This window comes from Siphateles boraxobius, unplaced genomic scaffold, assembly GCF_051911475.1.
Source record: "Siphateles boraxobius isolate OS27281-9 unplaced genomic scaffold, OSU_SipBor_1 18, whole genome shotgun sequence".
Lineage (NCBI taxonomy): Eukaryota > Metazoa > Chordata > Actinopteri > Cypriniformes > Leuciscidae > Siphateles > Siphateles boraxobius.
In genome coordinates this window covers 8,525,986-8,814,343 of record NW_027508788.1, presented here as the reverse complement: position 1 = coordinate 8,814,343, position 288,358 = coordinate 8,525,986, and the positions used below count along the sequence as shown (strand labels likewise).

Here is a 288,358-nt window from a genome sequence, read left to right as displayed (position 1 = left end):
TTTTTCTTTCTTTCTTTCTCTCTTTCTTTCTTTCTTTCTTTCTTTCTTTCTTTCTTTCTTTCTTTCTTTCTTTCTTTCTTTCTTTCTTTCTTTTAGGTTGTCCAATCCCTTAAAATGGGAGACAATTGATTAACATAATACTTTTATAAATCAAGGAGTTATAAAATATAAAGTATATAGTATTATATAATTCATATATATAATGGTCATCTGGTTGAATATATTTTTTAATATCACTTTTGATTAGTTTAATGCGTCCTAAATTTATAAAAGTATTATGTTAATCAATTGTTCACTCTAGGCAGTAGCAATTTAAACAACATATTTATTTGTGAACTGATGTCTAGCTTATTTTTTTATCAGTCATCAAGCTCGGTAAACACTGGTCACATGAAGATACCTTTAATTTCACCAGGCAGATTTTTCACAGAAAAAAACCCATAGTCATCCTGTTTTCAGGACATTTTAAGTTTGTTATTTTCTCAGCCAATTTCATTGAGGAGACACTGCCTCCCATGCCTCCTGGAGAGAAAAGCCCCTGATATAGTCAGGTGTGGGCCGAGAATTGTGAGGACTCCGCAGAGAATATTGAAGGGCTTTATTTAATTAAAAATGAAACAAAACACGACTTGAACCTCCCCAATGGGGGAAAAACACAGCACAGGGCAGCAGGACTGGAACAAGGCACAACAGACAGACAAGGATTCACATAAGGAATATATGATGATCTGGCTCTGGACAGAGAATAAAAGGAGAATAAGGAAATCAAAAGGGTAACAAGGGTGGGGCAAATGAACCAAATAATCAGGTAACAAGAGGACGGGGCCAATACTAGAGACTGAAAGAAGAGCACATGGCACACAGAAACAGACAAAAAGCATTTTGCACATGGCTAAAACAAACATGACACAAAACATGTTCTCTCTCACACACCACAAGACAGAGTAAAAAAGAGCAGATGACAGACAAACACACTCATCCACCATGTGCCCAAACAGAAAACAAGACAGACGTGCACAGGTGTCAGGACCCCGACACCAAAACTGAACCAAGACTAGACCGAAGTGTCAGGATCCAGACAGCATCCCCCAAACATGCAAGACACAGACATATGAGCGCACGGACTAGAGAACAACGCCAAAGCCGTAGCCTATAGTATAGGCTACTCACACAAACACGATCCTGTCACCAAACTAAGAAAAAGATGGTGACAGGATCCGGACGTGCGTGTGTTTACACACACATATATATGTATATAAAGAAATATCTGCTTTATTTGGTAAGTGGCCCTTTTTATATGATTTCAGACAAAGGAAGTCTCGACTTGCATGACTCTCTGGGCAAACATAATGTTTAGTGTGTACATAAATGAACCAGTTCTGCTTCAGACCACAGAGTGGTGTGTCCCCCGGCTCAGCTGTTGTGTCCCATACACAGAGAGAGTCATCCAACACCAGACGCATGGTGCCTCAGAGCAGCTGCTGTGTCTTAGCTGATCCCTATAGGGAGGAAATGACCAGAGATCTATATGCACCACACAGCTGTTCCTGCTCTCCAGGCCAAGAGACAGACCTTTGTCTTTTCAGAAGGACTAGAGAAATCAGATCTCTTTCAGCATCTTTGTCTGAATTTATTAGGAGCATTACATTTTTTATACATTTTGAATACATTATGTTAGCAATGAGGTACAAGAGGATGTGCTGTATCGTGAATAAGTCACGGCTGAAATGCGTTGTTAGGCACGACTTGAAGAGGAGTACCTGCGACTCCTTCAGCCGTGACTTATTCACGATACAGCACTAGCCTCGAGTACCTTATTGCTTTCATAAAACCGTTACCTTACAATAAAAATATTAAAGCCAAAAAATATGTATCAATGCAACTTTTATAAAGTAAATTTAAATCACTAAAACCCTTCCTTCCGCTGGAAAAAATAGTCCCTGGCTGTGAACAGCAAGAGAAGTTACATTATTACGCCATTAGATGGCGGCAAAGACTGTCTTTATGAGTGAGTGAGTTAGTCAGTCAGTAGCGAAGACTTTTATATTGATAGGGATAGGACCGAAAGTTCGTGAACACACGGAGCAAGACACAACTGGTAAATGCTTTGACTAGCGTTGTCAGGGCACGGGAAAACCCCTTAACCCCTTAAAAGGACAATATATCTCAGCGGACATTCAAACAGATTTTTTATTACGAACATAGGACTGACCTGAAGGAAAATGCTATATCTAAATGCAGGTAATAAACTCGCTTACTCGATCTCTCACAATACCAAACTCTACATAATACAGTAAACTTAAATCAATGGAAAAAAACAACAACAGAACTTAAATCAATGAAAACAAACATATGTTTATGTTGCTAAGAGTGGGGTGTTGTGTAGTGATAGGTTACCTATTTTTAGTGATACCTGGAATTTAACGTTTTCTATAGCATCCACCTGGATATGCGAAGGCAGCCATACGCCAGCCACACACCAGCTTATTGGTGGAGAGGAGACAGAATGATAAAGCAAACGAGTTTATATGGGGGGCGATTAGGAGGCCATTGAGCTAATTTGGCCAGGATGCTGGGGTTACACCCCTACTCTTTCGAAAGACATCCTGGGATTTTTAATGACCACAGAGAGTCAGGACCTCAGTTTAGAGTATAGTCCCATCAGTATACTGGGGCGTTAGGACCCACACAGACCACAGGGTGGGCACCCCCTGCTGGCCTCACTAACACCTCTTCCGGCAGCAACCTGGTTTTCCCAGGAGGTCTCCCATCCAGGTACTAACCGGGCTCAGCCCTGCTGAGGAGGCAAGAAGTCTTGGGCTACAGGGTGATATGGCTGCTGACACACACACACACACACACACACACACACACACACACACACACACACACACACACACACACACACACACACACACACACACACACACACACACACACACACACACACACACACACACAGTATTTTTCCATTCTCACCACCAGATGGATCCAGAGGAACACAAATGTAATGTTCTCTGTGCTCACCTACGCATAATCTCCACAGCACATTTTCCAGAAATAATGCATTAGAACACGTGGAAAGGATTTAAAATAAAGTGTTTTTCATTGAAAGTTGAATCTTTGTAAATACCATTGCACTTTACGATTCAAAGCTCACACACTCTTTCAACGTCGGATATTGAAAGACTCAATCTGAGAAAACTTTAGTTGAGTGTGTGTATGTGTGTGTCGGTTGTTACACAGCATGTTCATCATCTACACTGAGTTTCTCTTCACTATCCCCATTTCAAGGGTATCATTTACAGTTTATGAAATAGAACCATTTAGTTCAACATGCATTTGGTTGAAATGGCAGGTGTGGGTGAAGCCCTTGGGAAGCAGCCAGCCAGTAGAGGGAGATGAGGTGGCCAAATCATTAAGGTGATGGACTTAATCTATTGTGCTCTGCATGTAATTGTTTAGCATTGCTCAGTGCTCTTAAACTTGCACATTCAAAATGACCCAAATCACTCCTAGTTTACAATTCTGGAACAACCGAACATGCTTTTAATGTTCAAGCAAAAATCGTCACAATATAATCTGCTTTGTGGACAGCTGGTCCAAATTACTGAATATAGCGACCCGCCTGACTTTTAGTCACAATTAAAGAGTTGAATGGAGAGAGAGTTTATTCATAACCTTTGAATAACCCCATAAAAGCCCTGGGGCTGCGTTATGAGACTTGTCCTCACATTTGCAGAAAAATCGGCCCCTTTCCTCCTCCTTGCTGCCGCTCGACGTGCCGCAGCTGTGCTCAACAGAGCATTGCAATGTTCACCCTTTTTAAAGTCCACTTCCCACATGAACCCTGCCTCCACCCCTGCACCTCTTCATCCATACAACATCAACCATCGTCATTGAGAGTGTCATCTGTAGTGCATCTGAAAAAGTGATTTATAAACTCCAAGAGCAACAACCTGATAAGTCCATGAATCACCCTTTTTTTAAATTGTCAATGTCAGACTATAAAAGGAGTGACATGTGAAATAATGCTTAATATAACTAACACAGAAACCACCTGCACACACTAAAAGCAGATAGAAGCTCCAGACCTGAAATCAGATGTTTTATCCATTGGTTGATCCATTCATCCATTGGTTTGTAAATGAGATTACATTTTCAAGGTCTAATTCAGTAGCATATAGATGGAAACAAAAATGCAAGTCCTTAAGTGCATTATGGGAGTTTAAAGTGCTGGTCTTCATCACAGAGTAATCAAAGAGCCATAGGAATTTTATTAAAAATTAAAGTTGGGATAAAACAAGCTGGCCTTATGCAGCTGGCATCAATAACGAGTGCTGAATAGAAACAAACGTTCACAAACAAAGCAGTGAAGCAAATCACCTATTAACCGCCAGCTCTCTGCCACAAATATTTCAATTGCTCATTTCAGCTAAACGTATAAAAAAAACATGAATTGATTTCAACGGTGGAAGGATTGCGTTCTGGCACAATTACTCTGAAACAATTTAATCTCAGTGAGCATTTCATGGACATCAAAATAACCCTGTTTATTTGTGCAACTTTTTCCTAGAGAATATTCCGGGTTCAATAGAAGTTAAAGTTCACCAAAAAATTTAAAATCTGTCATCATTTACTCTCCCTCATGTCGTCTCAAACCTGTATGACTTACTTTCTTCTGTGGAACCTAAACGATTAGCCTATCTTAAAAAATGTTGGCAGCATTTTGTTTACCATTGATTTCCATTGTATGTATGGACATTTCTCCAAATATCTTCTTTTGTGTTCTGCATTGTGGCACTTGTGACATAATGTTGATTACCACAAAAATGTATTTCGACTTGACCCTGAAAAATCTGGGTTACAGAGGTAGGCCCACTTACAATGGAAACGAATGGGGCCAATCTGTAAATGGTTAAATATTCACTGTTTCAAGAGTATTGCCACATGAAGTAAACAATATGCATATTGCATGATTTTAGTGTGAAAAGTTAAACTTCTTTTCATTGCCAACATAATGCGTAAAAACCGGAAACAACTAAAAACGTTTTAAAAAGAAAACGAAGAACAAGTCAGAAGTATTTTCTTGGTAATCAACATATACTGTACCACAAATGCCTTAACTTGTACTCAATCTGGAGTGTTCTATTAACTCCTGTTAATTTGTACCTCAGTTAGCATTAAAAACTCTCCTGACCTTGTACTACTGAAATGGCTTTAACAGATTTAAAACAGCTAACAGGTGTGAATCACACACAGCGTTCTGCTGCTTAAACTAATCTAGGGCAGCACTGACGTGCTAGTCAGTCTGCGCCAAAAAGCTTCGTTTAGATCTCAAAAGAGCCAATAGAACATCCATCCTTGGAAACTGTGGAGAGCTTTCATAAGAGCCAGTTGTCATGGCAACTGTGTACTAATGGAAGTCATGACAAAGGGATTGCACATGCCGTCCAGGTCTGACGGAGTCACATGCAAGCGGCTGTGAAGGACAAAAGCAGAGTGGATATAGTGAAGAGGCTGGTTTTGAGCAAGATGTGTCAAAGGCTGGATGTGTTTGTAACAGTATTGAACGGCCAGCTGTGTTCAGATGGATTTGTTTTTGTGGCAGAAAGGAGACGAGCAGTCTGAGCGCATGAGAGATCATAGTCTGTGTCTGAAGGTGCGTTCTCTCGCGCACGGTTACGTAAACGCGCTGTGGATGTGAAGGAGGTTTACATAAGTGATGTAGTGCAAGGCTCAGTTACAATGCTGCATTGTGCCTGACATATCACACCATGTTCCCCCTGCTTATGAGACGCATCCTGTTTTTCTTCATCTCCTGTCATTTGGAGTAACGGGGGTGATTTGCCTGCAGTAACTCAGACATCTCTTTCCCAACTATGCCTGAGGAGGAAGGCACTTGTTGGGAAAGGACTCGTGACTGGCTCACGGGAGAGAAACACTCACCTGCAAATTTCTCCAGGGGTTCAATATGGCATACCGGTCACCAGACTTTTCTTTCTCCCTTACGGCAATGTTTTCAATCAGAACATGGGTTCATAGACGCAAACTGTGGCTAAATAAAAGTTAAAATCTCTAGCTGGTAAAATCCTACTCTGAAATTTGAATCTGAAACACAAAAAAGTGATTTACACCATGTAGTGCAGTGCTGTTAAGTGTCTTTTTGGCTATTTTGTTGTTTACTAAGTATCTTAGATATTAATAACTTTTACTCTCTACTTTACTATATTTTTGAATAAGTATATGCAATCTTTTCTCCAATATTTGTGATGAGTAATGTAATTGCTTGTAACATATTGCATGACACCTAACTTTTTCTGCTACAGTTTATTTCTGCTACAAAAAAGTGATATCACCATCTACAGGACATTGAAGGTACTCCTTAGTGTTTAGCTCAAACTTGTCATCAAGGCTACTTTAATGTATTTAATGTTTTTTTTTTAACTTGAATGAGAGGGCATTAGCAGGATTGTTGTGTCGACCTTGATTTATTGCAATATTGAGGTGTTTCATTTTATTTTTATTTTAGAAAAAACATGTAATTGCTCTCCTCACAAGTCAACTGATTTATGTTTTCACTGGCATGTCTCTTAGGTGTTGAGCCGTATACACTAGTACTAGTAAGATATTTAAATACTGTTAAAATCAGATAGCCTACTTTAACCTACGGTTTCACAGACAAGGCTTAAGCCTAGTCCCAGACTAAAATGCATGTTTGAGCTTTTTTAACTGAAAGTAACTTGCACTGACATATCTTAAAAGATGTCACTGCCATTGTTTTGTCTCAAGATGCACACCAGTAGTTTTTTTCTAAGGCAAATTTATATAAGGCCCTATAGTTCAATTAGGACATTTAAGTAGCTTTTATGAATGTGCCTTAGAAAAAACATTACTGGTAATTGGTATAGTCATTGCATGACTGCAGCTGCTGTTAGACGCTCTCGGACTTGTAACCTGAATGTTCGTGGGTTCTATTTTCAATACCGGCAGGAAACGAATGAGGTCCCCTTGGGCAAGGCACCTAACCCCCAATCGTTCCCCGGGCGCTGCTGCAAATGGCTGACCACTGCTGGGTAGTTTGTACTTGCTGTTTAATAATCATTTGAAACTTAGCAAACTGGCAGCCCCAGTAGTAATGAAAAGATTGATCTTGAACTCTGTCATGCAAACGTGCATGTATAAACCTTAATTAAACAATTTCACACTTACAAATAATTAGACAGAGTAAAAGAGTATTTTGGCGTGTTGTTCTGGGGGAGGGCTCCAAACTCGGAATGTGGCCCGAACCCATAGTATTCCCCCGTATCCCTGGCTGGGATAGTAACTAGCTGAGAGTGAGTCGTCAGGGTGGTAGAGTGATGTAGAAAAGACTGTCGAGGAACAAAGGTGAGTCGGCTATATATACATACAGTATAAGCCTCCAATCGTATTGATTGGGTAGATCAATTGAACGTGGTCCTCCTGAACTTTGTTAATAAAACATCCCTTTATAATCAATTCAAAAGGAATATATATCTTTATGAAATTACGCTGTAGCCACATTGGACCAGCGGTTTGGAAAATGGATGGATGGATGATTCAGCTGCTAGCGCCATCTTCTGGTCAGATGCAGGAATTCACTCGGTGCAACCGTTACAGTGTATTATGGGTATTCTCTAGCTGTTGAATGTACATCGGTTGTACACTCGTTATTGCAGTGCATTATGGAATTGAATAAGTGCACTCGATAACGTCCACTATGGTTTCGGACACCACTACAAATGGCTGTCCCCTCAAATAGTGCCCTATTTAAAGGTAATGATTTCGGACACAGACTCAGTGTTGCTTAGGACTGCGCATGTACATTGGCTGGTCCAGCCTGAAAAATTCTGTTTTGAGCGTTTAGACACAAAATTTATTGGACAGTTGGCAGATTTCATTGGTGAGTACAATGAAATTTAATCATAAGCTTGGTGAACATCTTTAGATAATTTGATGTTTCCCCATTTAAAGAGATATAGCGGCACTTGCATGACTGAAATAGCTGAAATGGCCGCCGAGTGAAATGACTTTCCTGAAAGGAACTTTGTTTATGGTCAGCTTTAAGGTCCTTTGGTTGCTCAAACATGCCTTTAGCTGATGCACTAACAGAGAAACATCTGTTCTTAGAAAATAACCACAGGGATGGTGTGTGGCAACATCAGAAACACAAGGTCCCAGGAGTTTTACCTTTGTTTCCCCAGGAGAGCCTTATGGTCTGTTGGCAAATATGTCCAGGGACTGAGAAAAAGAGAGAAGGAGAGACACCATGATATCCTATTCAAATCTCCCTGGAGTTTACATTATCTAACATTTTCCACAGAATAACAACACAAACATTGCCATTTTATATGTCCTAGTAGGGTTTGATTAGATTGGCTTAGATAAACTTGCATGAATGTGATAATGAGGTCATAAATTAGTGTCATACAGGAATCTTTTGTTTCAGGAAGCTGCCTCATGTGCCTTTCAATCCTATTCATAAGCACTGCTGGGTCTGACTTGAAAGATTAGGAAAAGGCCACTTTTTTTAAAGAACGATAAAACAAAAGCATTCAAAAGCACAAATGTGTGACTCACAATTAAGACGCCCACTTCGTAAAGAATCTTTGGCTGTTATTATCAAATCAAAATGACTCAGTGTCACAGCTCTCTAGGAGGCCCTACAGGGACAGTGATGAAGAAAAATAACAGCCCATTGCTCAATACCTTTCAGCTGCATTTTTGTGCAATATGCATAATCACTGGTTATAACATCAGGGTCCTTCAAGAGAAGACAAAGGGAAAGAGCGGAAGCTGTGACTGCTAAAACAGATTTTTAACCCCCCGCTCAAAAATCTAGCATCCTGAAGTGTCAGTGAACTTCCTGCCACCTACTGCTCCACATTTTTCATCTGACTTCCACAATGAACTATAATATCACAAAGAAGGCAATTCTTTTGAAAAATGACTGGAAGAAGTGTGGGTGTGTGAAATATAGACCTCATATTATATTGTGAAACATGTTGACAGGTGTATGATAAAGCAGCTGTACATCAGTCAACTCTCAGGCTGCGTGTGGTTGCAGGTGCCTTTCATACAGAACTCGTCTTTGCCTTTAAAAATGCGAGACATGTTGCTAAGGAATGGAAAAGATTGCAGGGTGTTGAGGCTCTTCACACGCATATATGCATCCAAATATGCATACTTTCCTACTATATCCTATAAATAGTGGTATGTCTGAATTTACAGCATTCATAAAACAATAGGCAAAAAGTAACAGGATAACCTATTACTTCCGGTGGGATACTAAATTGTGCATCCAATGACACTGTACTATCCCATGAGGCCACGGGTGAGGATAACATGATAATGTCACATGATAATGACAAATGTGCAAGTATGTCTGGATTACAGACCTTAGTCAGGTTAGACACCATATTGATTTTAATGTAGATGAAAACAAGACTGTGGGATATACAGTCTTTACAATGGCATGCAATCTAAGGTCTTAGATCACGTAGTTTTCACAACTCAGAACTTTAAAAATGTTTTTTTTACATTTTTGTCAATTAAAAGTTTTTTTTTTTTACTTCACATGCAGTATGTTGACAAAACGGTGGAATGGTGCAAGAGTCAAAAGCAATTGAGATGGAGTGCAACTAAAAAATGCCCTGTGAGTAAACCAACTCTTTGACTCTTCTTTCTGCTGTTAGCGATTAAATAAGAAATAAGAAATAAATTGTCACAAAATTGGTAATAGGTCTACTATTTCAAACCTATGTTTTTTATCTTGCATAATCTAATTTCAATCCAGGTAAACGGCGTTTGAATGCTGTGGTTTTCTGGCACTGTCCTGGTAGACCAACCTGAATAAAAGCAGATGAATTGGGGTTCTGAATTGCTTAGACTCACTCTGCCCTAAATCGCATGTACCCAATTACCAGAGCCACCGGAGCCTGACCTCCAGATTACGAGCAATTGGAAGGACATTTGTTGGAATTTGGAATGAGGGAGGCCAATTTAGTGATATTTTTCAGAAATCCATGAGGCTCACTGGTGCCAAGGTCCGTCTCCCTCTTCGATCCTGACCATATATGGTTTGCTTTTCTTTAATATAGATGCAACTGTTTGTGTTACACATGTTTACATGTAATGGGGTCCAAAAGTCTGAGACCAGTAGTCAAATTGCTTCTATTTTGCACTTTTTCTCCTTTAATACAAAAGTGTATTACAAATTATATTATCAACTTAAAATTGCATGAATTTTAGAATGTCTATTTGTATTTTTTTGTTTTAATGACAGCAGCATTTAAACTCCACAAGTTGTGTAAAAGCTGATGATGTCCAACATTATAAACATTTGACTTCCTTTAGACATATGAAAATTTGTTTTGACTTCAAGTCACTTTATGCATAAAGCCATTGATATATTCCCTTTAAGAAAATGACTGGCGGAGAACTTCCATACGTGAGCATTTGTTCTTTTGGTTTTAGACTGTGAAACTGACGTGATGGAGAAACATTAACGAGTCTTCCAGGGGGAGGTGCTCAGTAATCCTGTTGTGGTGAGTGACAGGGGAATTAACTTGGTACCAAACTGGAACATATATGGAGTTCACATAATCTGTTTATATAGTGACTAAATTACAGGGGTTTATTAAGTTTTATGTTAAAGAAATTACTCTTTTCCTTCTACCTCTCTCTCTCTCTCTCTCTCTCTCTATATATATATATATATATATATATACATTTTTTTTTTGCCCTGCAGCTATGGCTACAGATAGAGCACACACTGAATAAAGATGTTCCCTCATGCCTGCAGATGGGCTAAGATGCACTTCTGATGAGAGCATATGCTTTGCCTTTGCAGAAGTCTGTAGCTCCAGGACTGCAGAAACTGAAATATAGTAAAATGGCCAATGAAATTGTCAAGGGGAATATGCATGCCAAGCCACTCCCCCGTACATATGGGTATATAAGATGGCGCAATGCATCCACTTCCTTGCTGGAAGTTTTCTCTTGCGTGTGATTCAGGGCTCCGGCAGGGGACCAGATGTTGATAGCTACATCAGAGAGTGGTTTTTGCCCTCTGGGGATGAAGACGAGGCTGAGCGTCCCTGCTCTGGGGTGGTCGCTCACGCTGAGTCGGATTCAGAGTTGACGACTATGCTTTCCCGCAGTGCACTTGTGCCACAACCATCCGTGGCTCCCGTCCAAGGCATGTAAGCTGACGTCAGCCCTGGCTGCTAAGGCTTACAATGCGGACGGAGAGGCCACCTCCGCCCTGCATGCGATGGCTATCCTGCAAGTACATCAGGCCAAAGCACTCAAAGAACTTCACAAAGGTAGTTCTGAGCCGGAGTTTATCCAGGAATGCCATCTTTGGCTGAACCTTGCAGAGAAGTGGGATGCCATGGTTCAGCCCTTTCTCACTTTCTCACTGCCCTTTTGGACGTCGAGGACTTTGCCCAGCAGTCCTCGGCAGTCCAAAAGCAGACTGAGACCATCAGAAACATCTGTGTCCGCCATGGGCTGGCCCCCAGTCTGCTCGTCGGTGATGGCATCCCCCTGCGGCCCTGAGACGAGCGACCCAGAGATTGAGGAGCTGGTCTGAACCAGGAGGTGTTGATCGCACCACTCATTCCCCCAGAGATTTATTTCTGTTCCACCGCTGGCCCATATTTTCAATAAAAAAGCAGCTTCCCCAGTCTTTGGGTCATACTGGGTGTGGTCTGGCAATGAGCGATGCTACGCTTCCTCACTCCCAGCCTCGACACCCCTTTTGCCACAGGTCAAGAAGTCAGGTTTCATCTCTAGCCACCTCCTGGCGGGATCCTTTGAGCCAGGTAAGTGTCACTCTACTCTAGTGTGGTGTGACACTTACAAGTGTTTGCACAAGGGTAATGTCTCTACTTCGGGGCATTACACTTCCTGGGTTGGGCCCCAGCGCTCCTCCTCTCCACCCCTCCTCTCCACCCCTCTTCACCCCAGTACAATCTGTATCTTTTATTTAGAATACATACAAATTTCATTTACGTCTTTTAGTTTGTCAAGAGATTTAAAGCGCCTTTTTTGAAGAGTTGCCATGTGTGTGCATGCTCTAATACGTAAGAATGAGCCTATGATAGAATCTGGAAATAAAGCAAAATAACTGAGAAAAATGAGAAATAGTCCTCATACCATATCAGTAATTTATAGCAAAACATCTAGCATTAATTAGATCTCAAACAGACCCATTAAAATAAGTTATTACTCCGCCACCTGCATGACATCATTTAACAATGTGGTTGAACGACCACTACGCGACAATATTGTTTCGGGAAAGAGTCGTCACTAGCTACTTGATTTCTTCAACGATGCATCGTACTATGGTAGTTAAGCAGCGTGTTACGTCATTGTACGGGAAATGCACACCCTGAACGGATTTAATGCATGGACTTTACAACCACAGATTTCACAGGTTGTTTCAGAGTGGTATGGTTTAATATATATTTTTTTTATCTTATACATTTTAGATACAATGTTATACACTATTGAATCATGATATTTGTCGGAAAACTATGGTAATACAAACAGTAATCAATCACAAAATCATGGTTAATTTCCTAAGGGGCTAACAAAAGCAAGAGTAAACACTATCAAATCTAATGTTGGCTAGCAGGTGAGCGGAGGCAAAGCTTTGCCCTTTGTTTACATCGTAGCAACAACATAAAACTTATAATTGGAACTGTTAATAGAAAACTGTCAGGAACCACTGGAAATAACAGAGCGCAGAGATGAGCGGTGAATGGTGATTTATTAACAACAGGGTGTAACAGTTGCACAGTCCAGAGACAGTCCACAACAGAGGTCTAGACAGGAGACAGGCACAAGATTGAGCGACCCAATAACCAGCAGTCAGTCCAGTCTCAGGCTGGGCAGGACAGGACTCGAACACACACAGACGCACAACACAACAGGGGAGAAACAAGACAAGAACAAAACCACTAAAACATTAGATAAGTACAAGACAGGGCAAACACTGTAGTTAAGTAACGGAAAAACTTAACCTTTACATATAAGAGAAGAAAACTATTAAAGAAGGCTAAATAAAGGGAAGATAGTCTAAGATAACCCCAAAGCAAAAACTGCAAGGATACAAGAACCTACAGAGTGAGCTCTGGACAATCACGACACAATACTTGAGAAAGGTCTTGGACATGAACACAAAACAACAATCCAGCAAAAACAAGAAGCAAGGAAGCACAATATAAAGGGAGTGGAGCAAACGAGGACCTGTGCCCGGTTGCATAAAGCGCCTTAAGTTTTTCCCTTAAATATGATACTTAAGGGGCGATTTCCCCTTACCTAAGAGAATAAATGTTGCATATAATCTCTTAAACGGTTCTCTTAGGTAAGGGAAAATTGTAAGTGTTTCACTACGGCGATCCGGGATTCACGTTATAAAAGTCTGTTGTTGCCATAGATATGCAAAACACTAACACTAGCAATTTCACAGTTTCATCAAATAATGTAAGCTAGGATATCGGAATGGATAAAGAAAACAGAAAAAGAAAGCCTAATTGGACAGAGGAGGAGAAATGCATTCTTCTTGATGAATATGATAAAAGAAAAACAATTTTGAAAAGCAAACTAAATCCTAATGTAACTGCTGCAAAAAAACAAACAAACAGAAACAGTGGGAAGAAATAACAGAAAAAATCAATGCAAGGAATCTTGATGTGAAGAGGACGGTTCAGGAAGTCCTTAAAAAAACGAAAACATCTCTGTGGTCGCAAAAAAAGAGCTGAGCGCTTATAAGAAAGAAGCCAACAAAACAGGTAAGATTAAGCAAGACTACGCTTTTAAGATTGTAACAGTTATGCACCGCACGGTGGTGAAGAGTTCGCTTTATTGCTGTACATTGCGTGTCGATCAAATCGGTATTCTTGCAAAAAATTTTCATGCTAAGATGGTCCAAAGGGTTCTCCCTATCCCTAAAAATTCTTCTTTGCACATAATGATCATCAGCTGGTTCCATAAATTCAGCCATGTCGTCTTATTTTTGTCCGCGTTACTCTTAAGGTTACGATTTCCAAACCTTAAGTTATACTTAGGGAAATGGCCGTTAAGGGGTTTTATGCAACACTTAATGCTTTTTAAGAGATTACTTAAGTGAAAAAAACAGCATTTAAGTGAAATACTAAGTATTTATGATGTTTCACTTAAAGAAACCATTAAGTAACATTAAGGGTTTTTTCTGCAACATCCTTAGGTTTAAGGGAAACATAAGGGCTAACTTAAGGGAAAATTAGACTTAAGGTGCTTTATGCAACCGGGCACAGGTGAACACAATTAGTGAACGAGGACTAAACAGGGGGGGGGGGGGGGGGTGGTAAGGGGAAACTAGGAGGCAAGACAAGTGGAGCACATGGCCAACATAAACAAAGACAAAGCCAAATGCTCAAGCACAAAACAAACATGAAAAGATTAAACAAAGATACAAGAGACAATGCTGCCAGGGCAGAACCCTGACAGAAATCGCAACTACAAATAGTGAGACATACTTACAAGTTGTGATCCACAAACGACAGATTGTCCCAACATTGGGAACTGCTTCATTTCAGGAGAAGTTTTTGTTTTGTGCGTAGCCTGCATTGTACTCTCTTAGCTTCTGGAAGCTGTTCTCTGTTCTCAAAATGTGCTGCACACAGATACACATTGGGATTATAATATTTAGGAACAGTGTTTAAAATTAATTTTAATCAAAGTCTGTCAGCCTTTGGAAGGTCAAACAAATGAGTTTTGGAAAAGGGGTGGAAAAAATTGCGTCTCTTTGACTTAGCAGCTGCTCATCCAGGCCTCACCCCCTTTTTTGCTTATTCCGTGGGCGGGAATTATTTAAATTTGTAACACCGTGACTTCACAAAATTCCGGAAAAAACACGTTGTAGTCCAAATGAGTCGTTTGTTGTAGTTCTTGGAAAGTGAATTCTGTTAAAATATCTAACAGATGATATAAAACAGTCTCGACCAGTCGAACCACGAATGCCGTGCTGCGTCCTGGTCGATAGTCACAGTTCAGCTCACGTAGCACGGCGTTCATGGTTCGACTGGTCGAGACTGTTTTCCAAAGATGGCTCCTCCTTGTATACGCGAAGTGTACTGTCTTTATAAAGTATCTCCTTATTAATGTCTGGACACTTACAAAGTTCTCAATGCTTCGGTCTGCAGGTAGGGACCCTCATTTATGCTACCGTGTTAGTGTGGGGCTATTTTGAGCCTTGTTAGTAGTATTAACTAGCGATTTTTATTTTTACTTATTCTATGCCCCATACAATAGTGTTATAAGCTAATCAGTGGTTAAACTAAAACTAACGTTGAAAACTGGGTACATTCGATTATCATGGAAACGCATCCCAGAGAACGGTCGACTCGATATCCTGTGTTATTTAGCCCTAGGTTCATTTTTGGCCGGAATTGTCCCTTAATATACGAACAGGAAACCATTTGAATAGAGTGATGCCTCTCCACAGTTCTGTCAACAAAGAAACAAAATGTTTGTTTAGCCCCTGCCTCCTTGTGCACCTATTTCATTTTCCATTTTGTGCTGTTAATCTGGTTGTGCCTTGTGCAATGCTCTGTATGTAAGACCATATATTATTTTCTGCTGAGATGGATGTGAGCCATTTGGCACTCTATTGATTCGGTGATTAAGGTAATGAAAATAAATGGCTCTGTTGGTGCACAGAAGACTATTTCTCACAGATTTACTGAGAGTCTGCAAAGTAGAAGCCATTTTGTTTAGACAATATTTGGATGAGTCATTAAAGTTGAAGGCACCAATTTCAGTACTGAGTACATGCTGCTATTCTTCTTCTTTATTGCATTTTCATGGCTGGTTTAACTATAATAATCTGAAATCATAAGGTTTACAAAGGGGAGTCTAGACATTTTTCATCAACATTCTCAGATCAATGATGAGGGGTCAACAGCAATTACATATTGTACTCTGAATTTGCCAATTACTCTGCATGTGAGCAGTTTTAGTGGGATGAAAATGCTATGTTGCTTTCTTTACTTAGCTTGAACAACAACCAAAGACGGTACATAAAGTCCTTTTTGGTCTTGATGCAGAGCTACACACGTGTTTGCACATACGAGCACCTTACAGGCAGTATTCCTGCTACAAATCTGCACGCTGACTTTTTCTTTCCAACCGTGCTTTGAGAGGATCAACTTTGATGGTATAAATGGACTGCGGTGAAATAACTGAGTCATGCTGAAAGCTTCGGCAAAGGCTTCTCGGAAATATTTTCAGAGGCATAGATTAAGTGAAGCCATTTTGATCTCGCTTCCCGAACAGTATGCTCCCAGTGAGATATGAATAAAGGAGGAGGAACAATCAGAGTGTTGCATTTAATTTGTCATCCGAATGCTTGTGGGTGAGACTGAACTCATAAAATGATGCACACGTAGGTCTATATCGGAGCTCTCTAATTTCTTTTCGAAAATATGTATTCATGCTTCTGGTGTATAGATTATTTCCTGTGTTGTTTGTGTTTGAAAAGGACGAAATATCCAGATAATGAGATAACCAGATGGCTTGAAAACTTTTGAATGGATATCTCAGGAAACCATGAAAATGTTTGGATTGGTTTACAAAAAACACCATCATGCTATTGTCACTATTATGGGGATTAGTGCTCCTTTTGGCATTAAACTTTATACTCCAAATACACAGTAATTGAAGTATATAAGGTATATATTTTGGCCTACTTGACGCACTTGAGTCACAGTATACAGTAGTAATTTAAAATTTTAATGAATTGACAACTTTTAGCCACAAATACATATACTGTAAATTAGCACCCGCAGTGATCTTCTTCAGAGCCATATACTCGATACATACATTAAAAAACTATACTGTCGCACCTCCAACGGTGCCTCTGGTGGACTGTGCAAGGCAGGGACGTCCTCTTCCCTGAGGCAGGCCTAAACCTGACCGCATACTGCACCGTTTTGCTGCAGGGTCTTCAGCTGGGGACCACCGCTCATTGACGTTTCGCCCCTTAACCCAGAACATCTCCTGGTGGCGGGGCAGTGAACAGGGATGTCTCCCTGACACCCCCTTCAGCAAAACCTAATTGGATGTTACTCCCCAAGCCTCGTCTCGTCATTTCAGCCAGAGCCAGTGGCTTGCTTTCTCAGCTTCCTCAGAGAGCTCTTTGGTGGATTTACTCAGTGTGGCTCCCTGCAGTCCCAGGTCCTTCAGCAGGCATGATGTTGATCTGTCCACAAAGCCTCTTGCTCCCACCTCCACCGGGTACAGCCTCACTCTCCATCCACTTTCTCTGCACTCCACGCCCAGGTCTGCATACTTCTCCTTCTTTCTCTCGTAGGCAGCTTCCAGTCCCTCCTCCCATGGCACTGTCAGCTCGATCAGTATCATTGACTTCACAGTTACAGACCACAGTACCATGTCTGGTCTTAAAGGGTTAGTTCACCCAAAAATGAAAATGATGTCATTAATGACTCACCCTCATGTCGCTCCAAGCCCGTAAGACCTCCGTTCATCTTTGGAACACAGTTTAAGATATTTTAGATTTAGTCCGAGAGCTTTCTGTCCCTCCATTGAAAATGTATGTACGGTATACTCTCCTTGTCCAGAAAGGAAATAAAGACATCATCAAAGTAGTCCATGTGACATCAGTGGGTTAGTTAGAATGTTTTGAAGCATGGAAAATACATTTTGGTCCAAATATAACAAAAACTACGACTTTATTCAGCATTGTATTGTCTTCCGGTTCTGTTGTGGATCCGTGTTCAGTGACGCTGCTGACGTAAGACGCTGCTGACGTGTGTCTGGTGCGCCCGAGCTTCGTTTACGGTCTGAGGGAGACGCACGCTGGAAACAAAACAATCTTCACAAACATGTCTAAGGATTTCCACACAGAGGAAGACTTGCATTTTTTTGCCCAGCCATATTTATTTGAACCCGGATACACGGACGCACCAGATAAACACCAGCAGCGTCACTGCAGACTCGTGAACGCGGATCCACAACAGAACCGGAAGACAATACAATGCTGAATAAAGTCGTAGTTTTTGTTATTTTTGGACCAAAATGTATTTTCGATGCTTCAAAACATTCTAACTAACCGACTGATGTCACATGGACTACTTTGATGATGTCTTTATTTTCTTTCTGGACAAAGAGAGTATACCGTACATACATTTTCAATGGAGGGACAGAAAGCTCTCGGACTAAATCAAAAAAATATTTTAAACTGTGTTCCAAAGATGAACGGAGGTCTTACGGGCTTGGGACGACATGAGGGTGAGTCATTAATGACATCATTTTCATTTTTGGGTGAACTAACCCTTTAAGGTGGTGCTGCATATCTCCGTTGGGAACTGGAGCTCCCTTCCCAGGTCTACTTCCATCTTCCACACCGCCCCTGGTGTTAACAGCTTGGCGGGTGGTCTCTTGCTGGTATGCATTGCGGGTTCCCCCTGCCTGAGGAAGCAGATCCTGCATCGGCTCTCTGATGGACTCTGGTTGTTTTCCTCCTGCCGACTTTTCTCCAGCACCTCTGGCAGCTCCCTGAGCACTTGATCATGCTGCTATCTGAGCCGACCCTGTGTCAGTACTGTTTTGCAGCCCAACAGAACATGCTGGAGTGAGGCCTTGATGGTCCCGCAGATGTCACAGAATTGCTCTATTCCAAGCCATAGGTGGAGGTTTTTAGGGCTCAGGAGGGTGTGACAACCTCCCAAGTTGTCCACCGCCCCTGTGCCACAGACCTCACTCTGAGCTCCTCCTGCTCAATCCTGGTGACCTCTGCAACAACAAGGTCCTTCCTCTCCTTCCTGCTTGCCTTGAACCATAGGATGGGTGGCTCATTCCACCCGAGGTATGCTCGCCCTGTCCAGACCATCCCCACGGCTGCACCTCCTCCTTAGCCCTCCATTTCCTTCCAGTCTCAACTCTGGCATTTGTATCAGCTACTGCCCTGTCGGAGGAGTCCCTTAATTCCATCACCAGCCTTGCCTTCTCCTGCCTGTAGCCCAGTGTGATGGATTTCAGGGGTAGCTGGAGTGAGTTCCATCCATAGAGACCAGCAGCTTAGAAGATACGTGGTAGGCCGAGCCATTTGTGGATGAAGGAGTTGGCGTTGGCTCCATCCGGCTTGCGTTGAAGGAGTTGGAATTGGCTCCATCCGGCTTACGGCTGATGAGGTGTCTTCGCACAGCTCCAGAGGCCACATCACCCTTAGGTGAAGGGTGAAGTGATAACACCACACCTTGTACTTCCCAGGTAGCTGGCTTGCGTCGATATAAATATGTCACTTAATGCAATATCACTATAGTTTTCTTAAATATCAGCAAAATAAGTGAAATGGTTGCCTAAAATGTTCCTAGACTCTCAAGTTGTTGAAATTCTGTTCTCACTATCTCTCATTATACATTCAGTATATTAAGCAGCTCTGAAGTTTTCATGCTCTGTTCCCTTTACACCCAATGACAGCTGCAAAAGTGTGAAATGTCACACGGTCAGGTTTGTGTTGTACCTCAGAGGCTGTTCATTTCACTTTTTGTTATCTCTCTCAAGGGAAAGATGCTCAAAACATTGCCGTACTGCTTAAATCATCAAAACATTCACCACAGCTCCCCGTCACCATTTCTGCTTTGGTTGCATGGCGCTTGCAAACACAACAAAATAGTGGCGAGTTCAGAATTTGAAATTTGACAACAGACACAAAACCTGAATAGTAATTGCAAATTCTCCCAAAACAATTCTCTCTAGATGTATACCGGCTTTGTCATAAAATTTGTCAGATAATCTGAAGTGTGAGAAACTGCCATTGAATCTTTGAGAGGCCTTGTCTCTTTCCTTGTCTCTTGCCTTAGAGGAACTGTATTGACTGAGTTCCTCATAATTTGCAACTTTCACAATTTTTTTTGTTGTGGTCAGAATCTATTTAGTAATTATCTGTTTAGGTATAATATGAATTAAATATATAATATTTATATGGATTTGCTCTTTAAACTAATTGATTCTTCATTCAGCATTGATCTCATATTTGACAGAAGCTTGTGGGAAAGATTCTGGGTTATGAATTCAAAAAGAAAAGCCACGTGAAACAGAACAAAACTGTTTGATAATTGTTCTGCATATCTTTCCATGCTACAAAAAGTTCTTTATAATGATAAAATATTTTGAAAAATGTTTTTTTTAAGAACTGATCACTGAAAGGATGTGTAGAATAGGGGTTTTGATTGTACAAATATAAAGGTTTTTAAAATGTCAACTGACAATGTAGATTAAGCACTTGTACATATGTCATGCTTTTGGGACATGCTTTTGAAATGTTTGATATGACGTTTCTTCAACAGGGTGTTTTGTGGCTTCATTTCTGTTATAACAGCACTGTGATGTAGAGCGTTTCAGCATATAGCTATTGTTTGCATTAAACCATTGCTGTCTTTTTTTTATTCCTCCCTTGTTCTAAGGTCATATGTAGGGCATCATCCCCTGTAGAGTAGCAATAATCCATGACGGCAAATATCCTTGTGCTTCATCTTTGTTCAGTTGTGCATATCTTGCGTGTGCAGTAACCGCATGCCGTCTTCACAAGCACAATTCAAGACCGAGAAATAGATCCCAGTGGGACTTTCTGATCATAGATGTGGACTGTGGTCCCATCATGCCTGTCTATTTTATGCTCTGTTGTATCAACTAGATATAGGCTAATTTCTCTATGGTGTCATTGACATGGTATTACTTGGTTTTATTACAGAGTGGGCTTTAGAGCTGGTGATGGTATAGGAAAGATGATAAAGACTGGCAGTGAGGGCTGTGTATCCCAGCAATGAGAGGTTGATGTTTGTTTCTTTTTCATTATATGTAGTGATGCAGTGTTTTCTGGAGTATGAATAGATCAAATCATATTAATGTATTTTTTAATATGAATAATGTAAATACAATAATTTACCTATGGTAAAAAATCAAGTTCTTAATGTTGTTTATATGTCTATGCTGTGTTTTTAAAATGCTTTAAGACAAACCATGAGCAAATTCATTTTCATTTAAGTCAACACCATTGCTGAGTATTTTCTCTTTAAAACTGCAGTGAACCAAAGAAAGTCTCAAAAACGCGGTTTGAACGGCACAAACTACCTTCTAACCAATCACGTCAATGTGTGGGCGGGCTTTAGCATATCATTAACTATATCATTCGGATACATTGACTTTGTCGAGCTATTGACAAGCCTGTATAATTCACTCTTCCACATATATGGCTGAATTAAACCATTTCCATTAACAGTAAAGTTAACCGAGTGGATCTCTGAGCTTGTGTGAGTGGAGGAGGGGCTAATTTGCATAATTATGGATCTGCGAATACTAAATGAAGCAAGGGTGTAGAATTACATTCAAGCTGTTTTAAGGCATGAATAATTTGTTTTCACTGGTAAAAACGTTTTGGTGATCAAAGATGAGTTTTAAGGGATACAATTATTGTTTACAAGGGGACTGACAAGCGAAAACATTATGTCCATCCATAGGTGAAGCAAATTTAGTTGATTAACTCCCAACAAGGTCACATGTCAAGTTCTGTGTATATTAGATGGTAAGCTACCGATTTGGTAACACTTTAGAATAATGGTCCGTAGTTAACAAGTAGCTATGCAGGAAGTAATAGGCAGACATGGGCAGTATTTCAATTAAATGTATTTTAAATACGTATTTAATTACTTTAGTGTATTTTGTAATTTGTATTTTGCAGGTGTGGAAAAATTAAAATGTATTTTGTAACAAAATATTTTGAGGGAGTGTATTTGGAGTATTTCAATATATAATATACTTAAATACTTAAAAAAAATCACCATAGTAAATGATTTTGCCATATTTTCGGTCTGATGTTGGCAATGGCAATGTCCAGGTTAGATGCACGAAAATCACGTGACACCCTGTAGACCGGGCTCCCTCCAAGAAGTGAATGAGTTTTGAAATCTTAAAAATGGCATTAAGGTAAAGTGTTTTGTGACAAATATACAGTCTACACAAACATATTGCACACTGAACGGCATTATAGAGAAAATAATTGTGCCTTATGAGACCAATGCACTGTGTTTGGCATTCATAAAAGGACATCATAGGCCCTACCTATTATGAAACAGCGCGTCTGTCGTAACTCCAATCTCCATGCTAAGCAAGTAAAGCGTTCACAATATAACGTTCACCATCTGCAGTTTTTACACGTTTTTAAACGTATTACATGAGAAATATTGATATTGATTTTGTATAAAATAATCATCAATCCTATTGTTTTTCAGTAATTGCGCACGCAGCGCGATTCTATATGGAAAAGGCACACGGGGTCAGGGCAGTTAGAGTCTTGTGTGTTAAACAAACCCACACATGTTATGATTGATATGATTAATCATATATATTATGATTAAAATGGAATTTTGATTTTGTGACGAATATTCTCGGTCTGTTATTTTTACACAAAAATCGCTGCAAAAGATGCTTTCCAACAGGTTTTATCATAGTTTTTGTCCATGATAAGGGTCCATCCATACGTCCATCCTTTGGTAAGAGTAGTAGTCACAATCTCAACCTGTAGCTAATGTATTTGGGGGGATATAATATTCATAAACTGGTTTCCACAAAGAACACATTTGAGGCACAAGCTTCTCAAATGTTATGACCATGTTAAGAGTAAAAAAAACACACAATTGTTCTCTTTTTAGACATGTTACTTTTGTGATTAGTAATTAATTGGTTGTTCTTTTTTAGTTCACAAGTAGTTCTCAATGATGATATATTTCTTTAGTAATAATCAAATACCTACCAAGGAACTAGGTATAGAATGAAGACAGTAGCTCATACAAACCGTTTCTTCCTCTTAGCTGCCTTCAGATCCTCTTGTAATTATCATACCTATTTCCCTCACTGTGGGGATGAAACAAAAAACCTACCTAGAAGCCAAGATGGTGACCTGGAAACGACTGTCTGTGATTTCATTTGGGACAGGAATATTTTGCTGCAGATTTCATCAGTGCTATTTTTCCTTATGCACCCCAGAGCAGTGGTTTTAAATGTTCTGACACCTGAGTTCTCCGGTGCTAAAGCTGTTACAGATGTTGCAGGGCTCAAGTCCTCTGAGAAAGCAGCCTAGGCTACTATCACATTCCAGGCAGGCGGCGGGTGAACAGAGTCTCTGTGAGGGCAGCATGTGGCCCTGAGGTAGAGCAGAGGATCACAGAGCTACCGCTGTTCATACTGCACAGTAAATAGAGCATGAATGGCTTTCTGGACAGAAGTTAACGTAGAAACACAATAAGTGGCTTATAAACATAAAAAATGTAAATGTCTGCAGCTGGGAAAGTCAGAGAGGGATGTCATGAGATTAAGTTAGTCTCGTGTTTACTGCCTCGCTATAAACAGCCCGTATCATCCTCATGACTGAGCAGAATGCGCTATTTCCTTTGTTGTTCTGATCAAAGAAGTGCCAACTTACCCATTCTATACATTGCTTTTGGTTTCCAGTGACTTCTGCGGCTATAATATCTCAGCAGAGCAGGACTATGTGCAAATCAACACATTAGAATTGTAAATTGAACTCTTGCCAACATATTAATGACACCCATATTAATCCACACCTAGTATGGATTAACTTTCAGATTTCTCTTTCTCCATGTAAAATGACAAGTGCTGCAAAATGCAGGGAAAGAGAGAGAGATAAACAGAGACAGGCCTGTATGCTCCTCCTGAAATATATATGCGAGTCACATCCCTGTGCATACATTTTAAGCACCATGTATCATAACGTGTGTCCGACTTGCACATCACTGTTTTTCACATGTCCTCCAGCAGAATAACACCAAAATATATTAAATATATTAAGTATGTTTTATTTTTTTTAACTATCATATTTGGTCCACATCAATCTCGAATATTTGGATATTTTGTGTTCTAACTTCAGTAGAATATTTAAATGGAATATGCTGTTGGAATATATTTCATTTTCTGTGAAGAACTTTCCAGAGAAATTTCTCAAAGACCAATGAAATGCACTGTGCCTCTATTTGTATTCATAGTCTCACAGCTAGACAAAGATTTCATTTTTTGGAGGGAAATCAGCCATGTTCAAATCTGCAGGCCTCTGTTGTCTTTGATTGATCTTTGCAATCCCTGAATGAACCTGCTGTCTGTTTCCTCATTCCTTTTGTTCCTTCACAAACTTTACTTAGCAGCAGTTCTCAGACTCATCTGAACCCCCCTCTGATAGCTTATTCTCATCCTAACGTATTGTCCAATAGTAATACAGATCACTCCATTCTCAGTGTTGGGAGATGAGAATTATTCATTGGCTTTTAAAGACATGAGACGAGTGATTATTTTTACTCACAATTAGTTTAATTGTTTTTTTATACTCATATAATGCAGTTACTAACAATGAGCAATGCATTCGTTACAGTATTTATTAATCTTCGTTAATGTTACTCATTAAATTAAAACTGCTTATTGTTAGTTCATATTAGCACAGAACCATTAAATATTTAACAGATACAACTTTTTATTTTAGTTGTAAATGCTGAGATTAACACTAATATTAATAAATGCTTTAGAAGTATTTTTCATTGTTAGTGCATGTTAATTAATGTATTGTAAAGTATTACAGATAAGGGTAATAAATTATAATGATTATTATTTATTAATACAATGCTTTATTAATACATATTCATACATTATTTAGATTAAAATGGTATTGTTCTAGATTACAACAAAAATAAACTGTTTTGATGTCTAGTTTAATCAATTGAGGGAAACAAAATTAGACAAATCATTTTGCGTGATTAGTCAAAAGTAATGCTTTAATTATATGTTTTACCCTTTTTGGACTAAATTCTGACAAATTCCTGTTGTGTGGAATTTCTTTTATTGCAATTCTGTACATTCTGCTTCCTATCATTCCAATTCAAGTTCCAATTCAATGTCCTGTGGAACTGGAAATTCCAACATGATTGAATGGGAGCTGCTTCCTCAAATTCTCAATTTTGCTCAATCCTATTGCTGAAATTAAAGATCGGGAAGCTAGAGGAAATATGAAAGCAGTTAAACTACTTTGAATACATTTACACAATCCTCCCAAACTTTCCAAATAAAACTATTTTAGAAAACCCTATGCAAACATTAATCTGTGAGATGTTATAATGGATAAAGTAAGGAAGAAAAATAAATTAACCAGGCTCTTTTAATGCAGTTCTTCTCGTTGAAGGTCATGTTCTCTGAAGTGGGCGTGGAGAGCTGCACCAGTCACCGCACTTTCCATATAGAAATGGGTGACATATCTCTACATCTGATTGCATGCTGCACCTGGGAATGAGCGCTTCAAATTACCACCTGCACTTCTGTCACCCAGTGAAATAATTGAAAGAAAGAGCCCCTTCCACCCACAGTTTGGTTGTTTTAGCTGCATAACAAAAGCCGAGACCATTGATCTGAGTTTTAATGCATGGCTTCATAGACAGTGAGTGCGTTAAATCCGCCACCGCTGCCCTCCCATGTCCTGAGACCACAGCTGTAATGCAATTTATGTCGGTAGGCCTACTTACAGCCTGAATCCAAAACTTTGCAAGTGTGCCCTGCAGTTAAACTCATGTTGACCATCATTAGCCCCTTGTGTGTTGTCATGGTGACGGTCAGCTGTGATTAGCATGGACAGATTTAATTACAGGAGGGCTTGAAAAGATGACGGTGGAGTGTGAGCTTGTCTCATGTCATGTTTCTCTGAGCCAGAGGGCAGGGGTTGTTTTACCTAATGAGCCAATGAGTTAAGGACAGATTGAGCCTCTGGGGAGACAACGCTCGAATTGCCGTGGCCTGTGACAAATGCCTCGGCTCAGAAATGGAGTTAAAAGTCACAGAACAGATGAGAAAGTGATAAAAAAAAGTCCAGTTAATTTGTATGTTAAGCCACTGTATATGCCAGGGGTATAAACAAGTGCAGCAGAATCAATCGCTTACATGTTTCTGCTGTTCTGCTGAAACGTTGAAGATTTCAAGCAATTCAAAATTTGATGTAGTTAAAGTGCTCTTTTTAAGTAGTTAGCTACTGAAGGCCAATAAGGGAGCAATATCTTTTTAGATTATATACCCTTTTGTAATTAGAACAGTGCTATTTTAGTATTATTTATATTATATGCTTTTATTTTATATCTTCAGTTTTCAGTTTAGGGTGGTGATGGCGCAGTGGATAAGACACATGCCTTTGGTGTGAGAGACCCGGGTTCGAATCCACTGTGAGACACCAATGTGTCCCTGAGCAAGACACTTAACCCCTAGTTGCTCCAGTGGCGTGCGACCTCTGAAATATAGCAATTGTAAGTCGCTTTGGATAAAAGCGTCAGCTAAATGTAAATGTTTAATTTTAGTACTTCAGCATAAACATATTTATTTCAATTAGTTCCCATGGCAACATTTATAAATGTAATTAAAATGTTTTAAGTTTAAAGTTTTTCATTTAATATTTATTCAGCTTTATTTCAATTACCAAAAAAGGAGGATTTTTAATAGTTTTAGTTAACAATAACAATGCTGATCCAAGTAGTATTTAATATGAATACTATTAGAAAACAACGAGAATCTAATTTATGACAGCATTAAACATTAAACGGATTTTTGTTTTGGGACATGCAATGAATCTGTAAGTCTATTTTTGACATTCATTTGAATCATCTGAACAAATCAATTGACAAAAGCTAATAATAATAAATAATAACAATACTAATAAACAATAACAATACATTTAAATTAAATATTAATATTTGTATATAAATTAACACTAATAAAAAATCTTGCCAAAAGTATCCTGTTACTGGAAAATCTGTACTTTTTTTTAAAGCAGTAGACGTACTGTTGCACTACTGAAAAACAAAGTTAATTGGCCCCTGTTGATCCTGCAGCCAATGAGATCATTTGCCCAACATTGAAATAGTCTGTTTCATAGTGATTTGCTGTAAGCTAGTCCTACAGAGCATATCAGAGTTCATCTGAAACCCTCCACCTCCCCATCTCCACCTTCCCCATCTCCAAGCAGCAGCATATCTTGCATGCTCACAGCAGTTTGTATCTCTGTATCTATTAGCAGTAGCAAGTCCATACTTGCTCTTTAGCAACAGCAGCAATAATCAACAGCAGAAGCAGATCTAGTCCGCCAAGACCATTATCATGCTAAAACTATTCCAAGAGTTGTCATGATTGAAATTCTATTAAAGGCTAATTAAACCCTAAAACAACTTTTTTTTAGTTAATGATCTGTAAGACTCGGGCTTTATTAGTGCTGTTCATTGATTCGAGTTTAAATTTGGGTATAAAGTGTTTTAATTCTACAAAATATGGTGTAAAAACGTGTGCCCTCTTCAGAGTGCTGCCCTCTTCAGGTTGAACGGTGGCTACTGCAGTTGAATTTTCCTATTGGAAGTTGTTTCCCCATGTGATGTAAGCAGACACCAGCTCACCACGCCCTTCGCATAGGCTCAGCCCTTGGTATAAAAACATCTTGTTCCGTCAAAACCAATTTAGCGAGTCAGGAGTTGGAATTGCGTGTATTGAAAACGATCAGAATATTAGCATCTAGTTACCATAGCATTTATATAGTTATTTAGATTATTTTGTGTAGTATTGTTAGAAGCATAGTTAGTTAGTAGCATAGTATTGCATCAGTTAGGATATCTTCAAGTTAGTGTAGATTTTTAGCATTAGCTTTATGTATTTAGCACAGTGGTTTGGATGGGACGTAGGTGTAGTGTTGCTGGTTGCAACAGCACTGCTGGACTGCATAGTTTTCCAGCAGACTTGGAAATTAGGGGCCAGTGGTCGCATGCACTTGGCCTGGAAGACCGTGAGTTTCCCCCATAGAGCTGGAGTGTGCAACCTCCATTTTACACGGGATTGCTTCTCTAACGCAATGGAGGTGGAAATGGGCTTCTCCAAACAGCTCACGCTGAAAAGCGACGCAGTGCCAAACACTGCACCTCCTCATGGACCCCACCACCGCAGCCGGTCCTTGATGTGAGTGAGCATATATTTTTGATCACAATTTATGTTCCTTCCTATTAGGCAACAAATGCGTTGCCGTATTTTGCTGGATTTTTTCAAATAGCAGCAAAATAAACTTTAAATACTCAGTCATTTATGGTCATACAGACTTAAGAAATATGAAAAAATAAACTGAAAAATGCCTAATTATGTGACCACTTACCATCGAAACAAAACATTGTACTTTTGTAAAATAAAGAAAACAAACGGGGTATGCTTTCTGCCTCCCCGTCTCCGTGAACTTTTTTTCTGGAGCACTCTAACTTAAACTTTTTCTCTAAACTTAAACAAAACTCATCGAATACTTGTCACATAGGCAAAAGCAATATATCTTTATAATAATTTAAGTGTCTGCTATTAATTTATCTAATTCAAAATGAAAACAAATATTCTCTGTTTATGTAAACTGTATGAAAAGATAGAGATGTCAGTCGTTCTCATGGCAACTCATTAACTGCTAATGTGAACATGCCTGCAGAGAGCGTGCGCTATTGAAACACGGGTCTCAGGTGCACGCCCCCCCACCCGACCACCACCGCTTAGCCCCGCCCTCGGTTAGTCCCCTCTCCACTGGGCTCTGCCCACTTTACCATTATTTTTCAAATATTGCCAGTGGGTGGAGTCAAACTCTGACCAGGGGTTGAGTTACCCTTTAAATTAAGAGAATTGATTTGCAGTCCGAATGGAACCAATCCTAAGTTTGGATCTGGATTGGTGACCTCTGATATTGTAGTTCAGGCACAAAGGAATGTATAGCAGAACACACTGTACTGTGAATTTGGATTTCCAGTGGCTCAAAGCTATCATTCTGTTTAAATTGCCCTCATAGATTCTGCATAGTTTGGATTTATACTTAATGAATGTCACCTAACATATGAAGCATTCTCATTCCTCACCGTTCTAAGCACTGCCTTCATGATTTGACAGACATGATTAATGCCTGCTACAGTCACACTGAAACGGCACAGATAAAGCAGCCGTCAGTTTTCCTCCCCGTCTGAGCTTCGAAAAACATCTCTGAATTAGAACCGCGCTTTGAATTTCGGCGAGGGGAAAGGAAATCGTTTGTGCCCTCAATTAAGCCCTAAATGAGTTCTTAAGGAGCCATTTGCAAAATATCTATGAAGTTTTTAATAGATGCTTTAAATGAAAAGATGTGTCTTTGCTGCCCTCAATTATGAATAGGTGACAAACACGGAAACTGAATGTGACTATGACTACATTAGCTTTGATGTCCTCTGTGAATGACCTATGATCTACTGTCACTGATCCTCACAAATGTCAGCTTACGTAAATGCCTGCCAAAGAGGGTTTATTTATATCCAGATCAATACTGTGTTATAGACGACCTCAAGTGGGATTGAGACTTGTGAAGCAAATGTCTTTCGAATGTGACTTGTGTGTCTTGTTGACTATGACCGGAGGACTGCAAACCGAAATCTCATCCCATTCAGACTTTGGCGACATTCAGAGCTGAATTGAAAATGCCTTTTAAATTCCAATTCAATTCCTGAATTTGAATTGACAAGCAAGATACAGATTTGCAATTCAAATTAGAATGTTATAATGTAAAATAAATTCATACTGCTTTAATGAAAAATTCATCATGACAAACTGTTTTTTAAAAAAAGTACAAAAGAAACCTTTCCCTATAAGCTCCAAATCCTTAATTTCACTGAATAACATCATTAAAAAGTCATGTCAGCTCTCCGCTAATAAGTAGCTATATATTTTTTTTTTTATGTAGACGAATGTAAAGACAATTTCTAATATTTGTATTAAGCAATATACCACGCGCAAGACTGCTGTCAATGTCCCATAGCTCAGTTCACTTTACATATTCATGTTTTTGAAACTGGACAGATATTCCACGCAAGCTAAAGGTGCAATAAGCGATTTCTGAGAGACGCTGTTGAAAGTGGATTGGGCTGAGCAGCACAACACACTCAGCAGTAGGGGAAGTATTCACTCATGATGGGGGAGGAGAGAGAGTGAGCAAGATGGAGATTTGAAGAAAGACTGTAGAAAGAGAGACGGCTGAGAGATATTACAAAAGAGAAAACGCTTGAGCAACAGAACGCCGTTGTATCAGCTGCTGCAGTCCGTAACTTATGTTCAAAATGAACGAGTAGGCTACATCATGAATCCATTTTCCAAAACGTGTTTTTGACTAAATCTGAATCACTACGGTACGCCTATAATAAGTGTTTATATTCGGACTATTTTATCCCTGGGTCGTCTCGGCTGCGGAGTAGCCCAGTGCCTGCGTGACTCGCCATAGACATTAACGGAGAGAAGTTCCGTCTACAATGTTCTTCCGCAAGACACGTGCAGTTTATTTATTGACGAACGTAGACGTCACGCGCATTGCAGACTGATGGTGAAACGCGCCAATTACGAATTCACGATTTAAGGCATACAAAAATGTTCTCACGAAACACAGAGCCCCTTCCTCCTACGTCTTTTCAGCGGTTATATTTTCCTCTGTCGAGCAATTACTCTCATGATCGCTCGACAGAGGAAAAGGAAATTATTATAAAACGCAGAAGGTAAGGAGTGTGAGATTTCTGCTTTTTGTTACAACTATAAACTTTGATAACGAAAAATCTGTATCAGTTTATTATAATACTCTAATCTTTTAAAATGTAATGCATACATTTGAATGTTTAATGATTTTTAAAAGATAGAAAGATGATAGACAGATAGATAGATAGATAGATAGATAGATAGATAGATAGAATATGATTCAAATGTAAATAGATGGATTGTATATAATTCAAATGTAAAATGCTTAAAATTACAGATTAAAATTACTGTCCAAAATCCATGAAAATCCTGAAATTTGGCAATGATAATTAATATATTACAGGTATTTCTGCTGCAACCCAGAAAGCCTTTGCTAGCCTTGGTCCATTAAAACCACTATTCATCAGCATGCATTGATTAATCCCATGGCATGTAGAAAAAAAAAAGAAAAAAAAGGTGCGACCAAATCATATGCTGGTGCGACCAACTGAGAAAGTTGGTGGCACCAGTGCAACCAGTGGAAAAGTTAGTCTGGAGCCCTGGTTTGCATTGTTTCTGCTTCATAAGTGAGTAACATTGGTTTCCTTTCTGTCGGTCACTTTCAATGTTGTGTTGAAATACGGACATGAGAGGTCACTCTTGGGAGCCCCAAATACCTCTGAATTATTCAGAAAAGGCCAATGGAATTGGCGTGTGGAATTTGCATGTCTGGCCACGCCCCCCAGACATAAGGCAGCCGGCGTGCAACACACACTTCAGCTTTGTTCTTCAGAGCTGAAGCACAGTCTTCTTATTATAAGAGAAGTGAACTTTTAGACAGACAGACAGACAGACAGATATATATATATATATATAAATATAGATATAGATATAGATATAGATATAGATAGATTGATAGATTGATAGATAGGTAGTTAAATAGAAAGATGTTTGAAATGCAACATACAAATTGGTTTTTAGTTCAAATATTTAATCATATTTGAAAATTAACTTTTGTATACCAGGCTGTTTAATTTCTACTCTTGTCATTCCAGTTCAACTTCTTGTGGGATATGAATCAATTCAATTCAAAGTTACACTCATGAACTGAAAAGAAGCTGAATCTTCACTCCTCAGTTCTGCACAACCTTGTTATTCCGTTCTATTCTCTGCCTTGTATCAACTCCAACTCCCAGAAGAACAGTGTGGTGGTATCAGGAGCGTGTTATCTGCTTCCTGACACAAAGAGCCTTTTTTTTATGTGGGGGAACAACTGCAGTGTGCAGCTCCGCTAGTCATGTTAGGGACTGCTAAATCTCTTTTGAACACACTATTACTACCTGCTGCCAAGTCTGTGTACTCAGTTCCACAGCTTGACCACTGTAGGAATAAACTGCATCTGCGTCTATCCATTATAACATCTTCAAATAGGCCTGAATGTGAACGACTTCTCAACTCCGCTCAATTATTGGGTTGCAGATGGTGCTGTTGGTGATGGCTGTTTAAATCAATGACCACTGAAGCGCTATCCAAACTCTCCGCTCAGATACTTATTATTCACTCGTTTAGATGCAGCACTGTTTTTTCCTGTTGGCACAATCCAGTAAGCTTTCTGAATGTCTTCATTTCCATTTGTGTGACAGAACATCTTTGACAGTGATGTCTTATCTGGCAGTGGCAGAGCTGCTGCATTTCAGACCTAAGCACTGATGTTTATTTAATCTCGGACTGGACTATAATGCTCTTTCCTTGCATTTCCCGCTGTTATTCTCTTCATTATAGCAGCAGTCTGGACAGACACACTACAAAGGATTATGGGAAGAGGCTACAGGAAGCAAAAGACTAAAAACATGATCCAAGCAATAACAAAGAAAAGGAAAAGCAGGGATTTTTGTATCAGCAGGACATTTCTTTGTGCTTGTGTGTTAATGGAGTGAGTGGGCGGCCAAATGAGTTTTCGCTCGCTATTTAAGTAGCAAGTTTCAGAAGCATTAGAAAATTAGACAAAAGAAAACATTAAAATTGGTCTATTAATTTGTGATAATGATTGACTGGCTATACATTAAAGAGATAGTTAAACCAAAAATGAAAATTCTGTCATTGTTTACTCACCCTCATCTAATTCCAAACCTGTACGACTTACTTTTTTCTGTGAAACATAAAAGAGAACACAAAAGAAAGATATTTTGAAGAATGTTTCAACTGTTTTTGGTCATGCAATGGAAGACTTTCTTCAAATATTGTTATTGACTTTTATTGTATAGAGAAAAAAAAGGAAGATAGTTTCCAAAATAGCTTTGTGTGTGTGTGTTCACTGTATAAAATATTGTGGGTGTCATGATTTTGCCATCTTGTTCCTGATATTCTATTGTCTTGAGGCAGAATCATGACAGACCCATGTTTTCATGTTCAGCACATGTGCTTGCGTTGTCTCATTTCTAACCCAGCCCCCTTGTTATCCTCGTTTTCTAATTATTACCATAATAGTTTCACCTGTTGTTCATTTTTAGCCTCCCTATATAACCCCCTTGTGTTTCTCTGTCCTCTGTTGGTTCATTGTCAAACTCTGTCTATCATTGATCATAGTGTGTCTATCTTTATAGTACACTTCTGTGAGTACTTTGTGTAGTATCCAGTTTAATGTATTGTGAGTTTTTATTATTAGTTCCTGCTTAGTCAAGTTCTAGTCAAGTCTTTATTTATCATCTAGTCTTAGTCTTGCTTGTTGCCTCTAGTCTTGTTTTGTTGTCACTCAAGGGGATCAGGCTTCCTCCGTTCCTTCTCCTGAGGTTTCTTCCTCACCCGCAGATCTCTGTGGCAAACGAGGGAGACTGATTTCATGGGATTCTCCATCGGAATCATCCTCGACGGAGTCAACACTGCCTGAGACTGTCCTTCCAGCACCAGTTACAGTTCCCGCGGAGCTTCTCCAACCGGACACTAGTCCAGCTATGACTTCTTCCCCACGACCTAGGAGAAAGAGGTGAGCCTCTCGTCCTTCATCTCTGCCTGTCCCAGAGCACGCTCCCACTGCAAGTGTTGTCCCTGAGCCCATTTCGACTCAGGGTACTGTTACTGAACCAGTTGCTGAAGACGCGGTTCCCGAGCCTGCTGTCGTGAGCGCCGCAGAGAGGGCCGCGGCTGATTCTGAATTATTACCATATTAGTTTCACCTGTTTTTAGTTTCATATTAGTTTCCTTCATTTTTAGCCTCCCTTTATAACTCCCTTGTGTTTCTCTGTCCTCTGTCGGTTCATTGTCAAACTCTGTCTATCATTGATCATCGTGTGTCTATCTTTATAGTACACTTCTGTGAGTACTTCGTCTAGTATCCAGTTTAATGTATTGTGAGTTTTTATTATTAGTTCCTGCCTAGTCAAGTCTTTATTTATCATCTAGTCTTAGTCTTGCTTGTTGCCTCTAGTCTTGTTTTGTCTTCAATAAATTGTAGAGCATTCTGTCTGCTTTTGGGTTCGTCTATCTGCATCCCCATGACAGTTGGTTTAACTTAAATGAAGTTGCCTTAATTTTTAGTCAATTGAAATACAATTTTTAGTTAACACAATGAATGATTGGTTAAATAGAAACTCAGAATATGATGTCATCTGAACCACAATAATTATCTAAGTTGATTTGACGAAAGAAAGTTGCAATAAATCATGAAAATAATTAATTTTTACAGTCTGTTTTCTACAAAAGATAGAAAGTTACAAGACAGTTAGGAATTACATGAGGGCGTAAATGATGAAAGAATTTTCATTTTTGGGTGAACTCAAATTTCTTTCATCAGTGTGGAAATAATAATTTGATCCCCTGCTGATTTTGTAAGTTCACCCACTTACAAAGAAATGAAGGGTCTATAATGGTAGGTTTATTTTAACGGATAGAGACTGAATATCAACCAAAAAATCCAGAAAAAACACATTATATAAAGGTTATAAATTGATTTGCATTTCAGTGAGTGAAATAAGTATTTGATTCCCAAGCAAAACATGCCTTAGTACTTGTGGAGAAACCTTTGTTGGCAAGCACAGAGGTAAGACGTTTCTTGTAGTTGGTCACCAGGTTTGCACACATCTCAGGAGGGATTTTGGTCCACTCCTCTTTACAGATACTCTAAATCCTTAAGGTTTCTTGGCTGTTGCTTGGCAACTCAAAGATTCGTCTCCCCCCACAGATATTCTATAGGATTAAGTTTTGGAGATTGGCTAGGCCACTCAATGACCTTAATGTGCTTTTTCTTGAGGCACTTCCTTGTTGCTTTGGAGGTATGTTTTGGGTCACTGTCATGCTGGAAGACCCATCCACGACCTATCTTCAGTGTTCTGGCTGAAGGAAGGAGGTTCTCTACCAAGATTAGATGGTACATGGGCCCGTCCATTGGCCCCTCAATATGGTGAAGTCTTCCTTTATCCTTAGCAGAGGGAAAAAGTAGGGACTTTATCCCAAAAGTAGGGACTGTAGGGTTGGTGTTCTTGGGGCATAGTCAGCATTTCTCTTCCTCCAAACAACCACACCCTTGAAGAGCACATTCATATATTCCTGGACATTGCAAATGTTTCTGAACTGCCAGATTGTGCTCTCATCGACTTTTTCTGTTACGTGCATAACCGTCTAAGGACAAATTAATCCACCATGCACCGATCCGCTGATAGACACCTGCTTTCAAACGCTCAGGTGTGTATCTGTGTAAGCGCTCGCTGAAGAGCGTAATTTATGTATATTTACACCATGTTTTTGAAGCGCTGATCATTGTAGCCAATCACAGACATTTGATGAGCGCGTGAGTACAATGGCCATTGCAGAGTGTTTACGATTCCGCTCAACAGCGCTCAATGCGTCACATTGTTTGAATTTCAGTATTGACTTGGTACCAAAGGCGGTACTTTTGACAACCCTACCGTGCATCAAGCTCCAATGGCCACTGAGCTTGGCCCACCACGGTCACCAGCATCTCCAAAATGCAAAAAGCCAAAATGGTCGCTAGTCCTGTGTTTCCAGTGCCTTCCCGTCCTGAGCTTCACGTCATGCCTAGCCCCAAGCTTCTTCACCTCATTCCTGGCGAGCCTGAGCTTCTTCACGTTATGCCTGCCGAGCCTGAGTCAGTTCTGGAAAAGACAGCACTCATCATAGGCGATTTTTGAGTGTGTGGGCAGTACCCACATCGGCTCCAGCCCGTGAATCCTTGGCCAAGATGGCCGGCATCCTTCCAGAGTCTCGTCCCGTCGTGGCCGCCGCCCTTCCAGAGTCTCGTCCCGTCGTGGCCGCCGCCCTTCCAGAGTCTCGTCCCGTCGTGGCCGCCGCCCTTCCAGAGTCTCGTCCCGTCGTGGCCGCCGCCCTTCCAGAGTCTCGTCCCGTCGTGGCCGCCGCCCTTCCAGAGTCTCGTCCCGTCGTGGCCGCCGCCCTTCCAGAGTCTCGTCCCGTCGTGGCCGCCGCCCTTCCAGAGTCTCGTCCCGTCGTGGCCGCCGCCCTTCCAGAGTCTCGTCCCGTCGTGGCCGCCGCCCTTCCAGAGTCTCGTCCCGTCGTGGCCGCCGCCCTTCCAGAGTCTCGTCCCGTCGTGGCCGCCGCCCTTCCAGAGTCTCGTCCCGTCGTGGCCGCCGCCCTTCCAGAGTCTCGTCCCGTCGTGGCCGCCGCCCTTCCAGAGTCTCGTCCCGTCGTGGCCGCCGCCCTTCCAGAGTCTCGTCCCGTCGTGGCCGCCGCCCTTCCAGAGTCTCGTCCCGTCGTGGCCGCCGCCCTTCCAGAGTCTCGTCCCGTCGAGGCCGCCGCCCTTCCAGAGTCTCGTCCCGTCGTGGCCGCCTCTGTGCCTGACCAGGCGGCACTTCCCTGGCCCCCTGAAGCGTCGGATCCGCCCTAGACCCCTGAACCATCGCGCCCGCTCCGCCCTGGACGCCTATCTCACTCTCTGGATTTGTTTGTTTGATTTGACTGATTTACTGTGCTTTGACATCTTGCCTGTTTTCAACTTTGATTGTGGATTACCCTTTCAATAAAACTGCATTTGAATCTTCAACCTGGTCTCAGAGCAGTACGTGACAACAGCTTACCTGAAACGTATTTCAGTAGAGCAGATATAACAAAAAATTCTAGGCTCCAAGTCCATCATATTGTCCGCTCAACTGTTATTCTTGATATTATTAAAGTTCACAATTTTAAGCCTTAAGCTGCCAGGTTAATGGGTAAAAATGCATGGTTCCTTTGTGGTTAGCCACATTGTAAGGTAAAACTCCGATCTACTGTACATGTAGCCAGTTCATCAAATTCTCAAGAGGCTTTTGTGATAAATCAATGAGGTCAAAAGGATAAAACTCCTTAAATAGAAGTAGACCTGTTCTTTAAGTCTGTGATTGATCTGTTGTTGTGGCCTTTGACCGTTTTTAATATGAAACTCAAATAAGTGAGTTGTAATAGTTTGTCACAATGACAGTATTGATCAAATGCATACATTTTAAAATACAAGCAATATATTTTTCAATTTGTACCATCATCCTCAATATCAAATCTGGCTAAATTTGTGAGAATGAATGCTAAACTTTTTTTTTTTTCTGGGCCGTGAAATGCTTTAATCATCAATTGTGATTAATATGCACTATTTATTTACTTCACTCAGTCATGCTTGTAGTCAGCGTTGGTCAGATTTGTGTGGGACAGAGTGATTTTCTCTGATGATACACATTAAGAGAACTTAGATTTTCAGCTGGGACTCATCTTTGGATGCTTGTTGCTATGGTTACCACTCTTCATGAGACAGTCATCATGAGTCTTTTTCCTTCTGCACTGACCCACCAAATTTCATAATTTTGCCAACACTCACAGCTTGGCATTTTGTTGACCCATATGACCTGTGAAAAGTAATTTTAGGAAGTCAATAAATTGACTTTTAAACCCTGTTCCAAACACATTAGCATTTTACCCATAAAGTGCTAGCCTATAATGTTTTTGAGATGCAGAGATAAAGTGCATCTAAAAAAAAATCTTTTCCACTGAGAAAAGAGTGAATTAGCTGAGTGAAATAGAGTGAATAAGTCAAATATATATGTGGTTTAACCTTAGAAAGGAGTGGTTGTTTATAAAAACGGTGTGAGCTTGACATGGTTTAATTAAGGGTTTAAGGATTTGTTATATTTAATAAATAAGCGAAGTTTGTCCTGATCACCTGATGTTTATATGTAATCCCATAAATGTATACTGTATATATGAGTATGTGCATGTGTGTGACTTTAAGAGAGTTATGTCCTCCTGGTCTTCATTTCCTGTCAGCTTACTGTCTGAACAGTCATTCCTGTCCTTGGGAAGTTTTCACCAACCAATAACAAATCCATCCTTTCTCTTTCCAGTCTAGCGTCGGGGAGAAGTTAAACGGTTTCAGTGTGATCTCCTTCTCCCATTCCAGCACTTCAAGTTCACAGTGAGGTTTTGCAAATCCAAACAAACCATTTAATTAAATGAAAATTGCAAAACAATTTTGGTATGGGGAAAGTCACTTCTGTTTGAGAGAGATTTTTTTTTGACCTGATTAAGAGAAAAACACAAATAAATGGAAACTATGGTTGCAGCTATGCCTTTCTGGCAAACAACAGGTGAAAACAATGTTGCTAAAAAAGAAAATTGCACCCAGCCCCCAAATTGTACTCCTTATGGCCACCTTTTACTTCTGTTTACAACAATCTCAACAAAGGAAAACACAACAATAGCTACAACAGCACACTGAAACAGGAGAAGGGAGGTTTAGTTGTAATGCCAGTTTAGTGTTTGCTGGGTGTCATTTTCCCTGACCAATCACACCAGGGGTGTCATCATCACTGATGTTAATAAGTGTTATTTAAAAGAATCTGCAAGAGGAAAATTGAAAGTGGAACAAGAACAAGAACCAGAAAAGAGAACAAGCAAGTAAAAATAACTATAACTGATACCCACAATGCAATATAATAGAGTGACATCTACATCCAGCATTTTAAGACCATTTACAAATTCTTCTAAAATGCATTGCAATGGTGCAGACAACAATAAAGTTTGGGATTTACAGGCCTTTGAGAAGATTTAAGAGCATTCAAAAATGAATTGCAGTGTCAGTTCTCAAAAAGTGTGAGAGTGGTCAGAAAGTTTCTATAACAACAACTGAACTCAATATTTTTAAAAGAACAAAGTCGTACAGTAGCATCCAGGAAGTCCCAAACAAACAGGATAATGTGTGAGTGTCTGCAGACTCTCATGATGAGGCTGGCAGCAAAATGCCTGAGGCATCACAAAAGACCTCAGCAGAACTGATGTTCAGGGTAGGACGATTCGGAAGAACTCTGTGCTTCCAGAGAGACAGGGCAAGCTCCTGTCAAAGACTGGTCAGAGTGCACTGACAGAACTACCGTGTGTCTCCCTCCTGCTGGCTACAAAAGATGGGCAAAGAAGACTTGCAGTCAACATTGCAAAGGTTTGCAGGTTTAGTTCAAAGTAGAGGTGATCCATGAACTGCTCAAATGAGTTAACTTGTTCCGTACAGAAAATGCATTATTAATTTACATAATATAATATTAGTTTTTTGTTGGACTCATTTTCTTGTGTGTAAAATAAGTTGAATTAAAATGAATGTTGTATGACTGTACGCCTAATTTACCTCCTGTACGAGACTTGTTTTGTTTGACGCATGTAGGTCTACTTAACAATGTTTTTCCGGTTCAATGAGACAGGCTGCATGATTTATAATGAAGTATTTAGGTTATCCTACAATAAAAATGCCTGTTCACACTGTTCATGGGCCTACCTACTTTAATGTGGGTTAGGCCTAGTATTTTTTTGTTTTGTTTCAAGATATCATACCTATTGAGTTAAAGCTCTTATTTACATATTAATAAGATCAGTAACGTTAAATGAATAAAATCAACGACGTGCGCTCAAGTTGTTGGAACTATGCAATGCAAATCCTCTCTGGATGTCTTAAGTGGTCGGAAACATACAAAATAGTGTCGCATCACCACCCCAGTTTATTGGGTTTGCAGTCGCTGTTCTTCAAACGGATCCCCTCAAAACACTACGGTAGAGTTTCTGCTCTCCTATGCAAAGCCCATGAATATTTAATAAGGTAAGTACTGAGGCACTCATGATTGGTTGACTGATGTCTGTCGTTCCCGAATGGTAAATAAGCCAGGTAAGCAATATTTCCTTGGGGAACAGCGGCGTTCTCTCTAATCACTGCCACCCGAGTATCAAATTCAATGCAATTTATCAATGTAATAAAACCAAGCAATTAGGAGAAACAGAATGGTTTATTAATATTTTTTGATGAGTTTAAAACAAGCAATGCATCTGTTTGTTCCTACACAAGTTATAATATTAGATTTAGAATGCACTGCATATTACACCATCTTTATATCCCAAATGTCCCATTAACTGTATAACTAACCTTGAGCAATAATTAAGCATGTCTGAAATGGCCTACTCTCCATATTTCTCGGTTCTTGATTAGTCATTAGAGAACACGGATGAAATTAAGTTCCCTCTGTGCATAAATTTCCCTCCTTTACATCCCACTCATGTGACTTAAGTTGTTGAATGAGTGGGATATATGAAATGTTTTTTTTTTAACTTTAGTTAATCTATGGATGAATAAAGTAAAACAACGTCACATAGGTGTTGAATGCAAAGATAATCAGTTCCCTACCCCACAATCTAGATAATTATGTAAAAAATATATAAATAATTATAGACATTTAGAAGTAAGGGGTTATGTGCCACAAACTTCTGTAAAACAGGTTTCATACTTTTTGGTTCAGGTCTGTTGTGTGCTTCGTTAAATAGCCGTTCCCTTTCGAACGGTCACTTCGTATTGCATAGCTATACGCAGTGGGGGAAACTCCTTTTCCTCGATTTACTGAAGCCTTTATGTAAAGCGCATTTGGAGCTGCACAGCTAGAACATGAGCGTCTGGCTCGCTCATAGGCTGTGCAGCGGCAACTGCACATCCAATGGCGCGGGCGCCTCTAACGTGTGACCAATGAGATCACTCTGCGTCATACACGTCAGAGCCCACCAAGGGGGCGTGACCTCAGTCTATAATAGTCCCCGAATTCGCCATTATAGCAGATTTTACTCCTTCGGCGACAAACATCACGTCTCTGATCATTTATTGAGCCTTCGCGGTCGAACAAGCCTTCAGCCTGAACGAGCTACAGTTCAGCAGACTACAAATCTCAACCGTGTTTCTCCTGACGCCGTCTCTCCTGTGGCTATCCGGCGATATCCTTTTCAATATCTGTTTATTATGTGTTTATATCTGTATCAGTGTTGTTCCATATGCCTCGTGTTAAGCGAGGCCTACGAACACGCGAGCTGCATTTCATTCCTGGGACTCTACTTGGCTAGCTCTCTCTCAAGACGGCGGAGCCGCGTCACCCGCGCTTCCTTCTCTGGCCCTACTTCAGCCGAGGAAGAAGCGCCGCAGCACGGACGTTTGTGAACGCACGCCGGCCACGTCCCCGTGTGTTTCACTCTCTCCAGCTCAGTCATCTCCGGTCCTGTTCGAGGGAGATAAGTGCCTTTTATTATTGTAAACAGGCCCGCAGCAGTGAGCGCGTCTTTGCAAACAAACGCCGTTTTCACGGCGACCCAAATAAAGCACACGAGCACAACACATGGGTTCACGGTCCCCCTTCACTAGGCGGCCCCTCCCCTGTTGTAACACTGACTTCCCCACACGCAAATGCTTGTGCAGTCAGTCCAACATTCAATGTGTGCACAAATCACAATATATGGGTTCACGGTCCCCCTTCACTAGGCGGCCCCTCCCCGGTTGTAACACTGACTTCCCCACACGCAAATGCTTTTACAGTCAGTCCAACACTCAATGTGTGCAAAAATCACAATATAAGGGTATTAGGTCACCCTATGTTAGGCGGCCCGTCCCAATCAGTGTGTCAAGCCCTAGCCACACGGGTTATAGCCTGACAAGCTATCTCTGATGTGTCGAGTTGGGTTATAAACACTATAAAGCGAGGCTACTCGCTCCCATTCTCTCGCAGAGCCCCAAAGTTTCAGGCGGTTCTCGAGACTTGGGTGAGAAGCAACATGGGTCACATGCTTCGCATGGATTTACAGAATTCATTTGCAAAAGGGGCGATAGAATTAGTCCCCCCTGTGCTAAAACATACAGGTTTTTACAGCCGCTATTTTCTAATTCCAAAACATGGAGTTTCATCTGTTAATCGAACATTCCCAGAAGTGAGAAGAAAATGGTTCGACATTAAGCTTGAGAGCAAAACACAAATTAGTTCACTTTGGAAAAATCGTATTAAAACTGGAGAAGGACCACCATCGCAGATGCTATTACTGGCTCTCATAAGAAAAAACGTATGTAATAACTATATATAATATTTTTTCAAAATGTTGTGTAAATATGTACCCGATTAAGGTGAATTAAAATGCAGCCTTATTAATGAGCAAAACGATCGGGTGTTAAGCGCACTATTTACGCCTGGCTGGGAGCAGGTGTAGATTTCTTGCGTACCAACTAACATTTGCAAAAATACAAACATTTTAATGAATCCGAAAATTTACGCCAGAACCACTTTACACACGATTTACACAAAAATTCGTTCTGCTCGTATTTCATGAATGAAACCCAATGTGTGCACAAATCACAATATATGGGTTCACGGTCCCCCTTTTTCAGGCGGTTCTCGAGACTTCGGTGAGAAGCAACGTGGGTCAAGTGCTTCGCACCGAAGTACAGAATCTATTAGCAAAAGGGGCGATAGAATTAGTCGCCCCCTGCGCTAAAAAAATATGGGTTTTACAGCCGCTATTTTCTGATTCCGAAAAAAGACGGCGGTCTCAGACCCATTCTAGATTTGAGACATTTGAACAAAGCTCTCATGAGACGGCCATTCAAAATGCAAACATATCCTCGCGGAAGTGCGCCCGGGGGATTGGTTTGTCACAATGGATCTGAAGGATGCTTACTTTCATATTCAAATAAATCCTCGTCACAGGCCATTCTTGAGATTCGCCTTCGAGGGCCGGGCTTATCAATACACCGTTCTGCCGTTCGGTCTATCGTTGGCACCCCGTACATTCACAAAGTGTGTGGATGCAGTGCTTTCTCCTCTGAGACATCAGGGAGTGCGCGTGTTAAATTATCTCGACGACTGGCTGGTACTGGCACAGTCGAGAATCAAGCTATTAGCTCACAGGGATTTGATTCTCGGCCATCTAAAATGCCTGGGTTTCACAATCAATGTTTCAAAAAGCAAACTAACCCCCAGCCAGAGCGTGATCTTTCTGGGCACAGTTTTAGACTCGAGAGCTATGACAGGGCGACTCACACCAGAGCGCGCGCTCTCGGTGTGAGCGCTTGTAGGCACTTTCAGATTGTGCGAGCGATCGCAGTTGCAGTTTCAATTTCAGAAACTGCTTGGTCTGATGGCAGCAGCATCGCCAGTACTCTGCATGGGATTACTGCGCATGCGCCCGATGCAGCATTGGCTGAAACGCCGTGTGCCAACTCATGCATGGCAGTCAGGCAGCTTGCACGTTATGGTGAATCACGGTTGTTTAAGAACGGTCTCAGAACTGGCACCACGAGAGGGTGACCATGGGAACAATTTCCAGGAGGAAAGTGGTTCTTACAGATGCGTCCAACTTGGGTTGGGGAGCGCTGCACGAGGGCATGCCTGCATCCGGCCTCTGGTCGAGCACGGAGCAGAGCTTACATATCAACTGTCTGGAGATGAAAGCAGTTGGGTTGGCCCTGAAGGCATTTCTGTCGAACCACAGAGGTCACCACGTCTTAGTCCGCGCAGACAATACGTCAGTGGTGGCCTACATGAATCGCCAGGGGGGCATCAGGTCACGGAACCTGCATGCGATGGCGAGAGACCTCCTCTATATGGGCACAAACCAACCTGAGCTCTCTGAGAGCAGCGCATATCGGGCGTCCAGAATGTGGTCTGCTTTCATGGGGCAACACTCCCCTCGGCAAGTGGTCCCTGAACCCACAGACGGTCAGTCCGATATGGAAGGTGTTTGGCGAGGCCGAAATCGACCTTTTCGCCTCGAGAATCAACACCCACTGCAAATTGTTCTTCTCGAAGAACAGGGACGCGCTGGCCCAACCGTCCCCTTTATGCATTTCCCCCCCGTCTCAATGATTCCACAAGTCATCAAACGGGTCAGAGAGAGTGGGTACCCAGTCCTTCTGGTGGCCCCTCTTTGGAAAACCAGACCGTGGTTCCCGGAACTGGTTCAGTCATCGGACACAATCCCATGGCCTGTCCCACTGAGGAAAGACCTCCTCACGCAGGCGAACGGGACATTGTGGCATCCGAGACCCGATTCATGGGCCCTCCATGTTTGGCCCCTCAACGGGTACCCAAGGACCTTCCTGAGAAGGTTTTAAGCACTATATCTGAAGCCAGGGCCCCGTCGACTCAGCGCCTGTATGCTTCAAAATGGTCAGGTTTTTCCAGCTGGTGCTCGAAAAATCAGGCTGACCCAGAGTCATGTGAGATATCTGTGGTTCTCTCATTCTTACAGGAGCTGCTGGACGCGGGTTGCTCCCCGTCCATGCTCAAAGTGTATGTGGCAGCCATAGCAGCACATCATGTTCTGACGGCTGGCCAGTCACTGGGAAGAAACGACCTGGTCGTAAGATTCCTGAAAGGTTCCCTAACTCAGGGAACTGAGGTTACGTGAGTAACCGAGTAGTTTTCGGTGCCTTCAAAGGAGCATATCGCCGTCAGTTTGTAGGCTACTGCTGTTAACACTTTCAACTATATGCAGCAGAAAACATGAGACCTGTTTTCCTGTTTATTCATGTGACTTTGGCATAAAGCCCATAATAAGTAGAAGATGAGTGTCTAGAAGGATATTAATGATGAATTTTTATAATGGCCATATGACACTTGCTCACTATTTGAATAATCTTTAAACCTATATGGTTTGTGACACCGCAGTATACGATTATTCAGTCTTCAAATTGAGTTTTGCTTCATGGCTTCAGGATGTTTGTTGATTGGTTTAGCCGGTAACTAATTCGTGCCGCAAACTTCATCCGCACGTTTGACTCCTTGTGGCGTGTGGCGTATAAAATTCCAAATGATTCAATGCTTTTTTTTTCATTGATTTTTGGGATGATTTTTCTAGACCATGCAAAAATATAGGGATGCAAAACATGTAGGCACCATGGTTATCGACCAATATTAGAGATTTTTATTAGATATTTAATTTTGTAATGAAGTGCTCAGTCACGTTGTGAATACTTATGAATATCCATTTTTTTATACTTTACATTATAATGTTACAATGCCTAAATTCTCTTGTATCATTCAAAATGACTGATTTCAGTTTTAGCGTTTTAGTTTTAATTAATTTACTATAGAATTTTTATATTTATCAGTTTTACCTGAACATGAAAATAATTATGGGCTGATTGATATTACCCATTGCATCATCAATGCACAATGCAGGTGTTTAGTGTCATAAAATGTAATGAATATGAATTAATATTTATTTCTCATAATGTACATATGTAAGTTGTGATGCCTAAATTTACTTTTTAAATGAATTATTTGATTTTTTAGCCTTTTATTTTTCAATTAATTTTGACAAAATAGTATAGAATTTTAATATTGGCTATTTAACCGTTATCACCACCAACAAAAAATGATTATTGACTTACTCTAAACGAATCTCTACGAATCTCTACGAATCTCTAAACATATAGCTGGTGTATAAAACAGCCTTTTTCCTTAGTCTCATGCATTTAGCATGCAGTCTATTTGCAGTTGGCGATATCCCTGTGGGTTTAAATGAGCATTAACTGTGATAGTTAACAGCACTATGGCATATAGTCTACAAATGTAAGGCTAAATATGGATTAAGGGAATGGGCAGCTCAGGAATCTATTACTCATTCAGTCATGTCAGGAAATGTTGCTGAGCGGCACCACGTCTCCTGACACACACAAAAAAAAACACAGGGAGCTCCTCTCCATCTGTGAGCAGTGCTGTAACACTTCTAAAATAAAATGTGGGAAAGCCATTAGAACAACATCTCTGGGGTTATTATCAAATATAGCGTTTGGATGGTTTTTGGCAGATCTTGGACTTCATCTTTCCATCTCTTTTCCGTGATCTTTTTGGCTGTCGAGAGCATCGCTGCCCTCTTTTTAGTTCTCACTTCTCCACGGACAGATTTTCTGAGGGTTGGTGATGAAGATGTGTCATGCTGTCAGCAGATGTTCCATTTCCTGTTATGATTCCACTATTTCTGACTTTCTATCATTGGCTTGACGTGAGGGACAGAGAGCTGACTCGGCTCCAGGAACTGTCTGCAAGAGGACCCGCTGAACTTCTTAAGCTGAAATTTCAGTCCGGTTTCAGGTGGCTTGTGCTTTGAGAATGCTAATCGCATAAGATTTGCATATGCAGAAGGCCAAACTGTTTCATGTATTTCTAATACTTGGCCTACTGCAGGAGCTAATGGACTTTTACTTTCTTTAAAATAGTTGACAAATTTGATAATTTCACTTATTCACATTTTTCAGATGCTTTTGGTTGCTAGCGGCTATAGTTACTAGTTGATACAGGAATTTAGATGTAGCTAGTGATGTCAGTCAGAGATCATCTCAATCACTTCCAAATAGTACAATTATTTTCCTGTGCTCTGGATTCATCATTTTCCACTGAATGGAATGTGGTATCATATTCTGTAGCTGATATTGTTATAACCTATGGTGTTTCCAACATTTTTGTGAACTCTGTACATAAAGACTCACATACATATAAAATGAAATGCAAGAAAATAGTAAAAAATTAAGAGAGCAAAAAAAAAAAAAAAAGAAAACAAAATGCAAAACTAAGTTGAGAAGAGAACTGAATTGCATGAGGAAAAGCCTGTAAACAATTATTTATTCACTATGTGGTGCATTTTGAAAAATTATCTTTATATTTTAAAGTCTTCCTGTAGTCAATAATTCTATCTCTTAAAACTAATCTTTGATCTTCCTGTGAAAAAAAAAAAAATCTTAATGCCTTAAAATAGACTTTCTTCATTTTGTGTACGCAAATTAGTAATGCGAATTAGCCCCGCCTCTATTCACTCACACCAGCTCAGAGATTCACTCTGTCAAATTATTGGTAAACGCTGCACAATGGTATCGCTCTTTACAATGTCAGATACATAATGGTGATTAATACGATTAGTCTTTTGCATGACTACGTTATCAAACTAGTTATAATGTGCTGCTAATGTTACATAAACCATGTTCCCGCTCACCATCTCAGCGTTAGACAACTGCCTTTTAACAATCAGTATCCTTAAAAATGCTTTGAACTTCATAGAACCTTAGTGGAGAAAGGCATATATTTCATCATACCATCATAACATCATATACATAATTCTCCCGCTATATTGCTAAATCGACCCGATTTCTCAGATCAACAGAAAAATATCACGGGATATCCTGGCTTCTCTTGAGACTCCACTGCTTCAAAAAATAGTTAATGATATGCTAAAGCCTGCCCCCTCATGACGTGATTGGTTACAAGGTAGTTTGTAATGTCAGAAACACCATCGATTTCAAAACGCGTTTTTGAAACTGTCCTTAGATCAGAGTAGTTTTAAAAAGAGAAAATACTCAGGAATGGTGTTGAATTATGAATTTGTACATGGTTTGTCTTAAAGCACATTAAAAACACCACATAGACATATAAACAACATTAAAAACTTGGTTTTCACCACAGGGGGACTTTAAGTAAAGAGAAGTGCCTCTATTTTCTGTGGCATCTTGGCGTTCTATCGCTCTCACCTAAGGCTGTTTTTTTTTTTACTTTAGTCAAGACTGGACGAAACACAATGCAAGGCTAGCAGTACTCCTTCATGTTGACTTTTTTTCCCCTTGTTTGAGTGTTTAGAGCTCCACTGGGGTCTCAGTGGGTTTATAAGTGAGAGGTGTTCTGCATGTGTGGCACTTTCTTGCTGTAGAAATGCTTTCCCAGACACTTTCTCGATTACGATTCCTTACATTTCACCTGAAGGAGAAATGCACACACATCAGCTTTGGATAGGCTCTGAAATCCTGTTAGTCAACGGAGCATTGCTCTGTAGAGAATATAGAGCACATAGTAGGTGTACAAACAGAAAAAGTGGAGGGGCCAATAGGTTAAAAACTACTGGTGACTCAGGAAGCTCCATCCGTCCCTATTTCTGTCTCTCTGTCATGTAAACAGATATGCACATAGGCTGAAAAGGAGCACCAAGAATAATTTTTAGTGTTAACTCGAGGCATTTAAAATGCTCTTTAGAAAACTACCATGAGTTGCTAGTACTATAAATAAAATGTATAAATAAAGGTTCTTGCTGCTGTAAATACTTGGGATGCACAATATAGCGCTACCAAATTGGTTATCAGAGTTTTTTTTTTTTTTTTAGTATTAGAGAGGGTATAATGTTTTAGACCACAATAATTTATTAGTATGGTGTAGGGCCTCCTTTTGCAGCCAATACAGCATCACTTTGTCTTGGAAATGACTGACACAAATCCCTCACATGGCCAGAGAGATTTTGAGCCATTCTTCTGAACAGTGGCCCGGTCACTATGTTATGGAGGAGAACGTTTTCTGACTGGCTCCACCAAAACACCCAAAAGTGTCTGAATAATATTTAGATCTGGTGATTGAGCAGGCCATGGGAGATGTTCAACTTCACTATCATGTTCATCAAACCATTCTAAAATAGTATTTCTATTTAGCTAAAGTAGGCTAATTTTAATTTCAGTTTTCAACTTATTTTTTTTCAGTAAGTTTATTAGTTGTTGGCCATTGCATAAAACTAATTATGGGCTGATCAGTATAGACCAGCATTTTAATATTAATGCATTCCTAGTAAAGACAAGACTAATTTAAATGTGGTGTAATGTTGTCTTTCGTGTCGTGAATGAAGTAAACATCCATAACATCCACAATTTTGCATGAGCCAATGTGGCGGGTTCTGAACATTCAGCAGTTCTGATTCACTGTATAGCCAGAGATTTGTATTTTCTAGATGTGGATGATGTGCCTGACGAAGACCCTTTGGGTTGAAACATTGTTAATTTTAATAAATCCTTGGGAGCAGAAGTGGCAGTGTGCCGATTCTTGTTTATTTTGAACTAGATGTGGATGATGCCATAAGTTCTCATTTTAAAATGTAATCTGCTTTATGGCTTCTGTTTGAGATGAAAGTGGCCCTGCACTTAAGGGATATATTGGTTAAAATCAAGCAGAACATGATAATGACCTTCACATCATTCTTGCTTCATCTTTTACCTTTGAATATTTTGTAATGGGAGCTTCCTTTTGTAGTTGTACTTGCTGTTTAAACACGACTGTGATGTTAGTCACATTAGGGAATGTAAATGGCAGCATTTGCAAGTCAGATCTGTACATTTGAATTTTGCATGTTAATGAAGAGACAAGGTGTTTAAGAGTTCTCAACAGTCATTTTGGAGGAGAAACAGCCATCATAAACAAAAAGGTAATGACAGAGAATAGATTAGCAGGAGAATTATGCTTCAAAAGTCCTTGACTGGGAACTATTTTGCCAAAGAAGTGCATTAATTGATTATTTTTTTCTTCTGTTTGTTACCCTTCAAGTAGCTCAATGATTGTAAGTTTTATCTATTCTTAAAAGCTGTGCTGAGTTAAAATGTCCCACATATCGTTCCACAGAGGTTGTAATGGGTTCTGATGAATAAATACAACATCAAGAGACGATAACAAGACTCATTCCTTCCATCTGGTAGCATGAAGATCTATTTCTTATTGCTTGACCATAGGCATTGCTTCAACATAGGCTTTGCGTCAGTATAGTCAAGTCAAAGCCACTTTGCACATTCTGTTTTATGCAGTTCTATATGCATTGCGGTTAAAATATTTTGTTAAATTATAATTAGTCTTTTGTCCAGAGCAGTCCCTCAGTTTGGAAGACTCCATAACATCATAGGAAATGCATGCTGGGAAAGGCTGAGCTTTGAAGTTGTGTACCTTGTACTCTGCTGAACGTTTCCTCACTTAATATGAATAATACATTGGGTGAATAATGCATTTGCTTGTGATTGCATAAAGTACACAGTGCCACAACAATGGTACTTACATCTGGAAAAGACTTTCTCATTCCGTCATACAAAAATGATAAAAGTTGTGACCTTTGATTTATATGTGCTTTAATATGAAATGACCCTCAAAATTGAGTATAATATTTGTTTGATGTAAAAATTATGCTTTCATTTTTTGCATGTCCTCATTAAACATTTTTTTCTGAAAATTTTTAATTACGGATCAGAGACACTCCCCAAAAAGGGACTCCTGGCTCTCTCGTGGGTCAGCATTGATGAAGATGAAAAGACTTGGTGCGATATTTATAATGAAGGATGGTAAACAGCTCAGCTGGGTGATTATTATTACAGAAACTCTCATTACACGTGGTCACAGGAAAACATTTGTAGTATATTAGTGACTGGAGAGCTATATAAGCAACTCATTATGATTTTCTGGACAAGAAGAGCTGATGCATCACTATGGTGACTTTGTCCATCCTTTCTGAATAAAAGTTTACCACAAACGTGTGTGTGTGTGTGTGTGTGTGTGTGTGTGTGTGTGTGTGTGTGTGTGTGTGTGTGTGTGTGTGTGTGTGTGTGTGTGTGTGTGTGTGTGTGTGTGTGTGTGTGTGTGTGTGTGGTTCAGGTATACCCTACGACCTACGTCTATAGAATGTCCCCATAAAACATGGAAACCCAACATATGTGTGTGAGCGTATATTTGTACACACTACTGTTCAAAAGGTTTGTGGTAAGATATATATATATATATATATATATATATATATATATATATATACATATATATATATATATATATATATATGGCACCCCCCTTCCTTGGTGTTTCGTCGATTAAGCCCACAACACCTCGGGAGGGCTGGACAGCAGATCCAGCGACCTGAATCTACCCCTGCTGACCATCACCCAACTCTATTCCGTCATATATATATATATATTATACATTTTTTATTTTATTTTTTTCTCTTAATATAGCATTTGATATACAGCATTAGCATATAATTTGATGCCGATATGGCATATATTTAATATGTTGTTATATCAAATCTACTAGTAAACAGTGTGGGCTCAGACTACTCCGGAAGTTTTGTACAAATATGAAGGATTTCCTATTTTGTCACAGTTACATGATCAGCTTTGAGGCAGTCTGGACAAAAATGTTCTGAGCATCAGAACACTTCCTTCTTTCATTTAGCCAACTTTAGAAATAGCTATGTTTCATTGGCATGCTTCTACCTGCAGATGGGCAAAGACAGAAGCAGAAACGAAACATGTCTCAGCCCAAATTGAAAGCGCTATCCAAGTTCTGAATGGTGCTATTAGTGATAATGACATAATTATTGGCTCTAGTTGGTAAAACAGATACCTTTGTGAACACACACTGCGAACAAATTATCACCCTTCCTACACATCTTTAAAAATGTATAAGAGTCTCAGGCTGCAGGGCCAACGACTTGATAAATTCAGTTTCTTTTAACACATTTTAGAGTATGTGACGAAAGAACTGATACTGAAAGAAAATAGTTGCATGTGTTTTTCCACATTGGGTGTGTCAATACTTTTCATACATTTGTCTATATGCATTAAACATATTTAGTTAAATACATTATCCCACAATCAAAACAAATTTTTTGATTCAGTAAATCAACTTTGATTTACTGTCTGACTCCTAATTACATGTGTGATTAAACAGAACTCATATGGCAATTAATCACACCATTAAAAAAAAGACTGACTGGCAGTTCTTGCATAGCAGAAGCTTTCCTTTTCTTTTTTAATCTGCTCTGTTAGGTGTGTGCGTCCCTAAACATGGCCATCTGAGATCATTTCTCAGCAGCCTGTACCAAGCATCATGACTGATTGGTGTCCAAAATTGTTACTTTCTTTTTGTACTAGAGAAATATTACAATTGATGAGAAATATAAGGATATTTGTGTATTTTCAATTTATTTATGTTTTTATTTATTGGACTCTGAGTAATTATTAACTGTTGTAAGAAACTGAATGTTCTTAATAATGTTCTATTACGATGGCAAATTCTAATAATATATGTATAATATGCTTATTTTTAAGAGTCATTGTATTGTAGTAGGATAAGCAAGAATGAGCAAGTGCACATATTATCAGGCCCATATTACATCAGCACAGAACTCAAGAGGGTTTATCCATCATAATAATACAAATTATGATGAATCCGTTTCTTAGAGTAACCTCATAATTTATCATTAGTACCTATGTTATATTCATAATCTAGATTTTCCCTTTTGAGGGAAATCAACGCTGCGTCATGATGTTGACGCTATGGGAACAAGAATACCCATTTCCTCATGCTACACAAGTGCCTGCCTCACTAAGCTGTGAAGATATGCACAATCATAGTGAGCTAGCTCCAAATTTCAGGGACATCACCGTGACCTCTCGACCAAGCACTAATCCTTAGCCTCGTCAGCTAATGGTTGCCTATTCCCATAGCTCTAGCGAAGAGGACAGAGAGTAGGTCGCCACAGCACAATGCCAATTTTATACTCTTCATACTCCACACAGACCTTAGGAAATGTGTAACCTAGATCCACTATGTCCAATATAGCTGCAATAGAGCTGTTCTTAAACTTCCCCATAGGAAAAACCCTGCGGGTCCATGAAAGCCGACCCCAACATTGGCATAGGCTGGAAGCATATAGAGCGTGAGAGAAATGTTTCCTCCACCTCTGCTACATATTAATCCTTCAACCATCACGGACCCCAGAGAGGGATATATTTCCTCAAAAGTTGCTACCTGAGTCCACACCTCCGTGAACTTTACTTTAACTTTAACCATCTCACAGGCAGTCTGACGAAGCCAGATTACAAGATTAGAGCATCAAAGAGAAAGATTGCAAATCTTCTTGTCAACAGACGTCTCTCCGCAGCCACCGTAGCAGTTTTTAGAGCTGCACAGCATGGAGGGCACAGACCTGTGGCTATACAGCTTTTTTTAAGGACTGCCTCAGGAAATAATACCCCTCAGAAGGATAGTCTGGAATGCCAGCAGTTACCCACACTCTCCAGAGAGGAAGTGGTGGTGGTGATGGGCTCATACTCCAGCAGTTTTGCTGAGTGGAGATTAGACAAACATGGAAAAGGGAATCTTCTCTGTCAAACTCATCCACCAGTTTTATATCCGCGGTCCCCACGATCGGAACCACTGTGCTGCCATGGCAACGTGGGGTTCAAAATGAGAGGTGCAGATGCTTGATTCTGATCCCTCAAGAAAAGAATCAAGCGAGAGCAGAGCTTCCTCACCATGACTCCTCGCAGTTCATGCATATACAGTTCTACCAGAAAGACTCGGGAGATATAATGACGTAACAAAGCATTAATTTATTGACAGCCCAGCAAACAATTATTTATAAAGTTCTTTGGTGTAGGCCCCGTCCGTAGTTTATAACCCGAGGGTAGCGGATCTGCATTTCCTGCCTGAAGATGAAGGCAGGGGCGCAGCCGACCCCCCCTGGGAGGTATGGACAGGACCATCCTGGTAGTGGTGCGGAGGATGGAGGCAGTTGTCGCGACAGCATCTGCAAACTCAAACGTGTGTAAGTACCAATCTTTTATACAGAGAGTATAAGGACGTGATTGGATAGATGTGAAGGTAATAAGTGATGTAGTAATTAAAGGTGCAGTGTGTGATTTTTAGCGACATCTAGCGGTTCAGCTGCGAGTTGCACTAAGGGCTCAGCCCACTGCTCACCCCTCCCTTTCGAAGAAGCTACGGTGGATAAATCGGGACAAACATATCGTCGTCTGAGGCCCCATCCACGCTACTACGTTTTAGTTTAGAAATGTAGACATTTTGCTACGTTGGCACCTCCTGTCCAGACTAAAACAGCAAAAACGAAGACCTAAAACGGAGAAGTTTAGAAACGCTGCCGACCCCGTTTTGCGTTTTGAATCTCCGGAGGGCGTTTTAGTTAGGACGGGTCAAAACGGAGGACTTTAAAAACGATGGCGCAGAGGCTCACGCTCGGCTCACGCTCGGCTCTCTGATTGGGTGTCATACAACTACCAGTTCCGTTAGTGCAAGTAAATTCTGCATTTTACAATGCAATAACTGCCTACATCCGCCGGAGGCAAGCTATTATTCAAGCGATTTGTGACAATTCCTGTGTGCAGCGGCGGTATCGACCGTACATGGAGCGTCGGTTTTAGGTTAAGCCGGGAAGAACCAGCGCATGGTGGGATAATTTTATCAATGAAGTTGTAGTTCCTGAAGAATGGTGCGAAAACTTTTGAATGTCCAGATAGGTACTTATCAACCTCAGCGAAATCTGAGGAATATGCAATCTGATTCCTGTTTACACCGGCACGCGCACGCCCATTGTAGGTGAATGGTCAAGTGATCCGCGTTTTCAGTCGTTTTAATGTGGACGGAGATCAGTTCTAACACGCAGCTGAAATGCTGGTGTGGACGGAGATCGTATTCGTTTTAATTCTCCGTTTCTAAACTAAAACACAGTAGTGTGGATGGGGCCTGAGACAGCAGAGAATAGCCAGAGTAAGCCAAGAGTGTGTAACATTGTGACTGTTTCTGTACCACAGTCCATTATAAACCACATCATGGATAAAGTTTACAAAGCCATAGTCAGGTGAGGATCAAGGGTCTTAATGTATAATTATAGTAATCAGCTGATTGTCTCAAAAACGTAACCAGCGCATTTCCCCCCACATAGCAAACCAATAATACAGCGAGGGAGAAGAACCACATGAAACTATGCAACTATATGTTTTTTCTAACAGGGTAGTAAAAGTTTAGCTGGCTAAATATGAGCTGTTACTGTGGCTGAGCTGGTTAAAGCATAAAGCCTTGTTTAAACCCGCGGACTTGTTTTACTGTCCGCGTGAGCCCAAAGGTGCGCGCGGCAAAAATGGCATGATTGTAACAGTGCGCGCGCCTCCGCATCCCCTAGACACCATTTACTACACACAATAGGCTTTTTTTCTCTGATTTTGAAAACTCTTCGCCATCGACTTAAAATGCTTCCAAGATCGACTTGTCGACCGCGATCTACGGGTTGGTGATTCCTGTAACATTACTGTTTTACGGTCAATGACAAGAGTACTAATCCGCTGTCTCACGAACGTAACCAGCACATTTCTCCCCACACAGCAAAGCCATTACACAGCGAGGGAGAAAAACTAAGTTACATGAAACAATCCAACTACATATGGGAATGTAGTTTCCCACTGACAAGGAAAAAGTCACTACTCACGGTGTTTATGGCTAGCTTCTAGCTTTCTGCTGCTTCTCTTTCAAGGTAGTGATGAAACGCGCTCTGTAGCGCTGTTTGTTCGCGTTCGGCTACGGTAGAAACATGACGTCACAATATGTCGACCTTCATAGAAGGGGGTGCCCGCGGTTATGTAGATATAAATGTCTCATTCTAAGGTAATAAAAACATTACGGTTTATTAAGTAAGTTCTTTATACACCACTGAAAACATAGTTATGGATGTCATATTGCATTTCTGTTAATAGATACTCAAAATTTTTACACGTTGCACCTTTAAGTCTTCCTGGCAGAAAACTTTATGCTAAAGCTTTCATTTCCCTCAAGAGGTGACAGCACTCACTCTGCTCTCAAGCTTAAATGTAGGCAAATACGTACACACTTAGACAAGCGGATCCTGAAGACCAAAAGGGTGATGACGTCTAAGGCACGCACTCTTTTATTCTCACGGGTGCTGCTTGGTCACGCAAGGGGCGTTCCAATAAGCTGTGTGTTGAGTTCCCTTAAAAGGGAACCTATAGTTTTACATTTTGAAATCCTACTTTACCAGTTTAAGCTTGGGAAACCGAGTATGACCCAAAGCTGTCAGAAGCATTTACATTTGTTCTTTGCATGCACATAATGTATTTGCCAGGTTGCTTGTGAACTCATGTGCAGAGGAAGTCATTTGGAGAACATCCTCTCTGGAATTGTTTGGTCTGTAGACAATTTCACATAGGCTTGATTCTACTCCAGCAAATCTATAATCTTATTGCGATCATGCCAAGCTGTCTGTTTCTCTGTGTGACTTGCCTGAGAGAGAGAGAGAACGAGAAAGACAGAGATGGGGAGAATTTGCTGACAGAAGGAAATGGGGGATCAAAGCAGGATTCCGTCCTAAAAAAAATTCCAGTGGGAAATGCACACACTTTTGATCTTAACAACAGACGTGTAACGCTAACATGACTGAGTGTTTGAGTGTAAAATGAGAAATGTGTTCTGGTGAGAACAGAGTCGTGATACAGTTGACTTGATGTGAACAGACACATCATGACACATTAAATGGGTCCATGAGGAACTTTGGAGGAGCTTTTGAAACTGAGCAAATGTACTTACACCCAAACCTTAATTCATAATTAATTTTTTTTATGACATTTAGATGTTTTGACATCTTTTATTAGTATATTTGCAATTTTGTCTCTCTGGACTTTTCACCCTCTCAACTACCAGTACTGAATATACAAAATAGGAGTAAATTCATAATAGGAGAATTAAAAATAAAATTCTTTCTCTTTATTTATTACTGAAATGAATTGAATTTCCCACCACAGTGTCATTTGTCATATCTAAACAATCTGTGATTGAAATTACATTTTTGAACTCTTTTGTCTTGCTAAGGCTAATTTCATAAAAAAAACATAATTGAAAAAAAAAGTGCACACTTTAAATTTACAGCTTGGCTTGACATGTGATATTTACTAAGGGTGTAACAATACACTTGTGTCATGATTCAGTTCAATACAAAAGACTGATCACACGTTACTTTAAACAAAGCCAAAATATAGTTCAATTTTTAAATTATTACTTCTGTATTAATAACTGTTTATTAAAAATGCTAAATTTTTCAATTTTTCTGAATTAAAATTTTCAGAAAGCACAGGGAAAGGATGACACCAGAATAGAAATATTCATGATTCTGCTTAGCGGAAAATAGAGAATTATGTTAGACACAGTCACTGACTGCACACATTCGTTGTAATATTGTATTTATTGAAAAAAGCATTTTATTTTTAATTTTACATGAAAGCTCAAATGTGTGTCCTTCTGGGTTTACCATATTTATGTGCCATTACAATATTGCTAAATTAAACCTGTCTAAACATTAATTTTGGGTAACATGATTCATATTGTCGCTATCCACGGTACATTTTTTGTATTACGATATAGCCTATATTTACACCCCTATATTCAAGATATATTTACCTTGATTTTTCTTAGTTTCTTTATGTACTCAAGTACGCTTTTAGAAGCCAGATTGATGTCAACATCCGACGTTGGACAGATGTTTTAACCACAATAAAACATTTGTCCAACGTTGGAGATTAACATCAATCTGACGTTGGATTCTGACATCAACCTGATTTTCATTTTCAACGTTGGGTTAGGTCTTCTAAATGTGAATTTTGTCATTGTTTTGGGGCACACTAGCTTATAGATAACAGTAAGGCTAACATATTCATACAAAAAGCCAAGAAACTTTAAATAGGGCACTATTTGAGGGAACAGCCATTTGGGTGTCCGAAACCATTGTGGACATTATTGAGTGCACTTACTCAATCTCACATTCAATCCCACTACTGGAACTGTGTTCTAGAAATGAATTAGATATTGATACGAGGTTAGGTATTCAGGCATAGATTCATAGGCATACGGTACTGTAAGTATTACATAGAACAATGCAACAATAATAAAACAAATCATTGACATTTACTTTTTACTTTTGATACTTAAGACACTTGTTACTTTGATACTTTTAAAAACAAGTACTTCTGTACTTTTATTAAAGTAAAAATCTGTCTATCAAACTTTTACTTGTAACGGAGTAATAATTGACCTGTAGTATCTGTCCTTTCACTCAAGTAAGTAAGTTGTGTACTTTGTCCACCTCTGCTCATATTCATCTCAAGCATGAGATAATGGTTTGTTTATTTTACTCTTTGTCTATTCTTCTATATAAACAGGCTGCAGCACAAGTGTTTTCATCATTGATAATATTAAGAAATGTTTCTTGAGCACCAATTTGGCATAGAATGATTTCTGAAGGATCATGTGACACTGAAGACTGGAGTAATGATGCTGAAAATTCAGCCTTGCCATGACAGAAATAAAATATATTTTAAAATACAGTATATTCAGATAGAAGTTATTTAAAAAAAATGTGTGTGTGTGTGTGTGTGTGTTTGTTTGAGGTCCCAGAAGTCCCAATAATTACAGTATGAAAATAATAATAGTAATTTCAAATTAAGCTCTTATGTTCCTTTTAAGCTTCCTTTGACCTCATTTGACAGTTATTGATACTCAATTATTTAATTATTTTGTTGTATAAAGTAAACATGCACGTTTCATAAATGTGACTGTTATCCCATACTAATTTCACTTCTGTTTACTTCTGACCCCTGTAGAAAAAAATTAAATAAAATATATCTCAATAGGCAACTGGCTACTGTTGTAGAAAATACTGCATTCAGAAAATCTTTTGAATGTGATAATCTCTAGCAGTTCCATTTGTTGACACCAGTGGCACATGAAATGACACATTTCAGCTTTAAACAAAGACTTTATGAAAGTTTTCCTCAGTTGAAATATTACCAAAGAGACCCTTTAAAACCATATAAGCCGGTCTGCCACTAGAATATAAAAGCTCAAATTCGACATCTGTATATCTTCCAACCAACAGACAGGGCCAGCTGTTGTCACAAAGTCTTTTTTTCCACTCTGTGTTCCGGCAGTAGGTTGCGTGATGAGAATAGGACCCCCTATGGAAGATACTCCGTTTTGGAATTTCTTTCATAAGAATGTCACACTTGCTCCTGATTTGGCAGCCCATTGTAACCTCTTACTGTCGTCTTCTGTCTTACTGTGACTGCGACTGTCCCTGTCCGTGGTCCTGAATACAGCGCTGTGGAGAAGAGATAGCACCGTGCTTGGCGGAGCTGCAAGGGTGAATCACTGTGACAATTCACCGTGACTGAAAGCCCACTCAGCTCCGTCCCACATGCTTGTGCAGACAAGACTGTCTCTCTCTGGGTCTCTGCCCAGAGAACTGACTCAAATCAGACACAATCCAGGAAAGCTTTCACAAGGCGGACAGCTGCTTGTTCTTGTGCTAGGCTCTCTTTTGTGGGATATAGGAAGAGTGAGTTGATAGATGAGGTATAAATAGAGTGAATCTCTTCTTTTCAGCACTATAATAAATTGTGTGTATGGATGTATGCATAAGCAGTTGCTCTTGTAATGTCCTTTTTAGCTCCCTTGAGGTTGACTTTAAATCTCCGTTTGATGTTCTGGTTATGAGAGGCAGGGTGAGAACTGTGAATACTAAATTCAGAATCATGAAGGTGTTCATGCATTGTATGACAGAGGTGTCTCTATTTAGCAAATCTGCCTTGTCAGAGGTAAAAATGATTTACTCACTTGTATGCAGATGGCTTGAAAGGAAATTACATCTGACAGGGGCTGATTAGCCAAACAAAGTGCAATGGATATGTTCCTTAATTGGTATCATCTTCATGTCACATGATTAATATGATTTTCCAGTCTTGGTTCCTCTTTAAATAAAGCATGGCAGGCATTTTTGCATGGTCCTAAAAATTATCTGTTCAACCTAGAGTATGCAGGCATGTACCTTTTTCTTTGCAGCACATCAAAAGTGACTATAAACACATTTATAAATTATTTTCCAAAAAATACAGAATTTATTTTATCAAGGTTTCCACAAAAATATTAAAGGATTAATTCACTTCAGAATTTAAATTTCCTGATAATTTACCCCATGCCATCCAAGATGGTTATGTCTTTCTTTCTTCGGTTGAAAAGAAATTAAGGTTTTTGAGGAAAACATTCCAGGAATTTTTCTCCATATAGTGGACTTCAACAGGTTGAAGGTCCAAATTTCAGTTTTAATGCAACTTCAAAGTGCTCTATACGATCCCAGACGAGGAATAAGGATCTTATCTAATGAAACGATCTGTCATTTTCAAAAATAAAATAAAAATGCCACAAATGCTCATCTTGCACTAGCTCTACGATGTGCCACGCATTATGTTATCACGTTAGAATCAGATTATTATATTTTGTACAATAATTTTCAAAAAGTATCATTCAAATTCCACTCAGCTCGAAACACAACACAAAAATAAGTAACTTACTGACCTTTGACTAAATGGCATCCAGAAATGGCATCAGTTTCAGACTTCCAAGAACAGACTTTGAGTGAAAATACACCCTTAACCCAATTTAACCAATCTGTTCCTGTACAGCTGGGTAGAGCAAATGCGAAAACAGCGGAAGGCATTTCCCTCCTAACTTCATTTTCATCATTTGGTCTGACAGACTTTCTTTCAAATCATCCATCTGTTTTCTATGAAGCGAAAGATGACGAACAGCTCGGTACCTGTCTGTGATGTGCAGTTTTGCGCTCTCTACAAAATCTGACAACACTAAATATATTCAAAGGGCACAGGACAGATGAAGGTGATCTTATAAATAAAACCAATCAAATTACATATACGAAGACCTAGTTTGTAAACAATGATTAGCAAGGTATTTGCAGGAGAACATAATATTAATAATAATTATAAAATATAAATATTGGCATTATTTTTTTAACAAATGTAACTGTCGTAAGCAATTGTGTGTGTAAACCTCACTCCCCTTGCCTCAGGGGAGGCATGCTAGCGAATTATGCTATAACGGCTGCGGTCTTTAGCGTCCTTGTTATCGTGGCCGCCGCCCACGCTGGAGACCCAGTTTGAATACCGCCCGAAGCGGGTCGAGTAGGACCTGTTACACAAGGATCAGAGATATACAATAGGGTCCAAAAATCTGATATGCCATTGATCCTTTGTACAGATGGTAAGATGATCCTGCTTAGATTAAAGCAGAAGGTGCTCTTTGAATCATTCTCAAATCATTCTGGAGAACATGATGATTAGTCCAATTCATGTTAAATTAAAAGGCCCCAATTATGGATTTTTGAAAATGACCTTTAATGTAGTGTGTAACATAGCTGTGAATAACATAACAAGTGAATGAAAACATCCTGAAAAGTTTTAAATCTGAAAGTGCACCATATTTAAAGTTATTGTCTTTCAAAAGTAAGAGTCGACTCTGAGTCAATGAAATTAATCGTTTTTCGTTGTGACGTCAAGACGAAACATTAGCATATCGCCCGTCCACTTATTGCACACGCAGACACCAGGGAAAACTTGAACCTCATGTCCAGAAGATGCTGTGCTCTACAATGTGAAGGCATGTGATGAATCAGTGGTTAAAATTAATGGTTACACTTTCTTTTAAGGTGTCATTGTTACAGTGTAATTATATAATTAAGTACTGAGTAACATTAAGCAACTACATGTCCTTACTATAGGGTTAGGATAGGATTAGGATTTGGTTGAGGGTTAGTTGCATGTAATAATGCATCATTTACTGTTATTACTATGGTAATTACATGTAACATATGTAACAAGAACACTGTAAAATAAAGTGTTATCAAATTAATCTTTACCATGATACACAGCAGTATAATCCTAAACTTTTGCTGTGTTCCCTTTATTTTACTGAAGACTTCTTCTCAAATCTCAAATCTCAAGCTAGAGCTCGGCTAACATTTGCATAACTTACATGCACTGTTATTGATACAGTTTCCACGTGTTCACCCCAATATATTAGAAAAAAACTCGGTAAATTAGTTAAAGTAAAACAATCGGTTTGTTGATGGACATGCACTTGTTAATGCTGATGGTGAGGAATTACAGTTGCAGCATCTCATAATGTACTTCAAACTGAGTAGCCAACACTGAGAAACATCCTGCTCGAGTCGCCTTTGCTGAAGAGGTTTGGGTTGAATAACTAGTTCTTCCTGTGTTTCATCATCAGACTCGCAGTCGGATTGATATGGTAAAATCGATGTCATTGTTCGTTACTGTGTTTAGTTTATGGTGTAGGAAGCCTCAGGAGATGCAGAGCTGACGTTGTTATGGCAATGCGCGTTTTTGTTTTCGACGTGCACGCTGTACGCGGTACACCACAACAGACTGAGCTGTCTGGCCAATCAGAACAGAGTAGCTCGCGAAAAGGAGCTTGAAAATGTGGTGATGTGCAAATTGTTTTTATGAGGAAATTAAACAGCTTTTTGACCTTTGATGCATGTAAACCTGTTGTTGGAGACTCCAAAACAACATTAGGAAACTTTAAAATAGCAGAATAGGGGCACTTTAAGTGTGGCTGTTATAAAACAAAATATTCTGAAATTGATGTTCAATTCTTAATTAAACATTCACTCAAGTTTTGCTAATAGTAAAATTTGCAATTTAAAAAAGTTATTTCATTAAATTAGAAAACTGCAAAATATAAGAATTTTCCCTGGTGGTTTCAGACTTTTGGGACCCTCTGCCCCCCAAGATACAGTATATAGATTATAAAGAAGCAAAAGAAGAGAGTGAAAGAGAAGAGGGAGGAAGGTTAAGAGGAGCTCAATGCTTCTGCAGCCCAGCTTACAGGCTCACAGCTGGGAGGCGCTTCTGCTCTGCCCTGGGCCTTTCGTCAGTTGAAGAGCTAATTAGACCTCAGAGTTTGAACAGAATTCACTAAAGCCTCAAGTTCAAGTTTTCCTGTGGTCACCTCTTTTAAAATCTCAGTTCACAGCTGACCGTTCAAAAGTTTAATGAGTAGCTCCACTTTTAAAGTATGGGGAAATTTCATTTCGGATTCTTACAGTAATCAAAAACGGGGTGAAAACAGAACGTGTTTTTGTTTCAGTCTACTGTTCCTACAGGAACATTCCAAGTCACAACGAGTGAAGCTCAACTGACAGCATTTGTGGCATAATGTTGATTATAACAAAACATTTTTCCACTTTGTCCCTCCTATTCCTATTCTTAAAAAAAAACTGGGTTACAGTGTAAAATCAGGTGTGTTGCAGAACTTTACAGTAAAAAAATACGGTAGCAACATTTTAGGTTTTTCTGATTGAAAAAACTGGCTGATATAATGTTAACATACCAGTCTACTGAAGTACTATCTGTTTTAATCTGTTTTGTATCTTTATAATATACTGACAACCACCATAAAATGAAGAAACATAACTATTTAAATGAAAAACCATTAAATGTGAAGTGTCACACAGGGAATTCTAGGGATGTCTATAAGATGAAAAAATGTTGTCTGTGAACTTTAACAGTATTTTACTGTAAATTACATATAATGCCATGTTATAGAGTGCAACAGTGCCTGCCCCCTTTTTCAGTGGTGCTGGTTCTGGAAGTATTTCTTTCATTCATTTTTTTCCCAAAGGGATTTTACAATAGTCTTTGTTAAAGAGTTATAAGACATGAACCAAGACAATTAGCTAGGAGGTGAATCACAACACTACAAACTTTGATTTGAAGCAAAAAAATAAATAAATAGAAAATCGGACAAAAGGACAAAGGTACAAGACTGTGTACTTGGAGAATTAGAGAATTATCCCATCATTTACTTACCCTCAAGCCATCCTAGGTGAACATGACACCTTGGCCTTTGGCTTTCAGCCAAACACAATTGGAGTTATATTAAAAAATGTCCTGGCTCTTCCAAGCTTTATAATGGGAGTGAATAGTGCCTGAGATTTTGAAGCCCAAAAAAATGCATCATAAATGTAATCCATATGGCTCCAGGGGGTTAATAAAGGCCTTCTGAAGCGATGCGACGATTTTATAAGAAAAATATTATAACTTCATAAAGTATAATCAATGGCTTCAGTTTTAAAGTTGAAATTGTCAGGGTTCTGTCACTTCTGTCTAGTCTATTTCTTGGTTTTGTGCCAGAGCCCTGACACTCCTGTTTTGTCTTGTCTGTGTGCCTTGTTTCATGTGCTTTCATGTCATGTTTTGTCTTATGCTGTGTTGCATGCAGCTTGTGTTTTTCACTGGCTGCATGCTTTCATGTTGTCATGTTTTGTGTGAACACGTGGCTTATGAGTGTTATCATTGGCTGCGCCTTCATGTGTTAGCTCATGGCTTGTGATTTGTTTTACTGGCCATGTGCTGGTGTTTTTGTCATGTTTGGTGTGAGCACGCGTGTCATGTATGTTTCCTTATGCCATGTGCTCTCCTGTGATCGTCTAGCCCCTCCCATCTTGTTACCTGATTATTGATTAATTTGTCCCACCTGTCCTCCCTCGTTACCCTCTTTTGTTTGCTTCCCTATTTATTATTCTTGTGTTTCCAGTCCTGTGCCGGTTCGTTGTCTAAGATACCCTCATGTTTTTTGTTTCCTGCCAAGTCCATTCTGTAAAGTGTTGCTATCTGTCTTGTTTTCCCCCACGTGGAAGTTTTTGTTTTAATTTTATACTTAATAAAAACCCATTGTCCTGCACTTGACTCCTTGCTACTTCCACCTACCCAAGCCCTGACACAAATAGGCTAATACACACATTTTAACCTCTTTTTGAAGTGTTTTTATATAGTTATTTACTTCCTATGAAAATTGGCCCAATTTACTCCCATTGTAAGTGTATTAAAGACAATGAGGGATGAGTCATATATATATATATATATATATATATATATATATACTGTATATAAATTGTGATGATTGCTTTTATGCCACAAATGCTGTCGATAAGCTTAATTTATTCTGAACTAGGAATATTTCTGTCAATGGGAACAGGCAAGATGCTATATTGGAGGTTGTGTACAGTAATGGGTCTCTGAAAGTGTAATTAACTTCAAAGCATGCTTGCTAATGTTGGTTAATTAGAAGCTCTCTGGAATGCAGAACTATCAAGAATGAAACTGCTGTGGATGAGATTAGAAAGTAGATCACAATTGGAGAAGGAGAATGTCCTGATTCTGCCATCATGTCTTTTTATTTCTCTGGTCTTGTGGCAGAATCATGACAGACCCATGTTTTGTGTACAAGCACATGGCCTTTTGCTTGGGCCATGTACTTGTGTTGTCTCTTTACGTAACCCCGCCCCCTTGTTATCCTCGTCTTTTCATTATTGTCTAGTCAGTTTCACCTGTCCTCGTCAATAGTGTTCCCTATTTAATCCCCTTGTGTTTGCTGTCCTGGGTCGGTTCATTGTGTCAAACGATGTGTGTATCATTCGCCGTGCTTATCTTACCTGTGAGTACTTTGTGGAAGGTTGTGTCGTTGTGAACATTTTATTAGTAGTATTGTTTGTTTTCGTATAGTCATAGTCTAGTCTTGTCAGTCTAAGTTTCCCTGCCCTGTCCGTATTTTGCCCCTTCGTGGGTTTTGTTTTCTTGTTTGTTACCAATAAACCTTGTGTTCATCGCACTCTGTCTGCATTTGGGTTCATCTCCTGCATCCACATAACAGAGAAGCACGTGACAGATGATCTATAGTTTTAATGACCTGATTATACAACACATGCTCCAATTAAACTGATTAGGCTGCAGAAGGCTTGTTTAATCACTTAATTTTTCTAAAATATTGAGGAATTTGCTGAAGGAAAGTGTGTGTTTTTTCTCTAACACCCAGCTTCAGAAGTGTTATGCCTACTCAAACATCACTCTAAGATGCAGGAAATTGATTTTTGTATCTTTTGATTTTATTGTACAGTATGTGAAAACGAGTTTAATTAAAATGCTGTTGCTGACATAACACTTTCAAACATCTAGTCGCACTTTCCACAGATCATTTGCTTCAAACTTAGATCAAACTTAAAACTGTTATCATCCACCGACCTTCATGTCGCCTTCAGTGTCAGATCTGCCTCTTTTCATGCAATGAAAATGCAAGTTGATACCGTTCATAAAAAAAGGTTAGTTTCAAAGATTATCAAAAAGCATGAGACTGTCCTGTTTTAAACTTAAACAAGATTAACAAACAAACATATTGTTTGTTATAGTATATTTATGTGAGAGGAAACACGCTTTTGTAGCTTTGCAAAATAAGATAAATAAAAAAAATATAGGAACAAAAGGGTGCAAAAAATTACATTCTTATTTTCTTGAGCAACAAAAACATATTGCAATGCACAAATGTCTTGAGCCGTGGCTGGAGTTGCGAGAGATGTCTGATCTGTGTTTTTGTCAACAGCTGAGAAATAAAACAAGGTTTAAATAAGTGACTGAACCACAGCTTATGTTGTGATGCCCTTGTTTCTACTCTGTTTGCATTCTGCACTGGTGAGCATGCAAATTGGATTAGTTTAAACACAAACCACACAGATGCTCCTTGTTGTCCTAAAAGTTCTAAAATAGAACTCATATGCATCATATTTTTACTTTTAACACTCTCTTTAATGGAATAAAGGCCTGTTTCAAACGTATATAGGCCATAGTTAAATGATAAAATAGATCAAAAGTATTTTTATATTAATGAGCTTTTATGAAGGATGTAATATGATAGCTGAAATGTGGTCTATGTCTGAATCTTCTGTGCCTATACAACTAGAATTCATTGTATGTGTACTCTAATGCATAATGCATTCACTCACATTATCTGTTCCACCGCCACAGAAGTTTTTGTGACATCGCCGATGCGTGAAGAAAGCTCTTGAAGACACACTTCACCCATAGTGTGTGTGTGTGTGTGTGTGTGTGTGTACTACCTTCCCAACAGACTAGATGGCAACTTTGCTCTGTATTTTTCATTTTTATGGAAGTTTCTCACTGGCCTCTCCCCTTTTTTGTTGCACAACTCTGCATTTTGTTGCTTCATGAATAAGAAAATAAGATCACCTCAACATGGGCTTCATCCTCTGGTTTCAGCCGAGAAACGCATTACTAATTGTTAGATTACAAATTATTCATCACATTATTTAATGCATTATGCATTAGATATGCAAGCGTAGCAGACATTGCGGAGAGCAAGCGAGGGGAGGATCTGGAGCTTTGACTGTAGGTGTGCCCGAGCCCATCTCTCGCTCAGACAGGGGTGACAGCTTCGCTGGAGGAGGCTGGAGAACTAAGCATAAAAACACTCTCAGTTGTGCCATTGCTAGCTGTCTAATTGGCCTTACTGACAGATCCTTAAAGTTCTAGCCATCCCATGAGCATATCGGCCTACTTATCAATTGAATAAAACCAGAACTAGCCATCACCTTTTCTAAATGTCTTTCCATCTAAACTGTAACAATTAATTAATTGAATCTGAAATAAACTATGCACAAAAACTCTCCAATTACATGTCTTAAAAAGCATGTTGCAGAATGTCTTCATAACTGGTTGTCACGTGAACTTTTGAACTCTTAACTGTTGACACTGGTAAAGCCTATAACATTCTGTATTTTGTAGTGTTTTTTTAAAGTTTCATGCTTTGTGGTAATGGTCCAGAAATGTAATGCTGACCTACTGTATAAAACCATGCAAAACTATATGTCTAAGTATGTACAAAGCCCATTTTACAGTATAGGTTAATAGAGCTTAAAAAACAATTTTGGAAAATCTAATAAATCCCTTCAACATCATACTGAATTTTTTTTAATTTAAAAAAATATATATTTTAATTAAAACATTTCATTTAATACATTTCATTTTATTTTATTGGGTGGTACACACTAAAAGGCCCGTTCACACCAAGGACGATAACTATAAAGATAACGATGAAGATATGGTTCTAAAAATCGTTCTCAATATTAAAGAACAGCAGAGTTCACACCACAACTATAACAATAACGGCACAGAGAAACGATATCGTTGGATTCACTTTCAGAACGATTTTATCCAGCTGATAAACAATAAAAAAATTGACAGCCAATCAGAATCCATCTTTCTGTAATAAAAGCAGCAGACAAGCAGGCGCTTAATATAAACAGAACAATATTGTCCGCTGGTGTGGACGCTAATATAGTTATTTATAGTTGTTGTGAATGGGCCTTAATAGTCATGAAAGTAATGTTTTAATACAAGAAAATCATAAATTATTTTCTTTATGTAATAAATATGCGATAAATAAAATTCAAAATTAATAAAATATTAATACATTTAATTATATATATATATATAGGCCTACATCATTTTTTTTGTTCTGATATTCACCTTTTTCAGCACTTGTTCCTGCCAGTAAACTGCACCTGTTTTATGTCATGCCAATGTGTTCTTCATTTAAATTTGCATTAATAAGCAGTGGGTGAGTTAGTGAAAACACAATGCAATTAGTAAAAGTCCAAAGCTGCAGCAGTTTTGGCTAATCATTTTTTTTAAAAAAATTTTTATATGATTCATAATTCATTGAATTAACCAAGCTGGTATCTTAATGCTGAGGAAATGCTGACTCTTCCGTGCAGTATTAATTGGGCTCCAGTGAAATACGATGAGCATTTGGGCTGTTCGGCTCCCAACCAGCAGTTTTGTATCATCACTTTGTAATATTTGTTTCAAGCTGCCATGTTCTTCAGAGACACAGAGGGGGTGAAATTCATCACAGCTTTTCTTTTTTTCTTATGTTGCTGATACAGTGCATGCGGAAAGTATTCACAGCGCTTCACTTTTTCCACATTTTGTTATGTTACAGCCTTATTCCAAAATGGATTAAACACAATAGGTATTCAGAGCCTTTGCTCAATGCTTTGTTGACGTACCTTTGGCACCAATTACAGCCTCAAGGCTTTTTGAGTATGATGCTACAAGCTTGGCACACCTATTTTTTGGGCCCATTCTTCTTTGCAGAACCCCTCAAGCTCCATCAGGTTGAATGGGGAGCGTCGGTGCACAGCCATTTACAGATTTCTCCAGAGATGTTTAACCGGGTTAGAGTCTGGGGTCTGGCTGGGCCACTCAAATACATTCACAGAGTTGTCCCGTAGCCACTCCTTTGTTATTTTGGTTGTGTGCTTAGGGTCGTTGTCCTGTTAAAAGATGTCCTGTCCATAGCGCTCTTGAGCAGGTTTTCATCAAGGATGTCTGTACATTGCTGCATTCATCTTTCCCTCGATCCTGACTAGTCTCCTGCCGCTGTCACCACCATGCTTCACTGTAGGGATGGTATTGGCAGGTGATGACCGGTGCCTGGTTTCCTCCAGAAATGACGCTTGCCATTCAGGCCAAAGAGTTCAATCTTTTTTTCATCAGACCAGAGAATTTCTGAGAGTCCTTCAGGTGCCTTTTGGCATACTCCAGGTGGGCTGTCATGTGCCTTTTGCTGAGGAGTGACTTCCGTCTGGTCACTCTACCATACAGGCCTGATTGGTGGAGTGCTGCAGAGATGGTTGTTCTTCTGGAAAGTTCTCATCTCTCCACAGAGAAACGCTGGACCTCCCTGACTAAGGCCCTTCTCCCCCAAACGCTCAGTTTGGCCGGGTGGGCAGCTTTAGAAAGAGTCCTGTTGGTTCCAAACTTCTTCCATTTACAGATGATGGAGGCCACTGTGCTCATTGGGACCTTCAATTCTGCAGAAATTTTTCTGTACCCTTCCCCAGACCTGTGCCTCGATACAATCCTGTCTCGGAGGTCTACAGACAATTCCTTGGACTTCACGGCTTGGTTTGTGCTCTGACATGCACTGTTAACTGTGGGACCTTATATAGACAGGTGTGTCCCTTTCCAAATCATGTCCAATCAACTTAATTTACCACAGGTGGACTCCTGTCAAGTAGGAGAAACATCTCAAGGATGATCAGTGGAAACAGGATGCATCTGAGCTCAATTTTGAGTGTCATGGCAAAGGCTGTGCATACTTATGTATATGTGATTTTTTTTTTTTTTTTCATTTTTAATACATTTGCAAATATTTCAAACAAACTTCTTTCACGTTGTCGTATTGTTTGTAGAATTTTGAGGAAAATAATGAATTCCGTTTTGGATAAGGCTGTAACATAACAAAATGTGGAAAAAGTGAAGCACCATGAATACTTTCTGGATGTACTGTACATTTCTTTCCCTACCACATTAACAAATGACGGTCCAGCCTCCAAATAAAATAACAGAGGTTTGTAAAGGGAGTCTGTCAAAACCAAGACCAGCCTGTCTTCACATTCCTCCACACCCAGCAGTTCTTCGGCACATTAGTCTCGCGGCCCTTGATGTGTTGTGCTTGTGTTCCTGCACTTCACAGTATGTTTGCCGATGCATAAAGCTGAGAGTCTTTACAACCCCACCGAACCCACAAAAGAGCTGCTCAGTTGCTATGACAACTGAAATAAAAGCAATTAAGGATGATTTAAGAAGGAAAGGCAGATCCAAGTTTGCACATAGCCCTCTCAATTCTGCTATGTATTGAAGTGATCCTTTACACGCTTATCTCTTTGTGCGTCATCCCGTGTAACAAGACTAAAGTGCTGACAAATGAACAAGGCTACTGTTTTAGGGTGCCTTGAGCAAGTATAGAAGGAGAGCGAATAGACTTAATGAAGAATTAAATGATACAAATGAAAATAATGCTGACTGCATGATTTATCTTTTCTGCTAATCTTAACTTGGTAATCTTTATCCTGATTTCAGCATCTCTGTAGTACTTTTGCCAAACCATGGACAAATATCTCCTAAAATATTTTAAAAAATGCTTGATTTAAAGAGGACCAATTGGCTTTTTTTTTTACATGTTCAACTTTCTTTAGTGTGTAATGTTGCTGTTTGAGCATGAAAAAGGTCTGCAAAGCTACATAGCTGAACTCCCTGAAACGCCTTGAATGTAGTCTTGAGTAAACATCATAGTATATAGAGCTGCTTGAAGAGAACATCGAAGTAGTCTCTGTCAAAATCGAGGGGACGAGGGCCTATCCACACAAACTTTCCTCGCCCCGTGGTGTCCTGAAACCAAGGGTCCTGAAAACAAGTCCTGAGAGTGAAGCCAAAACGGCCCCCATGTGGCTGGATGCAGTATGGGTCATAAACCTCACCCTCTCCATGTAATCTAATGGGACATGAGACAAACTAAACAATCAAATTACACTTCAGATAATTATTTTTCAAAAAAAAGTTTCTGTGATTTTAGAATTTTTTTTATCACGCCTACGTAAATTCAAGTGTTTGTTTTTTTAATTAGCTTTTATTTAGGTATTTGATGCTATAAAAACAGGACTTTGGCGTCACGATTGACAGCTTCCTTGAGCGAAGTAGTTACTGAGGCACCAACTGACTTTTTGTTCGGGATATTGGAGCTTTAACTTTAATTTCTACATTTCCATAACCGTTTATTTCACACCGACATAATGAGCTTGCAATTGGTTCTGCGGGAGTGTGCGGAGGGCCTTGATACCTCGGCTCCACTTCAGCTCACCTCTGCGTAGACTCGGTCTCAGAGTGTACGCAATCGGCGCAAGATGTCAGCGCCACATTGGGACATTGGCGGCTTCACTTTTCAATAATGGAAGAGAGTGAAGGTGCGTCGTCCATCTTTTTTTACAGTCTATGGTTGAAACACGCTGTTATGGTAAGAAGCCTGACATTTCCAAAACACACTCGAATGGTTGACCAATCACATCACACTGGTCCAACCGACCAATCAGAGCACATTGTGCTTTGCGAAGGAGGGGCTTCATAGAGACTGGAACTAAACAGAGCGTTACTCATAGACTGGGAAGAGAGGTGGGGCAACAATGCAAAATATGTAAACTTTTTTTTTTAACATCCAAACATATAAAATGATTCTAAAATCAAAACTTTGTAAAAAGGTATAATGTGGCCTCTTTAATACATTAATCAGAAGAAAATCTGTGCTTCTCTGCTTTTTATGTATTCAGGTTTGCTGTTATCGGATTGGCTGGGGACATTTGGGGATGATTGAAGAGATGGAGGGTGGTCGAATACAGTGGCTAAGTCTGGTGGAAGTTAGAAAAATGATAGAAATGGCTTATGGCACCTTTAAGCCTGTGCAGTCGCCCAGATTCATGCCTCATGTTCCATAGAATGACACCTGCTGGAGTAATGCTGACAAAGCTGCATCCGTCTCATTCCATCAGCCACATAATTTGATGTTCCTAGTGCCCTGTTAAGTACACTGTCATCCCTGCTCGCTTGTAAAGATTAACAGAACATTTCGGAGGATGTGCAGTATGACAGGAAAATCAAACATGAAACGAGAGCATTCAACTCCTAGTTTGTTCAGGAAGATGCTGAATTTACTGATAAACATGACCTATTTCAGTTACTGGCCTTCAATTCAAGCACACCTCCTGTTTATATTATATGGTTTTATCCTTCTAGTTTTAAACTAAAATTTGAATTTATAAGATAACTGACTGATACTTTGAAGGCAGAGTTGTTATTAATTTGCTATCCCAGGAACCCAAGTTATGTTTTCATATTATTATACTACAGTATAATTCTAGACAAATATTCTTGCACTCTGTCACTGACTAGATATATGTAAAATAATGTAGGCCACTTTTTACTGGTAAATAAAAAAGACATTTGGCATTATCAGGACCCACAAATATTCCCCCACTGCATTATACTCAACGTTATATATATAGTTTAATGTAGTGCTGACACTAAAACTCTGTAAACTTTTCTCACTCAGTAATTCTTTCATTTTTGGCGAACTATACACAATACAGATTGTCACTATCCATGATACATATTGTTGCATTTTTGTATTGCGATATTTTGTGACCCCCCTACTAATAGCTAACTGCAAGAAATCAAGTTGGGTTACTTTGACGTCTAATTTTATTGTTTTAATTAATTTAGTTGCTTCTACACCAGGAATCTGAATAGAGTTTGCAGTTTAATTTAATGTTAAGAAAACTAATTTCCAGGGTGCAGCCAACTAAATTAACTTCAGCCACAGAATTATGTTTGAGTGTATAGACACAAAATCAAAATCTTTCTTAGTCCTTATTAAAAAAAAAAAACTCACTTGCCTCTTCCCTTAATTTTCATGAAAACAGTGTATGACAGTTAAGACACTGGCCAAATTAAAATGAAATGAATGATGTCTTTTCCCTCTCTTTCCACAGAGCTTTGTTCTATAATGATGGTAATGGCTTCAGTCCTTCCCGTTGAAAGACCTCTCGCTTCACTGTCTGGCTTTCAAAGGTGAAAAGCTTTTAAGGAATAATGGAGACACAAATGTTACTTCCAGTGCTGCTGAATTAGCTATGCCTCATCACCTTTAACAACTAATGTGGAGAGAAACGTTCTGGACTGAGGGCTGTACCTAGGCTCAAATGGGTCTTTCTTTGAGAGCACTCCCCCTTTAAAAACACAAGTGCACAATCAAGGCTTCTGTAATAGTAAGTGTCAACTAACCTCAGGTTGTGCTGCATTATTCACTCTCTAAATATTTAATTCACTTGTACCTTTATGTCAAAGCATTGCTGTGAACTTCAGGACAAATTGCATACATAGCACTTTTAATGTGGGATACCTTGGCTATTTATTCTCACATATAATCCAATATAGCTTTGGCACTGTTTATTCATTAGCATTAAGATCTTCAGGATCAATTGATTTGATTACTAACAATGCTTTGTCAGGTTAATTTGACTTCTCAGAAGACGTTTGAGTGCCTAAAGATGGATACACCAAATAATGCTCTTTTCTAGACAGCTAGGAGATGAAAAGCTGAATGTGCATTTCTCTTCTCTAAATCTGGTTCACAGGTATTTGAATGAAGATTAGGACAATCATAAAGCGTGGTGGATTTAAGCTCACTGACTGTACATATTCTTAGCTGATTTTCTAAGATGTGGAGTAACATCAAAGAGCAGCATTAATATTTGTTCCAGCACTTACAAGAATATCTAATGCTCTGATTCCTTAGGGTTTAGATCCACTAGGCCCAGCTTCGTTTGGCCCTGTAATGTTGCCTTGTTCCGTCTACTGCATATTTCTGCAAACCTACAGCACCTAAGACAGAAAATCAAACACACACACACATACAGTATTATATGCATGCCAGTCCTCAGATTCACAACCTTCAGTAGTATTCATACTTGCTCATACATATAAAGCATCATACTATACATCATAAGAATCCTATCTGTTTATTAACCATGGTAATTTCACTTTGGAGATGAACCTCTATGTCTTAAGTCAAGAATTGATGTTCTGTAATCAAGAAACACCTGTGAAAATGTAATAATGTTTACAAAAATAAAAGAATTACATATTTGTACATTGCATATATGTATACAGTAACCAAAACTACTCCCATATTACTTATTGTCACTGTATTTTTATGGTAAAGTTCTGACAACCACAGATGCCAGTATTTTTATATCCAACAAATAAAAAATAAAAAATCCCAATGCATGTGTTTTAAAAATGACACTGAAATTGTCACAAAGCTAATTAAATTCTGAAGCCCCCCAGTTTACAAACATAACATAACATAACATAGCAAACCTCACTTATTTTATTTACAACATTAATGTTTTATTTATGGATGTTCAATAATTCATTTTTTTATTTTTTGTTTCAACTAACTTGCAGTAATTCGTGTTCCCGATTCCCGAAAGGCATTTTATTGGCACTCCCCAGTACAACACAAAAAAACATGGGAATAGTAGTGGAGTTCCTCATTCTGTTGGTATGCCAAGGGGACTGGTGCTCCACCACACTATAATTGGTCTGTGTCCGATGTTAATGTCATTACATCCTGAAGTTGATGAAGCCATCTTAATTATATAGGGCTATGTCACTGTTAATCTAATCTCAGTGGACAGTCCCCATCTTCAGCCCAATGTTATGATTATATCAAAACCACTTTAGTTTTAAGAGCATTTTAAGAGCGTGTGTAAGGGCCATGTTTTTACTCGTACATTTCATTGGAACAGAGTAAAAAAAGCCTAAATACAGAAAGTGCTGACAGATTCAGTCTGTAATGCATTACATATAGATGTGAATACAATATGCATTATATTATTTATTAATTCATGGAATGGTAAAGGCACAATCTGTTCCATTCTCTGCTGCATTTGTGTGCAATGCAATTATACGAACCTCAGATTCATTAGAGGGGTTTCATAGCATCATTTAATTTTAGTGGAGTGTTTTGTGGGCTCAGCGATGTGATTTTATTCCAAAAGAAACTGTTTTGTAAAAAGAGATGTTGGGTCAGGGTGATTATTCAATGCACTGCTCAGAGTGATGAACCTTACTTTGTTACTTGATGACTATACTAGCCAACTTGACATTGACATGATATTCAATCATGAAAAAAATATATTTTAAATGTTTTTTAATATGAATGACACCGATATGAATACACACATTTTATTTTTAAGAACTTGTTACATGTTTTAAAACATTTTTTCCCCTCAGATATTAATATGTGGCATCCATATACAGAAAAAATGTGCTGTTTAAATCAGTTTGTTTGATTTCTTGTTGGATAACATTGTTTGCACCATTCTGTTGCTCAGAAGCTTTTAACTGATCAGACTCGAGGCTCCTCTACTCCCAATATTCTATGCAGTTTAAATTGAAGTATAGCTAATAATCTTACATAGCTACATTTGCCAATTGGAGAAAATCGTGCTGTTATAAAATGGTACAGTCTGCGCACGGATTCAAGTTTACCCAGTCATATGCTCTTCTACTCTGAGTAGAGTAACGAGCTACCGGGGGCGCGCGGTAATGTTAAGAAAGCGATCAAGAGCGCTTTTTCTTTCTTCTGCTGACACTACAGAGAGTGTTGTGTTCATTTGTAAGTAGAGCTGTCAGAGACGCGCTTATTCAGTCACCACCGCTATTGCCAACAGGACTGACTGGGATTCACTGCGCTCTGCTGGCTCTGTCTTACCGCTATGGGCTCAGTGTGAGTGAAGAGGCAAAGACTTTGGGATATACATGTTTGGCATTTGGTCAGTTTCTCAAATGCAAACGGAAATATGCGGCAAAGCTTCGTCTTTCTCTTAACCGGTTTGCTTGGGTTGTGTTCATGTTCAAGTTTCCCAAGTAACATCAACATAGGTGAGTACTCGGCGGCTATTGTTCATAATCGTGTCCTGACAGAGATTTAAAGTTTCATTCGCACAGGGTGAGGTACAGTTAGCCATTTGGGTTTGAATATTCCCATTCTGCTGTTAATTTGCCTGAAATACTTTTTTGTAATCTCGACAGGAGGTTTGTTTCCAACCGACTCCCATGAATACGACGTGTTCCGTTTCGCGCTCTCTCAACACAATGATGTTCCTAAACTGGTACCACAAGTGGACATGGTGGACACAGGGAGCAGCTTTGCCATGACATACGCCTGTAAGTTCTGTATTAATATATATCTCATAGGTCTGTTATTGTTCCCAAAGCCAAACCTCTGCAGTGCGTACGCGACCTGTTTCTATCAACCTTGTTGCTTTGCTAAATTTTCGACTCTGCACAGATGATTTGTTCCAGTGAAATAGTGCAGGCTTAGTTCAGTAAACGTGATGTAAACGTATCTTCACTAATAGTCTTAAACCCAGCTGGATTACTGTCAGGTGGAACTGCAAAGCTGGCAAAATGTTCTAGAACACCTGAGGTTGATTTTGACACGAGCCAAATGTGTTTTTTCACATTTACAGATGCTTAATTTGCCACAGGAGTTTGTTTAATTTCACTACTTTCATAATCCTGTGCTCTTTACGTGTTCACAAAATAGATTTATGCATTTATCATGCTTTCTTAATTTAATTGTTTTAGTAATTTTAATGTGAAATGTAAAAATGTTAGATTTAACAAAACGGTGCATGTATTTTTTGCATTAACCACCATTTTATTTATTGTACAAAACAATATTAGATTTAACAATGCAATACATTTACTTTTACAGTAAAATATTGTAAACAAAAAAATCTTTATTTATTAGTCTTTGTAACTAATTAGAAAGCACTACCAAAAGTCCATGCTTTAAATAGTTTTTTTTTTTTTAATTTATCAGTTTTGTAAAGATATGCATTTTATGCTGTTTAATGCATTATTTTTGTCTTTAGTTTATTTCTGTTGAAACATTGCCTGGAGCATCATCACCACATTTTATACAGCAAATTTCTGGCACCACAGTTGTTACATTTAACATGTTTTTTTTAGAGTGTATCAACAGATTAGACAACATATTTTCTGTCATGAATTGGAATATGAAATGTATTGCTAATATCAACATTTTTAGACAAGCCAAACAGAGAAAACATCCTCATTCCTGCCTCAGCTGGCTGTCAATCACAAATGTTCCCCTTTGATGTCTGAGATTGACACATTCAAACCTTTCCATGTTTGTGTTCAACCCTGTCAGCGTTGGAGAACATAAAGCTTAGCATGCAGATAGCTTCTGATGTTGAATATGAATATTTCAGATGTTTGAGATACTTCGACACTAGCAGAGTAGACTGATCAGAAGTTCAGAGAAGTCATATGGGCTATATAGTCTCTCCCAGATTAGTACATGTGATAAACCTCTCTTATGTACACATCACTGGTGCCTTTTTAAGTGAGTCTCAGAGCCTCAAAGCAGAGTATGCTGTTTACTTGAAAGCTGAGCACTGAAACTGGGGCTGCAGCGATGTTTTCCATTTTAGGGGACTCCTTAGGGCATTTTTATAGGGTGACATAGGAGAGGGTCTTGGGAGGCTATCAAAGGAAAGTTTAACGTAAGGGCTGAGTACGTATGTTCTTGTCACAGGGAAGTGTGAAAGTAATTATATGGAGCTAATTACATCTGCTTGCAGAGAGTTGGCTCATCTGGGGCGATTGTGCATGGCTGCTGTCTTATCCTCTAATCGCTGTATACACCATCCCAGAACTAAACCCAAGAGCACTTGAGCAGTTTGTGTGGCAGAAAGTGCAACCAAATTCAGTTTGATTATAATTTGATAATTTTCCTCTTTTGCTGCTTGAAAAATACCAGGACTATAGAAAACAATGAATGGGTCTTTAAGAAGCAGAACAAAAGAAAATCAGTGTTTTTGTCACTTGATTGAAAACTGTGAAGAATTGAGTACATTTTGTTAAAAATTACCAACCTGCAGAAATGGAGACATGTACATTTATAATTTCAAGCCCATTTTGGTCTGTTTTCTTCAGTGTCCATTTTTGCCCAATAATTGATAGATGGATTAGTAATTGCCGTTTACTTTAAAATATGAACATAAACAGCCATTGAAGATAGTTGAGTGCTTTAAGTCAAGTCACTTTTATTTATATGCTTTTTACAATACAGATTGTTTCAAAGCAGCTTCACAGATACAACAGGAAAATAATGTTGTAATAGGCTAATATTGTTGTTAAATATAAAATTAAATGTCCCCAACTAAGCAAGCCAAAAGCCAATGGCGACAAAGGCGACTTTAAAAACAGCATGTTTACTCTTAATGTGCTCATCTAGACAATGGTGCCGTCTTAAGTTTTGTTTACACCTGGAATTAGCTTTCGTCATGAGTGATCCAATCACAAGTGGTCAGCTGACACTGAGAACCACAATTTTAGTGCAATGGTTGATTGACAGGTGAGTGTGCGGTCCTTTGCTGTTGTCTGGGTTGACATCAGGACAGATTAGCGTCTATACTACAAGTGCAATGTGGTCACATGCGTTTCTGCTGCAAATCAGATCAGCTGAAATTCATGTTAATTTTATCTGTTATAGTGTAAGACTTCGCATTTCTCTTTTTTTTATTCTGTCAGATAATCTGAAAAGAGCAAAAATGTCATCTTTTACCCAAGAAATGTATATTTCTTTGTATAACACATGTAAGGGCTTTATATTTTATTAATAAGACATTTAGACGTGCTCCCATAACTGTGAATCATTATCTGTTATCATATTTATAATTCTAAAATAGATGACATGCATGGCAGAAATGGCACACAGAGCAGTACAGACTGTTATTTTCTTAGATATGCGCCTGAAACAGTTGCCGAAGATGCCTTAACTCTGAAGAGCTACAGTAACCGTTTAGCACAGCTCAAATAGATTCATTTAATCTATTATTCATTGCATCATAGCCAAAGTGATTATTTTCAGGGGTTTTGATGTATGCATGTGGGAGCAGAGCCACAAAGGGAGTTATCATGAAAAATCCACCTATGTGGGAGGGAACTGACAATATTTAGCTGGAGTTGGACAGGTGTTCTGGGGAAGGAAAATTGTTCCCCAAATTACCACACAATAGTGGGCTTTATCAAACATAAATGGCAACACACTGTACAGTGTAAAATCAAGATTACTGGAGGATTAAATTGCAGTGGACATATCGTAGAATACTGTCCTGAAAATGTCTTCAGGACAGGGAAGTTGAATAGTGAGAGTGCTGATGGGAACAGAAATTAAAGCTTAGTTATAGAGGTCCCATGATGTAGTATGTTTATATAGGGCAATGTGAGCCTCCTGTCTTCATTTACTCACTGTCATGCTGCTTCAAACCTGTCTAGATACATTTTTGAAAAAAGTTTTGTGTCCATACAATGAAAGTCAATAGAGCCCGTAAAGACAAAAAACATTTGCAAGTTCAACATTCCTCAAAATCATTCTTTAGTTTTTAGCAAAAGAAAGTCATCCAGGTTTAAGAGTGACTGTGAGTAAATGATGACAGAAATGTCATTTTCAGGTGAACTATCCCTCTAATATGATCTCAATCGGTTTGAATGCTATATTTCACCTTTCATTTGGAATGCATCACATTATTTCACAGTAAACAGTTTATCAGAATTGGCTGGGCCCTTAGATGTTTTCAAACGGAATAACAGGCCACATGAAAATTGCCCTACAATATTCATGTTTAAGAATTGCATGCACCTTTGATTTGAGTTGTCAGTTGCACTAATGAATAGTGAGTTAAATGCAGTACGTCGACCTCTCCAAGACAGTTGAAATAACCAGTCAACGTCTGTCATGATGGTGTTGAGTTTCTCTCCTCTCGCCTCCCTAGTTGAATAAAACCCCTCATCACATCATTTTAAATCTGGCAAACAGGCTTTTGTCTGTTGTGAATAGGACAGATTCCTTTTTCTTCCATACATGAATTATTTTAAGAACTGTTTCTGCTTTTGCCATATCACAAGCCTTTATGACAGTCAGTTTTTGGCATTAGTCCCATTCGGCCCCGTGGACCTCCTTTCAGCATGTATCAGTCCTTTCATCACATTGACATGCAGTCGGGCCAAATGTCCACAGCATGTCAATCAGGCGAGCTCCAAAGAGACCCATTGAAGCTCATGTCACAGCGAGTTCAGGAACAAACACCGTTTTGTGTGTCTTCCCTGTGGAATTCACATAGACCTCTGAAGAGATTTTACCTGTGTGGTTGCCTTAATTTGAAGCTATATACAAATGCTGGAAGACTTTAAAGGCAATAAGCTCCTACGTGAATAGCCCTAGCCATGTTAGCATCAGCTGCATAGCCATTAGAAAGGTCTTCCAGCCATTAGACAGATTTAAAATGATGTATTGTGAAATATGAATGGCTTTTTTGATACCGGTAAGCTTTGGATGCTTGATCGTTGATTATAGATGACGGGTATGTCATTAGCTTCATTAGCCGTTAGGAACTGGATGCAGTTCAGAGGGAATGGCACTGAGGTTAGCAGTGGTGATTTCAGGATATGTGCCTGTAGGGCTACATGCTCCCCGACCTTCACTGGGCTGGAATGATACAGTGATAAAAATGTACCTTATCAGATATATCATCTTGCAAAGACTGAGGCTACAAGCCGCTTAGAGGACACCAGGGACAAAATCTGATTCTGTTATGTGACAAAAAGAGCCCGCTTGGCTGTAATCTCTGAAATGATCTAGGTATTTTCAGTGAAACGCTGGGCCCTAATGTTACAGAATTCAGGATGAGCTGCCACCTTTTCATTCTTTTGTAAGGAGCAGTTTACCTAAAAATGAAATTTTTGGCATTAACTCCCTTTCATGACATTTCAACCTTGTATTATATTCTTTGTGAAACAAACATGCAAGGAAATCTTGAACAAGCTTCTGATTTCTATACGAAAAAAGTGAATTCCCTAAATTATTGTTCCATGTGTGTACCAGGGCCGTAACCACCATAGGCATTCTCCCCAAAAATTGGAAAAAATGGGCAAATTGAAATGCCCCCCATCCCCCCCCCAATATTTGATATTCTTGATGCTGCCCTGCCACGAGCAGTCTAACAGCGCTCGTCAATGTTCAAATGACTGAGATGGCCAATCAAATCAAAGAAGGTGGGCTTTACTGTTCGCAGAAGATAAGTGCAAATTCAAACACTTTAGTTTTAGCAGTGAAAATGCGTTGCAAGATGTAAGTAGCTAATTATTTAAAATTTGACAACTGTTTACGATAGAACTATAACTATATTTGACGATCAGAATGTTCAGCGACCGACAGTATTGTGAAGCAAACTACTCAATTTTTAAAAATATGCAATCATTTACATGATTCATGTAATTCATAATTCATTTTGACGAGACAAGAATGGTCGATATTTATAGGCCTTACTCATGCTGATTGAGTGGACCTGTTGTCTGTTGATTACTGATTGCTGACAGCTGGTTGGAATGACTTGATTGTTTGATCATTAGAACATGTTCCTCCCGAACCTTGTTAATAAAACATCGATTATTATCGCCAAGGACAAAAACATTTATTTATTTTTTCAAAGAAATTAACTTTTATTCAGCAAAGCTGCATTAAATTGATCAAAAGTGAAAGCAAAGACATATATAATTTATCAAAAGAGTTGTAATAATCAAATAATCCTGAAAAAAAAATTCCACAAGCATGACAACTGTTTTCAACCCTGATAATAAATAATGTTTGTTGAGCATCAAATCAGCATATTAGAATAATTTCTAAAGGACAATGAAGACTGAAGTTGTCACGTACTGCTCCGAGACACAAAGGTTGAGGATCCAAATGCAGTTTTTATTGAAAGGGTTATCCACAATCGTAGTCGAAAACAGGCAAAGGTCATAAACACCGGGTAATCAGTCCAAACAATAACAAACACAAGGCAGGGAACACGGGCAAAAGAGTAATTCACGGTACAGGCAAGAAATCCAAAAACCATGAGACATGAATCCAGGGAGAATGCTCGGAATTGCAGGGTAACATTAAACATACAAGACTTCGAAGGGAATGAATGAGTAAACATGGTTTAAATAGGCTGAGACTAACAAGGTAATGAGACACAGGTGGATGCAATCATGGATGATGAGTCCAGTCAGTGAGTTATGTGAAATGTAGTTTGTGAGGGAATGACAAATATTCTGATGCGGAGTGCCCTTTGGTGGCTCTCAAGGGCACTCCAGCTGGTGACTGTAACATAGCCCCCCCTCAAAGGCCGGAGCAGGCGTCCAGGGCGGATCTGACGCTTCAGGGGCAGAGGCGGCCATCTTGTCTGGAGACACCGGCGTAAACACATGCGTAGCGGTGGCCATGATGGCGGAAGCCATGAGTCATGTTGGCTGAGGGGGTCCATGGCCATGATGATAAACTGATAGCGCTGTATCATCCGGAGCTGACTGAAGAAGCTCAGGCTCGGCAGGCATCTTCACTGGACATGGTGGTGAACTTGGTGGGCCAAGCTCCGCGGCCACCGGAGCTTGGTGCATACTGCTCCTTCCCAAAAAATGTCTAAGGGAAACATCCTCCTCAAATTCCCCGACAGTGAAGGAGGAACCAGTCAAATGAAGGGCATAATCTAGGAACATAAAACAATAACAGACAAGAAATCCAAAAACCAGGGAATTGCAGTGTAACACTAAACTGAGACTATCAAGGTAATGAGACACAGGTGGATGCAATCAGGGATGATGAGTCCGGGCAGTGAGTAATGGGAAATGCACATTGTTAGTCTAATGTGGAGTGCCCTCTGGTGGCTCTCAAGGGCACTCCAGCTGGTGACCATTACAAGAGTATTGATGCTGAAAATTCAGCTTTGCCATCACAGGAATAAATTACATTTTACAATATATTAAAAATAAACCAGTGATTTTAAATTGAAACAATACTTCGCAATAGTAGTGTTTTACTGTATTTCTGTTCAAATAAATGCAGCCTTGGTGGGCAGAAGAGGAATCTTTCAAAATCCGATTAACCCAAACTTTCAATTTATTTTTAATATTCCAAGTCTTCTGAAGATGTATGATAGATTTGAGTGAGACTTGTGTTGGTTTGCTGATAATCTTTTGGTGTCATTCCCATTAAACCTATCACATCCAAAGATGCCATTTTTTTGTCTTATAATGGTTTAAATTTTGCTGTTACTTACACAAACCTACCATGTAAACATGTTTTGTCAGGTAAAAAAAAAACTGGTTTTATTCAATTTAAAAATATGATTTAATATCTAACTACATTTACTAACCTGACTACATTTTTAAGGGTGAGATCAGGTAGAAATAGCTCCTTAAAGGGTTAGTTCACCCAAAAATTGGGGGGGGGGGGGGCTTAATGTTGTTATTTTGGGCGCTTCTTAATATTAAGGTTGAACCACTGTAGTTACATGGACTATTTTAAAGATGTTTTTAATACCTTTCTGGGCCTTAAAAGTTGCAATGAGGTTACTTTCAAAGGAGGGACAGAAAGTTCTCAGATTTCATCAAAAATATTTCTTAATTTGTGTTCCCAAGATGAACGAAGGTCTTAGAGGTTTGGAACGACCTGAGGGAGAGTAATTAACGACAGAATTTTTATTTTTGGGTGAACTAACCCTTCAAGGTATGCAATTGCCTGTTACACTTTTTGGAGTGTACAGTACTGTATGTCTAAAGAAGAATTGAAATGTAGTGCATGAGTCATATGGACCACTTATATGGTGCTTTATTTTTGTCCTTTTTGGTGCTTGTCAGTAAAAATCAGCATCCGCATTTAGGAAAACAGATGGTGAAGCTTGGACATTCTGCCTAAAACTGTATTTTGTGTTTCACGCCATCTAAAGAAAACGTGAGAATGACATGAGGGTTACTAATACAAAATGTAAATTTTTGGGTAAACTATACCTTCATCAGCAATGACTCATTTTAGTTCAAATATCATCAGCATAAAACCGCATCTCTGATTAACCATGGCTGCCACAAATGGCTCGTGTCTCCATTTTGATTTATCAGCCATGTCCCAGCTCCCTTAGGACTGCACATCAGTTCAAACACCCTTTTTTACCTCAGACTCTCAATAACCTAAGGCAAGGAGAACAGAGGCCCCTGGAACAGATTGATGCAGCAGAGCTCCTCTCATCTTCACTGCAGTGACTGAAGATCAGACGAGATCACTCATACTGGACCCACCTGTCACAAACATCTTTCAGCATCGTGGAGATCACCGCAGGCAGAAAAGTTGTTTTCTCCTCCCCAACCCGACTATACATTCACACACATGCTCTGTACCCAAACACAGAGATTCAAACCCTGATACTCCTTCCAAGCAGCACTACATAAAAATGCGTTGTTCTTTTCGACCCCCCCACCACCACCACCACTTTATCTGCGGTAGGCATGAAGAACACTGATAAAGAAGATGTGCACACAGAAATCTTGCGTTATCTTTCCAAATGGTTGAGATAAATGCATTGTGCAGCCTCGCATTGACTCTTTATCGCCTGTTTTAAAAGATACATATCTCGCAGTGACAGTACATTTGTCAATCCTCACTATCAGTGCTGTGGAGGGGAGAATGAGGGTCATTATTATGGGGGAATGAAGCTTAAATAGTGCATGCTGTTGTAGATGCATAGCAGAGAAAGCTATCTGCCTTCTGGGTTGTGTTCTGAGGCTGATTTGAAAGTTTGCTCGCCTAAGGGGAAGATTTGGAGCTGAAGAATGTCATAACTGTGGCACATCCCTCATTCACATGCTCAAAGCCCCAGGGAACAAATGTCTGAATGCAAATGGCACGTATCTTCCCTGGTACTATACGTTAGCTGGAACCAATGGAAGGTGTTAGCTTGGAAGTGTTAGCTGCTGAGATTTAAATTTATGGTAAGTGAGGCTCTCATATAGTTTTATAATAAAAACGCCTGCATTATTACTAATGAATGCAGTGTATAAGGGTTTAAAAAAGACAGTGGAGCAGTGAAATGTCCCAGAGGATCATTTATATAATTACAGAATAAAAGTAAAGGGAACGAAGTAGGCTACAGTTAAGAGTTGAGGTGAAATGTAGGAAATTCAATACGCTCAATGTTTCTAGGGTGTTCTGAAGCTTTTCTTTTTGAGAAGACCCAGATTTGACACTGTCTGCAACAAAAGACTCACAAGTAAATGAAACAGACCCCCTTCTGGAGTACTGCAATGCAATACAAATCAATTGCCATGTGCTTCTTAAGCACTCAGGGTTTAGCCGGCTGTGAGGGGGCTGGAGGAGAGATGATTGGTGGGTGGATGTTTCACTGTCACTGTAATTACAAAGAAGAATGCAGGGCAAGACATATTGAGGTCTAGTTTTTTCACGAGGGAGTGCTTTGGGGGTGATCATGACAGAATTTTAGATAACATATTGACTTGCTTTCTTGTATAAACCCTGGGTATTGATTGAAAGATGTTGGAAGTACAGAATAGTGCTAATGAATGTTTCACAAGTTTTATATTGTCGACGATTTGATGTTTTAATTCAGATGTATATATGCAGTTGCACCAGAAGCAAATTTCATAATATTTTTTTTTGTTTGTTTGTAGCAAACATACCCAAACATCCATAAAACATAATGTTAACTTTTTTCCCCCAGAGGTTTTCATTTTTTAATGCCAAGCACTTCAAATATGACCAGGCTTTTTGTGAGCTACCCCTTCCTAAACATAAATTACAAAATTAAACAAATTATTTTCAACTATAAAGACTTGAAATATTATATATTTTTAAAAATATATAATTGGCTTGTATGTTGTCACTGTAAAGCCAGGCCAAGTTATTAAAATATGATCTGGAAAATATTTACATTTGTATCTTTTTTCTTCGTTTTTTTTTCACCCACTTTGCATATTGCTTATCACAACAGGTATCGTTCCAAAGCAGCATTTAAAAAAATTGTTTAAAATAAAAAAACCTAAATTACCACATTAACGTTGACAGTTCTAAAACTGAAAACGTTTTTGCACATTTTTTACAACTTACTTTCCCATTCTTCAAAAATGCATTTTATAATACAAACCTAATGTCCATTACAATAGTCTTACATTTCTTCTGTTTTCTTCCCAGTTTGTTCCCAGTTCTCCAAAGGAGTCTACGCCATAATCGGTCTGTATGACAGGAAGACCATGAACATGCTCATGTCATTCTGCGGCGCTCTACATGTGTGCTTCGTCACGCCCAGCTTCCCCATCGACACCAACAACCAGTTTGTGATCCAGCTGAGACCTGAGCTCCAGGATGCTCTGATCGCCCTTGTCGAGCACTACAAGTGGACTAAGTTTGTCTACATGTACAGCTCGGACTCAGGTTGGCTTTTTATCTTGCTAACGTGCTGTTTCTAAACTACAATAACGTAAACTGAATTTATAAGTTTTCAGGGTGAGGTAAATATTTCATTCGCTTTTTTCTGTATCTGCATTGCCACTGCAGTTGCGATTAAATGGTGTAATACTCTGTAAGGTTGCTCAGGATGTCACGAAGCTGATTTAGTGATTTGTGATTTAGGAGCTTTAGAGGATATTGCTGGGAAAGTTTGAAAAACGTGATGATTTGGTATAATCCTGTTTAGGTACTCTGCTTGTCTTGTAATAGGGTTATACTTTGACATTTTCCAGTGCCTCGGGTGTAGTCATTTTACTTATGGCTCCCTGATTCCTGCAGGATTGTTCTTATAATCTTCTATTGTGATTTAAGTATGGACGAGCGCCATATTTCTCCTGTGAGTGGTGACACGTGTGTGGTGCTCCATCATATTTGCCATATCCAATCATTATCATGCCACGTTGTCATTAGAGAATAACAAAATCATTACTGCAATCATTTACGGATCCTCATGACCAGAACAGTGCAATGCAAATGACAGCATCAGACTATAGGAAGTGAGTGAATCCATTTAACATTTGTGCCAATGTCGAGCACAGTATTTTGCACAAAAACCTGCGTCTTATCCATTAACCAACCACAATACAATTTAATCAGGTGCCAAATGCATTGGAATAGTGTTGCGCCATATTTGAATGAAGTAATTGTTTTTTGCACAAGCATGCCTCATTTCTTTGTAAATTAGGCTCATTATTGATTGCGCCCTATTCACAAAACTCAGTGCTATAGAACTATTCAGTCATGAAATCAATTTGTAGATCAACCTGGAAGACTAATTCACCATGGCTTCCCTTGGGAATTTCCTAAAGGGGTTTTAGAATAACGGTCTTCGATTTGTGTGTAAAATAAGGTCTGTGGTTCATGTTACTTGAAGACACTTTAATGTTCTGTTCTACAGCATACAGTACATTACACACAGTCGGACCTCAGTTGTGAATTCTGAAGCCTCTATATTAGGACTTACGGCCGTTTCACACCGCAAGCATGTGCGGCGCGTGAGCAGCACGTCAGCGCAACTACATCGTCACTGCAGCTGCAGACGCGCGCGAGTATTCACACTGGAAGCGTTTGTAAAGGCGTCACAACAGCGGCTCCCAGATATAAGCAAGCATTTCTTTACAAGGACTTTTGAAAATTTTGTTTTTAGAAGTTGGTGGTCATAAGCACATTTGAAGTTTGTTCAAAGCCCGAACTGAATAATTAAAAACAAGTTTGATGGGTACATTTTCTATTAAATGTTATTTTCTTTATGTTAGTCTTCATTTCCTTTTCTGACATACTGCAATTCTTGTTAAAACGCACTAGACATGCAAATTCTATGCGTTTTGGGCACTTTTTCTGTGAAATCATATTAATTGTGTCCATCAAAAGTGTGCTTTCACTTTAATTGAGCGTGAGCAGCGCAGCAAAAATAGACTCGAAGCCGAAACCCCCGCTTCACTGCTGCTATCGTGACGCTCCTGCTTGACGCTCACGCGCTGCTCCTGCTCGCGGTGTGAACGCACTCATTGATTAACATGCACGCCGAAAAAAATACGCGCTGCTCACGCGCCGCTGACGCTTGCGGTGTGAAACGGCTGTAACAGTTGTCCATTCCCTCAAGCATGTCAACTCACATCTTTATGGTAGTTGTAGTGATTTGTGGCAGTTTTTTGTTTAAGATATAGTTTTTGTCTTTTGATGAAATATCCTGTACTACAATAGCATGTCATTTTACAAAGAAAAAACCCCCCCACACATTTTAGCTGACAAGCTGTACTGGGTAGTAACTGATTACATGTAATCTGGATTACATAATCAGATTCCAAAAATGAAGCACTTGTAATTAGATGATATTATGTTTTAAAATACTCATAATCAGACTACAGTTACTTTTCTATTGATTAAATGATTACGTTATTCTCACTATGGCAGTAAATTGTTTCTAATTTTATACGTTTTATATGTATCCTTTATATATTCAGGAGGTTTTTCATGCCTCAGACCAGCCACTTGTCATGTGACTATCAATGAAAAACTGAGACCCACACAGAATTTGACCACTGGATTTACAGAAATCATTTCATTTTAAGAAGCGTTTTCTCAACAATCCAACATTGCATATCTAATCAGCTCCTGAAGAACACATTAATTTTTATTTGAATAATTGTTTTTCTGTCTTTATAAAGCTTTTGTCTTTCAAACACAAATATACAAATTCATGTCACACAACTTTTTTTGTCAGCTGAACCTCTTTGACCTAACATTTACTTGGTTATTCTATCCAAATCAATATGATAAACAAGTTATGTCAAAAGTAACCTAAAAGTAATCAAAAAGTAGTTTGGTTTTATCACCTTAAATGTGTAATGTAATTGATTTCATTACTAACTACAATTTTTGTGATGTAATTTGGAATCAGTAACCCACTACAATTTGAAAGTAATCCACCCGGCACTGCCGACAAAAACATAAAATATGTTCATCAGTTAATCTGTTATACTGTTAATCAGTTACTTTCTGAGGTGTCTAACACCATATTTTTTACAGAATCCAAAAGACTCACACATTGGTGAGCAAACTTTTTTGGGTACAGAAAGAGTGTCTCTCTTTTGTCTCCGACGACATGATTTTGTGTTCCAGTGGAAGTTACCTATCTCTTTGCACCATTGTCGTCATCTTTTTCTTTTCCGTTTTATGGCGGGTGGCAATACCGCCACTTACTCTGTTGGAGTATCAACCAGATTAAATTATTTACAATATTATCAAATGTGTAGTATTAACAAATCATCAACATTTCATTTTTTCAAAAATATCACAGTTATCGTCAATACCAGTATATCATGACACCCCTAAAAAATCAGGCCTGATGAAATAGACTTGTTAAATAATCTTAAGTGCAGACCTTGTTTTACTAAAGTTAAATACTAATCTACAAACCTAAATGAAGTTCCCATGGGATGGGACCCCATGGCTAGAAAATGCAAATTCTCTTCCCGGTTTTAAGACTACAAACTGAACAGCTCTCTTTGCATGGAGAAATTAACTTCCCATTCGATCATTACCATTCACAGGAAGCGGTTGGTACACAGGACTTAATTTTAAACGGGTATCTGTGTGCATTGTCTATTCATTATGGCAGCAATTACTCATCCAATGATGGAGAAAAACGTCATAACCGGCCATATATCCATATGCGTGGTGTAGTCGAGCATTTTAGAGTGTTGATTCAGGTGTCTGGATTGCAGTGGTGGAGAGATGCTGCACAGTGATGTTCAGATTTTGTGGCAGCATTTGTGCCATTATCTGATTTGCATAATTCCTTTAGTGAATCAGCACTAAAACAACACAGAGAGCATTTGCAAATAACAAATTACCCCCCCCCCCCCTCCCATAATATTACACAATATTAAATTTTTCTACGCCCCACCCCCACTCTTGGTAATATAAAGTTGAGTGAAATTAAAATCTCAATCATGAAACACACATTATTGATTCACATGTCATGATGTTTGCCGGTACTGAACTGGGAACACAAGGTTACTGAGTGTTATATCCACACACAAATACAACTACAACCTCTAGAAGCCCCCACTGCTCTCCTGTTGCCTAGATACAGCAGTACTCAGCCTCTAGGTTATTTTAAACCTTTAAAGTAGTTTAAAGTAACTTGTGTGTGTGTGTGTGTGTGTGTGTGTGTGTGTGTGTGTGTGTGTGTGTGTGTGTGTGTGTGTGTGTGTGTGTGTGTGTGTGCGAAATGTTTATGTCATGTCATATGTTGAACATGGTGGATATAATCATGACTGTACTTACATTTTCTGACAAATTTTGTGTCAGCGGAGACAGTTTTTTCCCTTGTTTTAATCAAATTATTTATGACATTCCGATTTTATGCCTAGTATATTGGTAACATCGGTTAGCCGTGATAGATATTTTTTAACATTTTATTTTTTACAATGTTTAAGTGTGCTTCCTCCATTTTCATATTTAGATGATGTTTGCTGTCGTCTAACACTCACTTAGAAGTAGTATTTAAAGACACTAATAATTTTAATCACTGTTAAATGTAATCTTTAATCTCAAAATGAATATCCATATTTCATAGTGTACTTATAATGTTGTGATGAGTAAATTCACTTGTATTATTTAGAAGACTGATTTTAGATTTTTGTGATTTATTTCTATACTATTAGATAAAATAATATAGAATTTTAATATTGGCCATTATTGGTTATTAGCTATAACATGAATAACTCTGCTTATCAGTAATCGGCTGGAATTTTAATACCATACATTCCTAATTCAGACTTATTTCTTTTAATGTACATAATCCAGATTGTCGTGTTTGTCCAGTGCTTGTTCATCACTGTTTTCAGCATAATTTTTTTCTATTTTTAGGTTGACATGTTCATCTAGATGTTTGTTTTTTTATGGCAATGCTGTAATTAGAGTGCTGCATTTTTATATAAATGCAACATGTCATGGTTAAAATAGTCCAACCTTTAGAAATACTTCGAGTCTGTAATAGATATTTTCAACATGCAATGCAGCGCAAAGAGGTGTTTCAGGTGTTGTGTTTTCTCTGTTAATTATGCGTAAACACTGCTAGAATAACCTGGTCTCACACTAAAAATGTTAACTGCATCATTTGTCAAGGTGCTCAGAGATGACATCTCAAAGCCGTTGCAAATGGGATGAGCATCATCTGTGGAGCTAGCAGCAGTTTAGTGATCACAACCCCCCAAATCTGCCCTTGCCAACTCACACAGATGTTTACCAAGCTGAAGCATGATGAGCCGGGCACATGTGCGCTATCTCCTCAAAGACCCAGATAATAGAGTTAGGGCCTGTAAACACACAGCCGGCTTTGTTGAAGAAGGCAAGGAAAACACACTGCTTTGGACTCAAAAGGAGATGGAGGGAAATTAAATTTGTTCCTGTACGTGAGATATTTGTAGAAGAACAGAGAGAACAGGTGATATCAAGCCAGTTCTGCTCTTCCAAGACAATCCATACTCGCATCCCCTTCCCTTTTCCTGCCTTATCATCAACGGCGCAGATGCGCTAGACAACGCTAAGAGGAGATGGACCGTACGCACTGTCCGTTTCTCCTTTCTTCTTATCTGGGGGTTAGTGCTGCTCGGTGGAAGATAAAGCTGGTTTGCTCTGTGGCACGAGACAATTTCTTAGCTGCCAAGCTGCAGGCGTGAGGAGAGGGTAGAGCGTTGGTGTGGCCAAAGCCGTAGAGGCGTTTCGAAAGGCAATCTGATGCAGTCTTTTAATGAATGCCAGGGAATGCAATGGCTGTCTCACCGCTCCTTCAATGACAAACCTAATTCTGGCTTCTGTTGCATAATAATCCAAGTACGGTTTCTATAATTAGAAAATATCTTTTTAATCTGTTATTTTACAGAGAGGTGTGGAATGAACGATTTCTTTGGACTAGTATTGACAGCAGTGAAGTGAAGTGTGTAGGTAGTATGCAAATTATACTAAATGTCATCCCAATGACAAAAGCTTCAATGAATATCATGCAGAGACCCAAGCGTATCTTTCTACTTTGCTACAGTCCAGATTGTAGTCTCGTTTTAGTTAACGATATGCATTGTTAACATATTATGCTAATAGAATGCAGTGGGCCAAGATCAGTGTCTATATGTATAATGTTTCTATCTGCTCATCTCTAGATATAGTTGATTGCGCCAAACGCATTTTTTCTGCTCCGTTTGGGAAAAAATCATGCAAGAGCTGCTCAAAAGATATGGTGTTAACACGAAATGGACAAATTTTGATACATATTTTGACAGTGAAGCAAAATGCATCATGTTTTTTTAACACCAAGATTCCTAGTTGGCCGTAATGTACGAGCAAATGTGATGACAGCACCAATTATTAACCAAACCCATGACAGAAAGTGCAACCAAGCATTCACAATAAATGCAAATTCATTTAAATAAATAAATTGGCTTATCAACGTTGTCTTGGATTAAGTTCTTTAAGTTTATGTTGCGTTCCTGACCCATTTAAATGTGCCAGCTAGATTGCATTAAAACATCTCACTTGCTGAACTTTTGCATGGCCTAATTTTCCACTGAATGCATAGTCAGGCTTTATTAGGAGTTGTTTTTTGCATTTGTGCTGCTCGGACACTGATGTGTGATTATAGGTGTCCGCATTGATCTAGCTTTTGCTTTGAAAGCAGTTGCCTTTGGTTGAATATGAGATTTGATTTCTCTGAAGTAGAAATTCTGCTGCCTGCAGAATTCGTCCTTCATATTGACCAGTAAACTTATCAAAACGCTGATCATTGTTTCAAAAGAATTTTTTTTTTTTTTTTTAATGCACAGGCTTTGATCCTGTTCTTCTATGTAAAGGACAGGGACAGGGAAGTTACTTAGCTCAGTCAGCATGACTGAATGAGATTGACTTTTGAAGTTGGTAAGTGCTGCATGACCACCCAGATCTCTTTTTAAACACAGTATATCACTTTTGATCAGCATTTGTTTTACTGATGAGATGACTTTTAAATGCTAAAATATTTCTATATTTTGTATTTTCGATTATCTATATAGATATTTCGATTTTTGTAGTGGCACTTAGCAGCGTTTTGTTTTCTATTAGTTGTTATTGGTGGGGATTTAAAGACATTGATCAATAGAATATTTTAAAGTATTCATGCTGAAGAAACTGACATTTTGGGAGGAATTTTAAAATTACCATTTAAAAAAAGTAATGTTTAAATAATAATAACTGAATTAAGTCATTTTGATTTTTTTTGTGGCATAAAGTAAACAAATCCTCATTTAATGGATGAAATTCTTGAAAAAAAATCTTAAGACTTAAGCAGTTTGGAATAATCTTTAATTACCGTTCCTTAGGAGAAAAAAGAGCATTGAAGCAGATTTCTTTTTAAATATTTGAAAAACTTCTGTCTTCCAAATCAAGCCATACGGTGCAAATTTTTAAAATGTTTTATATTTATTACAATTATTTTTTTCAAGTAATAATTAATCAAGTATTATTTACTTTTTACATAATGGTTATGTCATAAAAGTTTAAATTGAAACTTTTGTTGAAAGTGGTATACATTTTTAACAAAACTAAACTAATATAAAACTATGAATGCAAAAACATTTCTGAAAGCTTGGCACATTTTGTATATTAAACTAATTTCCTTTACTTAATCTGGGAAACTGTGATTGGTCATTGACCTAGGTAACAGTATAATAAATGGAGGAATTTGCTTAATTCTGTTCAATAAATTGTTAAAATCATTAGATTTGAGGAGGCTAGGAAAGCACTCACCTTAAGAATACAAATGCTACTAAGGAACGATCATCTTTCATTAAACTACCTATCAATGTGTCTGATACACAGGAAAAATGCTGTCATATTCAAACGGTTCCTTTTTGAGGAGCAATCAGTCGTTTTCTTTTATTAGTTTCTCTCAATATGCAAGATGCCATCACGTGACATGCAGACAAGCAGGTACTTGTTAAACAGCCTGAAAGAAAAAGTCAAATGATCTGAAATGGTGCATGTTTATTCATTCATTGCATCTCTGCATGGCGAGAGACATTCAGTAAAATTGGTTGTTCAGTTCTAATGAAATTCACAGCAAGCCATCAAAAAGCTGACTCAGCAGAGTAATGTCCATTAATATCAAATTGTTTAATTTCCTCTAAGAAAAGCATAGCTATCCAATTTATACAATTGGTGGTGTAGTGGCTTTGATCTACCGAATTACAATAGGCAGTTCCTCAACGTGAGGTTCTGGTTCTGTGAAATGATATGCCCCGGAGGAAAAACATCCATGGAGATAAGAGGATGTGATGCTGAGAATCCGACGTAAGCAAGCTAGTAGAGCACTGTTTAGTGAAAAAAATTAAGGTTATGATTTAACTATGATCACTCAAGGTTTTTCTAAATGTGTCCAGACTAAACAACTTCAAACACGTCTCTACTGGTCCTCCTCCTCACAAAAACACCTAGAATTTTCTCTGAGCTGAAGAAGGAACATTTGAAGTTCAGTGTTTAGCAGTCCTTAATTTTAAGTAGGAGTTTCTAAGTGATATGAAAGCAGATGTTCATCAGAGCTGGAGCAGAACAGCGGAGACCCCCTGCTGAATGTGGAGACAGAGCTTCTCCTCAGGAGTACGTGACTCAACAGAGCATGTGGGTTTTTTCCAAATCAAGACTTTACTTCCCAGAATGTTACAGTACTGTACCTCACTAAAGTGATATTCATAGAGCTGCATCACTGTCTTAAAATACTGATATTTTGAAGATGTACAGATGCTTCAACATATTGTGCTGCAACAAATGTGGTATCCATGCAAGCAGCTGCCTGTTAGAAATATTCAATTATAGACATATGAGTCTTTTTATTGGGATATTTTTTTTTTTGAAGGTCTGACAGTGCTGCAGAAGATTTTGGACACTGCTTCCGAGAAGACCTGGCAGGTGACATCCATAAACTTTGACACCCTGACAGAGGCGGCATTCTTGAAAACCATCCAAGATCTGGAAAATAAGAAGGAGTACAAGATCATTCTGGACTGCGAGCTTGAGAGACTCAATTCTATTTTAAACTTGGTAAATGCTTCACACATTTCTTAGGGTTGAACAAAGATTAGGAAAGCGTTTCATTTTTTGTATCTAGTGTATTTTACAATGAACCAATAACCAGGTGGTTGACCCAGACAGAATTTTTACATTTTCTGCATTGATTTTGAGGGAACAAGGCAAGTAAATGTAATAAAACACACCCACACCATGTCCATATAAGAGCATTCCGCACACCCTTTTCTTTTGTCTCTCTCTCAGCAAACATGAAGCTCTCTAAATGCCAAAAGTGGCATCCTCAAAACAAGTTCAAACGCAATAAACACCTTTTAAACAGACATTACAGAGCTCTGATTAGCCAGCTGTACATACGCATATCTTTATGCAGAGCTACCTTTGTTCTTGAGCCATAACATTATTACTTTTTACTGATAGCCTCTTTATACTGTATATGTGTGTATATATATATATATATATATATATATATATATATATATATATATATATATATATATATATATTTATATAAAGGAGATATATAAAGATCTTAAATATATTTAATTTAATCTAAAATTTCATCTTAACATGTTTATTAGCCCACCAAGAGTATGTGATTTTTGCATAGGAGTGGTTTCAGTTGTTCTTACATTTTTTTTCATAAATTTAGAATAAATTTAAGAACGAAAGGTATTGACGAATCATGATTTGTTTTTGAAAACGTTTGTATGCAGATTTCAATCACAAATTTGTGCATACACATGCTTAGTAAATCAGGCCATTGAAAAAAAAAACAAATATACATTGAATTAAATAAATAATATATTATTGATTGATTTATATAATCATATTATCTAATTATAATTATAATATATTCATCATTTATAAAATTACAGTACCTGTCAAAAGTTTGGAAACATTGCATTGCATTTTTTAAAAAGAAGTTTCTAATGCTCACCAAGGCTGCATTTATTTAATTTAAAAAAAACAGTAATATTGCAAATTATTATTACATATTAAAAACTGTTTTCTATTTGAATTATTTTTTTTATATGTAATTTATTTCTTGTGATGGCAAAGCTGCATTTCTGCATCATTACTACAGTCTTTAGTGTCACATGATCTTTCAGAAAAAAGCAGCACATCTGTTTTCAATATTGATAATAATAATAAATGTTTCTTGAGCAGTTAATCAGCATATTAGAATGTTTTCTGAAGGATCATGTGATTTGTTGTTTTATGAAAATAATTATTATAAAAAAAACCTTGCCTAGTAATCACAATCAGCGGGCAAATGTCACAAGTGAGTGTGATGGAAATTCATTGGTCGAAAAGGCTGGAAACTTCTGTGGAGTTTCATCTGACCTTAACGTTTAGCAAAGCAGGACACAGACAAAAACACAGACTTAGCACACATATCAAGATGCTTCCTATTACAACACTGTACTGCTTTACATTTATTCCTCTGTTAAACAATTATTTTATCCGCTCTGTCCCCATTTAATTTCTTAGGACATTTCTGTTTTTATTTTACATAATGCATAGTGTATTCTCTGGACTTTATTGCCTAAATAAGTTACTCTGGGACATCTCAGTTCATTTTTAGACAGTTTGAAATTTTATGTTGAGTTAATTATAGAAAATTACATGTCATCTAAAAAAGCAGATGATATTTCTGTACACTTTAAAGTTATGTCATGCCTTTCCCAGAGAGCTGAGAAAATGATTTGAGAAACAATGAATTCCTCCTTCAGGCACACCAATGCAATTACTCTTCTCAATAGTAATCACCTTCCAGACTGTCAAGATCTCAAAGAAACCACTGCAAAACCAAATAATCAGAAATCAGTATCCAATACAATTAACCCTGACAGTGTGCTTCCAGAGGCCCGCTGCTGTTCACAGGTGTTCCTCTGGTCTTCATGCACATGTAGTCATTAAGTCCTATAATTGGACTTCCCATGGTGACAGATGCCAAATCTTTCTTTCCTCCCTTCCTTCTCGTGTAGTTCCAACTGCCCCTTCTGATCACAGATATTCCACACTCAGTGAGCTTGGGAGGGTGTACAATTAAGTCTCGAATGATGGGACTATTCCCTAACCTATTCATTTCTATTTAGAGAGCCTGGCTAAAAATGATACTTTAACTGGTGCTGACTGAAAGAGGCCTGCCATTAGCTGATGGTGAGGGAGAGGTGCTCTTTTACGCTCTCATGCATTTGTCTTTCAGATTGCAACGCAAAAAAAGAACATGAAGAACTATCACTACATTCTAGCAAACCTGGTAAGTGATGCATTCTGTCTCTTAGTGCATAAATGAACTGTGAGCCTTGTGGCTACTTAAGATGTGTTGTCGGTTAACCACTTGAACATTGAATGGGATCGCAAGGGAACGCTCAGACATTTTATTTTATTATTCCTAGCTTCAGTTTTTATATTTCTATTTCAGTTTCTATTTTAATATAATTAATACTCTGCATTAAGCAGTTCAGTGGAGTAACAAAATAATAGTTTAATTGGCTGACTGAAGAAACTGTAATACAGCACTCATGAACTGTGACTTCACAGGAAGCATTGCAAATTTATAATTGGGTTCTGTGAGGGAAGAAAAGAAAATACTCCAAACTGCAACACTCTTTTGCCAAGTGCGTAATTCAGCAATGATAAAAAATATATCATCCCATAACCAATTATGATGAAAGCAGCAAGGATGCAACACTTTGCATGATAGAGTTTCCTGGGGTTCATCGCTGCATGGGACACCCAAATGAGCAAACATACACACAAACACAGATACAATTAATTAGCTGTTATCACACAGGCAATATGATATTTACCCAGCATGCTATGTATGTCTATGCATGTCAGTCACTGTATCATTAGCTCTAGCACTGACTCTCTTGTATCCATGTCATATTATACTGATGACCATACAGCCCCTTGGGTATTTTTCTTATTTTTAGTCTAAGAATATGTAATTATGTCTAAAAAGTGTTCTGACTCTAATTATGGGTTCATATTGTGTTTTTTAGCTCTATTTGACTATTTTCTGTAAAATTTTACTTATTGCTGCAATAGATTCTTACTCACTTTAGAGTCGCAATACCCTGAAACCATTTCTTAACGTAGTTCTAAGAATACAATTATTGCATTTGCTTATTCTTTTTTCATTAGAGTACACAAAATCCTGAAACTTTCTATGTTACACAATGGTATGTGAATAAATGGAGATTTTGGTGTTTGTCTTCAGGGATTTCTGGATCTTAATCTCACAGAATTCAGGAAGGGAGGTGCCAATGTGACAGGCTTCCAGCTCATGAACTACACAAATCCTTCTGTCAGCAGGACAATACAGGACTGGCTGGTGTTCGACAGTAAAGACTTGAAAAGTCCCAAAAGGAGGCTCAAGGTAAAGCAAGGTCTTAAAAATATAAGTCATACAAATATAATTGTAAATATTCTCATGATGGACTTAAAAATCTATGTATCCTGCTGAAAAGACCTTGAATTCCCATTTGATCCAGCCTATGTAATGCGTTTTAGAGGTAAAGATGATTGATCAAGGGAATGTTGCTACTTATACTAAACAAACATACCAACATATGCGGGTCTTTTCAGCAGGGCAAGATACTCACCGTGAAATCCAAATGTTGTGAATAAATTCCTTTCTTTTTTTCCTAAATTTTCATTTGAAACCGTGTCTGTGGAACGTCTTAGTACACTGGAGCACTCACGTATGACGGAGTGACTGTCATGGCCACTGCTTTCCAGAACCTGAGAAAGCAGCGCATTGATATATCTCGCAGAGGGAATGCAGGAGAGTGTCTGGCTAACCCTCCTGCACCCTGGGGCCAGGGCATCGACATTCAGAGAGCTTTACAGCAGGTAACCAGTCCCTTTCTTACACCAAAAGAATGCTAGTTCTCATGCCAGAGCTGGTACTTGTTCGGGGGACCTGTAAACCTCAGAACTGGTCTTGTATTTCTACTGACTTAAGGACCGAATTATGAAATAACACACTACGCTTCTATATAACCTGCCCACAAACAAAGCATCAGGGTCATCTTAACATCCAAAGTAATTTGATTCATTTATGCAAACACAAGCTGCTTTTGTTTCATCGGTAATCTGATGAAATTCACGGCAATCGTTCTAAGATATGTTGTTTGTAAATACAATCATTTTAATTAGGCTAATAGATAAAATCGAGTATTATCAATTATGAAAAGTGGCGTCTGCGCGCTGTGCTCGAAAACATCAGCCAGTCTCTTGTTTTCCTCAGCGTATAACTTACATTTTATGGTTGTATCCTTATCTGTAATTGTTAGAAAGTCCCATGAGTATTTACTGTATTCTGACAAGCGAGTCTTGTTAAACTTCACAGACTCCAATGAACGAGCGCCGGTGCGCGCATACACGTCAAACAGACGGCACGCAGTAGAATAGTAGCGCAATAAATCTGACTAAAATGTACATTTTGCTAAAATATGTTTTGTTAGAAATTAAGTGTAGTTTTTAAATTCTACATGTAACACAAGTAATCATTTATAAGCACTAATAGTAAAGTTACAATTACAAAAAAATTACTATGTTCAGACAAGTGAATGTGTGTGTTCTTGATACTTGTGTTTTTTTGTTTATTATCATTTATGTAATAGTTTTTTATGTTGTATTTAGGTTTAGAATGTAACGTTTGTATTTTAACCCTTTTCTTGCTTACAATGTACAGCATAGCCTACATAGATACATTCACTATATTTGTTTTCATAGACTTTATATTACACAATGTTTGGGGGACAGCATTGGGCAGGATATGGAATAAAATTGTTTAAAATAATGGATTCAAATTCATTTTTAATGAAATTTTTTTTTTAATGTATAATAATTTTTAGATTTTTTCATTCGAAAAATCAATTAATTGAAAAAATAAGCGACAGATAGATTGATTATCAAAATAATCGTTAGTTACAGCCCAACAAAAAGTTTTTAGAGGCTTGAGCAGAGCCTATTTTATCACCCAGATCTGGCCATTCAGCATTTAAAATGCACAGAAAAAATGGGAAATGGGAAAAATATAGTTCAGTTTTTTTTTAAGCTCTAAAGCTTTTAAAGTTTGCTGTGCTTGTGATTATTATTATTAGTTGGTGCATGTTATGTTCCCAAATGCATGTTATAAGCATCCCAAACTCAGAGCACATGCGAAGATGAGTTTGTGTGGAGCAGAATTTACTGTGTATAAATGAACACGGTGCTGCGCTTCAATCTGAAACACCTAGTAGTACATATATTTATTTAATTAAATCACAGCCTTTGCGATTTGCTAATCACCCTAAGCCATATGGTGATTAAAATTTTATTTGGATTAATAATGCAGCCAAATCATAACTGTCATTTGGCTTCTTGTACAACAATGTATATCTGATTTCACACCTATTGAAGTTCCAAAATGAAATTATGAACAATCTAATTGTGCGTATTTCTCTCTGTAGGTGCAGTTTGAAGGACTTACAGGACATGTTCAGTTTAATGACAAAGGACATCGGACCAATTTCACTGTCAGTGTGATGGAATTTGGCCCGAATGGACCCAAGAAAGTAAATCAAATCTTTTTTTCTTGACTTGCACGGAAATTGGGTTCACACTAACCACAGCATCCCAATAATCGAACATTCTTACATCTCACTCAAAATTTGTAAACTCATTGGTGCTTGACATTCTTCTGACATAAATTTGATTTAAAACAATGATTAACCTGAGGTTGTGCCTGAAAATTTAGCACTGACTGTGGTGAAAGCGAATGAAGTGTTAGTCACAGGAAGGCTTAAAGAGCCGTGTGTGCATTTCATGTGATTACAGCTCCTCTTAAGCCGTCAATATGAATATTTAACATCCTAAAAATAGTGTCTCTGAAATTCCTGTGCAGTGCTGTGATATTCCTCCCTTCTGCCTGCAGGTGGGCTACTGGAACCAACATGAGAAATATGTGAACACAGCTACTTACAGCAACGTACTCAATGAGACGTTCGGACTGCAAAACCGGACCTACGTAGTCACCACCATCCTGGTGAGTTTTTCAATACAACTGCAGTTGTTATGAAAAGATAGTAATGTTACAGTTAGTTATGCTTTTTATCCATTTTTGTTTTAAAGCGTAATTCAAAAGATAGGGCCATAGTGTCTCTTCAGACTTCTTACTTTTTTTTTTCTGATCTGGAAATGTTTGATGAGGGTGGATTACAAGTCATCAGTGTCATCAAGATGAAATGGTGTGCATGTTTTCAATTTGTGTTTGTAAGCACATGATGATCCTGAGGTGAGTAACATTAAGCTGAAGTGTGCAATTTTTTTCACCAGTTCTCACTAAACAGGATTATGAACATGATTGTTTTGGTTATCAAAACGGATAGTTTCAACCCAAATTCTTTTCATCGGTTGCCTATATTGCTGTGCAAGGTTGTGAATTGTTACCAGTTCATTTGAACTACAAATGGCTTACAGCTGTCTGTGCATTTTATATGGAAGCTTGTTTCCTTAAAGTAAAAATATAAAGGGTAATTGTGAGTTTAAAATAAAAGTAAATGATATTTAAGTCAAAGTTGTGAAATATATAGTTAAAGATAACGAGTCTTTCTCATTTTTTTTGTTTTCTTTTTTTAATCTACAGAATATAGTTTATATTCATTTTTATTTCAGTTTTAGTTATTTCACTAAATCAAGTTAACTAAACTAAATAAAAATGAGAAATGCTGCCTTGGAATCTAGCTGTAATAAAATAAGTTTAAGTTTTTTTTCTATTTTATTTCAAGCAACAATAATTATTTTTATGGTTTTAGTTTCAGTTAACTATAATAACCATGGTTATTACCTTTTTTTTTAAAACTAATATTGAAATGTGGATCAGTTTTATTTAAAATAGGTTCTGTGCGGCTCTCCTTCAGGTCTATCCGCTCCCATTTTACTCTGTAGCCACAAACAAACTCGTTAGAGCATACAACAAAGACAAAAACAATAAAGCCTTAACAATACTACTATCACAGTGTACATTGTGATATTTTTGTGCTCCTGGTAGGTTATTACTTGTTTTATACTAAGTAATGATGCAAATTCTACAAAACTTGTCACCACATGATCCCTGAGTCACCACATGATCCCTCTCTCAGAAGAGTTTGTTCTTTGCCTCTGGGGTGAATCACCATCCTCTCAGGAAGGTGAGAGGTAGTGTGAATCTTTTGAACCATGCTGGGTTTACTGTTCTGTTCATTACGGGCACAGTTTGAGGTTTGACTCAAGAGTTTTGAGTGGCTATTAATCCTATTTCATTGGAACTCCAAAAAGAAATACCCTCTTCCCTTAAGGAGTCTTCTTTGACGGTGGTTAGGCAGCTCAAGTATTGATTCGTTTTGTTTTTTTATAGCCTGCAAGATTGTAATACTATACCTATGTTGTTCATAGTTTATAATCATGTCAACACGTGCATGTACAGCTGTGTTTCCTCATACACACATTTCATATACACTCACCTAAAGGATTATTAGGAACACCTGTTCAATTTTTCATTAATGCAATTATCTAATCAACCAATCACATGGCAGTTGCTTCAATGTATTTAGGGGTGTGGTCCTGGTCAAGACAATCTCCTGAACTCCAAACTGAATGTCAGAATGGGAAAGAAAGGTGATTTATTCAATTTTGAGCGTGTCATGGTTGTTGGTGCCAGACGGGCCGGTCCGAGTATTTCACAATCTGCTCAGTTACTGGGATTTTCACGCTGAACCATTTCTAGGGTTTACAAAGAATGGTGTGAAAAGGGAAACACATCCAGTATGTGGCAGTCCTGTGGGCGAAAATGCCTTGTTGATGCTAGAAGTCAGAGGAGAATGGGCCGACTGATTCACAACACGCACAACCTTGAGGCGGATGGGCTACAACAGCAGAAGACCCCACCGGGTACCACTCATCTCCACTACAAATAGGAAAAAGAGGCTACAATTTGCAAGAGCTCACAAAAATTGGACAGTTGACGACTGGAAAAATGTTGCCTGGTCTGATGAGTCTCGATTTCTGTTGAGACATTCAGATGGTAGAGTCAGAATTTGGCGTAAACAGAATGAGAACATGGATCCATCATGCCTTGTTACCACTGTGCAGGCTGGTGGCGCTGGTGTAATGGTGTGGGGGGTGTTTTCTTGGGCACACTTTAGGCCCCTTAGTGCCAATTAGGCATCGTTTAAATGCCACGGCCTACCTGAGCATTGTTTCTGACCATGTCCATCCCTTTATGGCCACCATGTACCCATCCTCTGATGGCTACTTCCAGCAGGATAATGCACCATGTCACAAAGCTCGAATCATTTCAAATTGGTTTCTTGAACATGACAATGAGTTCACTGTACTAAAATGGCCCCCACAGTCACCAGATCTCAACCCAATAGAGCATCTTCGGGATGTGGTGGAACGGGAGCTTCGTGCCCTCGATGTGCATCCCATAAATCTCAATCAACTGCAAGATGCTATCCTATCAATATGGGCCAACATTTCTAAAGAATGCTTTCAGCACCTTGTTGAATCAATGCCACGTAGAATTAAAGCAGTTCTGAAGGCGAAAGGGGGTCAAACACAGTATTAGTATGGTGTTCCTAATAATCCTTTAGGTGAGTGTATGTACTTGTATGTATATATTAGGGGTGTGAGGAGATCTCATGCCACGAGATCTCACGATATTAAAATGTGACAAGATTTCTCGTTGAGGTGAAAAGCTGTCTCGCGATATCGCCATGACGGAGCGTGAGGGTGAAATTAGCTTAGAATATGACACTGCAACGGTTTTTCTCCACTGTTGTTTTGCTTTTTTTATAGAAGTAAAAAACTTTTATTTTCGGTTGAATAACAGTCACCTTAATTCTAAACTATTGTAAACATCTCCTTTGCTCATCCAGTACGACCTGCAGAGTCGCACACAGTGCAACGGGAATCACAGTTCACTAATCACGTGGCGAGAGCAAGGCGAGATGACTGACAAGAAAGACCATGACGGAGGATTCATTGCGCAACAGATCCTAAGTGTCTGATAAATGTCTTATCTTGTAGAATGCACGCTCAGCACCACCGCTCCCTATACACAGAGTATGTGTGATCGCGAATTTGAAAGCGAAAGTAAAACGCACGCAAATTAGGTTACATACAATAGCCTGTCTTCCAATATCAAACCTATCTTAGGCTGGGCTGTGTAGTTGTAGTTGTGCTCTTAGCTCTTAGCAATTTGAATATTTAGAGAGAACTTTTAATATGGTTGCACTTATTGTTTGCACTTCAGACTAAGAAAAAACTGTTTTTTAAATTTCATTTATACTGTTTTTATTTCTTTGTTTAGTTTGTGGAAAGGACGCAGCCTCAATCAGAAGTTCTGGAAGCTCATAATTCATGTACAGTAAGGTCTTAAGAGACTCATGTGAAATCATACAGGAGAGAAGCCAGTCAGTTGAGTTTGTGGCAAAACCTTTTACAGTGCTTGGATATGGTTGTATTTCAATGCATATGATAATTCATACTCAGAATGTAGAACTGAAATGACATTCACATTCATTACAAGATGATTAATTAAAACATTTCAAATAGCACCTGCAGACTATTTTTCCAGTCATGAATTTTGTCATTGAGGATTTCTTAAAAATTCTGTGCACAAGTCTCATCTCGTTCTTTGAAACCCAATCTCGTGTCTCGTCTCGTGAGCTAAGAGTCTCATCACACCCCTAGTATATATACTGTACTGTATATGTACCTAAATTGTTTTTGGATGTTTTTTTCTGTTGATGTTGTTCTGTGCATTCTGTATGATTGAGCTGAAATGCTACTCTTCAATTATTTATAAGCCAAGAAATATGCAGGAAATGCAGAAAACATTTGATGTAGCTGAAGCAAGATTTCCTTTCAAGCCTCTTCAACTACTGTGATGGCTAAGGCCACCCTGAATGAACTTTTAATTTTTATGTAGTTATTTTGTTTCTTTAAATATTATTTGCCCAAAACATTGGAACTGGAGGAGCTACGTTGTCTCTTTAACATTTTTAAAACCTTCAGGAGCAACAAAGCCAATACCCGTTTATTTCTAGAGGTCACGCTAGTAAATGAGTAAATGAGACCACAACCAAGATATGGGTTCACTTTTTATTTATGTTTATTAGTATGAATACATCTTACCCGTGGTTCCACCAGGATCCATGACTGCAGCATGGAACAAAAGCTTGGAATTAAAAGGGTGCGGCTTTTCCTGGAGTCCTTTATATATTCAATAGGGAACTATGGGGAATGTAGTTAATTCGAAATGGGTCGTGTGTTAATTCGAATGCGTTTAAAAGAGGTTCTTTCTGTGTGTTTAAGTGTATTTTCATTATTGCTTCATTGTAAATGTGATTTTTCTGTTTATTTAAATTTGTGTGTATGTATATATTGTTCCCTTGTAAGTTTAATGTAATGGAATGAGAATTGAGACCCCTGTAATTATAAGAATGGTTTGGTCTGGTTTGTTAAAAGGGTTTCATTTTCTGTGGCTGAGTTAGTTCTGGTGAGGGATCCCTGAGAAACATCTGAGACCCAGAACTCAGTAATGTGCTGATGTCCCATTTAATTATTCAGTGTTTTTTCCCCCCTTTCTTTCTTTTGCACAATGTGTGGTCAGTACGTTAAGTGTTGCAGTAAATAAAATTCCACTGTTGACTCCATGAATGTCTCCTGAAAATTTTATGGAAGAACCCTGAGAACTACTCTAAATCATGGAGTAACCAAACAATAGAGTGATCTGGCCCATGCTACCACACGGAAAAGGAAATAACCTGCTCCTGAAACATGTTCTTATTCCTTAGGAATCTCCATATGTAATGCTGAAGAAGAATCATGAGCAGCTGGTGGGGAATGACAAATATGAGGGTTATTGCGTGGAGCTGGCTGCAGAGATCGCCAAGCACGTCGGCTATTCCTACAGGCTAGAACTCGTGGGGGACGGAAAGTATGGAGCCAGAGACGCAGAGACATTGATGTGGAATGGGATGGTTGGAGAATTAGTGTATGGTGTAAGTAGCTACTATCTCTGATTGTTGTCATTTCTGTATGGCAAGGATTTTTATTTATTTAATTATTTTAACCTTTCGTGTTTGTCTGTATTTTATTTATTTATTTATTATTATTATTTATTTATTATTTTATTTTATTTTATTTTACAGACATGACATATTAAATTCGTGTCTCTAGCATACATTAAGAGTCACTTTGGCTTAAAGCTCCATTCCTTGGTGGTAAGATTTGTTACAGTGACAAGAATCTTTTCCGAAATAAGTATTAAAGCTGGCAAAGAGTGCCGCAGAAAAGAGAACAGCACACTGTGTGTCCGAACCTCAATGCCTCAGGTTGAACAAAAGTTTTTTGTCTCATCACTTATGAAGTAGTTTTTCCCTACTGTCAGAGCATGTTAGTGCAATGTCTAACTTTCTGGCAATTTTGCAACATAACAAAGAGTCTTATAACTGCTAATGAAGGCAAATATATATTATTTATAAACTTATAAGCAAAACTTAGGTGCATGTGAGGTTCGCTTTTGTAGCCACTCCGTTTTTTATTCAGTGGATTTTTACCCTAAGGCTGCAGCATTAGTAGCTTTGGAATGCTAAGCAGTGTCAGATGTAGTCTGTCTTTATTGGGCTAAATGCGAACACTCCAGCTCAGTGTTGTCAAGCAGTGTTCGTTAGATTTCTCTTCTGCTTGAAGAAAATATGGCATTATTATGAAGCGTAGTGTATGAGGGGTTCTCTTGAGAATGCAGCATTGAGTAGAACTGACTCTGTAGTGATTCATAACACTTGAAGTTATTTTTATGTTCAGCTGCTTCTAAAATGGTGGAAAATCGTTTTGTTGGTTTGCGCTTGATTTGTAATTCTAGTGTTTTATGAAAACCTACAGAGGAACAGCCTTGTTGTATGCAAACTGGATCACAAAGCTTTGTGAAACACATTTTGAATGTTTGATTTCATCACTTTCTGAGAAGCTGTTGAAAACATGAATGTTATGCTTGAATGTCAATGGGCACTCTATCCATGCTTAAAGATGTAATCATATTGTCTTGTAGAAAGCAGACGTAGCTGTCGCCCCCCTTACCATCACTTTGGTGAGAGAGGAGGTCATCGATTTCTCCAAACCCTTCATGAGCTTAGGTATATCCATCATGATCAAGAAGCCCACCAAGTCCAAGCCTGGTGTCTTCTCCTTCCTGGACCCACTAGCGTACGAGATCTGGATGTGTATTGTGTTTGCCTACATTGGCGTGAGTGTGGTGCTATTCTTGGTGAGTCGCTTCAGTCCGTATGAGTGGCACGCAGATGATGAGGAGGATGGAATGGAGCAGCAAAACCAGAACCAGAACCAACCACCATCACCAGAGGCCAACCAGTCACCAAATCAGCACGGTCAAAATCAGAATCAGCGAGAGGAGAAGCAGGAGAAGCAACCTGAACACAACAATGAGTTTGGGATCTTCAACAGCCTGTGGTTTTCCCTGGGAGCCTTTATGCAGCAAGGATGTGATATCTCTCCAAGGTAGGTGGAGATTAAAAAAATAACCATTTTGATCAGCATTGTCATAATTTTTTCATCTTCCACTGCTACTTTTTTGGCTCATACTCCACAAACAACATCTGTGTGAGAGAAAATGGGTTGTAAAATAAAGATGATCTCTTTAATCGCCTGCTGCATTGCACTGTCCCTGAACTACATCTGAAATGCACATCATGATGAAAAGATTCTCAGGTTATATTTATATAGAAGATCAGGGGCGTCACTAGGATTTTCATTTTAGGGGGGCTAAGCCCCCAATGAGGGTATCATTTTTTTTTAAATGATAAAAAAATTAACACTTTGGTTAAGGATCTAATGCTCACTATTAACCAGTTTAATTACCATGCAAAGGCAGGGTTTTATAGTCACTGTGGTCCCATATGTGAGGTAGGGCAAATAGGGGGGTTCTGGGTTTCCCTGAGAAAATTTTGATATTTTGATTTCTCTGATCTACATATTTTAAGATGTTTTGAAGACCAAAAAATTTGGATAACAGCTTTAAAACCATGTCAGTGGGCAGCTGATTATTTTTCTCTCCTCATCAGCATCACACTCTTTTTCTCTTTGTTTTTATCTTGCCCTATATCTTCCCCTCCTAAAGCTGAGCTTTGACTGATATAGGCTTTTCATTTGTGTCTGTCAGTGAAGAAAGTAAACATAGGGTCAAATGATAGGTTGATTTTGCTTATGAATCATTTTCTCAGACGCGTTTATTTACTGAAAGCTACTAAATCTAGGTAATTAAATTAATTAAATGCATTCACAATATGTAGGCTACACATTCATTATTGATCTTGTGCCTAATACAGGGCCGTAGACAGGGCTTATAATCAAAGAGGTCCTAAATTTGAGGTTGGTTGGGGGTTAAAAAAAATGTATTTCTCTGATGTGCATTTCAAGACGTTTTTAAGAACAAAAAAAGGATAAGAAATACAACCCCAAATCAGAAAAAGTTGGGACATTTTGTAAAATGCAATAAAATCAAGAATCTGTGATTTGTTAATTCTATTTAACCTTTTATTAACTGACAAAAGTACAAAGAAACGTTTTCCAATGTTTTCGCTGACCAACATAATTGTATTTTGTAAATAAAAACAAATTTTGATTTTGAAGGCTGCAACACACCCCAAAAAATTTGGGACAGAGACCAAATAAAAGTGAAAAGATTATCCAAATTAAATTATCCAACTCTTTTGAAACAGTCCACAATGAGCAGGTGAATTGGTAATAGTTGAGGGTATCATGTTTGGGTCTAAAAGTGCTTCTCAGTCTTTTTAAGCAAAGATGGGCCATGGCTCATCACTTTGTGCCAAATATCATGAGAGAATTGTCGAACAATTAAAAAATCCCATTTCTCAATGCAAGATTGCAAAGAATGTATGCCTTTCATCATCTTCCATACATAATATTGTCACAAGATTCAGGGAATCCAGAGAAATCTCAGTCTGTGTTGGGTAAGGCAGTAGACCTCTGTTGAATGTGCGTGACCTTTGAGCCCTCAGATGGCATTGCACAAGATACCATCATGCTAATCCGTTAAATACAGACACATGTGCTCAGAAGTAATTTAGAAAACCATTTTCACTGAACACAGTCTGATGCTGCATCAAGAAATGCCACTTGAATCTCTGTTACGCAAGGAGAAAGCTTTAAGTCAGTTCTATGTGGAGATGCCGACGAGTTCTCTGGGCCTGAGCTCATCTCAGATGGTCTAGAAGAAAGTGGAAATGTGTGCTGTGGTCAGCTGAAGCCCCCCTAAAAAGGGCCTGACGACGCCCCTGTAGAAGATTTTATTTAAAGTGAAGGTAAAGATTAGATATTGACTGATTTTTATGACCAATACAGATACAGATTTTATTGAGTCTGATAACCTATATCCAGAACTATTTTTTTTTTATTTCAGCTTTTTGACACATAAATATTATTATGACAAATACTAACTACATGATCAATGTACTACAACAATAACATTTTCTACTAATGGTAAATTGTTTATAATATAAATATGTATTTTATAATATTATATAACTATGTTGATGTTATATTTATGCCATTATATTTATCCAATATTGGTTTGTGATTTAAATATTTGCAAATATATTTTTAGATATTTTTGGCTGTCTAATTGTTAAGCTACATATTTAAAACATTAGTTAAAAATAGGGCTGTCACGGTGAAGGAATTTCCCTTGCGGTAATTTTGAGTGGCTCAATAGCGCGATATGCGGTTTTACCGCCATTTATTTATTTATATTTATTTGTTGTATATAAATACCTGTTATGATGTGGTCAGCATACACAAAAACAATGTAACCAATGTAACTGAAACTAAACAGCGTCTCTGCGCATTGAAAGACTGTCACTCAGCGCGCAGTTGTTATGCCAACGGACTGTCTTTGAGTGAGTCATTAAACCGTTCATTCAACAAAAACGTTCAAAAAAGCTGATTCCTTAAATGATAGATGTAATGAAACAAGGTGTTAATTATTTTTTAACTTTGAGCTCCACTTTTCAAGGCTCAGCTGGCCAGCAATGCTTCACTTTTGGGCAAAGCTGAAGCAATGCTTCACTTAATAGACACCAATGGCATTGATTCATGCGTGACTCGCTGCTTTCCCCCCACGGCTTTCTCGCGCTGTGTAATGCTGACCAGCGCTGAAGCCATTCATGGTAAATACCCTTACACGTTAAAAGGATGATAGCCTACGACAAATATTTCGCTTTCCTTGGAAACGGCAACCTTTTCACGATTCACGAATGTCCTTGACTTCAAAGACAGACGCAGGTAATCGCATGCGCTCAGTCGAACACATTCACTGTTTAGTGTCTGTTTAGGCTTAGGTCCAAATCCACGAATCCTCTGTACAAATCACCATGATAAACAGTCTTGTTATCATTATTAACTTATTTAACATTCAATACACATGGTACGAATTACGAAGGGTGGCCTTATGAAAAAAGAAAACATGGTTCGCGGTTGCTGGGGTTACTTGCATTCCTCTGCGGTTGGCCTGTCAGGAGCGCTGTACTGAGATATTGCGGTTATCGCGACAGCCCTAGTTAAAAAGTTGTTAGAAGCCACTAAATGGTGGCATTAATTGGTGCACTCAATATTAAAGAACGTCTCTGTTATGTATTGTATGTAACCCTCGTTCCCTGAAGGAGGGAACGGAGACGTAGTCGACGTGTCGACTGATTGGGATCACTCTTAGGGAGCCTGTCATCTTTGAGTACTGTTAAAACGAGCCAATGCACATTGGTGTGCGAGATCTGCATCTCAGACTCCGCCCCTCGGCGCAGGTATAAATATGGAAGTGGATGCACGCACCAGTTGTTTTTTGCTGAGGAGCCGAGTGGAGCCCGGAGTCAGCGGTGGTCCAGCAATAGTGGTGACGGGACTAAGTCTCCGTTCCCTCCTTCAGGGAACGAGGGTTACATGCATAACCGAGACGTTCCCTTTCAGACACTCATGTTCGACGTAGTCGTTGTGTCGACTGATTGGGATCCCAATTAAAACTAGTGCTGCTATTTTCCAGTGCCTAGACAAAAGCCTTCTGATCCTCCCGCATTATTGAGGCAAAGACGGGACAGTGCTTAGGCCAGGGAAGTCACTGCTGTTCCACAAGACCACTGGTAAAGCGTTCCTTTTCTTTTGGAAAGGAATACGCCGCGGAAGCCACATCCTGCCCGTAGGGAAGTAACATGTGGAGGATACACATATGGACTGGGCTTTACCAGGCAGTACAACATATGGAATGTCACTGAGGTGGCTCCAGCTTATAACGGGGGGAGACACACCGGACAGTGACGGCAGACTGGGCTCTGCCAAGGAAAGACACTGGCTCGCCGCAGGGAGCCGTACCTTGGAAGAATACACATATGGGATCAACGAAGGGATCACAACATGTGGGACCCAGCCTAACACGGGTTCAATTCAAGTTTCAGGCCTGGCATCGGACACTCAGCCACTTCCGTTGCCGAAGGGTGTGGAGGAACTCAACAGGGTTCGGCTAAAGAAGAACTCTACTGGAGCAAGAATGGCGCACATATCCAGTCCATAGGAGGGGAATGGCGCAGCAAGCCGACACTTCGAACCAGGCTTACAGTGAAACTGGCTTTATGTGAAGGGAGCCCATGGGAAGCAACTGGCTCGACACAAACTATTTTTTTAGCGAACGTGTTTGGTGTCGCCCAGCCCACAGCTCTAAAACATCTGTGAGCGAGGCACCCAGTGTCAACGCCCAGGAAGGAGCTATACTCTCTCTTTGGAGAGGCTCACTACCCAGGTGGGCACAGTGCAGCTTGGGTAAACTCACCAAGATGATGGCAACCACTATCCAGTGGGCCAACTCTGCTTGGAAACAGCCTCCCCTTCTGCTGGTCTTCGTAACAGACAAGAGCTGGTCTGAGGTCCTGGGGCTGTGGATTCTGTCCAGCTATTAAAAGGAAAGGTAGGATCCTAGGGCACATATCCAGGCTGGAGTCTCAGGTAACCGGGGGAGTTGGCTGGCCCGAATTCCAGGCACGATTCGTCGACCGAAAATGCGTGCAGGTTAGAGATGCATCGATCCGATACTCTGGATCGGTATCGGCGCCGATCCAAGCTTTTTGAATGGATCGGATATCGGTGATGCAAGACCGATCCAAATTCGATACCGTGTTACCAATGATTGATGAATGAACGGCAATAAACGATGGCCTACTGTATAATAATTCTTATAAGAACTAAATTATTTATTTTTAAACATTGCCTTAAATTAAATACATTTAAAATACATTGTGCTGCTTGCGCAATCACACGTGAGTGTGACAGGCAAGTTGAGGCGGAACCTTTTACATTCAAAGTACCTCAGTGCGTTAAACATGTCCCTGATTTGGAATTATTTTACCCTTGATACATCAACGAGTAGCGCTGCAAATTGTAATATTTGCAAAGCCAACGTTTCAAGAGGTGGAAGTAGTGTTTCCAATTACAATACGACAAATTTAATCAAGCATCTTCAGAAGCATCACGCAAAAGAACACGAGGAGTTCGCGAAAATCAAACGGAAAAAGAATGAGTCAAAGCAGCTGACCTTGACAGACGCGTTTCAGAGGCAAGAATAACTTCCACATCAGAATCGTAAAGCTGTAAAAATAACAGAAAAGGTACTTGAATTCATTGTTCTAGATGATCAGCCCCTCTCTGTTGTTGAAAACACGGGTTTCCGTCGCCTCATGGAACATCTGGAACCACGATATAGTTTGCCATCTAGAACATACATTTCTGAGACCGCTTTGCCTGAGCTGTATTCCAGAGTTTCCTCGCACGTTGCAGACCAATTAAAAGATGTGCAGGCCATCAGCTTCACTACAGATATTTGGAGCTCTGACCAGATATAAGTCCCAAGAAGGTATAGAGTATAGGTATATTCACTCCTTGCTCCCCTCAGAAACCCGACGATCAAGTCGTGCTTCCCCATGGATTGTATCCACTGCATAATGATGTGTGTCAATTCATAGAGGAAACATACAATTTGAGGGTGGAAGGAGACAGCCAAGAGGTGAAACTATATATATATTTTTTTTTCAAACACGTGATGCAACCATTGTGACCGTCAGAGGGGGACGGGGAACCACCCTATCCAGAAACGCACGGATGGAATGACATCTTGAAAAAAAACGCAAACACACCCGTGTTGCTCTTTCAGGAAATGAGACCCATCACCAGTGCCGGAACACACAGGGGAATGACCGTGGAAACACTGAACAGTGAACTGAAACAGTGAAGCACTCACTTCTTTGCCCTCTAACCAACCTTCAACAAACACACAGAAATGATGCTGTTAAAACAGCAGTTAAGAGCTCAGAAGCTCACGATCACCACTGCACTCGTGCTGTAGAACCACCAGCACTGGGAGAGTCTTCCACAAGAACATTAACACATTCGCTCATTGAAAACTTCACTCTTCAGAGACATCGATACCGATTGGCTCCGAAGCGAAAGACAACTGGTGCGTGCATCCACTTGCACACGCCGCAGAGCGGAATGTGAGATGCAGATCTCGCACGCCAATGTTCATTGGCTCGTTTTAACAGTACTCAAAGATGACAGGCTCCCTAAGCATGATCTCAATAATTCGACACGTCGACTACGTCGAACATGAGCGACTGAAAGGGAACCAAAGCCTGATTAATTAAGGCCTTGAAAACATATAGCTCATGCATCTAAAAAGATGAAACAAATAAAAAAGTGTATTTCTAACTCTACCTCTCAAATTTAGCTCAAGGTCTTTGTTTTGCAGTAGTAGTAAACCTTTCTGTTTATGTCACATGTTTCTGTGGAATCAGCCGATGTAGGAATCATCCTGAGGCTCAAAATTCCCTGACCTTTCTACTCCAGGCACCTTATTTGATTCTTCCCTGTCTCTTTGACTGAATTAACGCTTGTTCTCACAAATTTTTTTTTTTAGCATTGGCCATTTGGAAAGTGTAACCGTAACCAATGGTTGGCTAGTGCTGACACCCCTGATAGGGTCTTCTAGCCTCATTATGTGCAGATTGGCTGTGAGCCTCTGGGTGTGCTGGCTCCTCTGCTAGTGTTTGACATTTTGGTTGGACATGTATATCCTTGGCTTGAGGGAATGAAGCAACACACTCAAATTAGATTACACTGCCAGAGAGCGTTTCATGACAGATGTGATTGTCTGAGTCAGAGTACTCAGCTCTCAGCATAGTTTAAGTGAGAATCACCTCAAAATGAGGAATTTTTATATGCGCCACATGTCTTATTTTTTTAGTTACTTTTCAGGTAGACTACATGTCTGGAACTGAAGCAACTTTTGCACCACTTCTGGCCACTGTACCTATTGCGGTCTGGGCATGTGCCACACAGGATTTGAACCCACGACCTGAATGGTTCGGGGTTCGTGGTTTAGCAGCTTGCGCCACTCAGTTGACGCTGACTTACCAAACTGCCGTGGAGAGCCTTCAGTGTAAGAATCAGCGCACAAAAGCATGTTAACCAGAATAGGTTATCTTATTAGGTTATCTCAGATATCTTAATGCTAATGTAACTTATGGTTAACCTGATAGCTGATGAGCCACAATGCATTTGTAAAGTGTAGCATTTAATATTATGATACTATATTGTAATTAATGGCAATGTCCTTGTTTTGTTCTATTGTAGCGCCACCAAGTGGTGCTGTTCCGCTGCTTTTTTAATGTGTTCTCAGAGTGAGCCCATACATTGTGTGTGTCAAATTTGGTGAAAATTTCTCATTTTGTTTTAGAGTTATAGACATTTATTACAAAAATTGTAATAAATGTATTGACACACATTACAAAAAAACATAACTATATAAAACCAAATCACTACATAAAACTATAACAAAACCAGGTGTCAAGAGTGTGTGCATCTTTTTCCATTTCTCACGTTTCAGCCCAAGGATTGATATTGGTACGTGATGTCACACCATATGGAGCAGAAGGTGGTGGTAATGCACCAAAAAGCTGGTTTGTAGGGCCCTATAAAATCTGTTTTATTTTTACCCACATTCCAAATTCAGTTTTATTTTGTTTTAATTTTTCTGGACTCCCATTTTAATGGTTAAATAAAATTTTAGTAATCAAAAACGTGTAATTAATCGAAATCATGAAACGTATATAATTTAACAATAATTTATTAAAATTTTTAAATAAATTACATTTTAAGGGCACTATAAAATAGTTTTTTTAAAATTGTTTAAATTGTAATGACCAATTATTTAAAATGTACGCCTAATGATTTAAGCAAAACTTTCTTCAAAGGTTAAACCAACCTTTTATTTTGACAGGTTTGAGTCTGTTTTTTTTTTATTTTATTTTTTTATATGACGATAGTTTTTCTCAAATCAAGCTAAAATGCTGCTAAAGTGACTCTCAGAGCGGCTGTGTAGATGAAGTTCATCGATACATTACTGAAAACATCGCAAGCGTCATGGGTGCTGCTTCAGTGCGTGGTAAATGAATCTGCGCGTCTGAGCCATTCATTCACAGAGACACGCAGAACATGCTTGATTCGTTTTTAAAATAGTCTTTAAGCGGTTTAATATTCACAGACACTAGTCTATATCACGATTTTATTTAAGTTTACTTACCTTCTTTTCATCCAAGATCTGACAAATACCGTGAAATAGCGCTACCGCACTACTTGATCAAAAAAGAGCTTTGCTACCGAAAAGCTATTTGATTCAGAAAACAGCGACGCTACTGCCCAACACTGGGCAAAACTTAGCATGTTTGGTATCGTTAGACTCGGCAAGGATTCGGGAATGTAAGGAGATGACTCTCGTGAAAATAAGTCAATCAAATCCAAAGTTATAAGCATTTAAATATTTTTTTTATTCTGGTCCGAAACTTCTCAGACTCTTTCAGAGCATCGTGCCGATGACCCATACCAAGTTTTGTAACGATACGTTCATAAAATACAGCATTTTATTTTTTTCTGAGAATTCAAAATGGCGGAATGATTTTCATGACTGAATGACATCATAGGGTGCATTCGAATCGGCTTGAGTCAAGGAATCAGAGGAAACAAGGCTTTTATTATTAGTATAAAAAGTTGGGTATAAACTTTGGACAGTTGGTGGCGATAGAGGGATTGAGTTAGAGACCTCAAATTTGTTATGATTACTGTTACAGAATGTCCACTTATCGGTGTGCCAAATTTCATAACTTTACCGCAAGCGGTTCTATGGGCTGCCTTTTACTTCCATACAGAAGAAGAAGAACAAAAAAAACGGAATAATAATAATAATAGGAACGCCAAAGATTTCAATAGGTGCCTCCACACCTTCAGTGCTTGGCCCCTAATAAGAACGCCAACGAATACAATAGGTGCCTACGCACTTTCAGTGCTTGGACCTTAATAATAACAGGTTGCAATATTCATGCTGCACATGCAAGTCATGCTAATTCAAGGCAATGTTTTCTCTCTATGACAGATGTGTAGATCATTTTACTGGAAAACAAGAAAAAAGTACTGATTAAGAAAACGATTTTATGCAGTATTTAAGTTTTTGTGTTTGTGGGCAGTTGTGTCTGTAATAGTTTGAACTTTTTAATACTCTTGGGCCCGGTTTTACTGACAAGGCTTAGATTAAGCCAGGATTAGGCTTTAGTTTAATTAGGGCATTTAAGTAGCTTTTATAAACCTGCCTTAGAACATTTTGAGACAAAACCATGACAATGACACATTTTAAGATTTGTCAGTGCAAGTTGCTTTCAGTTAAAACAGCTCAAACATGCATTTTAGTCTGGGGCTAGGCTTAAGCCTCGTCTATGAAACCGGCGGTTATGGTTTTACATAAAGGTGCTTGTTGTGTGTTTTTGTAATGTGAGGCTATTTGTCAACCATCTCAGAATCCTTTTTGGTAATGAGGATTGTGTTGGCCAGACAGAAGGCACCAGGCTGCTTACAGTATTTATCTCTGACAGAAAATGTGTTTGTCTTCAACAAATGTCAGAGCTGCCACTCAGAGCTCTGACTGTTCACATTGTTATTCACTCTAGCTCATCTGTGCCATTGCTTCATAAAAATCCCAGTTACCTCATCTAGCCTTTCTGATTCTGATTAGTTTCTGATGAGGTGCTTATGAAGGGATTTCATTAATTCATTATATCATATAAAGGTGCCAAAAACAAAGTCTCTTTGACGTCTCTAGAGACAGATAGCAAATAGAGAAGCACACGGGCAATCAAGCAATAAACTCAGTTCGAGCTGTGCCATAATCTAAACTCATGAGAAGATGGCACAGATGATTAGCAAGCGCAAAATGTGAGTAGAGAATTTCTGAAGCCCAGCAGCCTGACACAGCTCTGATGGTTTATAAATTAACTCGACACGCGGTATGATTGCTGCTCCTGTTTTAGTGGTTCACCCAGAAGTGGGAATTGCAGACTGTTTACTATGCATATAATTCACTATCACTGTCACGTCCACTAGCATCAACACTGTAGCATTTCATAGCACATTTGAGTGTTGCAGCAGCTAGGCTATGTAAACAGTATGCTTATGTGAACTGTCTTTTCAGATTCTGACTGCTAAAAACCACCTGTTAGTTAGAACCACCTGTGTTCATTTGCAGCACACATCTTGAGTGCTGTAACATTAGTTTAGGGTCTCCGTGATTTTGACAAATAAGAAATGTTCCTTGATCAACGTATTTTTTTGATCCTGGACCTGGAACATCTTTCATATCCCTACCCATAATTTATCCCTAAAATGTAAAATCAGAGGGAAATGATAGGTGAATAGCACTGATGTAAAGCACGTAACCCTTGCCTAAGCCTAAACTTGACATCAGAAGTCACAAAATACCGGGTATTGATGTAATCTGTGATATTTAATAATTGAAATATCATTATCGTGTTAATTGGTATTGGCGATAACCATAATTTTTCAAACGAATAGTAAACATATGATAATATTACACGTAAATTATCCAGCGACCGTGTCTGGTTGACATCCCAACGAACAGTAGGTGACGGTATTGCACCTTATTGCTGGTTGCCACATGTCATAAAACACAAGCAGTCACAGCACGCAGCTGCTACTGCCGCATAAATGCATGTTGTGGGATATGACAGACGAGACACTGTACCTGCACTTTAAGAAAGTTAGCTCGTCAGTGTGGAAGTTTATTGATTCCGCTAGTTTCCAAAAACTAGGGGGCAAAACCACCAACCTATTCACCCACCGTTATCTTGCAGTTTTGGTCCCACACAATAGAAATAGTAAGATGTGAACACACACACGCGCTGCAAACCGTGGACACACACACCCAGAGCAGTGGGGAGCATCTGTGGCGATTGTGAGTTAGGTGCCTTACTCAAAGGCAACTCTGTCATTTCCTGCCGGTATTGAGAATCGAACCCGTAACCTTCGGGTTACTAGTCTGACGCTCTAACCATTAGGCCATGACTAATTGTGTATTATCCTATGTTTACAAAATAGGACAATAAGAGCATTATGGAGCGCTAAACTCTCACATATAATTTATGTTTCATTCATACTCGAGGCCGGAGTGAGACTCTACTAATACTAATAAGTTCCAGGAAATCCATAATATGGACAAAAACATTTGTGATCGTTTTGGTTGAATAAAACGCAGACAGAGACATTTTGACTGATTTAACATGAAGAGAATGAACACACCATTGCTACAGTATTATGGTTTAACTGTGTTCTTCAAGTCATCTCTGATATTTTCATAAGAATAATGTATATATAATACAAAGCCAATCGACAGCCTTTATCACTGTACATAATAGTATAAAATAAGATAATATCTTTTTAATTTAAATTTGACTGATAGTATTATTTATTTTTGCAAGATTTCTATAAATATCGCAATATATCGTTATCATGAATTCTTTTGGCCACGATAACCATGTATCGAAAAATCTGATATCGTGACATAAGCCCTACTTGACATGAACTGTAAACTTGTCCCTCAAATCTGATTGTACTTGGTGAAATCACGATTACCTTAATTTTACAGTACCTGCACTTCTGTGTACTCAGTGTACTTACCTAAGGAAGTACTATATAAGGTAACTAAATGGGTTAAGGTTAGATTTATGACTAACACCTAGTTATTACCGTATTACTGTAATTACTATAATATGTACATAGTATGTACATTGGGAACAGGACTGAGAAAAAGTGCTACTGGTAATAGATTCATTAATGTGATTAATTTCTCTGATCTGCTTCACTGAAACTTACATTATTTGAATTAAGTGTGAAGTAACGTTTACAGTTGTTGAAATACCACCAGGCAGTATATGATATAAGTTAACTTAGCAGTGCTAACCAACCAAACATTGGCGCCTTGGAAAATACACTCTGCCCCTTTAAGTGAAAATATAAGTTATTTTAGCCACAGATGTCAGTTTTTTTCAGCAGTAAAACCCAGTGCCCTCATTACTGTAGACAGAATGACCTCTACTGAACTACTACTGTGAATCTTGGTATGAAGAGTACTCACCATGAGGGATGGTGTAGATGTGACTCCTAAGAAAGCTGTCACATAAAGGCCCAATGAATTTTCCAACGAGTTAAATTGGCCTGGAGGCGATGATCTGTCTGTTCACACCTGATTAAGAATAAACCAAGAGCTCTCCAGGATATGAGCACGTAGAAGTGTGTGTGTAAGACCGAGAAATAGAGCGAGTAGTTACCCCGAGGAAGCGATACATGTTGTGTGCCTTAGGAACATTATTTGAGATGTGGAGTGTGTCTTTGTGTCTGTGTTTGTGAGCGGTCAGACCATCAGGCTTTCAGCGAGCATGACAGTTCAACCCAGGCGCCGTGGTGCCCCCTTCCTCCTGCGGGCCTCCGACTGTCACTTCAGCTTTGTCCAGATTCCCTTTCCCCCGTACAAAAATACTCTCCGGTTTACAAACACTTCCATACGCAATGACACTAGCAGGTCACATACACATTACGTTTAGGTCACAAGCACATTAGTGTAATTTCACAATACAAACACAGACATACACAGAAGCCTGGAGGGAGGTCTTGCACGGGCCTTTCCCACTGTCGAGGTGACCTTGCCATCCCGAGTGTTTGGAAATTTTCTGCAGTGTTTAACGGAACTGTGACACCAGAGTACGAAGAGATGATCAGCATGTCACAACGTTCCTGTAATGGAACGGACATTTTGCTGCATTACAATGTAGAACGACAAGGAGACTATTATTTTTAGTTACAGCTCTATTGTGGTTCGTTGTGTCTCCATGGAGACGTGATTGGGTGTGTTTGAAACCGTGCTTGTCCACAAGAACCTTTTACTTTGCTTTCAGTGTGGGAGTGACCCATATTCTACGAGATTAGATTGAGAATTCATTTTTGAGGATTCATTAGGGGATCTGCCTCGCATTCTTCTAATGTGCAAGTTGTGTGTGTTCAAATATTTTTGAGCCCCGCAATAGTTTCTTAAAGGTGTTACATGACCTCTCACATATGAAAATGCATAGCAGATACAGATATCCTTTGGCTATTCTGCTTTTTTAAGATCAGATACAACAATGATGATTTTATGGTGATATTTTTGTTTGCAGTACTTACTTTGGTTACTTACAAATGTGCAGAGGTGGACAGTAACACAGTACATTTACTTGAGTACTGAAGTAAAGTACAGATACTCAAAATGAGTACTTAAGTAGAGTATTATTTTTTCTGGAAACTTTTTACTTTACCTACACTACATTTGAAAGACAAATGTCATTCTTTTTACGCCATTACATTTCTGTCAAGGTCCTTGAGTAGAAAGTAGTTCTGAAATCAAACCGATTTTCATTTTCAACCACAATACAACGTCTGTCCAACATTGGAGATTAACGTCAATCTGATGTTGGATTCTGACATCAACCTGATTTTCATTTTCAACATTGGGTTTGGTCTTCTTAATGCAAATTTGTCATTGTTTTGGAGCTCAATAGCTTATAGATAACAGTAAGGCTAACATATACTAAAAGCCTAAAAACTTTAAATATGGCACTATTTGAGGGACCCATTGTGGACATTATTGAGTGCACTTACTCAATCTCGCATTCAATCCCACTACTGGAACTGTGTTCTAGAAATGAATTAGATATTGATACGAGGTTAGGTATGCAGGCATAGATTCATAGGCATACGGTACTGTAAGTATTACATAGAACAATGCAACAATAATAAAATAATACATTGACATTTACTTTTTACTTTTGATACTTAAGTAAAAGTACAGAAGTACTCATTTTTAAAAGTACTCAAGTAAAGAAGTTGACCTCTGCAAATGTGGACGTACCTCACAAAACAGCTGCACTCGTCTGTTTGACAGACCGAATGGAAGCCAACTTCATAACACACTCCTTACAGCTGAGCGGACATGCGAAAATAAGGAGACAGGTCTGGTGAGAGAGACAAGAAAGATGAGCAGAGTACAACAGAAAGAGAGACAGTTTAAGCTGAAGTAGGTAGAGAGTTGAGACAGACCCAGAATTTTTGAGGGGTTGAATTTGACTGTATTTGTTACACTTTTTTGTTATACTATATACTATATATATATATATATATATATATATATATATATATATATATATATATACATACACACACTTTTTACTCAGCAGGACACATTTAATTGGTTTAAAACTTTCTGCAGGAACAGATCTTCTCAAATGCTGTGATCTTTGATATTGAAGGGCATAATGAAGTCATTCATGTTTGCATATACTCTGCAGTTCAAAAGTTTAAAGAAATGAACGCAAGGATGCATATATTGAAAATTACAGTAAACATTTATAATGATACAGGAGATTTCTGTTTCAAATAAATGCTGTTCTTTGTTCAACAAAAAAATATTAAGCAGCACAACTGTTTTCAACAGTGATAATAATAACAAATGTTTCAAGAAATAATAGCAGCGTCAAATCAGCAAGATAAAATGATTCCTGAAGGAACATATTATTTTAATGTGTTTTTGCTTGTATAACTAATAAGTGTATTTTTGATTAAATAATCTTTTACAAATTTAAGACCCTCCCATGTATTTTTCCTGCATATACAAATAACCGTAATCCATTTGTCATTTTACTTTACTCTTCACATGCTAAAGTTAAATGTGTGCTGTTTTTTCCAAGATAATAGAAGGTATAGTTCTGTTAATGGCAGTTAAATTGAATGCAGACTTTTATTATAAAGCATGAACTATACTTTCTGTTTTGGATCTATTAACATTCCAACAATGTTCCAACAACTTTGTAATGCAGGACATTTTGCTTCCATATAAAAATTTAAAGTGGTTTATGGGCCCCTTTAATATAACTGATAATATCATTGGAGGCTGTGAAGAGGATGTATATTTCCCTTGAAAGTGAAAAAGGGCGGAATTGTGCACAGCATGTATTGGAAAGCAGAACTTTAGTGCAAGCTTGGCAGAACAGGATCTTTGATTAAATTTAAGACTTTCATTCAAAATTAGCGGTGAAAGATGAACAATGTTTTTAACATTTGAGGACAGTCAGATTAATAGGCATGCATAAAGAAGTCACAGATAAAACCAAGTCATGAGCATGAGGGATTATATCATCTTTTTAAAATACTATTATTATTGTTATTAGTTATACAAGCAAAAGTAAACTTTTAATGTTTAACTAGTGTTTAATTTTTTTAAGTTTCATACTTTTAATTTACTCAGCATAAAAATGTTGGCTTGTGCATTACTTGTCTGAATCCATGAGAACGTCCTGGTTGCGTATGCAACCCACCGTTCCCTGAAGGAGGGAACGGAGGACGTAGTCGACGCGACTGAAATGGGATCACGCTAGGGAGCCTATCATCTTCGAGTACTATTGAACGAGCCAATGTAATTGGCGTGCGTGATTCGCATCACACACTCCGCCCCCGCGGCGCGGGTATAAATACGGAAGTGGATGCACGCACTAGTTGCTTTTCGCTGAGGAGCCGAGAGTAACCCGGGGTCAGCGGTGGTCCCGCGGTAGTGGCAAGGGGACTACGTCCTCCGTTCCCTCCTTCAGGGAACGGTGGGTTGCATACGCAACCAGGACGTTCCCTTTCAGTCGATAACGTCGGACGTAGTCGACGCGACTGAAATGGGATCAACCATTGAACACGCCACTAACGCTGCCACCTTCCAGTGCCTAAACCAAGGACAGGGCTTAGGCCAGGGAAGTCACTGCTGTTCCTACAGGACCACTGGGAAAGCGTTCCCCGTACGTTGGAAGGAAGGGACGCTGCGGAAGCCACATCCAACCCGAGGGAGGAAATGTGGAGAATACACATATGAACTGGGCGGAAACCGGGCAGTCTAACATATGGAATGTCACTGGGGTGGCTCCAGCCTAAAACGGGGGGAGACACACCGGACAGTGACGGCAGAGAGACTCTGCCGAGGGAAGACACGGGCTCACCGCAGGGAGCCGTATCGTGGAAGAATACACACATGGGGTCACCGAAGGGACCGCAACATATGGACCCAGCCTAACACAGGTTCCACACTGCTTACGAGTGGTAGGCCTAACACCAGACGTTCCGCACGTCCGACGTCGGAGGGGTGTGGAGGAACTCAACAGGGTTCAATTTTAAGGGAACTCAACTGGAGTAGAAAGGCGCACGTATCCAGTCCATAGGAGGGGAATGGCGCAGCAAGCCGACACTTGAACCGGGCTCACGGTGAAACTGGCTTCATGAGAAGGGAGCCCATGGGAAGCAGCGGTTCAACTAGGAGTCGTCCAGCCCCCAACTCTAGAATCTGTTTAGCAAAGTATATCGTCAACGCCCAGGCGGAGCACTTTACACTCATCATAGAGGAGCTCAACACCTAAGTGGACATGTTGCATCTCGGATCTTTGCCGAAATGAAGGCAAGCACTAAGTGCAACTTTGCATGGAAACAGCCTTCCCTCTCTGCTGAATTCCAACAGATATTTGAAGAGCTGGTCTGAGGTCTATGACTTGCATTCTGTACACGTCCAAGCGAACGGACAGAGAAGCCAGGGCTGGATCTGCCTCCTCCAGGGCAGCGCTTGCAGGCTCACCACCTGCTCCTACTACGGGAGAGGTAGGAACCTTGGGCACAATCCGAGCCGGGGTCTCAGCTTGTGAGAGTTAGCCGGCCCAGACTCCAGGCACAATACGTTGACCGAAAGCGAGCAAGTCCCTACCCTCTAGTAGAGACCACGCGAGCAGGAGAACTGATATAACAGAATTTTTAACTCACTACCTGCAGTGGCTCAGGGGCGGTCTCTGCAGTGCAGTCGCACCAGGGACAAGGCCCAAGAGGATAAAGAGGGACACAAGGATTTACAAGACCTTGCTCCTCAGGAACCTGACGATCAGAACGTGCTTCTGCATACTTCTGCAACACGATGAGCGTCGTTTAAACACCGAGGCAACATCATTTTGAGGGTGATTTAGGAAAACAGCCTACTGCAACCCATTTTGCAGGAAAGAGAGCACTGAAGTGATCGAAAGCTTTCAGGATCTCCTCAGGGGAGAAGACGCACTCAACGACTAGGTTCCACTTCTAAAGGCGTAAGCACGCTACCCAATTCTAGGGGGTGCTCGCAGAAGTGATGGTAACTATCACATGTTCTTGTGATAGCCACCTGAACCTCCGCGTTCAGATGTAAGACCGCCCGGAATCTCCGGGGGAAGAACGCGTGTGCCATCGTGCCCCGTCCCCGAAAGAGTTTCCAGGGGAAGTCAGGAAGGCTGTTGAAGGGAACCAGGTCTAGTTGGGCCAATAAGGGGCAACTATGAAGACCTGTTCCTCTCCTGACATGGCACGTAGGTGCAAGTGACGGGCGCAAAAGACAGGAGCATTGCTCAACACAACATGTGAAGATCACTGGGCTTCAGGAGCATTTTCTGCTCAGCACTTGGGTGTGACAAGTTCACTGAGCTTCAGGAGCATTCCTGCTCAACACCTGAGTGTGATAAACTCACCGAGCTTCAGGAGCATTTCTGCTCAACACTTGAGTACGAAGAACCTCACTGAGCGACAGGAGCATTTCTGCTCAGCACTTGAGTGTGACAAGTTCACTGAGCTTCAGGAGCATTACTGCTCAACACCTGAGTGTGATAAACTCACTGAGCTTCAGGAGCATTTCTGCTCAACACTTGAGTGCGAGGAACTTCACTGAGCACCAGGAGCATTTCTGCTCAGCACTGCGTGTGATGAATTCACTGAGCTACCTGTGATGGACTCACTGAGCTACAGGAGCATTGCTGCTCAACACCAGAGTGCGATGAACTTCACTGAGTTTCAGGAGCAAATCTGCTCAACATGAAGAGTGATGATTTCACTGACTTGCAGGCGCAAGGCGACCATGAGTCGCAGTCACTTTTAGAAGGCTCACTGGGGTTAAACGCATTTCTGCGGGCCCCTGGGGCCGCTGAGTCCCAGTGTTTGTCCAAGGGTAGTCCGCTCGGTTTACCCAAACACTGGCGGAAAAATAAAACCGGGGGGGCAACTGAGCGGCCCCGGAATGGTCATGACCCAGCCGGACCCAGGGGATGGAGTCTCCACTTGCCCTGGCTATAACTGTCGTGAGGCTCGATGGCGGCACGATTGAGTAAGCGGGAGGAGTGGAATAAGGCGCCCTCAGAAGCGTCTGACTCCAAGGAGGAGGTGACGGGTGAGTTTGTGACATGCAGGGGAAGCTTGCGCAACGGTCGCAATGTCTAACAACTCGAGGCACGAATGCCCGTGTAGTCGGGGGTCGCCCAGGCCCCCGTTAAAACACGCCCTTTATACATGGCCGCTCTGTTGAAGAGGGTTTGGCAGCAGACCGGGATGAACTATAGTCACACAGGGTGAGCTGCTCTGCCACGGTCACCTCGGGACTCGATCGTGAAGCTAGCGCTGAAGCGGTCACATATGGAGGGAGCCAAAGGCTGCGACTACCATATACCCCAGGAGCCTCTGAAAGTTCTTTCAGTGGGACCCTTTCTCACTTCAACACCAGCTGAACACATTCTCATTGGAGAGACATGTTGGACCGAGTACCTCTCCAAAACTAGAAAAGAGATACTCAGCCCGTGGGCGAGATTACTCTCTTCCAGTTGACCTGAAGACCCAACGGGCTCTGGAGCACTCGAGGGGAAGGACACTGTACTGATACTCCACCCTTAGACGCAACACACAGGATGGCCTGCGGTGCGGGAGGTAGAGATCTGAAGCACATGTCTTTCAGGTCAAAGCTGCAGACCAATCTTGGGCCAAGATGGTCACGACCCACCACCTAGTAGCACGAAGAACGAGTTTACAACTGGCCTTCGTACCGGCTGGAGGAGCGGCTATATCAAATCCTTCGCCAGCAGGATAAGATAAGCACGCACAAGTCAGGAGCACTGCTCAACACTCGGTGTGATGAATATCACTGAATTTTCAGGAGCACGTCTGCTCAACACCTAATGTGATGACTATCACTGACTTGAGCGGGGTAGCCGAGCCTGAGGTGGGGCAGCAAAGTAGAGAGAGTGGTGTTAGTGTGCTGTGCAACACTTACCTGTCTCCACAAGCGGCAGGGGGCGCGTGAGAAGGCGGATGACCGGGTCCTCGAACGCACCAAGCTGCCTGCTGGCGACCAAGGGGGAGCTGAGGGGTGTAAGGCTATACAGGGTCACACCCGCCAGACTGGCCCTCTTGGGACCCAGGAACAGATGAAATTGCTCTCTCTTTGAAGTGTGGGTACCGCTTGCTCCGCTTTTTTTTTTTTTTTTTTAGGGAGCCAGCGGCGGAACAGACACACACACAAACAAAGGCTCCCCCCGGCCCTCACCCGGGGGGAGGGAGTGATCGTGCCACTCCAAGAGCATCTCATCCATTCCTGGGCGGCCCGCTCCGGAATGCTTTCGCTGTCGCTTGCCACCTGGCTTGGCAGCGCCTGGAGCAGGCTGGGCGTCTCTACTGCGGCCGGCTCCCTGCTGAGGCCTGGGTGGAGGCTGCTGCGGAGGCCCAGCAGGAGCGGCGGCCGGAGAACGCCCACGGCGACGAGCAGGCGGAGGAGCTGCCACCGGCGGCGGGTGGAGGCAGCAGCTGGCCACCGGGGCAGGATGTGCCGGATGACCTCCGTCTGCGCTTGAGCGGCAGAGAACTGTTTGATGCAGTTCTCCACCGTGTCGCCGACCAGCCCAACCTGGGAAATTGGGGAGACCAGGAACCGAACCTTGTCCGCATCCGCCATACCAACCAGGCTGAGCCAACGAAGGCGCTACTGGACCACCAAGGTGGACATCGCCAGACCGATCACGCACGCTACGACACCCGTACCCCGGAGGGTGAGGTCGGATGCAGTGCGGTGCTCACCTATGAGCGCACGGTCTGGATTACCCTCGTGCATGCCATGGGTGCCCTACGCAAGAGGAAGGGGCTTGCCCACAGGCTTTGTAAGCTCTGCCCGTCGGAACGGACGAAACTCACAGGCCTTAGGGGGGAGACGAGGATCCCCCCAAAAGGCAGCGGCCGCCGGACACAGGTGCACCTGTGTCGACAGACCGCTCCAATGGAGGGACACCTCGCAACCCTTCACCGTTCCTCCATCAAGGGTAATGAGGGGGAAAAGCTATTCAGGCAGTTTCTGGCAGAGAAAGATGCTGTTCACCACCTGATAAGCTCTCCATGCATTTCGGGAAAGAAAGGCACTGGGGCGGCGAGCTGAGAACCAGCGCGGCCCGCCCCAAGATACCAAACTCCAGATTCCAACCGAGACTGAACGGGACACGGTGGAGGTTCCACTCGAGCCCGGCAGCCTCGGCGGCCCGTTTCAGCATAGCTGATAATTCTGGATCCGGCTCGGGCAACATTGAACTCCCGGAGGGAGACAATGCAGCCGAGTCATCATCTCCAGAAGTCAGCTCACCCTCTGATGCTGCAATCGGCGTCCTGTCCTCCAGGGGAGCCCCGAGTGAAACCGCTGGCCCACCCATTACAGATGGACCAGCAGACAACACAGGAGGCTCCAGTGGTTGCAGTGGAAGGGAGGAGTGAGGAGCCCACAGGGAATGGTTACCGGGCGGGACATCCAACACTATCCTCCGGTCACCCATCCCACACAGCACCCGAGGGTGGGGCATGGTAATGGGGACTCGCTCTCCGCGAACGAAGGCGAGTCTCGCCCTCAACACTGCGACAGTCATGTTCCCACAGTGAAAACATGAGCTGTCCACAAAAGCTGTCTCAGCGTGCTGTAAGCCAAACACGTGACACAACAGTTGTGATCATCAGAGAGAGACAGGGAACGACCGCACCCAGAAACGCACGGGCGGAATGACATCTTGAAAAAGACGCAAACGCACCCGTTTTGCTCTTTCAGAAAATAGGACCGTCACCAGTGCCGGAGCACACAGGGAAATGACCGCGGCAACACTGAACAGAGAACTGAAACAGTGAAGCACTCACTTTTCCGCCCTCTAACCAGCCATCAACACACACAAACATTTAGAAATTTGTTGCTGTTAAAACAGCAGTTGAGAGCTCAAAGCTCGCGATCACCGCTGCACTCGCGCTGTAGAACACCAGCACTGGGAGAGTCTTCCTGAAGAACACCGACACACTCGCTCGTTGTAGACAACAGCACTCTCAGAGACATCAAACGATCGGCTCCGAAGCGAAAGGCAACTAGTGCGTGCATCCACTTCCGTATTTATACCCGCGCCGCGGGGGCGGAGTGTGTGATGCGAATCACGCACGCCAATTACATTGGCTCGTTCAATAGTACTCGAAGATGATAGGCTCCCTAGCGTGATCCCATTTCAGTCGCGTCGACTACGTCCGACGTTATCGACTGAAAGGGAACAAGCTGTTTTCTCAATTTAAAGCTGCTCTAAGCGATGTCACACGTTTTTTAGGCCAAAGCATTTTTTGTCACATACAGCAAACATCTCCTCACTATCCGCTAGCTGCCTGTTGATGTTATTGCGCAATTTAATATATTCTAAATTAAAAATAACATCTAAAAGAAATGTGTTTTCAAAATACTGGGAATTTTTCTTGCGTATCGACTCTCATAAACTGTTCAGCTTCAGGATCAGTTTTACTACATCCAGCTCTTTTTCAGGAAAGAAAAACAATTATATATTACAAAGATGTTTTATTGTAACTTCAGCAGTCTGTTCATTAAGCTCATATATAGGAGATATTTCAGAGATTTTTAGCTGTGATGATAATTAAATTCTGCCAAACAAAGACTGTAAATGACTTTACTTTTGTTTAAACTCTGATCCGGATCTCATTTATGACTAGATTGGCCAATAAGAAGACCTTTTTTCATTATATATGCCTGCTGATAAAGTCATTAATTTATCAATTAATCTGTTATCTTTCCACTGTGTGCACAGTTAGAAATGGAAATCTTATTAAAATTCAGACACTTCATTATGAGTATAATTTGATAGGGATCACTGCAATATTCCAGACAATTAACCACCTGTTTGTTGTTAAACTGTACCCCCCCAGATCTCTCTCTGGTCGTATAGTTGGAGGTGTGTGGTGGTTCTTCACTCTGATTATCATCTCCTCATACACAGCCAACTTGGCTGCCTTCCTCACTGTGGAAAGGATGGTGTCACCCATTGAGAGTGCCGAGGATCTAGCTAAGCAAACAGAGATTGCTTATGGAACTCTGGATGGAGGATCCACCAAAGAGTTCTTCAGGGTAAGAGAAAAAGTATGTTACTATACTCTTATTCAAAATGTGCACAATTTTTGCTTTTATCAGTACTCTCAAAGATTGTGCCTTAGCTTCATACCTTATCTACCACTAAAAGGTGCATATTAATACTTCAATGTACCTATATTCACCCTCTAAGTTATTAATATGCACCCTTAGGAGAAGATAAGGTACAACTATGAGGGTACTACCATGGTGAGAAGCTTTTGTTGCCCTAAAGGTAAAATTTTGGCACATTTTATCCATACACCAAGAATACAAACAGAATTGTTCTAAATGTCCTGAATTGACACGCTGAAGGACCATGATATCAGGTACTTTGTGTGTTTTAAATTCAAGTTTAGAAATGTAAAAAAAAGAAGGAAACCTTCCGTCTATGTCTGTGTTTCACGTGGTATATTTGCTATCTTCAGTTCTGTGTGGGAGTATATAGACAGACTGTTTGTAGCAGCTTTATGTGAGGAAAAGTTATTCAATTATAATCGACATCTTTTAAACCTTATCCATGTACACTACGTTTAAAAGTTTGGGGTTGAAGGTTTCTTATGTTCACCAAGGCTGCACATATTTTATCAAGAATACCGAAAAAACAGCGATATAGTGAAATAATAACTGTTTTTTATTTTAATATATTTTAAAATGCAATTTATTCCTGTCAAGGCAAAACTGAATTTTCAGCATTTGCTGCTCAAGAAACATTTCTTATTATTATCAGTGTTAAAAACAATGTTGCTTAACATTATTGTGGAAATCATGATACTTTTTTCAGAATTCTTTGAGGTATGGAAAGTTTAAAAAAGAAGCTTTTATTTAAAGTTATAGTTGTAAAGTTAGAAAGTTATGAAAGTCTTTACTGTCACTTTTGATCAATTTAATGCATCATGGCAGAATAAAAAGTAATATATTTTTTTAAATTATCCCAACTGTAGTGTATTTTTAAATATGGTACAAAACAGTAGTTCTTTTGAACTATTACTTTTGATCAATGCATCGTGTACACAAAACATATTGAGGCAAACACAGAAATCTGACTTCTTAACCTGACTTCATTATAACCCCCTTCCTCAGAGATCAAAGATCGCAGTATTTGAGAAGATGTGGTCCTACATGAAGTCTGCAGAGCCTTCTGTATTTGTGAAGACGACAGACGACGGTGTCGTGCGGGTGAGGAAGTCCAAAGGGAAGTATGCTTATCTGCTGGAATCCACTATGAATGAATACATTGAACAGCGCAAACCATGTGACACCATGAAGGTGGGAGGAAACCTGGACTCAAAGGGCTATGGAGTAGCTACACCCAAAGGATCTGCCCTGAGGTACACCTTCACCTACATACTTCAACAAAAAATGTTTTCTTTTTTGACAAAAATTATGAATCGTTAAAAGTATGAGAGTTTACAATGGAGAGATTTCTGAAGGCATTACAAGTGTGTCAGGGCTTCTCCTACAAATGGCTTACTTAAAATGTTTCTCCATACTCAGTTTAATATGCATAGACAATTAAGTATCCAAAGTATTTAGTATCCAAAATATTGCACACTTCAGCTTTAAAATTAATATAAAATTTTTTAATGTCTTTTTTTAAATGAATGTAATAAAGTAGCCACAACTAAAGTTAAATAAGACTTTGTCTTAGCTTAAGAGTTCTGTAGGACCGAGCTTATCGTTTTTTCAAAGAAGCTTCTCCTCTGTAACCTCTGATTTTGTGTTGAATGAAATTAGTTGTAATTGTCTGTTTATGTTCTGTACCATGAACTCTCATTTCCACAAAATGTGCACTCCTGCTTATCATATTTCCATCATCAAGATAGCTATTTTTAATGTTTATGTTTAATTATGTTAAAATCACGTCTCATACTTGCATCTCACCACATTGACTAAATGGATTTCAATACTTCTGTTCTTTTATACATAAATCAAAGAACACATCCTTGAGAATAATGACCATAGCGGCCCACAAAGCCCATTGGGCTTTTTTAAATGCTAAACTCTGATTTGAATAAGAGCTGTGTGCCTGTTCAGTAGCATTCAAACTATAGAAAACATTTCGTAAAGAGTTGATTTCAACATCTAGACTCCATTTAACAATACATACACTATCGTTCAAAAGTTTGTGGTCGGTAAGATTTTTTAAATATTTTTGACTGCACCAAGACTTATCTTATAAGAATTATAATAATAATCAAAAACACAGTAAAACAGTAATACTATTACAATATAAAATTATCGTTTTCTTTTTTAATATATATATATATTTATGTTATTTATTCTGGGATGGCAAAGCTGGATTTTCTGCACCATTACTCCAGTTTTAGTGTCACATGATCCTTCAGAAATCATTCTAATATGATGATTTGCTGCTCAATAAACATTTCTGATTATTATCAATGTTGAAAACCAGTTTGTTGATTAATATTTTTGTGGAAACTGTGATACTTTTTCAGGATTCTGATTTATCCGTTTTAATGTATCCCATGCACCTAAAATATTGTCTCACAGACACTTAAATTGCATTCTTATGACTCATAAAGGCCTTTCAAACAGTAACACAAATGTTTCTCTCCTACTAGTCCAAAGCAGATGAACGTAAATGTTGACCATCAACTTCTGGCATTTTCACCATCTTTCTCTCAAATTCTCTCACCATCTTTCACCCTCTCATGTGCTCCATTTTAGATGTTGAGATGGTTTTACCTATCATTATCCTCCCTGACATCCTTGTTGTCTTGTGTACTCTGCAGATTTCAGATTAATGTTCATGGATGAAGTCTGGCTTTGTTTTAGTCATCCATAAGCACATCGGCCTCTTTCTCGCCCTGTCTCGAGGGGTACAGAAAGAAGTCAGGGATTTTACAGAGAAAGACACCGCCACACATATGAGCATGGGCTGCATTAAGAGCGCTCTGGGTTTGATTGCAGTGTTGGGATTTCCCAAAATATGGAACACAACCACGGCGTATTCGATTTTCCAGAGCTAATCTACAGTAAAATTGACTTTATCTGGGAATCCTCTTACGCAGACCACGCTGTGACAAAGGGCTTAAATCCAGAGCATTGCTAATTCATCCCGTTTCCTCTCCCACAATCCGAGGTCTTGCTCAGTAAAATCTCTCATAATTTGGTCACAGTACTTTTTTTTTTTTTTTACACTTAGCACCACAAGACAACTAATCTTACATCAACAAGGCCAGCAGAGCCAGGCACACAGTCAGATCAGTTTTATGTTCTGTTCACTTCCTCTACGACTTAATAGACTCACTTTTATTTGACACAACCTCTGCCTCGCCGTATCATATCACCAATGCTGACCCAGCTTATTTTATTATCATTTCAAGAAACCCAGTAAACCTGGCAGTGTTAAAACTGAACGAGCAGGGCCTGTTGGACAAATTGAAAAACAAATGGTGGTACGACAAGGGAGAGTGTGGCAGCGGAGGAGGTGATTCCAAGGTCAGCCCCAATATGAGCTATCCAGCGGGTAACCACCACCTTGGGGGGGTAACCGGCAACCTCAGTTAACAAACACCTCGGCTGCAGTTGTACACCAATTGAACATATTCCAAATCGTTTTTTGATTAATGCAAATGAGGCGTTTAAATGTTTGACAGTCAATTATAACATTGAGTATCATACTCAAAATTTTGCAAATCCGAGTGTTTTCGATCTCTTTTGCCGGTTACCCAAAGTGATATAGTAATACACATCTTGCAGTAGGGAGAAAGGTCACAAAAGCTAGATGGAGTATTAATGCATATCACTTTGGCAGTGACAGTTTTCAAACTCTGTGACTGTGCTGTTCTTTCCTTTTTTTCTGCTTTTGTTTTGTTTGTTTTCTTTTCTTTTCTATTTATCTGTAGACATAAAAAAAGTAATTATGGGTGTATGTTTGCTTAAATGCTGAATAACATAAGATAACATGGGTAATGTTATTTATGTTATTTTCCTGGTTGAAGAATCCCCGTAAACCTAGCGGTGTTGAAACTCAATGAGCAAGCCGTCTTAGACAAACTGAAAAACAAATGGTGGTACGATAAGGGGGAGTGTGGAAGCAAGGACTCCGCCAGAAAGGTCAGTTCATTCATTGGTCCTTTCCCTCACTTAGAGATACAGCTTTAGTGCTTTACTAAAGGCCCTGTCCTCCTCTCTCTCAAACACGCACCACACCAGACGCTCTGTCTCCAATCTGCCATTTACTAAGAGACTTGTGCGCACTGTCATCATGTTGCTGTCTGGCCCCTATTACTTCCCACATTACAAAATAGATGTGATGCTTGTGGTGTATTTATAGAAATAGGCAACATAGTTTTTTTTTCTTCACTCACTTCAGTGCTTGGTTCTGAGCTTGCCGCATTTACAAATTATTGAGCTTTTCCTGCTCATTTGGTCGCATTCCCAACCGTGCGTACGTACATATTTATGTGTAAAACTCAAGCCTCTTCGCTCGTAAATCATGTGTTCATCAATAAATTCACTTGCTTGAGGATAAAATGGACTCCGGGTTCAAGGGTTATATTATATTATATTATAACAAATATAAAATGTTATTATATACTTGTAGTACATTTTATATACAGTATCTCACAAAAGTGAGTACACCCCTCACATTTCAGCAAACATTTTAGTATATCTTCTCAAGGGACAATATGAAACTTGGATAGATTTTAGAGTAGTCAATGTGCTGCTTGTATAGCAATATATATTTAATGTCCTCAACATGGCAGTTGTCATCTTGGCGGTGTGTTTGGGGTCGTTATCATGCCATTCGGCAGAGTTTCTGAAGGGAGGGCATCATGTTCTGCTTCAGAATGTCAAGGTACATGTTGGTATCCATGTTTCCCTCAATGAAGCTCAGCTCCCCAGTCCCAGCAGCACTCATGCAGCCCCAGAACATGATGCTACCACCACCATGCTCAACTGTAGGCAAGACATAATTTTCTTGGTACTCCTCACCAGGGCATCGCCACACATGCTGGACACCATCTGAGCCAAACAAGTTCATCTTAGTCTCATTAGACCACAGGACATGGTTCCAGTAATTCATGCTCTTGGAGTGGTTGCTTTTATGTGAGACAGCTTCAGAAGAGGCTTCCTTCTGGGACGACGAATATGCAAACCGACTTTTTGCTGTGTGCGGTATTTGGTCTGAGCACTGACAAGCTGACCTTCTGCTTCTGCAACCTCTAAAGCAATGCTGGCAGCACTCATGCATCTGTTTTTTGAAGCCAGCTTCTGCACCTGACACACAGCACGAGGCAACTTCTTTGATTGACCCTTGCAAGGCCTGTTCCAAGTGGAATCTGTCTTGGAAATCCTCTGTTTGACCCTGGCCTGTACTGTAACTCAGTTTCAGGGTGTTACCAATCTTCTTATAGCCAAGGTCAACTATGTGGAGAGCAACAATTCTAATTCTCAAATCCTTAGAGAGATCTGTGCCATGAGGAGCCATATTGAACATCCAGTAGTCAGTATGAGAGAATTGTACTCAAAGCACAAATTTTAACTGCTCTAATACAAGATACACAAATTTGTATGGTCCTGTCAAGCAGACAAAAACATGAAAATGATGAATAGGGCATGTGGCTTGGGCACAGTTGAACGATGTACAGCTAATATCACTTAGGGTGTACTCGCTTTTGTTGCCAGCTATTTTGACAATAATGGCTGTATGTTAAGTTATTTTCAAGCAGCACATTGACTACTCTAAAATATATACAAGTTTCATTTCTATAGTATTGTCCCTTGAGAAGATATACTAAAATGTTTGCTGAAATGTGAGGGGTGTATTCACTTTCGTGAAATACTGTATATGTGTGTGTATATATATATATATATATATATATATATATATATATATATATATATATATATATATATATATATAAACGTAACTGTGAAAAAAGATATAAGCAGTCACATCTGTTTTAAACTATTATTCAAATATAACATTAATAAACTATCATACTTCAGAAAAGAGAGGTCAGGATAATGAGTATTAACCTATAGTGGCAAAACATTTTGTCTTGTGTGTAGCGACAATAATGTTAGGTGCTCCCCTTTTTAATCGTAAAGTTTGGTCCTTCATCCCGCCGGATAGCCTGAATCCATTTCTGTCTAACTTCACTATCAACAGGGAAGGAATGAAACGACAGATATGGCTACTTTTGTGAATAACTTCAACAGCCCGGTACGCTACAATGACTCTTGCTCATTGCTTGCGCCATTTGTTTACCTATTGCCCTGACCGGGGAGGAAGAAGATTTCCACGACTATTGCGTATTTCCGGTCACAAATACGGAAGTTGTGAGAAAGGTTTATCATTATAGTCTTGAATTATGCTAATTTCATAAGTATATTAAATCTATTCAGCTCCATTACCCCAGTGAATATGTAATAAGCAAAGAGATATTCCGACCTTGCCTTTATTCTAGAGGAATTTTATCAATAGGCCTACATGTTGAATGGACAATACATTAAATGGACAATATATAAAATCCATAGATTTTCAATAATTAAGAAAAACACTGAGGTGCTCAGTATAGTTGCTGTTTGGGTTTTTCTTTCTTTCTTTTTTTCTCCTGTTATCTGCTTCCTCCTAATCTCCTCCTCATAACAACAGCAACATATAAAGCCTAACGCCACCCATTCATCTCAGCATGAGTAAATGGCAGTCTGGAGAGAAAAGCGTTGCCATGGAATGCCCTCTAACAGGATTGCTCTTCCCCTTAGAGTCCTTCAATGCTGTCTTGTCTCTGTCCAAAGACAATGTGCATGCCAATGGATGAGACCTCAATACGGTCACCAAACAGATGCATGTCAGTGACTCCCACCACCCCTGACGTGACGTCTCTGCTACCAGAGACAGAGAGAGACCCCAAAGGTTCTCAGTTATGACCCTTGGGCAAGAAATCTTAACACAGAAGCCAAGACATTCTATAAACAAGACAAAAAACTTGGTTTATATCTGCATGACGTTTTTAAATAATAAGGACTATACATTTCATATCAGACAGGGAGATATCTTTGATTTTATTCATCTTTTATTATTAAATATTAATATTATTTATTTATTTATTTATTTATTTATAATTCTTTGTTAAAAATGAAACCACTATGCCAAGACAGTCAGAAATTACTGAAAGATTGTTTGTTCCAAGCTGACGCATGCGTTTGCATGATTTAGGCAGCTCTTTTTATTGCTGATTCATTTTAAATACTGTGACAGAATGAATACCACAGTTATCATAATATAAATATATTGCGAATGTGTATAAGTATCTAGATTTGGTTGTGTACATTATGTGTACATTATATCTTATAGCAGTAAATATCATGTTGTGTGTTTATTGAATAGCTGTGATAGAAAGAGATCATTTATGTTTGTTGCTGTCCTGTAGACTTGTTTGTGTTAGTGTGTTTGTGTGACAGATCACAGTTCGAGTGTTTGATTGCCATCTCTGCTCTGCAGGATAAGACCAGCGCTCTGAGCCTCAGTAATGTGGCTGGAGTTTTCTACATTCTGATTGGCGGGCTTGGGCTTGCCATGCTGGTGGCCCTTGTTGAGTTCTGTTACAAATCCAGAATCGAGTCTCGAAGGATGAAGGTGTGTAAAAACCATTATAACCCATTTAGCATCTACAGCCCAGTATAGTGCAGTATTTAGATCCATACCAATTTAATTATAGGCTTTGCATTTGGCACTTATAATGTTTATCGTATAACTTCTATCGTATACTGACCTCACTTCCTCTGGGGTATCTGGCAGTGGAACGTGTTGGCATTTAAGAGGTAATTGTGGGTGGGTGTAAACATCATACCACCCACTGTGCCTCTCTCTAATCCTGTAGCACATAGCTCTGGAATGCTTACAAAATTAAGAAGAATACAGTGACTTATATAGATTTAATTACCCACAAACCCATGTGGTGACTCATCATTTTCATTTAAGGTCTTTCAAAGGGAAATCTAAGAGGTAATTTTAAGACATGGTTTACGAAACGCACAGCATTGGCTAAATATACTTTTCAGACAGCATGTAGGAACCGCAATTTTGGTCACACTTTACATTAAGTAGCCTTAACCTCAATGTAATAACATCAAATACCTACAAGACTATGGACATACTGTGTAATTACATGTTGTTCTGAAAATTCCCACATTTATTGCTAATGATTTTGAGGTATGTTTAGGAGTAGGGAAGGCTTAAGGTATAGGATTATAGGGGTTAGGTTTTGGGATAATGGTTGTGTTACGGTTAGGGGTAAAGTTAACAGTGTAAATACATATGTTATTTAAATGCAAGTACTTTAAATGTAATTACAATGCAACAACATGTATGTACATAAGTAAATTGTATCAAATGGCTAAGTAAGGCCACCTAATAAAGTGTTACCGAAATTTTAAAATGATTAGATTGCCATGATAACTTGAATACATTTTCTTTTCCTGTGTTTATGTATTTCTTACTGAAACAGTACATTTTGGTGGGACATATCAAAATAGACCTAATATGACTTATTTTCTTCAAGTGGAACACAAAAGAAGATATTAAGAAAAATCTCTCTTTTTTTTGCCCATATATTGAAAGTCAATGAAACTCACTTTCACTGAACGGACAAAAAAATGTTTTCCGCAGAATAAAGTTAACAACATGAGAACGTCATGAGGCAGAGTAAACGATGACAGAATTTTAGTTTTTGGGTCAACTATCCCTTTAAGTTCAACACTGCTATGTATTTCACCTTGTTTTTTGTGTTTTCTTCCGCTATGTGACATTCTTCTTCATTCTTCAAGTGTAAAGACATTACAATTGCATAACAGCCACATTTAAAATATCACAGCAACAAATCGCTGTTGCTTGCAGGCCAATTAGTCTGCATGAGCCTGAGCAACATAATCCCCAGCAATCCACTGAAGTGTGCTGGATTTAAATCATTTATTTGTCAAGGATGTGCAAGCCAACATCCACATCATTAGCTCCAGTTTCAAGCCTACAGGGTTTCATTATGTAAAATTGCTACATGAGAGAGTGGCTTCAAGTTACTGTGGCACTGGTCTCATCATTGCTGCACTTGATGGCTGTTATTTTTCACCGTTTCTTATCATGAATCATTGCGTGTAACGACTGGAGCAAATCCTTAGATCAAATGAAATATGTTTACGCGTAATTGAGGTCAGAGCTGGTGAGTAGAGTTAGCCGGCTTTAAAAAAGCTCTCTCTTGTCGTTTGTGCTGTAATGCCTGTGCAATGTGCTGAGCAGCTTCTTTGTGTTTTTTTTCCCCTAGCAAATCATTGACGCAGCCATGCTCAGCTCCACACTGACCAGGATGGGCAGCGGAGGTGAGAACGGACGTGTGATGGCCCATGACTTCCCCAAAACGGCACAGACTCTGCCATGTATGGGCCAGGCGGCCGCCATGGGCCTCAGCACCACTGGGATGTAAACGGCCATCAGCCTCTCTGAGATCAGGGGACATCAGGAGACCAAGATTGGGAGAGGATGTGAGAGACACTGAGGCATACAGCTCACCTGCCACTAAAGTACTGCCAAATGGATTCATAGACACACTTTGGGCTCCAAATGAATTTAGATAAGGATGGAGGAAAATTACTTTTCTAATAATAAGATGTGGTTGTTGTTTTTTGTTTGGTTTTTTGGGTGGGGGGGTGGGGGGGGCTACTCCAGTGCAATAAGGAGACCATGCGTGAGGTGTTTTTGTATGAAGCATCATTTTTTGAGAAAACTGAGTTACAGTCATAAATTACTGACAATTGAACTGCAATGTTTCTTTATTGGCTCGTTCCCCCCAAATCACAATTTTTCAGTTGTGCTAATTTTATTCTTTTCCTCTACCTTATGATATATCTTTGACACCATCTCTGTAAGAGGAACGTTTTACACAGCATTTTTCTTCAACCATAGTTCAACTCCATCATTATTTATTAAATAGTTCAGGTAAAGTGTGTAATTTCTGTGCCACTAGCATCATCAAGCAGAACTGCAAAATAATAACCTTTGTCTGCCATTGGTCAGACAAACAGATCCCACCCCATTCAGGTGCGTTAGGATGCACATAGTGCTTACTAAATATGCATATTAATCTGGGAAAGGAAAAAATATCATAAAGGTATAGCTCATCCAAAAAGGAAAATTCTGTCATTATTTACTCGACCTTGTGTCGTTCCAAACCTGTATGACTTTCTATTTCTCCTGTGGAACATCTTTTTTTCCCCCAATGTTTTAGATAGGGATGCTCCTATCATATTTTTAAGAGCCTGATTACAAAAACAAATATCTCACCATTAAATCCATGTCCCAAGCACACTATTATAATGTTCTCATTGTAATTTTATGTGGCTTATATGACAGACTTAACCATATTTTTATTTTTTGAAATGATTCCAATCATATTTCAAGCAATTAAAAACCACAATGGCAAACAGTGTGCATCTGAAGTGGCTCAGCTGAAGGAAATAATCTGTTATTTATCAGCTTTAATATATTGGCCAAATTTTCTGATCGGACTGATAACACTGACATTAAAAATGAACATATATTGGCTGATATATTGTGCATCCCTAGTTTTTGTCTCTCCATTGAAACATTCAATCTTCTCTTATGTTCCACAGAAGAATACAGGTTTGAAACAACATGAGGTTGAGTAAATGATGACACATTTTACATTTTTGAGTGAACTATCACTTTAAGATTGAAAAAAATGATACACTTCACCTTTAAGTAAAAATTATGAATGAAATGAATGTTTGTTTGATGTCATCCCAGGAAAAACTAGGAAGTGTGCTACATCAGTGTGTCAGCTTCATTGCAGTCTACAAATGTCTTCCTTACCAACTGGTTTGATTGGCGAGCCTCTCTAGGGAAGGTGAGTTCTTCCATAGGTGCGGAGAGGATGATTACCAGTCCTGTCATTGTTACCGCTGTGGCTCACAGTCTCACCCTTTACTTATGAACTCTTTGGATCAATCCCCGCTTCCCCTATTCATGCTGCTCCATAGAGTCTAAGAGTTAAAGACGTCAGAGAGAGAAAAGGGGGAGTAGACCACGCTTTTTGTATTTACTGCTTTTTGTGTTATTGTTATTACCACTTCCGTTCGGTCTTCCTTTCCTGGTTTACATGACATATTTCTTTTGAAGTAGCTGATGATATACAGTACATAATTCCCACACTGAACGGCTAATAGGCCTAAAATGTGACAGTATTAGCAGATTAAAGGCCAGCATGAGCACCCAGCAGACCGTCTACCTAGAATCCCTAAAACTTCTGTTTGTAATAATATTGTCACGTAAACAACGATAAAAAGAATTGTATGGAAATCTGCCAAATAGCGGACACAGGGACAACAACATAAATTGCTTGTGCTGTGAGATTAATAGCCTGACTCTAACAGTCCATTTGAGAGGAACAAAGCATGCTGGCGACGGCTTGTTTGCTACAACCGTTGCTTTATGCTCCAATAAAATGAACACACCTTTGTATACATAGAAATGAAAGAAATGATGTCATTAGCCAATGATGAAACTCAAACCTATTGCATCTTAAACTGACTTTTAGAATTTCGAGGTGCCACATCAGGCCTTGTGTTTCTCTACCAGACTGGACGCACTGATTCAAGCACAGACCAGGATGCGAGATGGATGAGATAAGCTCTAATGGACCTGAGATACTATGAACGAGCACAGGTAAAACTGAATGTCAATACTCTAAGCACAAGATCTTCATTCAGCCATTCAGGAGAACTTTCTCTGAGGCTCAGTGGTGGAGCTTTTCTCTGTTTGTATCCTTCCTCGATACTTTGCCAGTGGACTTTGCACAGTCCTTTACGTCGTCTGTCCTTTTTATTGTCGATTCCGTTTGTACAAAGTAGAGTATCAACCATGACATGACGTGGGACATTTGTGCTGACAAAACGGCACTTTGTGGCCTTTGTTTTCCATCAAATGGGTTATTTGTTTCCTTTATTATATTTTTAATTATTTCTGGTCTTGTATTAAAGTGAAATTCTGTATTTTAGATGTTTTTTGTTGATTTCGCACTTCTAGTTTTAAATAGGGCTGTCAATCGATTAAACATTTTAATCGAATGAATTACGATATGCTGATTAATTAATCGAATTAATAGCATACTGTGTATTTCCATGTGTGCTGAGAAATAAAACAAATTTTAAATTCATTAATTAATTGTTTACAAATACAACATTGTTGTGGCATGGCAGCGTTAAATAGACTTAACAAAAAGTAATTTATATATTGTCAATAGGTCAGTATATTGTTTCTTTCCATATCATTGAACATAAGCACTCAGTCCATAATTCATTTTGCAATTGATTTGTCAATCAGGAAACAGAAGTTTTTTCATTGTGTTTATTTTATTATTGCTTATTTTATTTATTCAATGTATCACATTGACAGCCCTAGTTATACAAAAATCTTCTCTTTTTCACATTCACCTCACAAAATACCTTTTAAAAACAGCAGCAAGATGTAATGGCAAGAACCAACATGTTGATGAGGAGTATTCGGAAATAAACTTTTCTTACTGAACGCTTTTTTGTATTCCATCAATTTATTTGCTTTTTTAATAAACAGTATGTCTATCTTTTCTCTTGTTTCGCTTTTCTTAGCTAGTTAATGTTTGCATATGTTTTAAGAATGAATGATACCAGAATCTACAGCCAAGTGATCTATCTATGTCTTTCTGCTCAACATCATCAGATGAATTCATGTTCACGACTGAGCTGCGCTGATTCAGAACATCTTATTTGAGCACTGTTGGCTCTCAGAGTGCTGTATTGATCTCGATAAATGCCACATTTGTTCTCCTCCTTCTGTTTCCCCCATAGGCCTGGCCTTTCACTCACTCACTCCCAGCTCATGTTCAAGACATAGAAAGTGCCAGAGGCTTTTGTGCATTTGCATTTGCAAGTGTTCAGAAATTCAGCACTATCTGAACTCAGCTAATTGTGTGCCTACAGGTAGGCATACATCTCTGAGAACTGAAGCAGAGAATTTTTTTATGGTTACTGAGGAGGCGTCTAAATTTAAGACCCAGCTTGAGCTGCAGTTCTGTTTGGTGCAGCTGAAACGAGAACTGGAATACGAAAACACTTGCAAAACAAAAGACTTGGACATGCCTGCATATATCTGCTTGGATTTAGATTTGAAAAAATGATCTAACCATTTGTTCAAACTCTACAAAACAGATATGAAGTTATTATACACTCAAAAAATTAACTTTTGCGTCTTGTTAAATTTAATTAATTAAAATAAGCAAGAGTAACACAATTGTTTAATATTTTGTCACAATTTAATTGTTCAATCAACCTACTATATTTAAATCTGAAGTTTACTTAATTAATTTGTGAGAGAACTACATGAATCATTTTTGTTGACAACTAACTGGGCAGTGGATCTGTAGTTCCCAGCATGCTTTGCAAGGGAATGCATTAGGAGGGTAAATTTAGGGATTAAAGTGTTATTTAATGTGTTTTTCTGTAAATGGAAAGATGTTGTTAGTTAATGTTAATGTTTAATATTCAGTAATGTTAGAAATTTAGAAGACTTTCTGTAATGTTTTTGAATTTTTTGGTTACCATTATGCAGAAGAGTGGTGACTGTGTTTAGTTTAGGGCTGTGGGCCCTAAATATACTTCAGTACATGCATTAAATCTCAAAATCAGACCAGCATAAGTAATATTCAATATTACTCTGTAAAAAAAGGGGTTTACATTAAACTGAACACTAGTAGCTCCTATGATTGGAAATAACTGTAGAGTCAAATTAGTCAAAATTGTAATGTTAGCGATTTTAGGCAGGGCAAAAATTAAATATAGTCAACCTGACAAAACTTTATCTAGCAGGAATAACTAAATTAATTTAAGTTCATACAACAAGATTACAACAAATAATTTCAAACAAATTAGATTTTTTTGGAAAAATCTAATTAATTTTCGTGGAAAAGCTTTCCTTAATTTAATTAAGTTCGTTCAACTGCTTATATTTTTGAGTGTAGACCTTATTCAGAGCAGCGCCACAATCTAAAAACACATTAAATAACAGTACAACCCACCTCAAAAATGGTGCTGCTGTGAATAAAGTCTATTAGACTTCTGGAAAAACTTGAATTTCACATATTAGTTCACATCCTACTCTCAATCACTCAATCATATCCTGCTCTCAAAGTTTCTTAAATGCATCAGAATAGAAAAAATTATATGAATTCCCCAAATGTTCTAAACACGACAATGCACAGTCACTTACAATAACAGAACTGCGTCACAAAATCATAAGGAGACTCGCCTCCTCAGAAGTGTGTCTGTGCAGGAGTGAGCTTTAATTATGCTATTCATGCATGTATTTACCAAGGAGGTGCATAATTAAGGGTCAAGGTTTGGCTGGTTAGTATGACACAGTTAGTCCTTGCTGGAAGATGCTGTAACTACACCATTCTGAGGGTAAAAGCTTCAAGGCTTGTAATTTGAATAATTTTAAAGTGAATTTTCTGGAATGATATGTCACATTTATTGGGCTCAAGACAGTTCAGCCCTTATGGACTTGACGGAGCTTCACACATTATGTTTGCTTTTCCATAACCTTCCTAATTAGCAAAAACTTGCTTTACCACTTCTGTTGCAGGGTGAATTTAGCATCCCCAAAATTCCCATCCATTTCCTTTTTAAAATCAAATGAGAGATCATGTTTAAATCGTAAATATAAGTTAGGTGGATATTTTTGAAACACACTTGTCATTGTCAAAGAAGTTAAAGGTAGGGTAGGCAATTTTCGGAGCGGTTAGCAATAGCAAGTTAGCTTTGAAAGCATAAGATCCCACCCTCACTTCAGAGCCAAAAGCCACGTCTCCAAAGCCACGCCTTGAACACATGAACGCACACAGCAGAGTTTTCAATGCCATTAAACCTCATGTCTCAAATTACATAACATTACAATAATAATGAATTTCGGTTTCAGTGCGCGTTGACCGACGTCTGTCTAACCCTCCATAGCATGAAACGGGGCATATATATATATATTTACATATTAAACTATTAAAAAGCCAAACACAATATATTCATTGTATTGTTTTATAAGATTGGACATTTTTATAAGATTTTATTTTATCTCTAATGCAATGAGTGTAAAAAGGGATAACACATGGCTTGAATACCATTTTTAAATGTCTATATTACAAAGGTTGCAACACAGGGCTGTTTTAAGCCAGACTGATGCCTCACTCAGAACTTCATCATTCTGTAAGCAACCCCCCCCCCCCCCCCCCCTACAGTTCTCCTAAAACGGTTGCCATGCCAACCCATGCAATTCCATCCCTTAACTTGGGAAAGAGCCTCAGTGTTACCAACTTCTGTCCGTAAGCTGTTTTTCACGTCATTTATTTCTCCTGCTCACATATTCAAACAAGCAGATTGCCTTCAAATAATTTGAGCTCGGTGAAAACAAAAACATGAATGATAATATCAAAGTGTCCAACTTCAGCGTGCAGTTTAGTAATGATCACTCATGGATGCATAGCGTTTAAAGATACAAGACTTAATTATCTAACCCAAGAGCTGCATGCGATTCATACGGGAGCGGGGGGATGGGTTATGCATGATAGTCACCTATACAGACATCAGACCTCCAGTGGATGACAAGCACACTGAGGTCTGATTTCTAACAACCATCATTTGATTAGTGCCCTTGTCATTAATGATGTTAATTCATGTTGATTGACATTGCCATCTGACCTGCTAATAATAACCTCATCCAGTGTTGTTCTGTTATTTCTAATTATGTTATACCTTTTTTTATCTAATTATGCTATACCTATCTGTCCTATAAAAGAGTAAATGTCATCTGTGCATCTGTCTGTGTGGCAGTATGAATTTTTTTTCAGAGCTCGTGTGGGAGGCTGTAAGCAAGAGTAATGCTGCGTTTTGAATGATCATGGTAATTAGTGCAACGCACACACTGAACAAAAGCCATCTTGAAAATAGAGCATGCACCGACAAATTAAAGCAGTGTATTACTATGAGTGACATATTTTTTATTCTCTATCTCTGGCTAATCTGACATTTTATCTTTTACTGCATGAGCATTAATAGATGGACAGGAGAGAAAAGGTATGATGGGACCATGCCAACAACTATGTCACAGGATTGCGTTGTTTGTCAAAGAGGAGAAATAAAATGACAGATTTATAGGCTCAGGCATCTATCATTTGGAGTATTGATTTGACAGACTCTACAGCTGAAGAATGAAACTGAACCGATGTTGACCCTTTTAACTCAAACAGCATAAACATAGCTTTTTTAACCCCTGTCTGGGTTCTAATGAATTTAAAATGTTTTTCAGCACCTTCTTTCATTCATGTAATCACACTAAACATTCTGTTTAGATGGAGCCGCAGAGCAGAACAAAATCCTATTCCACCCCATGTGACCTTTGAAATAGATAGTGTAAAGATAATATCTCAACAAGAAGACAATTTTATCACCTGGATTGACTTTAGATGATTTTCTCTTTGACAGTAGTTGAATAGCAAGGCTGAAGCTGTGTTTTCTGTCCTTTAGTCTGCAGTGACATCAGCTGGGCATTTACAGAATTGACCATAATATTTAGTCCTTTTTTCCCCCTTTTTCTTTTCTTTTCTTTTTTGCATTTTGCAACTGGGAATGTTGTGTTGTGTTGTGACAAAAGAACCTTAAAAAAAAACACCTTGTGAAATACAGTGGAACATGAGGTCGTCATGTAGCCCGTGTCTAAGGACTTTTGTGTGAGCACACTTGCTCTAGGTAACCAGTCTCCAGGCGATCTACGGCCCCCATGTGCTCTATTTAAAAAAGAAGAAGACGATTTTGACACACCCGAGAGCAACAAAATAACTGTCTACAAATCTCGTTCTAACAGGTTACACCAATCGTGTTCCTGACATTTTGGAGGGACAACGATTGTCTAAATTGATTTGCATGTAGTACAACAACCAGTGAACAAGGATATCACGATCCTTCTCTAAACGGAATGGAGAACATAGTTGCAAAACAACAAACAACATATGAAATAGCACAGCGATGAAAGTTTAATGAGTTTAGGCCCATGTAGTGATCAACCCGATCAAGCCTGCTAAACGGTCACTTATATAAACAACACCTCACTGCATGTGAACATAAAATGTATTTCTTAATCTCTGCTCAAACCCGTTATAAGCCAAACTGGTTCTCCAGCTTTAAGGGAGAAACTTCTTATGTCAGCAAACACCACCGCAGTATCAGGTGTCATTAAGTTTATTAAGCAGATAAGTGTATTATATGATATATGAGGGAATGTATGATTAAAACAACATTGAGATGAAATGTTAAATGAATTAATTCAAAACATAGGCCAATAGGATACTCTCAATTTAATATCTATCCTTATTATTTATCCTACAATAATACTGTAATAATACATTGTAAAATTAGGCAGCTCGTGACAAAACATCATGTCTTCCCCCTATATCAATATTAATTTCATGTTTAAATAGGAAGTTGTACTTGTTTTAGTTCCGTCTATTGTAGGCTATTAAAAGGAAGGTTATTACTGTGTATTATTGAAAAGGCTCGCGCGTTATTACGTGTGCCTGAGACGAGGCGCTGCTCGGGCGTGGCAGTAGATACCTGTTTTGCTCGTGTCCGTGTTTGCGTCCGCGCGCTTCACAGGTGTCGTATCTTCCATGAATTTACGCACGCGGATGGCACCGATGCAGAAAGTTTATTCTGGCAAATTCAAATGAACCGAGGCGAAATACGAAAGAAAGATGTTCTTTCCGTAGGTCAGTCTGATAGAAAATAATGATTTTGTTTTGTTTTTAAATGGCTTCATATCGATAAGTTTTAACCCGTCGTTTAAATGAGCAATACAATGAAAGACATACACCTGCCATCCGATTCATGTATCAATGGTAAGAGAGTTTTTTGTTTGTTTGGTAACTACCGTCAGTAGCCTAATATAACTTAAATTGCAAAAAGAAAACAAAGTTCATGTAGGGTATTTCTGTGATTGTGCGTATTGGTAGAGCTCAAAGCTGCTTTGGTGACACTTTAGAATATCGTTCTATCATTAATGAATAACTACGCAGGAACAAACGAGTAAAGCACTATAACTACTATTAACTAAAAAGAAAATATGTTTAACAAATAAGTATAGGTGCTTAGTTGAATGTGGTAGTTCACTATTAGCTAATCAATCTCCTATTTTTGTGATACCTCCTGGAGAACTAGCTACCCAGCAAGCAATTTTGCGTTTAAAAGACTAATAGGCTACTTTTGTGCTGTACGTGAAATTTTAATAGACGTAGCCCAAGTATAGACTAGTCATCAAATAGAGAGAAAATGAATGACTACATATAATAGACAACAAAATACAACTTAAGGATTATTTTTTTGACTCAAAGTCTTATAAAAACTACTACAGGTTTATAATTAATATGAATAATTACTAAGTCCTTTAGAAGGATTTGTTTATTATTTGGATCAGTAGCCTACTAAAGTGGAAAAACATGATAAATCTCTAAAGACTGAAGTCATTGTAACCTGTTGAGGTTTTTGTAAGGTTTTGGATAGTAATGACTCAAGTGTTACTACATCCTTCTAAAGGAACTACTAATTATTTGGATCATGGTTTTAAAGTGAAGATCATGGTAACCCACTAGTAATGACACAAGTGTTACCAAATCCATTGTAATTACTATCCAAAAACCTAGAAAGCTTGCAATGACTCAATGAATATTAGGGAGTTATCACACTTTTCACTTTACAGTACTGATCCAAGTAATAGGATTTGGTAATACATGAGTCATTAGTGGGTTACCATAACCTCCACTTTATAATTAATGATACGTTATTCATGTTGTTAATTATGAACCTGTATATGAGTTCTTAGTAGTCCTCTGGGTGGTATGAAAAAATGGTAGTTATCGATAAGCTAATAGTGAACTAACTCAACTAAACACTATTACTTACTAACTAGTTAATCAGAGTTTCCTGTTAGTTGATAGTAGTTACTAGAGTGTTAATATTGCATTATACTCATTTGTTCCTGTGTACTTTTTGATTAATGATGAATTAAGTGTTACCGCGGAATGACATCCTGTTTATTAACATATGATATCATTTGTTTGAAGGACAAACATTCTTTATTGTATGTATGATGTCAGCCTTTCACTTAATGACAGATGATTGTTTATGCCCGCAAAATTGGTTGCATTGTTACCTATAAAACACTACGTAAACACCGTCTTTAAAATAGTGCTTTATAAATGTAGATGCTTTAGAAATCAAATGATCATGATTATTACTGTTGTTGTTATTAAAGTAGCTGTTGTCACGGGTTGAGTGTCTGCAATGAAGTGCATAACGATAAGGATATAATAGAAAACTCTTTAATACTCGAAAAAACAAGGGAGATCTCAGGAATTACAATACAACCACATACAACATTAACATAAACAAGACTCAACGCTGAACAAAGGAAACAATGAAAAACAAACCAAAAACAAGACCTAAACGTGACGGTTGTGTATGTTGTGTTGTGTAGCTGTTGTTAGATCCTCTTTTAACCTGAATCAAAATCAAATGGGAATTCTGTAATTTTCAACCTACTAAAATGTAAATAGGCTAAATAAAATAATCTTTTTTTTTTTTACAAATATGCATACATACATACATTTATAGATACACTTTAAAATGTGAAATAAAAATGAACAAAATGAAAAACTGTAGTAAGTTCATTGCTCTTGTTGCCCTTGACAAAATGCTGTCGTTTTAGCAATGTTGATTTAGCTTCATGTCACTAAAATGTATATGTAATGTGAAAAAGCTGTTGTGAAAGTTAACTAATCAATTTAGCCTATTGTTGTAACATTTAGTTCCTCTTTCTTTCTTGATCAGGTTCAGTAATAAGGATCTTCTGTCCCACGTCTGCTTCTGTTTGTGTGTTTGACACGGGTGTTGGCAACACGTCTTTTAGTGTTGACAACTCCAATAAAACCTCTACAGTCAACACTGCAGTTCTTGCCATTGACAAATGGAACAACTTCAATTTCTGGATGGGCTTGACACTGGCCGTGCTCTCAGCTTTCCTCATAGGTGGAAGTATTATCCTGAAAAAGAAAGCATTGCTGCGTTTGGCCGATACTGGAGAGACGAGAGCAGGTCAGGTCATTTACATCAGTATTTACATAAAAAGATTTAAAAGCTCCATCCAATTCTGACAAAATAAAGCTTGTTTGATGTTTATGCCTCAATGTTCCGACCGTTAGAGTGGCCAGTTATGTATATGAGGGTATTTGGTTTAAAGCTATGTATTTTACTTGACTGAATAGCAATTGCGAAATTGGTTGAAACCGGTTCCTTCTTTGTGCCTCGCTAATACTCCGAGATTTACCAGCAGGCTCTGTTTCTTGATTCTTAATACATGTTTTTTGATGCCTGCTCAGCTGAAGGAGGTCATGGGTACCTGAAGGACTGGATGTGGTGGGGAGGCCTTTTGACAAGTAAGTCCAATGCAAAGCAACTGTAAATCATCTTCCTTTCATGATTTCTGACAGACTCAGTTAACATCCTGCTTTTGTTTGGAAGTGGGTGGAGGTGAAGCAGCAAACTTCACAGCGTACATGTTTGCTCCAGCCACAGTGGTGACCCCTTTAGGAGCTCTCAGTGTTCTTATCAGGTAATGGCACACCCTTATTTACACTCGCCAACAAACCGTCTAAATAAATAGACTATAATGGCATCCTGAATTGCAATATTTTTTGTGCAATTTATTCAAATTTAGCTGAACTAGGGCCCAGCTGAGTAATGCTATAGTACTGACATTTGTGGGATTGTGGAGTTATGACTATTAAATGTAATTTTTCAACAATTTGGGGCTAAAATAAGATATTTTCATATTTACATTTTTTGAAGACATTGCTTTTCTTTTCAATTTGGGGTCTGTAAGAATTTGTAATATCTTTTGAAAGAAGCCTCTTATGCTCATAAAGGCTGCATTTATTTGATCAAAAATACAGTAAAAAAAGTAATATAGTGAATTAATATTACAATATGAAATATAATATTTTCTTTTTGAATATATTTAAAAATGTAATTTATTCTGATGGCAAAGCTGAATTTTCAGCATGATCCTTCAGAAATCATTCTAATATGCTGATTTGCTGCTAAAGAAACATTTCTTATTATTATTATCATGTCGAAAACAGTTGTGCTGCTTAATATTTTTATGAAAACCGAGATAACATTTTTTTTCGGGATTCTTTGATGAATAGAAAGTTCAAAACAATAGCATTTATCAAAAAAGATATCTTCACTGTCGCTTTTGAAAAAACATTTAAGGGTTAACATGAGTCAGAGGTCCAAATGATGACATATCATTTCCAATTCTCTGGCAAATGTCATTTTAACAGATACTATCTATATGTGTTTAAAGAATTTTTTGTTATGTGACAATGTCAATAACAAACAGTTCATCATGAGATTAGTCAGTTCATGATGAGATTATCATTATTATATACACATACTAAGAGTATCTCAAGCACTGATCTCCACCTTTTACCTACTGAAGTCACAAGATCATAGTTGAATCCCTCGAATTTCCTTCTCTCAATATGAGTGAATTCTAGTAATGGCCTTTTGTGTTTATTTCTGGTGTTTTCATTGGAACTAAATGGAAAGGTATTAATGTTAATGTTTATTTACTCTCTTCAGTGCAGTGCTGTCCTCCCACTTGTTCGAAGAAACAATGAATCTGCTAGGAAAACTTGGCTGCATGCTCAGCATACTGGGAAGCACTATAATGGTTATACATGCACCTGAAGAGGAAGAAGTGACGACGCTTGCAGAAATGACAAAGAAACTGCTGGATCCTGGTTAGTGTTACGATACCTTTAGTTACTGAACCAAAAACTTGTTGTCATGTATAACAACGGCTTTTTCTGCTTCTCCTTAAGGTTTTCTGGTGTTTGCCAGCATCCTGCTGGTCACCTGTGTAATCCTAATCTTCTACGTCTCTCCTCGCTTCGGTCAATCCAACATATTGGTCTACATCAGCATTTGCTCTCTGCTCGGAGCGTTTACTGTGTCCTCGGTCAAGGGCCTCGGCATTGCGATCCGCACCATGTTCTCCGACCTTTCGGTGGTCCGGGACCCTCTCACCTGGATTCTTTTGCTGACCTTAATCGGATCCATCATCATCCAGATCAATTATCTGAATAAGTCGCTAGACACCTTCAATACGCTCTTGGTGTACCCCATCTACTACGTCTTCTTCACCACCGTAGTCCTGAGCACCTCTGTGATTCTGTTTAAAGAGTGGGGAGCCATGTCAGGAGTGGATGTGGTGGGCACCATCGGGGGCTTCTTGGTGATCGTGGTCGGGGTGAGCATGCTGCACCTCTTCAAAGACTTGAACATATGTTTTGAAGATCTGAGGAGCAAACTCTGTCAGCCGAGCCCGTCGAAGAGGGAGGACAAGCACATCCTCATAGAGAACATAGACATCCTGCCGCCCATGAGAGAGGAAGGGCCCAGAGTCTTCATCATCAGCTGAGATTGTATCAAATACATTTGGAATATGCAGTTTAGTAATATCCTCACTGTTTTAATCGTTCATTTCCTCTGCTGAAGGCTGTTATACCATGACACAGTAGTATGGATTGGCTGCTGCCGAGTACAGTGATGACGCAGACATTTTCTCCTAAAAAAATATATTATTTTGCTGTTGTGATGGAACGAAATTGGAAATATTGAAACAGCAAATACAGAACATGACGCAGCAGGACTTTCAATCTTGCTGCTGAGAGCTACCACATAAGTTACACCAAATTTGATCATTTGATGTTATTGTCTTGGATGCATCTGTGTGGGTAATCTTTCCATAGAAATATATTGAAATTGACCAACAGTGAGACTAAAATATATTTGTTTACATAAATATTTTAATGTAAAAAAAAAAACATTTCACAATATTTTATTGTAGTTTGGCTTGAAAGAAGGTGTAAAGTTCAAAACATTTTTAAAAAACTTTTATTGAATGTTTTGGCTATTTTTTTGCTTTTTTGCTTCTACTATAAAGCAGTATCACATTCAGTGCCTTTTGACTGACTTTTCATATTATATTTATTGAGATTTGAAAACAGACATCCTCTGTATTGTGGGTTATTTGAGACTGTGTTGCCAGTGTTCCTGCACAGTATATCGGATAGCTCCAAACATCATGAGAGACAAGTTGAGAAGACTGTATTTACCTTTTAAACCATTGACCTGAAGAGCACTGGTTCAAATGACTCTGTCAACAGAACTGGAGCCTGTGTGACCGTTGGCGTCTCTGTCTATAAAGTAGCATTTGGTTTGAACTGAAAAGATCAAAGTCTTTTAGATAACGATTTTTTAAGTTTTTATTTATTTTTTAAAAACCTTTACACTTAGTGATCACTGTTTAAATTAATCATTACAATGACATTTCTCTGAGAAATCCTAGTCAAATCCATTAAAATCTATTTGCATTTTAGAACTTAAAGTTCAATTTATTATTATATACTCAGGAAGAAGAACACTAAAAAAATGTTAAAGAAATATATTGTCAAAGTAAAGTATACAGAATTCATATTATTTTCACTCTGTGCTTTAGTATTCATTCCCAGTCAAAGGAGTTGGAGCACCACACAGGTTTTCCCACCTAAGATCTTAATCTCCCATAGCTCATTGCATGAACAACAGCTCATAGTGCAAACTTGTCTTTCTCAGTTTCACCAGTAGATGACAAACACTACACACCAGTCAGTCCCACATCATCACCCAAGCATTCAGGTTTCCAAACGGCCTAAACAACCTATTACACAGAGCTTTGGATAGGTGTGCCTGAAAGTTGGCCTCTTTTAGCCAATCAAATTGCTCACTGTGCTTAGTGCTGCTATGATGGCGGGTTAATACATAGTTCACCCAAAAAGGAAAATTCTGTCATCATATAATCAGCTCAAGCTGTTCCAAACCTGTATACATTTCTTTCTTCTGACAGGGACTTCTTTTATAACATCATACAAGGTAAAAAAAAAAAAAAAAAAAAAGGATAACATCTAGCCGAAAAGACTAGTAATAATATTAACGTTAATCAGATAGTGGTTGTATCCGAAATCGCCCCTATACCCTCATAACAATATCAAAATTATTTCTAGAACACAGTTCCAGTAGTGGGATTGAATGTGATATTGAATAAGTGCACTCAATAATGTCCACAATGGTTTCGAACACCCGAATGGCTGTTCCCTTAAACAGGGCACCATTTGAGGGAACTATTGTGGATATTATTGAGTGCACTTACTCAATCTCACATTCAATCCCACTACTGGAACTGTGTCCTAGAAATAAATTAGATATTGATACGAGGTTAGGTATGCAGGCATAGATTCATAGGCATACGGTACTGTAAGTATTACATAGAACAATGCGACAATAATAAAATAATGCATTTACATTTACTTTTGATACTTAAGTACTTTTAAAAACAAGCACTTATGTACTTTTACTTAAGGTAAAATCGGTCCTTACAACTTTTACTTGTAACGGAGTAATATTGACCAGTATCTGTACTTTCACTCAAGTATGGAAGTTGTGTACTTTGTCCACCTCTGGTGGTTTCCAGGGTTAAGATTAGACCTCAGTCCGAACTGTTTTTAATCAATTTACATACATTTAAGTTACTTAAGAAAATGTTTTTTTGTTTTATGTGGGACTAAAGTGTCCCAAATGATCAAATACTTTTAGGGCCACCTTATATGACATTGAGCACAATGTTAAGTCAAATTCATCAAACGTTTGGCTGGTAAACATGAATTGAGTTATGGTAGAGTGATAATTTATCCCATATCACAACTGACACAACAAAGTGTTTTCTGTAAGCCATTCCTCCCTGTTGTGACAGTGTGAGTGAAGTCATTTGATCCAGCTGCAGGACAGAGGCCATTTCTTTCATTAGGGACAGCAGTATGACTGTGAGTTTAAATGGCTTCTATTGTTCTATTGTGTTCCCCCCGACACACACACACACACACACACACACACACACACACGATACAACTTCATCACTGCAAGCACTGAGCATTTTTCCTGGATTGTGGAATACAGGGAGATGGACACAGAAAGTTCAAGAGAAAGAGATATAACCATCATTTCCAGTTGCAACTGTCCCACAGATATATTCATCATCAGCCAATCAGTGTTGAACAAACAGGTACTGTGACAGATACCACACCTATGACAGGCACCGGCACGTGGAGAAAAGAGCTAGAAGGTGGAGAATAGATACAAAGAGCCTGAGACTCGAAGAAAAAGTGAAAGAAAACAGACACTGCTTCAAGAATTTGACTGCGATTCATGTGGACACTGTTGGAAAGGGAACAATAAGTTTAGATCAACAAGGGAACAACATAACAAGGACTCGTTGTCCGAGAAAGGGAGAGACACAGGACAAAGCGTGGAGGATGGACACATGGCTGAATGAAGTCCAGAAGCATCCAGCCCTGTATGTCTTGTGCTGTTCTGTAACCTTCCGGATTCTTCACAGGTTCCTGCAGACTGTGCCCTGCCCCGGCATAGTGGACACAGACCCCTGGAAGACGTGGAAATGGAGGAACCTCTCAGTGTCACTCGTCCACTCACTGCTGACCGGCATCTGGGCCGTCGCCTGGTGAGCTGCACTTTTAGTTTTCATTCATTTTTTTCATTGAATTGTTTTACAATAAGAGCAACAAAGCACCACACAATTTAAATGCAGTTTTGGCATCTAAATAAGTCTGTACAAAAGCACAAAAGACAACAAATCTTCACTTTCAATATATATATATATATATATATATATATATATATATATATATATATATATAATGATATATTCTTCAAAACAAGTTTTATTATTTAGAATCTAGAATTCTGAACAGTTTAATTAGACTTATTTAAATATCTAATTGTCGTAGTACGTTTAGTGTATTTTAAGTATGTCTAAATATTTTTACAAGGCAAAATATTGAATAAGACACGGCACAGGTTCAGCACAGTACATAAAGGTGAAACTCGAAAAAAGTTATAATTTTGATGATTATGGCTTATGAAAACCCTAAATTCAAAATGTCAGGAAATTAGAATATTACATGAAATCGATAAAAAAAAGGATTTTAAATACAGAAATGTCGGCCCTCTTAAAAGTATAATCATGCATATAGTTATACATACTAAATATATTAGTTTCACCTTTTAATTTGAATTACTGAAACACATGAACTGTTGCACGATATTCTAATTTTTAGAGTTTCACCTGTACAGAATCAAAGCATTGTGTTGAAATCGTAACAACCTGTTTATTGTTAGACATTACAATTAGTTTGTACTAGTATCACTGTCTAAGAATAAACACAAGTTATCGAATGTTCATAAGCAGCACTTAACCTTTAGTTACAGATCTTTCAGTTTGAAACAGGAAGAGCCTGCTAGACCGGCATGTATTGAGAGAATGAGTGACAGTTATAATGGTATGAATCACTTCATACCACAACTTAAGCAAGAGTTTCGCTCAGCAATGGATTTTTTCACTATTTTTTATGATGTTTTATTAGCAATGTTCAGGAGAAACAAGTTCAAATGATCTATCCAATAAGCACGAATGGAGGCCTATATACATACATAGCCGTATCCCTGGCTGGGATAGGAACCAGCCAATAGAGAGGAGTCGAAATGGCAGAGGGATGCAAAACACTGTCGAGGAACATGGAGTACTCCGGGTTCCAGCCGAAATTCCGAGCTCGGAGTACCTCCCCTCGGACAGCACGCCATACACATTCTCTTTTACTCTATCTAATTATTCGTGTGAACTTATGAACCGTGTCTGTTACTGAGCACATGTCTGTTGTATCTTGTGTGTGTGTGTGTGTGTGTGTGTGTGTGTGTGTGTGTGTGTGTGTGTGTGTGTGTGTGTGTGTGTGTGTGTGTGTGTGTGTGTGTGTGTGTGTGTGTGTGTGTGTGTGTGTGTGTCGACAGTGTTATTCAGCATCCTGTGATGGTGCATGAAATCCACTCAACCTACACCCCTTCATCCTACATGCTAATCATCGTCTCATCTGGTCAGTAAACACATCATCATATCAGAAACACATGTCACTAACATACAGAAAAATGCAGCTCACATCTTATTGATCTGATGCTCATGTTCTCCTGTGTGTTCAAGCTTATAGAAAATATGTCCTGCCTCTGATCAAATGATAAGAGTTGAAGCTGTTCTGTGACTCAGGTCTTTGAAATAATGTTGTAGAAAATTATTAACACCTTAAAGCTGTGCATAACCAGTACAGTGTATATTATATATACTGTACATGTGAGCATATAGAAATATTGTGAAATATTAAAAATAATGTATTCCTGATCTGTGATGGTAAAGCTGAATTTTCAGCATCATTACTCCAGTCTTCAGTGTCACATGATCCTTCAGAAATCATGCTGATTTGGTGCTCAAGAAACATTTTTTTTTATTATTATAAGTGTTGAAAACAGGTAATGATTCATATTTTTGTGGAAACTGTGAAACATTTTTTCCCCATATTTTTGGTGAATAGAAAGTTTAAAAGAGATCAGGTCTTTACTAACACTGGTGATCTGTTTTATGTATCCTTGCTGAGTAAAAGTATTATTATAAAACGGATAGTCCAGGTCCTTGATTCTGATTGGTTGAGCCGCGTTCTAAGCCGTTGTAAATTACTCAACAAACATGCACATGTGACCGCATTACATAAGTATTACCAGAGAATGGTGTTACTGCGCAACTGTGTGTTGCTTGGCAACCTCTTTAGAACTACATTTCTTGGCGGATGAATAAATGTGTATAACAATAGACTGTAAAAAAATAATATAACGTTATATTTTTTGTTGCTGGTGTTTATTTTATGAATAAAATAAATATTAAAATTAATATTTTTATGGAGTAACCCTTCTATAAAAGCAATAAGCCCCTTGAAGCCTTGTTGTACAGTGAATTTAGAACAGCTAGTGCCTGGCTCACACTACAGGAGTTTTTAAATCCTAACCGATTTTGAAATCTGGTTGCACCACACCATAGACATCATATAGGTAGACGCCCTATCGACCGCTACTGCCTATTGGCACGGACGAGAATTGGAGCCGCCATCTTAAACCGGTCACCCGCTCCGCTCAGTGTAATCTGAATGGCAGGTGAAATGAGCTGTCAGCGCATTAAATTAATCATATCTCACTGAATACTGAACTGATTTTCACGCGTTTTTTTTTTTTTGCTGCAAAGGTCATTCATGTAGCTATGATACACATGGTTCGGCGTATTTTAATATCCATAGTAGGCTTAACAGTAATATAATATTCTGATATAAGATATAAAGTGACCAGACACATTATGTGTGATGAAGGATATAATGTATTTTATAAATCTCACACTATAAATATAATAAAGAAGCAGAAACAGATAGTTGCAGTAAAGTAAGATATTTTAATAAGTTGAAGAAACAATTTATGATTTGTGACACGCACATACACACGAACAGACACACAAACAAACACGAACAGACACACACACACACACACACACACACTCTCTCTCTCTCTCTCTCTCTCTCTCTCTCTCTCTCTCTCTCTCTCTCTCTCTCTCTAAAGTATCTTTCTCTCTCTCTCTCTCACACACACACACACACACACACAAACACTTTCACACACAGAACGCAGCCACCGAATCCACCGAACACAGCCACCTGTAATAAAAATTGAGAAGAAGATTTTCAACGTGTTTGCATCAGAAATTTTTAAAAATTAAATTCGGACAACATTAAGCCTATACCTTTTTTATTGTATGTGGATGTGGGAGGGGAAAATGTCGAGACTAAAGCCCTATTCGGATTAACTTTACAAGGGTAGATGGAGTAAGTTAATAATGTAATTTTACCACAGGACTTCTGTAATATCAATAGCCAAATCGCTTGTGATAAGATATAGGTTATCAATAACACTAGAAGTTGGAGGAGTAACTCAATTTGCACATCGCAGTCATGCGTGTATTACATTGCTTCCTGATATCATGTGCGCAAACACAAATAACCTATACAACAGGGCAGTTGAATTCTTATCTAATAACCTAGAAGCTCTTGTAATTATTACTTTAACAGTTAACGTTACCCCACCTCTCCATGCCGGGTGAACCCCGGCTGATGCAGTAAGTTAAACAGCATTTCACAACGATTTCAGTACAGTAATAGCAAATATCCTTGCTCCTTCTCGATTATCTGGTAATATTCTATTCACAAAATACAACCAATAGTACAGTAATGTTAAGACTTACTTGTGAAAAGCCCTATTTTCGATGGTCCGGCGATTAGAACAGGAAAATGCTCCACAATGCTCTGGCATCTTATCTGCTGCCACGCAACGAAACTGGGAGTATGACCGGTTCAAGATGGCGGCCGCATTTCTCGGTGCTCAGCGGCCAATAGGGCATCTAGTCTCCATATGATATCTATGCACCACACACTTAAGGAGAATCTTTGCAGATTTTCTTCCCTCAAATCTTAAACATGCTCACACTACAAGATTTGAAAATCGTGGCGCACCACACACTACAAAATGTTAATAAGATTATCGTGCCATATGATTCCACCATGATCACTTGATTTCACGCAACAGATCGGAAGCAGAAAAGTGGATGTAAACTAATTATCTGTCCTTCAGATCAAGTCATATTCGTGAAAAGGTTGCCGTGACCAGGGAAAGCGAAATCTTTAAAAAAAAATCATCCTTTTAACATTTAAGGATATTTCTAATGAATGGCGTCATCTCTATGAGGTGAAGCATTAGCTTCAGTGTTGCCTTGCCCATGCGCTGGAATGGGCAGCTGAGCCTTATAAAGTGGAGCTCAAAGTTAAAATTATATATAAAAAAAATTAACAGCTTGTTTCATTACATATATATAAGAATGAATCCGAATTTCTTTGTTAATTCAACGGAAATGTATGACTCACTCAAATGCAGTCTCTTGCCGCCACCTAGTGGCCTAACTGTGTAACTGGACTGAGTGACAGCCTGTCTATAACACGCAGAGACGATAGTGGTGAAATATCAGCAGAAAGACTCTCGTTAGGTGAGATTCCAGGATCGTAACTAACTGTTATATAACAATGATCTAACAAGCTAAGTGTCAGGTTTATGTTCTGTTAAATTATGTGGACCCTTATTTTGACACTGTATCTTCTGTTTACTCCACTTTCTTTTGTTTCGGTTTCATTACTGAACATGTACTAGTCTTCGTGCCTGCTGACAACAGTGTAACATTTTTTTATATAGCAATAAATAAAGATAATAAATAAAGATAATACCACATATGCTTTTTTTTTTTTTACATTCTATGCACATATCACGCGAATGAGTCAGTCAAAAATTACCCCAATGGAATTCCTTCACCACGACAGTCCTACTTGTTTCTTATTGGCTATTGTGACAGTACTGACGTAATCACAATCTTGCTCATCCCGATAATTATCAAACATGTTTGATATGATCGGGGCGAGCCCTATTTGTGTGAGAGCAGATCGGGAGGTGCAAGATTCTCCGATTCTCGGGAGGGGGAAATCGGGCATAAATCGGCCTAAAACTCCTGTTGTGTGAGCCAGGCATTAGCTGTTCTAAATTCACAATTCACGGCTTCAAGGGGCTTTTATTAATTAAAAGATAATTATAGTCAAAGAAAAGTGTTGTACAAGCTACAAACAATGTTGAAAGGACTGAAAACCAGAGATTCATCTGAGAATAGAAACTGCCAAACGTGATTGAGGGACACTACAGTGAACCAGATTTACACACAGGGACTGGAAATTGTAAAATTCAATTGAAATGGAATATATACAGGTCCTTCTCAAAAAATTAGCATATTGTGATAAAGTTCATTATTTTCCATAATGTAATGATAAAAATTAAACTCTCATATATTATAGATTCATTGCACACCAACTGAAATATTTCAGGTCTTTTATTGTTTTAAAACTGATGATTTTGGCATACAGCTCATGAAAACCCAAATTTCCTATAGCAAAAAATTAGCATATTTCATCCGACCAATAAAATAAGTGTTATTAATTTAAAAAAAAAAAGTCAACCTTCAAATAATTATGTTCAGTTATGCAATCAATACTTGGTCGGGAATCCTTTTGCAGAAATGACTGCTTCAATGCGGCGTGGCATGGAGGCAATCAGCCTGTGGCACTGCTGAGGTGTTATGGAGGCCCAGGATGCTTCGATAGCGGCCTTAAGCTCATCCAGAGTGTTGGGTCTTACGTCTCTCAACTTTCTCTTCACAATATCCCACAGATTCTCTATGGGGTTCAGGTCAGGAGAGTTGGCAGGCCAATTGAGCACAGTAATACCATGGTCAGTAAACCATTTACCAGTGGTTTTGGCACTGTGCGCAGGTGCCAGCTCGTGCTGAAAAATGAAATCTTCATCTCCATAAAGCTTTTCAGCAGATGGAAGCATGAAGTGCTCCAAAATCTCCTGATAGCTAGCTGCATTGACCCTGCCCTTGATAAAACACAGTGCACCAACACCAGCAGCTGACATGGCACCCCAGACCATCACTGACTGTGGGTACTTGACACTGGACTTCAGGCATTTTGGCATTTCCTTCTCCCCAGTCTTCCTCCAGACTCTGGCACCTTGATTTCCGAATGACATGCAAAATTTGCTTTCATCCGAAAAAAGTACTTTGGACCACTGAGCAACAGTCCAGTGCTGCTTCTCTGTAGCCCAGGTCAGGCGCTTCTGCCGCTGTTTCTGGTTCAAAACGGGCTTGACCTGGGGAATGCGGCATCTGTAGCCCATTTCCTGCACACACCTGGGAACGGTGGCTCTGGATGTTTTATACTGTATATACTGTATACTGTATATATTATACAGTATCTATCTATGCAACAGTTTATTGAGCCTTTCATTTTAACAGTTTTAAATTTTAGTTACTGTGCGCGTGAAGAACAATTATAGTGGATACTCTAGTGTTGTGATCTAACAAACACCCGGTAGAAACATGATTAAGTTGACGTTACAGCAATAAAGTCCAACAAGATAAAGTTGTTTTATGCAAAACCATAGAGCTTTATCTAAAGATCAAGTATAGTAATAGTAATATTGAATCATCTTGGAGAGGGTTTCATCATGTTGACTGTCGTAACCGAACGCGACGCGCTGATTGAATATACTGAATGTAGAATGACTGACAGCCGCAGCTGAGGGAAAAGTTTACGTGATCTTGAATTTAATGTCTTAAATGTTAATTTCTATCTCACATTATACTATAATGGCTTCAGAACACTTGTAATATAGTCCACGAAAACTTTATGGTGCTTTATAATGTTTTTGGTGCTATTGTGGAGCTTAACAATAACACAGAATATTACGCACAATATTGGATTTGGATCGGCCTTGTCTGATCGATACCCGATCCAGCAAAAATGCTAGTATCGGAGCCGATACCGATGCTGAGTATCGGATCGGTGCATCCCTGCTCCAGACTCAGCCCACTGCTTCCGCAGGTCCCCCAAGGTCTGGAATCGGTCCTTCTCCACAATCTTCCTCAGGGTCCGGTCACCTCTTCTCGTTGTGCAGCGTTTTTTGCCACACTTTTTCCTTCCCACAGACTTCCCACTGAGGTGCCTTGATACAGCACTCTGGGAACAGCCTATTTGTTCAGAAATTTCTTTCTGTGTCTTACCCTCTTGCTTGAGGGTGTCAATGATGGCCTTCTGGACAGCAGTCAGGTCGGCAGTCTTACCCATGATTGCGGTTTTGAGTAATGAAACAGACTGGGAGTTTTTAAAAGCCTCAGGAATCTTTTGCAGGTGTTTAGAGTTAATTAGTTGATTCAGATGATTAGGTTAATAGCTCGTTTAGAGACCCTTTTCATGATATGCTAATTTTTTGAGATAGGAATTTTGGGTTTTCATGAGCTGTATGCCAAAATCATCAGTATTAAAACAATAAAAGACCTGAAATATTTCAGTTGGTGTGCAATGAATCTAAAATATATGAAAGTTGAATTTGTATCATTACATTATGGAAAATAATGAACTTTATCACAATATGCTAATTTTTTGAGAAGGACCTGTATATTTTAAGGGTTTTGTCAATTAATTCAGCATTGATCTCTTTCAACAGGATACTTCATTCAGGATGCTGGTGACATTATTTTTAGTGGGTACGCAAAAGCATCTTGGGAGTTTCTACTTCACCATGTTATGGTAAGTCAATACACGGGTTATCATACATGGCCATGGGCAATTTTGGGACTGTCGAAACAGTGGTTTTGACTAAACAAGATGGTTTTTATACTGCCAATGGCGTGGTAGCTCGTACCGGGCGTGGTGAGCTGGAACCTGCTTACATCATCTGCCACCGCTTATGTCACGAACCACCCCAAACATCCAATAGGAAAATTCAACTGCAGTAGCCACCGTTCAACCTGAAGAGGGCAGCACTCAGACTTTTTTACACCATATATTGTAGAATTAAAACACTTTATACCCAAATGACAAAAAAGTTACTCAAATCAATGAACAGGACTAATAAAGCCCCATTCTTACAGACCATTAACTAAAAAAAGTTGGTTTAGGGTTTAGTTACCCTTTAAGTGCTGGGCTAAGTCATAAAAGGAATATTATTTAGACCTGGATAATGTCACAACTTGTTCCAGATGAAAAAACTTGAGATTCAGAACAAAGCAATGGAGTTATTGATTTTGAACACAGATTAGAGGGTGTTAAAACTTAATCCTGAAGTTGTGTGTGTGTGTGTGTGTACAGACACAATGATTGATTACACACCATTCCCAGTATACTCCAAGGAAATTGGCCTTTTGTACTTTGTACATTTACAGTATGTGTGTGTGGGGGTTTCTTTTACTTTTTGTACTGGTTTCTTTTAGTTTTTGTACTTGATTCCTTATTTGGCAAGGCAAGGCCTCATCCTGAAAAAATAAATCCATGCCATTCTAGTAAGTTGAAACAATGTTCAATAATGACAAATAATCCTGCCAGAAAGACACCATAAGGACTACAAGCAACAAATAAGAGTTTAAAACACTTGGAAAGTGTTACTCAGTTATCACTAAGATTGGCTTAATTTATACATGTGTAGCTATATATTTACCACAGCAAACTAGGTTGAGATACACTTCAGGCAAAAACATTGTTTTTTTTTATGTACTTATATATCGCTTTCCACAACATGTTTCAGACTAGGGGGAATAGAAAACACCTAAAATACACTCCCTCTTCATAAATACCACAAAATACTACATTAAATACATTCCCTCATGTATATATATATATATATATATATATATATATACATATATATATATATATATATATATATATATATATATATATATATATACATATACATATATATATATGGCTTTATCAATATGTTCAGATTTCTGTTGTGGAAATATATTCAAATGAGTATATATTAATTAGATAATTGCATATTTAAACATTTCCATTAGCATATAAAATGTTCGCAATTCTTAATATAATCAAGCAACTGGAGAAAACTATTGGTTTGATTTTTACCCCTATTCATGTGGGTCGTCTCTTGTATCTTTTCCTGTAGGTGATCTGGTGTTTCCTGTACGCTGTGTTCACACATCAGTATGTGGCAGGTGCAGTGGTGGCTTTATTTGTGGAGGTGAACAGCGTGTTCCTGCACACACGTTTACTGCTCAAACTGGCTAAGGTGGCCCAAAACTCTTTCATCTACACCGTTAACAAACTGTTGAATGTGGTGACCTACGTGACCTTCCGTCTTGGAGCACAGTTTTACCTCACCTGGTACCTCGTACATCACTACTCGTCGTTGGATCATGCTCTCTACTTCCTGATGACCATGATGCTCATGAACATTATGATTCTCATCTATTTCTACCGCCTCCTCCGAACAGACTTCTTCAACAAGAGGCGTCCTCACAACAGCGTTCCTAAATTTGCTGAGGACTAAACTAAGAGATGCTGATGTCTATCGGTCCATAAACCAAAGGCTGCATTCAACATTTATCCATAGGATATCTGTATTGAACAGACAGACCACAGCAGACACAGTCTGTTGCCAATCAGGGACATTTAAAACACGTTGGAATAAAACATATTTAGAATTTTTTTTTTTTAAACTCAAACAACTTTAAACTCAACAAGGTTCATGGTAGCCAATTGTTTAAGAATCTGTTAAAGATGGGTTTTACACTGCAAAAAGTGATTTCCTTGGCATTTTTCCAGTACAAATATTGCAAAAGAAGCATTTACTTGAGAAACAAAATGAAGTTAAGACAAGTCTGATATTTTCTTACAAAATAAAATCAAAAATAAACTTCTTTTCCTTTGAATTAAGTTTGTTTCTTACCCCACTGACAGTTTTTTTTTTCTTCAGAAAACAAGACACTGTAATTTCACATTTCAAGTTAATGCATCTTGATTTAAGATTATTTAGAGGTTTATACTGGGAAACTAAACAATACTAAGAAAATAACTTTTTGTTGTGTATCCAAGGCAAGGGTCATAATTTTATTTGAATAAGCCAGTTTATTAAACAAAGCATTTTCCAAAAATGGTAGCTGTTCAATGGTAAGTGTCAGATTCTAATCTTAAGTAATACTGACATCAAGCTTTGCACCCAAATGCAGAAATTTAAACCAGCTTTATAAATTCCTCCTGAGGGAAAACTGAAGGGGAATTCGATCTTCAAAGAAAATGATCAAATGACAAAGTATTTGTCCTAATAAATTATGTATTATGCATTAAGCTCTCTCAGCAAATAGCAACCACAGTTCTGCAGAAATCACAAAAACTGAGCACCATTTCAGAATTCCCTGAACACATGGTGGAAGGAATGTTCATTCAAATAATAGATATATACATTCATTTTTTTCTATTAAGAATTTATCATGCAAAAACAAGGTTGAAAATGCTTTACATTAAAACAGAATAGTTAACCTTTCCCAGGATGTTATGAATATATTAAAGAAAATACAAATAATGTTCCAACAATAAAAGTGTTTAGAATGGGACAGTGAATTACTATTTGCAAAAATCATTTGAGTTTGCATTTCATATTGATTCAGGAGTCAACCATTTTCAGGCTTGTTGCATTGATATAACTGGAAAATATTTTTAAACCTCTCCATTTCTCCTCACATCAAGGAAAATGTGCCATTTTTAATTTCTCCCTAAGAACATTGCCCTGCACTCAATGGGCTGAACCAATAATTATGAAACTAACTAGGTAGGATGAATGGAACAGGAAACTGGAATTAATTAAATCTATTAATCCATGATGCACTAACTTCAATTCTTATGTATATTCTTATGTATAAATTAGAGTAATTCTGACATTTAATACATCTTAAATTATTGATGATTAATTTATGATAGCAGAATATTAACCTGCTGATGCCCTAGCTTACATAAACCGACATTTTTGGGTAAAAACCCACCTATTTTCAAACAAATTAATTCTAAACTCGTTTTAAATGCAAGCAAATGAAGCCACAACAACAAAAATAGTTTTTACAAACATTTATTCTTCTGTACATCGGACCAAGAACACTTTAGATGATGCCGATCTGTAAGAAAAGAAGATGACAATCAGCACAGTTCAGAGCACAAACATTTCACAAAAGAAAGATGACAGAGCATCAGTGGTTCCTTTGAATGCATCAGAATTATTCAGGCAAAAACAAAGTTTACATCATTTGCAGAGATTGACAGTTCCCTCAACAGACAATCTAGCTACATGAAGCTGACAATACATTTATTGTTTGATACATGTGTGAAAATCACATCTACAAATTCACCTTGTTTGCAACATCCAAAGCATCGTAATCTGGTGCAAGACGAACGTATGCCTTCTTTTCACCATCAGGCCTGCGGGAGCAATAAAGCATTTAGAACATTTCATCGCATATTCACAAATCTGACAATGCTATTCCTGTGCATCAGAGGTTCCTTTGATAACATCAAATTTCAGAGTAATGATTATCTTTACATCATTGCACAGCAGGGCTTCTCCAACAATGACTATCGTTCTAGCAGATTTAGTTGGCCAGAAAAGCATTGATTTAAAACAGTGGTTCTCAAACTTTTTGACTTAAAGCCACTCTGTTAGCAAAAATATTCAAAGGCTTCCAGATATTGGCTGTTTCCAGTATTTCTGCTGACCAAACTCTTGAGGCTCAAAGGCTTAAGCTAGTCCGCAATTAAAATGCACGTTTGAGCGATTTTTTTTTTTTGGCATCTTGAGGTTGCCTTGGAAGTTCACGGAGGTCCCTGGACCCCTGGTTGAGAACCACTGCTTTAAAAGCCTTGAAAAACAAACCAAGTTCTACCTGATCAGTGTGTTGACTTTAGCCACATCGATGTCGTACAGTTTCTTGACGGCGTGTTTAATCTGATGCTTGTTAGCCTTGACGTCAACAATGAACACCAGAGTGTTGTTGTCCTCAATCTTCTTCATGGCGGACTCAGTGGTCAGGGGGAACTTGATGATGGCATAATGGTCCAGCCTGGCAGAATGAGAGAGATGTCAAACTCATGCAAGCTCTGCATTGTATTTATGCTTTAGTTTCAACTTTTTCAATGTTGAAATGAGGATGCATCAGCGTTTTAAAACTTGTAATCACATAATTTCATGCTTTGATCGCAATTCCCATCATTTGCATCCTAAAACATCTGGTTTTAAGACAATCGTCAACTATAATTCAACACAGTAAAGTAACATGTAGGTCTCACTTGTTTCTGCGTGGAGCGCTCTTCCTAGGGTACTTAGGCTGCCTCCTCAGACGCAGGGTCTTGGGCCGGCGGAAGGTTGGGGTGGTCCTGATCTTCTTCTTCCTCTGGCTGTGGACACCCTTCAGCACAGCTTTCTTGGCTTTAAGGGCCTTGGACTTGGCCTCAGTCTTGGCCGGGACAGCTGTAGAAAGAATTACAAATTATGACCATAGAATATTACCAAAACCAGTCTATATGATGCACCTTGAATGAGTACAATATTCCAAACTGCATTCTAGTCACTTATAAACATTTTACTGCTTTATTATGAAATGTAATGGACTTTCAGAGTCACACCAGTGTTACGTTACATGAATATTAAGGTAGCATCTATAAAATGCATCAAACATAAATTTGCTGATATTTAACAATGATTTCGTTTTCGAGGATGAGTGAATGACTCTTTTAATCACTAAACTGGCCGATAATGAATAAGAAATGGATGGATATTGGTAGCCACGTGTGTTTACTAGCTAACGATGACAAGCTAATGAGGTGTCATACTTGTGTTTTACTCCGTTCAATTCAAATTGAAGGTAAATAGCCAGTTTATGCCAACTGTTAAATAGTTTTAACACACAGGCAGTCTGACAGAATGACGCACTGAGAGAACTTGCAGCTCAATTATGTTAGCTTGCTAACCGCCAACCCGACTAAAGGACGTCTCATTCCGGCACTTACTGAATTAAAACACATGTTATTCCACTCCATTCGCCCAATAAAACCACTAGACACAAACATAACTATATCAACTACATCCAAGCGAAAATGTAGATGTATATATCAGAATAAACTTTATTTTTATAATGTAAAACCTATAAAACGAACGCACCTTCCTTCTTCGCCTTCGGGGCCATGTTGGGAAAGGAAGAACGAGAAGGGTTTCCTTCAGTATATCACAGGGGTTCACGTTAACAGAGGCAGTCATCGCGAGAACACCGCTAGGCATTATGGGTTCTGTAGTACAATTGCGCACTGTAAATATCGAGCGCCGCCTCAGGGGCGAGAGGGCTTGGGTTGAGCACAGTCACGCAGTAAAACTTTAATACGACTAGCCTACTTGTTTATATATTTCATTTATTTGCCGCAAAAAAAACGAATAACCTACAAAATAATAGTTGCCTTAACAACAAAAATGTGTCGACTAAATAATAGCCTAATGCGAATTTAGAAAAGTCTAAAATAGGCTAACGTTACTTGTAATGTAAAAAAAAAGCTTTCTGCCTTAGGTAAGTTGTAACATTTTATTTTATTTATATTTATTAATATGTTTATGTTTTATGTTTGTTTATCCCAGTCACTCACAGGACAGAATGGTTCAGTGTTTGCATTGGTGTGGTCTTGTTAAAGCTCTCACATGATGAGCTCTCTAACGTTACCCCCTGTGAAAGGAGACAGGATCATCTGTGAACTCCCTTTGGTAACACTTTCTGTATTTTTAGTTAGTTTAAAATTTTGTCTCACTGGACATCTATATACTTTCACATCTTTATACTTCTCTCTAGTTTTCTCTCTCTCTCAGAATTACAACACTTAACAAGTAGAGGATTAGTAGAGTGTGATTCTATAAACCAGACTCAACTGGACCAGATTATTATGTAAAACGATCTTTTTTGTTGTTTTGTTTTTGTTTGTTTAAATTTTTTAAAGCCTATCCTAACTCATTTATATCGGTTTATTTATTTAGTACTTTACAAGGGACGCTGCAGTGCACACCAAAGATGGCTTTAATATTACTGTTAGAGAGGCATGTCAAGGACAGAAATCAGGGTAAGTTACTCTTTTCTTTTTCACACACACACATGCAATTGTTTTTTGCTATTATGGTGGAGGCTTTCCATTAACCTTGCTGTTTTGATATTTTCCATTAACATTTGTTAAACCCTTTTCCCCACAATGTAGGCAAAACCTCACACACAAACCCTCTAGATTGGTTTAGATTGTATATGTGATAAAATGTGCAATGCAGCATGAATGAACATTATTTTATTGTAAATGTTCACTATACTTTCAGACTGAATGTAGCCAAGGTCATTGTAGTTGGTGATGTAGCAGTTGGGAAGACCTGTTTAATAAATAGGTAAGAGTCTGTAATGTTAATTTACTATATTCAGATCTAATAGGGCTTTTACTGATACATTTGTGTGTAAAAATAAATTACAAACAGTTTGATTAACTATAAGTGTTAATATTTCTAACCTGAAGATTCTGCAAAGACACATTTGACAAGACGTACAAGGCGACTATTGGAGTGGATTTTGAGATGGAGAGATTTGAGGTCCTCGGGGTGCCCTTCAGTTTGCAGTTGTGAGTTTTGTGTTTTTTTACAGGTTTAACAGTCATTCGTATGGTTGCATCCTTCGATCATGGACCTCTTTCCCTTTGCAGGTGGGACACAGCAGGTCAAGAAAGATTTAGATGTATTGCATCCACATACTACAGAGGAGCTCAAGGTAACAAAACAGACTATATTAAGCATACGCTTGCTGTGGTTAGTGCAAAAACAATTTGTCTTTTGTTTCCAGCCATCATCGTTGTGTTTGACCTGAGCAATTACAACTCTTTGGATAATGCGAGGTACAGTACGATCACTTATTTGGTTTGAAACACTTGTCTGAATAGTCATGAATCTGTTTTCTCTCACCTGTCTGTTTATTCAGAGAGTGGCTTGAAGATGCCATGAGAGACAATGACCCTTCTAGTGTTCTCCTCTTCCTCGTGGGAACCAAGAAGGATCTTAGTGTGAGTTATCAAATGATCACCTGTAAGATGGCCACAGTGTGCCATGGCCACACTGCCACTTTCACACGGTGTTGGCATATAGAGGGGTCTAAAAAATGGATATGGATGCATAAAATTGTACTGATATTTCCAAAACAGTGTTTCCTTGAGATAACTAGTCTAGGTGAGTATTTCTCTCCATAGCACCCAGATCAGTTGGCCCAAATGGAGCAAGAGGCTGTTAGACTCTCTGAAGAGATCAGAGCAGAATATTGGGCCGTCTCTGCCCTGTCAGGTACAGTAAAGTGTTAAAGACTTTTAACAGTAGGGGTTTTGAATGCCATCAGACTAGTTGGTATGTCTGAGCTGATGCCAGAAATATGTGAGGTTGCAATAGATGAAGGGTTGTAATAAATGCAATAATCTCACTAAACATCTTTGTCTGTGTAAACCACTGCAATGCTCATTCCAAGAGAGGGTTTGTAGCACCATAACCTACTGAATATATCATCATATCATTTATATTATGTTTTCTGGTTTAATATATTTTAAAATGTACTTTATTCCTGTGATGGCAAAGCTGAATTTTTACTCCAGTCTTTTCTCATTACATCATTATTCCAGTCTTCTGTGTCACGTGATTCTTTAGAAATCATTCTAATAATCTGATTTGCTGCTCTAGAAACATTTCTGATTATTATTAACGCTGAAAACATTAAACATATAAAATATTTTTGGGAAAACGTGTTCCCTACCATTCAAAGGTTTGGGTGCGATTTTTCTTTATGTATGTGTGTAAAATAAATGAATACTTTAATTCAGCAAGGATGCATTAAATTGTTCAAAAGTCACTGTAATGACATGTATGATGTTGTAATATAATGTAACATCTCTGTTCTCAAATACAGTATATAAGAACAAATGTATCATGGTTTCCAGCAAAACTGTAATCGTCATTGATAATAATAAGGACCATTATTAATAACTGAGCAGCTATAATTGATAATTGAGCAGCAACTCTGCATATTAGAATGATTTCTAAAGGAACATGTGACACTGAAGACTGGAGTAATGATGCTTAAAATTCAGGTTTGCCATAAAAGGAATATGGAAATATACATTTAAAACATTTTTTAAATAGAAAGCACTCGTTTTAAATTACAATCATATTTTACAATATTGCTGTTTTTAATATATTTTGATCAAATAAATGCAGTCTTGGTGAACATAAGAGACTTCTTTTTCTTTCAACAATTCCAAATGAGTCCATACTTTTGCTGGCATCAGATGTATAATGTATGTCGTCCTCCATAGGGGAAAGTGTGAGAGACTTTTTCCTCCGTGTTGCATCACTTACATTTGAGTCGACTGTATTATCTGAGCTGGAGAGGAACAGTTCTAGACAAGTTGGTGATATTGTCAGTAAGTAATTTTTTCAATAAAGTCCAAGTAATATATTACAAATGTCTTAAAATGCCCCCCCCCCCCCCCCTTGAAAAAAAAAAGAAAAAGAAAATTGTCATCATTTACTCAACCTGGGCCTCATGTGATTTCAAACATGTGACATTCATGACTTTTTTCTGATATGTATTTCTGATAAGATATTTTGAATAATGTTGATTACCAAACAATTTCGGTTCCCATTGACTTCCATTGTATTTTTTGACCATATAATGGACTTCAATTGGAACCAAATTTGTTTGCTTGCCAGCATTCTTCAGAATATGATCTAATATTTTTCCACGGAAGTGAGAAAGTCATACATGTTTGGAAAGGCATGAGGGTGAGTAAATTATGGCAGAATCTTCATTTTTGGGTGGACTATTCCTTTAACAAGTTTAACATTCAGCCTTTGGTCTAATTTAAAACATTTTATTTCAGTTTTACCATGGAAATCTTTCACCATGGTCATATTGTCTATATTTTGTTCACTCCACAGAAATTTCTAATAATTGTGATGGAAATTTTAAGAAGAGGCAATCAAACTGCTGTCATTGACTGAACATATGCAAAATGTTTCAATGGATCTGATCAAATGGGAATTGAAGTGACCCTTGAATACAGACTTCGGGATGATGTCCCATAATGCTCGGACACAAATCTCTGGGTGAAAGAAGAAAATAATACAATCAGAAGACTTGGCCAGTCAGATAATGAGGGAATCTCAACAAGAATCCATCTGAAAGTGACGTTTAGACTCTATTTAGAGGTGTAATAATGAATGCAATGATGTTTCACCCGTTTAATTATGAATCTACTACTTTTACTACATTTTCTGTATCATAGTTATATTACATGATTACTTGGATACAGAGTGAGTTTTTCATAGACTCTCAATTAACCATGATTAAGTGAGGATTAGTTTGTCTATAAATGTGTTCATTTTTTTGACCCAACAAAACAGTGCCATATAGAGATTTATCTCATCTAGAATCTATAAACACTTGGGTGTCATTTACTGACATTTAGTCTATCAGTATTCCATAAAATGAAGCAAATCCCAGTAATTTGATGGTAATCATTTTTGTGCAGGCAAACAGCAGTGTTTAGTGCAGTGTACTTAAGAGGTCACTAAACGCCCTCCTGGTGGTTCTGAATTTCTTTTTGTAAATGCAGCCCTTGTTTTCATTGCATCATGCGTTTCTTTGGCTAATATGATACATATGCCAAGACTCATGACCACAGGCCGTCTGCTGGGACACAAGACTCCCACTGTGAGCGAAATGGGAGGATTGTTAGACGTAAATGGAGAAGTATCACTCAAGCAAAAATTGCGAAGCAAAAATGAGCAACTCGACAAACATATATACAGTGTTGTATTCTGTTCTGAAGTCTTGATTCATGAGACAATAAAGGCTAACTTTTTTTTAAAAAGTATTATTTTAAGTATGGATTGTGTCAAAATAAATTAGAAATGGTTGGTAGTCTCTAATAAAATTCCAACAAATGTCACATGGAAAAGGGAATAATGCCACCTCCTACGCCATGTTAAAATCACAGCTGCCTGAAATGAACTATCTAAGGTCTGAAGCTTGAAAACAAACACAAACCTCTTCTTTACTAACTGAAATCAGTATAGAGGGATAAGAAATCAACTACTTAAATAAAAACACTCGAATCAGAAGTTTAATTTTGACAACTTTATCAAAGAAAGAAATGAAATTGATGCCAGCAGTGAAATACACTGAACAGAACAGACACTTAGAGCTCACTTCCTGACCCAAAGGCATTGTGCAGCCTCAGTGCTAAAAGAACACATGATCAGGTCAGAAACTCTTCCCAGGGCTTGGACGATTCACTAAATGGGTTGTGGGGGTTGGTAAGTCATAATACAAATAACTGTTTGGCATGTGAAAATATTGTCACAGTATAAGGAGCCTGTTCATAAAGTTCTCTTTGCTTAAATGTCACACTTTTTTTGTCTATAGTGATACATAGGATTGTATAATAAAGGAAAGACGACAGAAAGCAAACAACATGTGTGCAAACACCTTCAGGAAGTATGGCCAGCAAAGATGCATTCACATACACACAAACAGCATCCAAACTGAAAAAGCTCAATACCTTATAGCACAATAGTTCAGTTTACTTGTATAAGTACATTATTAGCAGTGACATCTGACTCTGTAGCTTCAAAAATGAACAGCAAAATTAATGGGTTCAGCAAACCTTAAAAACATCATTTTTCAAAGTTCAGAATTTAAAATGCATACGTTTTGATCACTGTAATGGTCCACAAAAACATGGCATTTACAAGATGTCTTTTGAAGTCACATACTTCATTTTAGAGTAGATAAACCTGTAGCTAAATAGCTTTTCAAATCTCTTGAGTGCTTTATTCTCAGAGTTTTGTGTAACAACTCAACAGAACACAGATTATAAATCATTACAGCGCTCTGGTTCATACTGAAACAGGGTTTTATTTAGATGTTTAAGCCAGATACAAAAAGAAAAGCTCTCTGAGTGGGCCTGAACTAATGATCTTACGATGAATTGAATACCAATTCCCATGGGCACAATCATGCAGCGTCTCATGCTTTAAGCCTTTCTTTTCAAATTTAGTTAAAAAACAAAATGAAAAAGGGGGTGCATTTTGCACACACTTAAAAAGAAAAGAAAACCCTTGTGACAAACTTATATTGTAGGTCCATTTCCTAAATAGGTTTGTCAATGTTTCAAGTGTTTGTAATTGAATCAGTAGCTCTGAATGACTCAAAGAAATACTTCTAGCAGCGAAAGAGCAAAACGTAGGGTGAGAGATGGGACGTGGATGGATTGGGTTTTATATTTTAAAACCCTCCCTTCTCTCCTCCTATCGGTCCATCTCATCCAAGAGGGGAGTGGCGTCTCCGGCGATGGACATGGGCGTGCTTTCGATCATGGGACTGGGCGAAGGTCGGGGTGTCATGCGGGGTGTCTTTTGCTTTCGCCGCTCAGCTTCTTTCTCCTGAAGCCACTGTTCAGCCATCTTACCCCAATCCACGGCAGTGTGGGAACTTGTCCTGCAGGGAACACAGATGGAGTTTTAGTACATAGTACCCCATATTAATATAATTACACACTAAAAAGGAGTGAAAAAAATCTTGTGAAAAGCCCATTGTCAATTTCATAGCAATGTATGAAGCACTGCTCACACAGAAGTCTTTTTCAAACCAAGCCGCTTTCTGTTGGTCAGCACAGCAAATTGACGTGACAAACTTAAAAATTAGCAAAATCTGTGTGGGAAACCCAGAACACGCGGATTCCTATTGAAATTAAATTCCCAATGCGTAAAAAACGTCACAGGCTTAAATAAAAGGCTAATTCATACTCTGACAGTAGATGGTGCTTATGGAAATGCAGAAATATAGTTAATCTGGTACACAAAGGATTGCGTAACTTTGATTCAAAACAGTATTCGAACAGTTGAACAGTATTAACGCTTTCAAATGCTATTTGGATTTTTGTATTCGGTATGGTGTTTATTAAACCACACCAAATACAAGAGTACGGAGACAAGAGAGCCGGTTCCAGATTCTTTCTCTGTCATTCACTGTCACTTAGCCAAATACTCATCGTGAGCACCACAAACTTGTAGTTGCAAGTAAAAGCAGCAGCTCTGGTCATGTGACAAAACCTGAATCTTATTAGTTGGCCAATTTTCTTTGAAGTGCGATGGAAGAGAGATTAGAACACATCTCCATGAAAGAAACTTTGTGTAAGAAACTTGTGGCTAATATGGTTCTGTGTATTGAAGAAAGCAGTAGCACTCACTTGGGCTGTGGCGTCCGCACTCTAGATGAAGAGGACGATGGAGTGGAGGACGAATGCTGATGGTGTCCGTGTGAGGACTGTGGTGTACTGCTGGGATACTGGGGCGTGGTCATGGCCTGCTGTTGGCCAGGTGTGGTGTAAGAGTAGCTGGGCGTCATCAAGGGTGTGGCCATTGGCTGCTGGGGCGTTGCGAATACCTTGAAAATATGGAAAGGAAAGAATATTAAATATTAGCATGCTCTGTTTTGACTCAGTAGGATAAAGCAGCAAATAGGTGCAGGTCTCGTACATAAGCGCTGCTGCTGCCACCTCCTCCTCCACTGCTGCCGCCGCTGTAACCATACTGACTGGAGGCCCACTGGGCCGGCGTTGTGTTGGGATTCTGGCCCTGCCCTGTAACTGCCGCTATGGCGTTGAACATCTGGGATGTCATGTTTCGTGGAAGAGCGTTGACGGCTCGAGTCAAGTCTGAGAGCAAGGGGACAGGTATTTGTTTTAAAATACATTTATGAGAAGAATCATTTGAGAAGCTTTAAAAAGCCCTGTTGTTTTCAGGTGAGAAGTCAGCATGTCTGACATACCCGCAATGTTAATGTTGGCAGGTGTGGCGTTCACGGATGCTGGTGTTCGCGTTCTGCTGCTGGATGGTGTAACACCTTTAGAAAGACAACACAATTGCATTAAAAGGAATAATAATGATGCTAGGCCAGAGCTGGGGTTTAGATAGAGAATACTAACCTGGCACAGGATCCTGGTAGTGGTCCTTGAACCAGCGGAAGAGACCATTGACCGTAGAGAATACCTGAGACCGATACCTAAAGCCATCCGGAGTGATGGTTACATATTCTATCCTGCAAAACAAAAGCAAAGCGCTATTAAAAAAAGTGACATGTCTAGTGCTCTGTTCTAGTTGGGTAGTGAGCGTTACCTCGGCTTCCCCCTAGGCTGGTAACCCAGGAGAAATTTGCCCGGTAGGTCTCTACAAGCTGAAACGTAGTAGGGGATGAATGTCGGCTTCTCTTTCTTGGACCTTATGAGAAACTCCTCCATTTTCTGTACAAATGCAAGAAAGGATAAATGCACAACTCCTTATTTACAATTTGCAGAGGATATACAGATTTCATAGTATAAATAAAAATGAAGAAAACAGAAAAATTGTAGTTCCTCAGAATTATAACATACCTTCCTATCACCTCCATTGCAGTCGTGGAAGTACTTGTGGCCGAGCAGATCTCGTGCAAACGCAGCCATGGGCTGGACATATCTGGCTGTTATTTCATCTAGATCCTCAAATTCCTGCAGATAACCACCACTACCATTAGATTTCAGATATACTGCATGAACGAATTGTGCTTCTCCACTATAGTTCAAAAGTTCGGGGTAAAAAAAAAAAAAAGTATACTTTTATTTAGCAAGGATGCAGTATAATTATCAGAAGTGGCAATAATGACGTTTATAATATTACAAATGTTTTCTGTTCTTTTGAGCTTTCAATGTATCAAATAATCCTGAAACCAATGTATAAGTTTCCACAAAAAAAAGTTACTTTCACTTCTTCCTGAACTTGAACAAACATTTTCACACAAAATTATTCACAATTAGTCTTGTCGAGTATTATCGTACACATAGTTGGTCAAGTCTTAAATGAACAAATGCGTGAGAAATAAAATGCATGTGTAACAGTGTGTTGGATCCGTGCAACTCATAAAAACAGACAGCAGCAGGAATATTAGGCTGCTGTCACTTTAAATTAGATTCAAACAACAGACAGGGAGAAAAAACACCTCATGGCTCTTGAATGAATAACTTTAATAAGGGTTAATCTATATTTATACAGATATTTTACATTTGTTTACTATTTCTGTACCTGAAAATCTAGTTGAGACCCCAAACTTTTCAAAGGTGATGTATGCGCGAGATGTAGCAACAGCTCACCTCATTGTTGATCCAGAGAGTATGTCCAAGGCTGAAGGCATTCTCTTTACCCTCCTCACGCACATCCACATGCTGATAGATCCCATCAGCCACCTTCCACGTGACCGTCAGGTGGTTCTCCCCTTTACTGCTGGGTCGAATAACTACGTCACCCTGGTCCATGGATTCCATCATCTTCTCCGCTTGTTTGAAATTGATGTTGTGGAAGGATGGGTGAGCGATCACACGCTTAATGTAAGCTAGTGAAAAGAAAACGAAAGTCATACCTGCATCACTTAAGAATATGGTAAATACTCTCAAAAAGAGATTGTCAATACTAACTGGTTCTCTGCTGTTTCTTCTTAAGTTCCTCTTCCTGTTTGACATCATCTGTCTCAGCATCAAAATCATAGTAGGTGTCTTTGGGAAGCTTCCATTCATTGTTCTTGTCGCTCAGATCAGATGTTCTACAAGTGAGGTCCACATTGAACTTTTCAATGTCAATCTTCATGATGCGGCAGTGCACAGTCATGCCAACCTATAAGTGGAGATCCAGGCATAAGTATGTATGTCAAAAGGAGATTCAGACTTCGAGAACTTTTGTAGGGAGACATATTTAATGTATATTGCATATAAATGAATGACAGATAAAGTAAAGAAAGGAAATATGAGATTAGCTCACCTTGACCCTCTCCTCAGGGTGTTTGACCACCTTGTCACTAAGAAACTTGGTTGGGATAAAGCCCATGACGGCGTTATCTAACCTGGTTCTCACTCCGATGGCTTGACCAGGACAGGAGCCGCTGTCAAAGTGATTCCAAACCTGAGAAAAACAACATCATGACCTGAGCATTTGGCAAAAGGTGCAAAAGCTAAAATTTCCATGATCATATTCCATTGAAAGGTCACAGAAAATATTCCTACCTCACTGAGCTCAGGAAAGTTGTCCTGCTGGCAAAAGGGACACTGCCAGAGTCCCGTCTCATCATTACGAATGGCCTGGTCGTAACTCTCACCCTGTGGCCTTCTGTGAGCGATGCCAGTCACCACACAGGTGATGAGTTTACCTATATGTGCAATAAGATTCAATCATATTTCCAACAGTATCAGTACAGAGACCACAAACATCAAAGAACACTATAAAATATGTAAATCTGTAGGTTTATAATTATATATCACTCTATGATGAAAATGTTCAGGTAGTATTTACCAATATAGAAGGTCTCAGGCGTCTCCTTGGTAAGCATGTTATAAACCTCTTCAGTGTTGGGAGGTCTGTAAGGGGCTCTCAAATCTTTATATCTACAACTGAGCTCCGCTCGGATGTCATACAGCGTAATTCCCTTATTGCCATAACCCTGAAAGAAAGAAAAACATTATATGGTTACAGGAAAAAGGTTTAGTTCAGTCAAGTATATGGTTGAACAGCTTCTGCTGTATTCCTCGATTTTCGCTTTGGATAAATGCACCTGCTAACAGAACAAACAAAAGCATACTATCCAAAATTAAGATCAAAGCTCACCTGTCTCTCCAACTCCTCAGCAAAGGCATCCAGATCCAGGTCCTTCAGTCTCTCTGGGTTCTCAAGGATCTCCTCTAGCGCTCCGGCTGGGTTGGCATCTTCTGCCGACTCGTCGTACTCTAGAGCATCCACTGCCATTTTACGTGCCCACTCATATGTTTCAGGGTGCACTCGGGAACCGTCCAGAACCTCAATGTACGAGTCAGTGCTGCAGAGTGAAAGAAGAATTATTTTCATCTCGTCTGGCAGTATGCAGCATAATTCAGAGTGAGCTGGTGGTCAATCACAAACATTATGTTTAGCATCTTACCTGTCACCAAGAGAGGCAGTGTCGATCTTGATAAAGCCAGCACAGTTTATAAAGACTTTTGGTCCCATATGGCACATTGTGACCAACTGGGTACGGTTCTCTAACCTAGTGTTGTTCTGTTTAAGAATCTGAGGAACATTGGAAAGGTGCAGAGGAGAGTTAAACATTTACTTCCAGCAAAAAATCTTAACCCATTAGCTAGACAAATAGAGAACAGCGTGAATACCAAAAGTGAGAATAGAGATTTTTGAGTAAGTCTCACCTTGAGCAGGTGTGAGCCTTTCCTAGATCCAAGGCCACAGATATACTGGACAAGGCTCTGGGTGTAAGGGTGAGCAATGGCACGGTTCACATCCACACCAACCTCGTTTACCCGGTTTATAAACTCACAGTAGAGAGCGCCCAGCAGTTCCTCTTTCACTACATGCTCCTGAATAACATTTAAATGATAATACATGAGAATTGATTCACAAATAGCCTTCATCTCAAACCTGATGAAAAAGATTAAAGAAAAATCTATATATAGGGTGATTCTGTGTCAATTCAACCAGAAGCCCCAAAATCAAATTTTTTATTTTGTTTTTAAAAAATATCTGAAGAAAGACTTGCATAAATAGTGATGAAAGCCAAAATATTAAATGCCATGGATAAAGACTGTGTAATCCACTATTTTGTGGATCCACTACCTTGATCGATTGCTGCTGTATGATTGATTGCTCCTGTCTGCCTTGCTGCTGGTCTGCGTCTGTAAGCTCCGTGTAGTTTTCTGTTTGAATCTCTATTTACTATCATTCCTTGCTGTTCTTATTTGCTAAATTTAACTTATTCATCAACATACATTAGAAATGGTCTAATATTGCCTATCACATTAATCTGACATCGCTAGCTTTTATCTAAATCATTATCGCAAGCACAACACGCTAGTATCTCGCTAACCTGTTAACCTGCCATCCTTGCATGGTCTTTTTTTCTCGCTCGCGCGTTAACGAGTAGGGGTGTAACGATATTCGAACCGAACCGAAAAACCGCGATAGAGAAAACACGATTCGAATCGCGATACTCTCATTGCGTACCGAACACGCCCCCCCCCCCCGCCCCCTGCTACCCCGGCCCCGCCCAGCCCGACTCAATGGACCTCATGTCTTATGTGTACAGTACACAACGAATTCAGTTTTTAGCCTAACCACCATTAACACCAAATAACAAGCTCCGTGTTTTGTTACTTTAGATAATAAGCAAGGTGTAATCTTTCAAATTCTGTCTATTTGATCACGAAATTCAAACAATAAATGGCGTTTTGGCACTCTTTGCTGTGGCGTGACAGATCGCTGTAGGCCTACTAAGCTCCTCATTTCAAGCGGCAGCGCGGCGTGCGGGTAAATGTGATCATCTCTTCCTCAGTTACAGAATGGACACCTGAAGGTATGTTGACAGATGCAGTATACTGACTGAAAGGCATCATAACTCGTGTAATCGCTCAATCAGTGTTTCAGCAGCGGAAAGACGTCAATAAAACCTCATAGCTTGTCACTAGCATTATATTTACCTCAACAGGCAAGTGATTCAGTTTCCACAACTTTGGTTTCTATAAATGAACTCTTGCACTAAATAAATGCACTAAATAAATGCACCATGTTAGCCTATATATTATATTTCACTTAACCTGTTAATGATATCTTGATTATTTAATGTATGTTTAAAATATCTTTCATGAAAATGACAACTGTGTAAAGTATTATATTTCAATAAATTAGAGTAAAAACAGAAGTTAATGCAAAAACTGCCTTATGCTCAGTTTACATGTTTTCATACAATGTGTTGTGTGTTGATTATTATATCTAAAAAATAAATAGCATCTGAATTTAGGTTAAAAGTCTAGGCTACAACCTTTAATGTTATAGTAATGTGCGGCTCCCTATATAGTTTACAGATTTAGCCGATTTTTTTAAAATCCTTGTGAAACGTTTAATTGTAACTGAATTAATTTATAGACAAAGACAATTTTTTCATTAAACCACTGTTTAAAAAAAAGCAATTTTAGCTTTCTAAACCGAACCGAATCGAACCGAGACGTCAAAACCGTGGGAAAACCGAACCGTCAATTTTGTGTATCGTTACACCCCCCTATTAACGAGTCTATCAAGCAACTAAGGTAAGTAGAATCAGTCAACACACACTGTAAATAATGTCTTCTCCTGTTATTGTCACTTGTACGTCGTGTCACATGTATAGTATAGCATTCTCTGTCAGCATTGAAGGATTTACATGTGATAAATGCAGGGAGACAGTCAGGCTGACGGAGAAGATTTCAGAACTAGAGACACGCATCCAAACTTTAATCGAGGATAGTAAGAGTGCAAGGGCTTTAGATACTGCTTTGGATGCGACTAGCTTAGTGAACTCTGTACATTGTCCGGTTCCGGCTGTAGAGCCGTGCAGCAGGGCAACTGGGCGACCGTGAGACACTGTAGTCGCGGGACAAAACACTGCTCTACCTTTCCGAAAACAACATTAAACAGGTTCTCCCCTCTCAGTGAAACACCCACTGAGAATCCTGTTGAAAGTGCCCTAGTTATTGGCGATTTCTTACACTGAACGTGAAAATGGAGACACCAGCCACCATAGTCACATGTTTGCCGGGACCCAGAGCGCCTGACATCAAAGCAAATTTAAAAGTGCTGGCTAATGCCAATAGTAAATTCTTTAAGATTATTATTCACGTCGGCACTAATGCTGTTCGACTTCGCCAGTCGGAGAACACCAAAATTAACGTTAAAGAGGTGTGTGAACTCGCAAGTACGATGTCACGCACTGGAATTTGCTCTGGCCCCCTTCCTGTTCGCAGGAGTGATGAGATACTTAGTAGAAGGTCCTCACTCAATGGCTGGCTGTCTAAGTGGTGTCCGAAAAATAATATAGAATTCATAGACAATTGGAAAAGTTTTTGGGGCAGACCTGACCTGTTGAAAAGGGATAGTGCTGCTCTTCCCTCAAGTAATGTCACATAGTCTTAGAGCTCAAACATGACAATCTGGGGCTCAGGTCAGGAAGCAGACAGACTGGCTAACCCGACCGTCTGCTAGCTAGGTCAGATAAATCCCATCACATAGAGAGACTCTTTCACCTAGATATCATCATCGTTAGACCCTATACCGACTAAGCTATTGAAAGAGATGCTTCCAGAGGTCATAGATCCTCTCCTTAATATCATTAATTCATCTTTTTCATTAGGATACGTACCAAAAACTTAAGCTGGCTATGATTAAACCGCTTGTTAAAAAAAACTTGGTCCTACAAAATTAGTAAATTACAGGCCGATCTCAAATCTACCTTTTCTGTCTTAATTCTGAAAAAAGAGATTCTAATTATTGAACAAAACACTTCCTCACATACTAACCTAGAATACTTTCTAACACTTGATGGCTGCTCTGTCAAGTCTTCGTCGTCGGTTAGGAACCGAGTGCTCTTTGAAACCAATCTTTCATTTGAAGGTCACATGTCTAGTATCTCTATTTTTCCATTTTAAAAATATATATAAATTACATCATATGCTCTCAATGACAAATACGGAACAGTTAGTTTATGCGTTCATGACATCAAGGCTAGATTATTGTAATGCTATTATAGGTGGTTGCCCTGCACGCTTAATAAACAAACTACAGCTGGTCCAAAATGCAGCAGCTATAGTTCTTACCAGAACCAGGATGTATGACCATATTAGCCCGGTTCTGTCAACACTGCATTGGGTCCCTTTTAAACATCATACACATTTTTAAATATTGCTGATTACTTACAAAGCACTAAATGGTTTAGCTCCCCAGTACTTGAGCGAGCTCTTAACGCATTATAGTCCATCAAATCTATTGCGATCTCAAAATTCCAGCCAGTTGATAATACCTAGAATATCAAAATCGACTGCTGGCGGTAAATCCTTTTCCTATTTAGCACCAAAACTTTGGAACAGTCTTCCTAACATTTTCCGGGAAGCAAACACACTCTGTCAGTTCAAATCTAGACTAAAAACACATCTCTTTGACCTAGCATACACAACACATTATAGACTGCATATATTAGGTCAGCAGGAACCGGGAACACTTCCCATTAATCCTGATGTTCTTGTTACATCATAAGGATGCCGTCTACGCTAATATTAGTCTCTCTGTTTATCCCGAGGTTTACCGCAGTCCACCGTATTCAGGCCGTATCGGGATAATAATTGTCGGGATAATTCTGGTTCACGTGGCTACGCTGGAAACGATAAAAAATTCTGTATTCAAATCATTTCAAGGCTTGTACCTTGTAGCCTACATTGTTTGCATTCTCGAGCCACCAGGCACTGTTTTGTCCAAATGTTTGGCCGGATCACATTAAGGGTTTTCTGTTAGAAGGTAATAACTAATGATCGTTGCGATGGAAGTGAATCAATCAAAACTAACTTTAGCTAGACAATTTATTTGTATTAACTTTATTTATAAATGTATTGCAGCATCATTAATTTATTTTTACACAGAGATTGATAGGTCTATTAGTAAAACCTGTTGACTTTAGCAATCTTTGTTGCATTATATGCCAAAGGACACTTTTCATGCTCATCAGATTCAGTAAAAATAAACAAAATCCCTTCTTCCAATTTTCCCTAAGAATGATTCAAATATAGAATCTTATGAATAAACTATTGAGAGCAAATTATTGTGCCTCAACTGGACCGTTTCAGTGTATGTTTGGCACTGAAATATGTTTATATGAAATTGGTATGTTCTATGCAGTTGTTTTGATAGAAGACATTTCTAGTTTTAACATATGTTCTTCAGACATTCCTCCTCAAATACAATAAGTATCAGCTGTTTGAAAAGTTACCCATATTTGGTTTGCAATTGCAACCATTGAAAATTGGTAAAGTTCAACAATTTGCACATGGAGTCCCATTAAGATCCCAATATCTCTGAGAATGAACCATACTTAGAGATGCTCCGATCAGCATTTTTGGGGCCGATCACCGATTACCGATCACCAAAATCATGATCTGCCGATTGCCGATCACTGCCGATCACAGAATGGCAGGGGAATGGGAATCTTTTATCTATAATCTAGCAGAGTTTGCACCATTTGTAGAAATGTGTTTATTTAATTGTATTTAGAAAATGAGATGTCTTAAGGCTACTGTAGGCCAGCTTTCCCAAATAAGGCAGAGTAACATTAAATTATTCCAAACAAAGAGGGGTCAGCCAGACCAACCCACATCAGATCAGCCTAATGGGAGGGGATCGAGTTACACTTAGGCATATTTGGAAATTGTAGCCTCTTAATACACCCACTACATTTACTAATTGGCAACAAAATATACAACTTGTTACACCAAAACTGGCTTTTTTTCTGTTATTAATATGAACGTCTGATGTAGTTGAGCAGAATGCTCTTTTATGAAGTTACTTCATTAAAGGACATATTTAATGAGATTATGCCTGAAAAGGTTTTGGATTTTTTAAAATATATATTGTATAAAATGACTTCCTGGTTATATTTGTTTTGTTTTATTGTATTTATATGATATTTGTATTTTTATAATTGAATTTTTGCCATGAAAATAGCTTTGAATGCTGACATGGCATTAAATAAAATAATCTGAATCTGATGTAGTTGAGGAACCAACTACGTCAGAACAAAAAAAATAAAATGCCACCACCACTTTTGAAACATCTCGCGGCACGAATGTACCAATTCAAATAAATAAAAACATCTCCAGTTAACTCAGAGCATTCATTTTGTTCATTAGTTAAATAAGAGGCGATCTAGCGCTGAAATGTTTTTTTTTAATCAAATGATCAAAGTGCTCGTTGCCGCAGCGATCAGCGGCGCAAATACCGCGTTCTGTTGTGGCTCGCGCGGTCTTCACTCGAACGCGTGCTTCAATCCGTTGGGAGACTCCCTATTAGTTCCGGTGAAGGAGAACTCATGTTGCCACTGCCAAGCTCCACTCTGCTGTTGTGTGCCCGTGCGCCACGCATGCAGGTGGGAAAAAGTCGCGCGAGTAATTTACGTCACGTGATCGGCTTTTTTGATCGGCGCTTTTGGGGTTCGGCGATCAATCTATTTTTAGCCAATATCGGCCGATCATGATCGGCGTCCGATCAATCGGAGCATCCCTAACCATACGGGACCTTAAAAAAGAACATAAAATAAATGTTTGGTAAGAACCAGAATCTAAAAGAAGTACTAAAATTAAACTGAAATAAAAATACATTAAAAACTACAAGGGCGGTCAACTTTAGTCGTTTAGTCGACTAATCGGTCGATGCCGTCTTGGTCGACTGACATTCTCATTGGTCGAACAGTTGTATTTTTTTTTTTTTACCAATAGAAAGAAATTTTCATTTATTTACTCCTTGATATTTAATCCTTTATAAGTAGTTATATATTACTGTATTCTAAAAATAATTAGCATATGTTTTATCCCCAACTTTAAATGCTTTAATTTAGGCTATTTTGTAACAGCGCCACAGTTTAGCGCACCACGTGGAACACTCGGGAACCGCACCAGTGGCTGGCTCCACTGCTGCTTCGCACTCAGTAAGCAATATAGGTAGTTTTGCTGTATTCATTCAGTTAGAACCCTGCTTGTTTTGGCTTTAGGGCCTTTTCACACATCGCGTCTTTTGGGCGCTCAAGTTCGTTATTTCAAATGTAGGCGCGCTCATAATGGAAGCGACGCAGTCATGGTGCGATGCGCTCGTTTTTTCCAAGCGTGTCCGCACCGCATCGAGATAAAAACATCTCAACTTTTCAGAATGCCGCAAGCGTTTTCCTTGCTGTAACGGAGAGCGCAGCTGATGGTTGTGCTTAGCACAGACGACTCCGAAACGCGACCGCCCTAGCGCTTTGGAAAAAGGAGAACACAGCGCGCCCTAGCGTTTTCTACGCGTTTTTAGGCGCTATATGTGACAAAATGTCCACGAAATCTTTTGTCTGGCTGCATCCCTGCAACCTCCACCCCTGCAGAGTGCATATTTTCCAAAGCAGGATTTATTGTTAACAAGTCGAGGAGCTGTCTTTTACCCAAGAATGTGCACATGTTAGTGTTTTTGGCCCACAACATAAAAAAGGTGGACTAGGCCTGCAGATCTGTAACAGCTTTATTATGCTGACTCAATAGATAAGATTGTGTTTTCTTATGTTTTTGTTTTTATTTGTACACTTGACGCGTTTGAAAATAGTCTAAATAATGTAACAAAACGAAAATAAACCTATATGCCTTCCTACTATAGGCTACAGCTATTATTATTAGGATTGTTTTTTAGGCTATTTGGGTTTTTTGTGTGTTTGTTTTAAAACGCCTAGATCGGCTGGACAAAATTTAACCCATAGAAAATACAGCCTGTATAAACGAGAGCTTTTGTTAGGATTTTTCATTATTTGGCAGAAGCAGTTATATTTTTTGTAGCGTGTGGTCAGGTGCGCGATTGTGACTGTCGCTATAGACTAGAGCTCCTCACTTTGCAGTTAAAAAAAAATCACTTAATTTTCAAAGAATTGTATTATTATTATAGTTTTATGCATTATTGATGCTTTTTCGTTGTTGTTTTATAAATGCTCTATGACAATTGTTTAATAAATGTTCAATCAAAATGCAAAACATCGTGTCTTTTTTTTTTTTTTAGTCGACTAATGGTTGCGCAGGACAGGACTTTGGTCGACTAAGGATTTCATTGGTTGACTACAGCCCTAAAAACTACATAGAAATGTAAAAAAAAACAAACAAGGGAGTTTAAAATAAATATTACACTTGAGTATTGGTTTTGGTTCATAATTACTAATTTGATGCAATATAAGCGAACGCCACTAGATGGTATTATAGCACGCAGTACAGTTAGGCAGGCCTACTACTGTAGAATTATTAGAATGCACTCGGGAACTTTAACCCTTTCACACATAAGTTTAAAATATTCTTAGAAAAGTGTCTGAATGTCGCGTTTTCAACAAAGAATGGACAGCAACATAGGCTACTTCTTCCCCAGTATCGGACAGAAGGCGGTTTGTCTAATATGCCGAGAAAGTATTGCATTTTATTTTGATCCACATATGTGTGAGAACAAACCTTCTCAGTCACGAACTACAACAAATCCCACAGTAGATCAAATATAACAAATAGCCACTTGTCAGCTATCCTGAGGATCTCTACATCAAAGATCACTCCAGACTTTGACACCCTTGCAAGGAGAGGGGACCAGGCTCAATGCTCACATTAACACTTTAATAACCATGTCTTGGAAAGACAAATACTAAGGTTCTCCTCAGGTTTAATAAGACAGTTTTATGATAATTGATATGTAAATAGTAATAGCAGTGCACATGAGATTATATCTGTTGTAAATTTGACTCAATAATAGATATTAAATAAGAATTGTTGATAAACGCGACACATTTCTGTCAGGTAATATATTTTACATGCATACCTCCAGTGTAAATAAAAGTTATTTCATCATGATTTAGTATGCGGCCCATCAATTGGTTAGAAAAACTTGATGTGACCCTCTGGTCTATAAAGTTTGCCCACCTCTGCATTAGATGAAAGAATGGGCTGGTACCTGTAGGGGATGCAGTTTCAAACACAGAATGTCCTCATCGGTGCTGCAGACTTGGGCAAACTCCACTAGGGGGTCCTGAATCTTGCGAGCCACAGACACAGCTTGCCGAAGCAGAGGTGGGTAGTCTCTGAAGTCCGCCTATAAGAAGAGCAGCATGTGAAAGAAACATTAGAGCCTTTAAAGGTATTAAAGGGATAGAGCCTTCAACAATGATTTATCTGTAAAAAAAAAAAATGTCAGGGTACCCCCAGGATCCTCCAACTTAAATTCAGGGCTTTTTAAGACCTTTTTAAAACCATTTCGAATGAAATTCAATGCCAACCTTGTACCCATTCCGACAGAAGTATGAGGGGAAAATGTCAAATCTGTATACATTTTAAACCCTAGAAAATAATTATGTACAAGTAGGCTACTTGAATCAAATAAAACATTTTATTTAAAATATCAGTCATATACATACACAACAGTGTTGTAGCGCACACGTGTGTAGGCAAGTGTTAATTTTGGCAGCCATTTTTGATTTAGTCAGTCTTCATCTTCAGACGAAAATGCTTATTGGTTTTAATCCCGTTTGAGTCATTCTGTTTTTTATAGTTTTAGTTGACAGTTACTTTACTTTTGGTATTTTATATGTAGTCTTTAGACAGAAAATGTTATAATTATTCACTCTAGGCCAATTCAATTAAGCTTATGAGAAATGTTTGACATTGCACTCTTTAGCAGTAGCACTTGTGCAGTTCTACATATATATCCCTTTTCCTAAGTTCCGTGGTTCTCCCATTTTTTAAAGTGCTGTACCCCCTGGAACCCCCTCTCTTACACTTAGACTGCAGTCACAACTTTTCCATTAAATGACAATATTTGCCCCCTTTAATCAATTTTTCCATTTCATTTTTTTACCTTTATAATAAAACAATGTTCATTAAATATGCAATGTTAAAAAACATTAAAATCGCCAGTAGGTGGCGGTAACTCGCTATCTTTATCAGTGAGTCTTTGAGTCATTCATTCGTTGAATCTCACGATTCCTTCGAAGCCACATATTTCGTTTCAAAATAGAGCAATAAGCCTGACAATGCTGTTTTAAATGTAGTACATCACTTAATGTTACCTTTTTTTTTTTACTGTTGTATAAAATCAATGTCACATTTGAAATCGAATGGATATTCAGGAAACATTTCATTCTTGCACGTATAATATGATCAATATTAAAAACACTGCTGGATATCAGCCTGCATTTAGATCGCAGATTTGGTCGCACAAACAGCACAAGCGGCTCGTGACAGAACACAGACCGACTGAAAGACACTTTAAGTAGAAAATCTCAAATGAAGATCGCTGAACTCCAGCTTGTCTGTGTTTTCTGATCATCCACGCTTCTTCAACAGTGTAAAGAGAAGCGCGCGCATGGTTGCCAAATACTATTGAAAAGACCGGGAAGAAAATATGTTCTTTTAACAGAAAACCTCTGATTTGGGGTTTAAATTATTGAATTCTGTCATTTGTGGCCTCAGCGGATTAAACCGACACTTTCCCATTTCAGACGACAAACTAGGCTAGGTTACTATCTTGTTCTGTACCTGACTTGCCTAGTAACCATAGTAACGAGTGCGCACGCTATCGCTTTTTCTGCTATGACGTGGAGCGCGAGGTTCACTCAACGCTGCATGAATTTTGAATTAGCCTACATTAGTAACAGTTCATTTTGCTACGGTATGAGCAAAATAATATTTAAGACCTTTGTAACGAAATCCAAGACTTTGTATACCAAATTCAAGGCTTTTAAGGCCTTAATTTGATATTATCAAATTTAAAACATTTTCAATGCTTTTAAGACCCGCGGGTACCCTGGTTTTTATGACACTGCACTGACCTCAGACTTCTTGCTGTTCATATAAAGCATAGCCAGCTCGTTGTCCACCAGCTCCACTCCCACCGCAGGCAGAGAGGAGTCCTGCTCCAGCTCACTGATGGTGCGCTTGATGTCCTCCAACACCATATGAGCATCACTACACATTTCCAGAAACAGGATTAACATGCAGCCCAATAAAAATGTATGGCATTTTTAAAACAAAAGGAGCAACAAGAAGCATACCGATTCTCCCCAGCAACTGCAACAACATGTGGCTTCTTACTAAGGAGGAATTTCTTGAGGTTTTCAATGTCTTGAAGCTATGGAAACACAACATATGTTTTAAAAGTCACGATACTGAAATCAACTCGAGTTAATAAATGGTAATTAGTAAATGGTTTGCAGGGCTTCTGTTTCTTCACCTTTTTCTCTCTTTCATCCTCTCTCCATGCATTTCTCCTCTTAAGGAAATAAGGTAGCCTGAGGAAGTCCACAACCTCTCCTTCACCATTAATGAGGGAACAGAAAACTGGTGTGTCTCTATAGAAACACAAGAACATAGTAACAAATTATTAAATGATTAGTGTTATTCATTGAAGTGTGATTCACTTTGAGCGAGAATTAGTGAACCTTAATGCAAATTAAATACCAAATATTTGCCAATAACCGATATGGTGCTGATGCATCTCTATTTAAAATCAAGTGAAGTATTCCCTCACTTAGTACAAATATGTACCTGCCAGTAGCAAAGGCCACCCCGAGTACACGGATACCCTTTCCTTGTGACTCATCCATAAGGTCATCGTCCTCCTCTACCTGCTGATCAGGCCGATAAGGAGCCACCTTCAGGCAGTTATACAGCTTCTTGCAGCAAGACTTTACCACAGACACAAGAAACACAAATCAATGTTTTAGGCCACAACTCAGCACAGAAACTGTTGGGTAGCTTTTAAAGGAAATGTCAATGTGGCACCTTAACAATATTGTCCTTGGCTTCAGCAATAAGCTTATTTTTCAGTTCCTTGGCCATCTGTGGATACAGGAACTGCTGAAGGGAACGTTCAATGGCAAGCGTTCTCTGCTTGTTCCATTCCTGCACCTGGTGACTGAACTCATCCCTGTAGTAGAACTGCTTGATCTCATCAAAGTATGTCTGATCTCCATACCTGTAAAGATGACAAAAAAACCCGTCTTAGTACCTCTTGTATATAATCCCTAACAACACATGAATTGTTTCCAGGTTTTTAATCAAGCTAAAATTTTCAGGACACATCTATACCCTTTGACTCCCACAAGGTCAATGCAGATGTCTATGGCGAGCAGGCCTTCCTCCTCAGCCAGGCACATCTTCAAGAACTGATCTCCACTGAGCTCTTTCACAGGCTTGTTCTTCAGGTACTTGAAGGAATAAGCATAGTGCGCTTCATCCACATCCTGGAAAACATGACAGACATTAGCTGATGTGGAATTACTGACAAAAGAGCAAACAATGCAATCACTGGCACATCAGTTCAGTCTGGGTTTGAATAGGAGTTCACTACGGTAACACTTTAGCAAAGCAATAACAATACCTACATGCATCAACAGAATTCATTCTAGCTAAAGCTCTACCACAACAGAACTCTGCTTGGATGGGAAAGTTGCTATTTTGCTAATACCCTTTCCTTGACGAATATGGTTAAGCAAAAGAGTAAAGATAAACAAAAATACAACCGTTAATAAAATTATGGTAGAAAACTGATACTTTCTGCATAATATAAGGTAGGTCAGTAAATCTTAAGTACCAACCTTCTTTCCCTTCTTAGTTGGCTTGATGTTAATCTTGGCCCTCTCCTGGAAGGTCTGTCTGAGCACGTGCCTGACCAGCGGTTCACGGGCAATCTGCATGGCCACCATGTAGCGAGCGCCTTCCAGAACAGCCTCCGGGGTGCTAAATTGGCTATGAAAACATGAATAAATGTATGATTTATGAATAAATATGTAAATTGCAAACTTATTCAGAAAGCAGTGGGTAAAAGACTTGAGTATCACAGAATTTTTTTTTAATAAGATAAAATGTCAAGTTTTCATTGATCCATTACCTGCACACATAGTCCTTGGCCAGCTCCAAAGGCTCTGCAGGGAACTGCTCTGTTTCGTGCCTCTGATAACTGTCTCGCAAGTTTTCTCCAAACTGCTCTGGGGTCAGACCAAACTTCTTGGCAAGACCATCTAATAAAAACAAAGCGTGTATGAATTCATAACTTTCAAGGAGTTGCATTGTCATTATATAATATGCATATAATTACATCAAATTAAAATAATACCTTAACTTTTTTCCTCAATTAACATAATTCTATCATATTATATAACATATTTCTGACACATAAAATATGTCGCTTTACATTTGTTAAAAACTAATTATATATACACACTTATTTTTGCAGTAAGTCAGGGATTTTTTTTATTGTTAAATAATAACAATAAAATACATTTATTGTTAAGTCTTCTTTATATTTTCAGGATGTACACACCAAGGCCTGCGCTCTGGCAGATGCTGTACATATCTCTACGGGAGGCTTGTTTCAGATCTGGCCCTTTCTGCTCCTCTTCTTCCTCTTCCTCTTCCACCTCTGGGTCTTCCCCTAGCAGAACAAAAAAAACAGGTGTTAGTCTAATGCATGGTTGAACATCATAACTGGCTCCTTCAATGAAAACACTGCTGTACCATCTTCCTCTGACACTTCCTTGATCTTCTTCAGTTTCTTTTTGTTGACCTTGGTTGCATTCTGCATCTTAGGAATATCTCGGCCATAGTAGAGAAGGAAGTGGTTGTAGACGTCTCCCAGCTCATCAAGAGACTGGACATCTTTCAGTCTGTCAAAGCAGAAGAAACAAGTGATTGCTGTGGACACGGCATAATATGTTAAAAGGTTTGTTAGGTTGGTACTACTCATACCTCTCCATATCAGCAGTGTCTAGGGGACGAGTCGAGTCAGCCAGTGGTTTGTCAGGGTCAGCTGAGATCTGCTCAAATTGATAAGACTGCATTCGTCGGAAAAGACGTGTCAGGTTCTGCTTTCTGGTCTTAAGCTGGGTCCACTGAAGAGAGGACAGCATAAACAGACACATTTAACTGCTAAATTAAAACAAAAAGCAGCAACCACAATGCATTCTGAGAACATTTCGATTGGGCCCTTACCTTCTCATCCCACTGCCACACCTTCCACAGATCATTAATGTTCAGCTCTGGCTCCACATACTCCTTCCTATAGAATGCAATGAAGGGAACCTGTAGGATGGAAGAGAGAAGGGACAAGTTAATGCCAGATGATCTGTCTATCAAGTAGGTTTAAAGGCAGTGACACACTAAGCCGACTTTAAAGAACTAGCGGCGACTAAAGCCTACTGTGCAAAGTCGACTGTGCCGACTAGTGCTTCCTTGCGTCAGCTGCATCTGGAACAAAAATCTGTGCTTGAACACAGGCAACTGGCAACTAGCATGTGCATTCTGCACCTGCGTCCGTGTAAGGAAATAACAACAGGTATCAAGTGTGTATACTTGTCATTCAAACAGAGAAACCAAAACTAGGACCGCAGACATCCAAACCGTAAACAAAGCAGCGCTAGCTTATTTTGAATAACAATCATTGATCACTTTCTTTATTCCAGGTGGCTCATGTTGTTATGAAAATATTTGCATAATGGAACACTCAGGTATGATGAGGTCAAATTAGAACAGCCTTTTGTCAGTGCCGTCTTGACTTCTTTGCTCCCTTTCATCACTTTTGCTTTTATTTTCGTACACTGACTAGCTAAACTGAACAGCCAATCAGAGTGATCTCTCTCACAGATCACCTGACGCCAATTCAACATGCTGAATGGGGCAAACTGCCACTGACGTGAGAAAAAAAACTACAAAAATTAGCTGGACAGACGTTCACCGATGGCCGACCGACGGCTTTGTGTGTCACGGCTCTAATACACCCTATTTTCCCCCATGACTATACCTCAAAATGTTGATTCCTCATAAAGTTCAGGGCTTCTTTGATTTTAGCAATAGTACTGGGGCCCTTTCTGCTGAAATTAGTGGTTGTCCCACGATCCAGGTAGTCTGTGCTCTCCTACAGTGCAAAACAAAATAAGCATAGAAGTTAGCTTAGTGCGATGATATAAAATTCATGATATACAAACATTCAATTCCTACCTGCATGGAGATGGTTGGTGTAGAGAAGGCATTCCTGTAAATCCATTCAGCTTCTTCCTCCAGCTCATCATCTTCAGCAGGCTTTACCGGGATGGCCCTCAACTGCAAATAACAATAAGGTTATAAAAAGATCCTTATTCTCACCCATGAAAGGAAACACTTTTATACACAGCCTAATGCTGATCCAGACCTGGAATCTTTCTGGCATGTCTGTAGAGCGGATCTCATTGTCCTGATCGGTCATGTGGCTGCTCTCCAGCTCACTGGGCTCATAGATCTCAAAGATGCTACGCCGGCCAACTCTTCTCTTGGTCTGCTTCTTCGGTCGATCCCATGACTCATCATCCTGATCCTCCTCTTCCTCTTCTGCATGATCATACGCCTCAGTGTCGAACTCAGCAAAGTCAAAATCACCCCCGAAAATCTCTTGAGCTTCTTGCAAAGCACTAGAATGTCAGAAAAGAGAGTAACGCTAGGGATAAGAAAGTCATATGGTTGAATGCCAGGGATTTAATCCATCATACCAAGGAGGGAAGTCTAAATTTACATAATCAAAACACTGTTTACAGAACTTACGCATCAGTATAGCCAGAGAATTTCTTTCCCTTCTTTTTAGTGATGGGCTGTCCATCATCATCCACAATGAAATCATCAATGTCTGCAAAGATTGAAGAAAAAAACAGAACATCCCTAAAATTCCACAGAATAGTACTGCAAGAATTAAAATCCATGATGAATCGAGTAAATGTCTTTTCTACCAGATTCCTCATCATCTTCCTCCTCTTCATCATCTCTTGGGTGAAGTGTGTCCACAGCCTCTCCTTCCTCCACCTCTCCATCTCCGTCTCCATCCCCAGTGAAGATCTCATCAGCGATCATGTCTTTCTCATCATCTTCCCCCTCATCATCCATGGTTTTTACACGGGAGTACTTCTTTTTCTGAACACACACACGTTTTTTTATGAATTCAAATTTTAACTCAAAAGTGGTTAACTGGTATCAGTTAAATTAGTGAAAAACTTTCAATCAAGAACAGGCAGAAACTTTGGTGACTCACCCTCCTCTTCACTTTCACTCCTAAATTCTCCTCAATGAGGTCCAGATCATCATCATCCAGATAGTCATCATAACCTGACAGATACACACACTCTTTAATGAGAACTAAGGTTGAGCTAAATTGAAAACCAATATAGAAAACAATATTTAATTTTTTATTTCATTCTTCATTTTTTACACAGTTTGTACTTATTAGACTTGGTAAGGTGCGTCAAGTTTATTTGTAAAGCGCGTTTCACACGCACGGGTGATTTTACTTCGCTTTCCTTGGCAGTGCAAAATAAAACATAGCTTAAATGTCTTGCCCTTGTGGAGGATAAAATTTGCTTTTCAGGCCTTTTGCAACAAGTAAAAAACATGAAGATGTTAGAAAAGAGATGGTTTCTTTCCTGCTCGTGTCCCACATCCCTCTCAAAGCGGTAGGCTTAAGCTATATCACGCGTCTTTGAGTGGAAATATAAAACAAATGTATTTTAAATATTTAACTTTATTATATTAAGTTAATATTAATTACTGATATTTATTTCAATGCTTTACAGGCTTTAGTGTGTACAAATAAAATAAAAATGCATGTTTGTTACGAAATGGATCGTTTTGAGCCTCGTTTATTATTATTATTATATTTCAGAATGTATTTAATAGATATATTACACACACCCCCCAACCGCCGTGGTGGTAAAAAACTGCCACTGTCACAGCCCTAATAATCACTAATGAACTGACAAAACACAAAAATACAGCAGGATTTACTAATGTGGCTTCATCAGAGTAACCTACTTCGTTTCCTGCGGCGATGACGGACCTCTTCACCAGAGTCACTGTCCTCTTTCCCACTTGGCGCTTCTGCCACTTCTTCCTCCTCCACGTCTCCATCATCGATAAGTCCTCTCAGGTTTCCATGCTCATCCTGATCTTCAGTATTCTCTTCTTCCTCTTCCTCTTCTGGAGCAATGAAGCAATTAATTAAACAGCAGCAAACTAAAATGTGGTTTTTGGTAGTAATCCTGCCCTGGATGTGGCTTTAAGTAGGAAACATCTTACCATCATCTTCCATAAATCTCTGTGTCTTTTTGGGCTTCAGGTCTTTCTCCTCGAACTCCTCCTCCGACTCCTCAGCCTCGCTCTCGATGAAGTCAGACATGTTCACAGGGCCTATGTGAAAATCCAAACAGGATTTTTTTTTTAAACCAGGGATCAGTGACAAATATGGTATAGCATTCAATGGGTTTGGGGTATTGGTAGTATTAAAGCATTAAATGTTGAATTGGAACAATATTTTATGATAAGACCTCTGTCATAACCAGTAAACGTCTATTTAAAAATAATAAAACAGTTTAAAGGTCATACATCAAATCTGACATCACTTGCAGCAGTAAACAAAAGACTGACTGGATCGAATGACATATAATCTTCACTAGTGGCTTAAATTGATTATTATTGCACTAGTAAATTCAAAACAGCACTTTGTTTTATAAGGTAACCTAATGATTATGTTAAATATGTTAAGACATAACATTTGGATATGAATTTAGTAAATCCAGGCCAAAAAGCATATCGAGATGAACTTGATATCCATGCAACTAACCAGACAGATAATTTAGCTTAGCCAAAGAATATGGGACGCATAATTACCAAGTTTATACCTATTAAGCAATACCCTGAAAGATAGCAATGAATCAAGCGTAAACGGTAAACGATATGTTCTTTTTTTCTTTCTTTTTTTAAAAATAATCATGTAACGACTGTCCGCGATGCTGAGAGAAGATCAAGGCCCACATGCTAACAGCTAACCTGTGCGATCAGAAAAACAAACCCAGGAATTATAAGGCGCTTTTAAAAACACCTGACTGAAACTAAACATCGAGCACTTACTTTCCCTTGCGAGGAAGCTCGATTAAAGACTTGAAAATATGCGACGAGGTGAAGAACGAAGCGTCAGTATAGAAGACGCTTGCTAGTGACAACAAAAAACGACTGAGGGTTACTGTCGGGATTCTCGTTCCGGTAAACACAAATTTAACTTCCGGTCAGGATAAATACATTTTCTGACATTAAATAGATATCGTTGTGATCGTTTATGGCATAAGCCAAATGCGATTGTCATTTTTTAAAAGTTATAATTTAAATATTTAACATTTTGAATTCAAGTTTACCACATGATCTATTATCATAAACGAACTAAATCTCTTTTTTTGCCGACAATATTGTTTCTCCGAACCTGAAGACGGCGCACTAACTTTTAGTGATTCACGCGCTCCATGTGACGTCAGTTTAGGGGTTAATTTTTGGTTTTTCGATAGGGCTCAAATTAAGCCATGGAGAGTTTGGGGTGCTTACGGGTCCAGTTGTTCATATCAGTGTTATTGTCATTTATGTTTACACTGTCCACTGGCAGTGAAATGAGTTTTGTAACGTGCGGGTCGGTGGTGAAGCTGCTCAATGTGAAATACAACGTCAGATTACACTCTCATGATGTCCGCTATGGATCTGGTGAGTGACTCATTCAGAAATGCTGTTCGTCTAATCTGTATTTTGATTTAAAATATAATTTAACAACCGTAACTTATATTATATTAGGGTAATTATAGAATGATAGGTGTATTGTATTGTTAAGTAAATTTATAATTATGCCCTTCAGAAAGCTAACAGTGTTGAAATTTGACTATGAAGTGTTCGAATATTTCCCCAGTATCATCAGCACTGGGACTTTTCACTGTTTGTATCGCTCCGCTTGTGTTTGCGCAACTTGCATCATTAAGCCAGAAGGTGGCAACAAGTGACAGTAGCACCTCAATGAGGTACATGAAATCCACGGGGAGGAGATGGGTAGGATTAGGGTTGGGTTTAGGGATTAGTGGTGTGTTTAGGGATCAGGGGCGGAGTTGGCTAGGTTTAGGTGAACGTGAGGTGGGAGGAGTTAGATTTGGATCCGACTGGATTTCATGTTCCACAGTGAGAACCATCTCACAAGTGACTGTCTTTATGAGAGAGCAATTGAACCATTGATTAAATGAACAGAATAGTCCCAAAATATTGATTCATTTAGGAAAGAAAAAGTAGCTGAAACTGATCTTTGATGCTCATACTAATTGTTCATATGCCTCTGGACACAGAAGGATTGCACCGGCGTTTGTTTGAAATGTAACATCTGTGGCCATTCTCGTTTCAAATATGTGATTGTGCATTGTCAACAATAAGCATAAACATTCTGCATTTCCATTTTGTAGTGTCGATCATTCATTGCGACATATAAACTGATTCTCATGTTTAAAAATATCTGATAAAATACTTTATGCTACTGCCGACATGCTTTTATAGCGACTGTTATCCATTTTTTGGCCTTCAAAACACCTTAAAATGCACGTCGAGATCAGGGAAATCAAAATTTTCTGGAGGGGTCATGCCTCCGAACCCCCCTAGCAAGATAATTTTTGGGACCTCTGTATTTATAAAACCCTGCGTACGGCCCTAAGGAAGAGTCACTCAAAATGAATAATTATTTAGTATTAATAAATAATTAAAAGCCAGTTTTAATTGCAAAAAGTGCACCTCTTCTGTGGCTAATATTAATTTCATAATGATCCTTTCAGTCAAGCAGCAAAAGTTAAATGATAATGTGCAATACTGGCCCATTTTGGGGTGCAAGACTAGTCTTACATGTCACTGTTTATAACACAGAGCGTTCATCCTTTGCTGGGACGCTTAAAAAAAACATTGGGGGCATAAATTAAGAGTACCGGTATACCCACATCTCCAGGCAATGGTTATAAGGTTATTTCATAATCCAACATCAGAGTCTGATAGCCATGGCTATGCAATTACAGCTGAGACAGTTGAATGGATGAACTGTCCAACATTCCTCACTTCATTTTTTTAGTGCATCATCGGGGTATTTGAAGTGCACTTCCTCTCTTTGGCATTTTCAATGCGAACACATTCATACTACTAAACGGCATAGAATAGTACATAAGTACACACATATGGATGCACCCTCTCTCTAGGATCTGTTAATGTGATGATTTAATTCCAGGTAGTGGGCAGCAGTCAGTGACCGGTGTGACCGCAGTGGAGGACAGTAACAGTTACTGGAGTGTGCGGGGGACTGGTGACCTTGCATGTCATCGAGGGAATCCGGTACAGTGTGGACAGAACATTCGATTGACCCATGTGAACACAGGTCGCAATCTACACAGCCACTACTTTACTTCCCCGCTTTCTTCAAATCAGGTTTTAATCAGTCATTTTTTTTTTATCACACTCTGTAAATTTAAAGGTACTGTATGTAGAGTTTGATGTTACAACAACAGTGCAAGTTCAAAACTCTTCCCGTTTAGGAGGTCAGTGCCTTTGGCGAGAACGGCGAGGGTGACCATCTGGACGAGTGGACCGTTCTGTGTGCAGGCTCCGTGTGGCAGCGCGACGAGTCCGTTCGGTTCCGTCACACGGCCACTGACGCTCTGCTGTCTGTGACGGGCGAGCAGTACGGCCGGCCCATCCACGGCCAGAGAGAAGTGCACGGCATGATGATCAGCGGCTCACACAGCTACTGGAGAACGATGGAGGGCATCTTCATGAAACCCAGTGAGACTGGATCCAGGGATTTCAGCAGTCAATTACACACTGAGTTTTAGAGAAGTGATTCATACAAGCTGACCTGTATTTATCAACTGGCCCAGAAAAGAAACCTTGAGCTGTTCTGAAAAACTGTTTGATAAATTAAATTGTGCCTCATGCTCATTTTTAACACTCAAAGCATATCATTTTATTTTGCACAGCGTACACTACTGTTCAAAAGTTTGGGGTTAGTTTTTGCCCTTTAAGAAAACAATATTTTGTTTTCAGTAAGGACACATTAAATTGTGAGATCAAATAATCCTGAAAAAAATGTTTCACGGTTTTCACAAAAATACTAAGCAGCACACTGTTTCTTGTGCATCCAATCAGCATATTACAATGGTTTTTGAAGGATCGTGTGACTGAAGACTGGAGTAATGATGCTGAAAATTCAGCTTTCTAATCACAGGAACAATATGATGTTGTTTACTGTGTTTTTTTCTTATGTATAGCCTTGATGAGCATTTGAGAATTTTTCAAAAACATAAATCTTACTGACCTCCTAAACTTTTGAAAGGTAGTTTATGATAAGGCAATCAGAAGGCAGAAAGAAGTCACTTTTATCTTTTCAAACAAATGTTCAGAATTAATGCCACAATTTAACAGATTTCATAATTATAAGGCAAACTTTTTTGCTCACTTTTGAGAATATTTAATGGCCGTTAATATATAAAAATCATGGCCATCTGTTTGCATCATAAAATTTGCCCACAACTGTTCTCAAAAACTAAACACAACCTATTAAATCTAAATGAATTGCACACAGAACAAAGTTGAATTGCTTGCTGCTGACCTCGTAGTATTCACTACAGCAGCTGAGCTACATTTATACTGCCACAGTATTAACATTAATTTCATTGAGAGACTTGCAGTTATATGGTGCTGTGTAATGATGTTTAAGGTTATTTTCCTAAAGGAACTTCTGATAAAAGCTCCTATACAGCCATTAGTATCAACTTGCACATTTGAATTTTACCACACTTGCTTGGGAAAGCATATCTTTCTCCTAAAAAGGCAACTTCCTAAGTTTACATCAAGTAGGTAACATCATTTTTAAAGTGCCATCTAAAATCCTTCATTTCATTCTAATGTACATTTGAAACAAGTGCCTTTGTACTTTTTATTCATTTACCTTGATTATATATAGATGCTATAAGATTTAAGTTACAATTTAAACAATTGATACAAGCAGATTTCTTGAGAACGTTAACTTGAGGTGATCTGTAAATGTTTGTTTGTTTGTTTACATGGTTGGGGTCACAGCTGTATATCTGAGAATATCTCAGAACACATTTTGAAGTATTACTCATTAAACAGACTCTAGAGTTTAATACTTCAAAGACTATCACATTCTACATCAGACCTCGGAAAACAGTATTTTTTTTTTTAATAAATATTTCTGTGCTTTGATGGTTGAGATTCTTTAAATTAAAGAAATCAAGACTGGCTTATTCATTCATGGTCCTTCTTTTATCATGTGTAGAGAAGCGCAGTATTTTTATTTATTATTTAAATCATTTATTTCAGTCTTATTTGTAGAAAATCCAATTGTGCCCCCTACTGGCCAAAACAACAATAATAACAAAAAATTATGATGATGATGATAACAATAATTGGATACAAAGATATGTTTATTGTCATGTTTAATAAATACTTTTCTTTTATTCATATTCTTTACATGTAATGATACCTTTTTGTTTAGAAACCATATTTCTGTATTCTGACTGTCAATCCACATCCTGCATGCAATATGTATATGTATTTGCATATTAATAATCCTCCTTTTGATATAATCCATAAAAATACATACATATAAAATTTTATTTGGCATGCTTCAAATTCAGATGAAGTAAGGATCTGGATTGAGAGTAAATTAATTTAAAAATTCCATCAACCTTTGCAAAATTAAAAAATAAATAAAATAATATAAAACATAAATATTATTAATCAACAAAATATAAAATACAGTGTCAAATAAAACCTGGAACGATTAACATTTTCAAAATGTCCATAAACTAGAGTTTTTTTTTAAAATTATTATTGTATATTCTAACATCAAAATGGCAACAAGCAGAGGAATACACAGAATAAGGGCTAGTCAAAATTAGTCAGGACATTTTTAAACTTTAGTCCACCAATCTGCCTTTGTGATAATTGAAATAAATAGCAAATACTCTTATAACGTAATAAAATAACAAGGTGCAGCACTTTAAATTGATACCGCACCTGTCAATATTTTTACGTTTTCAAAAGAAGAATTATGCTCATCAAGCTGCATTTATTTAATCAAAATTACAGTAAACACGATTTATTCCAGTAAAAATGATTTATTATTTATGCAATTTATTCCTGTGATGCAAAGCTGAAATTTCGGCGGCCATTTATCCAGTCTTCAGTGTCACGATCCTTCAGAACTTATTCTAATGCTGATGTAGTGCTCAGGAAACATTTTTTATTATTATCAATGTTGAAAACAATTTTTGCTGCTTAATATTTTTTTTGTGGGGATGGAAAAGTTCAATGAAGAGCATTTATTTGCACTCTTTAATTTTATTAAAGCATTTATTAAATTGTTTTTTTATAACAATATGTCTTTGCTGTCACTTTTGATCAATTTAATGCATCCTGGATGAATAATTTTTTATTTTGTTTTACCACAAATGTTTGAATGGTGTGATTGTTTCCATAACAATGTTAAGCAGCAAAAACTGCTTTCAACATTGATGATAATAATAATGATAATAAAAAATGTTTATTGAGCAGCAAGTCAGTATATAAAAAATGATTTTTGAAAGATCATGTGACACTGAAGTTTCAGAAAATTCAGCTGTCATAAATTATATTTTTTACATTTATTAATAGAAAACAATTATTTTAAATGGTACAATTTTCTTTTACAATATTACTGTTTTTACCTTGTTTTTGATTTAAATAAATGCAGTCTTGGTGAGCAGAAGATACTTCTTTCGAAAACATTTAAAACATTTGTTTCCAAATTTTTGACAGATACTGTATGGAATTTACACTAAATTACACTCCTGTTTCCAACTTATTTTTGGTAATAGTTACTTTTTTTCTTTCTTCTTTTCTAGTGTCACTTCACAATGCTAAAAGTAACTTTCCTTCTTTACCACAGTCCCATCGCAAGGGTTTCCCTCAAACCTTGTAGCCCACTAGATGGAGCCATTGATTCAAAAGTTTCCTCATTCCAAAGCAAATACTGACAGAATACAAAGCACCAGTTTTTAATCGAGCAAGCCGTTCTGTGAAATTCTGGAAAACTGACAGGAACTTTGTCCAGTAAACTGTTCCCAATAATCCGCTTTTCCTTTGCAATGTATTTTGGCACAGAATGCTGGTAGTTTCAGATAAGATTTGCTCACAAGAAGGAAACAATGGGAGTTCAGACATTTAGACTGATGCTCTCCGCAAATGCCTATAAGCAGTGCGGACTTTGAAAAAGCACTGTATTAGTGTTCTGAACATGCAAACATGACACAGTCAAACAGACGACTCTTTTGTGTGGCACTATATGCATAAATACACATGCAATATAGGAGGAGTGTGACAAACAGCTGTAAGTATACACAATAATAAGGAACACAGGGAAAGAGACTGATGTGCTCACACATTATACATACATAGACAAACAGGTATAGACAAATAAGTATATTACACACATAGACTCTTACTGTAAAAGAAAAAGTGCTATTTTAGAGATTGGCCAGTTTACTTCTGGTTGATTCAGAGCAATTTATGTTGCATTCACTGACTCTCTGAACCTGAGAGTGAATAAAAACTCAAAATGGACCAAAAAGTCCAACTATGTAGCATCACTTCCGCAGAAGTTCAGTGTCATATAGTTAAACCAGACATTATTATGCAAACATTGATACTATATTAAAGAGAGTATTATACTCTCTTCTTCCGTGTAGACAAAACAAGAGATTATATGAAATGAATGAAACCGACTTCTAAAAAGACAATTCTGTTTACACATAATGCACAAGGCGCACCCCATAATGGAGTAGTGTGGAATTTAATTCATCCCACTTGCTTTGCAGAATATGAACCCTGTTAATGTACAGCCACAAAGCATAACTCATAATTTGTAAATCAAATTATGAAGCAAACGATGAGAAATCAGGCTGCTTCTCACACTGAGTATTATAAAGTACCATTCAAAAGTTTGGGGTCAAAGATGTTTTTGAAAGAAGTCTCTTCTGTTCACCGAGGCTGCATTTATTTGTTCAGAAATAAAGTAAAACAGCAATATTGTGATATAATAATTTAAAATAACTGTTTTATTATATTTTAATATATTTTAGAATGTAATTTATTCCTGAATTTTCATCAGCCATTGCTCATCTTCCTTCCTAATTTGGTGATTCACGAAACATTTCCAATTATTATCAATGTTAAAAACAGTTGGCTGCTTAATATTTTTGTGGAAATTGTGATGAAATATTTTTTTCAGTATTCCTTGACAATAGAAAGTTCACCAGAACAGCATTTATTTGAAACAGAAATGTTTTGTAACAAATGTTTTTACTGTCACTTTTGATCATGACGGTATGACTTGATTTCTGAGAAACGCTGTTGAAAGTAGATCGGACTGAGCAGTGAGCGCCACAACAAACGTGTAGCCAATCAGCAGTAGGGGGCGTGTCCACTCATGATGGGGAGGAGAGAGTGTGAGCAAGAGGGAGATTTAAGAAAGACTGTATAAAGAGAGACGGCTGAGAGACAGGAAAGTAACTGGAAAAAGAAGGGTTATGATCAGATTCAGGCAAGACCTTTAGGACCCGCGTTAATGAAAAGCTTTCCAGCACTGGAGAGATGTAAGCGGGAAGGCCTGAAAACGGACGCTGAGGTTGCGTTGTTTCTGCTTCATACGCGAGTAACATTTGTTTTGAGTGTCATTAGGCCCTTTCTCACAGCAATCCTGGTAAATTACCGTAAAATTACCAGAATGACTTTACCGGTAAATTCATAAATATGCTGTTCACACAAGACACGGCGTTCTGGCTTTTTACCGGTAAGAGGCCATTCACACATCAGCACCAAAATACCAGTAAATTCTGTGATGTCAGTCATCCGAAATGATCTTTAAATGCTTGCATGAGGAGAAGCACTTTAGTTTCACTATCTGTTCCATTTGACAACATTTTGACGTCTAAATGTGAATGCTAATCTAATCTAAATGCATACGGGATGATCAAACAGAACGCGCATAATAGTATCCAACTACAGAGCCGCAAATGATTAATTTAGTTCCAAAACCAAACTTATTGAGTCCAAACTTCTGAGCAGTTGTGTACTGTAAGTCTTACTATTTTTTTTAATGCTGTTATCATTTAATTTTACCACACTGCATGTTTAGTTCAGCGACTGCTATCCAATTATAATTTCAAACTTTTATTTCTTGTTTCTTTCTTTCTTTACTCAAAATAAATATTTACTTTTACTTGTTTTAAATGTCTCCTCTCCCCCTCTCTCAATCATGCTAATGTAAAGCACTTTAGATTATCATTAGTTGCAATACAAATAAACTTGCCTCACCTTGGAAATAAGGTGTATAGTTATTTTGCATTTTTAATCCAATAAAAAATGTCTTTAGTATTGACAGTCCAACCAAAGGAGGAGATGTTAAAAATCAGCTGAAATAGCTTCTGGCTCATTTGTCATATCAGATTCATCAGATGCATTGTGGGATACAGTATTCCATGCAGGTTGTATCCTGTATATTTTGGTAATAGGGGGTTTCTTTGCATACTGTTCACAGTATACTGCATACGGTAAAAGTGATAGTATGGTCGTATGCTATTCCGAAATACCCAACAGTCACTTAAACAATAAAAAATATCTTCAAAGATTTCCATAAATGAGTTTCAACACAGTAAGGCTCAAAACAAATCAGACAGTGCATTTGAGATGAACATGCACACACTCTTCATGCCAGACATCCTGCGGTGGCTCTGTTGGACAGGCTGCCAGTCACTCCTCATCGTTCCCATCCCATCCCAGCTTGAAATGAGATAAAGTACAAAGTCGTCGCCTTTTAAAGACACGGAATGAGAAAAACACGCAGTGCAGAGGGACACTGGATGTTATTGCATTAAATGGTATTCAGTGAGGAGCCCTTGCATGTCCCTGTCAAGCTGCTGATGGAGGACATTCCTCACTGTTGTTTCACAGTCAGTCACAATCTCAATCGACATAACAAATATTAAAGAATAAACTCGCTTGGGATTCACATGCTCTGCACTGTGGGCTCCCCAACACTCTTCAAAACTAAAAGAAAGTGAAGTTTTTAATGCATGTTTCTCAAGCAGAGGTCAGATCAATGGGGTTCACAGTGGGCGGGGCTACTCCATGCCATTCCGCAACATCTGATTGGCTGCGATGAGCATGACGCTGATGATGAAGGCCATTGCAAAAGCACAGATGAGGCTCTTGCGGACACACGTCTGACGATTCTTCTTTTTCGAATGCACTGATGGAGTAGAACAGAGCATATATGAAAGACACATAGAGGAGATGCTAGCGGTTACTGCTATGGAGCATTAGACATCAATGAGAAGAGATGACAGCACACAATGAGCATAAGCCATCCAAACAATAATCCAGCAGTGCTGTTGATCTCTGTGCATAATGAGGCTTTGGATATGCACAATAGTGAAACAAAACGTGTGGCTTCGACACACGTCGCACACTAATGATCGCACACAAACACACGCACAAATAGCATAAAATATTCAGGTGGAACTGTTTAAGGGCACAGTGTGGGCCAATAAAGGATATATTTTAAAACAATGTGACAGACTAATTGGATTTTGAGGCATGAAATGGTTATATTTTATTCACCTTTTTCTCAGCCCAGCAGATTCAATTCCATTCAATTTGTGTTGTTATTCTGTGCTGCATACTGAGATTAAATATTGAACTGCTGAAACATAATTGGATATGAACCTTTACAGCAATTCCCTGTTTCTGAATTCCATTCATTCCCTTTACTTTTGTTGGCCGATGAAAACATCTGGTTCAATAATGTTTCAAAAGGGGGTGAAATTTACCTGTGAAGAATGGTTTGAATGGGAATGTCTTACTGGAAATAAAGAAAATATTAAAAACCGATAAGGCACTGATAGCACAGAACTCTCGTCTCATTAAATAGGCAGTTTCTAGGCAAACACAGCAGCCTATAGATCTCAATAGTCTGGCTCCGGAAGTAGAAATCGATAAAGAAATTGATTTTTAATGATAACATATTATTCTTTGAAGACCTGCAATGAGCTCTGAGATTGTGAAGCGATGATATATGCTCCTGCAGAAGCCAAAAGTCAATGTGGTTTCAGCTGCATTTAAAAAAACAGCTTCTTGTTGGATACACCAATCAGAGAAGTTGTTGTTACCATGACTAAATGACCAATCAATAATCAAGTCAATAATTTTATATTGTGCCATCATTTTTGATCCAATTCATTCCGAATGTATTGTGGGGGTACTTCATTGCCTAATATATTAAGTACACAGTTTTGTACTTTAATTTGAATTACAAAGTATTTGATACATTTTCTGTGTTGGCCTAAAATTGAAATGTCTGATTAGAAAAATAACCAAAAAAAAAATGCATCTAGGCTTCTAAAAAACTGGCCATTCACTGCTGCGCTCTACTGTCATGTGAAGGTGGAAATACAGTATTTTCATTGGCATTCATACAGATCTGAATTCTCGAGTACCGTCAGAGTTTTAAGCATCACCTCATTGTAGCTTCGCAAAATTTCCAGTGTCTGTGAACAACTGTTGCATGATCCATCAATTAATATGAAATTGTTCTCTTTGCTATTTACCTCCCTGATATTCGGCCTGGCAGTTTCCTGAGTTCTCCTTCAAGCTCTCTTCCTCTGTGACGATAATATTCTCGATGTCCTTCATGGTGAGATGGTCTCTGAAGGCGTGGAACAGGACGTGTTTGAGCTCCTCCAGGGACATCTGTTGCATGTCAAACTGCAGGGTGGAAACACAAGAGGCCTGTCATCAAATCTCAGCACGGCTGGGCTGTCAATGCTTTTCTGTGGGGCAGTGCTCAAATCCTAGAGTGATTTTTTTTTGTTGAGAATTTCCTTCGACAAAACGTTTAGAGAAGAGAAGCTAGTAGGAAGAGAGGAAAATGAGATGAGCTGTTCACTATCCAGTGACTATATGCTAATCAATGTACTTGCTCAATCAATCTTGTGCTTGCTCTATCTGATACACATTGAAAAGAAGCACAGCACACATAAAAATTGATCTGGACAATCTTTCTGACGCAAACTGAGACGTGAATAAACATTGATGTTGAAGTGTGTAATAGTTCGCATCATCCTTACTCATTCAACCAAAAAAAAAAAAAAACTCAATAGAAACACACTTCAGCTAAGAAATGTCATTTCAGACATCCAATTAGCGCAGCAGCTCTGTCCTCATTGAACTGCAATGCTTGCAGAGACAGCATTAAACGTGTGACCTCAAGCTGGATGCAGAGCCGGCCCTCTCTATACGCGAATACTATACTCTCTATATGCTTAGGGCCCCGCCTCCACTAGGGGGCCCCCAAACTATGGTGCGACCATAGACCCTGACCTGTAACTCGACATGCATTCGCATCACATGTTCATGCAGCGGTAGAGTTACTCACGGGACACTGCACTTATTCGCAATCACAAACTTTTTTGACTTGGAAATCAATGGGGTCCATCTACTGTTTGCTTACACGCATTCATCAAAATATCTTCTTTTATGTTCAGCAGAAGAAAGAAGTTCATACATGGAGAGTGAGTAAATAATGACAGGAACTCTGCAGGACAGTGGCCCTCCAGGACTGAGTTTGGACACCCCTGATCTAAAGTTATTTAGTTAATTGTTCTGCACATTTTTTTTTAAACAAAAGAAGGTTTGCTGGTTTATGTTTACAATGTTTACACCACATTGAGTATACCACTTAGTACTCTAGGACTTTGAATATTAAAGTGCAAAATAAGACCTGGCCACTTTTGTGGGTTAGCTACTGTTACAATTTGAAACTGTATAAGGGTAAAAACATGCCAGGCAGACATTGATGTTAGCAACACAGCTACAACTAATAAAACTGATAATGGGTGTGTTTTGTAGTCTGCGAATAATCAAGCCAATCATAATGGCGGCACCATGGGCCCCCAAATAAAAATTTTCTTAGGGCCCCATAAAGGCCTGGGCCGGCCCTGGCTGGATGAAAGCTGAATAAAAAGAAAAGAAAAAAGAAGAGGCAAATTTGGGCTGGTTCAATAATTCAGAATCACTGAGAGACAGATTTGAACTTTTCCAATTTCCCAGCAAACTCTGTGTCAAGGGTTTTCTCAGAGACCTTGAATGAGCTTTGGTGGTGGGGGTGTTATCCTGTCTAGGCAGAGTCAATAAATTATTGAGCTGTATGAGAAAATATGTATTACATCTCTGAGAGTGTCCTTCTCCATGATTCCCTCCACTCAAACACCTTTTTTTCTATAGTCTTGAAATGTCGTAGGGCGTTCCAAAGTGTTTTCATTGATGCTGCTCAAGCATATAAAATGTGCATCACGTAAATGCAGTGATTACATAACTACTTATTATTAACTAAAACCAAAAAAGATGGTCAATATTACTTATGCACATTACTTGCTACGGTTTCACTTTATTTTGATAGTCCACTTCATTCGACTAACTTTAAGTAACTTTGCAACAACATGTCAACTAACTATTTTATTTGTAACTACATATCAACTAACTCTCTTTAGAGTATTAGTGGACTGTTATAGGTTAGGGTTAGTAGAATAAGTTGACGGACATGCAAAGTTACTTATAATCAGTAGAATGTTTGTTGGGGGACCATCAAAATAAAGTGTTAGCAGAGATTAAGCATAGTCTACTAATACTCTAATGATGGTAATCGACAAGAAGTTTAGAAGTAAATTATACTTAGTTCAATGTCTAAAGTGGACTATCGAAATAAAGTGTTACAGTTACTACTTAAAGCAGTCGTCCATGAGGGGCTGCCGCTTTACTTCTTTGTTTTGTTAAAGTTACGTTGATTGTTTGTTGGGTTCCGTCTCCTCCTTCCCTGAGCCTTTAAATCTTCTTACATTCTGTAATATAATGAAATTTTATTTATATTATTTTCATCAGAATACACAGCAACCTTTGAAAGGACATCACCTTCAGATGATGTGGTTATGGCACCAGTAGTAACTGCACCATGTTAGCCAGCCAAACCTTGACCACTTGCAAACACACATGGTTGTTGTGCCCTTTAGAAGCACCTGGGGATTCAGTTCAGATGCAGAACCAATGGTTATCTGATGTTATCACTGAGGCCTGTCAGAGAATGTCACTTAAACAAAGCCATGCGTAAAGCCTCAATGAGACATTATCAGCTCGGATTGTCTCTTCTGAGGATTGAGATGACAGCACTGAGCGTGTATCTCTGTCATTCAGCTATTCACACCCATCCAGACATAAACTCTCATGGGATCCCTTCAACTGCAAATTCAGTTCTATTCCAGCACGGTCTGTTCTCTCCCTCTGAAAGAAAACTATGAAAGAGACTTGAATTGATTGTCTTGATGACGTTCATAGCATTCCTTGTATTAGACTATTTTTCTCTTATTTGCTAAGAGTACGCTACCTATAAGCAGCTAGTCCAAAAAAGATGGTGCAATAAAAACTAGGGATTGAATCCTTGTTGTGATAAGAAGGGATGTTGATGTAGTACCTCAAGGATCAGTTCTAATGTTCTAGCCCTTCACATGACCAAATCCTGCATGGCATTAAGTGAGGCAATTTACCGGAAGTTGTTTCATAGGTGTTGAAGCTCTCAATAAACATAATTGCACGCACTTAGTGTCTGCTTGAAAACAAATTTTAATTAGGGTAACATAGCAGACTTTAATGAGATGATTTGAAAAGAACATTGTAAGAGTCTATTACTATGCACCACACAGACGCATCCATGAGCTATGGTGGCGGGGAAGACTATTACTACTTCTACTAATAATAATACAAACAGTAATATTGTGAAATATTATTACAATTTAAAAATATATATTTTCTTTTTACATATTTTAAAATGTAATTTATTCCTGTGATGACTAAGCTGATTTTTTAAAGGGGTATGATATATATATATACAGGTAAAAGTTTAATTTTTATCATTACATTATGGAAAATAATGAACTTTATCACAATATGCTAATTTTTTGAGAAGGACCTGTATATATATCATAGGTATTCATATTTGTAAAATGTTATATCTTTATCATTAAACTAAATAACAGATGAGGTATTTCTTGCCAGACTTGCAAAGCTAGCACAGCTGTAACTAAAACATTAGGCTACCATACAGCATGGATATTAAATTACTTTTAGAAAATTGCACTCTTTCACACAGAAAAAAAATATTGTCACATGATTTTCTTTTTCTTGCACATTCCATTCGACTTGACTATTGATGACATCAAGAAAGGAGCGATCTTGTAGGAGATCTGCAGTGTGTGAGTAAATGCTTCTGTTTGTGTGTGTGTGTTTGTGTTTGTGTGTGTGTGTGTAACTGCTGGCTGTAATCCACGCAATCTGTTTGATTTGACAGGCATTTGAGATGCCTCTGATTATTCCAGATTTACACTTACTGTGTTACTTATTTTTGCAGTGGCGGCAGTAAAAGCATGTATTGATTCCCACCGTTGACCATCAATCCTGAAGTACCGCTCAGAGAAGGTGATTAACGTTTCAATTACGTGAACGTCCTCATTTACATGGCAGGTACATGATTCATTTGAGAATGAAAATACCTATGTGAAATGATTTGGTAGAGCTCTCAAAGAAAGACAGAACAAACAAATTCATAATAATGAACTAATTCAGAGAGGTAAAATGCCTGTTAACTATTGCCAAATTGTTGTGAATTCACATTGATCATTTTGCATACAAAGTGTTTATTCATTACATGCCTAAGAAGATTTAAAATGCTGTCTCTGTCGGCAGCTCATTAGGTTTTGGAACAATTGTGTCTTAATATTTCAAGCTCACTGTTAGCTATTTCCTTCCCCTCCAAAACCAGACCTGGTGTTAGCTAAGTGTCAGGTTTGTGGCCAGCTCTCATGTCACACTGCTAAGCGGATCTGAACGTTGGGGGATATGGGCTATGGAGAAATCTGTCAGAGGCTGATGTCTCTGGTTGACCCACTGTGCAAGGGATGAGGCGATAAATGTCGTGTTGAAGGTATCCAGACACATTTGTCACATTGAAATAGGAGCTCTCTTTTTCCTTTCCATTCCTGTCTGCCTGCTCCCCTCTATAACTCAAAGCCATATTAATGCTGATATGGAGAGATAAGCTACACTGATGTGGGGAGTGAAAGGTGAAGGACCTTATCAGCTGACTACAGATGCAGCATCGAAGTGAAATTTGTACTAAATTAGATTTTATTAACAAAGTTCATGAGGAGCACGTTCAGACAATTAACCAAATTAACAAGGGAGGAGCACACTCAGTTAACCAGCTCAATTAGCAAGATAAGAGGTATATATATATCTCACTTCTCACTTCTAACTATTCCTATCCCAACCTGGGAGTACTCTGGGTTCGGGCCAATTCCGAGCTCGGAACCCTCCCATCGGACAGCGCACCAAATACTCGTGAATTAGCCCTGCTTAAGGTATTTGCAATGGTCAAATCAATATTTTCATAAACTTTAAATTATATGGCTTTCATTCGATTAAAAATGTATCAAATGAATTATATGCAACTCTGACTGATTAATCAAATTTAATACCAATAATCGCATGCCCTTAATACTCATCAAATGAAAAATAAATAAAGACAATGCTGTGGCAGATGAGTAAATTACAAACAATGGGTCTCACTCTCTAAGCATGCGTATGCACAAATTTGTGCATGACAAACATTTTCACAAACAAATTGTGATTCACTAAAAGCTTTCGTACTAAAATGTATTTCAAATTTATGAAAAACTTTTAGGAACAACTGAAACCACGTATGCAAAAAGCGCTTTTTCTGTGCTGCCTTATAATTGTGTTAAAGCTGCAGTAGGGAGTTTTGAGAAAATGTTGACTAAGCCTGAAAATTTGAACAAGCACAACTTACAGGTCCAATCCCCTTGCTCTCTGCTGCGCTACAGCCCTCCCTCCACAGCTCCTCCCCCACAGCGGAGCCTGCCGTGATCGCGCAGGCTAGTAAGCAGGACCACCGATGACGGCGGATTATAAACAGTTATGGAACATTCACTAATAGGGACGAAACATCAACGATATGCTTTACATTGACTATGGCCTGCCCATACTTTGACTACAAACTTGGTCCTCAAATCATTATGTATTTTGCAATACATGTAACTTTATAACGTTGCACTCTTTCTATAAGTTATAAATAGCTAGTAAGATAACGTTAAAGGATTAGTTCACTTTAAAAAAAAAATCTGATGATAATTTACTCACCCCCATGTCATACAAGATCTCCATGTCTTTCTTTCTTCAGTCGAAAAGAAATTAAGGTTTTTGATTGAAACATTCCAGGCTTTTTCTCCATATAATGGACTTCAATAGGACACAAACGTTTCAAGGACCAAATGACAGTTTCAGTGCAGCTTCAAAGGGCTTTAAACGATACCAGACGATGAATAAGGGTCTTATCTAGCAAAACGATCGGTCATTTCAAAAATAAATAAAAAACTATAAGTTTTATAAGCACAAATGCTCGCCCTGCTCTGTTCTGTGATGCACGTTCGTGATCCTGTTCGAACTCGTTCATCAAAATGAACAAATCTTTTTTCGAGTCATTTCGTTTGTTGAACGAACAAAATGACTCCAAAAAAGACTCGTTCAAAATGAACAAATCTTTTTTCCGAGTCATTTCGTTCATTGAATGAACGAAATGACTCGAAAAAAGATTCGTTCATTTGGATGAACTAGTTCGAATAGGAGAGTCACCAACGACGGTACGCGCTCGCGCTGTGCAAGAGAGGGGTGATCAGCGCATACACGAGCGTGATTGACACTGCTAAGACATTCCTCCTGGCTCTGATTGGTTGTTTCTGACCGGGAGCGGTGTATTTCTGCAAATGGCAATAGGACCACAGGGAGGAGCCAGAGGAGCTTGATTTTTTCACAGATTATCTGTCTCATATTCTACTGTCAGGACATAATGACAGTTTTAACAAATATTTGTTTACAAAAGTTACCTACTGGAGCTTTAAGTTATATTTCATCTTAATATGACTATTAAATTACATTACATTATATTATATTACTATGGACTACTACAAAATACATACAGGAGAAGGGGAGGCGGAGGGATGCCGAAATAAAAAGACGCCAGGAAGAAAAGGCTGCTTTTATATCCTGGAATTAATTAGAAGATTAGATGGGTATACCTCTCCCGAAATTACGTTTAATAACCTCACTTCACGAGTTTGTGTGCCTATATAATTTTGGCATATATGGAGAACAGTTTTGGCTGTTTTCTACATTCTAACCGAGCTCCAATTTGCCCTCCAAAATTGCAAAGTAAAATTCAGACAGCAAGCAGGATTTACCAGATCGAAATGCTCAAAGCTATTTGAGTGAAATTTGGCACATGCAATCAGCTCAGCAGTCCGAGAGGCCCCCCAAAACACTTGGTGAACAAGTTAAATTGAAAGGAATACTATTAATGGGAGTCATTGCAGGGCACTGCAGTGGTAGTATCTAGCTCTTGCGGGAGTTGTCTGCAGACTGGAGGTTTGCTGCTGCGGTTGTAGAGATTCCCGCCGCTGCATCCACAACATGGAGTCTAGGAATTACAGAATGTGAGGCTCGCCAATCTCGCAGAAGGGGCAGGTGCTTCTAACCTGGGAAGAACAGCCCAGCCAAATTGTGCCCCTGAAGATAGCGGAAAAGGAAACCATAAAATAACTCGCTTGGTATTCCCATTGCCTCCTGACGTGAGGGCCTGAACAATGAGTGTGCGAGGGCCCATCCCCTGCAGGCGTATGGAGGCTTCACACTGTAAAATAATAATAATAATAATAATTAATAATAATTAATAATTCATTACACTTATATAGCACTTTTCTTGGTACTCAAAGTTCTTCACATATGGAAGGGGGAATCTCCTCAACCACCACCAATGTGCATGTATGATGCGACGGCAGCCATAGTGCTCCAGAACACCCACCACACACCAGCTTATTGGTGGAGAGGAGACTGTGATGAAGCCAATCATGACAAGGGGGTGATTAGGAGGCCATGATTGACAGAGGTCAAGGGGCAAATTTGGCCAGGATGCAGGGGTTACACCCCTACTCTGACTGTAATACTTACTGTAAACCCCTACTGTAATCCGAAAGGAAATACCCCATGATAAGAAACTCGAGAGATCACACTGCAATTTGAAAGGGGGGAGCTGTACTGCATCCGAACAGTAAGCTCTCACTGCTTTAGAACAGGAGGGCCCACACTGCGATTTTAACAGGAGAGCCCATTGTATATAATGCAAATCTCACACTGCATTCGAATGGGAGGCCGGTGTGGGATCCGGATGGGAGAGCTCACACTGCGATTTAGGGTAAATTTGGGTTAACATGAGGTGACAACTATGTCTTTGGATGGCGTGTAAGTAGCTTAAAGAGAGGCAAGGATTAGATGGGCTTGTTTGAGGCCAGATAAAAAAATGGCTAGAAAATACCCCAGTGAACTCAAATTTCAAGACCGTTGACTTAGCGAACCTGTTGATGAGGGTGAAAATCACAATTGGGGTGGCCTAAGACCACGGTAGACTGCGGGCTGGGATGAGTGGTGGACGAGGAAATAGTGGTTTGGATAGTCTAAGGCTGTGGAGGGTTGAAGGTAAGACGCCCTGGTTCGTGTGATGATTTGCTTCTGAGCTTCAGTTTGGGGAAGGACAAGTTTGTCTCATAGAAGGAAAAAAGCTAAATTTCCTGAAAGTTGGACATGATACCGGATTGGGGCGGGCCAAATGCCGAAAGAACTGATGCCAGGAAGGCTGGATCCCAAATGACACACTTCATGTGGACTTGCGGTCTCGTGGCCTTAAATTGCGCGTGCTCGGCAAGTGTACGAGTCCGTAGGCTGCCCCATTCACCATTTCAGCGCTAAGAAGTGTGCTCGCGAGTGGACTCCGGCGAAGCCCGCACTTTCACACCCTCCACACAAGTTACCTACCTAGGAATCATTGCAAACGCCCAATCAGATAAATGAGGGGAGGAGTTTGACTTTCGGTGGGATGAATCATCAAGCCTGTCCCAAAATACACTCTCGCGTGGACTCAAGGCCAGCGCCCCTTAGGCCTGCACTTCCTGACGTCACCAAGTGTGAACTCAAAGGAGGTCCACAAGGCCGGAGTGTGCCATTTGGGATCCAGCCGAAGTAGTAAGAAGCTTCTTTTATATCCTGGTATTAATTCGAAAATTATATGGGGTGTACTCCTCCTGAAAATATGTTTAATAACTTCACTTCTGCTTGTACTTCAGTGCAAATTGCTTATATTGTATGTAAGGATTTTTTTCTCATTTCTCAATCTGGAATATAGATAAAATGTGTTAATTTTCAAAATAACTGACTGAATTAAACTAACATGTTAAATTGATTGTTTTTATCTGCTGCTTTTATCTGGGTATTTTTTTTCAATGGCCCCTCAAAGCCACAGATGTATTCAAGTAAGCTGATCCTTAATCAAGTCAAGATGATTCAGAATCTCTCAAACAGTCTGCCAATCGATACTATATCACTCCATCAAGACATCAGCGAGGACCGTCTGTGGTGTCTTATAAGAGACTCTATCATCTTATTACTGTGTGCTAAAAAAGCACTGAAAAATTGTTAGAGGAACTGCAGTGATATGCCTCCACTATACCTTGATGTATACCCTTGAACTACTAGAACATACACAAACACACACATATAACGGTCTTCTGTGAAATAATTTTCAAGGCACTAACAGCCTGTAATTCAGCTGCCAGTTCTGCAACTGTCTCTTTGGGAAGTGTGAACTGAACAGATGGCATTTGGGCGTGAAGAGTGCGTTTGGGAGCAGGATGATTGTAACAGAGGGTCTGGGGTTCATCAGCCATCCATTACTTCACATGAACTCATTTTCATTCAGCCCCACAAACCCTGGGCCAATATTATCTCAACTTACTCTATTAGCAGCTATAGTAGATTAACTACTTGCACCATGACCTGGCTAAATATTGGTTTAAATGTCACTGTTCAGAGTCTAGTATGATCATATCACACACACACACACACACACACACACACACACACACACACACACACACACACACACACACACACACACACACACACACACACACACACACACACACAATCTAGATTTGCATGTATGCATTCAGTACTCATCAGTCATAAACCAAAAACACTTGCACAATCAAAATCGACAAGGGTGATGAGCGAATTACGAGGTCTAAGACATAACTAATGCAGTGTCTCTGTCACAGTCTCCACATGTGACATTTGACATAGTTAGGACCCATCTGCTCGTGGGCCTGATTGTTATCACATCATGTTAATGACTGCCAGTGTGAACAAAGCAATGCATCTGTCCTACTTTAATCCTCTTCCCATTAGCTGAAGTGTCCTAGAGGATAGAAGGAAATCGACAGGATAATTGCAGACCAGCAGCCGAGAGTTACAAGCAGAAAACAGGTGCCATTAACCAATGTACATTCACATTTCTCTTCTCTAAGAGTTGTCTTAACATACAGCCATATGCAGTGATACAATAATCAGAACTTTATGATTTAAGGCGACCCGAAGCAATCATGGGCATGTCCAGCAATGGAACAAAGTTGAGAAAAGTTTCACTTTTTGCAAATAAGCAGCGACTGCCAATGGGAGTGAAGAAATGGAAGCACATGTGTGAGTTACTGTTGGTAAGTGAATGCAAGATGGAGAGGATAGCATTGCCATGAGCGATTTCTGTCCACATGCAGCTATATTACAGAAAAATTATGCTTGGAAAACGGTGTCAGAAATTGTCTGCCTTCTGAGTGATCCACACATTGACAGTCATTCATCTTGTTCATGAAATGATATATAATGCCCTGCTGCACTTTATATTCAAATGCTTTCCCCCAGAATGTTCATTTTTAGCCACAAAAAACAGATTCCTTGTTGAATTCAAATTTTTTATTTTACCAGCAATGCATTTCTTCTGTAATCAGATTTTGAAAAAGCTATGCCCAGTTGTGCAGCCCAAACAGTCAGATTCATCCAGCTTTAGAAACAACACCCATTATGACTACAAAAAGTCACTATAGCAAACTATAGCCACTAAAGCTACTACGTGTCTATCTATCTATCTATCTATCTATCTATCTATCTATCTATCTATCTATCTATCTATCTATCTATCTATCTATCGGCCTATCTATCTATCGGTCTATCTATCTATCTGTCTATCTATCTGTCTGTCTGTCTATCTATCTGTCTGTCTGTCTATCTATCTGTCTATCTATCTGTCTGTCTTTCTATCTGTCTGTCTGTCTGTCTGTCTGTCTGTCTGTCTGTCTGTCTGTCTGTGGCAAGAAAATATCCCCACACCGTTAAACCACCAGCCTGAACCCTTGATATAAGGCAGGATTGATCCATGCTTTCATGTTTTTTTTACGCCAAGTTCTGAACCTACCATATTAATGTTGCAGCAGAAATAGAGATTCATCAGACCAGGCAATGTTTTTCTATTGTCAAATTTTAGTGAGCCTGTGCGAATTGTAGACTTAGCTTACAGGAGTAGCACTGGTGTGATATTCTGCTGCTGTAGCCCACCTGCTTCAAGGTTTAACGTGTTGTGTGTACAGAGATGCTCTTCTGCAGACCTCGGTTGTAACAAGTGATTATATAACTTACTGTTGCCTTTCTGTCAGCTGGAACCAGTCTGGCCATTCTCTGACCTCTGGCATCAACGAGGCATTTTCGCCCACAGAACTGCTGCTCACTAGCTGTTTTCTCTTTTTCACACCATTCTCTGTAAACCCTAGAGATGGCTGTGTGAGAAAATCCCATGTCACGTTCAAAAGGTGCATTCACGTAATTCATAATTACCGTAAATATGAGATTTCAACTTGTTAAAAGTGTTCACGTCCTAGTAGAACTCATAATTAAAACTTTTAAGCTGACAGCTGTACCACCTGACCACTGCAGATTAATTTACATTTAATGAACAGTAAACAGCTCAGAGTACATCATGTGTTGTCATCTTGAAATTACGGTAATTACGACATGGCGTGAACACTACAAAGATAATTTAAATCACCTTTTTTCCCCATTCTGATGTTCAGTTTGAACTTCAGCAGATCGTCTTGACCATGTCTACATGCTTAAAAGCAGTGAGTTGCTGCCATGTGATTTGCTGATTAGATATTTGCGCTAACGAGCAGTTGAACAGGTAATATCTAATAAAGTGGCAGGTGAGCGTAACTGAACATTGCTGTTAAAAAAAAACCACTCTTTCGGAATAGAAATGTGATTGCAGTGTTACTTTAGGTTAGTGGTACATGTTTCCTGTTTTTGTGTATGATATAAATATTGGGGCTGGGTAAAAAATATCGATTTCTTAATATTAATCGATTCTCATTTTTACGATCCAATATCGATTCTTAAATCCCAAAAATCGATTAGTCAGCCTGTTTTTATTTGATGAATAAATGGAAAATTGTAGCGCGCATCCCATCCAATAAATCGCAATAATCTTTGAGTTTTGTTACTATTGATATGAAATAAAGTCTCAAATTTCAAATTACGTCGATTTTATTAAGATATTCAAAAACATAAATATCGTTTTGGCGCTGTGGTGTGAGATCGCTCTGGCGCAGCTCAAGAGATCTTCTCTTCCGCATTAATAATACCAGTTACAGCGCAAAATAAACATGAATGAGCATCTAAAAGGGAGTTAAAAGATAGAGAACAACTTATCGAAATCCATGTCATGTCACATGAAATCGCTCAATCAGTGTTTCAACCGTGGAAAGACGTCAGTTAAACAACTTGTAAACAATGCCATGTAACGTATACGGCTTGCTGCGATAGTTGATGTTGCCCACCGCAGCACTGCCCCCACCATCGTTTAGATTTTTTTATAGTAATAAAAATAATTTAGTTCAGTTAGAGAATAGACAACAATTAAAAACTCAATGTGGCTGCTCAATTCAGTGTGTGCTGAACAAAAGTCACAGCACGAGTAAGATTTCACCTCACTTCGCCCACTTCGCCTCACTCTTGACTGACAAAAAGACGGTGAAAAACTTGGTTTCAAAGTGAAATGTAATAGTGCCTATTTAAACGAGTTTGTCATTGTAATGTTTTGTGTTTTTCATTAAGAATAACAATGAACCCACCATTTTAGCAACTGCCGCCCCTGAATTGGCGACAATTCAAAAGCGAAAGTAAAATGCACACAGGCATCACAATGGTGCGTGTCAACTGGCACGAAGCGAGTGTGAATTCCTGTTAAACTTCCACAGGAATTAATTGAAAAACGCACCGCTATGAATGCCTGTGCGGCCGTGCGCATTTTATTTTCACTTTTGCATTAGCGATTTAAAAGCCAGGTGCAAAAAAGTGAAAAACTCCAACGCCCCGGCCCCCGGTGATACCGATATTACCATTGTTGTCACACAGCGATTATCCGGTGGGAAAATTTCCTCACCGTCACATCCCTAAAATAGAAATATACAAATGAAAGAAATTAATACTTTTATTCAAAAAGGACTCATTCTATTTAAAAAAAAAAATGCTGTTCATTTCTATTCCTTAAAAATGTTTTGTTTCTTAAGCAGCAAACAGCATATTAGAATGATTTTGTAAGGATCATGTGACTCTGCCATGGAGTAATGATGCTGAAAATTCAGCTTTGCCCATCACAGGAATAAACTACATTTTAAAATATTAAGATAGAAAAGAGTTATTTAATTTTTAATAAAACTAAGAGACTTTCTTCAAAAACATTTTAAAAAATCATATACAGTGCATCCGGAAAGTATTCACAGCACCTCAAGTACTTTCTGAATGCACTGTATACGTATATATATAAATAAATTGGTGGTTACAGCTAATGTGTGACTTTGACAGCTTGCAGTATTTTAAATTCACTGCCTATAGTGGTAATCTCCCTTGTACACTTGTCAGCAAATATGGCTCTAAAAAAGTGAATATTTGTGCTTCCAGTCCTGCTGAGTTTGTCATGCTGCCTTTGTCTAAATGCATGGACAGAGGGTTTTAGTACTATCAGACAACTATGGCTCGATAGCATTAATGCCGCTGGCTAAACAAGCAGACACTAGTAGAGAGATGCTGGTGTGATTCATCTGGGCTGGACATGGAGGAGGACAGTGCCAGGCTGATTTACGGCTTAATTGAGTTGTCAGCTGTGGCGAGTTGGAAAAAAAAGAGACACTTCCTAACGCTGTGGTGACTGTTGGGGATACTCCCGAAAGCTCCTTTAATTTTGGCTCACTGCATTTTTCATATTTCTCTTAGTTTCTCTCTCTCTCTCGATCTCTTTCCGTTCTGTCAGTTTATACACCCACTCCTTCAACTTTCTGTCATCTTATCTGTCTAAAAAATATCTCTCATATTTCAGAAAAGAGACAGGAGTATTGTCCATTGCTCACATGAATACTACACAGAGGGCAAAATAACACTGGCTGATTCTAAACCAACCAATTAATCCATGAGGACACCATGCTTTCAGGACATTATAGCCCAATCAACTTACAGACTAAATACTATCCACTTAATTTTTTTAATTTATATTTTTGGACATGTTTACATGTTGTTTGTAAACTATTTGGCCGGCTCAAAGTCTATAGGGAGAAAAGACCATGAATAATAATTAGCTTGGTCTGAAATTACCTAATTAATATTCATGAGCCATAGAAGTTTCATGATTTTGGGCATTGCATACAACATCAAGTAAGTTTTACATTTGCTGAGATTTTTTATCTTCTACTCAGATAATTTTGTTATCAGATATTAATGAATCGAGATGTCAAAACTGAATTATACAAGATACAATTGGAAACCATATGTGATTGGAAATGTGATTTGCGTGACACTTACTCATTCAGTTTAGTTAATCACAATTGAACAATTTATTTGCCTTTAAAGCAAATTAATGAATTAATAAAATAATATAAATATTGTAATCGTTTTTCACAATATTTATGTTTTTACTGTAATACAGTAAATAAATGCAGGCTTGATGTGCATAAGAGATTTCTTTCAAAAACATTAAAAGAATAGGCTATATTACTATCCTCAAACCATTGAATGGTAGTGTATACAGAAAAGACACCTATACATGTTAAAATTCTACAGATTATAGATTCTATATATTAAAATGTGCTTGTAATGTAATGAAAGACATTAGAGGTAATCTTCATAATTTAAAGCAGGTGATGTTGATGGAAATAATAGTAAAACAATAGACAAAAATACATGTGAATTATACATCACAGACGGCTAGAATGTGTTGCTAGTGAGACTGGTTAATGCTGACTGTGTTTGTCTCAAATCATTTCCACTGTCAAAAATGGGCTGTTGGCAGCAACTCTACATACACCCCTCAGGTTTGTACTCCTCGGGGTGGGGAAAACAAGCTTGTAAATGCCAATGTGTTCCTAATAATCCATGATTGCCTGTAGTTCTTGTCTCTGACATCCCCATTGATAATCTTGTTAAGAACATTTTTAAACGCCCCCCACTAATAAGTGCTCAGTCTTTCATGTTACACAAAGGCCTCGAGGTTCTTGGGATAAAAACTGTTCTAGTCAGCATGCAAATTCGATAAGAGCTAACTTTCTTCTGGCTGGTGTATGACTTCAAATCTACAGCTCAGATTTAAAAATAAATCACTTTTGGTGGGATAAGTCTGGCTCCAAGTGGTGGGATAGGTCTGACTCCAATGCACTGTGTGTGAAACTTTACATAAAGACCAGCACAACCATACCTCAATGTCAAAGACATGGTGTGTTAATATTTAGCTATTAGAGCAGGTTATGATGCAAATAGCTTGTAATATATTTGACAGGAATCTTACAAGTAATGCCTGCAAAGATGCACTTAACATTGAAATCATAAGATAAGAGTAGACTTGTTGTAATGTTGTACTGTACCCTAAATTGAGAAATCCTCATTTAAATCTTTAATGTATCTATTGTTTTTAAATCATTAAGTTATTTATTATTAATACTTGTTTTTTATTATTACTAAAATTAGTAGACAATCATTTTGTAGTCATTTTTTATATATTTTAAATACATTTTATTAAAACAACTTGTAATTCTAATGGGTAGCTGTAGTAAAGCACATTATGACGAAGGAGATATCAACAAAACAGTCTAATGATTAAGTCCAAAAACGTAAGATCACTTTAGAATTGAATCACAACCACTTCAACATAAACGACAATCAAACTGAACAGAACTAAACATAACCCTGACATTAATGAAATTATTTGATATATACTGCCGTTCAAAAGTTTTGGGACAGTAACATTTTTTAAATGTTTTTGTAAGAAGTCAATTATGTAGATTTCCAGAATAGATTCATCCCAGAATGACATTAAGTTATTTTTTTCTACATTAGCCCCTCATGTATCTAATCATCCAAGAGCACATGCGGCGTTAAGAGCTGGAAATACCGCCATAACTGGCAACTCCGCAGGGACTGGATATGTTTACATGCACAACTTTTGTTTCAATCGGTCTGAATTCATTGTGATTCGATTAATCTGAATGTATTGTAGTTTACATGAATGCTTAACATCGTGAAATGATGCATGATCGGGATGATGTGCACTTTTATAAGTCAAAAGTATCAAATTGGGAATAGGTTTTTTGACATTCGCACACTGCACAAATATACAAAGTTTCCCGCTGTTGTCGCGTAATAAACATTTTCCTACATTGGTTCTTTATTTGTTTTAAACAGCAGACTTAATATGAAATTCTGGTCATAATTTGGAGACTGTGATGAACCGTTATGCCGTGCTGTTTGTATTGATCACGCAGTAAAAATGCCCAAAATCAGTCGTCTGTGGATGAGAATCTGAAACAAGAACTGGTGAGCCGTTGTCCTGCTTCACTTCACAAATACTGAGTGAAAGGAGAATTATAGAACGACGTGACACCCGTTTATACGACACTTCATTCATCAGAAGAACAGCGCGTTCAGCGCGACGGACGGCGTCCTTTCAGTTTCGGTTTTCAATCGATCAAGTGAACATGTTCTCTCGATAAACCACCCCTTTCAATCCGATCAAAATTATTTGAAAATAGAGCTGACACTTTGAGGTTATGTTATAGTCCTACTTCTTTTTAAATGTTTTTATTAAATATCTGTAGTGACTGCTTGATCATTTCACTGTATTATTTACCGCCATGCGAGCCACAAATGAAAGCTTGGCGAGCCGCGCAATGAGTAACACTGGGCTAATATAAAGCCATAAAACACTATTACAGATGTATTGAACATTTTATTTAAATTGAACTATCCAAAATAAAACCATTCCATACAAATTCTACATCCTGCCTTTGTTGTCTTATTAAAATGCATCCAAATGCTACTTTGCAGGATGATCTTTTCACCACACGCACACTGTATGTGATGTTAATGTGTAGCATATTGTATATGCGTGCGACGAATCAAGAGCACCGGGGTAATGTCATCACACGTGATCGCACACACATACACATTAAAATAACGTTCAGCAAGTGACTACTTGACGTGTGGCTGAGCAGTGTAACAAAAGGATAATCATGTTATTCTGTCTTGTGTTAATATACAAAAAGGGAAAACGACTCTCAGACGGGAACCAACTCTCACCGTTCACTTAAAGGAGCCGACTCATTCGCTAACGACACATCACTACCGTTTACGTTGATGGTGTTTTTATTTACTGTAGGTTACTAGGTTAGCAATCTCACCATCATCCGCTCAAACAACTTGATGGAAACGCACCTAATTCGCATTCATTTTTTTGTTGTTGTTTTTTGCAAACTTTGAAAAGATTCGCTTCACGTTTGGATGGAAACTCAGCTACTGTATTTACTACGTGAGAAGAAATTGTTGAATAAAGTCGCTATTTTTGTTTTTGTTTGTTTTTGCGGACAGAAAGTATTTTCGTCCCTTTATAAAATTAGGTTTTAACCACTGTAGTCACATGGACTATTTTAGCGATGTCTTTACTACCTTTAAAATCATTTTAATAATTCTTTGGTGAATAGAAAGTTTAAAATAACAGACTTTATTTGAATTTTTTTTTAACAATGCAAAAGTAAAATTATTTCAATAACAGCCGCTCTGTCAAAACACAATATTTCCCAGGAGGTTTTGTCATTGTGCCATTATTAGCCTTGTATTGGCCTCATAATAACATCAGAGAGGGAGAGGGTGTTTGGTATGCTGGTGTGATGACATGGATTATCGTTGCAGTTATGAGTCACTGTATCCCACTAAAGGTGTGTTGAGATGAGCATTTAAATCACCTTCTAGACAACCAGTGTCTGTGACCTTGCTGTTACTCCCTCCTACACACACCGCTCTGCTTCCTCTGTGAGGGAAAGATGCTACACATAAACATGCAAATATAAACTCAACACTGCTCCTTCAAGACAGGAAGTCAGCTATTTTTAAGGTCTAAATTCTTATTTAAAAAAAAGCAGAGATGAAGACCTAAAGAAAGAGAAAGTGAAAAAAGGATGCCCAAATGCCTGTGATGACTAATTCAGATCTATACTTCCCTTTTAAGTGGCAAATCTTTCAATTAATATGCCTTCCTCGACACTCACAGAAATCTCTTGGAAGTGAAACTGGTATTTCCTCACTATATGAACGAATGTTCACTTTGAAATGAACAGATCTGCCTGCTCACTTTGAAGCCCGCAATCTGGGAAGAATCACATTTACCAATCGTCACGGGACGGAGGGAGAGGGAAGAGCGTGACCCGTAATCTTATCCATATGCTCAGAACACAAATGCATGTGCAAACAATGAAGAAGAGAACTCCGAAATATAGAAAGAAATGTTTTCCATACCTGCCAGAATATGCTGTCTATAGTGCTGCCTAAGAAGCCCTCTCTGGTTTCAGAAGAAACAAGTTTAGGTCCCAGTATTGTCATAAATTCATCAAAGTCCACCTGTCCATCACCTGCATCAAGAAGGGAACATTCGGATTAGAATTAGAGAGAATTTAAAAAAAGAACCTCAACAAGTTTAAGTAAAACAAAGGGATCTTACATATCTGTACCATGATGCTTATCAGTTGAAATGAGATATATATATTTATTTTTTTTATTTATTATTTTTTTTATTTATTATTTTTTTTTATTTTTGTTTATTGATCATATTCACCCACATTGAAAAAATATCTTCAGATGCAGGATATTCAATTGTGCATTATCATTCCCTTTAATTTTACAAATGTATTGCTTCTGCTGTCATCTCGCGCTCACTTAAAGGTTATCTTTAAAACACTAATAATTTAATAACACTGCTTCAAAATGTCATCTTAATCAGATCTTAGAATGATTATCCATTTTCCATACTGTACATTACAATGTTATGATTTCTTAATTCACTTTAGCATATAAAGTGACTGATTTTTGTTTTAGCATTATTTAGCATTATTTAGCATTATTATTTTAGCATTATTGGTTAATCTGTATATATACACTGAACAAAATTATAAAAGCAACACTTTTGTTTTTGCCCCCACTGATTTTTCATGAGCTGAACTCAAATATCTAAGACTTTTAATGTGAACACAAAAGGCCTATTTCTCTCAAATATTGGTCACTCACATCTGTCTAAATCTGGGTTAGTGAGCACTTCTCCTTTGCCGAGATAATGGGTGACATGTCCGGTGAGTATGCTGGCCATGCAATAACTGGGATGTTTTCAGCTCCCAGGAATTGTGTACAGATCTTTGCAACATGGGGCCGTGCCTTATCATGCTGCAACATGAGGTGATGGTCGTGGATGAATGGCACAACAATGGGCCTCACGATCTCGTAAAAGACTCTCTGTGCATTCAAAATGCCATCAATAAAACACACCTGTGTTCGTTGTCCATAACATACGCCTGCCCATACCATAACCCCAACTCCACCATGGGCCACTTGATCCACAAAGTTGACATCAGGAAACCGCTCACCCACACGATGCCATACACCTTGTCTGCCCTGTACAGTGAAAACCGAGATTCATCCGAAAAGAGAACACCTCTCCAAAGTGCCAGACGCCATCGAATGTGAGCATTTGCCCACTCAAGTCTGTGACGACGACGAACTGCAGTCAGGTCAAAACCCCGATGAGGACGACGAGCAAGCAGATGAGCTTCCCTGGGGCGGTTTTTGACAGTTTGAGCAGAAATTCTTTGGTTATGCAGCAGCCGGGTGGCTGGTCTCAGACGATCTTGGAGGTGAAGATGCTGGATGTGGAGATCCTGGGATGGTGTGGTTACACATGGTCTGCGGTTGTGAGGCCGGTTGGATGTACTGCCAAATTCTCTGAAATGCCTTTGGAGACGACTTATAGTAGAGAAATGAACATTCAATTCACGGGCAACAGCTCTGGTGGAAATTCCTGCAGTCAGTATGCAAATTGCACGCTACCAGTAGATTTGAAAATCATGCTTTCCCCATTATTGTTGAATCATGGATGCTACACCAGTTACTTTACCAAAAGATCTCTATTTATTATGTATCATGTGTCAGACAGAGAGAAACAGACATATAAGAATAAGGCTACAGACGAGGAGGTCTTCATTCCAGATTTCTCTGTTCCCCATTTCTTTATCCTCTCACCCCATCATGCCAGCTGTAATGGTTTCTCTGGGTTTCTCCTCCCCCACCCCTTCATGCCTCTATTTCTCCTTCCTCTCACCCTGTCATGCCTTTGTTTCTCTGGGGTGGTACAGTAAAATTTAACTTATGGCTCGTTTCCACTGAGCGGTACGGTACGGTACAGTTCGGTACGGTACGCAATTATTTGCGTTTCCACTGTCAAAAGTTGTGAATGGTACCAAAAAGCCGAACCGTACCGTACCACTTTTTGGGTACCCTTCCGTTGGGGTACCTAGCACAGTGGTACGGTACTAAAGGGTGGAGCTAGGGAATGGCGCGAGGGGAATGGCAACATAAGAAGCGCCATTTTTTAATGTACAGTTGGAATATAATACTACGGTTATTCTTTCACGAAATGTAGTTTAAGAGTTTTTGAGGCGAGAATGTAGTTGTTTAAAGCTCAAATCTGCGGTTTATTTATAATGATTTATGATAATTTGATCCATTCTAGGCGATCACCGGGCGCTCGGCGCTCATGTTCCCCACCTGGAACAGCCTTTCCTCGGCTAGTCGTTCTGACGTTTGCCGCTGACTCTGTAGCAGCTAGTGGTAATTCGTCTTGTGTATATCTAACGGGTGATCTTTGGTCTCGTGAATCGATAATTCGTTCCCTGGCCAATCGTTTTGGCTGAGGGCTAAGTGAAGTTTCATATATTTAGGCTATAACTTTTCCGTTGTAAAGTTAACGTTAGACTTGCGCTGAATTTGTCTGAATTGTTTGCTTTATTTCTTATTGTATAGCTTCTTGTAACGTTACCTTTTACTTATACTTTTATAATGGCTATTATTGATGGAACTGAAATTTAACAAAAAGAGATAGGGTTGAGTTTTGTCATTTTTTATTACAAGATTATCACTGTAATGTTGTTTATTGCAACATTTGTACAAATGCACATATTGCCTGGAATATGTTTAATATTTTTTTACATTTAAACGAAAAGATGCAGGGTTGTGTTTTATATTTCGTTTTGTTATAAATAGGCTAACGTTAAACATGTATATAATCAGGTCTATACATTGCCTGAACCACATTTGTGTGCCTATAATGTTTAAAATTTATTTAAATGAAAACGAAAAGAGGCAGAGTGGTGTTTTATAACATATTTCGTTTTATTGTTGCCTAAAATGTACATGCAGAACGCGCTGTTCCATTTGGTGAATTACCGGACTCGCGTCCTCGGGAGTCCCTCTGCTGAGAACTTTACATACTTGGTATTGAGAAATGCCTAATGTCGGCGCTTGTCTTCTTGTGACAAACATGACGAGAAGCAAGGACAAGATCTGGTGTATGCCATCCATTGGTGTTTACTTTGTCGCTTTCTTCTTCGCGCGAAAATCACGTTGATCGCTTCTTTCCGGCAAACACCACGCCTATCAAGTAGGGTACTGTTGGCGGTGGAAACGCTAGCTGGATCATGGTTTACTGACCCGACCCGACCCGAACCGTACTGTACCGTACCGTACTGCTCAGTGGAAACGAGCCATTATATACACCACTTTGGGACTTACAACTTCCTTGTAAGGTAGAAAAACATGTTGCTTATCTTTAAAAATGAAATGTATACCTCATGCTTACACATGGTACAATCCACTATCCCTCTGTGTATACATTAGTGGTACATTTACATCAGTTGAAACATTCCTTTCCTTGTAAAGAACATGTACACATTTAATGTATCATGATCACTGGAACATCTCTGCTCAGTGAACGTGTTACATTGCACACATACCTCTAAGCAAAATATAGCTCATCCCATATCTCTGCTCAGCAAACATGTACAACATACTCTGACTTCACAAAATACATTATGAAATAATTATGAAAATGAATAAAGAAAAATAATACTAAAAGATAACATTAAACAGTAAAATTTGCAAAACTTGCGACATATGTGCCATTGTGCTGTGTGATAAAACTGCACATTTTAGAGTGGCCTTTTATTGTGGCTAGCCTAAGGCACACCTGTGCAAAAATCATGCTGTCCAATCAGCATCTTGATATGCCACACCTGTGAGGTGGATGTATTATCTCGGCAAAGGAGAATTGCTCACTAACACAGATTTAGACAGATTTGTGAACAATATTTGAGAGAAATAGGCCTTTTTTGTACATAGAAAAAATATTTGAGTTCAGCTCATGAAAAATGGGGGCAAAAACAAAAGTTTTGCTTTTATAATTTTGTTCAGTGTAGATACATTGCTAGATCACTGAAGCAGTTTTTAATGCAACACAAACAGAAACAGTAACATTGTGTCCTAACCAGATGCAACACTATAAAGCAAAAAGTTATAAATGATCTCACATCCATTCTGAGTTTTCGTCCTAACCAGTCTTCTAGTGCTCTGACTAGTTGAAATTGTGTCACGTTGCACAGCAATCTCACGTTCAATCAGGACAAGACAAATTGCTTGTCGCTGGAAACTTTTTACATTGCAGCTGGTGAGGACAAAGTTCAAGAATAGAAGAAATAATTGTAATCTGATAGGATCTACCCTGCTATGAGATTAATTTATTATGTGTTTTTTATTGGTGCTGCTCAGCTAAATGAAACCATGAAATCAGGGTCTTTGAACTAAGTAATTAGGCTACAGATCTGATATATTCGAGTTTGTTGATTACAATTTTAAACCGACAATTATATTTTTCTATTCACATTTCATCTCCCAGTGTTTCTTGCGCAGTTTACTTTAATAAAGTAAATATGATGGGCCAGGCTAATTAAAATTCAGATCAACTTGCAGCTTCTAATACTACTTTTAATAAATACTCTTTTCATTCATAATTTAAAATTAATGATCTCTTAAGGTGCATGCTCTTGAGCTTGTCCTTAACACCAGAAAATATCTATGGCATGTGAGCAAATGTGAGCATACATAACAGCTCACAAACTTCCACTCTCAATCCTTCCTGAAAAAGAAAAAGAAAGAGACTGATCTGAGATGTACAAAAGGAATTAAACACCAGCTGAGAGCGAGTGGAACTTAGAGTGATAAGTCAGAGAGAGCTGTTATCATCCTAGTGTAACCACTTGCTTCAAAACCTCCTCTCTACTTGGCCACTGAATCTTTTATTACTGAAATACAATAAAGATGTACATTCATATATGCATTCTGTACAGCACTGGATACTGCACATAACTTTTTTGGTCTTGTTCTCAAGGGAGCACCTGAAGATGCTGCTTGGGACTCACTTTACGCGGCACACTCATCCTAAAAGCTGTTGTCATCACTTTCCTCCTGACTGATCTTTTTTTCTCTCAAACATGGTAGATGATGATTTTTTTTAATTTTATTAACATTAATGACACAGACAACAGCAGGAATATTAGGCTGCTGTCACTTTTAGACCTAATGCATGGACCGAATATACGGACACATATCTGGTTTCTTACTCAACTGTTCACTTATGACATAATTGAGAGAATACTTGCCGAGACAGGTATTTTGACATAATTTTGTGTGTATGTGTCAGTTCAAGTGCAAGTAAACGCGAAAGAGAAATTAATTCGTTGTTCGAGCCCTGTCATTGTTCGAGACTCTCTCTCTCTCTGCGTGCGCACGATTTGGTTGTGTGAGGCTGTGCGCACAGATAACACCGTGTGAGTCCAGATTTTCGCCTCTTCTTCCATTTTTAAAATTGTTTGAATGTGTAAATTGGCGAGACAAAACATGTCCAAATTATAAACTTCTACTCTATGATGGTTAAACATAGCAGTTAATCTGCGAATCACATGCGTGCCGAACCATGGGACCTGGTCCATACGTATCACGGATCAACTGCGATCCGTTGCACCCCTAATAATTAATGAACACACTTATCATCATAATTGCTATCTTACCAGATATGGATAAAAATCCCACTCCAGTAAGTAAACGTGTCCCTGTCCCCAAAAATGTTGGTACACCTCCCTCCACGTTTTCTGCTGTGCATCGTTTATTTTTACCACGCATGTGCACCAGTTAAGTGCACCCCTGACTAGAGAACATATTTTTGATTAGCAGACAAAAAGCTTAAATGTGCCAAACTAGTCATATGACTGTGCTTAAAGCTGACACAGCAAAGCTATGCAGAAGTCTTTATGGTAAAATATATTTTGAAAAAGACATTTTATTTTACTTTATGTTAGAATGGTATTATAGATGTGACACTGACCATAAACTAATAAAATTCATATTATGAGGTGTAAAAGATCTCCCCAGACCACTTCATAGTGTGAGTTTCATTAAACACCATACTTGCAAAAAAAATGTTGATTAGCTAGATTAATGCATGTTCTCTAATCATTCAGTCAACTGGTCTGACCTTGAAGTACTCCCGGAGCTGGACGCGCACGCACACGCACACGCACACACACACAAAGACGAAGGTTTCTCAGAATTCACCTCACAGAATTCATCTATCTACAGCCCCATGTGCTGGATAAATTCTTCAATTCTATTTTTGCTTCAGCATGAACTGTTCAGAAGGTCATACATGTCTCCAGTGCAAGGATTGGAAGGGGTCTGTGACAGACTGTAAAGCTGTTTTTACAGATGATCAGAAGGCAGACGCTCTTTTGTTTGTGTGAATGGTGCTAGCTCAGAATGAACCATAGAATAAGTAAGATGTAGAAAGAGAGTGACTCACCATCCATATCCAGTCTCTGCATGATAATAGCCAGCTCCACCTCACTGGGCATGTACCCCAGAGAGCGCATGGCCATACCCAGCTCCTGCTTTGAAATGAATCCATTCCCATCCCTGTCTAGAACTCGGAATGCCTCACGAATCTCTGCAGAGAGAAACAGAAAAACGAGACAAAACCAAAATGAATTAACAACAGGTGCACAACAGTAAGTAATCACAAAAAACTCAATTGACGTTCAGAATTCAAGTGATTCAAGTGAATCAGCTGAACGTGTGCATTTCATCAGTGAGCATTAGACTATGTATTATATAATGCATGTTTTTCTCAGCAGTAAGATCACAGAGTCCTATCACACAAACAGCAGACATACTAAATGCAGCTCATTCTGTTTTCAAAGGCGCATATTTAGTGTGCTGTGACTGAATGTTTATCCACCGTTTCAAAAGGGCATCAGTGCTGGTTTTTCAGTTCGGCTCGGGTTTAGAAACCCAACCCAACAACAAAAATAACACTCTTATCTCAGATCATTTTTGAGGAGTATTACGCTTTATTCTGCCATCTTAAAGACCCACCTTGGTGTTATTCTGGGATAAAGAGGCTGAGGTGCTGTGTATCTTGTAATTTGCTGAACTGAGCGCTTCCTGCATTTCATAAATCCTGAATGTTTTTTCACTGCTTTAGATCAAATATTCTTACCCCTCACAGTAAGGGCCCTTGCTAGGTTTCATTCGTTTCACTTGAAACGGGCCTTGCAACAGAAGAGACCTCCGTCTACTTGCGCTCAAAAAAGAGCCCCTCTCCCCGCCATCACGGAAATCAACGGGGACTTGGGGTCAAAAATGCCACCAAAAATAATTTAAATGCCCCCCCAAAATCAAGATACATATATGGGGCATTCTATAATGATTTTTTGCTAGGGTCAAATTAAAATAAATAAAAAACATTACTTAACAACAAAGTGTTAGGCATGGTTGTAATGATGTGCACTATGATAGAGATAATCAAACCAGCAGTCTTTAAAAACACTATTCAGGAAACACAGTCAAACACAGGAGAATTAGCAAACGACCACGATCAACTATAGGTATGTTTACATGACAACAATGTACTAAAAATGGAAAAAAAAATTGTATTTTTTCGCGTACAGAACGTTTAACGTTGTCAAAACGATCCCTGTTCACACAGATCCGTGAAAAAGTGATCCTAACGATTAAAAAAATGCTGAATTATACATGCCTGGCCAGTAGTTTGCGATGTCACTGTAAAGAAACACTACACGCCTATAGATTGAACATGTAATATGCATGTGCATGACATCATCGTTTTAAAAAATTCGCGTTTTTTGTAATTTTATAAAAAAAAATGAAAAATTTTAAAACAAATTTTAAAAATTTTTAAAATAATTTTATAAAAAAAGTCCCGTTTTCAAAAGTTTTTGCAGCGATTTTTGTGTGAGCTTATCAGTGAACACCCCAGACCACTCTGTGAGTTTCACGTCTTTTTAAACTAAAGTTTAATGCGTTTTAGGAAGGATTGTTCCAGTGAACCTATGCAACCATTGTGGAGGTGGGGGGGTGCTGACACAGAAACCGAAAATTCTCGGGACAGCAGCATTTGTCCAAATTTCAATCTTAACCATTCTATTTCATCAGAAACAATCTTAAACAGGGCTTTAAGTGTAAAATACCGAACTTGTCCTTTAAGAGTTTTTCTTTTTGCAAATGCAGACCTCCTCTGAACTGCCACTTACAGTTCTTACCCCTCATCTCATGTATATGCAAAATGTTGAACCTTCCATTGTGGACATCCCTCAGTTCATGGTCTGTCAAAACAATCATTTTAAAAGAAGGTGCTGCAAGCTTTAAGTCCATCTGAGAGTTTCACAGCTCAAACATCTCTTCAAATCAACCACTGTACTGTCAACAGCCTCAAACCCACCAGTCAGACCATCAGTTTTCTTCTTGTGTGCCCTAAGGCAGTGTCTTAACACATGAGATGCAAGATAAGATGAGGAAGTGAAACTTACAGTTGCATTGGACTGTATGGGGCAGAAACTGTAATGGGTTTATAATGTTTATCAGAAGGCACGAGAGAGAGTAAACCCTGAGGTTCATTTGGTTAGCTTTATTAAGTAGCACTGACTGACTACATTAAAAACAGTAAGTAGTTTATCAGAAAAAGTTTACAAAAGGGTATTCACCCTCTTGATGTTTCAGAATCAATATGCAGTTTTTTTTTTTCTTATAAAACAGCAGTTAATAATGACCAGGAGCAGTCAAACTCCAGCAAAAGACAAAACCAATATATTGCAAGTTTTCTGAAGCCATACTACTGGTTTTTGTGTGGAACAAAGCAACGCTTGAGTTCTAATCTTCTTTAAGTTATACTCTTCCCATCTGCTGAAACTGAAATCTCATTTATGTTCACATTCAGATTTAAAAATCTACTAGATGCCTTGTGCCAAGAAATGACATCACTGATGCCAAAATGGCATTTGGTTCTTCCATGTGTCATAACCAAAATTCACGCTAGAAATACGCAGAATGGAAAATAAGATATGAGATCAGCAGAGAAATAGATTTTTACATAACAATTTAGGTGTTTTACACAAACTTATTGACAAATTTTACCTTGAGTGTTTAACAAAATAATAACTGCATGCATGTTTGGAATGAAATGGGAAAGAGTTCAGAATTTAACATTCAGAATTGATACAAATACCAGCCATCCAAACAAAACACACACACACTCACCGCCAAGCTCTTCTGTGGAGATGTTGGCAAGCTGTTCTTCACTGGTTTCAGAGAGAGAGGTGCTCAGGAAGTTGTCTGTGTAGAGCAGCCCTGCTTTCACATGGTGAAAAGGCATCTTCACCCTTCAAAGGAACAACAAACAACTGAGATGAATCGATGAACACGCGACCACTGTGCCTGCAGCCTCACAAACCCTCCAAAAGTGAGTAATGATCTCATGTCTGTTGCTGAAAGAAAGTGACTAGACCTAGAAAGAATGATAGAGCACAGGTGAACGGGTTCCTCGGTGTATAATACACAGTGGTGTGAATGGAGAGTAAGTTTACAACTATGAGTATTTTCAATCAAGTTTATTTTTTAAGGATAACATTCAAATACATAAATGCCCACATGTACAAACACTGTGTATAGACACTTTATATTAGCATTTACCTCAGCTTGTGGAAAAGCTACTTGTGATGAACTTTGATTCATTCAATTTCTCTTTACCATCAGTGTTTTCAAAGTGGTTGTCAGTGTATTATAAAGGTATACAGCAGATTTCAATGATTTGGTATATTGTATACTTATATTTCAGTTAATGAAATATGTTTTTAACAGTAAATTTATGTACAATCTGTAAAATGTAAAAATGACACTACCATATGTTTTACGGTAGAGTTCTGATGGTAAAGCTGCATTTTTTTAAATTCAATTAAAATTTTGTAAAATTCACCAATTTTTTTAGTTATATATATTATATATATATTTTTTTTTTTTCAGATTATGTTCTATTTATTGTGTTTGGTTCTGTCATTCTTATGGTATGTTTACACGACACCACTATAAACTGAAAACGTTTTTATGCTTTTTGGCCATTTATTTACATGACAGCAGCGTTTTGGTGGCCTGAAAACACAAGCTTTTAAAAAAGGGTTTCACAGTACAAGGTTATGAAAACAATATCTTTACCACTAAACAACAAAAACGTGAATTTGTGAAAACGGTGACGTCATACGCAAGCATATTACTGTGCTGTCCCAACAACTGGCCTGGCATGCATAATACAGCCGCTTTAGTCATTTTCGCAGATCCGTGTGAACGGGGATTGTTTTGACAACATTGTCATCTGTTTTTAGTACATCGTTGTCATGTAAATACACAAGTTGACCTAATTTCCATGTCTGTGCCCGTTTCATTTTAGTTCACCTGTTGTTGATGAATTAACTCATTAGTTCCCTCATGTAGTCTGGTGTTACTCCCTGTTCTGTTCAGTTCTTTGCTTGTCTCGTCGATGTAAAGTGGTTGTGTTTGCCTTATTCTCCTGTGGATTTAATAAAGACAGTTTGCGTTAAGATATTTTTATTCGTCATGCTTTTGTACGCAGCCACACCTGACTAAATATATATATATAAATATGTGCTGTCAATCGATTAAAAAAAATTAACTAATCACATTTTTTCTGTTAATATCCAAATTAATGTAGAGACAACATAAATACAGTACATTTTAAATACTGTACTTGTTTCATGGCATCTTTCTATTAATGAAGGCCAGTATCACTGTAACTAATACAGCAACTGATGTTTCTATGAAAATGTAACGCTCGCCATAGGATGACAAAAAAAAAAGATGCTGTGTTAATAGGTGTGTGGGAAAAATCATGCTTGGTCAAATACACACACAATTAGGTCAAAATGCACATTGGGCCTCATTCATGAAACATTCGTAAATATACGAGTAAATATGTGAGTGATTTGCGCGTAAAGAGACCTTTCCGAAAAATCTTCTCCTGATTCACAAATACTTCGGAACCGTCAGATGTGATTATGAAATGTGTGTGTTACTGAATTCCAAACAGTCTTAAACCAAGTCGGGACCAAACGTCCCACGTGCACGCTCATTCTCAATTACCATAAATCCCGCCCATTAAATCCGACTGACAACTATATATGGGCATCATATTATGATACAAAACGAAGGATTTCAACATGTCTTCTCAAAAGCGAATGAAAAAGAAAAATATCTCAGATGCAGAAATGATAATTTTCTCTGAAAATACGCCTTTTGCGCAGCGCTCTATCTGCCAAATCTAGCAAAAGCGCCATCGTAAATGTTTCTTGTTATGCCTGATTTTGGCCATTTTATAGGAAACAATTTCCGTAACAATTAAGGGGCTATTAGTTTGCCCAGCCCTATTGAAAGCAATTAATTATTTGATTACAGTTTTCTGTTTGCAGATGCTTAATAGCATCTGCAAACAGAACACTTTAATCAAATAATTACTGGCTCTCATAATAAAAGTAAAAAGAAAAACCGTAAGTATTTACTATATATAATATTTTTTGGAAAATGCTGTGCAAACACGTAACCGATTAAGGTGAATTAAAATGCAGCCTTATTAAGAAGCGAAACGTTCGGATGTAAAGCGCAATATTTACGCGTGGCTGGGAGCAGGTGTAGATTTATTTCGTACCAACTAACATTTGGAAAATACAAAAATTTTAATGAATCCGAAAATTTACGCCAGAACCACTTTACACACGATTTACACAGAAATTCGTTCTGCTCGTGTTTCATGAATGAGACCCATTGTGTGGTGTATTTACGTAAACACCGTCTGTTAAGTCCTACGCAAGGAGATGCGTAACAGTAGATGTGTGCATTCGTTCTTAAAGGGACAGCAGTCTCAAAAACTGTTGCTGTCTGTTTTATTAATGTTAATTAAAAAAAAAATCACTCACTGCTTTTGACTGAATCGCTTTTGTATCTTTAATATGAATCAGTTTATATTTAATTCATACAGTGACTATCTACCGCAGTCAAATAGGAAAAGTGACAACAAAAAAAGTAACCTAGAATCAAATCCATACATATATCGAATCGAAATTTGACCAGGTTGTGACCTCAAGAATAGTAAAGAATAGAATCGTGAGGTACCAATAGATTCCCATCCCTAATATATATAGATATTTCATTAAATGAAATATAAGTATACAACATACCAAGGACTTAAGAGAACTTAGCCCTGATTTACATAAATATTTTTACTTCAATTATTATGTTGCTCAGTTTAAATGAATAAATATTTGTATTAGGCCTAAATTGAAGCGTTTTTAGTTTTTTTTAAGTGGTCTTTTATCTTTGGGCCCCACTGAAAACGTGTGTCTGAGGGCTAATTCGTTTAAGCCATTGATAATTTATTTTAATTTTTTTTTTCCTACGAGCACAACAGGGCTTTATTTTATTAAAACAATGACAGTGCCAACGTAGATAAGTTGTCCATATAATTTCGTGGAACGATAATTTATGGACTGAAACCTGTGGATCTGTTTCTAGGAGCCTGCCAAAAGATGAGAACAATTCCACAGGATTTAGGTTGTTGTTTTCTTAAGTGTTTGGATTTACCTTCAGTGCATCAAGCAAAGGCTTGAATGCGTCTCGAGTGTCTGGTCTGTTTCAATCATTTTAGCCCCTGTGATGCTGTTAAAATGAAGCACTGACCTACCTGAGAGAGTTTTTGTAAATCTACAAGACACATCTAAAATACCAGCCAGCACAAAGCTTACGCTTTAAAAAAAAATTATAATAGGGAATCCTCTGAGACACGCATAGAGCCTCTGTCAAGAGAGTTTCATGTAAACTAAGGGTAAATTACGAGGAGTTGGCAGAGGGGTCGAAGCAGCTAATTTATGTTGATGATCTCCAAGGACGAACCCTAGCTGTACAATTGGGTTCTGTGCTACTGTAATTACCATAGATATTAAAAGGGCTTTAGCTAAAGGCAGGTTTGGGTGCAGTTTTATTGATACTAGGCTCAGCTAAGGGCAGCTACACATGAATATTTTAAAGAGCCATTGATGAGTCATTTAGTTCACTTTTGAAATTAGACCTGCGTGGTGGAGTCTAACATACACTACCATTCAAAAGTTGCATTCAATTAGCGCTGTTCTTCTGAACTTTCTATTTATCAAAGAATCCTGGAAACAGACTCTGTCTGCATCATGGTTTCCACAAAAATCTTAAACAGCACAACCATATTTCAACATTGAAAATAAGAAATGTCACTTCAGCACCAAATCAACATATAATGATTTCTGAAGGATCATGTGACACCTCAGCATATTTATTTTAAAATATATAAAAATAGAAAACAGTTGCTATAAATTGCACAAAACAATTCACAACATTACTGTATTTTTATTTTACAAATGAACTGTATTTTTGATCAAATAAATGTCCCCAAACTAGTACATTAAGCTAAATATAAATGCAAAATAGAAGTAAATGGAATATTTTAACAATGCGTTTTTAAAAGGCAACATAACGTCATTTAGAAAATGTTGTCAGTTCAAAAGGCCCTCAATTTCTTGGCATTTACTTGCTAAAACATGCAAATTACAAATAACCAAGGGCAAATTGTACTGTATGTTGTTGCTCTGGTAACAGATTGTGAAGTATGTTATTCTGCGGTTGCAAGAGTAACCTTGACAAACATTCTATTCTAAACTTCTTTAAATCCTAATCTGACCCACATCTAATTCACAGGCAGTGTGTGAATGCTGATGCAAATTGCCGTCACATTAAGCCTTTAGTGTGGCAAGGAAATGGTCATTTAATAGTTTTAAAAAGAAAGGAGATAGAGAAAGAGCGAGATAGTGAAAGGAAGTGACAGCCATTGTTGGCATGACAAATAACATATGATGCTATATTAATGGATTCTTCCAAGACACCTTTTAGCTGGTCTGACTCATGGGACAGACACATCGGCCGGTACCGGAAAAGGTGTGAGGCTTTCACATGTTGTGAGTGGCAGGTGCTATCTTGGCTTTTTGGTTTTCTTTTGCACATCTGCTCCTGGCACTGTTCCAGGACCACTTAAAGAGGGTTCATTGGCATTTCGGTGACAGACACCGCATCAACCTATGCATGTTAGCCAGTTCCTTAAACAACCCCAAACAGAAACACATGGGACACTGACGATAATGAGCCACAAGAATGCACCTTCACAAGGTCAACTGTTGTACTCATCCTCAAAGCAATAAAAGAGATCCAGTCTAACAAATTGTTCAGGGAGTGAAAATCTGACAAAGACAATGGCATCCAAGACACAATTATACGACCTTCACAAGGTCACTGAGAATGCAGATGAAAGCTGATTTTGACGGAAATGTAAAAACCTTATGAATGGTCTTTAAAAGGTGTAGAGGGAGGGGAAGATCTGACATTGTGGTTGCATCAGAGAAATGTCAGAGCTGCTCCAGGGACCCTTTGCACTTAGCACGGAGTGTCCACAACAACCACATCAAAAGTACAGTTTAACCCTTCTGTCATGGTTCAAATACCTTTTTTCAACATAAAACAATGTGAATGTGAAGTCAAGGGCAAGAAACACCAGCTTTAAGAGACAATAAAAATAACTAAAGCAAAATAATGCAGCATGAAGCATGTAAAATATCTTCAGAATGACAACTGCATTATAAGATTTTGTGTGTGTGTGGAAATGTGCAGTTTGTGACCTGTTAGCTTTCTATCTGTTCAGCTCATTAAAAATAACATCTGTTGAATGAAACCTAATAGTCTGGTTGATTCAGTCATACAAAATAATGTTTTAACACTTTATATTTATATTGTTATAAATACACCAATGTTACCACAATAGAGCATTTTACGTATAGCCTCGACAAAACCCGTCAGTTTAGTGTTGATTCAGTGTCAAGCACGGAGAAAGATAAAAAGTTAAATATTATTGCAATATCAACTCAGCTATCTTTCAACATATGTCAAATATTACAGCTAAAAAAACTACAGGTTCAGTTTTAGGAGTCTTTGGAGTCTGTGAAAACTAAACTCTCAATGACACTCAATTATGATTCCAATACACCAGAGATGAACTGAGCTTTCACACAGTGCCAGTTCACCATCTGTACAGAAAACGTCACTTGCCTCAATAAAAAGCTTATGATCAAGAACAAACCCCTTGTTTTCAAGAATACATCGTACCCGAGACTTTCAGTCTTAAGCTAGAAACGCAAAACGCCTCGCAGTTACCTCCACAGATCGCACTGAGTCTTTGGGTGACCCTCTACGTACAGCTCAGTTTCTTCTGCTCCGTTGGTTGGAGACAGACCGGACACATCCGCCGTGCGCAAAGGCATTTCTAAACCATACTTTGCCGGACCCATTATCGTTTATTATAGTATCGGTAGGTTAGAAAAAATGTATAGCCCATCAAGGCATTTTAGGCTGACGTCCCCGCAAAACTCCAGGCACTTGCGTTCACACGGACAGCCCGTCAAACAGCTCGGAGTGCGGGCTTGTAGCCTCCGATCTCCTGTCCCCTGGAGACTGGAGTGACAAGCCAAAACTCACATGGGCCATTCATCACTAGTCCTTCAAATATCACATTGCTCTTACCGTAAATGACCACAACCATTTAAACAGATTAGCATCGCTGGGTGGCATTTATATAGGCTTATATATATATATATATATATATATATATATATATATATATATATATATATATATATGTAACGAGTAAATTTAGGTTTAATGTGCAAGCCTTGTGTAAGATATAGCCTACAAATAGCCGGTTATTTTCCCAAACTAACCAGACTCCTGAACGACTTTGTTTAGCAATAACCGAATACTGTCTTCAAGATCCCGATTTTTACCGGCTACGACTACAAATAGGCTACATGTAACAAATGACAGAGCTGAAACGGTTTTCCGGTCGTGCGGTCAGTTATTCAGCGTCTCATTATTCGTTATAAATGTATCGTCATAATTGGTCAATCAGAATCAAGTATTCCATAAAACCCGAGTAATAAAGTTTATTAAAGTAGGCTAGGTAAAAAAAATCTACAAGCCAAACTTTTTAAATGTAGCCAAAGATTCATTTAAAATTCCAAAGAACGGATCCATTAACGACTATCCTTTCACAACAGGTACCATTGCCATATCTAACCGATTTTTCTTCGTCTTCTGAAGACGGCTACCTGCATAAGCATAAAGACATTGCTATCCTATGAAATCCACTCACCTCCTCAAAGACTGTTTTTTGTTGTTGTTGTTGTTAATTTCAAAGTCTCGAGGCGGTTATAATGCCAATGTTGTGGAATATTCTCGGTTGGAGTTGTGGTTTTCGTTGGTCTCATATGTAGTATGCTGAGCACACTAATTCTTACGAAAAACAATGAGATTTTCAGTTGCCCCAGTTATCTCCTCTCGGTCCCGTTGGCATGTGACAGCCCCATTGCCACCGCAGCAGAGTTTCGTGAAGATCCATCAGGTGAAATGCTCGTCCCAAAGGCCACTGTCGTATATATATATTTTTAAGTTTAACAATTTAACGGATTTGTTCAGAAATGCCCCCGTCTCGCGCTCGCCTCGTGCGTAACAGGCGTTCTCCGCCGCGCGCCCAAGGGTGTGTTGCATTTAAAGTCCTTTCCGTATGCACCCGGGTAAATTTACAATCGTCTTAAAAATGGTGTCCCCCTTCACTCGACTCTCTCTTGCCAAAACACGCGGGATTTATTTTTATTTTTTTCGGTCGCAATAAATCTGTCGAGATGGTATAGACCTGAGATGGGCGCGCTGCCCTGCAGCCATCGAACGGTTGCACTGATACAGCCGATCTGCTCCAGAATGTTTTGCCTCCTTTAGAGATCTGGCAGGTGTGTCAGAGAGAGTGGTGTAGGGTGGAGTTAAAATTAGATCAGTAATGCATCACTATAGCAGACAGACACATAATGCACAGATTTCTGCTGTTCATTTCTTGGTTTATAACCTGATGGAAAGAGCAGGTAAAAGACACCAAATGTGTTTTTTTCAGCTGTGTGCATTTCGCTATTTTTGCAAATTCTATATAATTTTCCATATTTATCAGCCATAAATAGCAGTAGTTGACATTTTGATACCAGCTCTTTCATTTAGCAAAATGATCACGAATAAAACAAATATGATTTTTTTTTTCCCCTTTCCACAAAATACAACTCATGTTGCATCACTGCCAAATTCATGCTCAACAGGTTCTTTATGCTGCACCCATGCAGTGCTGAGGAGTAACTGATTACATGCAATCTGGATTACCTAATCAGATTCCAAAAAATTAAGTAGGCTACTTGTAATATCGATTACATGTTATTCTCACAATGGCAGTAAATTCATAACTAATTGATTCTCCCTAATAACCCTCCTGTTACCCTCAAATCTGATAACATCTTTTACCCACTGGGGTCAATTTCAAGTACAGTATATATATTTTTGGTGTTTTTTATTTGTTTTATAATATTTCTAAGTATAGATTTTGGTAATCTATAACATTTGGAAAGAAAAACGTCTCGGTTACGTATGTAACCCTCGTTCCCTGAACAGAGACGTTGCGTCGGATGACGACGAATGGGGTTTCGCTTAGAAAGCCTATCGACTTCGAGTATACAAAACGAGCCAAAGAAATGCCATGGGTCTGCGGAATTTGCATTGTGTATCTCCGCCTTACCTCGTGGGTATAAAAGGAGGAGGCCGGCAACATGCAGATATGTTTCTTCGCTGAGGAGCCGAGACTGAACTCAGGCGATCCCCACGGTACAGGGGAAGCAGGGGCGCGGCTAGAAATGTTGGGCCCTATGAAAGAATATGAGGTTGGGCCCCCTACCCCACCCATTCCATTAATAAAATCGATCTCTGGGGGCCCCAAAAGTGTGTGGGCCTTTAGAATCGTCCTAAATTTTCCCCCCTTAGCGGCACCCCTGAGCGGAAGTGACAGGAAAACGTAACATCTCCGTTCCCTACTCAGGGAACGAGGGTTACATACATAACCGAGACGTTCCCTTTCGTTGTCACTCCGAGTTACGTCGGATGACGATGAATGGGGTTACCAGTCCAATCACGCCACCCTCTCGGCTGTCTTCCAGTGCCCTGCGTAAATCTGAGACCCCTTTCGTGAAACTGGCATGGACGAAGGACTTCTAATTAGCACAGGAATACCAAGGTACACTGGAATACCAAGGTACACTCCCAAAGCTTTATAGGAAATATGCAATTATTGCCAACCCGGGGGGGGGGGTTAACTCAGGGATTTTGGGGAAGCTCACCTGAGGAGAATATCGCATGTTTCCAGTCCGTGGAGTGCAAGCGAAGACACCTGAGCGGGTTCAGTACTAGCTGGTTGAAGCGAGTACACGAGAAGACACAGGCTCCACTCGGAGATAGTAGAATCTGGCGAATGTGTTGCCCAGCCTGCAGCTCTGCAGATGTCTGTTAGCGAGGCGGCATGCGCTAGAGCCCAAGAGGACGCCACACTCCGGGGAGTTTGACCCCATCAAATTGACCCCAAAGATAATAGGAGGGTTAATTCCCTCTTATAAATGTTCCTTTAAAGAAAAAAAAGCCCTATGTTCAGAAGATCTTCACTACACCCACACAGCATTTGACCACTGGATTTACAGAAATTAGCATTCACGAGGGTGTGTCTTTGAGTTAACACCTTCTGACCATTTCACTGAATGCTAATTTTCCACTGCTAGCAAATGGTGACTTACCACTGTGGATGATGTTTCTAAACTTCCTAAGAACTTTATTACCTTTTGGTTTACTTCTTTGGGAATGAGACATTTGTACCAGTCGCACCGAGACATTTCAAATAATACCAAACATGTATAAAACTAGATGATAATCATTCACATTAAACCATTTAGATTCTTGTGTGAGTTTGGGAGATCTCTGCCAGGATGAAGAATGGGGGAGAGAAATGTAGAATTAGGATGAGGGAGGTGAGACCTTCGCTCAATAGTGCATGAGGGGGAGTTCAAATGTTAATTTCCTTTGTTTTCTCAGAGAGTGGACCTCTCTTAAAGTCCTTCCAGTTTTTCCAGTCTTACACAAGGAACACCAGAACTTAATGATCAAGACAAACCAATTACAACATAGGACACATGACAAGGGGAGCACATCACAGGATCACATGACAAAAGGGGAACACATGAAAATGGAAAAACTTCAAAATAAAGGACAAGAAACATGAACATCAATGTCATAAAGTAATCAAAAAAGTATTCAGTTTACCTTAAATGTGTAATGTAATGGATTACAAATAACTACAATTTTTTTGTTAAGTAATTTGGAATCAGTAACCGACTACAATTTGTACAATAAGTATTCACTGGCTGCACCTGTTATGTAGCTATAAATGAATTTAGACTGCTCTATATTGATAGTATCCCATTTTTACCATAACAGAGTCCATACCTGTTTGGAATGAAAGGTACAGGGCAACCAGTTCCCTACAGTTTCTTATAAAGCAGCTTTGGTTGGAAAACTTCTGCTAAATGGCAGTTCAGAAGCAAACATCTCTAAATATTGTTATATTATTGCATTGTGCAGTTGTGCATTGTGCACATGCCACTCACTACTTTACCTGTTGAACACTGCAAGGTCTGGGTGCCTGTCAGACATACAATGACCCACCTCCTTTTTCTTTTTACTGAACGATTGATATGAGAATTAGAGACTTTGCAAAGTGAGAATTTGATGTTGCATTATCTTGCTTTTGAAAGTGGCAGAATTACATCATAACTCTTTTATTCTCAATAGACTGTGGCTGCTTTGCCCAAAGCTCTAATGTTCATACATTTACAATTATGTTGTATTCTTACTCATTAAAAATAAGATCATTAACACTGTCTCAAATGGTAAATTTGCACTGCCTAATAGTTTGGAACAAAAAACAAAAAAAGTTTGAATGAATGTCAATGATCATTATTTTAGTTGTTTCATTTGAGGTTTATTTGGTCCTCTGTGAATCTGTAAAGGAAACAACAAATGCGTGATATATTTAGTAATTGTCTGTTTAATTAGCAACTGAAGTCATGTTGGCATGAAGAAATCCGTTCGACAGCAGCTCCACAAATGACCTTGAGATGGCATCGAAGGGCTGACTGGTACTGCAGGGGAAATGATAAAGCAATGCTACAGTCTACACACAATACTGAACAAGGCAAGAGCGCAAACTTCATAAAGAGTGGCCTTATCTTGGCTAGACAGAGAGTGACTTAAAAAGCTAAGAGATATAAGTGCAGAGATTGAAAACTAAAGTTTCAAGTATCTAAAGATAAAATGTCTCATAAATGTGACCACATACTGTAGTTATTGATTCATATTCACATTTATCATTCATAACAAAGGTCAAGCCTCCATCAAGGAGCTTCAAGTTTCAATAGAGAATCTATCTTGCATATTGAATTAAATGGAGTCCCGTGAAATTCCACAACTATCACACACTCCATAAACACTGCGTGACACTTTGAGTTGGAGAATGGGATGCATAAAACAAGATGTAACATATGGATGCTGTCATTACCTCACAGATCAGGTCTAATTCGATTCATCCCGCCTTCATTAAAATGCTTCAAGTCCTTTGGAATGGAAATGAACTCACCCAGAAAATCTTCCAGTAATATATTAAAATGAAAAACGTAATCTTCAATCCTTGAGCAAAAATACTACTCAAGTAGTAGCCTACACCTCAATCACATATATTATTCAAACATAACACTTTCTAATGTGTGCTCCTTTTAAATTAGATTGGTATAAAAATATCCTATCAGAAGAAAAGAAGAAAGTAAGATTTTACATGAAGCCAGATATTATGCAAGCATCTTTCTGCAACAAAATTGTTAATCATAGAGTTTGATTTAACGATAAGATGATAAGACAACTGTCTTAAAGTGCACCATTTATTCTGTATCCATCTCTGCAGGTAAATACATAACCTCAAAAATGAAACCGCACATAAAAACATAATGATAATAAATATAAACATAATAAAAACATAATCTTGTAAAAGTGGGCCTTCTTTAATGTCGCTGAATAAAAATGACACAAGCCCACAGCAAAAGATAAAGTGATAAAACATTTAAAAGATCTCCAGAGATTTTCATGGGCAACGTGGAGAAAAAAAAACACCTTTATGGAGGTGAAACTATTTTCTACAGTATAGACAGCTACAGTAAGAGATCATCATTTTATATTTGCTGACAAGTATGAAATTGTTTACGGTTTTAAAATATTTTATACCATAGAATATTTTTCATTAAGTGCCAACATGTTTAAAAAAAGACAAATTATTATTCTCAAACACATGCCAGATTTAACGTTACTATAACTTTACTTATTTAACCCTTGTGCATCAATTAAAAAAAAAGTTACACATAGGTCCATAGTTGACGAAAATGTCAAAAAGTTGAAGCTTGGGAGCACAGACTTAAGTTTGGTCTTATTTTAAAGAAGACAAAAATATGTTATAGAGGTTTAAGTTTACGAAAATTATTTCTGAACATTATTTTATATAAAATAGATATTTTATGAAACATGTTGAACTCTAAAATCAAAGCCATACATCTAAACAAGTTGTGTTCCAAATTTGTGGATGATATCTCAAAAAATGAGCTTTCGGTAAGATTTTGTTTGGGCGCAGTAACAGATTTTCCCCAATCAGATGCCAGGAAAACTCCGCTGGTACACACAGCGTTTAGATTTGTGATTTGCAGTCGAGTTTTTCTTTCTCAGATATTACAAGCACACACATACAAACCACACTCTGACATCCATACCAACACACCCACACAATTATAGCTGCATAATTTATCCATTTGGCTCTATAATTTGCAGAAGAAGAAAACAGGAATACAGCGAACATTTGCTTTATAGGCCAAACCTGAAAAATGGCACCAAATTTTGAAGCCTTGTCAACAGAATGAAAGCCTATTAACAAAGATTGCATAATTTTATAGTTAAATGGCCCTGGGATTAAAAATAGCTGTTTTAATGGGTTTCAATGGGGACATTATTGTGCAAAAGGTCATGAGAGGAACTATTTTGTGTACACTACCTAGTGCAAAATAGATTTTTTAAAGGAAATGGGGGTGCAATAGTAAAAAAATATAGGGCGAAATGTATCCAATAAAAATACATACCTGTGCCAATTTATGCAGTTGACATTAACAAAGGCAAAATAATAAAAGAAAAAAAACTGAAAAAGATAAAAATGTCCAGGTTGCACAAGAATTAAATCGTAAAAAATAAGTTCAAATAATTTTTATTTATGCTACACTGTAAAAAATCATATGATCAATAAATTATGACAGCATATGTTTTACATTGATTTAACTCACCAATATAAGTTAAGCAGTTTTCAACTTTTTTATAAGTAATACGAGATTCAACTAATTTTTAAGCCAGTTTAATGTATTTTTAAGTTGAAATTACTGAAACATCCAAGTTGATTGTACTTAATTTATGGCAGCAACTTTTTTTAGTTTATTTATTAACTCTAATGACTGCTTACGTGGTATGAATGATTATATTCAGGTATTTGTAATTTATTAGATCTAAAATAATGTGGAGCAATTTTAGTGAAAGGTCAGCCCAGCATCTTTCCATTTCATGAACTGCCACTTCCAGCTTAGCTCCAATACTTTATCAAATAAACATGAAGCAAGTTCAATGTTTGTAAAAAAGCAACAAAAGATTTGCTACATTACCTATATGAACCTTTCAACAATATTATAATGTAGTAGATAGTAGGTCTATCAAAGTTTACAGAATTATGTCGTTGTGAATTCTATATACTGATTAACTGAGCTCTTATTTGAATGTAAATTACTGTCAAGATGAGACACTTTTTCACACACAGTCACAAAAATTCTTAGGTGTATGTAATTCTGATTGCATTCCAAAATACTTGAACTACATGTAACCCTATTTATTTATTTTTGCTTTGTTTTTAAGAAACAGGGCCAGGGTCCAAATGTTCCTTCTGGGGGCAATAACAGGAAGTTGTCTTAGACGTTTGGTAAAATATTCAGAAAGTCATTGCCGTACAGGCCCCTTGACAACTTCTCCATACTCGATAACCAACTGTGAAGGCCCCTCTCCCCTTGTTACTACTCAACTCACGATCACCACCACCACTACCAACATCCATCTGTTTATTTACTATTACTGCCATCACAGAAATGAATTTGCTTGGATTTAGCACAGAAGAAAGTCTTCTGAGCCTTTGCCCTTGAGCCAGAAAATTCAATTGACTTGCCTCAACACATATACGTGTTGCATATATGAATTATTTATCAAATGACTAACAAAGTGCGGCAGGATGTACTGAGGGTAAAAACAGCAAACTAACAAACACATAAATAGCTAAATATAGAGTCATAAGGGAAATGAATTATTCTAAGATGAAAGATATCTATTCCCAATGAACGGAACATTTATCCTTACACAAGAAACTTTCTAAGGATAGGCTAAAGATGAAACAAAACCACAGTTAAAGTCACCATGAAATCAAAATTGACAATTCCTATTTTTATGAAATATTGCAGTATTTATTATAAATGATTTATCAATGCACATTATTTTTTAATTCATGCCCCCTTAAGCCTGGTTCACACGGGACGATTTAAAAATTGTCGGCCGATTTTCCAAACATGAGAGACCCCACACACGGCGTTAAAAAAAATCACAGGTCTAATAGTTTTGGTCGTACAGTGTGTGGTGCGCAGCCACACGGCAAAATCAACACATCACACACGAACCGATTCGACTCCCGAGCATTCACAGGTCAGACGGAAAATCTTGCAAAATCCCTCGAGATCAAACGTGACTTCAGAGTAAACAATCATGGCGGACGAAGAGGATGCAGTGGTGATAGTTTGTAGTTTGTTTTTAACTGAAAAAAACGTTATCAAAAGAAAAGCCGATGGTCAAAGAAGTGGAGACAACGCGAGCATGGACGGCTGTTTTGATTTTGTTTCCCGGTGCTTCCTCTGCACCTCTTTCTGATTGGCTACACGCCACAGTCCACAGGCTGCGTGCTCGTTTGTCCCCGGGGGGCACCACAGTCTATGGGCACCACACACGAGGAGAAAACGGGCCAAAAAATCCAACATGTTGGATATCCCCGATTTGAGATCGGAGCGGTCCCGACATCCTTCCGAGCAGACAAGAGCACTCTTAACACACCACACACTGCAGGAATACCTGATCAGATTATTTTACGATAATAGGACCATCCTTAAGATTGTCAGAAGGGGTAAATCGGGGCTAAAATCGGCCTAATTATCCTGCCGTGTGAACCAGGCTTTAGTAAGCTTTTATCAAAATAACTTCCCCTCCCTCTTGCAACATGTTTACTATGTTTAATGAGGGGAAAGGTATGTAAACTTGCTTCCCACAAAATAATAAAACATTTTAAAAGGTAATTGCGACTTTTTATCTCACAATTGCAACTTTATATCATGCAATTCTGACTTTATATCTCCCAATTGCGTGTTATAGTCAGAATTGCGAGATATAAACATACAATCCTGAGGAGAAAAAAAGTCGCAATTATACCTTTTTTATTCTGTGTCGGAAACAAGCTTCCATAGAAAGGGGCTAACAGACGACGTTGAATTAAAAACTGACCGTATACAATTCATTCATTAGACAGTTGAGTGAGCATTGTAAGTGTAAAAAATTTAATTTGGGACACAACCATATAGTATGAATGTGTATGTCATTATTCTGTTCTTGTCAGTACCTGTTCTTGTTAGTCCCTGATTAGTTAACCTTCATCCACCTGTGTCAAGTTCCCTCGTTTACCCTGTGTATATATTCTCCCCGTTCAGTTCAGTCCCTGATCGGTTAGTGTTTGTGTGTGCATGTCTTGTGGACATGCTGTAACATTCTGTTAAACCTGCTTGTTTCATTAAAACTTATCTCCGTTGGAAATTACCTTCATTTGTCCGTTTCATCTGCCAAGCCCTGATTGTGTAGTATGAATGTAATACGGTCGTACAACATTCGTTGTGTTGTCATTGTCGTGTGACTGACCAACCAACCAGTGTCAGTTGCATCACTTCCCTGCCATTCCACAATTCCTCTCCTGTGGCCTCATGGGATAGTAAAGTGTCCAGTGGATGTGCACTTTGCGGTGAAGTAGCAAGTCATCTGGGTAATTTCTTGCATATTGTTTTATAATTACATATTTTAAACATTTTTTCCATGTCTACTATATAAGAGAAGTGTAACGCCCCTACCTGTCCTTCTTGTGACTAAATAGGGAACGCCCCAAATTCATTAACTATATGCCTACAGATGTTGTAGTTAGGCCCCTCTATTGTCACTACAAGAATTAAGTTTATTGTAGAAAAATACAATAATAATCTATACGGTCATATGAAGTTACTCAGAATTAACTCTTGACATCCCTTAACTGATAAGTTAGAAAAAACCCTCCTGAAAAAAAACAACACTCTGGTAAGAGTACAAGACAAATAAATGATTTAATGAAAAGGAATGATCAATGTTAAATGGCTCAATAAATGAATTTAAACATGTAACTGGTTCACACAATCAAATTCACAGAAAACAAAACACAGTTTAAGCCCCGAAAGGCAATCTCTCAGATAACGTTACCAGTACTAATAAAACCAGCATTCAGAACCAATAAAATCAGTATATAGGATACCGATAAACTCAGTTAAATACACTTATGAAATACCTCACAAATATAAAGAAAACACACACACTGAGTGTAAAAGTTACAGTTTAGTGCACTGAGAAAGGCTATATGCAACAATATTCACTCCAGTGGGCCCCCACACACACACACCAGTCATTCAACTCAAACCCACCCGTAGCAGGCCTGAAACGTGGCTTGTGATCGTGGTGGCCGGGAAACTGAGAAATGGCGCCTTCACTCTCCTGAGCACAAAACACATACAAAACAAATACCTCCAATTCCACTGGAAACGATGCAGAGTTCCTCCCGATCCTGAAGTAGGCCTCGTGCAGCTCCTCGTCCTCTCGCTCGCTCGTAGACCGAACGAAACGCTCCTCCCACGTCGCCAGAGGAACACCAAATAACTCGGGTATCTGGGGCGCTATCTGGTACTCAGTGATCCCACGTTGAATGTAAACAACAGCGATAACTGTCTTCAGTCTGTTTACTGAACGTGATCGCGTTAACGTTCAGAGGCACTGCTATCCACACTGTATGTTACACTAAACTGTCTGTATACGAACAGACGGCCGATTAACCAACTCGGTAAACTGACCGAAAACACTGGCAGCGAACTAAAAACAAGCACACAAAAGCGATTCACCTCTGTGTCAGTCCTTCACATAAGATCTACAGTCGATTAAAAGATATTTTAAACCTGTAAATACTTCAACCAAATCACTCTCCTACCGCAAGCGCGTCTCTCTCATGTCTGCCTCATAACTCCCCTCCCGCGCTTGTCAAAAAAACTCTCATCTCCCGAAAAACCACTCACGTTACACAAAAAACACCAGTGAGGACTGGTGTGGACCTCACCACCTGAGGAGGTGGATCTTTATCCACCTAAACCAATGAAATAATCAAACACCTTACCTTACAGGATGGTTAAAGCCACGTTTTCCACATGTACACGATCAAACTTGTATATCATGCACGCGCGTTCTTAAAGGAACAAATACACGTATACTCACAAAGATGAATGGTTAATTCTAGTGATGGCGAGATGAAGCTTCATAAAGCATTGACTCATGTGCCGAAGCTTCATGGTGCTTCATTTGCTCTATTGTGCCATCAAGTGGACTGGACCAATAAATGTAAAACGTGCAGTGTGATTATAAAATGACATCGCATGGTTCCATCGGAAAAAAAGAAGCTTGAATAGATCGCTAACAAACTCGTGTAACCCCTCCACCCGGGTCCCACTTGACCCGCTCCGAGCGGGCCTCGAACCCGGGTATCCGGCATGAGAGTCAGGCGCTCTAACAAGGAGGCTAAAGACTGCAGCCTCTAGCATCTGTCGCTAGAGAGCCTTTTGAGATCAGAGGAGTGAGGTTTACTCGCACAGCGACTACTAGCTGGCCTCCGTTACACTCACCCCCCTAAACCTCACTCCCATCCGGGTCACGGCACCAATGTAACCCCTCCACCCGGGTCCCACTTGACCCGCTCCGAGCGGGCCTCGAACCCGGGTATCCGGCATGAGAGTCAGGCGCTCTAACAAGGAGGCTAAAGACTGCAGCCTCTAGCATCTGTCGCTAGAGAGCCTTTTGAGATCAGAGGAGTGAGGTTTACTCGCACAGCGACTACTAGCTGGCCTCCGTTACACTCGCAAAGTCCCAAGTCCACAAAATGTGAGGGTGAATCCATTGCATTTTGCTGGCCCTTATATTTCAAATAGACCGCCAAACCGCGAACCACTTCCTGAAGCAGTCACGTGGTACAGGCGGCTCGCGAGGCTTCAAACTTCACCACATATGTCACTTACACAAGCCTCGATACCAAGGGGGTAATCCATCAGCCGGAAGTTGAAGCTGCCTCCGGGGGCCGCCATTGTAGCTGGCTATCACCTGCTGTTAGCATCCCATTGACTCCCATTCATTTTGGCGTCACTTTGACAGCGAATAACTTTACATCTGAGGCGTCCAAAGACTCCATTTGTCCATTATTTATTTCTAAAGAAACACGACAATGTATAAAAGGCTCCATTACTTTGTATCTTACGTTATGGCCCCGTAGAAGCCATTCTTGTAAAAATAGGCTAAAAATTGCGTCATAACCACGCGACTTTATGTCGCACAATAGAGACATTACCGTATAGACAGGAGGAGAAGCTCGCAGGCAATCTTTTACTGTCTAAAGTCAGCCCATGGCATAGATAGAGTCCATAAAAGCAACGCGACAAAATAATTAATCAGAATACTTACCAAAAGTTGCTGCAGGTCGCGGTTGGGTGACTGTCTACGGGTGATTAAGATTTGTCTTGGCACAGCTACTAGAAGATTTACAACTCCCAGTCAGGTTGCTCACGTGACATCTACGTCATCAAGCTCAGTTTGAGCCTGCGCAGAACGCTTGGCTATCAGGAAGTGAGTACCCATGTTTGGCTTCAACTCTCTCCGTTGAAATCGGGGTCGCTCTGTCCATTTCTTTTACTGTCTATGCTCGATACGCGCTTCACAGAAATCATCCCGGATTACTCGACACACGCTTCGAAGCCTCGATACGGGGGGACACATCACTAGTTAATACACATTTTATCTCTTAATTAAACCTAAATACAAGCTAATAAATTGAGGTAACTTATTAACAAAATACTTATAACCTACCGGGTTACAGAAGTATGCAAATTTTAATGAGTAAGTCTTTAAACACTGATTCATTCAGGAACGAGAGACGTGACTGACTTTTCTGAGTGAGTCATTGGATCATTTACTCAACCGATTCATCCAGTCGATCAGCAGTTAATTCTGCTGTGGCAGTGTTACAGACTTTTTTTTTTTTTTTGGAGCAGAACTCGATTAAGTAGGCTAACTGTCACATAATATTATTGTTTATTGAAGTGTTGTATATAAAATCAAAACTGCTTTGCTTAATTATACCATCTTTTTACATCAAGGGATGTATTTAGAGCTTTCCATCATATTTACCTGCATCTCACTCAAGGATTATTTGAAAACGAAATGTGAATTAAACCACCAATAGTTTAAAGTCCCATTATGTCATACCCTAACTTCAAAATGCATCTATTTTGTACATGTTTTTCAGGTAATCCATTATAATGCTGCTGACACAGATACCCCCATTAAAGCATTAAAGATCTATGTGGATCTAAAAGACCAAGTTATGGTCTTCTTCATTAAATCCAAAATAGGCCCCACTGGTTTTGAAAGAATGAATCAGCCACAAAATTCTCATATAATTTGGGTCATAATGTTGTGAACAAGTGACAGTATTCCAGACACACCATGAGAGTCAGTATTGAGATGCTGTGTGACCTAGAAAAGTGGGTCACTCTTTCTAGGCCTACAGAATGTAAATGTGATGCATTTAAGGGGCTGAAGAGAAAGAAATACGCATTGAAAGTGAGGTGGAAAAAAGGGTGGAAAATTATTTAAACTGGAACATTACTTAAAAAAGGAACATTATTTAATAACTATTTAGAAACCCTCGATCTGTACAATTATTGAACTTATTTAAAACTTGTTTTAATTTTATCCTGAGAAAAAATGTTATCGCTAATCAAATGAGATATTTATCTGAAATACTCTCACTTGTAAAAGTCTTCAAACCTTTTATCAGATTTAGTTACACTTCACTACCTACTTCATTTAAAGCTTAAATCCCTGAGGGGGAAAACTCCCACAGAGAACTTTAATTGGAAAACTGAATTAATTATCTACTGCACATTTATACTCATAGCTTGCTTATCCCCAAAACATTTTTCATTGCTAACATGGAAAAACATGCCTCATCAGTCATCACACTTTCTTGCTAATACTTTTGATTATATGTGCAGTGAATTATAATGGAACGCCCAGAAGTTTAAACGCGTTAGATAAAGTGTTTTAAATGCTAAATGATAGACAGAAGCTGGAGAGATAATTGAAAAAGCAAACGCAGTTTCATGAATCTTTCTGAAAATATAAATGATCACATTTCTTTTCGGATTAAAGATCCGTTAAAAAACGGAAGTGAATAAATCATTAAAACCCAAATCAACATTGTTTAGCTCAAAAAAACAAAACAAAGACATTAAAGAATAGGATACTCTGAGGAACAAGTTAGTTGTAAATTTTATTTTGTATTATTGTAAAATTAGTTTTAATCCTGCACTGAGCCATCAGTCCTAGCAGACACAACTTACAGCTGTAAGAAATCAAGCCAGCGTGCTTTTAAATTTAAAAAAGCTTGAGCTAGTTCTAGACCTGTAGCTTTTTGAATAAATAATGGGCCTCTCTCACTGTTTGTTCACTTTGAGGTGGCAGATGAAGACAAACGTTGATGACAAAATGGCTTTGCTTGTCAGGCAAACATTTTTAAATCCCCTCCGAGCTGTCCGGTGTCATGCCTCCTCCTACAGAAATGAGGAAGACAAATTAATGCACTGAGTGAATACTACACATGTGGTCATGTTGATCTTAGAATTGTAAGGGGCCGTCTTGGCATTGAACATTATGGGTAAACAGCGGCATTAATATTCTGTCATGCTGCTTTTTTTGCGAAAGGTAAAAAATAAAAAGTCAATGGTAATATTGTAAGCAGACTCAGTTGTCCATCTCAAGGTCTTAAAGGAATATTCCGGATTCAGTCCAAGTTAAGCAACTTCTGGCACATTGTTGAGGTCCAAAAAAAAATAATTTCAGACTGTCACCCACAAATTTAAGAAAAAGAATAGAAAAAAGAATAGAAGTGGTGGGGGGCGGGGACAGTTACAGTGTGGTACACTCAATGGAAGTAAATGGGGTAAATTTTTGTGAGGCAAAAAATTGTGAGGCTTATAATTTTATAAAAGCACTTACATAAATACCTCTGTTGTTAATTATTATTTACGCATTATTTGAGCGGTTTGTCTTTTTTACGGTCACTTTAGGGTTTTGAGGGTTATGTTATGTAAAATTGTATATACCTTTACACAGGAATGGTTAGTAAGCAATTTCTTTACACTAAAATCATCTCAACATGCATATTGTTTACATCTTATGGATTTACTATTGAAAAAATAGTATTTTAACATTTAAGGATTGTTCCAATTCACTTGAATTGCACGAACTTCATTTTAAACCATAAAAGGAGGGACGAGTCAAAATTATTTTTTGTGGTAATCATTATGCCACAAGACTGAGCTTAATTTACACTGACTGAATCCAGAATATTTCTTTAAACAGCCTGAATTTGTGTCCTTGCAAACCGTCTTGCTATCAGATGTACCAGTAATCTATGACAACCAAGAGCATAAAGCAATAGCTTGTGCAGTGGGGATGTACAGTCATACATGCCTGCGGTCCCAGGCTCTTCTTGTAGTCGAGCCAGTGAAAATGGGGCCAAACCTGCCTTCATGATTGTTCTCTAATCTACAATCGTATGAGCATTTGGGATTGATGATCATGATGGTCCTTATCAGCTGCCGTAGGAACCCCGCGAAATAATGATCACCCACAAAGATTACCTGATAAATCAAAGTTGACTAGGCAGAGGGAGAGCTATCTGATTGTGTGCACAGGGTTTAAGGAGTCAAAACATATGATTGCCAGCGAGGCGATGTTCGTCTACATCCTGACCAGCTTGTCTTTCCAACTGAGGCGCCCCACCATTGCACTCCTCTTTCAGAATGAGAATGAGGATGGAGACTCAGGCCAAATGTAGAGGAGGAAATGGGGAAATGGAGAGGAAAATAAGAATCCGAAAAAGCAAAGGGTAACAGAAATGTCACAAAGAAAATAGGAGACTGAAAGAGAAACTTACTGAATGTACTAAAAAAGACATGGGTGTATGAGTTTTCAAACTGAGGTTCATGGAGTCCCAGGGGGCTACACGTAAAAAAACCTAAATATATTTCAACATTAACATGAAAACGAAGGGTACGTTTACATGACCACTATGTACTTTGCGTTTTTTTGCATACAGACAACAACGTTGTCAAAACGATCCCCGTTCACACGGATCTGCGAAAACGACTAAAAACGCTGTATTATTCATGATAGGCCATAGTTGGCAAGGTCACTTGGTAAAGAAAAACTACTCTCCTATAGACTGAACACGTAATACGCATGAGCATGACGTCCCCGTTTTCACACACACAAATAACAACAAAAAAAGACATTCATGTGTAAATGAATGGTCAAAATGCATAAATTTTTTTTAAACATTGTTCATTGTTGTGAAAATGTTCCCTAAATCAGTGTGTATATATATATATATATATATATATATATATATATATATATATATATATATATATATATATATATATATATATATATATATATATATATATATATATATATATTGAACAAAATTATAAATGCAACTTTTGTTTTTGCCCCTATTTCTCTCAAATATTGTTCACAAATCTGTCTAAATCTGTGTTAGTGAGCACTTCTCCTTTGCCGAGATAATCCATCCACCTCAAAGGTGTGGCATATCAAGATGCTGATTAGACAGCATGATTATTACACAGGTGTGCATTAGGCTAGCCACAATAAAAAGCCACTCTAAAATGTGCTGTTTTATCACACAGCACAATGCCACATACGTCACAAGTTTTGAGGGGGCGTGCAATTGGCATACTGACTGCAGGAATGTCCACCAGAGCTGTTGCCCGTGAATTGAATGTTAATTTTCTCATACCATTTCAGAGAATTTGGCAGTACATCCAACCGGCCTCACAAACGCAGACCATGTGTAACCACACCATCCCAGGACCTCCACATCCAGCATCTTCACCTCCAAGATCGTCTGAGACCAGCCACCCGGACAGCTGCTGCATAACCAAAGAATTTCTGTCAGAAACCGTCTCAGGGAAGCTCATCTGCATGCTCATCGTCCTCATCGGGGTCTCGACCTGACTGCAGTTCGTCGTCGTCACAGACTTGAGTGGGCAAATGCTCACATTCGATGGCGTCTGGCACTTTGGAGAGGTGTTTTCTTCATGGATGAAAACCGGTTTTCACTGTACAGGGCAGACAGGGTGTATGGCATCGTGTGGGTGAGCGGTTTGCTGATGTCAATGTTGTGGATGGAGTGGCCCATGGTGGCGGTGGGGTTATGGTATGGGCAGGCGTATGTTATGGACAACGAACACAGGTGCATTTTATTAATGGCATTTTGAATGCACATCGATACCATGACAAGATCCTGAAACCTGATTCATCCACGACCATCACCTCATGTTGCAGCATGATAAGGCACGGCCCCATGTTGCAAGGATCTGTAAACACTTCCTGGAAGCTGAAAACATCCTGGATTTCGGAACCCCTAGGTTTAGGGTTAGGGGCTAGAATATACAGTTTGTACAGTATAAAAATCATTATGGAAAGTCCCCATAAAACATGAAATCTGAACGTGTGTGTGTCAAACTAAAAAGTAAATATATGTGTGTACGTATATGTATGTAAATGCACAATATACATGAGTATATGCACCTGACCAGACTTCATACTTTAGGATGGGGGTCTCCTTTCCGGGCATCATCATGTAGTGTCCTTGGCATTAAAAACTTTAAAAACTCCCTGTCTTACAATATCTCAGTCATGGAGTGATGCCTCTGTGTTTCTCTTTGTCCTTATGGCACTCTCTATCTGTTTGATTTATGGCAGATGCAATGATAAACATATGCTCCACACACCATGTCAGAGCAGAGGCAGATAAAATGCATTGCTTGGTCGATTGTAAATCAAAAAATAAATTTCCTGCCACGGCGAAATGACAAATGTAACAGAATTACAGTATAAAGAAAATAATGAATTTTGGAGATCTTGTGGTGTTAGTAAAAACAAACTGTTCTGTCTAGTCTCTTTCTTGGTTTTGTTCAGAGCCCTGACACTCCTGTTTTGTCTTGTCTGTGTGCCTTGTTTCATGTGCTTTCATGGAATGTTTTGTCTTGTGCTGTGTTGCATGCAGCTTGTGTTTTTCACTGGCTGCATGCTTTCATGTTGTCATGTTTTGTGTGAACACGTGGCTTATGAGTGTTCTCATTGGCTGTGTGTTCATGTCTCGCTTTGTGTAAGCACATACCTTGAGATTTGTTTTACTGGCCATGTGCTTGTGTTCAAGTCATGTTTGGTCTGAGCACATGGCTTGTCATGCATGTTTCCTTCTGCCATGTGCTCTCCTGTCATTGTCTAGTCCCTCCTATCTTGTTACCTGATTGATTTATTTGCCCCACCTGTCCTCCCTCATTACTTCCTTTATTTGCTCTCCCAATTTATTCTCCTTTTCCTTGGATTGCATTTTTTTTCTTATTCTAAATGCGATCAACATTTGATGTGTTTGGGGAACATGTATCATTTTAAATACATTCTGCTGAAATGACTCGAAAAAAGATTAATTCATTTTGATGAACAAGATTCAAAGATCTGAGTCAGTAAAATGATTCAAACTTTCCACTACTACACGAAATAAGGATGCGTTACCTTAACAAAATGATCTTGTGGCCACAACTTATCAAGTTCCCAAGTGATAAGCTAATGTGTCATGGTCACGACAAAACTAAGTGATCCGAACATGTCTCCTCCCGATGACCGTACAAAGCAAATAATGCAAGACTTACTTTCTAGATGATTTTTAAGCTACTGAGCTGCTCCCCTCCGTTCGTTCACAACATGTGGGAACTCTTCCTCAGGCTATGTTTACACGGAAACGTTCTGAATAGAAAACGCAAAAGTGGCATTGTGTTATCACTTTTTATTCTGCGTTTAGACGAGCGTTATGGGGGGGGGAATCTGCGTGCATATGGTGACACAAAAGTGTGTGAAATTCGATGTAGTATGCACTCCAGGACGGCTAGGTGGCAATGTGAAGCACTGCCACACAACAACACCAAGTTCGCACACCTCTGTATAACCTGCGTACAAGTAGCACGAAATCAAAACATGGCGAAGCGAACAGCAAAAAGACTCTTGCACGTTTATCAGAGCTGCTAGTGCAACTTGATGGTCCGACGTATGGAAATAATCCGACATGTTGGTTATTTTCCTGCACTGGCGCATGCCTGTGATGTAAATGCGTAAGCGACTAGAGCCACCGTGAGCAGATTTGCGTTTTACCCTTTAGATGGGAACGCGTCGTTGGAGCGTTTTTAAGATTTCCACTCTGGAGGGTGGTTTCACTTTTTTGCGTTTTTAAGCCCCAAAAACGCCGTCGCCGTGTAAACGAAAGACACATCTGATAAAATATGTTTACGTTTTCACCCGCGAGCGTTCTCGTGTAAACAGGTCCTCAATCTCCTGAAAATCTGGGTGAAAAGGCAGCAGGTGGTCAGAGCAGAAACTGTGGCCAAGTGCCTTACATAAGACTAGGGCTGCAACTAACGATTATATTAATAATCGATTAATCGGACGATTGTTTTTTTGATTGACCGATTAATCTTTAATTTGATTGTTTGTTTATTATAACTAAATAAAACCCTAAATCAGGGTATTTATGTGTAAAAGTGTACTTTAAAAAGTGCAAAAGCCACACATTGAGTTTTACTAATATAATCTTTATTTTTTACATTTTAAACCTTAATATATTGATAAATTAAATATAGAAAGACTGAAAACGAGCATGTGAACGTAGTAGAGCCGCAGTAGATTGCGTTTGAAAAACAATTACAACTTAATAGTAGACAAATGCTATAAAAAGAGAATGGAATGGAGGTAGGCAGCTAGCTAACAGGCTTGATTAAAAGGACAGGAAAAATTATGCATTCGTGCACAAGCATTCGCTGAAAACCACTGACTACAGTGATTAAAAAACAATCTTTTACTGCTGCTGTTAGTAACTGCCTTTATATTTAGTGCTTCACTTTGTAAACACAGTTTTAATTTCTTTGGTAGCGCTATTTTAATCCATAACTTATGTTGCGAGCGAATTGATTGTGCAGCTCGAGACAAAAAGATCTAGTGTGACTGTCCCGAAATTAGTAAACAAAAAGCTGTTTACACACAGTAGCATTGTTTTCCCAGATCGGATAGCTATCTGATCGTGAAAAGACCAGGTGTAATGCCCTCCGAAACGCATTCGAGACGGATTTGAATATGATCGCTTAAACCGCTTCAGGAGGAGATCTGAGACTCATTCCAGATGAAACTGGACAAATGTAAATGCATCTGGTTGTTGAAACCACATGTAAATTCTACTCCTCCCAAAAATGCTAAAAAATAAACATGTGAGAGCGTGTTATATAGGCTATATGTAATATGTAAAAATGTTATAGCCAGATATGACGGCGCTACTGCAACACGCATCACCGCAGATAATTAGCTGAACATCTATTTATTCATTTATTTATTTATTTATTTGTTGATTAATACATTCGATTAGTTTTATCTTCCGCTTTTTTCTTTCTCTTTCTCGAGCTTACTCCACTGCCGCCGCCGCACTGTTGCCAACTATTTTCAAAGGAAAGTAGCTGACGCCTTCCCTAAAAGTCGCCAAATGTCGCTAAATGACGTCATATGCTAATTAGCATATTCATGACGTCATTGCGTCGTACTTGCGCTCTGCCTGCCTAATGTGTTTTCTCTCTAAATTCATGCTCATTCTGTATTTTAATATAATATAGCCGAATGTCCAATAAAGCTGTTCTCATTACCTATATTATTTTTGTCAGACAATAGAACAAGTAGCTATGATATAGTGAATGACTAAATCTTTTTATATGTGTAAAATTATCTGAATTGAGAGAGTTCGGGAACGGGGTGAAAGCTCTGTGATAGCGAGTATTACAAGTAATAAGCACAAGAAAAGAAAGTAAATTAAAATGGTCAAACAAAACTGTTTAAAAATAAAACAAAAGAGAAGCAGATAAGTGACAAGTCCGTTAAAAAAAAAAAAAACTGGCGCGCGCTCAACACATGAATGTGCTGCTGCTCGTCTCAGCCATTCACTGAACAAGGTAGACGCAGTTAGAGAGAGTGACGGCAGGGAGAAAGCAAGAGCTCGCGCTTGCAGGACAGTACTGGCAACATCTGGAGGTTACTGAGGTTTGTCTAAAAAGTCGCTATATTTGTCGCTAGTCGCTTTTTAAACAAAATGTCGCTAAAGGGGTCTGAAAAGTCGCTAAAAATAGCGACAAAGGCGCTAAGTTGGCAACACTGCGCCGCCGTCTCGCTGAATGCTGCAGAGCCGCTGTGCGGGAAGCCAGCTATTGGCTATTCGCTACTTCTCCTGCTGTACTGGCTGAGTAAAACCTCCTGTGGCTCATTACTGCCACACTTTGGTCACCGCAGATTTAAAATATTTACTAAATGAGCCGCTTACGGCAAATAAAAGTTATTTAGCAACTAATCGATGACTAAATTAGTTGACAACTATTTTAATAATCGATTTTAATCTATTAAATCGATTAGTTGTTTCAGCCCTACGTAAGACCTTCGTTCATCTTCAGAACACAAATTAAGATATTTTGATAAAATCTGAGAGCTGATCACTCCTCAATACTAGTCCATAGGCTTCTTCAGGGATTGAAACTTGCCGGCCTCGAAAAGTTATTAAATTATATCTAGTCAGTTAACGTAGTGTGATTGCATAGAGCTACGTCACACATAGGCTCACTTTTGGCCGACGCTGGTCATGTGTGTGATGCGTGTGACGTACAACAACAGAAGCTTATGCTGTTACACTAGTGAACTGACTCGAGGCCCACAGAGAAGGAAATGAATAGTTGAAAAAAAGTTGTTATTTTTGGGGGTTTTTTGCACACAAAAAGTATTCTCGCCGTTTGATAAACTTAAGATTGAGCCTCTGTCGTCACTTGGACTATTTTAACAATGTCTTTAATAACTTTTCAAGGCTGGTAAGTTTCAATCCCTGAAGTAGCCTATGGACTAGTATTGAGGAGTGATCCAGCTCTCAGATTTCATCAAAATATCTTAATTCGTGTTCCGAAGATGAACGAAGGTCTTACGGGTTTGGAACAACATGAGGGTGAGTAAATGCTGACAGAATTTTCATTTTTGGGTGAACTATAAAAGCCCCCGGCGGTGATACCAGTATTACCGGTGTTGTCACACGTCGATTAACCATTGGGAAAATATCCTCACCGTCACATCCCTAATGTCCACATGTTCTTGTTTTAGAAATAATGGATGCATATTTAAGATAAATGGACATTTGAATAAAGCAGGCATTTGTTTCGCTTAGGTCAAGTTTTGTTACCACCAAAAATATCAGATTACTCAATTAATTGTCAAAATAATAATATATTACCTAAATGATAGCTAGTCACAATACTAGTTACAAAATGTCAATTTTCAAACATAATATTGTGTATCGTCTCGTGAGCTAAGTGTATGTGTGTGTGTGTGTGTGTGTATATATATATATATAAATAAAAATCAGGCACCTGAGACTAATATATGTGAAATGTTAAATACATGTTTTGCCATTTTGCCCTGCTCCTTATATAAGGTTGGATATATAAGCATGTCCAACTTTATTCGCATTCATAAAGTATCAACTCCAATGTATATAGCAAATCTCAACTGCTTGATTGCTTGTATTGTTACAAAATCTAAACTGATAAATGTGACTGTAAGGCATGAAGAAATTAAGATATAAACATTAACATGATTTTCTGTAAAGCTGCTTTGAAACAATGTGTATTTGAAAAGCACTAAATTTGACTTGACTAGCACTGCGGACCAGACTTTATGTTATTACTCTACATGAGACTACTTCTCAACTGAATCACACAACAGTAAGTTTCTCATACATCACCTCCAATGTGATCTCCATCACACAGCTCCATTTGGAAAGCCTCGTTCTTCACAAGCACCCGTCCATAGTCAATGAAGAACATATTGTCAGGTTGAGCATTCTGATGAATGATGATGTCACCTGCATTGAAGAACTCATTGTCCAACTTTCTCAAGATGGCTTTGGTGAATTCTTTAAGCGTCATAAACATCCCTTTGTTCATCAGGTTGGAGCCTATTTCTGCCATAATATCCTTTGAAACAGAAAACATAGCACTATTAAAAATTATGTATATAAAAAAATACTGTTCGAGTCATGTTTGGTGTTTGAATGAATGTTTGAACAGCAGAAAAACCTATTGTCTATATTTTAGTTTATTGTAACTTATTGTGACTATATAGTTTATATTTATGAATCAATAAGAAACCTTTCTGAGCTGTTTTGACATGATATCAAGGATGTTCTTATCCCACTGCCACTTGCACTGGGCAGTGTTACGTTGGCGCAACACTGAGCAGCTTTTGGAACATTGCGGAGGATTGTAGCTGGTTTATCTGAAATATTTATATATCATGGCTTAATATCATCAGAGCCGCCTTGTATTAATTTGTTGGATAAACAAACTCAAACAATTACAAAAAGAAATAAACAGCTTTAATTTTAACTCTTAAAATTCACCTTTACCTTGTATACATTGCCAGTCGCAGACATGCTCCAATTTGTTGTGATCACGTAAGAAATAAATGCAAAATACATTATATATCCAACCACCATACTTACAATAGCTATCCACCATTCATCCACACCTAAAAAAAACCCCAAAAGGAATCACTTTACTTCAATGTAAACTACTTATTTTTTTTATTTTTTTTTACAGTTCTTCAGTGTTGTTTGCTCATGCTAAACCTTGTGACACAATGCTAGGGTGCTAGGTTGCCACAATGCTTTTTTTCTTTCTTTTTTCTGGCAGATGAAAATCATATGTCTGATCAATTAAAAGTAACAGCACATAATAGATTAATTAATTTTTTGTCACAGGTTTAAAAAAGAAAATTCCCAAATTCTGATCAAAGTGATGCTGATCTTAGCAAACCGCCACCAATTAAAGTGATTTCAGGAGACATTTTTCTGCACCAAAGACTGATTATTAGATTGATTATCATTTCTCAAAAAATGATTAATGTTGAAAGAATGTTGTGCGGCATACGTGTTGGTGAGTCAATTGATTGAGTTGATCTCCAGACCATTAGAGAGAAAGCTCTGAAGGAAACATAGGAGTATTTTTCCCCGATCGAGGTATTCTGCAAAATGTAACAGAAAAAAAGGAAGACACGTTGAACACATAATATCAAACAAATGCCTGCATAAGCAATAAAAAATGAGACATTCCTCAATTTTCTCTTTTACAACCCAGCTGTCTTCGGGAAACTCTTCCATTACAGATATGAAGTTGTACTTCAAGCTGTAAATCAAAAACCTAAAATGATAGATAACAAACCATAAAGTATCCATAGAACAGTAAGGGTGTACAAAATACAACCAAAAATGTCCAGTAGCTTTCTGGGTTAACGTGTTATGACAGAGGAAAAATGTGAGAAAATACTACAAAAATTATCTAAAAAATTATCTACAAATGATCTTTCATATTATTTAAAAAAAAAAGAAAAGTAAATGTTATTATTAAATACTATTTTAGGCTGTTTGAGGGTGCTTGAGTTGCTATATTAATTTTATTTTTTTATAACAAAAAAGGTGATATTATGTAGAATGTTGGAAACCGACAGTTGACGGCACCCACTGACTTCCATAGTAGGAAAAAATACTATATATATATATATAAATATATAATATATAATATATATATATATTTACGTTACAACGATCATACTTCTAATTACCATAATGCTGATGCTGAATAATTAGAAACTGAATTAGCTTGGTTAATATGAAATATGGTGAGCTTTAGTTTCCATGAGGGAGGCGAGTGAACGTTACGTGAAATGACTTTGTGGGTTCAAGGCAAACATAGACTTAATAAATATGGGTTCAAGACCCAGCGCCGGTAGACCTCGTTGCTCGTTCCCTTCAACACTCATGGTGACTGACTGAGCACCTGTCCTGTACTGCTCGCCTCCTCCACCTGTCCCGTAGTTCCTGCCTCTTCCACCTGTCCTGTAGTGCTCTCCTCCTCCACCTGTCCTGTAGTTCCTGCCTCTTCCACCTGTCCTGTAGTGCTCTCTTCCTCCACCTGTCCTGTAGTTCCTGCCTCTTCCACCTGTCCTGTACTGCTCACCTCCTCCACCTGTCCTGTAGTTCCTGCCTTTTCCACCTGCCCTGTACTGCTCACCTCCTCCACCTGTCCTGTACTGCTCACCTCCTCCACCTGTCCTGTAGTTCCTGCCTCTTCCACATGTCCTGTACTGCTCACCTCCTCCACCTGTCCTGTTCTGCTCACCTCCTCCACCTATCCTGTAGTGCTCTCCTCCTCCACCTGTCCTGTACTGCTCACCTCCTCCACCTGTCCTGTACTGCTCACCTCGTCCACCTGTCCTGTACTGCTCACCTCCTCCACCTGTCCTGTAGTTCCTGCCTCTTCCACCTGTCCTGTACTGCTCGCCTCCTCCACCTGTCCCGTAGTTCCTGCCTCTTCCACCTGTCCCGTAGTTCCTGCCACTTCCACCTGTCCCATAGTTCCTGCCTCTTCCACCTGTCCTGTAGTTCCTGCCTCTTCCACCTGTCCCGTACTGCTCACCTCCTCCACCTGTCCCGTAGTTCCTGCCTCTTCCACCTGTCCTGTTCTGCTGACCTCCTCCACCTGTCCTGTAGTTCCTGCCTCTTCCACCTGTCCCGTAGTTCCTGCCTCTTCCACCTGTCCCATAGTTCCTGCCTCTTCCACCTGTCCTGTAGTTCCTGCCTCTTCCACCTGTCCCGTACTGCTCACCTCCTCCACCTGTCCCGTAGTTCCTGCCTCTTCCACCTGTCCTGTACTGCTGACCTCCTCCACCTGTCCTGTAGTTCCTGCTTCTTCCACCTGTCCCGTAGTTCCTGCCTCTTCCACCTGTCCTGCACTGCTCACCTCCTCCACCTGTCCTGTAGTTCCTGCCTCTTCCACCTGTCCTGTACTGCTCACCTCCTCCACCTGTCCCATAGTTCCTGCCTCTTCCACCTGTCCCGTAGTTCCTGCCTCTTCCACCTGTCCCGTAGTTCCTGCCTCTTCCACCTGTCCCATAGTTCCTGCCTCTTCCACCTGTCCTGCAGTGCTCTCCTCCTCCACCTGTCCCATAGTTCCTGTCTCTTCCACCTGTCCCGTAGTTCCTGCCTCTTCCACCTGTCCCGTAGTTCCTGCCTCTTCCACCTGTCCCGTAGTTCCTGCCTCTTCCACCTGTCCTGCACTGCTCACCTCCTCCACCTGTACTGTAGTTCCTGCCTCTTCCACCTGTCCTGCACTGCTCACCTCTTCCACCTGTCCCGTAGTTCCTGCCTCTTCCACCTGTCCTGCACTGCTCACCTCCTCCACCTGTCCTGTAGTTCTTGCCTCTTCCACCTGTCCTGCACTGCTCACCTCCTCCACCTGTCCTGTAGTTCCTGCCTCTTCCACCTGTCCTGTACTGCTCACCTCCTCCACCTGTCTCATAGTTCCTGCCTCTTCCACCTGTCCCATAGTTCCTGCCTCTTCCACCTGTCCCGTAGTTCCTGCCTTTTCCACCTGTCCTGTAGTTCTCTCCTCCTCCACCTGTCTTATAGTTCCTGCCTCTTTAAGTGACACACAAAAACACACAAACAAACACACACACACAAAACGTGAATAGAACTTTTTGTAACATTAGTAGCTCGGGTTTGGCACCTGATAAGATTGTGTAACCTCTGTGCAATTGGACAGTGACCCTCTATAGATTTATGCAAAATAAAGGCAGAACCTTTGTGAATAAATGACCAAATGGGTGTATTCTGCGAATACATTTACAGTTGATGAGTGTACATTGTAAAGTGCTTTCTGAGTACAGTATGAATGCAGTAGTATGAATGTAGTCCATTTGAGAATATATTTACTATATTTTTGAACCACGGACAATGGTTTACAATGGTGAGAAGCCTTATAAAGCAATAAAAACAAGGACAAAAAGTAATGACAAATGAGAAAAAACAATGTTCCAGATTGGCACAACCAGTCTAGTGAGAGAGAAAGTATTCAGTACACACATATGGGATCAAGATTGATAGCACTTCATGCACACACACACACACACACACACACACACACACACACACACACACACACACACACACACACACACACACACACACACACACACACACACACACACACACACACACACACACACACACACACACACACACACACACACACACACACACACATCACTAACCACAAACCATCCTAACACAATTCTGTATTTGCTGTCTGTTGAAGTAGAACATCTGTTATGAATCATTGATGTGAGCTTCCCAGCCCCCTCTTCTCCTGTAACAGAGCACACAACACATCCATTAACTGAGGCACTGATGGGACAAATCTGAGCTAACCTCTTCCCCCAGAATTCCTGTGTACAGGTGAAGGAGAGGGCCAGAAAGGAGAGAGCAGGTTATGTCCCTGTTGGAGGAATGACCTGTACATGATACGAGCATGAATACCACACTCTAATTTAAAGCAATACAGCGTTGTATTGATTGAACCGCTTTAATTCACTTCAGTGCTCAGAATAGTGAAGTAAAGGTGGTTTTTAGAAGTAGTGGGACAATTTATGTCTCATATATTTCTACAGCATTTAAAACAGATGTGTAATGATTTATAAGGCCAATCTCACAACTAATACAATTGCAAGATAAAATTAAAAATATGAAATTCACATATAAAGCCACATTAGTCAAATTTAGAAAAACAATGTGGCAATAAAGTTGCAATTGGGAAATATAAAGTCACAACTGTGAGAAAAAAGATCATAATTGTCAGATATAGTCATAATTATGACAAATAAAGTAGATTTTATGAGAAATAAAGTCGCAATTATGACAAACTCGCAAATAGAAATATTCAAAACTATGATACAAAATTGCAAATGTTTTATCAGATTGAATGATTATATATTGATTTTAATTTGTTTAAGCATCAACATTTAACAATAGTTAAATACCATTAGTTATATTTCACTGAATGGACAAACTATTAGAGAACTGAAGTATTTAGCTGTCTTTAAGACCGTTCCTTGCGCACAGCATGAGTGGCTAAGTAAAAGTAAATGTGGCTCCTCGATTAACCATCACCCCAATTACAAGGTCAGAAAAGCCACAGGCAATCACTTTGAATCAGCTTATCGGTTGAACATCTATTATAGATTGCATAAATCAGGCTGGGGAAGGTTGGCGAAATTAATTTCTTGTTAAAGTATAGTTAGTATGTTTCACCTCTTCTTTTCATCTGTTCATTATTCTTTTCATGCCGTTTAGTGAGGCTTTGATTCAGAACTATGAATGAAGACTGAGAAGGATCAAAGCTTGTGCGCTGAGAGAGGGAAGAGGAAACGGCCTTGAAAAGGAGCCAACGACAAAGAGAGAGCAGTCATCTAATCAGCCAAGATTGGATTGGAAGATACAAAGAGGGAGAGACAATTTAAGAGGAAAACAACAAACAGCTTTCAAACAGGTTTGCCGAAAAGTATCTCCATCTGCCATAGGTCAGAAAAAAAGATAGCCCTGTCCTAAACCCCTAAACCTGATCCAATTACCTATTTATCCATAATGTCATGTGGCTATAAAATAACGTATTTTCAATTTAAATGTATTTAGATAATAATAACAACAATAATAATAAACTGCATTTATATAGTGCCTTTTTAAAACTCAAGGTCAAGTTACAAAGGCAAACACAAAATCAGATAGAGAATTATAGACAAAAAATAATTAAATGCAGGGACATTTTCAGCATAAACAAATACATGTCAATGGAGAAAGATGATCAACCTATTGTTGGCTCACTTCTTGTATAAGAAAGAATTTTAACATTGAAAAACAGATGAAGGATTGATAATCTGTAGATGTCAAGAGAAACAAATGAGGGATGTGAGGCAGATAAACCGGATGATGGGTTGTGAGAGAGAGAGAGAGAGAGAGAGAGAGAGAGAGAGAGAGAGAGAGAGAGAGAGAGAGAGAGAGAGAGAGAGAGAGAGAGAGAGAGACTAATACTGTTGCTAAGGGCAGGATTTGATTCATTACAGTATTAGTGGAGGAGTGAAATCAAGGACATGCTTAATATGGAGGAGAGACTCCCTTTTGCATGACACTTAACAGAAGGCAAGTTCATTCACCAACAAACACCAAGCGGCAGGTGTTAATAGCACACGTTACTATATCTCAGCACCTACACAAAAACTCAAAAACAGAGATATATTTGGATGATGGATTGAAATTTCTCAATCTTGATCACCTTTTACAGTCATTCATTTTGGATCACTCAAGCAAATGCCGATGTTTGTACTATGCAAATCATCAAAACCTTTCCCGTTCTGCCTCTATGTGCACTAGCCCTGCACACGCATCCACGTACACCCCCCAGCTATGTTCACTAATTAAAGAGAATGGAGACTCAATATGAAGTGGAAAACAGAGAGATACCTCAGGGTTTTGAGGGACCTGTAGGTCTTCAGATTTAATCAATGCTGCTGCTAGCTGCCCACATGGTCCATCTGGAAATAGGCCATGGGTAGAAAAGGGCACCTCAGGGTTCAGCTCTAAATAAAGTAACTGAGTGAAAAATGGTGAGTGTATGTGCGGGAAGGAGTGGGGTCACAAAATCTCATGGGTGAGTTTTTATTTTGAGTTCATATATTTCTGTTGAGAATTTTTTTTTTTGGGTTCATGCTGGCCTCTGATTGATTTTAACCACAAAGACAATGAGTCTTGCGCTGTGTTCTTTTCAAGATTCAATGAACATGAAGGGGTTTCCCACAGCTGAGGTGACTGACAGAATTGCATGGAGAAAAACAGATTAATGCATGGAGAAGCAATAGGAGTAATGAAGGAGGCCAAGGTAAAGATGGTGCGAGGAAGAGTGAAATTAACATTTGAAAGTGATCAGTTAACGTTACAATGTTGAATCACAAAGTGATGTTGGTTCAATATCACTTTTGTACCCGCAATAAATGTTGAAACAATGGTGAGATTTCAACAAAAAATCAATGGTAATGCAATTAAATCAATGTTATGAAGTGATGTTAGTTTAATATCACTTTTGCACCTGCAATTAATTTTTGAAACAATAGTGAGATTAACAAAACAAAAATCAATGGTAATGTCATTGAATCAACATTAGACTAAGGCCCTGTTTACACCTGGTTAAAAATTAAAAAGCATTTACATCAATCCGATCCCAAGTGGACAACGCTAAATATAGGTGTAAACGGCATCTAAAATGGTTTAAGCTTATCCACTTTCAACCACTTCCAGAGGTACACTGTACCTAGTCAAAAACGCATTCAATCTTATTGCTTTTGCAGTGTAAATGCTCATGTGGTCAAATGCGTTCGTACAGTCACAAAGGATCGCCTACTCTCCGCCTACTGACTTAATGCGTAACACTATGTGAAGTGAAGTGCACTAGCCAGACTTTAAACTTTGTCGGTTGAAGACTCAAATTTGGTTTTAAAACGGAAAATGTACCAAGCACAATGTTCTCACCATTCCTGATTTCTAATATGCAAATCGCCGCATATGGCGTGGTCCTTTGGCTGTCAGAGCATTCTTTCCCCATCGTCTCCGGTTGTGTTCCATTTCCATTAGATCGAAATATCTGAAAAAGTCCATACATTTACCCACCCATAGACCCTCTCCTAGAAAAAAACAGGACAGAGGTGGTCGAAAGTGGACAAAAGAGATGGATGTGTAAACAGGAATGTGTCTCCCTCGTCAACTTGTGACAAAAACGCATCTTAATACCTGATGTAAACAGATACTATATTGATTCTACATCACTGCTGTTGAATCAGTAATGAAATTAACTAAACGAATCATTGGTAATATTGTTGAATCAATGTTGATTTTGATGCTTATTCTACATCACTCCTGTTGAATAAACAGAATCATTACAATTCTAAATCACTTTGGTTGAAACACTGAAAATCCAACTTAGATGTAATGTAAACATGAAACAACATTTTGTGTTTTTGTATGGGGCACGTAGCAAGATGGTAGTTGAACAAACTCAGGGTTGCAGGATTAGTTTCGAGTTGACATAAACAAACCAATCAAATCAGGCTTTGTTTGTACCATGACATCAACTTTCTCTGTCAACTCAGGTTTTGATCCTGAGTTTGTTTGTGACATCAGCAGCAAACAGCCAATCACATGTTGTGGAGTAAAAGCCAGACTATTTTGTCTTTAAAAACCATTTGTTATGTAGTGTACCTTTAATTTGAAGTAGAAACAGGGGGAGTGACTTTATTTCATCAGAGATCTCTTTGCTCACAGCTGATTGGTCAAATTTTGGTTTGAGATCTCTTACCTGGAACATAACCTGCCCCGGAGCAGATTAGCCGCGGAGTTTAAGATACTATGATGATGAATACAATAATAGCCGAGCAACTTTCATGGTTTTTAAAACCCAGTTCTGTATGGGATGGGGACACTATAAACTATGCTCAAGAAAACGAAGGAGAAAAAACAAAGAAGTTTTAAGTACCTTATAGAATAAAGGAGCTTAGGTTTTTTCAATGACAATTTCTTTAAACCTGTATTTTAACTTAATGTCGCTTTCTCATAAACACAAGATGTTTCTTTTTTCAATTATCTCTCACAATTAATACTGATTCAGGAATGATTACCTGATAAAGCATTAATCAGAGCAGGAGATAAAACACAAGTCCCAGATCAGGTGATTATGCTGTCAACTACAACTCTCAATGTATAATCAATGTCACCATTATCAAGAGGGTGCTTCTCATTTTTTTAATTGTCCATCCTTATCTGCCTTCGCTCCCGGAAAGAACGCATGATGCCATGCAAGCATTGAGTAATGGATGCAAGACAGTGTCTATGAATAAAGTGTGACATTCTTGCTCGTCTTCACGTCACTTGCACTTCAAGAAATCTGCTAAATGTTGTTGAAACTTTGTTAATCAGGACATTCCAAATATATATTACAATAGCGAGATAACATTTTTAAGAATGTAGAAAATTAGTCTAAGTACATGTCAGTTGCAATTCAAATCAAACAAAAAAACAAGCATGCAAAACAACAAATTAAGTCAAGATCAAATGTTTCCACACCGTATGATTTACACTCTTCCATCTCTTTAAACTGTGAACGGTTCAGCATTAGAATAACAAACATTACATCAAAGCTTTGCCATTTCATTGTTATTTTAAAACTGTGTGAACATGTATAGAAAAAAATATTATGTAAAGGATAACAAACATTCAATCATTATTGAATATTAAAGATCAAAACGCTGGTCATGACATTTTTTTTTGGCAAATAATATTCTATTTGTTTTCAAAGTTTTTGAAATATTTATATATTTAGTTTTTTTCTTTGTTATATATTTTGTATTATACAATTGGATTTTAATACATAAAAAAATATAGCTTCTTTTATATTTATAATATATCTTTATTAAATGTTTAGAAACAAGAACCTTCACACAGGGATCATCATATTGTGGGGTCCTTGAAATCAAGAAAGTTTTAAACTGTTCTTGAGAGCCATGTAATATATTCACAGTATAGAATATTGCAAACAAATATAATTTGTTTTTAAATACACTGGGTTTGTAAACTTGAATTATACGTTGTCAGAAACTGTCAAACTTAGTTTCATATCCTGCTGACTTTATTCTAGTTTCCTGCTGTGTTTAGTTACTATGGCAATTGATCTGATCATCACACCTGTTAATCTTTTAGTACGTTATCAGTGTATACTTAAAGGCCCCCTGAAATAAAAATTGAAGTTTTTTTAGCTTTTAGTATGAATATGTTAGCTTTAAGGTAATGAATAAGCTGGTGTGTTCCAAAACAATGACAAAATTCACATTTTGGAGATATAGGCATTCAAAACTTACAGTCTCACACTTCCGCTGAAATGTATCACAGATTTTTATGACGTCACGGCGGACTTCAGCTTCTCATCACATCTTCAGTCCAATCAAATGCTCTCTAGAACCTAAAGCGTCCCGCGACTTATTATTATTATTATTTATTCTATAAATACCACATAGCCAAAGGGACCATTGTCACGTCAAGGAGCAATATGTGTTGGAAAAGTGTGTTCGGTTGCTCAAACGCTCGAGTTTTATTCAGTTTTCTAACTGTACGTTGGTTAAGAATGAAATGGCTAGAATTTATTCACACCTCTACTATTAAATCCAACGTATCATCATTGCTCGGATTCGCTTCCATGGTGCTGACATGTACGACTAGCAATCTGTGACTTAAAATAAACACTTTTGGCTATTTGAAAAGGGGGAGGAGCCATTCAATATGTCCTGCCTTAGCTTCCTGTTTCAGTGGAAATTATGTCAACGCATAATACAAAGCTGTGCGTTCCAAGGCACTTCAGTGGGCCTTTAAGTTCCTTGTTTACTCAGTTAAGTGTCGGTTGTTGTTTGTGTATCGTGCACACTGTTACTTTGTCTTTGATTAACATATTTATTATTTTATTAAAAACCTTTGAGTTGGAAGTCTTTGCATCATCTTCGTCTTTGGAACCTCTAGAATTGTGACATTTTGGTTTGTCATTTGATCGCTTAGGGATTCATAACAGGAAGAAATCTGACAAACCTTCAAGTTAATTGGTCATCTGAGACCTGAGGTCAACGGTCCACCAGTGACAGGGCCATGACCTGGAAATTAAGATCGATATTTAATTCAATAAACCGGCTCTTCATCAAGGTTGTGGCATGAAGCAAGCTTTGAGAAGGAAATTGAAAGGGCACACAACATTCATCACTACAAGTATATGTAGTCTTTTAGTGAAGTCTTTTACATTTCTCAAGGCAGAGACAACAAATAAAAACCTATTTGAAGCACTGGAATATGTTCTGAGTAAATTAGATAGAGAGAAAAAAAACATTCATATACAATATGGATATGGACAAGATTAAGGTTTCATGAATAATAACAGGGCAAACATCCCAATGCTGTGACTTTGGGTATTTAAATTCTACTTTTAGTCACTTGTCGGCTCACTTGGTCTCACCTTGAGCACCAATTTGTTGAACGCTTTGCAATTTAGAGTGAATGTTATACATTTGTTTCACATTAAAAGAAACTTAATTATTATTGAGTCATTGGATCTAAACTTTGTCTGAACTGATTTCCTTTACATCATAAATCATTCATAAAGCCAACCTGACTGCAGATTATGCATGCCTTTCATGGGTCTCTTATTTATGCCAAATATGGAATCTAGGTTCCTAGGTGAGTAATCTGCTATGCATTTTACATAAGAGAGAAAGTGTTAACTGAGGGCTCAATCTCCCATCATATTTTGCATAATATATTCTTAATTTTTAGCATATTTCATAATCACAATAGCAGTGACATGATATACTTTTATTATTTTAAACTAAAGTCAATGTTTCTGGTTGGCTAATTACTCTATTGAACATGCATTAAACTAAATTCCTTGTCTTGAATTGTAAAAAAAATCAAAAAATAAGACTTCAGCAGGAATCTGAAGGTATAGAGAAACTAATGAGGGGCCATTAAGAGCATCTCTAAAGCCCCTCACAAGAGATCAGCTAGGCTAGTGCTCATTAAGTGATCACGAGCAGATGGAGAAAACCTATTTGGTAAGCTGTTCCCATTCAGAACAATCCAAAGCTATAGAAGAGACTAATGTGCATGTCATATACATCTTATCCTAAATAAATTAGGAACAAACAGTAAATGAAGAATAAGTTTAGTGTTTGTTTACTTTTAGTTTACACCATTGTGTTCATAATATTCAGAATAGCTGATTGCGTCATATTGCTTTCAGTTAAATAATGTTAATACTGAGTAACTTACATTTTAGAGTCAATATTATCAGTTTATTTGTTATCTTTGTTACAACTATCTTTGTTAATCAAACGAAGTTAATTTCAAACGAAACCATTGCACGTCTCTGAGCAACACACAGCAGTGAATACTGAATACAGCAGTCCATAATGTCACAATATAAAATATAAGAGGATGCCTGTGTTACACGTCATCAGCTTTGAGGACACCCTGTGTTAGATCGTTGCATTGATCCATCGAAGAGTATGTTGCTGGCGTCTCTGAGGAGCTTGACGTAGTTGGAGAGGGCAAAGAGAGAGAAGAAGTTGAAATGAATCCCTTTTCTTCTTTCCTCAACCCATATATGGGGATTTATTGGATGTAATGGTCCATGCCACGGCCAGGCTTAACTTAACCTGGTCTTGTGAGAAACAGGAAGTCGATCGCAGTAGTCTCGGCGAGCGATTTCTGGCGGGCCATGATCGTCTCTACTACCCCATGAGACTTCCATTTCTTCTGGATCTACACACTGAGGTGGAGAGGTCCTGGAAGAAGCCATGTTCAGCTGGCATCTTTCCTTACCTACATTTGAATTATGCAAATACGGAGGGTTTGTGTGAGCGAGGATATGTGAAGATGCCCCCTGTAGAAGAGACACTGAATAGCTATATCTCACACAGTGAGGCAATCTCTTTGAAGGCTCTGGTCTTGCCATATAAGACGTTACAGTCCACCTCGTGGATGATTGGCAAGGCATGTGCCTTGCTTTGCCCATATGCCTTGAAGATCCAGGGTCAGGCTGGTGGTGCCTTGCATCAAGAAGGATCAGGCATATCAGGCTGACCTGCTGAGAGATTTGAATTAGGGGCAGGGATTGTTTGAGAGATTTGAATTAGGGGCAGGTAACCTCTTCAGCAAACCTTCAATTAGGTTTGCTGAAGAGGTCACTGAATTGCGGTTCACCACAGATCTGACGCTCCATGCCACTAAACAGACTACTACTATAGGTAATTCGATGGCAGCAATGGCGGGTACGGAGAATCATCTGTGGCTGAACCTCTCAGACATCCAAGATAGGGAGAAAACCTTCCTTCTTGATGCTCCGATTTCGCCCTCTAGACTCTTCAGCACTTCCGTTACACTATTTACTGATTCACAACCTAGAGAGCTGATTGAGATGCACCATGTCTATCAACTCTATTGGAATGCTGCTCGAACAATTAGATTTGAGGACTTACAGTTGTGCAAAGTCACGTCATTTAAGGAGACTGAGCACTCATTTGGACATGTTTGGGAGCAAGTACAAACCCAGAAACTTTTCACTTGACCTACCACTTACGACAGTAGGCTACATTACTCCTGTCACAATCCTCACCAAAGCACCACAATGACATTCAGACACTTAATTCAATCCTATTTTCTCTGAGGCAGACACAAAGGTCAAATAAAAGTGTGCTTCCAAATCCATAATTTTATTACTTCAGTGAAACACAAAGGAGAACTGTTAAAGAATGCACTTCCCACTTCTTCAAGTATAACTTGTGCACTGTATTCTGAATTTGCCATACACTAATTTTGCTTGATGTACAGACCCACATTTAAGTTTAAATTTAAGACTTGGAATATAGTCATATAGGTTAATTTTATGATACTTTTAAGTTTGTAGTGCAGTTCTTGTGAATAAGTGTGAATGCTGCCATCTGAACCAAACAAGCCGACTGAGACATACTTTTTCAGGAGGTAGCTGTCCCCATTGAATACAAACTCTGGTGTGGTTTGCAATATGAATGATGAACAAACCAAAAACATGATGTGATGTTTCAAGATGCAACCCTAAAACACACCCTTAATAGTATTTTAATTCACTTTAACAAACACCACATCTCTGGTGTTTTGACCAGGTTTTGTATGAACACTTTTAGGTGGCTTTATTTCTGTGGTGGAGAATCTCCATCCCCTGACAATTCAAAGACCCTCAAAACCCCTAGATCCCCTTACTCTTGCAGGCTACATTCATCACTGTCAGACCCCTGGTCCTATACCAAGATACATATGTATCTGGTGGCTCTGGAATCTCTCCCAGCATAAAGAGAATAATAAAGCCATAGCACTGCCCAGTCTGATGGACACTAGAGGTTCATGGGTGAATCTCTATTGACAGAAGGCCTGTGCATGATGGATGTCCTCTTGCTGACAGAGGCTATCTCTCAGGAGCAGGGAGGGACTTCCTGGCCCTAAATCTAACTTTCCAAGGTGTTTAAAAGTAGCTAAGTGAAACTTAACCAGGATATATAATGGAAATTCTGTGCAATTACTTGAACATTTTACAAATGTAAACTTTACGTTTGGCCTTCAGGAACAAGAAAATGTGCCCAACCATTGTTATTGAATATTATATGTTATTGTTATTGAATATAATATGAATATTGTTTATTTGTATAGTTTGCATAGTAATTACAGTTATTACACTCCTGTGTATTTTGCGTGAATGAGGATTGGTGTTTGGACAGATATTGTGTTTTGCGGTAGTATGCCATACGGAACCGTTGCCACTGACCGCTTTAAAGTCCGCAGTGGGGCTCGACAGCCTTAGTCAAACGGGTTGGCGCGTATGGTTGGGTTGTGGAGAGGTTGTGAGAGATTGTGGTTAGGTCAAAGGAGCAGTCTCAGCAGAAGGAGGGATTTAAAGGTCAGTAAGCTGGGCTGAGTTGAGTGGGGGACGGAGGGGGGTGACTCTGGGACGCCAGAGTCACTGTCGAGCCCTCTAGAGGTGTGGTGGGCTAGTCGACAAAACACTGAGGACGGAAGGTGCCCACTTGAAGACCCTAGAGATGTCCCCTACTCTGCTCAATCCAGGCTGTTGTCATGAGGGGACCGCACTGTGGTTGCAGCCGTTGTGTGTGCAAATACTATTAACACCAGGCAGAAGGAGATTCACATCACCATTTGGAAAGAAGCGTAAATGGATGGAGAAGCATAGGTTACTGTAAAGCTACGTCTTAGTTGGTGCTTATCTTGGCGAAAGCTGAGTACAAATGAGCATGAAGTTTTAACATCTACTCTCGTGTAATGGAAATCTTGTTTTGATATACTGTACATCTAACAAGTGAAAAACACAGCTGACAGCAACAAGTTAGTAAAAAAAGGACTATGTGTCCTTTGTTTTAACAATATTATAAGGTCAATATCTGCCCACAGTCACACAGGCATAAGGCCTATTCGGACGGGACTAGTTTAACAGAGAGGTGTTAAACTAGAGAGGAGAGGTGGGGGTAAAGTAATAATTACCAGAGCTTCTCTGTGATTTTAGATCCCGTCCGAATGTACCATCTCAGTAATCATTACGGACAATGTCAGTAAAGATTACGGCGACTTTTACCTTCAGTAAAAAGGTCTGGAAAAATTACCTCAGGTTATACTAATCCCGTGCGAATAGAGTATGGAGACCCCTGAAAAAGCATTCAGTTGCGTTCTACATGCTGGCACAAGTCTGTGGCAAAACTCAAGTGTTTTCCACATAGGCTACAATTCAGATCAAAAAGAAGATCGAAAGCACTTGTTAGAGACACGAAACATATTTTAGTGTTAGGTGCCTATTATCGACACAATCCAATATGAAGTTAATTAATACACCGTTCGATCGGACATATCTGTTTATATAAATATAATAGGCCTATGTGTTTGCGCACGTGATATCACGAAGCAAAGTAATACTAAGGATGGTGGGATGTCGTTCCGAAGCTTTGCGAGATCCCGAAGCGCAGATGTTTCGAAACACTGATCCGAAGCGTGATTCAAAACACCCATGTTACGTGAATACGGCTAAATGAAGCTTCTGAGTGTTTCGACAGGTGGCGTACTCCGCCGGATCAGCGTTTGGTTGACAGGGTCCGGAACAGACCACACAATCGTACATCTGTATAAAAAGTGAAGTCAACTCATCTTGACCTCGTGGGTTTTTGTGAGAGGATTTTTTGAGAAATGACCTGTTAAAAAAAGTAGCCTAGGCTATAAGTCCTTCCAAAGAAGAGAAATTGATATTTTTCATAAGAATCTCTAAAAAAGTGAGACATTGTGGCTTGATGTATTTTACTGCACGGTGTTGCCATATGGCAACATACCCTTTCTTTGGACATTTCTTGAAATTTGAAAATAAATATGAGCTCTGATTAATCTTAAATTCATGGTAGAACCTGGTGGTAACCAATGATATGCTTTGATGACATCACGACATTACACACACCCTTGCAACGTCATTCTTTTCACACACTTTTGATGACTCCAGCTGCTGAAAAAGTGCTTGTGTATATGTGAAGATTTTCCTCATTTTTTTCATATTTCTTCGGAATAAAAAAATACATCAAGCATCTGGGGTAAGTTCTAATCTTATTTCAATCATTGTCACATTGTTTTGATACTTATATTACATTTTTATTTAATAAAATAGGTGTGTTGCCATATGGCAACATTGTGCGGTAATGGAACAATATTTTGCCCATTCTAATGCAGAGTAGCTTTGTATGAATGACAATGTATGGATGCACTGATATAGTTGGATGGTTGTATTCTACTCGTATATTTATATATATTTTTATATATTTATAAAGTAAAGTAAAGTATAAAAGTAAAATATATATCCGTCTTGACCGCTTTGATCACTGGCCAGAGATGGGTGCACCAAAAGGAAGGTGCAAGAATCCTGGCTACAAGGGCATCGTCAGAGGGGTTTGCTCTAAGTGCAAGGTGCACCTCTGCTTAAAAGGTGGGGTATGTGATTTGCAAAACGGCCGGCAGATTTTGAAAATACACAACTCAAAAGGTCCTACCTTCTTTCCTCCAACGCTGGCCCTGACTCCACCCACTCGAAGAGGGGCATGGGGGAGGGGGGTATGGTACGACCGTTTGATTGACGCACTTACTGTCCAATGATTCTAGGTGGTCTTGGAAATGATTGGCTGTTTTTCGAGTTTTTCGAGTCCTGCCCGTTCCACAGATGATTAAATTTTTTAATTTTCATGTCAGTGCTTCGAACTCAGTGGCTGTAAGTGGGTTAGGAATAGGATTTCAAGTGATTTTGAAAAAATGGTCAAAAAAGAAAATCACATACCCCACCTTTAACAGAGAGAACAACTGCTTTAAGGCGTTTCACATCGAGTAGTTTCACTTGAACAGTTCTTATGAGTTTGCGTCAGATGTTTTGTAAATGTTGTTGAAATAATCGTTTCACATTGAGTAGTTTCACTTGAACAGTTCTTATGAGTTTGCGTCAGATGTTTTGTAAATGTTGTTGAAATAATACTTTGAAAATTAGTTTCATATTTTGTACACAAAGCTCTTGAAAACATTTTAAATAATAAAAACAATTTCATTTCTAAAAGACAGGTCTGTAATCATCTATGAATTTCATGTCATTTTGGGAGAAAACGCATCAGGCTGTTCCATTGTCGCACAACGTTGCCATATGGCAACGCACCCAAAAGTACCCCCCCCCCCCAAAAAAAAAAAAAAAAAAAAAAAAAAGAAATGTTAATTTGAGTCTATTTTATATATAAAAAAACACTGTAAAAAATTTTTCCATGATTGCATATGCGTGCAGTAGAGGGTTAATGTTCATTTTTCAGGACCAAAATAACATTCTTCACAGTGAGGAGCCTACAGGTTGCAAGCTTCACATATTAGAAAAATAGCTACAATAATCAAAAAACTATTTTTTTAATGGCTCGTTTTCAAGGTTGTTTCAGATCAACACCTGCAAGTGACCACTAGTGGCACCGTTGAGACGGGTGTCGGTTTGATTCGAAGCCTCGACACAATATATGACACATTTGGTTCAAATGTTTCATTGCTTCACGAAGCCTCGATCTGCCCACCACTAAGCAATACGCACATGCGGCGATGCGCAAATCGAGTTACCCCTCACACTTACGCTAGTTGAACGGTGTAGCAAAGTTCAGGGAAGAAGGAGGCGGGAACCGGCGAACATTCAAATACTTTATTAAAATAAAACAAACACAAACGCCAGCAGCCTCTCGCGGACGACTGCTGGCTACCCAAAATAAAACAAAACACAACATAAAATCAGGCCTGTTCCTCTCTCGATCATCCACGTCGTCGCTACCCCTTTATGCTTCCGCTCCTCCGTGAGTGATGAGAGACCGGTGTGCTCACAGGTGTCGCTCATTAACACTCGCACCACCGGCCTCGCTCCGTTCTCTCACGTCCCTCGGCCTCGTCCTGTTCGCCACAAACGGTTTGGGTTCTGAGTTAAAATCTGACAGGACAAAGTTGAAGGCCATTAGTCAATGAAAAACAATGGTGAATAGGTCATGCGTATTGAAACATCCGTACACAACAAATGTTCCATAACCAATCATGAAATTTACCATAAAAACATAAAAGAAAAAGAAGTGGCGGAATTCTGCAAGGAAACAGACACAAAGATTATTGAATTGGCTAGTGGCATGTGCCAGAAAACATTTTGACTTCTTTTCAAGGACATGCCATTGTAAATTTGTATTGTTCTATGACGGTACAACAAAGTCTGAATGGATGTCAAGCTAAGCAAGTGTGTTTCTAAAGCAGTATTTCTGATTCATTTTAGACTGTAGTTATGCAGCTGTCAGATGAAATAAAATATGAAAAAGCATGAATAATTCAATAATAAAATCTTAAATGCAAAGGGATATTGGTTTTTAAGAAGACCTTATTTGAACTTGTCTGTCCAGAGTGACCTAGACTTGACTGGCCTTTTTCAATCTCCGCCTTCTAAGAAAGTGATTACTGCTTGTAATGTAAGTTCAAATTGGCATGGACCACTGTAAAAAGAACTAATAAAAAATAATGGAGTGCAATATTAGGATATGTTAGGCTAAATAGTGACAACAAATACGTCATAACTCATTTTTTGACAATTGCATTCAATTAAAAGCCATTCAAATTCTACTCATATCTCCAAAGACTTTTTTAAAAATGCAAATGTATGAACTTATTAACTCTAATATATTAAATATCCATGAATCATTTATATGTACCTATCAGGCTAAGATAAAAGGCATTCATTATTCATGCCTAAATTGTTAGAACCCAGAGTGAGCTTGTTGGGTCAAGTGCCAGCCAGTTTAAATCAGCCTGAAATGCTACTTATATTATTTATAATAATGCATTGGGTTGTAATTGCAGGATTCCATAATTGGAACTGTCTTATTTATTATAGCCTACAATTATAACTCTACTAATGCATTATTTCAGAGCAGTTAAAATGCAAATAATTTATGCCATGATTGCAAAAATTACATTTCTACCAAAAACGCATGCATATACGACTGAATCAAAAATCTACTTTGAGGTTGATTTTTGGATGAATTCTGTTACTTTGAGGCTTATATGCAGTGATTTTCCAAGTCAGCCCTTTTGAGAGAGATCTTGATTTGCATTACAATGACAGATAAGTTGCTGCCAAAGTGCCTCTTGTTTATAGCGGCTTACGGGAACATCTCAGCATTTGTCAAGTATTTATTATCCAAAGCAAATGCTTCCTCAGTATTGAGAGATCATTTCCTGTGCATGCTTGGCCCAGTGACATGTGTCCAAAATACATATGTCACCAAATAATATGGCTGTTGTTAAAACAAACTTAAGCAAGTCACACTGTGTAATACGCATGCAGTAGAGGAATAGCATTGTTTAATTTGATTGGCTGGAGACAAACTCACTGCAGCATGCTGATAGAGCTTCCAGCAAGCAGCCAGATGCCTCTGGAAGTTCAGCAGGACTTATCAGCTCACAACAGTAGCGTAATACTGTCCTTTCAGCTCGGAAAAAGCACATCCACTGGCTCTATTCTCACAACATTGAGATGACATTGGGAAATTTCATCATGCTCTGAAAGGGGTGATGTTCACAGTTGTATGATGCTTAGTGTGTGCTTACGTTATTTCCCTGATGCCCAGTATCACATCTGTCCATATAATAGTTTCTTTCACCCTGACGCAAAGTAATGAACATTTACTCACCCTTATGTCATTCAAGCCACGTGATTCTTTTTATATAAATTCATAATTATGGCATAAAAAATTCATATTTATACATTTTTGTCAATTATGATTTCTAATATTTTCAACATGTTTCTAACCGTTTTGTCTTTTCAGGTAATTTCATAATTATAAATTTACTTCCATATTGAAGCTTTTTTCCATCAAGGAATTTAAAAAAAGGTTAAAAAAGAAGACGTAATTGTGACTCACAATTCTGACTTTTTAGCTCACAATTTGTTTTCTCACAAATTTTGACTTTAAAAAAAAATATAGCGAGATGTAAAGTCACAATTGCATGAAATAAAGTCATAATTGCTATGATAAAAACTTTCTTGACTTTAAAAACTTGCAATTGGGACATTTCGCAATTACGGCTTTATTACAGAAAATCCCTTATAGGATCCTATTTTTACAGACTTTTCTTAGTGTAGCGTAACGTTCCCTAACCTTTGTAATTTCATGTATGAAATTTATGCATGAAATGTATGAAAACATTCATACATTTAGGAATTGATACGAATTAAGCGACAATTTGTCAAAACATAAAATACTTACAAAATGCCGTGAGAGCGTGTTGGCTTCAACCACTGGAGTTAGTGCAGCTTTAAAATCCAATTGCTTAAATGATAAATAAAAATGACATAATCTGCGAGGATGATGATTGCCACCTTTCCTGGAGACTTGTAGAAAAAAAAAAGATGGCAAGAGTGAGAATATGACCTTCGGCTGGGTTGGACAGGTAAACTCCAGTCTTATAAAACCTGGATGATGGGCAGTAAAAACAGGCAGTTCTGAGCATGTAATGTCTTTCACACTTCATTTCTTTTGCATTAACATACACATTTTCATACATTGGAGTGATCGCCTACCTTAATTTTTGAACACAGAGAAGTCTCACATAGTAGATGAAACTATTAGCAAATAATGATCATGTTTCTCTCTAGAGGAAAAATAGTGACAGTGCACAGATGAAGACTCCAAGATAATGTCTTGTTTACATGCGTAAGTGGGCTAGATCAGCAATCCTGCTTCTAAATACCCCATTAAGGGAAATGTGAGTACAGAGCTATCATATTAACAGCTGTCGCTAAAGAATAGTGAGATATAATGGAAAAAAATCAAATATTAACTCAACTGTTGTACTTGTTTTTTGGAGTAATATGGGATGGGGAGCAAAACAATCTCTCTGGTTTGGAAATGTGTGCATTTCACGGCCTCATTAATTTAATGATTTTTGGTCTGAGTTGACTGATAGTCTTAATTAGTTACAAAAATAGAGGAGATGTTGTTATGTGTGACGTGCCTGAAGAAGGTCTCGCTTTACAAAAAGGGCCCATTAGGTCTTGTTGAAGGCACCAAAAAGAGGGGAATCACTGATGAGGAAATAACAGTTAGTTTAAATGAGCTGTGGGTAAAGCCATCCAGTCATTTGGCTCTGTCGAGTACAAGCTTGATGTGAAGAAAGTGCACATTTTAAACTAAAAATAAAAAACACCAGCTTTCCAACTTTAAATGGTTAGGCTAATGAATCAAATAAAAGTGTTTTCAAACATGAATGTGTTCATTCTGAACGATACGTGCTGCTATGACACAGTAGATATGAGTGTCGTGAATATGAAATATTTCCCGTTCTGCCTTGAGGGAAAGCAATGTGCCGCCACTTTCCCAGAGTGCTTCTTGAAGGCAATAATGTCTTCCACTGCAGACAAGCAAACAAACATTCAAAAAATACCTGGAATGGTAAGTTCTATTTAAAACATCTTTTCTAACTTTCTGAGCAGAACGCTGCCAGAGGCAACACTGGATGTGAAACACATCAGTGGTGGAGTTGGGACCGTAAAAATCAGCATATATTTTTTAAGCTGGCACGCCATGAAGGATGGGGAACAATGTCACTGTGCCTGCAGTGAGGTACAAAACACTCTGGTGACTCATCGCTTAAACACTGAAGTATACTGGAATAAAAGACCAGAGGAAGAGACCCAACCCCCATCGCAAACACACACAAAATGTGACCTTCACAGTGTGATGCTCGGCTTGTGTCTAAAGAAGCGCTCAGTCCTTGTCCAGTGAACAGTGCAACATAGTGATACATAGTGTCAATCAGTTTTTCTTTGGAAAATGTTACCAGTGATTTAGGAAATAATCAATACAAAGTGAGCAAAATGATGTTAAAATACACAATAAATAAAAGCTACCATCTTATTGAAATTAATTACACTGTTAATTACAAGTACATTTATACTCAAGAAAACATCCGTTGCGATTGTTGCATATGCTGGGTCTATATTTTTTTATATATTAATTTAGAAATAAAATATAAATTAATATATTTACACATATAATATATAGCCTATATATAACCATAATAATTTAATGAATATATAAATGTATATTTAAAGTAATTAACTTAAATATATTATATATTATGTATAATATATTTTAATAATAACTCAAATATTTATAAAATATATTATAGACTAATGCATATAGTATGTATATCTCTTTACATTATTTTCTAAACAAAATGTGTGTGTGTATATATATAGTAATAATTATTATATTCATAAAAAATATTATAAAAATGAATGATTTTATATAAAATTTATAAAAACTTAAAACTATTATGATTCCATAAACATTCAGAATCTTGTCTGTCTTTGCCATGGATGATGACATTGATATATAATAACACTGATAACATTGACACTGATTTTATTCATTAAACCAAACTCTAAAGATAACCGGTGGTTAATTAATGCTTGTTAAAAAATTAGCACGTTTTATAATAATATCTGGATCACTTTATACATATGGTAGGCCTAATCTTATGCTGTTCTTGGACTATGTCTGTTCAAAAACTGTTCTTCAAGCAATTTGCATCAATAACTCACATAATGGAATTTCAGAAAGTAATATAATTAGTTCTAATCCTCAACACCAAGTTGGATTTTCCACAAGATTTCCGACTTCTTCCAACTACTGCCAGATGGCCTTGAATGAGTAATGTATGATAATGCATGATAAAATATACAGCCTTGGACACATCCATATTTCACTGTACATTAAATATTTGTGGGTGGATTTGATTGTTGTTGTAGCCACCAGAAAGAAAAAAAATATGACAGGCCTCAGATGCATCATTACAAATATCTTATAGGCTACTACCCATAACTTCTGTATCTGATGAGGCAATTCCTTTATCACAAAACACTAGAGTGCCTGAGGAAATAAAAATATGCTAAACAATAAAATGTAATAAAAACTACATGTCCTCCATATGTTGAAATGTAGGCCTACTGGATACGGTATTGTCTATAACTCGTTGTAAAAGTAGGAGGACGTTTGTTAAATTTACTTGATTGTGACCTTATCATTACTTTATCACGTGTCAATCATTTTCCACTAGAATATTTGGTCTTTAGAACTTGTGTATTAAATGCTGTTTGAGCTTCACATCCACCCTACTGTTTGACAACTAACCTTTGTCTTACTGATGTTTAGCTACGCGACGTTTTCGTTATCCCAGAAGACATTATCAAAGGATTAAGTATGGCAAGCCGTTTTAACTTTTATTCATTTCCAGGATATGCATTCTTGATATCAACAATTCAATTTTCACTAGTTAAAATTATAGTTATTGATATCAGGAATTAGATTTATACTATAGTAACAATGACAATTTTTGATATCAGAAATTACATTTCCACTAGTAACAATGATAATTCTTGATATCAACAATTACAATTTTACTAGTTAAAATGCTCATTCTAGATATCAAGAATTGTATTTCAACTAGTAAAAACTATAATTCTTGATATCTGTAATTGTATTTTCACTAGTGAAATGTCACCTTAGGCTGCCATTCAAAATCAATTGTTGATATCAATAATTGATTTCTTACTAGTTGCAATTCCAATTTCACATATCAGAAATACAATTCTTACTAGTAAAAACCTTTATTTTTGATATCAAGAATTCAATTGTCACTAGTCGAAATGTCTATTCTTGATATCAACAATTGAATTGCTACTAATAACAATGTTCATTTTTGATATCAATAATTCCATTTTCACTAGTGACAATGTTCATTTCTGATATCATGAATGTGATTGTTAGGGGAGAACCGGGGCTAAAGTAACACGGGACGAAAGTAACAAAGTGATTTCCTCTGAGCCCTGATTGCATTTGCGTTTCAAGCTATGACAGCAGATTCATTACGCAGCCAGTGACGGAGCCGCTAAAATTCACGTGATTTCATCATTGTTTCCCGCGGATAGGTCCGGAAAGCTGTTTCCGAGTACGGTAAGTAAATTACTGAAGCGGTACTTTTTTTCTATTTAAAAGTTGTTTTTCTCTTTTCATGTGTCGCATTAATGATCAATCCACGTATGGCAAGCCGTTTTAACTTTTATTCATTTCCAGGATATGAATTCTTGATATCAACAATTCAATTTTTGATATCAACAATTACATTTTTGATATCAACAATTACATTTTTGATATCAACAATTAGATTCTTGATATCAACAATTGAATTC

At 38.6% G+C, this 288,358-nt stretch overlaps 8 protein-coding genes and 3 non-coding genes across 22 annotated transcripts; 5 read left to right on the top strand and 6 right to left on the bottom strand.

Moving 5' to 3' along the window:
• The first annotated feature begins 75,180 nt into the window (after positions 1 to 75,180).
• gria1b (glutamate receptor, ionotropic, AMPA 1b) lies at positions 75,181 to 141,971 on the top strand. Of its 8 annotated transcripts, XR_013204927.1 has the most exons (18): positions 75,299 to 75,520; positions 75,671 to 75,805; positions 85,695 to 85,934; positions 94,399 to 94,583; positions 96,781 to 96,834; positions 97,801 to 97,959; positions 98,268 to 98,435; positions 100,040 to 100,144; positions 100,504 to 100,614; positions 105,410 to 105,616; positions 106,666 to 107,132; positions 129,141 to 129,339; positions 130,423 to 130,670; positions 133,308 to 133,422; positions 136,820 to 136,954; positions 138,636 to 138,852; positions 140,135 to 140,234; positions 140,925 to 141,971. XR_013204927.1 is itself a non-coding variant. In XM_077233263.1 (16 exons), exons 1-16 carry the CDS (start codon positions 75,439 to 75,441, stop codon positions 138,792 to 138,794), a joined length of 2,769 nt encoding a protein of 922 aa, XP_077089378.1. In that variant the 5' UTR covers positions 75,181 to 75,438; the 3' UTR covers positions 138,795 to 138,922. The 8 variants fall into 8 exon arrangements, 5 of the variants coding, with proteins under 5 accessions (XP_077089378.1, XP_077089377.1, XP_077089375.1 ...); XM_077233263.1 differs by lacking the exons at positions 133,308 to 133,422; positions 140,135 to 140,234; positions 140,925 to 141,971 and adding an exon at positions 132,690 to 132,804 and having other exon boundaries at positions 75,181 to 75,520; positions 138,636 to 138,922; XM_077233262.1 differs by lacking the exons at positions 140,135 to 140,234; positions 140,925 to 141,971 and having other exon boundaries at positions 75,286 to 75,520; positions 138,636 to 139,124.
• Positions 141,972 to 146,950: 4,979 nt separating this feature from the next.
• Positions 146,951 to 152,484, top strand: nipal4 (NIPA like domain containing 4). Its single transcript, XM_077233254.1, has 6 exons — positions 146,951 to 147,302; positions 149,290 to 149,553; positions 149,838 to 149,894; positions 149,980 to 150,070; positions 151,105 to 151,265; positions 151,347 to 152,484. The coding sequence occupies exons 1-6, from the start codon at positions 147,251 to 147,253 to the stop codon at positions 151,943 to 151,945; spliced, it is 1,224 nt and encodes a 407-aa protein (XP_077089369.1). The 5' UTR covers positions 146,951 to 147,250; the 3' UTR covers positions 151,946 to 152,484.
• An 845-nt stretch (positions 152,485 to 153,329) lies between these two features.
• tlcd1 (TLC domain containing 1) lies at positions 153,330 to 165,509 on the top strand. The gene is made up of 4 exons (XM_077233257.1): positions 153,330 to 155,080; positions 156,424 to 156,506; positions 162,598 to 162,680; positions 164,056 to 165,509. The coding sequence occupies exons 1-4, from the start codon at positions 154,875 to 154,877 to the stop codon at positions 164,437 to 164,439; spliced, it is 756 nt and encodes a 251-aa protein (XP_077089372.1). The 5' UTR covers positions 153,330 to 154,874; the 3' UTR covers positions 164,440 to 165,509.
• Positions 165,510 to 165,995: 486 nt separating this feature from the next.
• On the bottom strand, positions 165,996 to 168,189 carry rpl23a (ribosomal protein L23a). Its single transcript, XM_077233259.1, has 5 exons — positions 168,094 to 168,189; positions 167,223 to 167,403; positions 166,820 to 166,996; positions 166,289 to 166,358; positions 165,996 to 166,057 (listed from the first exon to the last, which is right to left on the bottom strand). The coding sequence occupies exons 1-5, from the start codon at positions 168,116 to 168,118 to the stop codon at positions 166,043 to 166,045; spliced, it is 468 nt and encodes a 155-aa protein (XP_077089374.1). The 5' UTR covers positions 168,119 to 168,189; the 3' UTR covers positions 165,996 to 166,042.
• On the bottom strand, positions 166,125 to 166,192 carry LOC143741216 (small nucleolar RNA SNORD42). The gene has a single exon (XR_013204967.1). It is a non-coding gene; the product is annotated as a small nucleolar RNA SNORD42 (small nucleolar RNA).
• Positions 166,425 to 166,489, bottom strand: LOC143741213 (small nucleolar RNA SNORD42). Its single transcript, XR_013204966.1, has one exon. It is a non-coding gene; the product is annotated as a small nucleolar RNA SNORD42 (small nucleolar RNA).
• On the bottom strand, positions 167,083 to 167,153 carry LOC143741220 (small nucleolar RNA Z17). The gene has a single exon (XR_013204971.1). It is a non-coding gene; the product is annotated as a small nucleolar RNA Z17 (small nucleolar RNA).
• A 15-nt stretch (positions 168,190 to 168,204) lies between the features above and the next one.
• Positions 168,205 to 172,857, top strand: rab34b (RAB34, member RAS oncogene family b). 2 transcript variants are annotated; one of them, XM_077233256.1, is made up of 11 exons: positions 168,205 to 168,490; positions 168,559 to 168,681; positions 168,949 to 169,031; positions 169,276 to 169,341; positions 169,467 to 169,568; positions 169,650 to 169,714; positions 169,787 to 169,838; positions 169,922 to 170,003; positions 170,187 to 170,277; positions 171,297 to 171,404; positions 171,922 to 172,857. In XM_077233256.1, the coding sequence occupies exons 2-11, from the start codon at positions 168,619 to 168,621 to the stop codon at positions 171,978 to 171,980; spliced, it is 771 nt and encodes a 256-aa protein (XP_077089371.1). In that variant the 5' UTR covers positions 168,205 to 168,490; positions 168,559 to 168,618; the 3' UTR covers positions 171,981 to 172,857. The 2 variants fall into 2 exon arrangements, with proteins under 2 accessions (XP_077089371.1, XP_077089370.1); XM_077233255.1 differs by having other exon boundaries at positions 168,358 to 168,494.
• Positions 172,858 to 173,107: 250 nt separating this feature from the next.
• Positions 173,108 to 196,669, bottom strand: supt6h (SPT6 homolog, histone chaperone and transcription elongation factor). Of its 3 annotated transcripts, none has more exons than XM_077233251.1 (37): positions 196,530 to 196,669; positions 195,699 to 195,809; positions 195,435 to 195,599; positions 194,659 to 194,732; positions 194,360 to 194,540; positions 194,178 to 194,259; positions 193,792 to 194,047; positions 193,602 to 193,703; positions 193,405 to 193,518; positions 192,597 to 192,686; positions 192,354 to 192,496; positions 192,123 to 192,271; positions 191,929 to 192,039; positions 191,497 to 191,626; positions 191,204 to 191,354; positions 190,695 to 190,849; positions 190,389 to 190,581; positions 190,152 to 190,291; positions 189,838 to 189,955; positions 189,659 to 189,735; positions 189,437 to 189,572; positions 187,564 to 187,701; positions 179,244 to 179,411; positions 178,982 to 179,109; positions 178,672 to 178,879; positions 178,360 to 178,507; positions 178,074 to 178,216; positions 177,832 to 177,972; positions 177,492 to 177,687; positions 177,171 to 177,409; positions 176,418 to 176,531; positions 176,164 to 176,288; positions 175,974 to 176,086; positions 175,817 to 175,891; positions 175,525 to 175,703; positions 175,236 to 175,432; positions 173,108 to 174,484 (listed from the first exon to the last, which is right to left on the bottom strand). In XM_077233251.1, the coding sequence occupies exons 2-37, from the start codon at positions 195,796 to 195,798 to the stop codon at positions 174,295 to 174,297; spliced, it is 5,169 nt and encodes a 1,722-aa protein (XP_077089366.1). In that variant the 5' UTR covers positions 195,799 to 195,809; positions 196,530 to 196,669; the 3' UTR covers positions 173,108 to 174,294. The 3 variants fall into 3 exon arrangements, with proteins under 3 accessions (XP_077089366.1, XP_077089367.1, XP_077089368.1); XM_077233252.1 differs by having other exon boundaries at positions 196,290 to 196,660; XM_077233253.1 differs by having other exon boundaries at positions 195,435 to 195,596; positions 196,530 to 196,660.
• Positions 196,670 to 196,894: 225 nt separating this feature from the next.
• On the top strand, positions 196,895 to 200,717 carry sdf2 (stromal cell-derived factor 2). The gene is made up of 3 exons (XM_077233258.1): positions 196,895 to 197,147; positions 198,688 to 198,884; positions 198,992 to 200,717. Exons 1-3 carry the CDS (start codon positions 196,973 to 196,975, stop codon positions 199,286 to 199,288), a joined length of 669 nt encoding a protein of 222 aa, XP_077089373.1. The 5' UTR covers positions 196,895 to 196,972; the 3' UTR covers positions 199,289 to 200,717.
• A 3,428-nt stretch (positions 200,718 to 204,145) lies between these two features.
• On the bottom strand, positions 204,146 to 242,219 carry caln2 (calneuron 2). Of its 2 annotated transcripts, XM_077233249.1 has the most exons (7): positions 241,615 to 242,219; positions 235,779 to 235,893; positions 234,591 to 234,712; positions 231,838 to 231,981; positions 225,402 to 225,514; positions 207,125 to 207,281; positions 204,146 to 205,767 (listed from the first exon to the last, which is right to left on the bottom strand). In XM_077233249.1, exons 3-7 carry the CDS (start codon positions 234,703 to 234,705, stop codon positions 205,640 to 205,642), a joined length of 657 nt encoding a protein of 218 aa, XP_077089364.1. In that variant the 5' UTR covers positions 234,706 to 234,712; positions 235,779 to 235,893; positions 241,615 to 242,219; the 3' UTR covers positions 204,146 to 205,639. The 2 variants fall into 2 exon arrangements, with proteins under 2 accessions (XP_077089364.1, XP_077089365.1); XM_077233250.1 differs by lacking the exons at positions 235,779 to 235,893; positions 241,615 to 242,219 and adding an exon at positions 240,621 to 240,754.
• Between the last annotated feature and the right edge of the window lie 46,139 nt (positions 242,220 to 288,358).

Excerpts from the sequence above, each read along its gene's own strand:
- gria1b (XM_077233260.1), top strand. The coding sequence starts at position 75,439 with ATGCGGCAAAGCTTCGTCTTTCTCTTAACCGGTTTGCTTGGGTTGTGT. Across the intron at positions 100,145-100,503 it reads GCCCGAATGGACCCAAGAAA|GTGGGCTACTGGAACCAACA; the intron begins GTAAATCAAATC and ends TTCTGCCTGCAG. Across the intron at positions 129,352-130,422 it reads TCTTCAGGGTAAGAGAAAAA|AGATCAAAGATCGCAGTATT; the intron begins GTATGTTACTAT and ends CCCCTTCCTCAG.
- nipal4 (XM_077233254.1), top strand. The coding sequence starts at position 147,251 with ATGAGCAATACAATGAAAGACATACACCTGCCATCCGATTCATGTATC. Across the intron at positions 147,303-149,289 it reads ATCCGATTCATGTATCAATG|GTTCAGTAATAAGGATCTTC; the intron begins GTAAGAGAGTTT and ends TTTCTTGATCAG. Across the intron at positions 150,071-151,104 it reads GCTCTCAGTGTTCTTATCAG|TGCAGTGCTGTCCTCCCACT; the intron begins GTAATGGCACAC and ends TACTCTCTTCAG.
- tlcd1 (XM_077233257.1), top strand. The coding sequence starts at position 154,875 with ATGGACACATGGCTGAATGAAGTCCAGAAGCATCCAGCCCTGTATGTC. Across the intron at positions 155,081-156,423 it reads GGCATCTGGGCCGTCGCCTG|TGTTATTCAGCATCCTGTGA; the intron begins GTGAGCTGCACT and ends GTGTGTCGACAG. Across the intron at positions 156,507-162,597 it reads GCTAATCATCGTCTCATCTG|GATACTTCATTCAGGATGCT; the intron begins GTCAGTAAACAC and ends CTCTTTCAACAG.
- rpl23a (XM_077233259.1), bottom strand. The coding sequence starts at position 168,118 with ATGGCCCCGAAGGCGAAGAAGGAAG. Across the intron at positions 167,404-168,093 it reads CCCGAAGGCGAAGAAGGAAG|CTGTCCCGGCCAAGACTGAG; the intron begins GTGCGTTCGTTT and ends TTCTTTCTACAG. Across the intron at positions 166,997-167,222 it reads AGCGCTCCACGCAGAAACAA|GCTGGACCATTATGCCATCA; the intron begins GTGAGACCTACA and ends TCATTCTGCCAG.
- rab34b (XM_077233256.1), top strand. The coding sequence starts at position 168,619 with ATGATGAGCTCTCTAACGTTACCCCCTGTGAAAGGAGACAGGATCATC. Across the intron at positions 168,682-168,948 it reads TCATCTGTGAACTCCCTTTG|TACTTTACAAGGGACGCTGC; the intron begins GTAACACTTTCT and ends TTATTTATTTAG. Across the intron at positions 169,839-169,921 it reads AACTCTTTGGATAATGCGAG|AGAGTGGCTTGAAGATGCCA; the intron begins GTACAGTACGAT and ends CTGTTTATTCAG.
- supt6h (XM_077233252.1), bottom strand. The coding sequence starts at position 196,392 with ATGATTATTTTTAAAAAAAGAAAGAAAAAAAGAACATATCGTTTACCG. Across the intron at positions 194,541-194,658 it reads GAGTGAAAGTGAAGAGGAGG|AAAAAGAAGTACTCCCGTGT; the intron begins GTGAGTCACCAA and ends GTGTGTGTTCAG. Across the intron at positions 192,497-192,596 it reads TGTGGCAGTGGGATGAGAAG|TGGACCCAGCTTAAGACCAG; the intron begins GTAAGGGCCCAA and ends TCCTCTCTTCAG.
- sdf2 (XM_077233258.1), top strand. The coding sequence starts at position 196,973 with ATGGAGAGTTTGGGGTGCTTACGGGTCCAGTTGTTCATATCAGTGTTA. Across the intron at positions 197,148-198,687 it reads TGATGTCCGCTATGGATCTG|GTAGTGGGCAGCAGTCAGTG; the intron begins GTGAGTGACTCA and ends ATTTAATTCCAG. Across the intron at positions 198,885-198,991 it reads CCCCGCTTTCTTCAAATCAG|GAGGTCAGTGCCTTTGGCGA; the intron begins GTTTTAATCAGT and ends CTTCCCGTTTAG.
- caln2 (XM_077233250.1), bottom strand. The coding sequence starts at position 240,754 with ATGGGTCCGGCAAAGTATGGTTTAGAAATGCCTTTGCGCACGGCGGAT. Across the intron at positions 231,982-234,590 it reads CTCCACAGAAGAGCTTGGCG|AGATTCGTGAGGCATTCCGA; the intron begins GTGAGTGTGTGT and ends TTCTCTCTGCAG. Across the intron at positions 205,768-207,124 it reads CCAGGCCGAATATCAGGGAG|TGCATTCGAAAAAGAAGAAT; the intron begins GTAAATAGCAAA and ends CTACTCCATCAG.